Below are 284,900 nucleotides of genomic sequence, written 5' to 3' on the forward strand. Positions count from 1 at the left end.
AAAGCGTTAAACCAACTCCCTGTCACCAATGCAATCCAGAATTTGTGAGCACTGGAGAAATCAATACAATTGGGAAGCTTAGCTCCTCTTTGCCCATTGGCCATGTTCATCACCAGCCCAAGGTAACAAAGTAGAGCCATTTAATAACACAGCTCATTAGGCATCTGACAACAGGAGATGATGGAACTAAGGCCTCAAACATACAGCCTCATGAGTCTATTCGTATGTGCAGTTTCAGGCTGGGTATGTTATACTTCCTAGCATGTGAGGAATGCATGTCTGGCACAAGATCCACAAGGAAATTCCCTGGGAAAATAATGTAGGAATCCCCCTGAGGGAGCAAGACAGAATGATCAGAAAAGCACTTGGACAATAGTTTACCTGAAGCAAGCAGAGATGATCTAGAGCAGACAGTTTCTTTGGCTTCCCAATGTCAAGAAAGCAGACAGAGCTCAGTTTTGTCAGGGAAACTCCAGAACAACCACTTCTGGCTGGTCTATTCTAGATTACAACTTCTCTCTCCTTGCCCCACGATCTTGACCCTAGGCCTCTCTGTTGCTTCAAATACTAACATTCAGTGAGAAACAGAGCCATAATGGACAGCCAGAGTCCAGTTAGGGACACCCTGCAGTTGCATTGAAAGACTCGCACTAGCTGCAAGCTTAGAAGTGGTTTTCACATGGGGGAAGACCAGTCCCTGCACCAGCCAGCAGAAGAGAACAACAAGTATCAGGACCAACAAGGCACAGCTCTCCTGGTGGGACCATTGTGCCATAGACAAAGGCTGGGGGAACCAAAGCCACCAATAAAACGACAAGGACTAAAATCCTGATCCCTTTGAAGTCGGTGACCAACCTACCACTGATTTTAATGAGCTGTGGGACTTTATCCACAGCCTCTCTGTACACCCTTTACAATGCTATAAGAAGGCAGATGTGATGTGGAAGCAAGAGCAAGGCTCCTAGCTGTTATAGCCAAAAGGAAACTTTTTGATCATTAGCCTGCATAACACAGTCTCTTACCTAGCGCAAGCTAGAAAACAGACCACCTCATTTCTGCAACAAGCCTAGTCACCTAAGATATCATACACTTTTTGGAAAGCCACTCAGCCTGATTCAAAGACTTCTACTAACAGACAGTCCACCACAATCCTAGGCAAGCTGTTCCAATACCTAATTATTGCATTGTTTAAATTTTATTTCCAGCCTAAGTGAGTCAGACTAGACACACTTCCAGCTATTCAGCTTCCAGGCACTGGATCTCACTGTAGCCACTGTCTGCTAGATTAATGAGCCTTCTATTATCAGAAATCTTCTCCTTGTACTTAAAGACTGTGATCAAGTCACCTCTTTAGCTTCCTTTGTATAAACCAGATACAACTTCTTGTTACTGTCACATTTCACAGAATTGTATAAGGATAATATACGTAAGTTGTGATTCTACCATGACAGAAAACAGAATTTCTGGAAGTGTAGTCATTATTCAGAGCTGTTCACTGAGTTTATCTGCACTGGACATAAAATTTTGATAAAAATTCACTAGCTTGAGCAGCTATTCTTTTGCTGTTGGCCAGGTAAGTCAGATAGAACAGTTTCAATTGAAGAGCACAGAAGTGTGTAAATGTTCACGTTGACTCCTCTGAGTGCTTGTGCATGCAGCTTCAAATTACTTCAAAAAAACTCTACCAGCAAAATGCACCTGCTTAAATATTTGGGAAAAGAAGTATCAAGGGCAAACTAAGAGTCAGGTTTCCCCTGACATTCTTCCGCTCCTAATAGGAGGGGCAATATGATTTTGGCAGAACATGCAAACAGACTCAGTGCCCACAACAGGCTTCATATTTTCAACAGAGCTCAGTACCTGGGTGAATCCAGGCTGCTCTTTGGAAAACCATGCATTAGCAAGTTAGCTGAAATCATGCAGTTTAATCATAGTGTTTGTTTGCAATATGCAGCCTGCTATTCCATTCTCATTCCAGCTCTTTGGCTGTTGCCACAGCTTTCTTTTTATTATTCACATGTTTTCCCCTTGACATCCTTTAGGAATGTGGCGACTTATTTGTCTTCTCCCTCCACCTCATGAGAGCTCATAAAGCAGCATGATGGGCAAAAGATCTGAAATACATTAACAAACATAGCAATGCAGCTGAACCAGAAGAATCAGAATTAACTCAGTCTGGTTCTTGCCTGGCCAGTCCTGGCTTTCTTATTCTCTACACAAACATACTTTCCTCAGCTTGAAATTAGCATTCCTTTTAAATGTTTTCACACTCTAAAATTGTTCCTAAATGTGCATATTAAGTGGTGAAACAACTTACTAAGTTAATCTACACAAGCTAACATTCATCTCAGCAAAAGGCTATTATACTTAATATGCCTTCTCCTTCATTTCTCAGAATCATAAAATTCAGAAGCACTAATGAAACCAGCATACTGACTCTTTACCCGGAACTAGAGAGATCAGGGTGTCAAAGACAAGAAAAAAGCATACATTTTAGTTGTAGAAGCACTTTTGTGCAAGAGACATTTGTGCAAGTTTAGCAAGACCTCTATGTCCATGTTCTTCTCAATGGCTCAAACGGCACTATAAAATTTCCCTAGGACAAGGTGGAGAGATACTGCTTCCATACAGCTTTCCACACCAAACAATGTTTGGAGGGAGAACTGTGAAAACAGTATTTGCTTGATCTGAAAAAGCAAGTTGAAAAAAGTGGTGTTTTGGGGAAAGTTTTGAATATAACTGCACCCAAAAAAAGCCAAGTCTGTCATGCCGGGCCTCACCTGAGGACCAGTCTGGAGACTCTAACAGACCTTGCTGTCAGTCATAGAGTTTAACAGAGCAACACTTTGGGTCTCCAGGACACTTCTGATGGTGACAGAGTAGGTCACCCTTGGTGTGCAAGGAAGATGACAGTGCTCCAACCTTTGCCAAGGCTCCTGGAGGGTACAATGCTTGCTCTGACCGCTGGAAGGAATTCAGTGCTGCTACAGTTAAACCACCTGCAAAAGCAACACAAGCTGCACTAGCAAAAGACTCTCTTGCAGGTGTCAGTAGTATCTGTACAGAAGAAAACCATGGGACCTTTGCAGACCCCTGACCATTCAGGTTTTTTCACACCCCTTGCTGGTATGGCTATCTGGTAAAACATTACCTTTAGATCTGGGTCAGAATACAAAGTGACTTTCAACTGCGTATCTGTCAAGGACACAGAACTATGATAGGCAGGAGTTCGAAAACACCCAGCTGCAAAATGGCAAGGAGGGTGATTTTAGGCATTAGTTTAATCCATATCTGAGACAGAATAGGGTCAGACTCCTGGGAAGATGCATGCACAGCACTGGCCAGGGAGGAGGGAGCCAGTAGTCCTTGTCTTGCCCACCTACCAACAGTCTTGCCCACCTTTCACTTCCAACACTGAAAGGGCTTCGCTCAAGCTATGTAATGTGTAAAGTGCCACTGATAAATGTCTGGCAGGTTTAAACATGTTCTTGCATTGTTCCTGGATTGTAACTGTTAAGCAAGGAGTAAAGAGATTTTGGCAATTTAGTTTGGGCAAAGAAGGGAGAGGGCAGGTTTCAAAAGCATTTGGACAGCTGAAAGGTAGGTAGGTGTGCTTGGGACACTTTTGGGATGCTAGGGATTGGGTTGGGGGTAAGTTCCAAGCTGGATATGCACATGTTGGGCACTGGGGACTACTGGTGGGCTACTGCCTGTGTGGTGGCAATGAGACAGTCTGAATAGTGGGGGAGCCCAGCTGGCAGCCTTCATCATCCAGGGGAGCACAGGATGCTCCCTGTGGGACATACAGCACTAGAACCATGTGTATCCTACTCAGGTCACTGCTGCTACTCCACAGGAGAGAAGGTTTTGGGGGAAAGCTTCAGTCCATGCCTCTGCATTGCAGTAAGTATGCAGAACCCCAGCACCTTGCAGAAGGAGAAGGGATAAACATGTCTGGCACCACCCCAGTCCTACCTATCTTCCTCAAAAACCACAGCTCAGACATCCAGTCTAGCTGGCAAGTCTCTCCCTTCCTCCTCTCCTCTTTCTACCTACATGTTTGCCAGGGATGGCGTAATGGGGGCAGAGAATAAATCAGGTGCTATATCAGAGTATCCTATCCCTGACTGTGTAAAGAGCAGCTTTTGTGACTTCCTGATGTGATTTACCATACAATGACAACCTTTAATGTCCACTGGTGTTATAATCTACTTTATCTTAATACAATCTTCCCCTGCTGAACCCTCCAGAGTCTTAACAGCTATTTTCAATTGAGTTTTTTTTATTATTATGACTTGATACTGTGATTACTGTCGCACTCCTGCTCTTTGTGGAAGGGGAAATTAATAAGTTTTTTCTTAAGCACTTTGCACCAGAGCTGAATACCAATAAGCCCCCAAGCTGGGTTCCTGTGACTGCTGGATTCAATTATGAACCTTTGCTCTGACTTTCCAAGACAGAGCAGTTTTCAGATCAACAGCATGTCAGCACATAAGGCCTTGTTCCACTTCGTAAAGGCTCTCATTGTGGGGAGGAAAGGTGACAGGCACTGAGTGGGGGAATATGTGGCTTTTCCTCTACTCTCCTGTGGCTGCCCCATTCGTAGTTATCTCCACAGATATGTCCCTGTATCAGGGCATTTGGACTCATCATGCCTTGGACAGGAGGGTTAAAGCACTGCCATTTATATGAATTATCCTGCTCCTTTGCCATCCTTGCTCAGCCTCCCCACCTCCTCTTAGAGCTTCCTTTCTCTTCAGGAAATCATTGCACTAGGCTATACCACATCTCACTGCTCAAATAGTGAGGGCATTGCACTCTTCCACCAGTGCCTAACACATTCCACTTGATGAGGGTCAGGCCACACAATCCTTACACATTACCGAGCCCTGCCATGTAAATTCTAACACAGACAGAAGAGGTTCTGTCTCTGCACACAGACGTTGTTTCTGTTTAGGATGGAAACCACTTAGTTCAATGTCTGGTCCCTTCTTTCCCCTTCTACCCTCACCGGAAGAGGAGTCAGAACCTCCTGCTGTCCCTTAACTTCTTCCCTCTTCTGCTGAATAGGGTCTTCTGCCTTTCCTGGTCTCCACAAGCTAGCAGTGACCCACTCCAGAGCATTTGTATAAACAAACCATGAAAGGAGGGCTTACGCACGAGATGCCACTTCTACCATGATGATGTCTATTTCTTCCACTACTAAGGGTGCATTTGGTCTGTCACTGAAGTATTTCACTGCTAAAGATGGCTGGCTGGCACAATTCCCCAGCAATACACTGCAATGATAGAAAGATAGAGTGACATGGTATCTGTGCTTTGGGTTAGGCTGTTCCCACTTTGCACCTTATCTTATTGCTAGCTACAATGCAAAAAGATTCCCTCCTGCTAGGTAGCATTTCACACCTTATTTGGACAAGTATAATTGAGCACATAAGGGTGAGGATATGAAGGGGAATACACTTGGGCTCTCATTTTTTAGTTTTTTCTTCTAAATGTAGGCCTGAAAGACAGGAGCTGGGTCAGCGGACCCAGCCTCCTACAATGGGGGATGCACATGGAACAGATGTTTAACCCAGAAGGCTCCACAGAATAGATACTCAGCCTGCCTAAAAACCACCAGCCAAAGGCAAGTCCCAACTCCTTGTAAAAAACACCTATGGTACAAAATGCTAGATTCCACTAGCTGTAAAATACTACAGGAAGAGATCAGGGCACAATCTGGGCATTGCCTGTGCCTAGGCTCTTGGGGATGATACTAGAGCATTTGTCTGTCCCTTTCCTGTTCTTTCAGGACTATCGAGCCCTCATCATCTCCCAACTAGCTGACTGCTAAGACAGCAGGATAAGCACCGGCTGTGTGAGCAGCCAGGCTCAGAGCCCAAGCTGCAGAGCTAGTGCCAGTATTGATCAGGAACACTGAAAAAAGTAAACAAACTGTCTGTAATTACTCAACTTGATGGATGCCAGTAGGTTGGTTTGCTTCCTGCAAAGATGCCAATAACCTAATGGAGCGAACATTGCCATTATGTAATAAAACCATACAGGTAATTAAAAAACTCCTGGCAGGACTACAAAGAAGAACATTATCTATTAACTGTTTCAGGGGAGCAAGAGGGAATGGATACTGAAGATTCTGCTTCATTTGAGGGGAGACAGATTTAATGGATACTTGAATAAGAGCGGAGCCAGTAAGGAATCACATATAGTTCAGCATCATCCTCTTTTCTGTCACAAAATATCCCCTTGGATATTACAGCATTCTTAAAGATCTCAAATGAAATTAGGGCCTCTCTGCACTGTGTGTTTGTTCTGTATCAACACCTCAGAGACTTTATCTAAAAACAGAGAAAAAATGGGGAGGAAAGAAGGCTTGTCCTATTTTGCAAATGAGAAGTGGAAACACAGGAGTTGCCCTCTGTCTCACCAGTCACTTCCTGAAGAGCACAGAAACCTGCCCTCCTGTGTCTAATACAATGCTCTGCCACCTGAAGAGTGGAGTGGAGGCCACACCCGAGCACGATGACAGATAAACTCTTGGAGAGAAAGCAGACAACAGTAGTCAGCGGCAGGCTTTGCTGGCTCTCTCAGACTTATCTAACTTGGAGTTATGAAGGAGAAAAGGGGCAGTGATGGAATAAACAGTCTAAAACTGTGGGCTAAGCACAAGGTTCAGTGAGGATCTTGCACCGTCTCTACTGCGCACACTAGTAGCAAGTTTCTATCCCACTCAAAAGCAAAGAGAGAAAATAGAGGAAAAGAGGGAAAGTGCATAAGGTGAGAGACAGATTGCTAGAGAGTTCCCTGTTGCAATGGCCTGTGGGTGGTTTCAGATTCCCTTTTTATGGTTAGAGCCAGCAACCAAAGAGGCAGCTGAAGAATTAAACAAGCTTTCTGGCAAGCTGACAGTTCATTGGGTATGTATGCCCAGCAGCATGCAGTGCAGGCTGGTACAGAAGAGCGCACACAGCAAAGGCTCTGCAGAGAAGGAGTACACTTTCCGGGGTGCCCCAGCAGCACAACGCGCTGGCTCTGAATGGCTCAGCAAGGACAAGGCAGGCTGCCCAGGTCACGATTCTTAGGATATTCATAACTGGAGTAATATCCTTTCTTTCTACAAGGGCTTTTCTCCAAAAGCAGTGTCTCTCCAGGTGGCTTGCAGAGTACATCAGACACCTTTTTGCTCATTACTGATACACAGCCTCCACCTCAATAAGCCTCTGATACTGGTCCACTGGTAGGGGCAGGAAGCAGGGAGCAACGTATCCTATTTAAATGCATTAAGCACCTCACCACACCAGTGGCTGGCAGCATAATAGCTTCATACAACTCTCGTTCAAGCCAGAAAAATCGAAGTACAGGCTTCAATGAGACTTGGGTTTGGCTGGGAAAATCACAGATTTCTGACAACTCCTTGCTAAATATTGTAAATCACTCAGATTTCCTTCCTCTAGTGTACCTGAAAAATATCATCTTCCTATCAAGGATCATGAGCAAGCAACTGTGACCTTCATGTGCATCAATATTAAAGGGCAACTGCTCCAGCCAGCAGCTTAAGAGGAGATTTTGGAAGAAAGGTCGAACACCTATGCCATGTACAGCACAGATTAGACAAGATTTAAGTTAGAAAGCAACATTCAATGGCTAAGGGGGCATAGCTACGCCCTGCTATTCCTGTCTGTCAATAATCAGCTGGGAGCCCTTGGCTGACCTTTCCCTGCCTCAGTTTCCCCTCAATCACAGAGCAATTAATTTGTTAATGCTTCTGCAGCATTAAGGCTTAACAGCCAGTGCTATGGGCATGTGAGCTATTTCTCTGCCAGACACAGACCCTGATGCAAAGTACTGACATGAACATAGATCACAACAAAATGTGATACTGGATAAGTAATGGGAAGAGTCAGAGATACACAGATTAAAGCTGTGTCAATTGGGTGACTCACTAGAATCATAATAGTCACTAGGGCTTAAGCACAGTTTATTTATAGCTGCTGTGAGCACAGAGTTGCTAGATCTCAGAATGACAGCTGGGAGAGGAAATGTGGATTTTTTAATTATTTTACCTCTGGGCAATGTTTCTGGCTCACAGGAAGAGATAATTAAATCAACAATTAAAGCCATAAAGATCCCTGAATAACAGACAATGGTGCCTTGTATCTGACCTCTTCTGCCTTGCTTACAGAGCGCAGAAGTGATCTTGCTGATCTGAGAAACTTAACTGTCTGGTGCATGGAAGTCACAGCCAGACAAACCTGGGTAGTGAGAAGAAATTGGAAAAGCAGCCGTGCTGTCCTGGAGAGATATGGGGTGTGCAGGGACTATACCACCTTTGATTCAGCTCAACTGGGGCCCCAATCATCTTTGGAGGCTTTGACACTACAAAAAATTGTAATGATTTTTTCAAACTGCACATCGACAGGAATAGCATGAAACTACCCTGATGTAAGCAATCCCAATACTGCTCCTTCGAGCTTAGGAGACAGGCAGAGCTGCAATAGGGAGTACCAGTTAGTATGGGAGCTAGAAAACACAGCACTAGGGGGCCTGTCCAGCCGGCAGCCTCAAATGGAATAGTACCATTCATATTCTTTACCATCAGGAGCTATCTTTCACCTACCACTACAAAAAACCAGCAGACTCCTTTATGTCCACACAATAGGTAATAAATATTTCTTCTTGTTTATAAAAGCATCGTTAAAGAAAATTTTAAGCACAGGAAAGAAAAAGTAAGGCAGAATCTCTCCTAATAGCCTTTTTGGTGGCAAAGCAGCCTTATCAGTGGATAGGAAAATTCCCAAGGCAGCCTGAATTCTAAAACATGTGGGAAATAACATCTCTCAGTGACTTTTCTCCAACACAAAAGGGTTTGTAACAACAGTGCTGACAGGATCTGAAGCTGGAACTCCAGATTTTCAGCTTTGACAATGGAATTATTGCACATTATTCTTTCTAAGTAAATTAAACCCATTAATCATCATAATTAGTAATGCTCTGTGTCAGTGATATGGTAACAGAGCTAGTCATTATACTGTGCCATTAAGAAACTAAAGAATGATACTACAGCCACTACATGCTGCTGCTGTTGCTGGCTGGCTGTGGAGGAGTGTGTTAATGCCCAAGGCTTAAGAAGGACTCCAACTTCAATGAGATATGAGGGCAGCAAGAGATACCATCTCTTCCATGCTGGCTTTAAAGTCCTGGGGATGCTGAGAGATAGCAGAAGAGAACAAATTCATCTTTAGTATGATTCTGCTTGTGCCATTTCAAGCATGGCAGAAATTATTTTGGTCCATGAGGTTTCCCTCTTGATTTATACCTAGAAAAGCCAGTATCATTTAAGTCTGAAGACAACTCCAGTCACGCATCCCCAGAGATGGGCTGGGTTGCATGCGGAGTCCATCAGGATGCTGAGCTTTGGCGCAATTGCCCTGGTGCTGCTCTCATCAACATTTCATCACCATGTATATTGGAACTGCATTAATAATGTGGTTACCAAACATTAAAGATCTATCCATTAATAAATGACTCGCAGATTTTGATAAACATTTATCATGACGCAAGTGCCTTATACCAACCCCTGACATGTAATAATCAGACACTAGACGTGTTGAGCCTTTACAACCTATTTATGTAATCTGTTTGTAGTCCTTAATCTGTTTGTAGTCCACTTTTATTTGTTTGAATTTAGCTATATGCATAGGCCACAAGTGGCAGAGGGTAGCCCATGTGCTAGGTGCAATATAACCACAGAAAAAAAGACCCCGATGATCCCTGCCCCAAAGAGCTTACTAGCCAGGTAAATGACAACAAATAACTTTCTCAACAAGTTTTTCTTCCTTCTTTTGCAGAATGTCTCTGGAGAGAGGGAGATTTTTTTACCTAACAGATTTGTTACTTGAAATCAGTTACCAAACTGTTTCACTAATTTCATTTTCTGTACCGCTCACTAGTCAGGCTAGGTTGCTTAGTTACAGTTGTCATTCGGAATTATTTTTGCTCCATGACTCGACAAAAGATGAGCTCCTTGATTGATTCTGATGTTGATGCTGACAGAAATGGAATTTAAAATTTCCTTCCCTCCTGCCTAGTATGATTGCATGGTATGAATGTTACAGAAAGTGAACACAAAGGAATCAATCTGGACACCTCCCTCATACAGAAAGCATGTTCCTCCCAGTGATGTCAGCGAGACAGCTTGCCTGGGGTGTGAGAAAGGCCGAAACAAACTGATGCAAACAGATAACTATTTGTCCTTTTATTCTGTGATGCGCATGTGCCTGTAGTGACAATGTGCCCGCATACACCTGTGCTTGATAAGATGCCATCGTCCTGTAGTAATTGTCCTTACCAGTCATACTTCGGCAACATGCTCTTAGGGCAGGTGCCCAAACTATCCACAGATATGGCATACAGCAGATCCTCAACAAACAATGCGTCTCACTGAATTGCAGCTTAAATCTTCACTCCAAAGCAACAGCTCTCAACTTCATGCTTCCTCATCCCCCATTCTCTAGTACCCTCCTTCCTTTAACACATGCTCCACTCCATTCTCTTCACATTACATCTTTCCCCCACATGTCAGTTTGCCACCACTCCCACACCAGCTTCTTCTAAAACAGCCAGCTTAGTCAATAACACAGCATTTGGCTCTTCTCAGTCAAGTATTTCTTATGTTGTGAGCTCCATCTAGTGATGTAACTGAAGCCTTATCTCCCGCCAATCTTGACACTCCGTGCAAGGTATTTTGTGCTGGACACAAGGAATCTGGGACTGAACAGCACTGGGATAAAAAGCCTTTCTGCCTGTTGGAATGTCTCTGAAGACATCAGTAACTACAGCGTATCAACATCTAAGAGTTGCTGTGTGGCACAGGCAGTGCAGTCAGCTGGGGAGCTAGGTAGAAAGCTCGAGGAAACACAGCCCAGTAGCCTCAAAGAGGCCTTTACCTTCATCATGGACAGGTCCTGGCAATTCTGTGCAATGAGACAGATCTCCCACCCTAGTTTCCTACTACAGCTGTCAGTAGCTAATCCTTATTTAGCAGTGCCTTTTCATTAGTCACACAGTGAATGGGCTGGACTCTGGTGTTGCAGAATGGTGCTTGCACATTTGGTTGAGCCACGCTGGCTTCGCAGCCTGAGGGAAAGTGTGTTACTTCTAACCATCTTCTGTAGCAGCAGAACACTTGGGCTTCATATGCTGCCAGCACAAAGCTTTCCATCAGCACTTGTTAAAATTGAGCAACGGAGGCCAATAAAAAGATGTCAGAGAAGAATAAAGCAGGTTTTTCCCCTGCATATCTGGCTGTCTTCGTAACTGCGTGTAACACAGATGTGCAAAGCACAGCATCATGGGTGAGAGGACAACTCCAGTAAGACTAGGATTTGGTGGAAGCTCTCAAACTGTTGTGGGTGCCATCCCATTTCTCTGCAGGGTCAATGCAGCATCTATCTGCATACCTGCACAGAAGCAGAGAAAGCCACAGTTTTCTCACTCAAAGACAAGTTTCTTCATCTGTGAGTTCTCTGTTCCCAGAGGTTCTATCAAGTATACTGCAAAGGATCTTCATTCTTCTAACCAGATGTGCAGAAAAAGTTTCAAAGCAGAAGGAGGCTAAGTGCTTTCTTAGCCTCCAGAGCTCTCAACAGTGCGGTCTGCTCATAGTACTCTGTAGGGTAACTGGAGAACCTGAGGCTCCAAGCAGAGAGGAAAAGGCTGTCTACAGAAGAAATGGGCATAAGATCTTACTACTTGGGCTTTCAAATACCCATACCAACCACTAAACTTCACTGTATTGTCGGTGAAGTCGGTGAAGATGATGAGTCAGTGAAGATGGATGGGTCTTGAGGTACTATTTATGGAGGGAACATGACACAAAAATGGTATGGAGGCTAGGGAAGGGAATAAGGATCCTTTATATGGATCCTCAGATCTTGCCAATTCCAGGCACAGCATCTCTGGACACAAGGCCAAGGAAGTCCCTAGCATATTTCTCTCTCATTGCCTGCTCCGAAACCATTTGCTGCCATGTCATATTTCATTCTGATTTTTGACCTCTTGCCCCCACACACTACTAACAAGCTGGCATTGAGACTGACACACTTTTGGAATCACAGGCAAAGCTCTGAAGATCAAGGAGGATTAGATTCCCAGCAGGGGATGAAATATAGCTACTTGGAATGAGACAGAACTTCCTTGTAAGCCTGCAAATCTCCAAATTGCCTCCTTTCCTCAATGGCCCTTCTCCACTAAACCCTCAGCCTGCAGTTTCCATTGAGTTATCCTGTACTGCTTGGTTGCCTCTCCTCTCTTTTTGCACCTTCTGGGTGGATTTTGGGGGGAGGGTGGGCTTCACCTCCTGTCTAATCCCCTGTTAGCACCACAGAGTATAGGTCATGCAACATAAAATAGGCTGTGCCATGTCTCAGTGTTCCTGGGCACACTGTGGCTGCCTAAGGTTGTTGGCCAGGTCCCAAACCATCAGAAGGACTCAGTTCTGAGCATAGACTTCAGTGAGATCTGGCTCAGACCCCTTTACAATGACAACTGTAATATAAGAATGCAGATACAAAGAGAAATGCACATTACGGATCCTCCAGCTGCTCTCCCCAGGTCTCTCACTCTTTGGGAGACTGGCAAATTTGGTTTCCTGGAGACGTTTTACTGGGCCATCAGCAGGGAATAAGAGACATAAATCAGATTATTTACTGCAAGCTGAAATCGCAGAGGTTCCACAATAAATTGGAGTGCAATCTCATTTACCTGCTTTATCCCATTCCTGCTTTGGAGTAACAATTTCACAGTAAAATCTGTTGTTTAATATTTAAAATGTTCTCCCTCCCCATTCCCTCTATCAAGGGAGATCACAATACACACAAAGTGTTCAATAGATTCTCAGACTGCAGAAAAATAATATAAACCCAAACCAGATAGTTCCTTAATTTCAGAAGATAATAATTTACCAAGATATACTCAGGCAAAAGAAATATATCTGTATCTCTCTATATATCTATCTACAGTGTTTAGGATTTCATCCCTCATTTTTGTAAAATTCATGAAAGATTTATGAGTTATTCAGCTACTTGGAGTTCCTGGAATATTGCTAATAAACCTTCCCCTTATTCCTATTGTTACATCTCATCAGCCCCTCAGCCATTTCAGGCTTTTGAAGCATACAGAGATTCTTTTTTGTTGAAGCATTTTAATATCTGCTTTCCTAAGATGAACATCAAGTTTTGCTACTCCCTCAAATCCATCATTTTCCACTCTCCCATCATAACTTAGAAGCCAGGCAGATGACACATTAATCCCTTGTTAAGACAGGAGTGGAGTTAGATGAGAGGAACCTCTAAAACCAGATAATTAATCTCTACAAGTGCTCCAGCCCTTAAAGAATTAAGCAAAGGTAGCTTTTCCTGAAAGTAAATTCAGGACTATTATCACTGGAAAGGACATACTGATACACTGCCAGCATTCAGCTCTGCCAAATAAAAGTCTTCAAAGGCCTTTGAGGACCCATCCAAATATAAGTCTTGTGCAGCAAAAAGAATGCTCAGATTTTTATTTTGTTGACTGTTCCCCAAGAGATGGTTCTCTTCCCGGACCTATTTCCATGCCCTCCTTTCCCCCTGCCATCACTCATTCTCAATTCCTAAGCAATTCATACCATTAATTTCAAGGAAATCTCTCAGTGACTGTGGATAAGCAACAAACTCCTTCCTTGGCAGACCACAGGTTCCCCTCTTTGCAGACTCTCAGAGCTGAGATGTAGTGCTTGGTCTAAGTCCTACTTACTTCCCAAAGGTGATCTGGCATAAGAAGGATGTAGCTGCCTGCATTCAGCCACAAGACATGCTCGTGATCAGTCCACAATGTTTAAGATATTTTCAAAAGAAACCAAACAACAAATCAGAGAAACTCCTGTCATGGTTTCCCGAGGAAAGAAAACACATTTAACCCCATCAAATACACTCTATTACCCAGGACCTAGTTTAAGCTTCCAGCTCTCCATGCCATATCTTCAAGGTACCCTCCAGGCTACGGTCTGAAGAAACTGATGCCTAAGTGCTGTCCAAGGTCCAGGACCACAGCCGTTCAGCCTGAGTAACAGAGACACAGAGACATTCTCCTTGTCAGAACTAATATAGAGATATATGCAGCTTCTCCAAGAGGCGTCAGTTTGAGCACATTCTCCAGAGCACACAGTGGATGAGCCCTTTAGATTATAATCCTTTTGCTTTTTAATCTTTTTTTCTTCACAGTCTTATCATGCACTGCAGTGTTTCCAGTGATTAAGCCCACAACAGAAGGAGGTAAAATTCCCCTGTAGACAAGAGCAGAACAAAAGAAAGGAAGTCCTGATTCAGCGTCTTGTCAGCAAGCCCTTCCCCAGAACCAGGCCTGGGGGGATCACCCAGAAAAACACCTAAACTTCCATCTTAATTACTGATGAAGCTTTCATCACAACAATCTATGTACCTCAGAGTCTTAACAGATGTGTCATGACAATGCTCTGGTAAGATGAGAATGATTATCCCCTTTTTACAGGTGAGAAACTGAGACCAGGAAAGGGAAGCATCTGATTCACTATCAGACACAAAACCTGTTACCGAGCAAAGAATTTAAGTTGAGCCTGCAAGCTGCAGACTAATGCCTTAACCACTAGCTGCTTTTATAATTTACCTCCTAAACATAAAACTCAGTATGAAGCAAGCCTTTTTCTCCCTCAGTAACACTTTGCCCCTATTCCCAGGACAGATCACTGCAGTGGGCATAGGCTTGCACTGAGTTTTACTGTTTGAGGCCCTCAGTGCTGAGAACCCTCTTCCACAATGTATCAGGGTAGTTTTTACTGGTGGTAGCAACATTCACAGCATCAGCCAAGCAGATCATGCATCATTACGGATTGACCTCACAGCCTTATAATTCCTGTCTTCTCTGCACCCAAGTGATCCAGTTTGGGGACATCCAAACATGTATTTATGCACAGTGAGACAGCCCACCTGTATGTCAGAGCATGTAGGCACAGCACAATCTGCTCATTGATCTTCCTGTCTGATGTTCGTGTGACACAGGCATAGCAGGAGTTCATGAAAGCAGGGGGACTCCAAGCAGAACATAGCCTGGGGATTAAGGAGCCAGCTTTCCACACACTTGTCAGAAATCATGAGAATTACAAATGCTTGGGATTTCACTTTCTTTTTACTCAGAGAGCATTCTGTTCTTAATTACAGTTGGCAGCCACAGTGGCCACCTCATTTGGCTTTGTCAGGGTTGAATTCAATTACATTCAGAAGGGGAAACAACATGCCTTCCTTAAGTCCAAATCACCTTGGACACATGTCCAAAGCAACTCTGGAAAGCTGCTTCCTTTGTGAGGAGTTCCAAGGAATAGGAACAGCATAGTGGCAAACTCCTTTGGGCTTAGAGATTTCTCAGTGCATTTTGGCAAAGAATGACCCTTTATTACTCTCCTTACCTCTGAGCCCATCTTCCCTCCTCCATGAAATGAACAACAAACAAAAAACGTAAAGGACTAACAAATAATTTCACTTTCTGGTCTTATATCTGCAACAGCACCAATCCACTGTGTGGCCTCGAGCAGGCTGCTTCAGCACACTGCTCCTAAATTTCCCCTCTGGCTAAGTGGAGATGTGTAGTAAAGCTGGGAAGCTGCAGGCAAGCCGTTATCCTCCACTGGAGAGAATCAGAACTAGTCAACCCATGTATTACAAGTGCATTTATACTAGCATTTAAGAGAGATTCTCCTGGATGTTTTAAGAGCTGGAAGAACTGAAGTTCACATCTCTTGCCAGACGTAACACAGTCACACTCTAGAAATCCTGTTTTTACAGTGTTATTGATTCCTCCAGTTAGGCAACACAAAGAGAGCAATACACCTACGCATGAGACAGAGATCAAATTTGGGAGCTCTCAGCTGCTTTTCTTCATGGCACCATGGTACTTCCTTTCCGTCATTTAAACATAGACATAGCATAGGTTGTCTCTGCCTGAGTCTAGGATTTTACTGAGCACCTGTGAAAAAATTTAGTTAAATCTGAACCTTGACAAAGATCACCCCCTTTGTATCTCAAAAAGATGTGTCCCACATTGTTTCATTCTGGATGTTATTTTCTTCTTTCATAGCAGATTATGCACAGTAAAGCTTTGGAAAGCCTGTCTCTGCTCATTGCCCATCAGCATATTGGAAACCTCTAGCATGTGGTCTCTGAAACAACCACTGTCAGACAAGTCTCATAGTACATCCAACCCAGCTGTAATTTCAAAGCCTGCAAATAAAGAACCTGCGAATCTTTGCTAGAGAAGTCTGGAAACTGTGAAAAACCTGGGTCCCTTTCTTGTTAAGCAGACTGTAGCAGAAAGATGCTCCTTACATCTCTTGCTAGCAATAGGATCTGGCTAATGCAAAGGAAGTTTGCAAAACTGAAAGTTTAAGGACCCGTGTAGAAAACTTGAGGATAACACAACCTAGAGGAGATAACCAGACTTGCCCTGTAGGAATTCTCCTAAAAAAATTTAGATTTGCAAATTGGGACCTCTAGGCTATAAGAGGCAGCTATATAGAGGCTACCTAGGCAGCTCAAGAACCAGCAGCGTTCAGCTCTGGGGGCATTTGAGGTCTGGCCTGCTCCTCTGACTCTCATCCCTGTAGTTGTCTGCCCGTCAGAAGGGGGAACTTTTAATCATTCTCTTCCAAAACTTTCCAACACAACTAAGACCTTGACACATTGAGATGGAAAGAACCTGCACCAAATCTTTAGAGAGAAAACACCAAACAAATTTAGTGTCACTCTCTATATAGCATCTCCCCTTATTCCCGACAGCCCTGGGAGCGGCTGGGATTTTAAGCACTCAGCATACTTCAATGTAGATTGGAGGATGGGAGGGCATATGAAGTACAACAGCAAGGGAGGTTGACAAGAAAAGCAAGAGGGATGCAGGTGTTCTGAGTACACAAGGTTTATGGATGACTTACTCAGTAATATACATCAATTATACTGATGCTGTCTCAGCTGGATTAACTCCTGGCACACAGGAGGCATTTGGGGAGATGGATTCGCTTTTCTGTCAGTCATGATCAAGACCAGCGTTCCCCACTCATTCAAGCAGGTAGATATGTGCTCGGGTCTGCAGAGGAGTTACTGACAGCTTCACAAATTTCTGCAGGAGTCTGACGGCCATCTGCTGCTTTCCTACCTGACTTCTTTGGCAGGTCAGTGTAGGGAAGCTAGCATCACTGGTTCACCCTCAGAGCCATAATACTACTGCTGGTCTGGCACAAACTCTTCATGCTCAGCAAACATAACTGCAGACCGCTCCTTAACTCAGAGGAAGATGGAGGTTCAAGTCTTTCAAATGTTTTAAACAGCTACCTAGAATCCACTGCACTGTGAGATGAGCAGCTTCCCTGCTGTCTACAAAGTGCTTTAAGACCCCTGGAGGGAACGATTCCCACGGGGCATAGTGTTTATCACAAGCACAGCACCACACAAAATATGAATCATCACACACCAATGTCACAGCCCCTACAATAAGTTCCTAAGCGTACAGTGCAAAAAGCAAAACACGATGCCTGTCTGTTTTCCGTTCAGCCCTCCTAGCTGGTCCGTGTCATCACTTGTTTGCTGTTTGTGAAGGGAGTTTTTGTGTTTGTGGATTTCTGTTCCTCCCTCTGGATCTACAATAATCCCACAATTGTGATGCCAAGCAGCGCCTGAAGACAATTTTATCACAGTCTGTATAATGTGTAAATACCATTAAGTTAGACGGATTTTCTCATTAATTCTCCATCCCAGTGACAAGCCAGGAATTAACACAATTGATTTTCCAGTCCCTGCTCATTATCAATCATCCAAGAACTTAGTCACATCTCATCTGTTCCACCTGGGTCCCAGCATTTATTTGTAGACTTCAACATATATTAAACTAATAAAAAACAATGGCCGTAGCAACCTCTGTGCTCAAAACCCAGACAAGAACAAACTGTGTACGTTCCGAACTCCTTTGGTGGGAAACTTCCCACTATGTACCACTATCCTACAGAGAACAAGCAGTGGGCAGGTTAAGGAACAGCCTGTTGTAGACTGCCTGTTGCGCTAATATTTTCTGTCTTGCAAACAAAATAAATGCACACCTCTGTGTTGCTCTCTAAAAACTTAAAGAAAACAACAATTTATAGGGTGTTTGTTTCCTGGAGGTGCTCCATCTGAAATTAATAGAAGCTGTAGAGTGTTTGCAAGGGACCTCCACAATTCAACCCAAATTCTCCCCATTACTCCCCCTGAAATGCTTCTGTCTTTGCCACTTGTCTCTACTGACTGCAGTGGGAGTGCTGCCCTTCAGTCCCTCAGCAAGGGCAAAGGCATGCATTATTTGACTCAACAGGTTAAGAGAAGAAAGGGAAAACCTGGGAAAAAATGTGTAAGGACAAAATGAAAAAGCAGTAAATACAGCATAAAATTATTTTCAGCTCTAGAACAAGTTCTGTAAGGCTGCAAATGGAGAGGAATCACAAGCAGCGGTGCTGAAGGGAATAATCTCAGTGTCTCACAGTTCTTCTGTTCCTGTGGTTCCCAACATGTCTGTCCCGCTGTCAGACCAAACAAGTAGAAGGAAACACTCCCATGGCATGCTGGAATTTTGCACTCTTGAGCTTTCCTGATATCCTTCATTACCATCTCCTGGACCAGGAGTGGAAGTCTGGCTCATGCAGAATTTTCTGCAGAAATCTACAGGTAAGGTAGGTACTTAAAGAGCAGTCTGGCAAATGTGAGCCCTCTGTTATGAAACAGATGTGCTTTCAGTCCATACAATCCTCACAGGGCCTCTGTATAAAACGGAGACTCTTTTGGATCACATCTTACATTCTCATTCCCTTACCTGTATCCTCAATCTCTCAAGTATTCTCTTGCTTGTTCCATATCATACCGCTCCACTGGACTATACACTGTGTAAATCTACCCATTCATCTATCTGTAGGTCACCCAAGAAACAGGAAACCCAGAGAGCCACACACTTTTTCTGTAAAGAGAAACAAGTACAATGCTGTAGACAATAAATAGTTCTGAATCCCCCTTACTGAGGGCATCTGTTCTTCTGGCATATGCAGTCAGAAGGGGATTCATAGACCGAAATCACCTCTCTCATCCGTTGCAGAAAGAGATGTTCACTCTGGCTATTACAGGTTGATAATGATGAGTGCTGAATGCTTTCGTTGTGCTAAACTGTGGAGGCAAACCTCTTCTTGACCCAATAATAATTTTAAACCTTGTGAGGCAAGTGCTTATTCAGATGCTCGCTAACATCAATATAATGAAGCAGCTGCCTTTTATTGGCATCTGCAACCCTGTCTTCAGTTTTGTTCTTGTAGATAGTTCTCAGTCCTGTCATGCAGTGGTGAGTTCCACAAATCAATCAAACATGAAATAGTGGGGAGGAAAGAGGAAGGTCTCCTCCTAGGCATCTGAAGTGCACAGTTAGTCCCACAAGCTCTCTGCCTCACCCTAGAGGGCCTGTAAATAAATGTAGTCTTTTAAAGCCACCAGCTCTCTTTGGCTCATCTGGATCCAGAAAGTACTCAAGACAGACTCAGATATGGAATTATCACTAGATAATAATCTTTATGGAAGCTATTTAAGGGTAATTCTAATCTCTTTTATTAGGTGACTTTTGAAACTTCCAGTGCAGAGAGATGGTACAGGTTTGGAATACTAAGCAATAAGAGGTTAGAAGGGATATTTCAATCTGGTGGCTGTTTCTCCAGATAATTGGATTCCTAATCCCTGAAAGGTTATGATCTCAGTTTACTCTGCTGGGACAGGAGGTACTCAATTAGTCTTTTACCACATGATCCAGTGCAGGCTCCGGCATTGCCTGCAAGAGACAGGTAACAATTTGCAAATCATCACAGCAGGGAAAAAATACAGATGTTGCAGATACAGGGAAGTCAGGCTCTGATAGATCAGCTTCTCTCCTCTGTTTCTCACTGGAAGAGAGAGTGGGATATGCCTTTCTCCCAGCTGCTGTAAAACAACAGCTCACAACGTCCACAAACACAAAGGATGATGAAGTGCATTCTCTAAAGGGTGCTGGCTGGCTAGCTTGTATGCAAGAGCCTGCTCCTGTCTAAACAGAGCCGGATAAATACCTCTCCAGCCCAGATCTGGCAGCCCACCGTGAAGTGCTCAGAAGATAAGTTGTCTAGGTAGTATTGCTGCTGCGTTGTCAGCTTTTTTCAAGGTTATGGCACTGAAAGGCAATAGCATTAGCAGAAAAGCATGGGGGATGGGGAGGTGTTCTATTCTTTATAGAGAACCCATATTAAATCACAAAATAATCTCTCAAGAACTGTGAAGTGTTTGGCTGCAGCGCAGAGGAGCTTGTAAATATGGTGGAACCAAGCTAGTTCTTGTAAAACATTTTCATAAATGCAGAAGAAAACACAGAGAGCAAGTCAAACACACTATCCCCATCTCTGCAGGAAATAAACAGAAAACATCGATGGGCTTAAATCTAGTCCTAAAAAAAGAAAAAATTAGGAGCCAAAATCAGCAATGGTGTGTAAGGATCACTTCACAGAAGCTAATGATGCTCATAGTCCAGATTATATCTGGTGTCTTCTTAGTAGTATTACTGCTATCACCAACCACTGAATGTTTCATGCAAGAACTCTACCAATGAATACGGAGAAAGGAATGTATCCCTGGAAAAGAAAGCATCCTCAAGGAACTGCTCATTTCTGAATGAGACACTAGACAAAGACTGGTGTCAAAAGAGGAATAAAGATTATGGACAATCACACAAAATGATGTCACTTTCCAGGTACCTAAAGTGGTTGCGGCAGCACAAGGAGCATTGCAAAAAAAAATTCAACATTCGTGGTTCCTGGAGACAAATCAAACCCAGTGGTTTGTTAATATGGGTAAGGCTTATTGTACACAGATGATTTTGCAAGTTGTTAACTACACATTCTGAGCAGCCAGGGATCTTGTCTGAATCCTCTCACAGACCAGTGCTGTCTCATGGATGACATTTTGCTGGGTTTTTTTCCAATTCACTGCAGACCACAAAGGTGTGTACTACATTAGTTAAAAAATTCTAATAAGTGTGCTAACAGCCTGCATGCGAAAAATATGGAGACTTTTTAAGGTTATACTGAAAATAAAACAAACAAAAAAATCTGTCAGAAACCAAAACTTTCTCCTTTATCAATGGCTGAGCTCATTTCCCCCTGCAGCCTGGTAAATACATCCATTCATGTGTAACTAGTTTTATGGCACATTTCAGACTCGAAGAGATTTTTATAGCCCAACCTTGAACTCTAGCAAGCACAGAATCCCAGTTGGTGAGGCAATAAGATAAGCTGCAGCATGAGCTGCAGAGCCCTGCTCCAGGACAAAGCACAGGGACTAACATTAGGTGATGCAGTGAGCTAACAGGGCATCAGGGAGAGGGGCTGAGCACAGCGGATAGCTGCTAGCCAGCTGCTTCATGACCAGGACTCCTGACACATCCCAGTAAGTGCTAGACAGCTCTTCCAGGTCTAGGACTATACTAAGCTCTGCCAGATCCCCTCAGCCCTATTCTATTTCCAGTCTTGGTTCCCCATATACAGCTCTTCCAGTTCACTTCAGTCCTCCCTTGCAACCACGTATACATGCTATTCTGCCCATCCAGGGTGTCTACAGTGAGCACTGATTGAAATTATATTCATGGGCTAGGCAACAAGCCAGGGGACTCTCTTTACTGTCAGTCACTTGGCAGTGACTGGAACAATTTATAGCAAATTGAAGTGTAAGGACTTGATGAAACTATTTCATTTCCATCTCTGATTCAGCTGCCACCAGTCAAACTGCAGCCAGGAATGGGCTCCGGAAATCCATTATAAGACCCTTGGACTTCCACCAGGCACTGCCTTCATCTTTATGCCTTTACTTCTGTGCCCACCCACATCAGCTTTGTTATTGTAAATGACTCCTCCTCTAGCTGGTCCCTGAACTGATCGAGGACCCCAGACTGATTTACTACCACAAGGACACAGAATAATGCAGCTGTCTGCATCTTTTACAGACAGGTATCACGTGCAGAGTTCAAAGCTCCCGGGACTCAAATGTCCTTTCCTGTCCAAGTGGGCTGTCACCCCAGTAAAGGGGAAGCAGTGCCTGCTGGAACACCATAGTCTCTTTGGACAGATGTTTCACATCAAGGACAAAAAATGGGGCACAGACTGTGTTTGGCCACTGACGTTTTACAAATGCCTGTGCTAGTATGGTGAACAGCCCTCCTGTCACAGGAGCCAGTTTCTGACATTCACACCTGGACTGGCACCATTTGATGGTGGCCCTTTCCATCAGCATCAGCCCCATCCCCAAGGTGCTTTATGCTACTATTTCAGCCAAACTGTTCAAAGCTACACAAGTTCCAAATGCAACATTTCTATACGCACCACCATAGCCCGACATTTGGGTCAATTTTACTGTTAAAGGTCTTGTTTGGCAGATGAAAACTGAATAGTCTATTTCCACTATTCCCCTTGCAGGATAGACATTTCTACCTCACTACCTCCATGGGACTCAAACTATTCCTTGTCCCTTCCCCATACACAGACAGGGCCTCACAGAATTTCAGTTTTTCCCCCAAAACTGTTAGCAGGAGAGCGGTAACTAGGATGGCCAGGTTTTAAGTGTAAGAGAAAGAATCTGCAGCAAATTCAGTTTTCCCTAGAAAGTACAAAGCCTTGCTGAAGTAAATGCTGCAAACATTTCTTCCCTTTAACTTTTCCTCCATAAGATGCTTTTTACACAAGTCAGAATGAAACACATTCTCTCCCACGCAAAAAAGCATACAGATCTCTAGAAAACAATCATTTTTTTTCTCCTGTGAGTTAGCTTGCTAGAGAGATTGATACTCTTCTTTTTATGTCTCAATCCTCAGGAGACATTCAGGGCCCCTAAATTACTTAAATGCGTTTCTTCACCATCTGGAGATGAGTTAACTCTCAATTGGAATGTGCATCACTTTCATGTATGTACATGCATTCAACCCTTCCTGACTCATAGAAAGCAGAAACACCTTGGTGCTGCTGCCTTCAGCCCAGTACTCTTCTGTCGATAGGTGTATCTCATGTGTATCTACTGATCAGAGGCTGCAGAATGGGACAGAGGAATGTAGGACTTGGCCGTTTCTGGCCATGAACATTGTTCAAAACTGGAGACTCCTATACAGACACAGACACACAGACCAGACCAATTTCCTGTTTAATGGTTTCCCAGGATATAGTTCTGCAGAAGACAAGGAGTAGGCCAGCAGACAAATACATAGGGCTTGTAATCTCAGAAGGCACATGCAAAGTTCACACACTGGAGCAAGTCACCTCCCTTCTCCAAATCCCAGGCTCTTCAGTCATAAGAGTCACATCATCATGCTTGTGAAAACGCCAAGTAACTCTGGATGAAGCAGCACTATATAAAAATGCGAAAATTCCCTACATATAAGAGATTTTTTTTTTCTCTAGAACACCTGAATTTCTGTGTATCTACTTCTTGTGCAGGGATCCTGACAGAACCACTAAAAACCTGGAATAGTTTAGGTTCAGCTTCCCCGGCTCATCCTTTCTCTTGCATTTGAACAAGTTAAAACCCTAGGATCCAATGACCTTGAAAAGTAGGTAATTTGGGACATGGATTTTAGAATGCAGGCTATCACTGCTGAAAGGAGGACAGAGGCAGGGAAGCTCTGTGTGCCATGCTGACCCACTACTGCTCACAGAACAGTATGTGATTCCTGCCTTGTGAGGTAGTGGGGAAAAAAAGAAAAATCTCTTGGCACAAAGAAAGACAGGATTTCAGCTTCTGAAGTTCATTAATACATAACTGCCCTCTCCCACTCCCTTCTCCATCTTTCCCCTTAATCCTCCTCTCTCCATCCATGTGCAAATGTTGTTCCACCTTTTCCTGGAAACCTCAACTGCAAAGGTTTGAAGAAGCAGGGATACTGCAGGGGATTAATGCAGAAAGGAACTTTCTATAAAGCCTACAGTACATCACTGGGGAGGAAGCTTTGTGTTTCTGGGTGGCTAATTAACTTCTACTTAAGAACCAATTTAAGGAAGAAGAAAGACCAGATGAAGAATGGTATGGCACAGCACCAAGTATACTCTTAAGGCTTTATTGAGCTCTAGAATACACACACAAAAAAGTACATGAATCTCTAGCATGTTATTCTCAGCCTCTCCTTTATTTATATTGACCAGAGCTAAGGTTTATACAGGAGTAGAGCTATCCCCCACAGGTTAAAATATGACTCAACTCTGGCATACAGTGGCCTTAAGCCATACGAGGAATTTATAATCTATCTGAAGTAATTTCATTAACCCTTGGGACAACGGCTAACAAAACTGGGAAGACAGTTTATTAGACCCTCTTTCCATTAGGTCAAAGTCTGAGAAACTGCTTATTTCCCACAGTGCGATGATGTTTCACAGCCCTATTTGTAAACACTGCATGAGATGCAAATTGCCTGAATTTGCTCCTTATATGGAGCAAGCATTCAGTTTATTCCTTTACCACTAGTAAGTCAGCCGATTCAGGGAGTAGGCCTTCTTTTTTGGCTTACTGGGACACCTAAAAATATGCATCATCTTTATTCTTTGTGCTAAATCAGTGACAAGGCACTGTTTCCAACACAAATAGAACTACTGCCTAAAATAACTTTCCATTCTATCCTAAAAGAAGAGGAGGAAAGAAGACTCTAGCCTTTGTTAATATTGCTGAGCTATTCAGCATTTCCCAGTTAACAAACTGGCCACTGATCTAGCACTAGAACACAGAGCAGATGCCAGGATCTCCCACCTCAATTAGCACCTAAAATCACTGCCAGAACAGCAGAGTTCCCCAGTACTAGTCTAGGCTAGGACAAGACATCTGAAAGGTGCCAGCCAAGAGTTAGACTGTAGGAGGCAGACCCTAACCTCTTCTGTTGCTGAGCTCTCATCACTGTCAAGCTCTTAGAGCAGCATGCCAGATCCTGTGTTTTAGCGAGGTTCTCACTGCTTTCCTTGCTCCCTGACAAACTGCCTATATGACACATCTCTCAGCCAGCACGTTCATCTTGACTCATTATTGACAGAGCCATCTGATTAATGAGCAGATTCTCCTCCTTGTTGTTTTCATGAGAAAGCAGCACAATGGTGCCACAGATTTTTTGTTCTTCAAACCACTCTGACCTTGGCAGCCTCATGAGAAGTCAGCAGAGGACAGTCAGGGGTTATAGTTTTGTTTGGATTTGTTCTGTTTTTAAAAAACATTTGGGCCTTCATGTGCAGAGGTTGTGAACTCCAGTGTGTGAACTTCTTCCGCAAGACAGCGCACACACGAAGTCTGGGACAGATGCTCAAGCATAGGTTTCTTTCCAAGGGAACAGACGGACTTGGTCAGTAACCCACTGTGCCTGCGGATCAGTGAGACTTGAACGTTGAAGCAAGTCGCACTCTCTCAGCTGACCCCAAAGGAATGCTGAACTATGTCCTTCAAGTATTTCTCATTCAGACAAATCCGTGTGTCTCCTGAAACATCTGGATTAGAACATGGGCTTTCCTGTGATCTACCTATATGGAAAGGTAACTATATAGAAAGCATAAGCACTGAATATTAGGAGTTATCATCCAAAGAATGTGTAAAAGAAAACTTGATAAACATGTTCATTTTGGGTCTTACTCTGAGTTACATAGAAGAGTAAAAACCTTATTTCAGACAGTAAAGCATGGGCATTATTCTACCCAGTGCTGGGCCTCTTTCCTTTAGACATACAGCTGCAATAACCCAGCCGTGCTGAGTTTTATTAAAACTTACAAATTTTTTAGCCATTCTAGGAGCTATAGATTTTAACTTGGCTAGATATTTAGCTCCACCTTAAAATGAAAAATAGCTTTAAAAAGCCAGAGCAGCATTTCATTCCCTAAATATGTAATTCAGCAGGTGCAAAACTCCAAGTATGAAGCAACCAAAGGTGATTCAAATAAAAATAATGTACCAGTGACCTAAAAGACAAACCAATATGTGAGGGGAAAAGCCTAGTTACTAAGGTACCAGACTGGAAAGGAGAACTCTTATGTACTCTCCAAGGAGGAGCATGACCTTGATTAAGCAGCAGTGACTCATTCTACTCACCCAAGAAATGGGGAGAATATAGTCCAAGCTCCTAAAACCACTATAAGAGTATTAAGATTTTCCAACAGTGATTCAAGATGTGTTAAAAGCAATTGACTGAACAGAAGTACATCTCAGAGTGTGCAGACACTGCATTTTTTCCCCACATGAGCATACTACCCAAGATGCACAGCTTGCCCACACTCTTTTGAAAGCTCATCCCTCAGCATCTGACCAGAATAAGCTTATTAAGCCATCAGCAAAGGCTTTAAAAATGTATGGTAGAGCTGACTGGCTTTCTTCAAATGCCTGTTTGTCCCATTACCTGCCTGGGCTAGAAGCATCTGTCAAGACATAATCTGCACATTAGAAATTCATCTGCAGCCATTTACCTTCCAAGTTTCCTTACACCAGAGGAGACCCAATGAGGTACAACCAGACAAACACTAAAAAAATCTTGCAAACACAGGTAACGAATTCCTGTAGAGATAAAAAATGAGGTCGTTTTAAGTACATATTTGTAAAGTCTCCTTTCTCCATTGTCCTGAAGATTTTGATCCGCTGGCTGTAGAGGAGAGAAAAAATAAACAAACAAAAAAAACCCCACCTAGCTGTCATGGCTGTAAAAAAATCTCCCAAATAAGATGGAAGTGCTGACCAATGCAGTGATCTGAGCCTGCGTAACCCCTTAAAACCATAAATGCAAGAGGGACACCTCTCCTTCCTCCTCCAATAACAATACAGTCTGCTGCATAAAACATTTTGCCACTCAATAAAAAGTGGACCTAGGATTCTGGATCAACCTCTTAGAATAGCAGAGGAGCAGCAACACCAGAATCTGGTCCACCACTTCTCTCACAGGGAATCAGGCTTTTTTATACTGTGGAACAGGGTCAAAGGTATCAGGACAATCCTAGCGCTCTGCAGTGGGCCTTCTTGTCTGCCTGGCAGAGGATCTCTCAGCCTAGGGCACAGGTAATACAGGGTGCTTGCAGCAGTGATGGAAGAGCAATGCCACCATCTGCAGACAACCAGAATGACAGCCTCCACCTAGACAGGCACTGGACAAAAAGGTTTTCAATGTTGCATGAATTTCAAATCTCTAAACATTTTCTATTAGAAGTCCAGTTTCTTTAAAATGAGTTTACGCTGACTACTAATAGACTCTGCCTGCTACCAGGACAAAGCATTAGAGTGTGTTTTAAGAGCAAGTGCAGCAGAATTACAGTAGTAACAAAACACCCAACATGCTGTCTTGCTAAAGGATACTCAGCGGACTGGTTTCTGCAGATTCAGAAAAAGAGCTTTATCAAATTTATTTGGGAGGATTCTTGAGTACAGCCCACGTGTACCTGGATGCCATGCTATTCTGCATTTTATCCTCTAAAATTATCTCCAAATGCTATGACCTTGGGGCCCACTCTGCACCTCAGAAAGGCTGAAAAATATTTCCCAGGCCTAGCTGTCTTAGAGTCATAGAACGTCGTGCAAACCCAAACAGGAAATCACTCCAAAGCAGACAATGATAGTAAGATAGTGTTGCAGGTAAAAGCATTGGCTCCACAATGGTTTATAGTCACTAAACTTTACTGCAGGAACTTCTTTCATTCTCTCCTATTCAGATGGATTTTAAACTAGAAGCAAAAACTGAAATCATGTTTCACAAATCCCTTACACAACAAGTCATCTTCATATCTGTTTTCAGCTATGTGCATTGCAGACAATAGAGGTTTCTCTAGGCTGTTCAAACCACTTCAACCACATACATAAAAAGAGAGCCACAAAGCATGTAAGACAATAAGACTTCTTAGTCTCCTTAAGCTAATTGTACATGCAGTTGTATAGTAGACTGCACCAGTGGCCAAGACAGGAAAATTTCAAATCATGCTTGAGGGCTCATTTCTGATACACACAGGGGAGGCGTTATGCTGTCACAATCCTATGGAGCAAATAAAATCGTTACAAGTCAGGAGCAGAGACCATGGCACTGCAAGAATGGCAGACCACACAGGCGAGGATGAAAAAGTTCATATTTATTAAGAAGATTAAAAGTTCAGCTGAAACCTCCATACAAATGCTGAACTGTACATGGCACAAAAAATGGCATCAAAGAAAATTCTGCTCATTGATGAAAACACTGAAACTACTCTGAAGTCTGCCATTAGTATGAGATGATCACTGCTACTGAACTTCTTATCCGATGATACGGAAGGACAGAACTATGCGATTCATAAAAGGACTCTTACACAAAAAAAAGTAGGATCTTTCATGCACTTATACTATAAACAAAGACCCTCCTCCCTCCAGAAAGATGCTCTAGTGCAAAATGCACTGGAGTATTTTGTGCAAAAATACAAGTGGAGTGATATAAAATAATCAAACACAGCATAATTAACAGAATAACATTCAGACACTTTATTGGATAAGAAGAAAGGCCAGGAGGTGCTTTAGGACACACTAACAGATGGGCTACAGATCTGTTCATCTACCAGTGTAGACTCATCACATTGCAACACAGCTCGTCAAGAGAGACCTGAAAGAAGTTTAAAAAATTTATATTCAGGGAAAGGAGCATCGGACAGGGAGGAGAGGGGTAGGGAAAGAGACCCAGCATCCTCATCACAAAACAAACCAATAAAGGAACCTCTCTTACCACTCAATGTCTATGTGGAGATTATTTTGGTCTACTTACATTGGTTAAGTCACCTGTTAGGTTAGTTCATACCTAAAATGTTTTCTAGTACTAACATGCTTTTAGAAAGCACACAGAGATAAAGCACTTTTTACTTTCAAAGCTCTCTATGACAATGATGTCAGCTCAGCATCCCTGTGAGGTAGGCAAAAATTAGCTGTTTTCTGAGACACAGTTAAATGACTTCCTCAAAGCCATGGTGAAGAATGTGTTATTTACTATTAATATCCTTAAGAACCTGGAATGATATTGTTTTTCACAAACAGGGAATTAGAGGCAACCAGCATCTGCTAGTAAGGAATGACCAAATTTTCATCTCATTCTTACTATTAAAATGCTTTCAATCCCCTCCCACCATGAAAAGTGTTCCACAAACATATACATGTACTACTGAGCTCTTCCTTCATCTCTGTATCAAAAAGCACTGGTCCTTTCCAGCAGTAAGCAGACATCCTACAGAGGGAGCTTTCCCCTGCTAGTAAAGGGTAGCCTAGATACAATTAGAGTTACACACACTACTCCACCAATGATCATATCCTGATCTTTCCAGATCTCCACCAGATCTTTCCACCGTTACAATTACAGTTATCAAAGATATGAGCCAAGTATTAGTTACTTTGAGGAATTTAGCTTGAGTACTTTAGTTTATGTAAAAGAAGTAGGAAAAGATAACTATCCATTCTTCTAAACTGATAGCTATACAAGAACAAGCTATCATAAAATAAAGCACGCAGCTGCTACAAAGGGTAGCAACAAAGCCATGCAGGGATTAACCTAATAAACCCACATATCCCCAGTCGCAAGGTTAACAGATTCACCAGCTCAGTCCATATCCCTAGAAAAGCTTTTGCTTTGCAGAAAAGTGAAGTGGGTCTCGGAGCCAGGCTCTTCTTCATTCTGTAGGTCCACAAAGAAGTAACACTCGATAATGTGTTGTGTACGTCTGTACTGAAAACAGTTTCCAAAACCTTCTAGATATCTCCCTTCATGCAGCTTAGCTGAACTGCTGCATTTTCTCCTCATGTTTCTAATCTAAACAAGTATTTTGCTGTAGAAAGCAGCACACAGTTGCTGAAGTCCATCTCCTCTTGTCTTGGGCCTAGTCAGATTAGAGACATCATTTGCCCGATTTTATTAAAAGATGAAACTGTGGCTCATAAAATACGCCTGCAAAGAATCCTTCCCGTTGACTACAGCTCAGCTGTAAAGCAGGAGACCAACAGCTGGGTAACACTGGATAACACGGAAGCCATAAAAACAGTCACTTAACTATCTACACCATGTAATCTTGTACCATCAACTCAGCTCTACTCTGTCAGTACCCTCCACTAATATAACACTCAGCACTTTCGGATGAACACCACAAGGGTGTAACTTACCCACGACAGATGCAGGATAACACCATGTTAGTTTATTGCTAGTTTATTGCTCATGTTTAAAAGCCCTTCATATGCGGTTAGCACACTCCCACTTGGTTCAAAAGCAAGGTTGTGCTCCAGGCACCAGCATCCAGTTCAACACCTGTATCAATTCCTCTGCAGCTTTCCACAACTCCTGTAAACAAACTTTTCACCAAAACCCTGCATACAGGAAAGGAATACTTTTTCTTCAACACAGAAGATAATTCAGTTGCCACTGAGTAACATGGTATGGATCAAATTCATCTTTGCACTGGAAGTCACACTTTTTCTCAGTTGTGTTTGGCACGTTTTTCACACGGCTACATAATTGCTGAAACAATCAGTTCTCCAAATGGCCACATGAATGTCAAGTGGCAAGGTCTGCAGGAGAAAACAAAACAACATCGTAAGGTGTAGGGGGGTGGGGAGGAAAGAGGTGAGGAACTTCACTTCAGAGCTAACTTAACATTTAAATGTGATTTAGTCACACAAACTCTGGACTCTCTTAGGAAAAATCTTGTTAACAAAAATGGTTTCTTCCTGTTTCCAGTCCCAATTTTTATGCAGAGCCAATGTAATAATCCTGATTTCTTTTTTTCTAACCCTGTATATTTCTCCTTTGCTCAACTGGGCTTCTTTTTGGGCTTGTTTTATTTCACATTTGACAAATGTCTTATTTGACATTTGACTGTAATACTCCAGGCCTCTAAATAAACAGAGAGTGACAACTGAAAAAATAACTTTTTTTTAAACTAAGAATTTATTCTTCCACTCATGTATCCATTAATCCATATCCAGCCAGAGAAATCTGGCACTCTGTCTGTTGTCTCCCCCTTAACTCCAAGACTGTAATTTCAGAGAATAAATTCTAAGGAAATGCAAAAATGGAAACCACTTGTTTTTCTATGCATTGAGGGCTTTTCAGTTGCATGATTTGCATTTACAGCTTCAGCTTTCATAGTGGAATATAAATATACTGGTTTTGGCTTAAAATTTGGGCAGTGGGCTATTCGTGCTCCATTTTAGCACCAACATCCCACAGAGATACGTAACTTCGAAATTTCTAGTCTATAAGGACCAAGCAGAAGCAAGAGTTAATGAATTAGTATCTAGTGCATTTCAGGGGGCTTGGAAATAAAAGCTCAAAATTTGGCTAGGAAAAAAACCCCAACACAAATTAAAACATACAACAGATGAAGATGAACTACGCTCACAAGGGAGTGAAGTAATAGCACCTACAACGTTGTGATGCTAAACATTTGGCAGTGTTTTGTTTACCACACAGAAGCCATTGGACTCCTTGACCATGGTAAGAAAAGGAGTCATAAGAGCAATCACTGTGCTTGTGAAGGGAACAGAGAGTTTGTATTTGAGGCTCAATCTTACTTTCATTGAGCTGACAGTGAAAGAATTCAGTTGCAGAAGGATGAAGTTTTTTAAGCGTTTCCTTGTCCTCACGTTGCCTTGCTCTCCTGAAGCAAAGCTGCACAGTTCACCCCTTCTGAAGAACGGACAAATCACTTTTAAAAAGTCTGTGGCACAAGCTAACCAAGACCAGAAATTATAAACGTCACAATCAACAGCTCAAGACAGTCCGTTCTTCCCACTGTCCATAATGGGTCATCCACCCACATCATCCACTGTTAATCGGCATTAATACCAAATTGTGAGGCCTGACTCTACAGCTCTTGTTAGAGTTTGGGCAGAGCACCGGCTGGTGCTAGCATAATACCAAAAACATAGAAAAGCCCCAAGAGGAGATTGAGTTTGGCTGTCCGCTGAGGAATTTTGTTGAAGCTCTGACTCCGAAACTGCCGCTCCAGTGAAAATGCCATCGGGATGGTGAGTAGCGGCAATGCCATGCTGATGGTATAGCGTGTGGCCAGCACACAGAAAATCAGGTAGGGCAAGAAGAGCAGCACGGTGTAGAGAATATAGGAGAACGCAGGGCCGATGAGGATAGCCAAGGTGACAATACCCGCCTGCCGGTCAGAATCCATGTCTCGCGTGTTGTTGCTGTGCAGGATGGCCTCAGTACTGAGAGCTAGTGGGATAGCGTAGAGCAGTGGCGAGACAGACAGATAACCAACCTGCACAGCATGGGCAAACATGACAGCCAGGGGCCCAAAGGTGATCAGGATCACCACGTCTCCAAGTGCAACATATTTAAATCCAATTCCTGTGGCAAGACACAAGAATAAAATGAAGCATCGTCAAACAACTCAAATGACAGAAGAGAACGGGTAATATAACAGATCAGCCCTTCCCACAGAAATATTGTAAAACGACCAATGCACATGTAGCTAAGGCCGAGAAGCATGGTCTCTCTTTTTTCCAGAGATAATAAGGGAAATGCAGCTTCTGAATTTCTCCAGTCAAACAACGTAACAGAAACTAAGGGCCAGGTTCTAATACCCATCTTCACATCTAGAAGTACCTACTTCTGCAGAAAGCTATAGAAATAAGGTACTCTTTAGTGTGATCATGCATACTAGAACCTGATCCTGAAGAAACATATATAATGCTCAGAACCAAAGGCAAAACTGACAAGATTCTTTCAAGGAAACTAACATAACTGTTTGAAAGTTTGACAGTTTGAAACTGAGTTTGTTTTTCTTTTCCTAATAATTATGCTTGTATCTACCCAACACAGGAAAACAATAAAGTATCCTCCTCTTATTAAGAACAAACACAAACTGTTCTGCAATCATAATGAAACTCCATCTAGAGAATAACAACAAAACATTCCAAAACAAAATAACAGATTCCACCAATGGAAAAGAACATATGCCGTGAGCTATACTGCTGAGGGATACAAGATACACATCACGAGAAGTTTCAGCAATAGTTCTGATGAGCATCTAAAGCCATATACGTAAATAACAATGCCTCAACACCACTTTCCAATTGAAGAACTTAGCGTGCCTCTTCCCACAACAATCAGGGGCAAAGAACACACGTTTATGTACCAGTACTCCAGGAAATACCACCGAATATTTTCATGGCGGTTAACTAGCTAGATCACTTGCATCTTCTAGAAACTCTTGACAAGTCTGCTAATTGTTTACATTCAGATTCACACTGCTAATTGATTACATTCAGATTCACGTCTACATTCAGATTCACAGCAAACCGGTTACAGCGCTTACCTCCAGTATAAAGGAAGGAGCTGGAAAGTCCTCCAAAGTAAATCAGGGCCAGGTGCTCCAGCTTGAGCGTTGAGACAGCATAGAGCCCAGCAGCACAGATACAGCCCACGGTATAAAGGAAGACTCCAAACCGGACCACGTCCTGAGGCTCCAAAATCTGGTCCACCAAAGTCCTGTCATCACTCTTCTTGTGATCGATGCCTTTGGAGAAGTCGTAGTAGGTATTCACCAAGTTGCCGGCTCCGTGCACAGCCAGGACGGTCACAGCGCTTCCCACCAACAGCCCTGGGTCTAGCGCTCCCTCGGCCCGGTACGCCAGAGCGCTGCCGAGGGCCACGGGGGTGAGGGAGGCACTGAAGCTCCAAGGTCTCAGCGCCAGCACATAGGCCGCACACTTCTGCCTCCAGGTGCCGGGGGGGACCCTCTCAGCGCCCGCCAGCGCGGCGCCGGAGTCGCTCCTCTCGCTCCCCCGGGGGCTCTCGGCGCTAATGCTGATCTTCTGCGCCAGGTCTCCCGGCCCCATGCTCTCCCCACTGCCCCGCCTCACAGCAGCAGCACCTAGAAGGGGAAGGGCCGCCCGTTAGCCCGGCCGCCGCCGCGGGGCCCAGCGGGGAGGCGGCGCCGCCGCCATGGCCGCGCGGGCAGCGCCTGAGGGGGAGGCGCGCGCCGCCCTTACCCGCCTGACGGGCGCCTGCCCCGCCGCGCGCCCCAACCGCCAGCGCCCCGCGCGCCCCAACCGCCGGCCTGCCGCGCGCCTGCGCCCAACGGCCGCTCCCGCCCCTCCTCACCGCCCCCGCGCCGCCACGGCCTCCCGCAGGGGGTTCCGCGGAGGGTCGCGTACCAGAGCGGCGCCCAAGCGACGCGCCAGCACCTTCCGGCGCCCGGTGTAAACATTAAACGGTCCGCGTCGTCACGCGCGGCTGCGAGGGGTCACTCTGAAGCGCACCCCATCACTGCGATACGCGCCATGACGGCAACACAGCGCTCACAGCCGGGCGTCGCCCAGGCTGCCCTTGGTCCTGTCATGGGCAGCCGGACACATTTCAGCGACGCACACAGGGCGTGGCACAGCACCGCGCTGCTCCCTCCACGCATGCGCACACAGAGCACAGACACTACGGGAGGGCGGAAGCCAGCCGGCGTCTGGAGGGTGGGCCTAGCGTGGACTTTTCACCAGTCGAGCACGCCCAGCCTTTCCACTGGTCAGATCTACTGCCACTCGCTCCCGGCTGGCTTGATGATTGGCCGGGAGGCGAGGGTCTCTCCTTGCGGTTCCTCGGGAGAAGGGGCGGAGCTACGAGCGCTCCTTCCCTTTTGCTCTTTTTCTACTGGTCAGAGGCGGTGCCGATCAAAGTCCTTCTGGGAAGCTATTGGCCGGCAGCGGCTCGCCGGTCCGGCAGGCGCGGGGGAGGGGAGGGCGCGGGGCCCGGAGCGGGGGAGCCGGCGGCGGTCGGGGCGGAGGCGGTGAGTGCGGCTCTGGAGCCTCCCCTCAGCATCTCCTTCCCCTTCCCCTCGCCTCCCCTCACGGTCCCCGCCGCGCGCTCCCGCCGGAGCGCCCGCTGGGCCGGCGCTCTGCGCCCTGTCAGCGGCGCCGGCGCTCCCGCGGGCGCCTCGGCCCCGCGCCGCGGCTCCCCGCCCGGACCCGCCTGCCCGAGCCCCCCCCGTCCCCGCGGCGCTGCCGCTAGAGGCCCCGCGCCCGCCCCGGCGGCGGTGCCCGCCTTGCCCTGCCTCAGCCCTCCCTCGCTGCCGGCCTGCGGAACGGCGGCGGTGGATCCCCCGCGGGCTCGGGCCTGCCGGCTCCTGCCCGCCGGCTGTCGCGTCCCTCCGCGAGTGCGGCTGCGAGGGAGCCCCCGCGCAGGGGCACCCCGGCCGGCGGCGATGGGGCCGCAGCCGTAGGCTGCTCTCTTCGTCCGGGGGAGCTTCTCCTGGCTCCCAGCCGCGGGGAAGCCCCGAAGCCACCTCGCACTGTAACCTCGGTGGATCCTTGTGACCGCGTGGGGAATATTTGGGGAAGAAGGAGTTGAAGTTTTGGTGCCTTGTGTCTCTGTGGGCCCTTCTGTCAAGCACTCGGTCTGGGCTTATGTAATCTGAAAATCGGGGGGTTCAAACCTCTCAAACATTTTCCACATAAAGAAGGACTCATGAGAAAGTTTGGTTACTTGTTATGATAGTAAACATCCTGTTGCAACGATTGGTGTTGCTATAAGTAGAGTTCCCATCTCTAAATATCTACTGGAGAATGTAACACTTGCCAGGCCCTGAGTGCCGCGTCTCCCTTGTGTTGGCATAACACCAGAATTTTTGTGGAGAAACTTGGATGAAAGTGTTCAAGGAGGAGTCAGATATGATAATGATATAATCATGGGAATGATTGTGCCTACTTATTGTAGGGTAGTTGTAAACCCTAATCTGACCTTGCTATTTTTCAGCTATTGCATGACCCTTGATTTAGAATTAGATCACCATGGGGTTGGGCCCCTGACCTACTGGAGCGTATTTTGGTATTTGAGGAACTAGAGAGCAAATAGGTTGGGGGTCGAGATATTATGTGCTGGTACAGTTTTGTCACAGGGTTGTAAGGCCTAAGGAATATAGTCGTTACTTGTAATTTTATGCTCTACTGGCACAGCATCCTTGCATGCAATGGGATGTGTGTTTTGGAAACAGGCAGCATTAAGAAAGAAGCTCAGATATTTCAGTAGCTGAAAGCAGTAAAAAAAAGTGTTTCTCTGAAGAACTTACAGGACTTGATGCCCCCGAGCCCCAACATACCGCCATCATGTCGGGCACCGTGTCCATTCTCCAACAATTTGCCAATGGCTTGAAGAGTCGCAGTGAAGAGACGAGGGCAAAAGCTGCCAAGGACTTGCAGCATTATGTCACCATGGAGCTCCGCGAAGTGAGTGCTGCAAATGAGATAATTTATCCTTGTTGATCGTATGAGTGTAGGGCATGGGCTGGGTACTTTGGGGATGGAGATTTTTGGAATATGGAAGCTGGTCTTAGAGAGGAGGTGGGGCATAGCAGGGAGCTTACCTTTGCCCCAGCAGGTAGGAGAGGTGAGTGAGTTGGTGACACAGATGGGTGGTCAAGCACCAGAATAAATAAACTTGACATGTCTAGGGTACAAAGAAGAGATACTGTTTTGTGTTTGTAATGTATGGTTGATTTAATTTCTTTCCAAGTGACCTGAGAAGCATTGTCTTTATAGAGGTTTTGGGGGCAGGAAGGAGAGAAAGAATGCTGAAAGCTGATTTGAACTTTTTGCTTTTACAGATGAGTCAGGAAGAATCTACCAGGTTTTATGATCAGCTGAACCATCACATATTTGAGCTGGTCTCTAGCTCTGATGCAAATGAAAGGAAGGGTGGCATTCTGGCTATAGGTGAGTGAAAGTGCTTAATGCCTCTGGTGAGTCTTCTCTTCATGCATCTATCTTTAGGGGCAGGTTTTCAAAAGGAATGAGCTTTTATAATCAGGGCCTTACGTATGACTGCTCAGTACGCTGGGTGTGTGCTGGTTGCTGGGTTCTGAAAATCTGTCTGTAAGTGTCAGCATGGGAGCTGCTGAGTGCTGAGAGTGGCTGGAAACCTGGTGCTTAATGGGCCCTGAGCTCTTCTGGGAGTCAGGCATCAAATGTGTGTGCTGAGCACATGAAAATTCTGTTCTTGAGCTCAGCTGAGAACAGTTTGTGCTGTCCATTTATATATATCAGGGTGGGCTGACTTTCTCAACTCTCTTCTGTCTGAGGAGATTGATTCTTATTATTTAAATTTACCTGGCTCAGTAACAGCAGCTTCCATCCCTGGGAGGGGCTCACATAGCTTCTGCTTTGATCCTGGTCAGCTGCTCCATCAGTTGCTCTGGTTGTGCTTTCGCTGTGACATGGCAGAGCTGCCTGCATCTTGACTCTTAGGGAAATCAGCTTGCATAAATACTTTGCCTTCCAAGTGAGTAGCCTGTATTGTAGCAGTTCCTTCTTTAATAACCAAATAGGAGGTGCTTATGGTTTAGCCTCACAGATGTAATCATCCAATCCCAACGTGTTTGAAGACAGCGGAAGTCCCTTAGCTAGAGAAATCTTTGTTGACAACATCTGATTTTAAGCTGACAGTATCACTTTAAAATTGTTTCTGTGAATTTAGTGCTGTTGAAAGGTGCCGGCTTGACAACCCTGGACACTGATGGCCTCTTTATCTACAGAGCAGGTACAACCCAGGCATCGGCAGTGAAAGCTTCTGCCACACTGCTGCCTGCCCATGTGCCTCCACCCTGGCCAGGAGAGGCCATCTCTAGGGCTGAGGGGGAGAGCAATTTCCTTGGTCCATTCGGTCTTTGACTTCTCTACTGAGGTGGGCCAGCTGTAGTAGTTGCATGTGGATGGATGCCTTTCTATTGGGAATGGGTCTGTGATCCCAGGGTGGATTTTTTTTTTCTCTTTTTAAATTAAAAATGGGGAAAATCTGTGAAGCTACTGGATGCATTTTCCTGCCCACTTAACAAGTTTAGGCTCGAAAGAATGGTGGCCCTCTCCTATTGCTTGATTTTTATTTTTTTTTTCCTGTGGATTTGCAGTTTAGGAGGAGTTAATGGGAATCTTTAAGGAATTGATAGGGAATACTAACTCTCATCCAGGGATTACCTACTGTCTGCCTCACTGACTCTTAGGGAGAACCTACAGCATTGCTCCCTTTCTCTACAGCAAGCCTTATCGGTGTTGAAGGAGGTAATGCCACCCGTATCGGCAGGTTTGCCAACTACCTGAGGAACCTCTTGCCATCCAATGACCCTGTTGTAATGGAGATGGCCTCCAAGGCTATTGGGCGGCTTGCGATGGCTGGTGACACCTTCACAGCTGAGTATGTGGAGTTTGAGGTGAAACGAGCTCTGGAGTGGCTGGGAGCTGACAGGAATGAAGGTCGAAGACATGCAGCTGTAAGTGATTTTTTTTTTTTTGTCTTCACCTGTCTTGGAACAGGATGGTTAGGATTAGTTAACAGTGGTAGGAGATGTGCACAGAAAGCTGCAGAAAAGCTCTGGTCAGGATCAGAATGGCTGCCAGTCCATGTCTGAGAATCTGTGATGCTCTTGTGGCAGATATAGTGCTGCTTCATTGCTTCTACCTTAGCCCAGTGACTAAAGAAGATTGAGAACACCGTTGTGCTAGGAGCTGTAAAAGTATGGAGCTGGAAACAGCTCGGGCTCACAGACATTGATGGTTTAAATAAATGATACTACGGTCTGAAATGATGAGGTTTGTCTATGGGTGCTCGTCCTCACAGATTGTTGCTGTTTTTCTCCCCACCTCCAGGTTCTTGTCCTGCGTGAGCTGGCAATCAGCGTGCCTACCTTCTTCTTCCAACAAGTGCAGCCATTCTTTGACAATATATTTGTGGCTGTGTGGGATCCCAAACAGGCCATCCGAGAGGGAGCTGTTTCTGCCTTAAGAGCCTGCCTTATCCTCACCACTCAACGGGAGCCAAAAGAGATGCAGAAGCCCCAGTGGTACAGAGTAAGAAAATAACTTTGTTTAGAAGCAGCTCCTCATAATGCAATGCAAATGATGAAGTGTTAGTTTTAGAAGAGCTGCCTAAGCTAAGAACCTGTGTCACCTTTGTCAGTATGTCTGATTGTCAGTAGAAAACTGCCTCCCCTTGAAAGGGTTGAAAATAAAATGGCTTAAAATGAGTAGTTCCTTTAGCCCACTATAAAAGTAAGCAAGAGACTTAACTCCATGAAGAATCCATTGCTCTATCTGCAGCTCATTTTCAGCTGCTGAGCCTGACCTAGTTTTACAGCCATGCAATCTTTTATCTATTGTCATCTCTTACTAGCAGATGGTTTTGTTAGTGTAGATAAAACATGAGTGAAAAAGGTAAGGATTCTTTTGTCTGAACCCTAGCTTTGTTGCCATCACCACATGAATTCAACCTTCATAATATCAAATAAGGTTTGGATAGTGCAGTCAAATGTTGTGAACTTGGATTCCTCATAGTCAAATATGTGATGAGGATATTGATGAAGTTTATACCATCGCATGATTGACTGGCTGTTTGATTAGTGATGTTGAAAATGCTTTGCAGCAGAGTCCACAACTTCTGGGTGAATCTGAATTTTGTGGTGGTATACTCTGTTATTACTCAGTTGAGGTTTGTGGCTACTCTTGGAAAATTACAAGACATCAGTAACTCTTGGCTGGCAGTACTATTTTATTTCCACAGGCTTTGTTTCTGCATGATCACTGAGATTTTTTTCTTTTCCCCCCAGCATACATATGAAGAGGCTGAGAAGGGCTTTGATGAGACTTTGGCCAAAGAGAAAGGAATGAACCGTGATGACCGAATCCATGGTGCCTTACTGATCCTCAATGAGCTAGTGAGAATCAGCAGTATGGAAGGAGAGGTGAGCAAATGAGCAAGATGGGGGTTATGGCTTTTGGTTGCCAGATTGATTGACAATGTGTAGCAACTCAGCAATCTGTGGAAATACCCCACTGTGTTTGAAATGGGGTTGTTGGGCTGAAAAGCCATCTGAACGTGACGTCAGAGCATTGATTATTACAAACCGAAGCGTGTCAGAGAAATAATAGTGACAAGTTTGGGCTGAGTAGGTATTAAGCTCTGATGGAAAGTGCTATTAACTGGATTAATTACAGGCAAAAAGAATTTTATATGGAATGAGGACTCCTTGTTGCATGTTAGATACCCAAATATTTTTGCTGGGTTTTGCTTAGTTGATGTTCTACAGCCATTTGGATATCAATTGTACAGGATGCTGCTCAGGAGATTTGGGTAGCACTGTGGTGGGACTGTCTTATTCAGCTACTTTTTTTTTTTTTTTTTTAAAAAAAAACATGCTTTTCTACTTTGTCCAGCGCCTTAGAGAGGAGATGGAAGAGATCACTCAGCAGCAGCTTGTGCATGACAAGTACTGCAAAGACCTGATGGGCTTCAGTACCAAACCTCGCCACATCACTCCCTTCACTAGCTTCCAGTCTCTTCAGCCCTCTCAGTCAAATGCTTTGGCTGGTCTTTTGGGGTACAGTGCCCACCAAGGAATCATGGGTTTCGCAACCTCACCTGTCCCAGCAAAGTCTACATTGGTAGAAAGTCGATGCTGCAGGGATCTAATGGAAGAGAAGTTTGATCAAGTAAGTGTTCGTTCTTCAACTTGTCTACATTCTCAACACTGGTTCTTGTAGAGCAATTGTCTTCCATGTCCTTACTTAGCAGGCAACACTGCCTACTATTGAATTGAGGCATCAAAACTCATTAATTATATGTACCCTGGCTTTGTCACTGTCTCTCTTAGAACAAGTGATTTACTTTCTTTGGAAGCAGTCTTAATTATGGACTCTGAAGCCAAATGTCAGTAGAATGCCTTAAAGCACCCAGGTAATAAACATTCGTGCATTACTGCCGACGGCCATCCTTCAAAGCCCAATCTATCTCCTTTCAGGTGTGCCAGTGGGTTCTCAAGTGCAGAACCAGCAAAAATTCTTTGATCCAGATGACGGTTCTCAATCTGCTACCACGATTGGCGGCTTTCCGTCCTTCAGCATTCACAGGTGACAAGACAGATGGTTGGATGTTAGAAGTGTTGCTGAAATTGGCCTGGAAGTTATCTAGCTCTCTGGTCCAGATGAGCTTGTGCAGGCAATGCAGCAGTACAAACATGGTGCTTGTAAGATGAGCAAATTCCTTCTGTGGGAGGACAGTCTTTTTTTTTTTCCTGAATAAGTGTGACTTGATATCTGAGCCAAAGTGTTGCCCTGATGAAGAAAATGGATTGAAAACTATTGTCTGAATTCTGTGATCAATACCATAAGAGGTAGAACCTCCTTTTTTTTTTTTTTTTTTCTCAGTATGTCAGACTTAGGGTTGAACTCTGCTCTCTTGCTCCCACTCAGTGTATCCTAAATATCAGCAGAGTTGTTTTTCTTTGTTGCATGTGCCAGGAAATATCAAGTAAAAATAGGAGCTACCTGCTGGCTTTAAAGGTGTTCAACTGATTTATAAAGCAAGCTTAGGAGAGTGTCAGAGTTGAAGGCAAGTCACCAAGCTGTTCTAAGTGGGTTGGAACAAACTTTGTGTTATTATTCCAACTTTCCTGTCAATCACTATAAAAACAAGATGCTTGGATCTTATTTGTGTATAGAACTTGTTGCAATGTTTTTTTCACATAGCTCTTTTATTTTGGTGAATTTTTTTTTTTTTTTTTTGAAAAAAGAAAGCCTTCTGGGCTTTGAAAATTTTATTATATGGTGACATGTGTTTGCCACTGCTCGTGTCAGCAAATTTTATATGGCTATGTCTGTTCCCTAGTTTTATACTTGTAAAGGTTTAGTTGCAAATGTGATGAAACTGTATAAACCTAAACAAGTTCCAATATCTGTATTGTTCTCTCTTGTGGGCAGCTGATCAGTATCTTCCAGACACCATGAATCATGTTCTCAGCTGTGTGAAGAAGGAGAAGGAGAGAACAGCAGCCTTCCAGGCCTTGGGTTTGCTTTCTGTGGCTGTGAGGTCTGAGTTTCAAGCTTACCTACCAAAAGTCCTTGAAATCATAAAAGCAGCTCTTCCACCAAAGGACTTTGCCCACAAGTAAGTATGTGAAGGTTAGAGGAAGAAAGTGAAACACCTGTTCTTCGTATAATTTTTGTGATGTGGGATCAAATTATTGTATTAAAATCAGAGGTATTTCTGTAAGACTGGTAACAGGGAAGTGGGATGAGGAAAGATGTTTGAAAAATAGCAGCTCCTCTTAATTAACTTTTATATGGTCTCTTTCCAGGAGGCAGAAGTCTGTGCAGGTTGATGCCACAGTCTTCACCTGCATTAGTATGCTGGCACGAGCCATGGGACCCAGTATCCAGCAGGACATCAAGGAGCTTTTGGAACCTATGCTGGCTGTGGGCCTGAGGTAAGTACAAGGCACGGGAGCACATTTTTCTGTTAGCCACTGGATGGCATTGTCGGCCATACAGAATGAGACCTTGAAAGTCATCAGATCGAGAAGGAGGATTATTGCTTTTAAATTATCTTTCAGAAGATCAGTATAGCTCTTTCAGAATAATAAAATGTTTTAAGTGTTAATGTGTGTGTTGAGTTACTTAAGAGCGTTGGTCTCTGTGCAAAGAAATCTTTTTGTAGAACAACTAGTGAACTCAAAAGCCTTTACTTTCCACTATTCAAGCGCATTTGGCAACAGCCTGCAAAAATTTAGAAAGCCTCTGAAGGCCAGCAGATTTCTGCCATGTCAGATTGGCAGGGAAGGAGAATTGAAGCACTGAATTATTTGCTCCTAGCTTCTTTCACCTTTGGAGCTGACAGTTCCTACTGGAAATTTCCTAGCTCATGAAGCTGTTAGTATGGGAGGGTATGGAGAAAGTATCCAGGTAGCACAAAGCTGATTAGATTAATGTTGCCATCTGGATTTTAATTTAGTTGCCTTTGTGTCTAAAAAGCACAAGTGTAAGGGATTGCTTAGATTTGTAACAGTATTCTAGCAATATCGTCTAATGTAGCAATGTGTGCTGCAGTCCTGCAGTTTGCTCACCAAGTTCACACAAAAAGGTCATCTCATGTGCCTGAGTTCGTGCAAGGACCTTTGTGCTCTGCTGGCAGGTGTTGCTGTGATGTGTGAATGCCCACAATTATCTTCTGATGGGCAAAAGAATAAACAAAAAGGTGAAATATGCACCTCATATTGTTTCTGTTCTAATGACTATCTGCCTGCTTCTTTCCCTCAGCCCTGCTCTAACAGCTGTGCTGTATGACTTGAGTCGTCAGATCCCCCAGCTAAAGAAGGATATCCAGGATGGGCTGCTGAAAATGCTCTCCCTTGTTCTAATGCACAAGCCTCTGCGACATCCAGGCATGCCAAAGGGCCTTGCCCACCAGCTTGCCTCCCCTAGCCTCACCAACATCCCAGAGGCCAGTGATGTGGGTAGCATCACCCTTGCCCTTCGTACACTGGGTAGCTTTGAGTTTGAAGGTAAGATGAAATAAGGAAGCAGGGGGCCAAGGGGTATAAACGCTAGTGCATTGGAGTAGAGTACAAGTAGCAGGAAAACTGAGAGCACTTTCTTTAAACTCCTGTTCCCTGGTAAGACCAGTAATCCTGTGTTAAACTCCCCATCTTCTTTCTAGGCCACTCTCTGACTCAGTTTGTTCGGCACTGCGCAGACCACTTTCTGAACAGCGAACACAAGGAGATCCGGATGGAAGCAGCCCGCACTTGCTCTCGCTTGCTTACACCTTCCATCCACTTGATCAGTGGTCATGCCCATGTGGTCAGTCAGACGGCAGTGCAGGTTGTGGCTGACGTTCTCAGCAAACTGCTTGTGGTTGGAATAACCGACCCAGGTTAGTGTGGGATTCAGAGAAAAGGGTTCTCCTACCACACGTTAATTTTAGCATGTGAGCAGGTCATGATATTAAGGTTGTAGTAGAATTTGAACATTTTTGCCGGTAACTTAAGCTGTCATTTTTTACAAATTAAAAAGATCTCCCAATTTCTCTTCCCAGATCTTGATTTTTGAGTTATTAATGAACACTAGTGCCAAATGCTCAAACTGGACCCTTGGTAATCCTTTAAACTAGGGAGAGCCCTGAGACTTCTTTTGCTGTTATTCTGTATTGTGGCCTTCAACTTTGTAGTTTGGGAAGGGATTGGTCCCTTCTGTTGAATCTTTCTACTTGGTTTTTATTCTTTCAGTTGCAATATGGTAACCTGAGATGAGTTCATTTTCTTCACACTGCTTCCAGATGTGCCACTTGTAGGTGCAAGAGGTTGGCATTGTACTGACCTGGGTATTGGGGCAGTACTGAGCAGCACTGCATCTGCCAGGCTGACTTACCCTGTTTCTCGTGTGTAAAACACTGATGTATAGTGTCTCATGCTGGGGAAGCTCTTGGCATTTCCCTGAGGTTGTGAAGAATTTTTGAGGCCAGCTTGTGAGTAAGGGCAATAATAAGAACAGTTTACTGCACTTAAAGAGAAACAAATGTGTTCTTGCAGACCCTGATATACGTTTCTGTGTATTGGCTTCTCTGGATGAGCGATTTGATGCTCACCTTGCCCAGGCGGAAAATTTGCAAGCTCTTTTTGTGGCCCTGAATGATCAAGTATTTGAAATCCGAGAGCTGGCCATCTGTACTGTGGGTCGCCTGAGCAGCATGAACCCTGCTTTTGTCATGCCTTTCCTGCGCAAGATGTTAATCCAGGTAAATGAAGAGGGATGCCTGCAGTGGAAATAGAGTACTTGGTATTGAGATTAAGATGGTGTTAGATAACTGGGCTATCTAGCTGTAGTGAATGTGTGGGAGAGTGGGGGAATATCTCCCTTTTGGAAAATATTTATTACTCAGCTTAGTAGGTTTCAGGAAGTCTTTTTAGTGATAGATGTTTGGACTGAAGCTCTAAGGATGTATTAGAAAGGAAAGGATAGCAGTCATTATTTCACCCCACATTCATTGTGCTGGAGTGCTTTCCCTCTGTATTGAGGAATAATGTTCTGTGCTTTTTTTAGGTGAATGGATGGCACCACTTCATAAACGTAGATGGTTTTGGAGCCATCTATTCAGTTTCATGCTATTAATTTTAGCTTCTGTTAGACATAAATGACTGGATGGAGTGTAAATGTAGAACACCCTTTACAAGCACTGAGATTGTTTTTTCTTTCTGTTATCATTGGACAGGAGAGGAGGAAATCCAAAGAATTTTTGCCTACCTTTATTTTCCCTGTTCTCATGCTTCCATTGTCTTTTCTGCAGATTCTAACAGAGCTGGAACACAGTGGTGTTGGCAGGATTAAAGAGCAAAGTGCCAGGATGTTGGGTCACCTGGTTTCTAACGCTCCACGCCTCATTCGTCCGTATATGGAGCCTATTCTTAAGGTAGAGTCTCTGTACATTTCCTGGAGACTTTGGAGTGAGATAATACAATAAGTGGATACATGACCAGGAGCTGCAGTTCTTTTGCTTCATCATAGCAGGAAAAAATCAGATTGGTGTGGATGTTACCCACAGTAATGCATGTATGTGACAGTGTAGTCTAACGATTCTGGATTTGCATAAAGTTAGTGAAACTAAAGTTTAATTTACTGTTGAAATGCTTACCATGATGCAAGTTGAGCCCCTATGGAATCAATTTCAGGGGTAAACAAAAGGAAAGATAATTTTGAGTGTTGTACATACAGCAAGGAGTCTTCTGAACGCATTCTACTTTGTTCCTCTGTCACCTACCAGGCACTGATTGTGAAACTGAAAGATCCTGATCCAGATCCAAATCCAGGGGTGATTAACAACGTCCTAGCTACCATAGGGGAGCTTGCACAGGTAAGGATACTGCAGGTACCTCTTTGCCATGCTTGTCAGTAGTTAAGCTTTTAGCAATGCTAGATGAAGGACTTTGTTTTTTGTCTTTCAATAGGTCAGTGGGCTGGAGATGAGGAAGTGGGTGGATGAGCTCTTCATTATAATTATGGACATGCTACAGGACTCCTCCCTGCTGGCCAAAAGACAAGTAAGTGTTTGACAACTGCACTAAACTTGCCATCTGCTGTGACCAAAGCTGTAACGAGATACTCACTCACATGTCCCATCATAGCTGCTAAAATGAACCTTTAAGTCACTCAAGTCTCTCTTGTGGAGTATCCGGTCACACTCGTGGCACACAGGTCAGGGATTGCAGTGCCTGTCTGTTGTAATATAGTGCAGAATTGTGAAAGGAAAGGAAGAATGAAAAAAAAAAGGAAACAGTTTTTATTGGAAGGCTTAGACTCACTGAATTAAATGCCTATTTGAATTGTATCTCTGAGTGAGGGCAGTTATGGCAGTCAGAGTCCAACAAGTTGTTGATTATCATTTTATTTACTATTGCTTATTAAAAAACACTCTTTATAGAGGCTTTCAAATCATGGGCTATGGTTTGCAGTGTGATCCCAAAAAGCTCAAAGAAACTTTAGAGAAGCTGAATGACTGATGGATCAGGAGACATAGTAAATTCCCTGGTCAAAATTAATCTTCTCTGGGCTTGATCTTCCCAGGTGGCTCTTTGGACACTGGGACAGCTTGTGGCCAGCACTGGTTATGTGGTGGAACCATACAGGAAGTACCCAACTTTGCTGGAGGTGCTTCTGAACTTCCTGAAGACTGAGCAGAACCAGGGCACCCGTAGAGAGGTATGAACACGAAGCTATCACACAACCATTTCTAAAAGTTTTTGGGGGAGAGAGCTGTCAGATAAATGTGTCTGCATAGATTCGGGTTGGGAGGGCTGAGGAGGGAGGTCAAAGATCATTGTTGTGGCTGACAGAAGTACAATAAGGAGAATTAAGAGGGTGAACATGTTAAGTCAGTGAAATGGCCTCCAGCCATTAAATGGAAAGCACTGATGTTTTTTTCAGGCAGTCACTTTAGTTCCAGATCTTCTCTCTTTAATCCTCAGGACCTCTCCAAACATGTGGGTTCATGTGTTGACTTTTGCCTTGCTGATGAAGTTCTGATGAATTTTCTTTTTCTTTCTGTCTTATCAGGCTATTCGTGTGTTAGGGTTGCTGGGTGCTTTGGACCCTTACAAACACAAAGTGAACATTGGCATGATTGATCAGTCACGAGATGCTTCAGCTGTTAGCCTCTCGGAGTCCAAATCCAGCCAGGATTCTTGTAAGCATCTGAATTTCTTTCAAGTGAATAGCTTTATAATCTACAAACAGGTCTTGATTTTTTTTTTTAATTATTTTTTGATTTGTTGTTACCAGTTTGTCTCCTCTTCTTAACAAATTATTAGTGTACATGTTTTCACCTAATACTCAGGTGCTCCTGAGTGCACCTAATACTAGGCTGCTTCAAGACCATTTAATATGTAGCTTGTGACACTACCTTCTTTCTCCTAGCGGACTACAGTACCAGTGAGATGCTGGTGAACATGGGAAACCTCCCTCTGGATGAGTTCTATCCAGCTGTCTCTATGGTGGCACTGATGAGAATTTTCCGAGACCAATCCTTGTCCCAACACCACACTATGGTAGTTCAGGCCATCACCTTTATTTTCAAATCTCTTGGGCTGAAGTGCGTGCAGTTCCTGCCCCAGGTCATGCCAACGTTCCTTAATGTAATACGGGTTTGTGATGGTGCCATCCGAGAGGTGAGTGTACTAGGGACCACTCCTTCTTCCTTCCTGTTCCACTGCCCTAACATAAGAATCCATTTTTTAAAAGAGAATGCGACTGGCTTTGGGCATTGCTGTGCTATGTGTTGCTGCCAAGCATGCTGCAGAAGTGAGGTTCATCTTTGCTTTTTCTTTCCTGTGAGCATTTGGTAGAATATCCAGTGGAAACAATTTTTCTGCTTCTTATTGAAACAGCTGCTTCTGAGTGTAATCCTTAAAAGGCCAATATTTGATTCTGGTTTTTTTATCAAGCTGGTCTTGTTCAGGAAAACAGCCTGTGCAGCTTCCAGAGCTTTCAGTGATATCTCTGCTTTAAAGTACTGTTGCAAACAGTATTATTAAATAATAAAAGTAGATTCTTTAAATTTCTGATGCAACCATGTACTTTGGCTCATCTGTGAGAAGGAAAATTCAATTTGCTACAGTCTGCTAACATTCAGAGCAGTGTGGGTGGTGATTCCACAGCAGTGCTTTCTCTTCCTTCCCACTTAAGTTACAGTTTTAGAAGGAAATGAGAATTGTATGAAGATAATAATGGGCTTAAAGTTCACCTAACCAGAGATGGCTGCTGTTTGCCAAGCCTTTTCCTCAGGCAGCTGAAAATAATCTCTGGGGTGGGAAGGGACGTTTGTACTAGTTATTGGTGCTGTGTTTTATAGGTGGGATGGGTGCTCCCTTAGCAGAATCCCAACCCTGCTATAGAACCGCTGTTTTCTCCCAGACTGAACTACTACTCAGATTGGAAGGAAAACATCTCACACGCCTGGGTTGGCCGAACTCCTAGACCTGACTGATCTAACTTGCTTGAAAGCTATGCAGTTGTGCACACTCTGTTTAAAAATTTTCAGGTAAAAGAAGATGGTGAAAGTGTACTGGGGAGAAGAGCTGAGGTGGGTACACGTGACACTAAAGCCTAAAGGAGGCAGGTCCTTGTCCTATATGTAAGCATCCTCTCACAACACCAAAAAAAGGCACAGTACAGGAGCTCAGGGTTCATTTTTGGTAAACGTAGGTGTACTGCTTTCACTAAAGTAGCTGATGTTATTTCTTTCTTAGTTTTCACAAAAATCTGTTATCTCTTTTTCTGAGCTCCACTTTGTATTTGCTGTAGTCCACATAGTATTTGCTATGTTGCTATAGTCTTCAAATACTGCATGAAGAAATGAAATTTAATATATGATAACTTACACTTTCCTTATTTTATTAGAGGAAAAAAGACTATATACATTTATTTTGTGGACAAAGTGATTTAACCCACATTATTTCATACCAATCTCAAAAGTAAATTCATTGTCATGAGTGAGTGCATAAGATTGTATTGGGGCAAAAGGAATTGCAAAACTGTCATAGTATATCCAAATAAAATTGTCTCAGTCAAAATTCTTCTATGGTACAATCAACCATCTTTCAAAAAAAAGTGATATTTCTGGCAAGGACCAAACTCTCTTCCCCAGTAACTTTTCACCAATATATCTTGGTGGGGATGGGAAAGAGTACAGCAAGTGTATCTTAAAATGTGTGCCAGTTTGGTTTACAGGCAGGGGGAAAAGATTAGGGGCTAAATTTTTGGAAGCATCCTTCCAACCTAAATTGCAAAGCTCTGTAGTTGAGGTGTTTTGTGCTTGCAAGTCTGTTCTGACACTTTATAAATTTGCTGACACATTATAAACCCCTATTTGTATGCTTGACTGTCTAAGGCTTTGAGCTCATAAAATTTTTGATGTAAGTTGGGCGGGGGGGGGAACCCAACCAAAAAACCCAAAGCTATCCCCCCCCCCCCCCACCAAAAAAAAACCAAACCCAAACCACTGAGCTGAAACTGCCAAGAATTTAGCCTCAGATTTTTGAGCATATAGGAGCTATGCATGCTATTTGTTTGGTAAATGAGCTTGCAATTGGCCTGTGAAACACCGTTTACCCAGTGTTGCTTTGATGTTTGAATAAGCTACATTGATCACTACACGCTTCTTCCTTCCAGTTCCTGTTCCAGCAGCTAGGAATGTTGGTGTCCTTTGTGAGGAGTCATATTCGGCCCTATATGGATGAAATTGTCACCCTGATGAGAGTGAGTACAGTCTTTAAGCCCACATTTTACTGTCAGAAAAGGTGGATAGTGTTTCTGTCATTATCAAATGTATCAATTACTTCAGAAACTCATATGAAGTGCAGAATTCCATGTATTTAAAATAATAATTGTACTTTGAAATAACATGTATTTGAAACAATAATATACATTATTACTAGTAACCACAACAAGAGCAGCTCCTAGGTTCTGCTGGTGCCTGAGTTCTTCTGAGTGCTTGGATTTGGTGCATTTATTACTTTCAGAAACATAGTTTTAGCAAGAGGTGTTTAGAGTTCATAAATAGGTGGCATTTCACTTCATTTTCACTTACTGTTTGCAAACACTTAGAAGGATTAGGAAAAATCAGTTGCTTAGAGTTTGTTTTTAACAGCTATAAATATACTGAAGGCACAGAGTGTTTTTAAAAACAGACCAAAACTGCCAATTTATATTAGTCTATAAGGGAAGTATAGTCCTTCCTCCAATCTTTATTTTATCTAGGCACTGTCTCCTACAGTTTGCTTTTCTTGTAATTGGTACAGCTCAGTTGAAGAACTATTTAATTCCCCCCCCCCCCCCTTTTTTTTTTCTTTTGTAGGACTTCTGGGTCATGAACAACTCCATACAGAGCACAATTATCCTACTTATCGAGCAAATTGTGGTAGCTCTAGGAGGCGAATTCAAACTTTATCTGCCTCAGCTCATTCCTCACATGTTACGGGTCTTCATGCATGACAATAGTCAGAGTCGCATTGTCTCTGTCAAGGTGAGTGGGAAGCTGCAGCAGCTGGGTTGATTTGGGTATCACCAAGGCAGGTGCATGCCCAATGTGCCATGCTGCAGCAGGGCTTCTTGCTTGTGTGTTCCAAGCAAATGGGACAGGTGCAGTTCAGCAGCAGCTTGGTGTGAAATGATGCAGATAGTACTTTGTTTAAAGTGCAGGGTTGAAGCAACTTTTCACTGGATACTGACTTATTTAAAATGCATCTCTTTCATGACTTTGAGTCACATTGGGTCATTTCTCCCTCCAGTTATTGAATGCGATCCAGCTCTTTGGAGCTAACCTGGATGACTACCTTCATTTGTTACTACCTCCCATTGTAAAGCTATTTGATGCCCCAGATGTCCCAGTGGTGGCTCGCAAGTAAGTGCTGGTGGCTTTGCAGTCTCTTTTTTTGCCTGTTATATCCAAGTTCTGCAATGGCTGCCCTAGCCACGTGCAGGATGAAGTATTGCTTAGTTCCTTCCACAAGTTTGCTCTGTGTTAAATCATTATGGAAGGTTATTTTTGGTTGGGCATCACAGCACTGTTACTAGCTTTTCTTGGGTATAGACTATTACTTTCTGGTTCACACCTGCTGGAATTTTAGTCACTGCAACTTGCAAACTGTCCTGCAAGTACTAGCTGCGTTAGAGTTCTGGTGACCTGTTTTTCCTATAACTGTTGATGCCTAGCAGGACTGAGCGTGAATCACTTACATATTTTTACATCTCGTTTCTCCTGTCTTACACAATGAGAGATAAGTCCTCCCTTCTTTCTGCTTTGACTTTAGAGCTGCTCTAGAAACAGTGGACCGCTTGACAGAGTCCCTGGATTTCACTGATTATGCTTCACGGATTATTCATCCCATCGTGCGAACACTAGATCAGAGCCCTGAGCTACGAACAACTGCAATGGACACCCTCTCCTCTCTGGTGTTCCAGCTGGGAAAGAAGGTAATATTCTTCTTGGGCTTGAAAGCTCATAGGAGGGACTGTCCCAAAGATCAGGGCTTTAAAGTCGAATATTTGTAATGCACTCATTCTGGATTTTAAAGAAAACAGATTTTTCTTCTCTTAGTTGTTTCTGGAATCGGGAGTTACTGAAAAAAAACATTCAGAATTGGTTTCTTATCAGTGAAACAAAGGTGGAATTCTACTGCTCTTGGTGAGACTAACTAGCTTTTGATGCATTCCTCTGTACAGTACCAGATTTTTATCCCGATGGTGAACAAAGTTCTGGTGCGACACAGAATTAACCATCAACGCTATGATGTTCTTATCTGCAGAATTGTAAAGGTGAGTTGACAAGTGTATAGTTGTTTGCATAAGGGCACTTTGGGGGTATTTTCGCCTTGAAACAGATGTAGCTGGAAACTTCACTTTGAGTTACTCCTAAAATTAAGAATGGTTGTTGCTGTATTTGTGTGTTAAGTACAGCTTTTTAAGGAGACTTTGAGATTGCATTGGGAAGATTATTGTCAACTGGTATCAATTATTTCCTATAGAAAAATCACTGCAAGTTCTAGGTAAGAACTTAGACTTGTAGCCAGTGTCATTACTTTTTTCTCAGTAGTTCTTAAATGTGGATTTACCTTATTGTTTCCACAGTTTCAGGACTTAAGGAGACCTTGTTATCTCAGTATTTTCCATAGTATGTCCCACATTTCAAAAACTCAGTAACTGCTTTGCAATTTGGTTAGTGTGGAACAAGCCGCACACTGCTGTTCTTGGCTTACTAGTGAGTCAAATAGGAAGGAGTGCTTGTTTTAAGGTGTATTATTTTGGCTTTTAATACTAGGAGCTAAGATTTCTTAACAGTTGCCTTCAATAGAAGAGGGATATCATTTGAGTTCTCTGGTTTATAAGGTGTAATCATTATAATGAAACACAGTTGTTTGCTTCACAAATTTTGCTGTGAGATTGGGTAGTGCTCTGACTTTGTCATCCATTTGGCTTGTAGAAAATTGCTTGTGTGTGTGTGTGATCTTCATTGTAAGCCATTTATTGCAGGGCTATACTCTCGCTGATGAAGAGGAGGATCCCCTGATTTATCAGCACCGAATGTTGAGAAGCAACCAGGGAGAAACTTTGGCCAGTGGTCCTGTGGAAACAGGTCCCATGAAGAAATTACATGTTAGCACCATCAACCTGCAGAAGGTAAGACTGGAGCATTGCACCACATGAGTTTGCTACTGAAGGAAGGAGCTATTGTGTCACATCTAAGGAGTTTGTCCAGTGCATCTAAACTACATTTATTTACATATCTTGTCTATTGCCAGTTCTGTACAAAACTGAGGTCAAAGTAGCATCTGAGACTCTTTAATATTAGAAGGTGCTAAGCAACTTTAAAGATAGGAGCAGCTGAATGATCAGACTATTAATGGCCATGAAGTAATCTTGACACTTTTTTATTATGTGAAGTATGAACAAAACTTCCTAGATCACAAGGAATCATCTGTAGCTTCTAGAGACATCTATTTCAGAGCTTCTGCCTTTTTTCATCAGCCACTTCTCTTATATCTTAGTGCTATATTCTCTTGAAGCCGGTATAGAACTTAATAGCTAAGCACTGGCTAATTTGAACAGTTAATCCATGTAGCACTCAGTTCAGTAGTGGGATGGATTGGTTTGAAAATGCTGGACTTAAAAATGTAATTCTAAATGCATTAAGTATTTTTAAGCTGATGTTTCAACAGTGGCTTCAGCTCTTGATGTATTTTTGTAGGAAAAGAATTATTCATGTTAAATACTTGGCATGTCATGACAGGAATACATTTAGGGAAGATTTCTTAGAAATGAGACCGAAGTACTGCAAATTATCTGGTAAAGGTAATGGATTTCAGGGAATCGAAAAGGGAATCTCAGCAATGTGACTTGGAGCTGTAAAGAAGTAACGCTGCCTGCTGATGGATTTTTTGATTTTTTTTTTTTTTCTGCTTTTGGATAGCGCTTCATTTGGTAGTTGAATTTTCTTGCTTTGTACCGCAGGCCTGGGGAGCAGCAAGAAGAGTTTCCAAAGATGACTGGTTGGAATGGTTAAGAAGACTGAGTTTGGAGCTGCTGAAAGATTCCTCCTCACCATCCTTGCGCTCATGCTGGGCCCTGGCTCAGGCATACAATCCCATGGCTCGGTAGAGTAGTTCTGTTTTTTTCAGATCACTTGAAATTGCAGATGCAAGCCATATATTATAAGGAAAAAGGAAGTTACTTAAAATCTCTTAGGTTCCATAAGTATAGATAGTTCCTGCTTTGGGACAAATCAAATAGCTGGCAACTTGATTTCATTTCCACCCTTCCCAGTTGGCTGCTCCATGATGTGCACAAAATCTTTCAGTGGAATTCTGTATGTTAGTCTAGGAGTAACATAAGGCACATAAAAGTGAAGCTGGAAAAACAGTAGAGTATGAAATAGTTTCAAGGATCTACTGTGGGTGAATAAAAATACCTCTGCGTGGAATAAGCCCCAGTGCTTTATTTCTTTTGCAACTGGTATATCTGGGGAAACTTTGAGTTTCTGTAAGCAGTTGCCTGTTTATCTCTTCTTGATGATATACACTTGTCATCTCAGTGCATATGAATCTGACTACTGCTGTTAGAAAAGTGTTCATTCCTGGTTTAATTTTGTCTTAATGTAAATTTTATCATTTTTGAAATAGAAAGGCAAATAGCATGATGAAAAGTCAGCAATTCCTAGGTAGGCAGAGGTAATGCTAGCGTCTTCCATGTCTACTCCATGCATCTCAAACCCATCCCACAGTATTTCTCCACAGTACTAGCAGTGACAAGGGCTGTCATTGTATCTGTTTTTCATCACCTTTCCTCCTTCTCAAGCTTTGCCACTAATGCAGACTCCAGCTATTGCAGTCCTCTGGTGAGCACAGAAAACACTAGTGTTGCAGCACGTGTGTCCAGAGAAATGTACGACCATCTCTTTCACTACATCCTCTTGTGATGTAGTGATTCACAGACTAGGCCTGGTTCTTCATAGCAGAAGAGAAGAGCATCCTTGCTGCTATAAAGAGTTTGTTCTAGCCTAAAATACTTGCTAGCATATGATAGGACAATATTTCTACTATTGTAGTACCTCATCCTATTATATATTTTTAAAATGCAGGTTTCGCTAAGTATTTGGTACAGAAGTTAGCTTTATAAAAGCTTACCACTGTTTATTGCAGGTAGACATATAAATGCATTTTGTGGCTCTCTTTCCCTGAATAAGAAGGCAAGTCCATTGTCAAATAGACTTTTTCTCATGAATAATGAATCCCCACCTCTCACTCTCTTTTGTTTTCCTCCTCAGAGATCTCTTCAATGCTGCTTTTGTTTCGTGCTGGTCTGAACTGAATGAAGACCAGCAGGATGAGCTGATCCGAAGCATTGAGTTGGCCCTGACTTCTCAGGACATTGCAGAAGTCACTCAGACACTGCTGAACTTGGCAGAATTCATGGAACACAGTGACAAGGTAGAGATGCTGTTAGGCAACTCTTTTCTAATGCTGGCTAGCTGGCTGATGTCTAGTCTATGGAAAGGGTATGAAGAGTTCATGCATACTTTCTTCTTTTTTATACTCATCCTGTTTTTGATGTATGCACTTCTACCCAGGGTCCACTGCCTTTGAGAGATGATAATGGCATTGTCCTCCTGGGGGAAAGAGCTGCAAAATGTCGAGCATATGCCAAGGCCCTTCACTACAAGGAGCTGGAGTTTCAAAAGGGTCCCACCCCGGCCATTCTAGAGTCTCTCATCAGGTAGGACCACAACTGATGAGATTTCTGCTCTTGCGGCAGTACCCAATTTAGAATACCATTAGGATTAATCTAGACAACTCTTAGGATTTCAGTCTCTGCCACAAGACATTGTTGCGGGCTTACTAACTAGCTTGCAGATGTACACTCCTAGCTGCTGAGTTCTGCCGTTCTATTATGCGGTTAAAATTATGATAGAAGCTGTGGGAAGTTGTGCAGGAAAAAGTGGAGTCTTCTGATTTCCACCTCTCACCCTTCAAGTTCAATATGGGATGTCGTGGAGTGGCTGTAAGTTAGATGAGAGAGATTTCTACACCTACCTATAAATAAGCTAGAAAAGCTGATGTTCTTAATTAAAATTTCTCATCAAATTCTGCTTATCTAGCTTAGGTAGGTCTCATTCCTCATATATCAAATAGAAGGTATTATAACAAGAGTGTATTGTTTCCTGAGCTTTGTCAACAAGAAGGATGTTAGCCTGAAATACCTACACAGGATTTGGTACTAAACTACATGTTTTAAAATGTGAATCTCAGTTTCATATCACAGAAATGTTAACTCTACCATTTGAGATGGACAAATTGATTTCGGTTGAGCAAAAACTTAGCTTTGTTCGTATGCAGTGAATTTTTCAGCCCTCCTACTTCTTTGGAGTTGTGCTTTCCTGTTTTTTCCCCTCTTTAATTCTTTCATCTTTGTCCTCTCTTGTTTTTCTGAGGAAAATGTAGAATATAATGTATTCCCTTTCTTGGCCTCAGTCACTTGTGCAGCTGTTTCTTTGTATATCAAAAAGCAAGTTAAGGAGCAAAGACTTGAAGTAAAGCAGAATGAAAAATGAAAGACAATTTATTAGAAATGGAAAAGTTTAGAAACCTTTAAAAATCCATTTTCTAGACCACAGTTAAAATATTTCCAACTATAGTTCCACACAGTTGAAATTTACAGTGTGAACAGTCAAACATATGTAAGGCAATTCCCGAGACACCTTCATCTCCCCCTTCACACAACACTGAACAATTTAAATTAGATTCAAACTCTCTTTAAGGTGAATAAAAATAGATATATTAACTATCTTTTCCAACATATTCAAACAACGGTATGGCTACAGGAGGAGTCTCTTTCTTTAACTGTTATTTTTAACACTGTGTTATGTAAGGAAGAAACATACTGATTTTTGATATAACATCTCTAGGTAACTTGTAATTGGGATAGTCTTCAGAACAGATTGTAATATTCCTCAGCACGGTATGCTAGCAAAGATTCCCTTACATTTGAAAAACTTTTGGCACTTATGGATTCTCTGGTGTGTACTAGTGTTTTGCTCATGGATACAGTGGTTTTAAGCGTTGGAGTTGAGTTTTTTTGGCTGGGTCTGGATTTTTTTGCTAACCTGTTGTTCTCTCTTAGTCTTACTGACATATAGCACACTTATGTTCTAACCTGAACATAATTTGATGGCAGCCCAGAAAGTTGCTTTCTAGTTTATCAACCTTTAGGTGATCTGTGGATAGGAATAAGCATCACAGAGCATATGGGACAAATCCTTCCTCCAGGGTTACTATCTGCTGGGCGCAACCCTCCATGGGGACTTACTTGAGGCAGCAGCAGGAGATGGCAGTAAAACTTCAGGAGAGAACCTGGGCAATCGTAATTAATCCAAAATTTTTGAGCTTTATTTTTTTCCTCTGTGGGAATGTAAGCCACTTAGTATACACTAAAGGTGCATCAGGGACACTTCTGGCTGATTCCTCTGGTTTGAAATTAGTGTAATTTCTGTGACTTGAGTCCCTCTTGGAAGGAGTTACTCAGCAATGCTTACTCTAGACACTGAAGGAAAGGCAACAAGGAGGCTTTCTTTTTTCAGACCCTACCTAGCTGGTTAATACTAAGGCAACCCACTAGTCACAATGCTATTGAAAACACACCAGTAAGTTTTCTGAAGGTGCTGTAAGTGCATTCTGTTCTAACCTATTCTAACACAGTATTTTTCCCTTTGGAAAGAGCCTTAAGAGGAAGACATAAGTTTGACCCCGATAACACTAGGGGCTGTGACTGGTGCTTAGTGTGCCTTAGTATTTGTGTGTGTACGTAGCCAGTATGTAGCTGTTGCACATATTAGATGAACAATTATTTTTCTGATTTTGAGCTGTCTGTTGCCCACGTTCTGTGCAGTGGCATCATGTAGCTGTACAATCAAATATTGGTTCCCTCTATGGCTTGAAATCCTCTGGCCGGATCTTCATCTCAACTCTCTTCAATGAATAGGTTGATCCATGCCATCCATACCAGGTGATGCCATCCATGTTCTTGGTGTGTTCTCCTTTGCGGTAGTAAACCCCATTCAGATTGGAATCTGTGCAGCAGTTGTACCAATATCCACCTGTTCAGAAAACAAATTAACAGATTCCTGGTGAGCCATTTACTTAAAACAGGTATGTTTTGTATTAATAATAAGAATTATTGCTCTTTCCTGAGGAGAGTGACCAGAATGCATCATTTAATCCCTGGAGCCTATGGCCATAATAGCTGGGATTGCAGGTAAATTCAAAATTTACATAGGTACTAAATACATAAAGGCTTTACAGTTACATAGTCAAATTAGCTCAGTAGCTTTTCATTTAGTTGCTCATTCCTCTTAGGATATTTCCTTGACATGTTTCTGTCTCTGACTCTGAGAGTTAGCATAGGAAACGAATTTGGGTTCTTAGCTTGGGCATATTAAGGTGTTTAAAAGGTTTCTGGACTCTGCAAGTAAGCTGCACTATTTTATTGAGACTGATATCAACAATTTTATTTGCATGTCGCGTGGGGGCACAATGGGGAAATTTAAAAATTTAAAAACAAAGGGCAAGATGCAGTGAAGACAACTATCTTTGTGACAGACCTCATAGAAAGATAATAAATTGAATGAAGAGAGTAACCTCATTAGAGGCTCTTAATAGAGTAGGAATAAAGATAAGAATTCAGGTTGAACTTTGAGGTGTGTGTAGGATAATAATATAGGAGAATAATTACAAGTCCTTAATACTAGAACTTGAAACCTCATAAAAATATAAGAAAAAATAAAAACATTCTAGATATACAGGAATAACATCCTGCATCACTGAATTGCATCAACATCTGAGATAGTCTGGCAGATTGGCAGACAAGCATAATGGTCTGGATGTACTGATGTCTATAACATACTGGGCTGAAGAGTACTGATGTCTATAACATACAGTCTGGATCTGTATATCAGCTTTAACTGCCAGATTTCCCACATAACCGATAAGTGTGTATTCCAGAATTGGTCACCTCTTCCTCGATTTGCCATCCAGATGCTACTTACTAGTTACTTGGAAAGAGGGAGTCTTGGGTTCTCTACAAATTACCCAGGCAGCTCTCTCAGGACAGGAAGGTGTTAATGTGTGTTTTACCTTTACGGAACTGGGCACAGTCATCCACACACTTGTCATTGTCCTTGTCCTTTGTGCTGAAGGCTGTGTTGTTGTGGTACCTTAGGGAATCACGCCCTGTGTTGCCAGTGTAGTTACCCACAAAAAGACGATAGCTATTTATTTCGTTGCTCAGGGTGAATTGCTTATATTGCGCATAGCGTATGTTACCTTCCCAGTCCTGCCACAGAACAATGAAGAAGAAATAGGTCCTATTAGAAGTTATGAAAAGACTCCACCATCCATGGTTATGTACAGTGCATGTTGCATAACTTTTCTGAGTCCTAGATTTTTCATGAGTTTTTTCTGTCTCAGACTGCAGAAACTTATCTGTTAAGGCAAACAAACTTTCCAGAGCAAAGCATCATATTTCCAAGTCTTATCTGCACTGGTATTAAACAATATGTATGGAAACCTGGTGTACAGCAACCTGGTGATGCATTCGATATCCTTGTCTCATAGTATGCTGTCTCAAGTAATTTTTTTTCCTCTCTGAAAGAGTGACTTTTAGATATAAAGCCTTTCAGCTCACTTTTTCCATTATACATATCCCATCCCTCAAAGTTATTGTACCAGCTATAAACTAGTCTAAGTTAAACCCAAGCCTTTAGTAGACTGTAGAAATTGTTTTGCGGTAATACAATGCAAACTCTTTTGTACACAGGCTGGAAGGAAGTGCTGCAAAAGGAGAAGACTCAGAGTCTTTAAAACTTTTTGGGACATCTCGGTGAATCTTTAAATCTGAGGTGGTCAGCAGTTTGATCTCTGTCTGCGGCGGGTTCCACAGGATTTTCTAGAGCCCCACACGTTGCCTAAGGCACAATCTGTGTGCAGACATAAGGTTGTCCTACTGACCTTGCTTGCTGGAGAACATAACTCTGTCTTGTCCTTGAATGTATCTATAGAGATAGGAGATGGTATCTGCTACTAGAGAATCACTTTGTACAAAAAAATCTTTTGCTGCTGAAATTGAGACCTTATTAATTACCTCCAACTCCACTCGCAGAACAGTGGGGCGTCTTGAAAGTCGGTAGATATTTTCATTTCCCAGCCAAAAATCTCCCCGAATATTGCCAAATCCTTCCCTGTATTGTTTCCAGTCCCTATTGAAAGATGTCAAACCAACTTTACGTCTTTGGATGATAGTCCAGCCACCTCCATCTGTCTCCATGTCACAGAACACCTAGAACAGGAAAAAAGGCAGTGTTTACTTGTCAGTAGACTTAGGAAGGTTCAATTCTCTCAGCACAAGACAAGACATTGTTCCAGATTTCAGAACTTGAAGAAATTCCTATTTTGTTTAAAAGTCATGGAAAAAAATTATTAAATGAACCCTCTTTCTATTTTCCCTCTTAAATGTACACTCTTTGCTTCCTTGAAGTTTGCCTACATAAAGATGCTGATTCAAAGTGTAGGGTATCATAACTCAGTATGTGCTCTTTTCATCTCTGTGGTAGATAAGTATTTCTTGATTATATTTGAAAGACATGTAATATACATTGTGCACTTGACATCCTTACCTCCAGATCTGGACTCCCCAGAAATTCATCAGAAGGTAGCTTGTAAACACCAGAGATTCGGTAGTTCCTCTGGTAAAGTGATGAGCAGTCATAGACAGCATCTACTTGAATCAGAACCAGAAAGTAAGAATCTGAACAGCAAGAAGAACTTCCCTGTAAGTGTGGTTTCTGTAAAGCTTAGTTTGTAATACAAGGAGTAATTAAGTGAAGACGACTTCCCACAAGTCTAATGTTTTCCTGAAATGGCTTAGTTTTGATCAATACATGCATTGGAAAAAGAGGTTGTAGCGCTGGGACTTTGTGATGGGTTTTTTTGTGCAGGGTTTTTTTGTTTTATTTTGTGGGGTTTTTTGGTTTGTTTGTTTTTTTGTGTGTGGGGGGTTTGGTTTGCTTTTGGGATTTTTTTATCTCTCCTATCCAAAGAGACATCTCTGCTTCCTCTTCACATTGCTACTGTGTGTGTCTGTGCTGGAAGGTAAGAAGGTATACATTTGCTGTCCCCCTCCCAAATAATAAAGGCTTATCTAATAGAATGGCTAGACCTGCTGCCAGATGCCTGTTTTGATTGTGTGCTTGAACAGGTTAGCTAAGTTTGCGGATGAGGCATATTTGCTCAGCACTTCTTGCACTAGAGCCTGTGACAGAGATGGTGGCTTTTAGCTGCAGTCGATCTGTCAGTCTCTGCAAGCCTCCTTTCCTCCCTGTGCAGAAGCTGACTTGAAGATGGTAAAATGCACAGCTATTCTTCTGAGGAAGATAAACTAGCTGAAGCAAGGCTTTATCCATTCTGACAGTTTTCAATTTAGTACAGACTAAATGTCTCTTACCTGGTGAGGTGAGATGTGTCTGTTTTAAATACCTTCTGGGCCAGTTTCTTCTGTGTTATTGTATTTTTTTCCAAACCTTTACTACAGCTCCAAAGAGATTATGGTAAAATTGTTGTTTAAGACCTACTGTAAATGGTGGTGTGTCAAAACTAGCCAAGTGGAACTTTTTGTAAGAAGAATTTAGTAAATAGATTTAGAAGTTTTTCCTTTGCATTTCAAAAAAAAAAAAAAAATCCAAACAAAGTCTTTTGGCAACCCAGTCATCCCAGACAACAGCAGTCTCTCTTTAAGGAAGTTTTAAGCTTGTTGCGGTGAATTTCATGTTAAGAGAAAAGTCGACAAAAATGACACTTTCTTCTAGAATTGGCTTTACAAGTAGCTGACCTACAAAATGCACCTGCATTCCATGTTTAGTACAGGCCTGTGCAATCACTGTGTGCAGTGAAATTTTCCTTCAGGGAGGAGAGAATTCTGAACAATTTAACTATTCTGGCTAGGCTTATATCACAGTTTGCATCTTGCATAATCTACAGCCTTGAATTTTTGAGAATTATCATTCAAATAATGAATCACTCTTTTACTCTGGTTCAGAGAGAGTCATAAAGATACAATTACAAATATCCAGTAATGCTTGGAGAGCATTTCTAATTGTTTTACCAACTTCTAGTCCCCTGTCAGCACTGTGAACTCAGAGGATATTACTGCCAGAGCCATTCCCTGATGAAGCCAGCTCCCTTTCTTTTTGGACTGGTACTGTAGTGGTCAGAAAATGAAATGTTAGACTGAGTTCCTCACCATACAAATTCAGTACCTGTTCAGTTTTTCCACTCCCTGATAACAGACATACAGATATTCAAATACAGCTGGATCTTTGGACTTTTGACAGATAAATTCAAGCTAGTTTTCTCAGGATCGCCTGCCTACAGAAGTACTTTAAGCAGAAGTATTCAGTATGCATACTTGCTAATCACATTAGTGGGACATGCTAGCATTAAGAACTAGTCATTAGTTCATTTTGTGCATTAAGAGGTGTATCTGGGAGCTTGGTGACTCCCTTCTTACCAGCTGAAGTTTGTGTGACCGTCTGAGCTGCCTGGAGTTGCATGATATCTATCTGGTTGTTCATTTCGGAGTATTTGCTCTCAGCATCAATGAGGCGGGACTCCATCTGCTTGGTGCTCCCTTCCAGTTCCATCACCTGCATGACCATGTTCGCCCAGTCACCTTGCTGCTTCTTGCTCAGCTCCTGCAGCATTCTGCTCAGGTTGGCTACTTGCAACTTGAGCTCCTTAATCTCATCACAGCAGCCTGTCATCTTGGACTGTGTGTTCCCATTGATTGTTCTCCTTTTAGGAGGCTTCTGCAGCAGTGCTGGATAGATTGCTATAGACACAGTGACAATGCAGACCCATGCCAGCTGAGCGGTGAATCTTGCTGGCATTTTTGCTTACAGCAACAGAAAACTTCTAGCTGACTGTGGGTAGTCTGAATGCAGCTGGGGTAGGTATGAAACTTTCTGCAAGTGCTACAGCAGACTGGTACCTAGCTTTCTTCCAATGAAGTGAGTCTCTGAAGGTGGAGCTTGAAGAAGTAGCTTTTTTTCAGACCCCTCCTGTCAGAGTCTATGCACTTTGGAAGTCTGTCTCAAAGCATCTTATATACTATTTTTTCTGTTTACCTCCACCCCCCTGAAGTTATGAAGAGCTTTCTGGCCCCTCCCAGTTCATCTGTTCATATCAGGTGTTTACAGGGTGAAATTGGAACAGGTTTCAGACAAGAAAGGTTGGGGAGAGCAGGAGGGAATTCACTCAGTTCTGTCTTGAAGGGGTGTGGGAGACGGCTAGGAAATGAGTTTCCTGCAATTATTGCCTATTGGATTGTAGCCTTCTTGGTGACTAGTTCTGGCACTTCAATAACATCAGAGCATTAAAGGTCCAGAATGTGAAAAGGCTGTCCAAACAGGATGAGTTTATAAAAGTTCAAGGAAGGTATCTCCCTAGCAGGTAGCCAGCCCTAGCTGCAACAAGTCCTACTAATACATTCCCCAGAAATTGTAGGGGATAACTCTATGCTTGTAATATTTCTTAATTTAGATGATATTTTAGCAAATTCATCAGTTCAGCATCTAATCCTGCTCTCTCTGGATGCTGGTGTCTCTGCACTATTTGTTTTGTAGAATTTGGTGCTGTTCTTAAAGCTGAGATATCTGAGGGTGGGATGGAAAGAAGTCTGCAAAATGAGAGTCAAAACCCATGCCTCTGTTTACTCACAGGGAACAAGCAAAAGGACATTAAGCAATGCAGAAAGACAGTCTACTTAAAACTGACAGGAGATGGGTTTTTTACAGGCAATGTGATCGGTCTAACTCCAGTATTATGGAGGACAGTTTATTAACAGGATTTTAAGAGGGGGAAAATCTATGGGTAATTAAAATGTACACAGTTACATAAAGTGTAGGTTTAAGAGTAAATCTTAAATCTTTAGACATTCAGAGCATAGGTCAAGTATCGGCTGGCTGAGATAGTGACTTTCAGTCTCCTCTTTTCTATCGTTTAACAGTTCAAAAGTTGATTATAGCTGTTTGATCCCAAAGTAGAACTGTTTCAGCAATGGTGCAGCCTTTTGCAAAAGGTCTGCAACTTTTGTTCTAAATCCTTACAGATAAGTTGTTTCTCCACAGGCCAGCTGCTCTGTAATTGCCCAACAGGTGGGTTCTTGCATCTTCCTGCTAAGTTTCTGATTGTGGTAACTGGCAGAGATAAGATGCAAAAGAAGGAGTAAATAGCTCATGTATCTGCTTCTGGGGTAAATGCCATTAAACCTTCTTGGTGTCCAAGAAAACAAAAGAAAGCTAATCTTGCTCCTTTAACACAAAGAAAATGAGGACAAACCCAACTGAGACATGCTATCCCATCTAGACTTCTTTTGCTGATCCAAAGTGGCTGCAGGATTTCTGCTTAATTAGAAAAGATTAGAGAAGCCTTGCTGATCTGACATCCACTTTTAGAGAAATAGGAAGCGCAGTTGCTCTTCCTCCTAGCTTTGTTACACTTGTTGCTAGAGGCTTTATTTCTGCCTCTGACTTGCACCACAGCTGGCTAATAGTTTTTCTGCAAAACAATAATGAGACACCCCACAGGGTGCAAAGACTTAGGAAGATGAAAGCATCAAAGCACTGAAGGGGTAGAATATGAATACAGATGTTTTGTAAACCTGAATTTTCTTAGAGGAGGAAGAGGGGATCTTTTGGAGGAGGTCAGAATTAGACACCTCCAAACAGGCAACGTCACGTTTCTGTCATGGACATTCCAGAAACCTTCCATAGCAAAATTGCTTTTTATACTTCAGACCAGAAAGTGCCACTGCACACGGATGAAAGCCTGACCTTTTTGTTCTGCCTCTAATCCTGTCTGAGCCCTCTTCCAGCTGGAGCTTCTGTCATTCCCAGGGGCAAATTCTTCTCAGGCTTCCTGTGATGAGAAACGTGTTTTTGTCGAAGTTGGAACAAAGAATAGAACAGGCCAGTCTCTGGCTTCTCCACCCCAAAAAGCCACCCTGCTAACACCCCCATTGTGTTACATAGGTCTTCGATCCATTCTGCTGCTGCTCTCACTCACTGTAACTCTTCTATCTGTGAAACTCAGACTGTACAAGACACACACTTACATCATGAGGGGCAGGTGTGGAAGAGGGGAGCCACTTGTAGGTCCATGCATTCCCTCTTGATACAAATTTTCAAAGGATCCAGGATTCAGCCAAACTGTCTGTTGCACACAGATGTTACGAAACAGTGCAGAAAGGCCTCCAAATCCCCTCTCTAAACTGGAGTATCTAATTGGAAATGAGACAGCCAGGGTTTTATTTTGGGTTTAGCCTCTGATTTGTGTATCCTAATGCAAGCCATCTTTCTTTTGCATACTTTGATTTACCCATTTTAAAAAGGAGATAATACTACTTTGTTTCCTCACTTTGTTCTGTGTAAGGGAGTGACAACAGACATATTATGCAGGAATGGAAAAGAGCACAGATCTTCCCATCTGTCATTACTTTTGAGGAAGCATTAAGAGAGATTTGGGCAGACAGATCTCTCTTGGCAGAGGCCTTAGTCTTAATGGAATTTGACTTCTTTATGAATATTTGAAAGATGAATCTTTCTCTGTTGCATGGAGAACTGAGTGTAGTCACTTAGGCAGCAACAGCTACTGATGCTAGTCATTGCCAGATTAGATCAGCTGTAGAAGTTGACAGTCTGTAGGAAACTGTCCCACTGTTATGTACTGGTGTACTTAAAACTTGAATTCAGAATCCTGTTATATTTTGGAAAGAGGCATAGTTTTAGGCATAGCTAGGGAGAAACTAGTTCTGTGATTACTGAGTGGGTCCTAGTCATATTTTTTTCTTTCCCCCAATAATGTTACAAAAATCAAGTATCATTTGGTCTGAAATACATCTCCCTAGTTTTCCTCCATTGTATTTTATACGTGGAAATATTCTGCTACATGGTAGCTAAAAAGATGAGATCCTAAAGTCAAGAACATGAGGCAAATCCTTTTTGACTTTGTTAACGATGTAGGTTTGAAGTGGTTGGGAGAATTTAGTCTAAATATGGTTGCAGTTAGTATGTACCCTGTGCTTATAGTGTTGGTTGATGTTACCAAATTCAAGTATATTAGTATTACTTGATTAGAACCAGATATCTCTTGTCCCTGGAGGGCCAGATTAAATCAGAGGTGGGTTTAAATGACTACCTTCTCTGGGAAGCTGTTCTGGCAGGTGTATATGAAGCTGAGTCAAGAAGAAAAGCTCAGTGCCCTGTGGCTATTTATTTGGTAGCCAGTCATTGCAAACCCTTAATGTGCATCCAGCAAATGCTTCGAATCTAGCATTCCTCGTGCTCACTGAGATGGCAAAGGCTCTCATCAGCTCTCTGCTGGCAGATTGCAGGAGTCCACACTTTGTCGAAGCTCTGTGAAATACTGCTTTCCCCTCCCAGGAAGTGTGAAACTGTTCACCTCTGGCTTTGGAGATGCTCGTAAATGTTCTAACATTCACTCTGCTATAGCTTTACAGTAATGACTAAATCCCTAGTAAAGTAAAATAAAATTGTTGTCTACTGCCAATAATTATTGTAAATCTCTGAAGTTATATAGGAACAGGTGGAAAAAGTGAGAGGGCCTAATGAGAAACAAAACACTGATACTTCCTACAATAATTTGTTTTTTGTTTTTTTTAATGTATCCTTCCTTTGCATAGCCAATACACAAAGACTCTGGCTCTGTTTCACCTTTTTCTGCTAAATATCTTCATTGGCAATTTTTCTTCTCTGTCTTCACTGAATCTGGTTAATAAAAAGAATAGGTGATAGAAAACCTTTTGCAGGCTGAGCAGCAGGGCTGGTTAAGAATTTTATTGTAACGGTTTTCACTGCTTTTCCTTTCAAAGCTCATGAATGTTTTTATTTAATTTGCAAGCATTTATATCCAGATTGGGAATTTGGCCGATTTTAATGCCTGTGAGCAATGTGGTGCGCCCTTGCTGTGAAAAGCTGAAGGGGCTGCTACTCTGGCCTGTAAGCAGTCAATCATCACAACTGTTTATTGAAAACAGCTCTTTGCTGATATTGGTTTCCCAAACATATTTGTTCCCAGCATGGGAATAATTTTTAGTGGCATGATGGAAATGCCTTGGTTTTTGGAGTTGTTTGGGGGGCAATTGGTTGTTTTCTGAGGTTTGTTGAATCAAGGACTCAGGGATGCCTGAACACAAATAAACTGTAGAATTGGGGAAACTGGCCAACAAAGCCAATTCCTTGTGCCAGAGGATTATCTGTTCCCCAAAGTATCCACAAAGTAGCAGTGCCTTCCACTTCTAATCCCAGAAGCAAGCTCTCAGCACTTCTTCAGAAGGAAAAACAGGCTGACTAGGTTGGTAAAATCTGTTACATAGAAGAGCTTTTTAAACAAACTTGGGGAGACTAAAAAAAAAAAAGAAGAGTTTGGCTTCTTGCCTAGACTTCGCACACAAGCTGCTTTATTGCAAAAATAAGGTTTCTCTACCAAATTTTGAGATGCTTCCTGGCAATAGGAAATGTGTGTGATCCCTCACAGGTAGGCTTGGGATCTTCTGAAAAGGCTCTGTTAAAAGAAAGCTTTTTCTTCCTATGGGAAGATAGGGAAGGGTCCAGTCTCTTACTTCTGAGTTCTTGAAAATTTAATATATTTTGAGTGACAGAGAATATTGTTAGAGAGCCTTGAAGATAATGGAAGACTGGAAAGCTCCCAGGACTGTATAAAAGAATATTTCTAGTAAACATTAAACATTTATGCCTGGGGTTTGTGGAGGAGAAAAGCTCATCATTTGAGTGCTCTTCCTGCTGAAGACAGAAAAGTTGTTTTTCATTCCCAGTTCATGTCTGGTTTCTGTTTAAATAGCCTTTATAATATACAAGCAATAGGAGTATATTTCTCTTTAATAGTGTCCTTTTTTGTGATTCTAGCTCAGCGTGCTACATTTTAGTCCTTTGAACATCTAAGACTTGCATTTTTGTTTGATATCTTAATAATCAAACAGTAGGTTTATGTAACTTTTCACTACTAATAAAATTCAAAGATATAAGATTTTTGTCCAAGATTTTTATATCGGGGAGTTTGCCAAGGGTAGTCACTTTTTCCAATTACTATGTCATTCCATCCCTACAAAATTTTTTTCACCAGAAGGCTTGTCACATTTTAATATCCCACTCATCATGATCAAGTGCTACAAATAGATTAGAGTTGGACAGGAGGATTGGATATTATCCTGGCTACAGTACAGATATTGATTAATAAACAGGGGGGAAAAATTATCTATACTCTTGGATTTAACTGTCTTCTCACAAAGCTTTCTGTGCCAGTCTCATTTCCTTATCCAGCTGCCCCTTACAGCTGCTGAGGATTGTGCACTCAGAATATAGGAATTAATGCTTTTGTTATTGTGAATGACATAAATTTTAATTCTGCTGTACTGCATTATGTAATGATGCAGTGAGTCCAGGTGAGCCAAACTCATACAATACTTCATTGATGAAAATCAGTTTTGCAACTAATTAATCCTCATTTTAAAGGAAAGTGTAAGGATCTTAATGTTGTTTTGTTGTTTCTTCTAATCACTTTGTTTATTGCATAAGATGTGAAATCAAATGGTGGGTATTAAACAGTGAAATTAGTACATTAGTTCAAACTATATCAATCTTGTTGATATGACTTAGGCAATCTTGTTATTTCTGTGGAATCCCATTTTAAGAGTCTACCTGCAAACATGAGGACAGCTCTGTCTTGAAATAGTTCCAGAAGATTTTATGTATGTACATGTGGTATTTAAAATACATAATTTTGAAATATTTTACTTGAGCATTAATACTGCAAGACTCTGCCAGTCCATACCAAGCAGCACAGCTGAATACCTAGGCCTTTACTGAAGATGACATGTGTAACCTGTGGCCTACCAAACCTATACCTAAAAACTTCCAAGTAAGGAGACACGGTAGTCATCTCTTATGGCCTGCTGCTGAGCCTTCAAGTAAAGTAGGTGGTGGGGTGGTTTTTTCTAGCTTCTAAACAAAAATGAACAGATGAAGATGTTCTGCCCTCAGTGCTCAGTGGATATGGAGAACAATTGATCTTCACCTTTAATATTAAACTTCATATTATCCTGAATTAGGAATGACTGCAAGGGACACCACCCAGTAAACAAAGACTTAAGTTACTGTGTGCTGAGTTAGCCAGCAGCATTGTTTCTATCTTGAGAGATGTTTTCCCACCTTCTTCTTTAATCCAGAAAGATTTTGTAGTTATCTTTTTCTAGATACAAGGGGAACTCTATCCCCCTGATTCTAATCCGGTGAACTGCCCTGATTTCCAGCTGCAACACTGACTAAAACTCCCTGGTAACTCTGCCTGGCTGGAATATTAGCCCTTCAGGGCCTCTTCTGTGTGCCTGGATGCTTTTCTGTAGTGTTGTTCATTCTGTCTGGTCTCCAGAATGATAACTAGAAAACAGCTCTGTAGTGCTTTAAGAGTGTTACAAAATTTAAGAAGATTCTGCCTGAGCACAGACCTCATCAGATCTGCAGGGAGAGGGGCAATGCCTTAATGGTAGGAAGGTGAAAGGGTAGGGAAGCACCAGAATGCCATGATTTCTAAACATGTATTTTGAATGTGTTAACAGGACTCCATGTGGAAAAGCTTTTCCAAGAGAAGTACAATCTGCAGGCCCACTCTCAGAGAATTTGTATGCAGAGAGTTGTGGGCCTGTTGAAAACATATTCCAGTCAGCTGTGGTAGCAGTGATTTTTCTGGGAACTGTCAATATACTTCCAACACTCAGAGCACACTGAATCCAGCAGATGAGAAAAAGCAGAAATCTGAGGTCTTTCAAAACAAACAAGAAAACCTCCAAAACACAAGATCAGAACTTAATCCACACACAACTGTTTTTCCTTTAGCTTGTAAAACTGAATAGCAAAACGATGCAGTGATTACCAGGGTTTTATTACTCTGAAGAAATAAGTCAGTGAATGTTCAGCCATATTAATAAAGCCCAGTTTGATGCATGAGTCTCGCTTTGGAGGGATTTTTGTACTCTTCCTGATAGTTGTATTTCTCTGTGTTTAGGTCCATTTCTGACAAAGCAGTGAATGTTGTTGCCCCCCCCGCCCCCCCCCCTTTTGTGTATACACTATTTTAATGTGGTACATCAAAACATGAAATAATTGACAGGAGATTTCACAGTCAGTGGCTTACCCACTGACTGTCCACAAAATTACCTGTCTTTACTCACTGTGTGGACTAAATCATTTGTTACAAGAGAGTAATTTATGATTAATAATGACAACACGGTATTATATCTACTGCTGTGTATTCTTTTAAATTAAAGTCTTTCTACTTCCCCTTCCCTTCTTTCCCTCCCTTTGCTTAAACCTAGCCATAGACAGCTCGAAACATTTAATTCTACTTTGGACAGCCAAAAAAGTACGAAACAAAAAAAGAGTGATTGAGTGCACCAGGGAGCATCAGCAAAAGAGCAGTGCTAATTGTTGAAGAATAAAAGATAATGGCCAATTTTGTCAGGAAGCGTTGACAAGAAAGATAAGTTGGAAGTAATTAAGTGTCTGACATGCTGGAAGTGATGTGTCTGCCAATGGCTCTTTAAATCATCAGGATATGAAATGTGACAGCCATTTATCACTTTTATGAGGCACTGCTGCCTAGCTTTCCTTTGGGAAGCGTAGAGGTAGTATGTTCTTTGACCATCTGGCTAAAAAGAGGCATGGATGTATTTCAGGTGCTTCCCATTTTTGGGTGCCCATTGTCTTGAACTGTGATTATGGTGCATTCTTAGCCTGACTAAATCTGATTTGAGCTCAAGCAATTCTGAGGTCCTATTTCCAAGAGTATTCTACTTGACCTTCCCAGATATCCAAAGTGTGTCTAGGAGCTTGGTTCTTCATTGTCAGGAAAGGAAGCTTCCACAGACAGGAGAAATACAGCACTCATTTGAAAATTTTCTGTCTTTTATCTGTTCAGAGTACTCCCTTTAATGCTATGGATTTCCTTGTCTCTTACTGATCAACAGGCCTCTCATGGGGGGAGAAAATACGCAATTATTCTGATGATAGCAGGCAAGAAAGGACGTTTCTGAAAGCTCCCTATATCTACAGCAGCATATCCAACAACCATTGAAAGTCGCTTTGCATTGCTCTCAGTTGACATGTTTTGTTTTATTAGGTTATGCTGTTTCCATTCCAAATGTTAACTAGTATTAATATTGAACTGTAGGGTGTGTTGTAGCATGCTTAGGTGTTGTGATACTGCTTTGAAAAACTTGCACTTCTTGTTCTCCAGCACCATTAGGGAAAGAGGAGAGCAGAGACTCTCCTCTGAATGAACCAGAGACTGTTCATAAATAAGCTTTATAAAATAGCAGGAGCTTCATAAAAAGTTTATTTCCTCATTAAATTGGGGTTTAGCAAAAGCACTGATCACCAAGCATCAGTCTGGAGACAGAGCCATTTCTGATAGTAAGATCAGGAAACCAACGTGAAATAGAAATTATTTAAGAGAATAACTGTACATCATGTTGCTGAACTGGAGAACCAGGCTCATGAGTAGCCTATTTGCTTGTGCTTCACAAAATTCAGCTGCTCTTGCAAAGCAAGGTGCCTCACTGGTACAGAATGAGGACTGGTTCTGATAACAGGAGTTTCTGACGTGTTCTCAAAAACCAGCAAAAGAAGAGCACCAATACTAGTTAGTACCAGTGCAGAGGCATTATATGAAACATGAGACTGAAAGTAGGGCTGCAAGCTTTTTGTGAAGTCAGCAGGTGTGTTCCTGGTGACATTTGTCAACTGTGCTAACGATGTAGATTTTTTCCTGGAGCATTAAAATCTCTACTCTGATTTTTAAAGGAGTTGGTGGTCTGTTTAAGAGAAAGGGGAAAAAAATCAGTACTGTAAAGCTCTTAATAAGTGCATTTCTCTGTTTGAGAAATGATGCCTTTCAAACTGTTGGCAACTATTATTCTCCCTATGCGGGCTGCTATTTAGAATTGATAATCATATACAATCACTATTTTGTGTAACAAGTCTTGAGAATATGCACAGAGAATATGTGTGCATCTGTTGTTTTGCAAATGTGTAGTCATTGTGTGTCTTATGTAGTCTAATCATTCACTTGAAAGTTTTAAAGAAAAAGCAGGGTGTTCCATTGGTATTTCTAAATCATAGAGCTTGGTATTATCAAGCAGAAGCTCATACCAGCCCCTAATAATGGCCAACTGTGTTAAATGGTCTTTCTCTTCCTACCTTTTCAGCATTAACAATAAACTGCAACAGCCAGAAGCAGCTGCTGGGGTACTGGAATATGCCATGAAGCACTTTGGGGAGCTGGTGAGTCCTGCTGGATAACTCTCTTCTTCATTTCTTATGTTTTTATGTTTTCTGTAGCGTTTTTTGTGGGTGGTGGTGGTGGTGTTTTGGTTTTTTTGTTTGTTTGTTTTGGTTTGTTTGGTTTTTTTCCAATCAATCACATTGAGGTTCTGTGCCCGCTTATAATATTGCCTCGTTCATACTGAAGGTGCTTTGCTGCCTATGGGAACGTATACTGCGTACTTAGCTGTATATTGCAAACACTGCATACAGGTAAAATAGCTGGGAAAGGATGCAAGAACTTGTGCAGGAACCTGATTTGGAGGAGAATTTAGCAGCTATCATTGACAGTAAATGCAGCTGTGGGAAACTTGCAACTTGACAAAATAAGTCATTTTATTTAGAAGAAGCTGGGAAGGGAGGGAGTAAGTTCCTGTTCTAAGCTTTAAATGCTTGAGGGTTTTTGAGAAACTGCATCAACACCTTCCAGGTAAGGATTTAATGGAAGTTGTGCATGTAGCCTCTCTCATCTGGGAGGCAAGTGAACCTGTCAGGGAGTTCACAGATATTATTTAGAATAGCAGATTAGCCAGTTCCTTACAATTTTGACTGCTCATAGAAATAAAATAACCCCATTCTTTATTTGTTCTGTGTCTTTCTCTGCGTGACTTACCTTTTTTTCTTTCTTTCTTTCTTTTCTATAAGCATTTAATTTGTGTTCAGGGACTAAAGCATCTGTGCTCTCCTGCCAATTCTAGTCTGTTAAAAAGATGATTTTGCAGTGATAATTTTTGCAGTGCCTTAGAGTGACTGGGAAAAGGAAGGCAGCCCTGGAAGCACAGTAGACTAGCCTCTTTCATTAGGAACCACTCTAAAGTGGGAACAGGTATAAGCACAAAATGGTGGAATTCCTCTGGTGTAGGATTATGTGTGGTTTTGACCTTGACTGGAAAAGAAGCCCTTTCTGGGAGAAGTACCGTCTTCAGCACATCTTTGCAGCTTCTTATGATTCCTTGGGTGGATTGAGCAAAGCTCTATGTTACCTAATTCTGACCTCACTCTTTAGCAGTAATGTAGTTCTAGCAGTAAATGTAGTTCAAAACACAGAGTTTGCCACAATAGGCGGTGAAAAGAAATTAAGAGGACCTGTGAGCTCTACTTTCAGGAACTTGAAATATTATGACTGAGCTGAGAAGTTAAAGGGCTAGTATATAACGTCCTGAATGGAACCTTTATATAAAAGGTTTATACTGGTTTATACTGGTATAATGGTTTATACTGACCCTGCCCACAGGGCTGGGAAAAGAACCAATTCTGTAGCCTATGTCAAGACATGAACTGCCAAGGACTGAGCAGATAAACATTGGCAGAGATAAGTATGGAAAAAATATTAATGCATTTTATTTCTTGAAAATTAGAAACAAAATCTAGAAACAAAGACTGAAGAAAAGTTTGTGCAGCTGATAAGGATCACTGCTTGGCTTACTTTTAAAGTCTTTGTTAAAAACCACAGCCTTTCCCTGTGAGGGCTATGATTAGACCCCAACATCATACTACCTGCTGTATTAAAAAATGGCCTAGAAGTAGCCAGATGCACAGTGTGCTTTTTGGGTTTGTTGGTTTTTTTTTTTTTTTCCCCAGTTAGTCACTCCATTCCTGAACACAGGACTGTTGTTCTTGTTTAAATGCAAGCATGTGCAACAATGGGAAGTGGAATATTTTATAGATTTACCCTTTTTCCTATTCTGCTCACTCCCCCATCTCCTAAAAGGAAAGCACTAGCTACTGAGCAAGTATTTCAGTGGCACTGAATAGTGGGATGATGTTGGATTGATCCCTCTGGTAAACCTGAATTCATTTCTGTGCAGGTTAAGCAATACCCAGGATTCCTGGTTTTGCACTAGCTCAAGGCTTTTCTCTGTATTGTAGAAGTCCATGAGGATATTTGGAATGAAAAAAGGGCTAAGTGACCACCATAGACACAGGTTTTTTTGGGAAAAGCTGCAGTAGTTAATATTGAATGGTGAATATTAATCCCACTGTTTATTCTGAATTTTTTTTTTTTCCCCCCATAGGAAATTCAAGCTACCTGGTATGAAAAACTTCATGAATGGGAAGATGCTCTGGTGGCCTATGACAAGAAGATGGACACAAACAAAGATGATCCTGAGCTGATGCTAGGACGGATGCGTTGCTTGGAAGCACTTGGTGAATGGTAAGAGGGGAATGCCTGAAGACTGAGGAAATGTTGCCTTTAAAAATGGTGCCTAACTCTTCTCTGGATGCTGTCATCCAGATGAATTTTTTTTGCCTGAATTTCTATTTACTCCTGCTTGCTTAATAGTTTGAGTATTTCCAGCGACTTCTCACTTTGTTCATTGAAGTCAGAATTGGTAATAACATCTCTAAGCCTTTTGGGATGGGCCATCTGATAAGTTAAGGTCTCCCTGAAAGAGAATCTGCAGTCTTATGGTCAAATCAACCCCATTTGTAACAGAGAAAGAAATTGTAAATAGAGGGGACCTCTCGCGAAACATTAACTGGGCAGCACTTGTCAAAAACAATCATAAAAGGAGCTTGCTGTGGCCCTCCTTTTTAAGCTCTGATTAAAACATGAGAGTTTTCTGTTTTTATTCATGGTCAGCCTGTGCCTATCCAGAATGCATGGTCTTTTGCACAACTGTTAGTGAAATTGTCTGCTTCCCAGTAGTCACCTGGGTGTAAGATTATGCCAAATAAATTACTCCCACTTTAAAACCCTTTTGCCCATCTTGTAGATGGCTGAGTTTTTCATTATTACTCTTTTTAGCATTCATTAAGCATTGTCTTTGTGGACATTTGGTATTTCAAACCCAGTGTTAAATGTGTGTTGTCAACATGTAACTGATTAGAGTCCATTTTTGTGAGAGGGTGAGCTGGTAGTGACTTATAGCTTGCTAGTTAACTAGGGGCTTCTGTTTTTCTCCCTGTTCACTTCAATTCAAAGAAGATAATTGGAGAAGGCATCCTGTGCACTGTAGCATGCAGTTCTACCCAGGGGCATATGTGATTTGGTCCAGGTTCCGCCTTGCTACTGAACTTTTCATGTCACTAGAGCTCTCTCCTGATGGGTCCTGACGTGAACCCATGGGATGGCACACAGTAAAGAGATTCCTCTTCAATAAAGTCATTTTACTGTTAGAGAAACCGAGCTGTTTGAGAAACCTGATTCTGACAGCATTTTTCTGCCCTTTTTGTTTCTCAATGAGGGTGAGGCATATTGGGCATGGCTTTTTCAGTGGGAAAGATAGATCCTCTTACTGAGCGTTTCTCAATCATCTTTTCTAGGAGTAGGCAGTTCCCACCAGGCATTTATGGAATTTCTCCCTCCTGCAGGACATGTATTTGTGTAAAGTGTCCTCTCTGAACCTCCTGCTTCTGCACATATCAGTGACAAATATATTACAAAAGGATGCTTTTCTTCTGTTGGAGCTAGATGTTGTGCATCTATTGGTAGTCTGTAGTGATGAGAGCAATCACAGTCTCACAAAGATCTGTGTGCTTGCTGTTGTGGAACTGCACTCCGTCTCTATGCATATGTTTTTTACAATTCAGAAGTGCCTTTGCAAAGTGCTGTCTGCTACCTTGCAACTGACTATAGAGACATCATCCTGAGACTGAGGATTCCGTGGTTTGGCTGCTGATATTCTTCAGTAGTGTTCAACTTGACTATTTGTAGTGCTGGAGTCTGGCAGAATATGACAGTTAATCCAGAACTGATACTACGCAGCATCATTATTTCAGTACTCTGTGCAGTGACGTACAGCCGAAATATTCTTAGCCATTTTTCTTCTGATGTAGTTATCTCTGCAAGAGTCATACTCCTTTATTAGCATCTGTGAGGTCCTGATTTACTGCTGTTGCTGGGTTTGGCTTGGTTTTGGTGTTTTGGGTTTTTTTTGTGCGTGTGTGTGTTTTTGGTGTGGTGGGGGGTTTTTTTGTTTGGGTTTTTTTTTTTTCTCCTGGGCCATTAAGCTGTCAGAATGACTGTCTTGCCTGTGGCAGCCCATTGGTTCTGTTTGACTAACTCGTCTTCCTTTTTGGGAGTAGAGAGGATGACAGTAGAGAAGGCAAGTTTGCCTCCCTCACAGTTGGCAGCTATTCCACTGCTACAGAGTATCCAGCCTGAGAAATTCTGGAACTGCAACACCCACAGTAATTGGTTTGATTAATGGAGCATTCACAGTTGATTTAAAAGAAATAATATAAAAAATCCTGATGCTTCCTCTCCACCGGAGATAAGATTCAGATCCCCTCTGAGATCTTGCCGTGACAAGTCTTCATACTAGGTTACAGCAGCATTGATTCTCTAGCCTCTGTCTTCAAACTTGATGATGTGTTTATCCAAAATGTTTGATAGCAGGAGGCATGCACAAGCTATTCAGATCATATGTTCCTTGTACTGACACTTGCAAAAAAATTTAACCATCCCTTTTTTGGTGGCAGTTTGGTTTTTTTCTTGGGAATGGGGGTTTTTTCCTGTATTTGTAGACTGGCGTTGACAGTTCAGTTCATAAAGTAGGCCTTACTTTATGCCTATGCAAACTTTTGTCTGGATTTGTGTTTTCAAAGCATAGTGTGCCTTTAAATTATTTTCTGATGATAGAGTATTTGTCATCAGACTAGCGGGTCTGAGTTGGACAGAGAAGAATTCTCTTCTCCACTCTATATAAAAAGAATGATGGGGCTGGTTGTTTTCTTATCTGTGGAAAGTAGTTGTTTAACAAGGCGGAATTCTTAGAAGAGGCTTTTCACTGATCAGAAATTGTGGATTCTTCTTAGGGGGCAGCTCCACCAGCAATGCTGTGAAAAGTGGACACAGGTCAATGATGAAACTCAAGCTAAGATGGCTAGGATGGCTGCTGCTGCTGCCTGGGGTCTAGGTAATGTATGCTTGTGTGGTAGTATATGACAATCCACAATGTGGAAGCACAGATGGTTTAAACTTACTTCAGAACGACAAAATATAAGAAACAGCAAAATCAAAGAACAAAATTATTTACGTTGGGATATGAAGTAAGTGTCATTCAACACTGCAGCCCTTTGGAAAACCTACATTTACATAAGGTCTCCCAGTGTGACCTCAAGTATCAAAGAGACTGCCTTATTGGTCTGAGCAGATATCAGTTGTTTAACTGGTCCCTTGTACTTAGTTTTACATTGAACATAGCTCAGACTTGAAATGAGATTAACGGAATTTCTTGGATTTGTGGCAGACTCTTATTTACAAAACAATATCTGTTGAGCGTTTTGGTAGGTTGTGTCTGCTGAGTAGACAATCTTAAGTGGAATACATCTATAAATGGTCCAAATATCGGTATCCTGATAGCCAGATATTTACTAGAAAAGCTTATAAATCACTTGCTGTCTGCCAGCCTTTGCTGAGAAAAAATCTTTTGCTTTGTGGGACACTAATTCATGCAAATGTTCTGGAAATGTCAGCATTTCAACTTTTTCATCACAAGGAATGCAAGAACCTTTTCCATGAGGATAACAATTTGCCTAGAAGTAAAATGCCTATGTTTTTCCTTGTCTATGACTCTTCTGTGTATGTATACATCCAGTTTCTGTATATAACACAGACTGTCCCTGCTAAAGACAAGCTGTTGGAGAGCTGACTTAAATGTAGAAGTACCACACAGCATTCAGGCCTAGTTGCTGATGTCTAAGTACTGTAGCATAGTTCTGTTCTTACCTTGCAGAGAAGGCTGTTGTATTACTGAGGATATCTGTGTCTCTGCAGGTCAGTGGGATAGCATGGAAGAATATACCTGCATGATCCCAAGGGACACCCATGATGGTGCTTTCTACAGGGCTGTACTGGCTCTTCATCAGGACCTTTTCTCACTGGCTCAGCAGGTAATTATCTTCCTTGTTGGCTTCCCAATACCTAGTTTAAGATGAACTAGGCTATACTGCTGCGTGGAGAGACATGCTGTTTTAAAGCAGTTGGCTATATATAAAGCAGTTGACTAATTGGGCAATTAATGATTGCCCAATAACCTTTTTTTCTGTTGATGTATTAGACTTTGGTAATTGAGCTTATCTTGTATTTCCAGAAACACAGCAGTGAATATATGTACAGGTAGTAGTGGTCCAGTGCTATAGAGTGTAAGAATGCCTTAGTCATTCTTAAGCTTCTTTACTTTTATGTCTGTTTTCTAGACAGACAGTGCACAAGGATTATCTCAGCAGAGGTTCCATTCTACAAGGCACAGCTTGATAAAAGGCATTCATGGCATAAGACACACAGAAGATTCTTCATGGGTGTTCTGTGCACTTCTGTCTGTTGCAGCTATTTCAGTGAAGTGCTCATATATATCATGTACCAGAATTTTTCCTCTAATTTTTCTGGTAGCAGTGATAAATCTTAAATCTTAGACTGAGATGAGAAATCAAGGCAGGGAATGAGTCTATTAAACAGAGCTATATTGGTATTCTTGTTTGTCACAGAGGAGATTTGCAGAGCGACTTTTTCCTTGCTGTAGATGTGAAGCATGTTGTTTACTTTCCAAGGAAGCTCAAGTACCATTTCTCAGAATTCTGTGCTGGCTTGCCAACTTAGATAAAGGAGTAACTCAGTCTGCTCTGTCAAAAACAATACATGGATTTTTGGGTGATGTGCACAGTAAAATTAGCCAGGCATTCAAAGGGGTAGAGTTTGTGATTAACCTTTAACATTTTGAACAGGAAAAACTATAGATGAGAGATTATATAATGACTGGAACCAGAGCAGGATTTGTTTCATGCTTGAAGAGCATGTCTTAGTTGGAGGAAGAGAAATGGAATTTGCTGTCCTGTGAAAGCCATAAAAACCTGTTGGGTTACGTAAAACAGTGAAAGCTATTTTCTATCATTGTATATTATCGAGGGACATTTCTCGAGGCTTTTTTGTAACCGACTCTCTCACACTAAAATGTGAACTTCTGTTTTCCTCTATAAATGTTATTAATGATGATCTCTACAATGACAGCAGGATTAGAAATACTGCAAACTTTGGTTTGGTAGAAAGACAAACTTCAGACTGTAGAGGTGATGAATGAATCCTCCTTGACTTCCCCTGTACCTGTCCCTGGACACTGTTTTCCTGTCAGTTCTTTCTATTGATAACATCCTTTCGTGGTTCTTGGTGGAGAATGGGAACAATGCCAGCTTTGTTCATGAGATGGAACAGATGAATAGAAGTTCCAACAGTTGACTCTAGATAAAACATACCACCTTTGCCCCAATATCTTGTTCTATTTCAGTGCATTGACAAAGCCAGAGATCTGCTAGATGCTGAGCTGACTGCCATGGCAGGAGAGAGCTACAGTCGAGCCTATGGGGTAAGTGTCTAACTCTCAGCCTTCATTCTCCTCATTGCTGCTTCAGACGGTCTCTAGAAGTTGCATAACATTTCTGAGTAGCGCTTGTATCAAACATAAGACCTGTGTAGGCCCACAAGCTAAATGGCTCGTCAGATAAGAAATACAACTTTGTAGGAGCAGCTTTGGGACAAATTAAACAGTGAAGTGAGCCGCCCACCCCCACCCCAAAGAAATAAGAATTGACATTTAGGAAGTTTGAATCAGCACATCATCTAGATACCAGTATATAGCAGTCGGTCCTTTACCTGTTGGGCAGCATATGTACTTCAGTATTTTGGCATCAAAATCTTTTCCTTAATTATAGATTTGTTCTGTAGTGATTGGGATGGAATGTGATTGTTTCCTTCAGGCTATGGTATCCTGCCAGATGCTGTCAGAGCTGGAAGAGGTTATCCAGTATAAACTTGTACCAGAACGCCGTGAGATCATCCGCCAGATCTGGTGGGAAAGACTGCAGGTACATCTATGTAAAGATCAAGGATGGAGATGCTGATGTGCTGGCATGAACAGCTTCCTTTCAAGTCAGTGTGATGGCTCAGCAAATCTTTCCATTTCTCTTTCTATCCCAACAGCATATATGCTTACATGGCTGCATACTGTCTGTCTCCTTTGCGTTTGTCCTGGTTGTTTGGGCTCTTTTTGGTTAATGTTCCTGAGGTGTCTACTGATGTGACACTTTAGTGGGGTGATTTAAGCCTTGAAATAGATGTGTACAGAATGGAGATGCTAGTAACATCTCCAAGGCTCCTTATCTGTGTTGGATCACACCTGGAAATACTGGTTTGGATAAGGCTAGCTTGAACTTTTTACCTGTCTGGCTGCATTTTAAGGAGAAGTGAATTCTCTCACAATGCTGGAAAACTGGACAGAGAATTCACATACTTGTAAAAGATTGTCCTGTTCCTTTTTGACCTCTTACAAGAACATTTCCAATTGATTGGTGGCACTTAGGGACATGGCTTAGTGGTGGACTTGGCAGTGTTAGGTTTATGGCTGGACTCGTTGATCTTAAAGGTCTTTTCCAACCTAAATGATTCTATGATTGTGTGATTAGCCTTGTCCTCTTAAAAGAGACCTTTAGCAATTCTGCTTTTCCTGTATTTAAAGAGAAGTTTGTGTCTTTCTTACTCTAAATGGCAAAAATCCAAAGCACCTCTGAAGATATAATTCAGCCAAATACTTTGAGACTATTTCCTTACAAGAGGCATCCCTACAGTGAAAGTGAACATCATCAGATGAAGTAGTACTTATATACAGGAATACTGTTTAAAGAGGTGATTCCTGCAAGGGTAGGGGTGGAGGGAAAGCATAATTAGGGTAAAATGCTCTCATTATGCCAAATTTTGATACACTGCCTGGAGGAAGAATTTCTCCCTATGCAGAGTTCTTCACTGTGACTGCTACATCTGCCTCCTTATGAAAGGCTGTTGCTGCTGCATATTTTTTAGCTGTTTGGGAAACTGTGACAAAGCTTTTAGTCTCCCATCTGCATTCCTGTCTGGAAAGGCTCAGGAGCATTCCACTGGGGTGGAGAAACTGAGAGTGACAGGAAGTGTCATGTCTGAATACAACTGTTTGTAGTCCTGAAAGCAGTACATACAGTTCTTGCACATTTTATAGCTGCTTTTTAATAATTTAAAAATGCCTATTGGATGAGGTTTATTTGGGTGTTGGGGAACAAGCTTTGCCTAACTTCCCAGCCCTCAATTTTGGGGAAAAAGAAAAAGGGAAAGAAATAGATGCTTTGGTGCTAAGGTGCTTGCTGCCATTGGAATTCTTTTGTTTACCTCAAAACTAAGTCTTATGTCATCTCTGGATCAATACGAACTTCAGAGCATCACTGTTACCCTGAAATACTTGGCCATGACAGCAAGCGCCATGTATTTGGTTGTTACTGTCCCTTCCACAATTCTACTTCTCTGTAGCATCCTTGAACGTTTGAAATACAGGCTCATCCTGCTCTGACTGACAATGTTGTTGTGCCTTTCCCTTCAGACAGACAAGAACCAGACAATGCTTGCACAAGCAGCATAGCAGTTGGAACTGCAGTTTCTGGCAGAATATCAGTTCAGTCATGCCAGCCTCTAAAAGCAACACATGCAAGGAGAAGAAAAAGGGCAAGAACAAAAATATCTTTCCAACCATTTGGTTTTGTACCATCTCCATATTGAGATTTGTCACTGCTTAAACCAAAAATAGGCTTTAAAACTAGGTTGAGAAGGGTTATGAAACTCTTGACTCGTTTCAGAATTGCACAAAGAGCTTTCCTGATTTTTGGATGCATTTCTGCTTTAGAAGCTTTTCTCCTTTTTCCATTAGAGGATATCGTTAGACTGCAAACACTGAGCTGGCTGCAGAGAATAAGAGTCAAGGACTTAACCCTCTTCACACATTGCAGTGTTAAAGAAATAGCCAGTTAGTTTGTAATGTCGGCCTGCTATGACTTATGGGTACTGAAGTCTCTCCATCTTGGGAAAAGTCCCTTCAGATTCTTAATTAAGGCTCTGTGGAGTAGATTGGAGATAAAACACTAACAAGTTCTCACTTCCTTTCTCTCTCAGGGCTGTCAACGAATTGTGGAAGACTGGCAAAGAATATTGATGGTCCGATCTCTTGTTGTGAATCCTCATGAGGACATGAGAACTTGGCTCAAGTATGCCAGCTTGTGTGGCAAGAGTGGGAGACTGGTGAGCATTATCAAGCTCTATCCTTTACATCAGGTTTTTAGACAATTGACTTTGTCATGCTGCTTCAACCTTGAGCATTTCCAAATGCTTTCATTGCCCAAGTGGGATGGATTCTCCTCTGAGGAGGAGACTCGTCAGAAATTGTTGAAATGCTAAAATTGTAACCAGCGTAGAGTTCATGCTTGTAGGCACGGTTATTTTTGTGGGACTTGTATTATGCCTCAGAGCCAATTTTTTGTTGCATGCTATACCTGAAAGTTCTTATGCAGCACTGGTAATTATTAATAATAGCTCACTTTGCTAAAGCACACTCTGTCAAATCTAGAATGTGATGTTGTTATCGTTGAACATTACAGTCCTATTTCAACATTCACCACAAGATTTATTACCAAAAATAATTGAAACGGAGACTTCACACTCTCTACTGGCTTCTGAAATGAGAATCTAACGCTCTGATCCCAATGAAGACATATGGTTTATCACGTGGTATTCTTATGAGTCCAGGGAGTGGTAAAAAGGCTGCTATGTCCATGTTTTATCTGGAGGGTCGGAGGTATTTTTTAGTGGCGGGCAGTTCTGCAGTCAATATGAAATGGAGGTAAGAATGAGCTTGTTTTAACCTGCTTTTTCTCTTTGCAACTTTCTCCAGGCTTTGGCCCATAAGACACTTGTCCTGCTCTTGGGAGTAGATCCATCTCGACAGCTGGATCACCCACTGCCAACAGTACATCCCCAAGTGACTTATGCATACATGAAACACATGTGGAAGAGCGCCCGTAAGGTACAAAAGAACATAGTACTCTGCATTTCATTGCTCAGGTTTCATGCGGTGGCATTCATGTTAGCTCTTCATAATCCCCACAGAACAAAGTCAAGGCTGAAGGTTTTATTTTTGCTCAGCTAAAAAAGAGTAACTAATCCCTTTCCTTATTGTTATTCAGAAGATAAGCTTTTGAAATTTTCTTTTAAAACTCTGTAGTGACAGAGAAGGCCTGGCCCTAATTTTATTTCCTACGTGGAAAGATTATTTTTGCTAAACCAGTATCAGGTACCCAAGGGATGCAGCCAAGATTAATGGTCAATAGTAGCTCTTCTGTCCTCACCAGGATTTTACTGTGTAGGCTTGGTACTTGACTTTTCGCCCACTGTTCCGATTGCCAGGTCTCCACACTGTACCTATGGTCAGGGTTACATGCTGAAAGAGTAAGGTTTTTTTATTACCAGTTTTAGAAAAATATCCTGAACAGTTTGTACTTAGTTGCTGAGCAGAACTGACTTTTATTAAGGACATTATTGAAAATTTCTAACTGAAAGACAGCTGAAAAGTACATAGGGTTTTGTCATGGGAACAATTTGGCTCCAAAGAGCCTAGGGTGAATGTTTTTGACATTGCAACACAGGGAGAATTTACATAATCAAATCCAATAAGCTCCAGACTGGATAACTTATCTTTTTTTAATATACATTAAAGCCTCCATTTATTCTCATATTCTGCCACATCTTTTTTATTTTTCCTGTCTTTGAGATTGCCAGCACTGAAGCAGAGCCATTGCGGTGGGAACATTGCCATGACCTAACTATTTTTTATTTGAATTTAAAAAACAGAAGGAGCTGCTGATGAAGCCCTGTTCTATTGGCTTTGTAAAACAGTGTAATGGTCTCTTACTTTCTTCAGTAAATGACCTGAGAAGTATATGGGTCTTCTCTGCCTGCCTCTTCAAAAGTGGACTTTTCTGTGTTAGACCTGTGATAAAGAAATAGACAGACAAGGTGCAGGAAGCTGATGCAGTTGTAGAAAGAAGAATGAAAGAAGGCACAAAGATTAAGGGGATGGGGGAAGAGAATGTATCTAAAATAAACTGATGCAAGAATATGTGGAGCCCATGAAGACAGGAAAAAAAAGATTAGAAAAGCAGCAAAGATGAGAAGGAGGAACAGATGTGGTTAGAATCACCTCCTCTTGCTCGTTGAATGATTTATTATTTAAATACAGTACGTAAGCTCTGTGCTTAGGGTTTTGGTTTTTTTCTTCTTCTTTCTAACACATTAAAACTGGGTGTTGTTTACAGTGCTGAGGGAGAAATACTTTACCCAAGGTAGCACTAATCCTAGACCTGCATGCAAGTCTCAGCCCTTTCTCTGAGCACTCTTCTGCTGGAAGGGCTGACGCAATGATTCAGTCCTTTGTGGCACTTGGAAAGTAGATGCTTATTTTTTAAATTCATGATTAAAGGTGCAGCTCTGTGGCTATGTTAGGGTACAGTAGAGTTTGCAGTCTGGAGTGAGACTTAAGTGTTTGTTTATACCAAACACTGAAAGTGTTTAGGGAATTCTCCTGGTACCAGGAGCATTACATGGTTGGGTGTATCCTTATGTCCTGTTTGAGTGACTATCATTAACTAAATAATACATAGTTATACCTATGTAGACCAGAGTTTTATATAACTGTGTGTGTTCACTTAATTTGGTATCCTAAGTAATAAGCAACTAAGGTAGGCTGGTATGGTAGGAGATGACCATTTTCTCTAGCTGAGGAGTTCAAGGTTGCTTGGTTGACCTAAAATGTTTTCCTTACCGCTGTTTTGGCACTTGCCAGATCCAGCAGGAAAAAAACTGGCATCTGGATGGAAACCAGCCACGTAATACTTGCAGAGCTGCACAACAATCTTTTCTTAAACAACAGATAAAAACATGGATAAGTAAACCCTATTGCATTTCTTCTGACAAGGACCTTTGGCAGCAGCTGCACTCTACAGACATATGCCATAACAAGGCTGCATACAAACTTAGGAATTCAGTTGTTACAGAAAACATTGCTTTCAGACTTAAGTGCTCTGCCTGTCAGTTTATGGTGATCAGTTTTCAATATTAATGGCAACTGAAGAGCAGATTGTTGGGTGTGTCTAGATATGAGAGGGGCACATAACTGTTCAGCAATATCTTTTTGCCTATTTTTGACAAGTGTCTGGTATAACAGCATAACTATTTATAAGGTTGTTATTTCCCTCCCGCCCCCTTCTGACCAAGTATCTAGGTTACAAGCTGTGGAATGCCCCCTGTTAATCTTAATAGTATGATACTTTCTTTTATTTTACCTTGGGCTAATACTCTTTTTCCTGACAATTGACTTGTGCACGCTGACATTTGAATGGGATAGATGAGGCATTTTAGCTCAGGTGATTCTTGTCTCACTCTGAAGTAGCTAATTCCTGTAGATGGAACAGAAGTAAATTGGAGTCTTAATAGCATATTCTGCAGTTTCTGACCTGAAATGACCTTGCAGATTGCAAGAGCTTTACTCTAATTGTTTCCAGTGAAGCGTGCATAATTTTTTCTTAAATCTTTAATTTCAGGTTTTCTTACCCCATAATTCTTTCCAAGGAATTTCAAAAAGAGTCTTCCCTCAAAATTGGTTGTGCAAGTTGCTTTAGCACTACTGCCTTACGTAATCTGCTGGCAAAGGAGCAATGTACATTTGTACTTCTTAAACAACCTTAGAAGAAATCTAGACTTTAGTTTGTTGAAACAACTCAAAGTTTACATCCCATGGTGTGTACTGCAAGTCTAGCCAAAGTTGAGGGATTAGGAGGGAATATCAGGAAGCTGCAAATTTTCCTTCAGGCGTTATTTTCTCAAATTGTTTTGTTGTTTGTTTTTTTTTTTTTTAGGCCATAGCATATTATAGACAGGCTTCTCTGGATTTGTGAATCTGTCTATTATGATAGTGACCTGGTCAGATACAGTTTGTAAGCTATGAACATTTGTTTGATCGTTGGAATTGCTGGACTGTCTTCGATGTGCATGCTTAATTGCAAATGAGACATCTCTATATCATTACTAGAATCTCACTCTGCATGAGCAGTAGCAGGACATTCTCTGCTGCTGAAGTTTTCTTCTTGTACAGGTGACCTTGTCGCTTTGCCAGAGTTGAGTTCTTGCACATCAAAGCACAATGTTAGCTTATGTTATGGTCGGTGATGCTTTTGACTCTATGTATGACATGAAGGTGTGCTTAGCATTGGAAGGATGCAGGTATTTGTGTAGCAATTCAGTGGCCAGACTTCTGAGACATCAAGAATCTCTAACCTCTTCATTTATTTGGTACTGTGTATGTAGAGTATAAACTGATTTTTAGAGGGATGTAAATGGCTAAAAAGCTTTGAAAGAAAACAAAACTGTATTTTTTGCTTTCAGTGAAAATTTATTTCCACATTGTCTTCCTGTCTTGTGAAGTTGTATTTAACCCCTGTGGTCCTCACTGCAACCATCATCCAATTACAGATTGATGCGTTCCAGCACATGCAGCACTTTGTGCAGACAATGCAGCAGCAGGCACAGCACGCTATTGCAACTGAGGACCAGCAGCACAAGCAGGAACTCCACAAGCTCATGGCACGGTCAGCACCTGGTCCTTGGACACCCTTTTAGACATGTAGTGAAACTGATGTCTTTCCTGAGGTTGCAGGGTCCATGCAGATGACACATTTCAGACAAGGCCCATGCTTTGATTAAAAGGAACAGGGGATTTTCATTTAGCTGGTAGAGACCCATTTGGTATTACATTCTTACCTATCATATAATTTTCAGTAAATGTTATTGTGACACATCAGCGTAAACAAGCTTGTGTTTGTCGCTGGCGGCTGGTTGTATTTTTCCAGCACTGTGGCTCACTGGCAGAGGGCAGAGCTCTCAGTATGGCTATTTTTTTGGTTTTCAGGAGCTCCAGTCAGTAGGAAAGAAACACTTCCCATGTGCTTGGCAGCGTGTGCCCTTAATACAACAGCAGTGCTTTGAGCAATAGGTGCCCAGCATGTGATGGTCTCTTAAAATATTGTTGCATTAAAAACACGTCTTATAATCTCCATTTTCCTCTATGGATCTGGAGGTGCCAGATCTGTTGTTTCCAATTTAAAGAAAAAAATGCGTAGTGCTTACTACTGAAGGTTTGCCTTTTTTTTTTTTTTTTTTTAAAAAGGAGGCATGTACTTAATTTGCTTTTATGAGAATGGGAACTTGATAACAGCATCGTCTTATATTTTTCAGAGTGACTATCATGGAAGGCAAATTAGTAATGAGTTGCACACCGTATTTTTTTTGCACAATGCTTTCTGGAAAACTCAAAATATGGAAAGGACAGCTGTGTAACTGTGGTATTTAAAGCCTGCTGAGGGAGCAAAGTATTAAGCTTTGCACAAATGTTCACAGCCCCACCCTGCTGCAGTAAAAATATGTTGTTTTTCCTTTCCTCAGGGAGGGGATGACTTAACGGGGTTCTGGCTTGGGGGAAGAGCAGTTGCTCCGTGTTTCCACTGTTTGTCTGTCACAGTGTTCTCTCCAGAAGGCTAGTTCGTATGTTGATAAGTATGGCTAGCCAGCACATATGCTGTGTGCATTTTATCAATACTGATTAATTCTTTTGATGCTACTGTTAGCTACTTCTTACATTTATTTTATAACTGATGTAAATGAGGAACAAAGTTTGACCCTCGCCTTTCCCCCTGAAAGTTAAACCATTAACTAGTTAACTCCAGACTACATCCTCCACAATCAGGATGTAGGCGTTTTGAACCTTACATGATGACATGTACGCTCCCAGTCTGCAGAATAGGCTTAATGAGTGGGTTTACCACTTGAAATGTCTTTCAGACTTCAGATAAGAAGTCTGGCTCTTAATCCAGCAGGCTTTGTTTTCATTCTAGGTTCTGAGTCAATAATTCCTTTGCTTAACCAGGTGTTTCCTGAAACTGGGTGAGTGGCAGCTGAACCTGCAAGGCATCAATGAGAGTACCATCCCCAAAGTCTTGCAATACTACAGCGCTGCAACAGAGCACGATCGCAACTGGTACAAGGTCAGTAAGGAAAAGGTTCCAGGCACCATCGCAGAGAGATCAGTAAATTTGATCACATCCCATACTACAGGAAAGGAAGGTGCTCATAGGAAGATCTCCCATAACTATCTGCCTTGTTACTGCGAGTAGGATTAAAAGAACAGAGAAAGCAGCCCAAAGCAACCATGAGATTCTTGTTTAGAATTTTATCTGGCTGGTAAAAGTAGGCCACAATTCAGTTTCTATTCTTGCTTTTGGGACTTTCTTTCCTGTCAGTTAACAGTGAAGGAGAAAGGATAATCTAAATGGGAAAAACTTAACTTGTTCTCACTCAGTATACTTGAACTGGGAAAGTAGCTTTGTTGCTAATTCGCAAAAGAGCCTTTGATTTCAGGGTTGTGACATTTCAATTAATATCTGGTGCCAAATATTCTCTGTGGCAGCCATCTCCTGCATTTCTTCCCGTTACACCTCTCCTAGTCCTAACGTATTAATCTTCATTTTAAGCTTTGAAAAATTAAGGTGTATGTGAATGGAATGTGATTTAATTTTTGCTACAGAGCTCCTTTGCCGTAATATCCAACAGGGAGCTCCTGGCCAAGAACTCACCATGATGTTATTTAAGATAATAAGGCAGTTAAAGCTACAGGTGATTAGAGAAAGCAAAGCATTGTGTTGTCTGCAGGGTATTACTTATTACTGTTGTCCATGGACTCAGAAAGGTTGGATTATTATCTCCTAATAATTAGAAAGTACAGGTTGCAGAAAGGATTCATCTTCCTTCTGACTTTTGTTCTCTCTTGTTGGCAGGCCTGGCATGCCTGGGCAGTGATGAACTTTGAAGCAGTGCTTCACTACAAACACCAAAACCAGGCCAGAGATGAAAAGAAGAAACTACGTCATGCCAGTGGAGCCAGCATCACCAGCGCTAACACTGAGGGCAGCAATAGTGAGAGTGATGCAGAGAGCACAGAGAACAGTCCCATCCCATCTCCAGTGCAGAAAAAAGTCACTGAGGTACCCTTCTTCCTCGTTTATGTTGAGAGATTGGTACTTATTATTTAGGCGCAGGAAAACGTTATGGTGGGGAACAAGCTACTGTGCGTACCTGGCTTGTGGAAGCTCTGTGTGTGTGTATATATATATATGCTCATAGCTTACAGCAAAAGTGAGGAAGTTCAGGTTAACTCAGTCTTAGGTTAACCCAGGAAGAGGACTAAATTAACGCAAATGATCATAAGTTAGCTGTGAACTAAAGCAAAGGCATGGGTGGCTATCATAGGTGATACAGTGTACATTAACAAGTTCTGCTGCTTAAGCCTTTCATGAAAGACTGCAAGGAATCTCTTTTACTTACCAGTTATAGTAGGGTTATAGTTTTTAGGCTGCTTTGCTGTCCATAGTTTTGCCGACAAACTGCAGTATAAAAACACTTCATAGTATGTTCCCTGCTGGGCTGAAAGACCTATGTGTAGTCAAGCAAAACATAAATGCCAGGAGCAACGTATCCTGTGAGGAGTATGAGTGAAGTCAACTATAATGTGGATTAGGTCTATGTTTCCACATATTTCTCCCTCTTTCCACTTGCTAAGTTTAGGATTCATGTGGACTGATGTGTTTGTGTAGAACTAATTCAGCTATTTTCATTCCAAAAGGATTTATCCAAGACTCTCTTGATGTACACAGTCCCTGCTGTCCAGGGTTTCTTCCGATCCATATCTCTGTCTCGAGGAAACAACCTACAAGACACTCTAAGGTATATAATAAAGCACATAGTAAATGACATCCAGCTGATAAGGGCATGTGGTTTAAGATTAGGTAGAATGTGTTTCTGCTCTTTTTGTTACAGTTAAACTAAGTGAATGCTTCAGTCCAAGCTAATTTATGTTAGGTGGATTAGCCCTTATCCTACTATCTCTAGGTTCTGGGAAGAGTCACTTGTAAATGTGTCTGAAGGTATTTAACTGGAATGGTTTGGGTATTTTTTTGTTTCATTCCTAACGAATGTATTTCTCTTTTTTAAGAGTCCTTACTCTGTGGTTTGACTATGGTCACTGGCCTGATGTGAATGAGGCTTTGGTAGAAGGAGTCAAGGCAATCCAAATAGATACTTGGCTGCAGGTAAGGCCCACAAAGGGCTAAGACAAATCTCAGTTCTGGGGGGAGCTTGGGGATTTGTTACATGATATCCATGATGATCCTTTGCTAAACAATCCTCTGTAGGTCAGTGGTGAGAGCAGTGTGCAGTACAATTTGTAACTGATTTAACAAACACCTTGAACAGAGGCACAAGAAACATTCTTGCATGCGTTTCTGTGTTTATGTGCAGATTATTGCATATGAATGAGAAAGAGAATGAAAATTTTAAAATTGAAGATAAAGTGCATTCAGTGGTGATCAAGTATAAAACACCACTGTGCTGCTCTGATGTAATTCAGACAGTCAGTCTATTTCGGGATTGCTTTGTAGAATGACTCTTGTAAATAAATTAAAAAAGGCTTTGTTTCTTATTTGAGCATTACACTTCAAGCCACATCTTACTCTTTCCATAAGAGGATCATGTAACAGTTTTGCACAGAACACTTGTGATCTCACTGAGCTGTTCTGCGTTTCTGATGCTGTTTGGAACTTTGTGTTATCCTCTGACCATCTCAAAAATGAGTGGTGGGCCTCTCTGTCTCCTTTAGAGACTGTGAGGTCTCTAGCAGAGGGCAGAACAGCTTGTGAACTAAACACATGAGATGACAGGGATGTTTATTTTACTTATCCTTACTACTAGGTTATCCCTCAGCTCATTGCAAGAATTGACACCCCTCGACCATTAGTAGGACGTCTCATTCATCAGCTCCTCACAGATATTGGACGGTATCATCCCCAGGTAAGCTTAGAGGAGGAGTTTCCTTAGACTGATAGCCAGTTAAGGCATTTCCTATGTTCCATTTCACCTAGTCTAGATGCCTGCACTGGAAGTCATAGCAAGTGAGAATAGTGGGGATGGGGACTATGCTGCTGCTTCTTTTACCTCAGCACTGTTCACATAAAAATGGAAAGAAGAGGTGGATGAGCCATACAGCAGGGGGGAAGTTCTCTCCGTCTAATAGAATAGTGGGTAGTGCAAATCACCTTCTTAAATCTCATTGAGTGACTACTAAGAGGCTGCCTCACAGACGTTTTATCTGAATTTCTTCCTACAGTGTGGAAAATCACAAAATGCTAAAAACAGTTTTCTGTTGTTCCAGTTTGATACAGGCTCTGAAAGTCATTCTGCTACTCAGTGAATTAGTCTTGTAAGCTTTTCAGATTAGAAGACTTTGAATAGCAAATTCCTATCATCTCTCTCCAGAAGCAAGCTTGCTTTCTCTTGTCTAGCCCCAAGGCTGCTATTTATTAATGCTTTGCTAATCTTTCAATTTATGTAGCTCTTCTGTGTGGTTTGAAAATATTATTGCTTGATGTCTCTTGTAGGCTTTGATCTATCCTTTGACTGTGGCCTCTAAATCTACAACCACTGCTCGCCACAATGCTGCAAATAAGATCTTGAAAAACATGTGTGAGCACAGTAACACTCTGGTGCAGCAGGCAATGATGGTGAGTACCATAAAGTGTATTGTGTTTCAGGAATGGATGTACCACAGGTATAATAACACAGAATGACTATTCATTGTTAATTTTCTTCAAGTACAATTTCTTTTGGTTTTTTTGCATTTGGCAGAAGTTACAGTATTACTGTAATTTCAAGAGAATGCTTTAATTTAAAAAGGACTGTAACATTCAAACACTGAGTTCTTGTGTCTCCTTATGAGTAAATTTAGAGAAGAAATAAATGAAGAATCATTGTTCCATAAAGAGATGTTTTTGCTTAATGAAAAGTGGACACAAAGCTTACTGAGAATAGCATGGCAAGAGTAATTTAATTAATTTGCTGAAGATTTTTATGAATAAAAAGTAATGCTTTCAGGCCACGCTACACAAATATATAGAAAATTTCAAAGGCAACAAATAAGGTGAGAAAAGGCTGATCAGCTTCTTGCAGGCAAAAGTGTAACAGAATTGTGGGAGTTCTTGTGGCTCCCTCTAGCTGCCAGCAACAAATATTTCATAATAATTACAGAAGAAAGTAGTTTTGCATTTGTAAGTCAGTATACAGTCATAGCGTTTTCCTTTAGGCGCTTAATCTTTTTTCCTGTCCTGAAACAGGTGAGTGAAGAGCTAATCCGCGTAGCCATCCTATGGCATGAGATGTGGCATGAAGGGTTGGAAGAAGCATCTCGTCTATACTTTGGAGAAAGGAATGTGAAGGGAATGTTTGAGGTGTTGGAACCACTTCATGCAATGATGGAGCGTGGGCCTCAGACTTTAAAAGAGACATCCTTCAATCAGGTATCAGCAAATGGCCAAGAGCATAACCTGCTGCATACCCTCAAAAACAGGCAGGACAGCCACCTGTCCCAGATGTGTTACAAGGATCTTTGCAATCTAACACAAAGAGTAGATCTCTTGGGACTCATTATGTTAGTTGCAGACTTCGTTATTGATGTTTATCTTCAGATCTCTCTCACTTTTGGTGACTACAGTACTACAGGGGCCACGGTAGTACAGATTGCCCTGGAGTCTTATATCAGCTGAGTGTCTGATAGGGTCTGGAAAATATGCAACTGTTCTGCAGTTAATTCTTCTAACTCCAGTCTGCTTTGCTTCACAGTAACCACTAGCACAGATAGTAGACGTGACCTCTCTCAAGCCAGCAAAAGGAATTAATTAGAGCTTGTGAGCCTGCTGTTAAAGGGTGATTCTATTCATTCTGTTGCCTGCTATCATTAAGTCTATTTGTGAGCAAGATTGTCTAATAAACTCAGTGCATGTGTTAGATCCAGGAATTTCTGGATCTTTAATTCCAATATGCTATAAAAATGTGAGATCAAGTATTTGTAATGGAATTTGAAAATAGACTGCGATGCTCTTGGTAGGTATTAAGTGGTCTCCACCTGTTCCACTATAGTCTGTAGAAATGTTTTTCTTCTGTTGTTTTTCACTTCCTCCCTAGGCCTATGGCAGAGATCTAATGGAAGCTCAGGAATGGTGCAGGAAGTACATGAAATCGGGAAACGTCAAAGACCTAACTCAGGCTTGGGATCTCTACTACCATGTGTTCCGGCGTATCTCAAAGCAGCTGCCTCAGGTGGGGGGAGAGGTACAGTTCTGTTGTGGGTCTTACAGTGCAAGTTGTCAATACCAATCTTTGTTTCATGTTTTCTGGTTATTGAAAACATTCAAATTCAGTATTCTGGAAATACCTGCATATGATTTGCTGCAAGTTTGCTGCTTATGTAGCACTTCTGCAAGCATCTGAAGCATTGATGGCTGACTGAACTGTTCTAGGTCCCTCGACAGCATGAACTCTTCAGATGTTTCAGTGAGATTTAACTTAAATTCTGGGGGGTTGTATTTCTTTTGGTTTTGGTAGCTCACTTCTTTGGAACTACAGTACGTGTCACCAAAACTCTTAATGTGCCGGGACCTGGAATTGGCAGTGCCAGGAACGTACGATCCCAACCAGCCCATCATACGCATTCAGTCCATTGCACCCTCGCTGCAGGTCATCACCTCCAAGCAGCGGCCCAGGAAGTTAACATTAATGGGTAAGAGAGAGCACTTTTCACTTAGCTATTCTAGTATTTAAACAGTCGTTGCTTTTAGGTCAAACTGTATATTTACCACATAAAACCTCTCCAACATTTCCTTTCAAGTGAGGTGTTTCTTAGTGGTCTGGTCAGTCTGACTGCCACACTTTGCAGTTCTTGGGTGCGCATGTATTTACTCTTGTCTGTTTGTTCATCAAGAGTGAACTTTTGTGTATTAATTCTTTTGCAGGAAGCAATGGGCATGAGTTTGTGTTCCTTCTGAAAGGTCATGAAGACCTTCGCCAAGATGAAAGAGTGATGCAGCTTTTTGGTTTGGTCAATACTCTGCTAGCAAATGACCCAACTTCTCTTCGTAAAAACCTCAGGTATGTATTGTGGATAATGACTGAACGTGCTTATGCACAAGTGACACCCTATGTAGGTGCAGTTTCCAAGTAACCCTTGGCACAACCAGCTGGTTTCTGAGGAAATGGCAAATCTTGGAACTAAGTTAATTTAAAAAAAAAAAAAAAAAGAGAGAAAGAAAAAAACATTCAAGAATTCAAACTTGGAGGAAATGTATCCTGAGAGGATCGTTTGTTTTACTTAATTGAAGTCCCATGTCGTAAATAGTTATGGCAACCCCTATTTCAAGATAGCTTGAGTGCTGCCTTAGGAGCCTGAGAACAGGTTTTTTGTCATGGATTTTTTAATTATAGTCACTAAATAGCTCACTAAATAGCTTGGTGGATAGTCACTGACTGCAGTTCTGTACAGTGTCTTTCAAGCATGAACATATCAAATGTCATGTGCAAATAATAGATCATTGTGGGTGATGTAACATGTACCTTCTGAAAGCAGTCTTTCAGTGAAAACCACGTAAGCTTTGAGAATGTCTGTAGATTATCTGGTAGCAATCTATCCAAATGGATGTTTCAGGTCTGTTTGAAAGAAGGAAAGCAGGACAACTACTGAAGAGACAATTTGGATCAGAATCAGAGTTAGTAGTAGTTGTTTTAAGCATCTCGAAATGTAATAATTCACAACGTACAACAGTTTGAGCTCCGATTCTCCTTTTTTTTCCTGTAGCATCCAGAGATATGCTGTTATTCCACTGTCTACAAATTCAGGCTTGATTGGTTGGGTCCCCCACTGTGACACACTGCATGCACTCATCCGAGACTACAGAGAGAAGAAAAAGATCCTGCTCAACATTGAACATCGCATCATGCTGAGGGTAAAGGGCAAAGCTGACAGAGTTTTTGGTACATTCTTTTAGGACTCCAGTGTCTTAATGAAGAATAATGGTGCGCAGCTTGTTCTTCCTTTGCCTGTTTCCTGATTGTTATTGGTACCAGTAATAAATGCAAAAATATCAGATAAGAGTTATAAAATGCTACCAAGAGGTAAAATTGGCCATACGTTTATTTGTTTCTCCTTTCCTGTTTTAGCAGTGACCGCAAGTTGCTACCATCTGGTGACTAAAATGTGTTTGGAATTTTGCATGACTATGATGTGCCTTATACAAGGTGCCATGCTGCTGGCATTTACAAACATTGTGTCTAAGCAACAGGGCCAAAATTAGACAGACTGGAGAAACTGAACATTACTAGAAAAGTTGGAATTGCCTGCCAAAAAGGAAAGCGTGTGCCAACCCAGAAGACTTATTTGGATAATGTTTCTTGAAACATATTTACCTTGCAATATTTTAATTAAATAAGGCTATGGACTACTTTGTGGATGCTGAATCATTTGCTATCCCATTTAAAATGAATTCTTCACTGTTGGGTAGTCATCTCACTGTGTTTGGGAACATACTGGTCAGTTTACAAATAATTTTATAGCAAGTTTATATTGAAATTATTTGTGATTACTGTGTTGCTCATAGTACAACTAGGGATTACTGGAGGTATTGTTTTGGTTTGTTTTTTTTTAAGTTACTGAGCGTTACTTCTCAATTGTAGATGGCTCCAGATTATGACCACCTGACTCTGATGCAGAAAGTAGAAGTATTTGAACATGCAGTCAATAACACAGCTGGTGATGACCTTGCCAAACTGCTGTGGTTGAAAAGTCCAAGCTCAGAGGTGAGTTCAGCACATGTAATGGCTTGTGTTTGGCAAACAGCATAACGTGGAATTACCTTCTCTGCAGAATAAGTGAGAGATGGTGTTTATTCATCATCAACTCCAGATGAATCACTGCAGAACATGTATCCACACATGTGTATCCCCTCACAAGGGGCCTTATAAGGCTCAGATCACAATGGCTGCCAGAGTGCAGTCCAAAGCACAAGACTGGAGACTGAAGCTCCATATACTGTGCATGGCTAAAGAAAAGCAGGAGTCTCAGAATATATTATTTTAATGGCTTAGACATCTAATTCAAGGCCACAGGATGTCTGAAACCCCTCAGGCTCTGGAGCGTATTGAACCTAAGCATATCACAGTTTCACTTTGTGCAAAATGCAAGTAGTTAATGTATAAATTAAAATATAAGCTGAAACATGCAATATGCCTGCCTGGCTTTTTCTATTTTGTCTCCACTTGTAGGTGTGGTTTGACAGAAGAACAAACTACACTCGTTCACTAGCTGTAATGTCAATGGTTGGGTACATTTTGGGCCTTGGGGACAGGTAAGTGAAATTGTAAAGGTTTCTTTTATTTAAAAGCACAGACTGTGTAGGCCTATCAATTCATTCCTTGGATCGGTTCTTATGATAACATCTTTCATTGTGGTTATTGCTGAGTTGTAACGATACCATCTTTCAGGACCTAATTGTGCTGCCATTATTTTCAGCACTGCAGGGATGAGATGTAGGGCTTGTGTATCTTGAGTACAAATAAGAGTTTCTTCCATTTTGAGAGCAATACACACAGAATTACATCAAGGACCACAAGTTCTCATTTTGTTCTTTCCTTTCACTCACAGAATGGGAAATCTTTCTCCATCCATTCTATAAAACAGAAATATTGTTGATTTTTGCCACCAACCTGTGTGCTTCTGTGTGCTTCATGCATGTGACATGGCAATTTTTTTGCAAAGTCTGTTAGGACTGTACACATACATCCAGCTTTTTGGGGAGGAAAGAAGCACCAAGAGCAACCATCAGTTTTTGTTCCCTGAAGTAGCAAAAAGGCATCCAGAAAGTATTTAGTGGCAGAGGTCTTCTGATTCTCCCTCCAAATGGGTTCAGTAACACTACTTATTTGCCTGCATACTTTTTTGCCTGGTGGATATTTATTCTGTGAAGCAGGAACCTCTAGGGCTATGTATGTTCACAGCAGTTATCAGAGACACACGTGAAGTCCCCATAAATGCTCCCCAAAGACTGCTTTAGATTTAAACAGATGAAAGTTAATGTTGGTTTAACTATTACTTAATGTGGTCCTTTTTCTGATCTGCAGTGCAGACATGTTCTGGAGGGAAGTATGTACAATCCAAATGGATTGGGCAAATAAAAAAAGATAAAATGAACAAATGTTTGATTTGTTATATGGCTTATCAAAAGGGGACATCATAACTTCCAAAATACTTTTTAAGACAATATGTTTTAGATTTAAGGTCTGTAATGCAAAAACAGCTAAACCCTCAAATGTTTTAATAACAAAAGCTTTTATTCCTGCACTTAAAGGTCTTTATAATGAAATTATAAACCTTTGAAAAATGAATTAAAACAAAATTAGAGCAAGTCAGCACGAATAGCAGCATTGTGGTTTTCCTAGTCTGGATTGATTCTCATCTCTTCTGGTGGTAATCCAATTTGCATTACTTCACCTGTAGCATAATTAATTACATTTTTCTCTACTGAAAAAAAAAGAAAAAGCATAAAACAAGTAGAAGAATTTATCCTAACTGAAAAATAAATGTTCATATCCAAGAAATGTACTGATGGCTCTGGTCCAATAGGTTGTTTATCTTCCAAAGTGAGAAGATCTCTAACTCCCAAGAGGTAATTACAAAAATAATGTGATAGATGCACTGTCAGGAAGCTATTTTGTTCATCCTGAGACTGAAGATCTCCGACAAGCAAGCTGTCACTGGCTGTTCTTGTTCATGAAGATAACTATCATTTCAGACTGGAGCTGCTGTGATTTACTTTGGGTTTTTATAATGGTCTGTCACTCTGTTTTTTCTCCTACTCCTTCATCAAAGACACCCCTCCAATCTGATGTTAGACAGACTGAGTGGAAAGATCCTGCATATCGACTTTGGGGACTGTTTTGAGGTAAATCTTTGTATTTGGACATTAAATTTTCTGTAATATTTCACACTTTCTGGTGGAACAGAAATGAATCTATAGGCCAGGACAAACTGACCTTGGAATGTGATCCTGGGCAAGCCCTTTGGCTCTCTTCTGGGCTTCACTTTACCTACAGGCAAGATGAAAATAATAGATATTTTATCTCAGAGGCATGTCTTGGGGATTAGCTGGCCACCGGAACAAGCAAAGAAGTGCTAACATCACTTTTCCATAAAATTTCTTGGAGTAATTTAAGCTGCTGATAGGCAGTCTATGTTACTTGACTCTAGCAACTGGGCACACACTTGAGTTTTCCCTCTGTTATCAAGTTAATTATCTAGCTTCTCCCAAAAATTTGTGGAAACTGAGGAACATAAAGCTGGGACTTTATTTCCTATTTGGAATAGAACCTTGAAGGTTGTAGCAAAAAAAACCCCAATAGTATTCACTCTTAAATAATGTTAGCTATTAATTTACTAATTCTCCATCATCGTGTGTTTAGGTTGCAATGACAAGAGAAAAGTTCCCTGAGAAGATTCCATTTAGGTTAACAAGGATGCTGACAAATGCTATGGAGGTAAGCGTCCCCTCTTTAATATGAAGGGGATTGTTTCTAGGGAAAATGGCACCAATTTCTCAGTTTTTCCTGTATTTTGTGTTGTGGCTAAACCTCTCCACTCCTGTAAGAACCAGAGGTGTTAATATTTCAGCTGCATTTTCTGTAAGTTAAAATATCTCCGGTGATCTTTACAGTACATTACAGTGGAAAGCAACTTGTTCATTGATGCAAAAAAACCTGAAATTTCTCCAATTTCTTAGGCCTTCCTTAGTGTCCTCATTTCAAATAGCTGTTTGCATCAACCAGACATAGCGAATGGCATGGTACTTCGCAAAGATCATCCTGATGGCAGAAGGGAGCTGCTTAGTTTGTAATGAACATCTATCTCATTCTCTTAATGAACAAAGCACAGTGGAAGTAAATTCCAGTTCAAAGCACAAGCCAATTCTTGCTCCTTGAATGTTAGGGTTGGAGTTGCATAGTGAACAAAGCAGCATGGTTGATTTGCTTCTTTCTCTTCTGAAGGTGACAGGCCTCGATGGCAATTACAGAATCACCTGCCACACAGTGATGGAAGTCCTGCGCGAACATAAGGACAGTGTCATGGCTGTGCTTGAAGCCTTTGTGTATGATCCATTGTTGAATTGGCGGCTGATGGACAGTAAGTGATTCTGATAAAACAGTGACAGCAAGAGAGTAATCAGTCTGATTTCATACAAGAAATCCAGAAGCCTGAAATCCAGTGTCTGTTTGAAGACGATCTGATTAAATTGTTGGCTTGCAAGTGCTATTTCTGTGTGCACACAGTTTTAGGAATTGTAATGTGAAATTACCACAGTGGTTAAAACCCTTTTGCCCTTAGACACCGAACTAAGCTACAAGCAAAATTATTTGGGTTGGTTTTGTATTAGTTGTCATCAGGAGATTGAAAGCTATTTTCAGGTGACAAAATTTGGAGAAGGAGAAATGCAGTTAAATCTGTATTGTTTGTGGACAAATTGGCTATGAAACACTGAAACTCCGGTTCATACGTTTCAAGTCCTTTTTTCTTGCAGCAAATACAAAGGGCAATAAGCGCTCACGAACAAGAACAGACTCCTACTCAGCTAGTCAGTCAGTAGGTGAGTAGAAAAGATGGTGTATGTCATGAATGTTTGGAGTGGTTTGTTTGTTTGGTTTGGTTTTTTAGCAGTGCGTAAGACTGGGTAAATATTTTCAGTTGTCTTCTCAAAAGTAGACAGATAAATAGCTTATGATCATTAGCTTTAGGACTGGAAGTGTTGACGTCAGTACTTTGGCTCAAAAAAGCAGGTGCTCCTTTACAGTTACATTAACACCCTTCTGGAGCACACACAAACTGATGTAATCCAAGGTATAATTGATATGTGATAGTTATTTACTTAGCTACCAAATATTAGCGTGCAAAACCTGGCAAGTAGTCATCTGACTGAATGTTGAGAGCTTTGCGTTGAATCTTAGCAGTTGTTTGCTATTGGACTGCAAAATAGGGACAGTGTTTCGTATGGAGAGTTCTACAAATAAACATTTATTTGATTGTAATTTTCAGTTAATTGTACATCATTTCAAAATATCTTTCAATTACACTTTGATACAAAACGTTCCTATGAGTTGGATCAGGCCTTTCAGTATGTTAGCAGGGGAAACATAATGTTTGCTCCTGTGATATGCTTCCATTAGTGATAGAGATGTGTGGTACACTTGGTGTACCACTCATTTTCAAATGAGCTGATTAACAGTTTTGTTAATGTTTCCAGAAGAATATTATTTTATCTGCTTTTCAGCTTCACGTTTATGCTTTTACATTTTCATGGTTTTTTCAATAGAAATGTTGGACAGCGTGGAATTGGGTGAGACAGCCCATAAGAAAACTGGGACCACAGTGCCTGAATCCATCCATTCCTTCAGTAAGTTTCATTGTCATTTCTGTACTGATGCAGAAGTTTGTTCTTAGATCAGAAAATTTCATCATGATCCAGATACAATTACATGAGATGGGACAGATATAGCTCCTTGTCAGCATAAATGAGGAATATAATTACCTGTGTTCTCAACTCAAAAAAAAAAAAAAAAAAAAGTGACAGAAAATATACTGGTACTTGTGGTGTTTGGGAAGGGCAGATGTAACAGCAGTACGAATGTTTTTATTGTTCAGATGAAGTCCTAATTCTCTTTCCTACTTCTGTCTTTTAGTAGGAGATGGCCTAGTGAAGCCAGAAGCTCTAAATAAGAAGGCAATTCAAATCATCAACAGGGTTCGAGATAAGCTCACTGGTGAGCATGTTTTTATGTTTATATAAGATAAACGTAAAATCTGATGAGATGGATCAGCACTACTTTTAGTGCTTGCATTTTGTGTTAATCCTTGAATTTAGTATATTCTGATTAAGTGGCTGAGGCCATTTTCCTGGTTTTGTCTGACACCTAAGTACTGGTGCCTGCATTTAGATACAAAGAAGCCTGATTTGAAAAGTACAGAGGTGATTGTAACTAAACAGACTTCGTATTTTGCATGTCTTAGCTTGTTAAATTTCTACTGTCCTGGCTTTATAGTTTGCAGCATTTAGCTGCAAAATTTTACACTCTTAAAAGTTTGTAAGAAACTACCCCCCACCTGCCAAATAATGTACTTAAAGGGATTAGGACCAGGATTCCAGCTACTGGAAAGTTATCTATTGTTGGTTTATCTATTATTTGGAGAAGGTAAAATGAAGAAACCATAATAATAGGGAAAACAGAGTTCTGGGCTCTGTGTGCCTTTAGGGGTTCTCCATGTTTGGAAAACTTTGCATTTTATATAGTGTAAGGGAAGGGTAGTTAAAAATCCTATCAGTCCTTAACTTGCCACCCAGAAGCAAGTTATGTTATATGATTTGTGACTTCCATTTATGCTTTGTTTTTTTTTTTTATCCTTTAATTTGAAAGGTCGAGACTTCTCTCATGACGAAACTCTTGATGTACCCACACAAGTAGAATTGCTCATTAAGCAAGCTACTTCTCATGAGAATCTGTGCCAGTGCTACATTGGATGGTGAGTTTGTCATTCAGCTAACCCTGCAAAATTCTTCTCTGAATAATCTGAGCAGAGAACAGCTAAGGAAAATGTCGCTTGTGTAGTTAACTATATGTAGGAGCTTTACCACATGTTGCATCTGCTCTGGTAAATTTTGCAAGCCTATGGCAGCAATCCCATAGACAGTCCTCTGAAAGAAAGTTATTGTTATAAGTAGTGACAGGGGGTTCAGAACGTTTAAACCGCAATCAGCCTCAACATTTTAAGTGTTTGAAATAAGGCGTGTGGTGGTCACTGATTTCAGTTACAGTGAAGAACCACATGTTCTAAAGTAAACAAAGATGATTTACTGTCATTTTGAGAGTTAGTTAACTTTGGACTATGCATAAGGAAATAGATCTTTTTCACATTTTTAAACATTAGTTAGCTGGAAAGAAGCATGGGGATCGCCTGTCAACTTTTCCTGTACTAAAATGGTGCCTAGTTAGCATGGAATCTCAGTCCTTCTCAGTGTTGCCTTTGTGAAACTATAGGCAAATCAGTATTACTACAATATCTTTGTTTTCTTTAGGTGTCCTTTCTGGTAACAGAAGATTCCAAAGTATCCACAGCCTTTTATTCTGGAGGCTTTTGCACTCCAAACTTGCTCTTCTACAAACACAAACTGAACGTTGGACTGAAATACAGCCTTTGTCAAATATTTTGAAATGTAAATGAAAAGAGTTATTGTATATTAAAAGTTGGTTTAAGCCAATGTATAGCTGCTGTTGGAAAAACACAAGCTGTCTGAAACACAACACTTGATTTGGGTTGCCAGGACAGTGAAGACTGATTGTACCACAGATGTCTATGGTTCCACTTGGTCTTTGGGGAACTGGTGATCCATGGAAAATAACTATATACGGGTTTTGACTTACTTTGCAATGTAACTAAGTCATTTGCAGATTAATTATTGCCCTGGTCAGTCCTGTTGGTGTGGCTGCAGTGAGCTCAATGCAATTGTGCAGGAGGCTTCATTTAGATTTGGGGGTGAGCTGGGTAACTGGAAAGAGAAGAGAAGCAGAATTCTACCATTGCTTCATCCTGTTACCTTGTTTTCAAACTCGATTCTTGCCCCAAAATTGGAAACTGTATATCCGCTCATTACACTAGTGCAGGAGTCGTGTTTCAGACTAGATCAGGATATCAGAGCAGATCCAAGAATTGAAGACCTTGAGCTGAACAAAGTCAGGTGCCTCTATGCAGATTGATCGGTGGCAAACTGGATGCAGGGTACAAATGAAATACCACTTGGGAGCTTCCCGCAGTGTCTGGATTAAAAAGCAGTATTGGGAAATAACTAGGGAAAGTCAGTACTTGGCATAGGAGGCAGACGTGGGGAGAACTGGTCATAACTTGAAACAGAAAATAATGGTTATTAAACATGAGGGTGAAGATAAAGTTATGATTTATGAATTAAACATATTAAAAACAATGCACAAAATACAACAGAGTAGCCATGTTTAGATGCCATGTTGTATTTGAATATTTTTGTGCCAATAAATTACACCAAAATGTAAACATTTTGACTGTGTTCTTGTTTATTCCTCTTAAGAAGAGACAGGGAAGCAGATTAAGTTGTGGATTTGTTGGGGTTGTTTTTTTGTTTGGTTGGTTGGTTGGTTTTTTTTAAAGCTTCCTGTTGCCATGGATTTGACTTGTCTTTGACTGCATCAGTTCAGGAGGTTGTCTATATTTCCTTTTTGATAGCAGCTGGAGGCAAAATTACCACGACTGAATGATGTCTGTCACTTGTATAAAGGAAACTTGACCGTACAACCCCCAGATTTTAGTTTCCAGCCGATGCGATGTCATCTGTGTGGTAAGAACATCAGCTTTCTTGGTCTCAGGTCACAACCACAGCTCGAGGGACAGTGTGGGGTGCGTCACTGTCCTGGCAGGGGCTCCATGGCTTCCCCAGCCGCTTGTGCCGGTGCTGCACCCCAAAAATGGGAAATAGAGAGGTGGCAGTGAGGGGCTTTGGGCGGCAATGCCCTGCTCCCTTTCCAGGCACTGGTGTGGCTGTGCCCCACTGGTGGGTGCTGGTGGGGGAAGAGTGCCGGGGGTCTCGCCCCTGTTAAGCCCTGAGGGGTGTCCCTCAGCACCCACCACCTCGGGCACCCCTTTCTTCCCACCCGGGGGCCTGTTCCTCCACGCCGCCTGGGGGCGCCAGAGGGCAGCCCTGGCGCCCTCTCCCCGTGCACATGCGTCCCCGCCGGTGTGTGTCTGTCTCTCTCCCCCCTCCTCCCCTCCCCCCCTACGGCCGCGTTCTCGCGAGAGCGTCTGAGCGTCGCGTGGCTGCGGGGGGAACATGGCGGCCGCCGTCGGTGGGGGGAGCGGCAGCGCGGCAGCGGAGAGCCCCGCGGGGCAGGAGGGGCCCCGCGGAGCGGCGGGGCGGCCCGCGGAGACGGAGCGGGGCAGCGCGGCGGCGGCGCTGCCTGGCTTCGACGACGCCGACGCCTTCGTCAAGGTGCGCGGCGGCGGGGCCGGGGGGGCTCGGGCGGGCGCCGTGCACTACCGCTCCCGGCGTGCCGTGCGCGGCTCGGGGCATGCCGGGAGCTGTAGTTCTTCCCTGTGGGGGCTGCCTGAGGACCCCCACTTAAGTAGGTGCCACCCGTGAGGAGCCCCCCGTGGGCGCTCCCCGCCGTGCGCGGCGGGGAGGGTGCGGGCCGCTCCTGCGGGTGCCGGGGACCAGAGCGGCGCGTTGGGGCCTGTTACCGCCCTGGGCTCGGCCCTGCTGTCCTGAGCAGGGGCTGGTAAAGCGCAGCGTCCCGGGGTGGGGGTCTGCCGCCTCCCCGACGCGAGTCCTTGAAATGTGGAGGACTCGGGACCCTCGTGAGGACCGTTGCTGGGCGTGTGGCGATGGGCATTGCCCCTTGGATTACAGATCTCGGCGTCAGCTACCTTGTGTTTCACCTGTGCACGCTGCTGCCTCCAAGAGAGGGAACGCCTCCCGGTTCTCAAGCAGGAAGCACTGCAGGGCTTTTTTTTTTCTTAAAATAATTAAGTAGTTATCTGCATTCCTGCTAATTTAACAACCTTTCTTTCAGACCTTAAATACTAGACTGAGTTTTAAGTCTTGTTCTCGTTATTAGACTTTCAGCATTTTAAAGGTCTCTAAATAGACAATGGGAACTGAATGACTGTAAACTTACTCATGTTAAAAAGCCCTGTGATATTGCATATTAGAACCACGCAGTTCAAACATGCTAAGCAAAGTGCATTTCTGCCACATAGTATCCTGGGTAAATGGAGGAACAAAATACTGAAAAAACGCTAATAACGTGGTATTCTTGCACAGTATGCTCTTGGCACAGTGGTAGCTGCAACAAAGGCATCTAATGGGCTTCCTCAGCCTGGCGATGAGTACGACTTCTACCGAAGCTTCCCTGGCTTCCGGGCATACTGTGAAACACAGGGTGACCGTCTCCTTCACTGGTAAGGATGCATTTGTGTCTCTGGGCCATTGCTAATAGTTTCTAACCCAGAACAGAAGGTAGCAGCCTTTTCTGGAGACTCCAAACTTGCTGTAGATAAAAAGATTTTATTTCGCATACCTAATTTTAGCTACTCTTCTAGCACTTGACAATTCAAGTAACACATTGAAAGAGAGCCTTTCATAATGATTTGGATAAAGAGCTGCGCAGGGGGTATAGGCTGATATAAAATGCATTAGGCTATCTATTTAAAAAGTCAAGCGGTTCATAAGAAATTAATTCTGACGCTTAGTACCATATAGGTGTTTCTTCTGCTCACGCAATGTTATCTATAGGTACTGCGTTTGATTTATTTTCAAACTATGAAGATGTAGAAAGCTGAAGAGAATTGGACGGTTTAGTGTTCAGCACACCTGCTTTCAAATTGCTAATAGCTGTACTGTTCTTTTACAAGCATGAGCAAGGTGATGCAATACCATGGCTGCCGTAGCCACATGAAAGATCACAGCAGAGTGACAGAGCTGGAAGATAAATTTGATATGCTGGTTGACTCCAATGACATCATTCTTGAAAGAGTGGTGAGCAAATTATTTCTGGATATTGTTCTTATAAACTGTTCAGTTACCACTGAGTACCAAGGGGGTGGTTTTTTTACCAGTTTCTAAGGTTTTTTTTATTGCAAGAATTTCAGTGGTAGTGCTTTCACAGTTACATTTAGTGTTTCCTCAATCTAGTGATTTACCTTTTTATTTTAAAAACATTTCCATGTACTAGGCCAGTGGTCACAGCAGCGAAGGCAGATGGGGTATGGCCCAAAGGGAAGGAAGGTAATATGTGACTTGTGAGGAAACTGAATACAGTTTGGCACAAGACCCTCACAATCTGAGAACAGGTCTGTAAATTCATAGACCTGCTTCTCTGAGGAAACTCTTCCTTACCCCTGATGTTCAATATACTCCTCCCACATTTGTCTGTCTTGTGTTGCACAGAATTCAGAGGAAATGGCTGTGGAGGTATCTACCTGTGTGACTTTCTTTATTCAGTCTCACTAGAGTGGTTGAGTATGGTAATTTAATAGGTGTTTGGTTTTCACCTCTCTTTTCTGGAATTTAGGGTATTTTATTGGATGAAGCAGCAGGAGTGAACAAAAACCAGCAACCAGTCCTCCCTGCTGGGTTACAGCCCCCACAGACGATCGTTTCCAGCTGGAACCGCAAGGTGAGACCTCTGCGCTTGGTTTGCTGTGTTATCTTAGCTTTTTTCCCTATCATTGGCACTACTGATTTTCCAGTGGAGTTGAGTAGTTACATGTTCTGTCACATTTTTTTACACGTCCTAACTCCCTCCCTTTTTCCTTTTCCTATTCAAACTTGATTCTGGATTCTGTATGCTTTCAATTGCCATTTTAGTTTCATGTACACAACAGCGTTTCTTTTGCTTATTCATATGAATTCAGGATCCTGATTCAGAGAATGTTCATTCTTAGGTGCTGGACTCACCGCAAAAGAGTGACTCACTTTTGAGTTTGGGGTATAACTTTATTCCTCTGAATATTGGGTCAGGCTGAGTAAAAGAAACTCTGAATGTCTGTTAAGTCATGTGAGTTTTACCTGTGGTTTACCTTTTTTTAAATAGGCGGGAGAATCTCACAAGAGAACTCAATCTGAAACCTTCCGGCTGCTTCATGCCAAGAATATCTCTCGACCACAGCTTAAGTTTCGGGAAAAGATTGACAATTCCAACACTCCCTTTGTACCTAAACTTTTTATCAAGCCAAATGCTTTGAAACCTTTGCCTGAAGGTAAGGGGTTTATTTTTGCTGAGTAACCTGTTGAGAGTATTTGACACAAATCTGTCCTCGCAGTCTAGAGGAGAAATCATTGACTGTAAAAACAAGTAACAGCAGGAGATGTTGACTATTCAGGTGCAGTAAGTTCTGTGATGCTGTTGTTTACATGTGCGCAATGTAAGGGTAGGTCAGCATACAGCATCTTCTTGTGGGATACAGTAAATAATCTGTTCCAAACAGATATTCTGCTCCTTCTCTTTGCTACTATTGAATGTGCATGATGAGAGTCACTCTGGCACCAGAAGTGGTCTTGACTAGTCTAGTTCGCTTTACAGATACTTCTTTCTGATTAGTTAGGAGCACCAGGTGTATGGTTAGACCTACCTTTGCTTTGGGTGCTTTATCGAAGCCACCAGCGTAACATCCTGTCTCGGCAACATGTCATTATGCTGCTGCTGATTCATCCCTAGTCTGCACTGATGTGGTTGTACTTTTAGTAACTGGGAATGATTGAAAGATTTTTCTGAAAATTTTCCAATCTCCTTCCAAGCTCTTGAGCAGAACCACCTTGTGTGTTGCTTAACAATAGCCTGGTAAAACCTAGTAACTGAGTTGTCATTAGAGGTGCAAGCAGAGATCTTGCTGACAGCAAAAGCTGCAGGTCTAAATTGTTGAGATTTTTGATACTTTATGATTTTAATAGGATCTTGTGGTGGGTGGAGGGGAGAGAGTAGTAGGCTGAGAACGTGTTATGTGTGGGACCCAGTCCAGTTGTTCCATATTGGTTGTTCAGCCCTCACAAAAAGTGGACGGGAACGAAAGGAGCGCCCTGAAGACTTGGATGTACCAGCTGCTTTGGCAGACTTCATACACCAGCAGAGGACGCAGCAAACTGAGCAAGACATGTAAGAAATCAAACTGACAGCAAGGTGCTTGGAGTACCATTGGTGAACATGCACTTGTATGGTCCCATTGTGCTGATGCTGTTCATGTATAACAGCTCTGCATGTGTCTGTGTCCGCACACTACGTTGCGTGAGATTTGCTTTAGAACTCTGCAGTTATTTTAAAGCTATGCTTAATAAGAGACAAAATTTCTACTCAGTAGGGAAACTGCCATAGCTGTCAAAGTCTCTGTGCTCTGGCAACATAAAGACAACTGAAATTTAGTCTGTGCCTGTCTTCCTAATTTCCACAGGTTTGCTCACCCTTACCAGTATGAACTGGAGCATTTTTCTCCACCAGATGGAGTTCTCAAGAAACCAGAACCCCAGGTTGGTGCCCACATTAATTTAAACTTACTGCAGATGCAGTAAGTTTACAGCTGGCCATACTTGACAAATTTCAGAATTGAGGGTGGAGGTCAGGGATGGGAACTGATAGAGAACATAGCATGCCTAATAATTTGCTCTGCCAGATGTACAGGTCCATCGAGGAAACACCCTGTCATTTTGTCACCACACTGGATGAGCTGGTAGAACTAAATGAAAAGCTTATGAACTGTAAAGAATTTGCGTTGGACTTAGAGGTAATCAAATTGCCTTTTGTGTTTAAAAGTTACATGTGTACTCTTAGTACCTAGGAGACCATTATATTCTTCTAGTCTGTTTTGTATTCTTCTTTCTCCTGCTTTTTGTACTTTCTGACATGAAAAGATAGTTCATGACCCTGACCTGTCAGATATTACCTAGGAGATTGAATTAAACTGTGTCAATATTACAAGTTTCCAATGGTAGTACTGCCTGCACACTTCATACTGAATTTGATCTTCTTTCAATTCATCTCATGGTTTTTTATGTCATGTTAGTGACTGCAAAGAGAAAGCTTGCTCATCCAATTGTCTTTTGCTTTAAGAAGTCCTCTGTTACTTTTTCTTCCTTCATTGGGGTGCTGTTTGTTTTATAGTATTACTTCTGTAATGGATCCTAGCTTACATCTCTCTTCCATGTTTTTCAGCACCATTCCTACAGAAGCTTCCTGGGCTTGACATGTCTGATGCAGATTTCCACCCGAACAGAAGACTTCATTATTGATACACTGGAATTGCGCAGCGACATGAACATTCTCAACGAGACCTTCACAGACCCTGCAATTGTGAAGGTCAGCTGCCAAGTATCACCACCAGAATTCTCCCCCCCCCCCCCCCCGCCTTAGTTTATGCTTTATTATAGTTAAAAGCACACTGTGTGCTCTCTTAGTCACTTTGCTCTGCTTTCATTGTAATTTGTTCATGTGCCTGTTTCCTTGATGTAAGTGGGGAGTTACTTGCCAAGTGCACTCATTTAGTAGTTCTGCACTTAACAGTGAAGGACAGAGAGAAAAGAAATCTGGTCCTAGACGCATGAATGTGAAACCACAGCACTGCCAGCCTGGAGTAGAAATGTTCTTCATATCATTCTCAATTTGTTTGGCTTTTCAAGGTCCTTCATGGTGCTGATTCAGATGTGGAATGGCTGCAAAAAGACTTTGGTCTGTACTTGGTGAACATGTTTGATACTCACCAAGCTGCTCGTCTCCTCAATCTTGGCAGGCATTCTTTGGACCACTTGCTAAAGCTGTATTGCAATGTAGATGCTGACAAGCAGTACCAGCTGGCTGACTGGAGGATACGGTAAAAACTGACCCCTAAATGGGCTGGAGCTGCAAGGTAGCACTTATCCTTGTTTGTGTTGTTAGAGCAGGAGCATGGTTCTAGTTGCAAGCCCCATGGTTGTAGGTTAGTCCCAAAGTGAACGAGCACAGCGTTTACCTGGCTGTGCTTTAAGTTCTTTTATGAGTGTTATAGTTTTTTTGTGTTTCTTTAGAAAATGTGTTGTTTTGGGAAGATCAGGGAGGATTAAGTAATGAAAAGCTCCTGAAAGCTCACTTCTTAGGAACAGCGCTTAACCACTGCAGTATTATGGAGAAAGTCAGTATTTGCTCCTCTAGAGCCCCCACAAAAGCATTCAGTCACCCACACTAGGTAGAAGGTTACTGGGTAGAAGCGTATGGTAGCATGTTACCATACACTAGGTAGAGCAGTATGCTGTTGGAGCAATGAGCTTGGCTATGCAGATGGACCCTGCACACCACAGAGATCCCAGGTCTACTTTATGTAGGCTCTGCAGAGAGAGAAGAGTTACGACAAATACCATAGCAAGCAGTTCTGCCATCTGACTTAGCTACATGGCAATCCTGCTCTCCGGCATGTGAACAAGATGCCATCTGAGTTGGAGAGTGCACAGCATGTCACTGCTGTTGCCCAACAAATCCTTCAGTAAGGAAACAGAAGAATTTCCATATTAGTTCTTGGTGTGTTTTACTTGCAGTTTGCCCTAATATGCCTTGCAAGAGGAAAGTGACAGTTTAGCGGGGCAACTGAAATGTATTAGTGTAATTTTGGCTCTTTTTCTAGCCCTTTGCCAGAAGAAATGATTCAGTATGCCCGTGATGACACTCACTACTTGCTCTACATCTATGACAAAGTGAGGGAGGCGCTGTGGGAGAGAGGGAACGAGCAGCCCACTCAGCTGCAGGTTGTGTGGCAACGCAGCAAGGACATCTGCCTGAAGGTAAAGCTTCACCTGGTTGGATTATCTGGATCAGAGTATGGGCTTAGTAGGACAGAAAGTCCTTTGCCTATTCTATGTCTGTTGCATAGACAGAGGTTTTTTTCCTCTTTGTGTGTCTGACAACAGCTGTATAAACTCTGACTCAGTTGTGTGCAGTCACTTGTTTCACTAGCTAAAATCCTTAGGTTCAGATGCCCTCTTCCTGTTTTTTGAATGCTGGCACTCCTTGGCCTTCTGATGCTTTCAGGTGTGTCTTTCCCGAGAGAGAGGTTATATTTCCAGTTCTACTGGACGTTCCTAGAAGTTCAAAGCCTAGCTGGAGTTGCATTAGGAGATAATTATACTGTCCCTGTGGAAAACACTGTCAATGAAAGTAGGCCTTGTCTAATGTAGTAAAGCGTGAAGATACTATATGTCTAAAGCTGCTCCTGGAGTTGGTGAGGGTGGTTTTCTCCTAAAAACGGATGAGATGCATGTTTTTCAGGGATAGGCTCCTACCAATAGTTTAGGGTAATAGCTCCAGGTAATAGCTCCAAGACACATTGCACCTGAGTTTATTCAGTCCCCCTATGTCTGTGTGAGATTCTGTCTCAGTGAAGCAAGGCAAACTAGAAAGCGCAAAGCTGATACTGATCATGAGTGTTTCTTTTTTTCCTGTCCAGAAATACATCAAGCCCCTCTTTTCAGATGAATCCTACCTTGAGCTCTACAGGAGGCAGAAAAAACATCTCAACACACAACAGCTAGCAGCATTTAGGTTGCTGTTTGCATGGAGAGACAAGATGGCGCGTCAAGAGGATGAGAGTACAGGGTAGGAAGTCTTTTGTTACAGACACTGGCTTAATACTTCAATGAGTCTCTTGGATTGTGCCCCTCTCTTCCTCCCCCCCGAGGCAGAACCACTTTGTTGCCTGTAGAAATTAGTGTACTGCCTCAGGCTGCTTTTTACACAGAAGTCCCATTATGTTAGCAGAAAATTCTTGCAGGTATCTAGTTCAGCCCTTCTTAATTTCTTTTTAACTGATTTCATCTTTTCAGACCTTGTAACTGGGGTAGACTTGTGCACTTTGAAGGTATTTTTAAGAATTTTTAATATTCCGTTACATTGACACTGCCTCTTTGCGTTGTAGATATGTGCTACCAAATCATATGTTATTGAAGATAGCAGAGGAGCTGCCCAAGTAAGTTTTGTTCACCTTTGAGGATTCTCATTTGATTTTAATATCCAGCAAGTTGTTTCCTAGTGTGTAATTACTTCTGCAGTTAGTCCCTTCCTTCCAGCTGTCAAAACTGCTTTTCTCTATAGTTCTTCAGTTTGGAAGAGAAATAAATAGCAATATTCCTTCAGAAGCGTACAAAATTCTTCTGGGATACATCTCTCCCTGATTTTATTCCACTAATAAAACACATTCTTTTGCTTTGCTATATGTCACATGTCCCCCCTGAGATTCCTACGGTATTACAGGGTAAGAGAGGGATGAGTTCCCCCATAACATTTATTTGGGGTTTTTTTTCAGTTCCTAAAGGGATTGGGCAGGGGGGAGTAAGGGGCAGATCCCTTAAAACACCCAATTTATACAACATTTTCCTCAAACACTTGGCATTCATCGTCTAACATCCGTACTTGAGAATAATAAAAATGCATATTTAAACGCAAGTCCACTGCTGGGCTCAACTTCCATAGATGAATACTGAACAAGGAACGAAATGAAGATGGGGACAGACAGACCACAGAAAAGATAAGTGAGAGGAGAGCGGAGTTAATGGTTTCTCCTTATCTGCACAAACCTGAATGCACAAACCTGCACAAAGAATTTTTCATCACAGAGAATAAACTCTGAAAGATTAATCTGACTTGTCTCATTCAGTCACAGTCAGGATCATGGTTATATCTGGTTGCACGTCCTTTGAATGAAAATGCCTAACATATTGGCCATAAATATAGCACACTGAATTTTTCTCATCTCTCTTTAGAGAACCCCAGGGCATCATTGCTTGCTGTAATCCAGTCCCACCACTAGTTCGCCAGCAGATTAATGAATTGCATCTTCTCATTCAGCAGGCCCGGGAGATGCCTCTCCTCAAGGTAGGAGTAGCTCGTACCATTCAAGAGGCTCATCATTTGCTTTCCATAAGCCAGGGACAGGAGCTAAATGGTGACCTATGATGATGTTTGCTTTTTGAACACTGAGTGTAGTGTTCTGTAGTAGAGCTGAAAGATATATTGCAGCTTCTTCTTGCCTGTCTATTGTCTGCCGTGCACTGGCTTACACACAGTGTAGTTTCCTGGAGAACTAGAGCAGTAAAAGAACAGACGCTACTTGAACAGCGTGCAGTTGTCGGTCTTACATTGCACATCATGTTTGCCTCTGTGAGGAAGAGCTGGACCTTGTGGAATTTGTTGGCCATGTAAAAGGATTCATAAATCTTTTACAGCTATGGTGAAGCAAAAAACCCCACTAGGTGTAAGAGGTTCATTAGTTAAAATATATGGTCAGCATGTTGACATGAATACAGTCTTCCTCTTATAGTGAAACAAAACCATTTGTGACCATGAACGTGTCCTTTCTGTGTGAGGTGTTTAAATGGATCCATATGCAAACACTGCAGGAGAAGAAGAAAGAATGTAATTTTATTAACCTGCTAGCTTGTAATAAATATGTTGAAAACATTGATAAGGAGGCCAACCTAGAAGAAATAGGGCAGGTGCCTTTAAGTGACTTACCTTTCTCTCCCATTCTAGACGGAGGTTGTGTTGGCAGTCAAGAAGAGAGCACCTCTGTCCAACCCTGAGGTACTGTTTACATAATATTTGTTACCTAATGTCTTAAGCCTTAAACTCAGAAACAAATGTAGCAAAGTTCTAGCCTCTAGCAAATTGTTTATTTTCATCCATTTTATAGGTCTCTCCGCTTTAGCTTAATGTTACTTTTCTGTGCTAGACTCATAACATTACCAGCTGTAAATTGGTATTTTACAAACTACCTTAATAGCGGTGCTAAATGCTTCATCAGCAAACACTCTAGCTGCTGGACAGTTTCATGTGTGTTAGTCTATACTGACTGATGGGTAAGAAGAGATGTTTCAGATGAGTTTCTAAGGCTGACTCGTTTACTCTCCTCGTGTATACGAAGTAAAGCATCTCCATTAGCCAGTGGGTGTTTGCACAGATATCCTTCTGATGCCAGATGCAATGTGCTCTGGCAGGTGAGCTATATTAAGAATATTCAGTCTCTGAATTTCACCCTTTTATTTGAATTTTCATTAATGTGTCTCTATGAATCTGTATATGTTTTCACATATTGCAGAGTAGTGTATTAACGGTGTTTGTAATTTGAATCTTCTGCAGAGGCTGGAGAATACCCTCTTTGGACCACATGACAGTTCCCGGATTCCTATGGATGATTTTCGGAACAATTCTGCCTTGGGTAATTTGGACTTAACCTAAAAACTGTGCTAATAATGACATGGCATGGCTTTGACATGGGGAAATAAGCAGCCCTGAAGAAACTTACAGTGAAATCTCATTACACAAAAAAGCAGTAAAATATACAAATATCTAATAAAAATTTTGTCTCCTTTTCATGTAGAGCCTGCACCAATTTTGGAACATGGTTGTCTCTTTTCAGACAGTGAGAGGACAATGAATATTCAGGGTGTTCAGCCAGAGTCAACATGTCTTGTTGCTACTGCCACTGTCAGCATATTCAGTGTAAGCAACGTGTTTATGATAGTGTCAGTATTTAAGTATTAGAAAACATACTTAATAATCTGATAAAGCTGTGTGAAACTCTTGCAAGAAATAATAAGGTGGAACATGCATGGAAATGATACTGGCTTCCTGTTGAGCATATGGCATAACCAAGACAACTAGGTTAGGAGGCCAGCAAGTTAATTACATCTCTCTGGAGGGTTACTGCCATCAGTGGAGTTTCAGATACAGTGAGAAATAACATGCATGAAATGGCAGTAGCCAAAACAAAAAATTATTAATGTTAATATATACTCTTTTTTTTTTTTAGGAATATGGTGAAGATGAAGAAAATGAGAAGGTTTTAACCGCTGCACAGCAGAAAGCTCAGCGTATAATGGAGTCCTTTGAAAATCCATTTAGAATGGTAAAAGCTCCCAATACATCTTTGTAGTGGGACTCATAATCTACCTAGTGCAGAGGATGCTCTGAGCTGTTTTTCCAGGCATATCTGAAAGAGCTTGGTACAGCATCAGCTGCTGCTCTCTTACTGGGATTGAGGGATTGTCCTTGCAAAGCATGCGCGTGTGGACTTGTTTTCAAAACACATTGAAATGCCTCTTAGATATATGTCTTTCTATGTAGTAAACAGACCTCTCACTGTTTTTTTTTACGTCAAGTTTGCGGGTTTTTTAATTTGCATCACATTTTCATCTCTACTTTATGGCTAGAGTTAGTGAGCTGATTTTACTCTTCTAATGAATCAGAAGAACAACAGAATACTTTGTTATAGATTTGGAGTGGCAAATTACTAGGAAATAATATCAAAACAACTTTTTCTGGTGTGTGGTTAGGGGTTGGTTTTTCGGGGTTTTTTTGTTTGGTTTTTCTTTAACGTTTCTTTTGGCCATAGCTGTGGGAACTTTTCCTTTTCCAAAAGGTGATCTATCTGTAGAATGTTTCTTAAATATGAACTTTTTTATTTGGAACATTTTAAATAGCATTTTAGCAATGAGCTAAATGTCATGTGCTGTGTTTAAAGCAAAATGGTTCTTTCCTCTCTACAGTTCCTACCTTCAGAACAGAATCCTGCCTATGTCTCACAATCTGCAAAGTTTGACCCATCATCAAAAATTTATGAAGTAAGACTTGTGCTAAATTTCCTGCTAAGTAGTACAAAAGAAACAAATAAGTAGATTATTTTCCTTTGGGAACCTCAGCAATATAGGAATTTATTTTTTTCTTCTTGGATTCTCCTTAGAAAAAGAATCTAAGTTTTGAGAAACTTGGTATGTTTTTGAATCTGTAGCTCATTGTTTCTGTAGCATTTGTATCCTTTGAAGAACCGGGGATTGGAGGCATTCTGCTGTACATTCCCTGTCTGTCAAAGCTACAAACTACCACTGAAGTCTGTATCTGCCTTTGTTCTCATGGCTTGTTTGTAGCTCAGAACTTTTAAAGTACATGGTTTTACTTTATGTGATGCAGCAGATCTTAATCTCTTTTACTATCCAATTTGATCTTTTGTATTCTTAATGAAGACCAGCATGTGGTAGCAAGTTTGTAAACTCCCTTTTGCCATAAAACTTCAAAGAAAGTGATCCCAGGTAATTTTTTTCATTGCAGATCAGCAATCGATGGAAGTTGATGAGTCAGACACAAGTACAGAAGGAGTCCAAGGATGAAACCAAAAAGGACGCAGCCCAGCAGTCAGGTACAGCCATTCTTCCCTCCCTCAATGTGTTGGCTAGCATGCTTTTCCCAATGCACATAGGTTGTTTCCCAGTTACAAGAAAACCTTAGATGATAGATTTCCTGATGGATGAGATTGTTTGACAAAGATTGTGCTCTGTTTAGTTCGAGACTTGCTACAGGCTGGTTTGCTTGCTTTTTCTAAGCTCCTGGGTAACTTACTCCTGCTTTTTTTGTTTGTTTCCGTAGCTGCTCGTGACCAGGCACAGAAGGTGTATAAAGAGGCAACAGAAAACATTGTGTCTGTTCGTGAGCAAGCTATGGTATGTCACTGAATTCCCTACTTCCAGCCTTTGCCCCTTTTGACCTGTATAACATAGTTCAGAATGAAACCCTGAGCCCTTTAACTCTAAAATACCTGAATGACAGTCTTTTGATAGTGGTCTTCCTGTGGTTCTGCCCTGTGTGTAGCGACAGGCCCCTAGCAACTGTGCTGTGCAAATCCTCGCATCCCTCCGTATCTTCAGTGGGGAATGTTTTCCACTGCTGCAGCTCTCTGCTCCTCACTTGCCTAGGTTCCCCCAAATCTGCCTGTGGGGCCACAGCAGATCTCAGCCTCTAGTATCCTGTGAAATAACAACTTGGCTTTTCACCTGCAAAGTCCCTGCTGTGAAGACAAAAAAGGCGGTTTAGGCCCAAAGAAGAACACAGCGCTTTCTCCCCACACTATTACTGCCACAGGCAATAGCTGTCACTGGGGCCTAGGTCCATTGGGCAGTTCATCTGCATGCTGGTGTTCATGCCTACACAGAGATGTTTCATTCTCCTCCTGAACTTGTCCTTGTTTCTATTTTGTGGGTTGCTTTCACAGCAAGAACAAGCTAATAAGAAGAGGGAGAGAGTCGTGAGTGAAACGGGAACAGAGTTGCCAAAACAAGAGAAGAAACGGCCAAAAGCCTCCCAGCAACCAGAGGAGCTGGAAGCACCGAAGCAGTTTACCCCCTTTGATTACAGCAAGTCCAACTTCAAAGTGTTTGCGGGTAAGATCTGGATCTCTTGCTAGAGTGCTGCAGGCTGTGGAAAATGTTGCCAGCTGAGCCCTGAGAAGGCTGTGTGTGAACGTAGGTGCCAAGGCAGTACAAACTCTTATAATGCACTTACCTTACAGTGGGGCAATACTAAAATAAATTAACTTGGGGAATGTACAGTTTAGCATCCCTTTTCTGATTTGGAAACAAAATCCTGAAACCATCGGCCAAGGGGATTGTGGATTTGTATTTTGCTTCTTTTCTCTGTAGAGAAAGTCATCTGTTTACTTGGACCCCAGGAACTAGGAGGCAAAGGAGATCTGACTCCTTTGTAACAAGTATCTATTGAAAAGCATCTCTTGCCCTTAAGAGACTGTTGTGGTTTTTAGCATGTGGGAGACTGCAATGAAACCTCCTTATCATCAGAGGAACACCGTGGAATGTACTGTTCTTTCTGGAAAATTTTAGTGACAGCTTCTCTCCTCTCTCCCTTAGGAAGCAGCAAATCGAAGCAGTCGCCACAATTTGATCCTGCCAAGCAAGCTTACGCAGGCAAGGTACGGGCATGTCATGAAAGAAGGAACAGAAACGTTGATGATAGCATGTATCCAGCTGGGGACTCGCTGGGGAAGGGAGATTACTTTTTCTGGGTCTGGAGAATATTCCCTAACAGCACTTGGTACTGAGGTGCAGCTCCCAAGCACGAGCTCATACTTTGTAGTATAGCCTCTTCCCATTCAGGAAGAGCTTTTTTGGGGCCCCTCAGAGTCTCTTGTTGTTTCCCACCTCTTTATACATTGTTCACACCTACGCCCCCATACACCACAGGCATGACACTTAGACCACAGCACACCACCACAAATTCCCAATACCAAATTCAAGGCACTCTCAAAAATCTCAAAGTCAGTCCAGTTATTCAAGGCCATGGCAGGTTTGCATGTTGCCCACATTCTCCACCAAGTACTGTCATTAGGAAAACAGTCTCGGCTCAGAGAATTTTTACTTAATTTATTGCTAATTGAGATTGAGAGACTGGAGAGAAGAAAGAAAACATAAACAATCAAACACAGGCTTACGGAAACCTGTGACCAGCACAGGGCGGTTCCTGTGTCGTCATCGTCCCCCACCGCAGGTCACCCCTGCAGACCTGGGTTACCTAAGACCCCCCCATGTATACCCTGCATAGTGCCCATGTGTGGAGCGTTTGGGTGCTGATGCATGACGTCAGTGGGCATTCAGGCATGAAGTAATAGGGTGCCCATGCGTGAACTCATTGGGTGCTCAAGCATTAATATTAAGTCCCTGAAGCTCATTTCTTGTCTTTCAGCCTTTTTCCTGTGCATGCTGCCTTCCTGCATATTTAACTGGAGGGCAAATGGTACTAGGGAGCATCTTACTCATTAAAAATTGTGTCTTAGAAGCTGAACAAGTTTATGCCTGATAGTGTAGGAAACAGTTTCATGTGCAACCCCTTTTCTGTGTCAGTTGAAACTTGTTTCAGGAGAAAAAAAGAAACCGATTGGTGAATTTGGGACAACCTGTACAGATCTTGCTCTCTCGATGGGTAAGATTTGTTGTCAGTGGGGTATTGCGCCTCACATTTCAAGGTTAGACCAGTAGAACAGCACTTACTCAGATGCATTCAGCACTTACACATGTAAAGAAGTCCTAAAACATAAAAGCTCACAGTGTAAACGAGCAGTGTTCCTTGAAGTTGGAGGGACATGAAAGCACATGAATCTCATGGAATATACTGTATTTGGCAGGTACCTCACTCTGGCGGTGTTGTGGTTTTTTGTTTTTAGTTTTGTATTTTTTCTTCTGTGCAGAAATTTGCTGGAGCTAACAAACTTCAACAATCTGGAAACCGAAGCATGTCCTACCTGGCGGGGAAAGCTGATAGGTGAGTTGTCAGCCTGCTCTCATCGCAGCGGTGGAGTGTTTTCACGCCTGTGCCCTGGAGCTATGGGCAAAGCATAGCTATTGTCCTCTATTGCTGTGGGAGCTTAAGTGCATGTTTAATGGGGAGAGGTTGCGTAACACCCACTCAGCTTGACGTCAGTTTAAAGGGAAGAAGAAAAAAAAAGAAGCTTAGTCAGGATTAATGCAATCAAAGACAATTCTGGGTGGAAGGTTTTACCCAATTCTGGGTAAAAGTTTGTGTTAATAGACGTGGGAGTCACTTTCTTTGGCCACAAAGATAGGTAGAGGTGGGGAGAACATTTGCCTAGCTTGGGAGGAAGTTAAATAACAGTACTGCCAAATATGAACATTCTTGTTCTGAATAGATACTTAATGCGTAGCTTATGAGGCTTGATCCTTGTGTATTATTTTGTCATAAAGATGTAAGGGCAGCGTTGGGGGGAGGAAGGTTCTGTCTGCATCATGACCCTTTCTCAATAGTATCATTGTAACCTATCGTAGGTTTTCAGTCTTGAGTGAATTTAGAGCAAGAGTTAAAGTCTTTCTGTAACTGTCTTTTGCAGGGGTTCCAGGCACCACTGGCCAAAGAGATAGTCCTTGTTACAGGACCTGTGGGAGTTGCTGTTGAACGAAACAATAGTCAGAAGTATTGTCACCATGGGAGGGCAAATACCGGTCATTGAGCAGTTTTTGTACAGAAGTGTTTTTAAACCCATTAAAATCCTTTTTTTCCAAAAGGAAAAACATCTTAATTGATTTTACTTTTATTATATTCGCATTGGGTTTTTTCTAATTATACTCACAATGTTGCTTTGTTTCTAATTTGGAAAGTTTATCCTGTGTCCTCAAACACAGTTAGGCTAAACTTGTCACTTCTTGGAGTTGCCTGAAGTCCAGAACCAGCATGTCAGTGGAGTATGAGAGGAACCTCTTGGCATCGCTAAAGCCAGCACAAAAATAATAGAGAGATTCAGTAGATATGACTCAAACCCCAGCAGTCCAGAGGGGGAAATAAGGCCAGACCATCTTTTATGTTAGACCTTGCTTACAAATTGAACTGCACAGCTCATCTCTTACAAGACAAGGTAATACAAAAAAAGAGTGTGTTTACCTGGCAGTGTTTGTGTATTTTTAAGCAAAGATTTTAAGGGAAGAAAAGAGTTAGGGTACTTTTTGGATCAGAGACCGGTGGTTTCACCATAAAGTTACAGAGTGAAGGCAATAGCTTTAGGTAGAAGGTAAAAACACAGCGCAGTGTTGGATTGGGGAAAGCCAGTGAGGCTCTGTGCTGCAGCTGAATCTCGGTACAGCTATAGTAACATTTCATAGTTTTAAATACCCACACTGAGTTATCCTGAAGTCTTTGTAGAACGAGTATCAGCCCATAATTTGATGGATGAATGGTAGAGCTTATTCTAAATGCTGACAACTGAAGGCTGGTGACACTGCTTTGAAAGAGGTAAGCAACGTTACAGTTTAACAGTCAGGAGTACTGAAGGGCAGGGCTGATGTGGCTTTGCTTGAAGCCACATTAAATCAGTGGCAGAGCTGCTTCCTGGTGTCACCAAAATCGGGAATCAAACTCCTTAACACCCAATGTAGCATTAAGAAGCAGGCATTCTTTATTACGGCGCCGGATGCACGGGGGATCGTTCCACCTAGCGTGCATACTGCAGGTTACATCAACCAAAACTTATGTTGGTCCGATTATATACATATGCATCAAATTTCCTGGAATGACCATACATATTCATTATATTTCCCAGAACTAATTATCATATTTGCGTGGTCATTACGCATGCGTCCTTGAGCTCCGAGGGGCTTTCGTGGGGGTGTCTGGTGGTCCTTGGTGGTCGTACAGGTGTGTCCTTTAGCTGACCCCTTCTGGACATGCGCGATCCCACCTTGCTTCCCTTCTTCATGGTGCATGGTCCCTAACAATGATTTGGCACCCTTAACACAAACCAATTATTCTAACTACCCTCGACTCGTTGTCAAGATGGGCTGGGGCCGTACTGGGAACATAGCAGCATGTCTGTACTGCTCCTTGTCCAATTGTCTTTGGGCACGGCAGCGTATCCATAGCCAGAGGTGTACAAACACAACATTGAAGTACTGTCTACCCCGCTCCTATCTCTATGTTGCTTAGTTACAAAAGAATGAACTGATCATTTTGGTTCCATCTGGTTACACTGGCTTACTGGGCACTGCACTGACAAATGGATCTTGCTCCCTTTCCCAAAGGTCTTGTCTTTACTCCGTGGTTTCCTTTTCTGACTAAGGATTTTCCATTTCCTGCTCACCTGTGTGGGCAATGACAGGATTTACTTCTCTGACTGAGTGGGTAGTGGTAAAAACTTCCCTCTCCGTTCCTAACCCGAGGGCTTTATTTTACAAAGACTGTGAGGAGGTTTGGGATTTTGTTTGTTTGTTTTCAATCTTTTCACGTATTTCTGGGGAGTAGGGAGTGGAGGGAATTAGGAGGGGTTTTCCTCCTTAGGTATCTTGGTATGAACAGTGCTGACAGAGCAGCGTTGTAATGGTAGAACAGAGTCCCTTTCTGCTCATAAAATCTGCTTGCATGGCTGAATATGGGAGAATGTTTTTGAAAAGAGGCAGTTAAATAGCAATTGTCTCTAAGTGCATTTGCAGGGGCTGCCAGTTCCCCTTCTTGTCAGCTGTACCACTCCTGACACTTCTGTAACTTGAAGAACGAGTAACTCTTAGCAAAAGCCCCACTGGCTGCAGAGATATTAAAATTTCTGTAGTTTTTTAAGTCCTGTACTTAAAATTCCACGCAAGGTGGCATTTGAAGGATGATCTTAATTTTAGTCTTTTTCTGTCTTCCCTTCGTGAGTCGCGGCTCCCTGCCCCAGGTCTTACAAACGCCTTCGATGGAAGTGGCTAGCAAATGCACGCGTGCTTTATTCACCCGGTTACACCTATGAATGGGATGGAGTTGTAGCACCAGAATCCCCTGATCTAAGACTATTTTGCTATCGTGCAGCGGTTGTTCAGGACGATCTTTGCATAGCCCGCTTGGAGAGCTACTCCTGGTGTATCCCGGGTGGATTCCTCCCGGCGTCTGCTTCGCAGCGCGCACCGCCTTTCGCAGCGCTTCCGAGCGCACGCCGGGGCACACGAGCGCTAGCAAGGGCTCTGCTTTCGCCGCATGGGACCCGAGGACCGGCCGAGCGAGCCCCTCCTGCGACAACTGTTAGTCACTCGCCTTTCTGCAGGCGGCGGAGCTCTGCCGGGCGCTCGGGCAGCGCCTCGTCCCGTGCCCGCCGCCCGGGCTCTGCCCCGGTGGCGCGGAGGGGCGGCCGCGCCGCGCCGCGCCGCGGCGAGGGGAGGGGAGGGGAGGCGGCCGCCCGGCCCGGCCCGAGGCTCGGCAGCCCCAGCGCGGGGGGCCGCGGGCGTTCGCCGCCGGGGCGGGGGCGGCTCCGCTGCGGCCGCGCCGCCCCACGTGGCCGCGGGCGCCGGCCGCCCTACCCTGCTGGCGCCGGCGTCACCGCCGCCCTGGGCCAATGGGGGCGCGGCGGCGCGCGGCCCGCCAATGGGGGCGCGGCGGCGCGCGCGCTGGCGGCCGGGGGCGGGGCGGCGCGTGGGCCCCTCTGCTCGGCTCCCGCGCCGGCGGGGTCAGGCGGCGGCGGCGGCGGCGCGCGCAGGTGCCCGGCGGGCGGCGCGGGGCGGCGGGGGTGGCCGGGCCGGGCCGGGCCGGGATGGAGCGCGGCGCGGCGGCGCTGATCCGCGAGGGCTGGTTCCGCGAGACGTGCCGGCTGTGGCCGGGGCAGGCCATGTCGCTGCAGGTGGAGGAGCTCCTGCACCACCAGCGCTCCCGCTACCAGGAGATACTCGTCTTTCGCAGGTGCGGCGCGGCCGGGAGGGCGCACCGGGGCGGCGGCGGCGGCGGCGGGGGGCGCGCGGCGCCCAGCGCCATGCGGCGGGGCCTGGCGGCGCTGGGAGGGGGCGGGGGAGCGCGGCCCCGGGCCCGGGCCGGCTCCAACCCCGCTTCCCCGCTCTGCCCAGCACCACCTACGGCAACGTCCTGGTCCTGGACGGGGTGATCCAGTGCACGGAGCGGGACGAGTTCTCCTACCAGGAAATGATCGCCAACCTGCCCCTCTGCAGCCACCCCGACCCCCGCAAGGTGAGTCGTCCCCGGCCCCCTCCGCGGGGTCTTCCCGCAGCCGGGGCCTGCGAGCCGGCCCCGGGGCCCGCAGCGCGGCCCCCGTCCTCCCAGACGGCCGCTTCGGGGCTGCCGCGGCGAGAGGCGGGCGTGGGCTGTCGTTTCTGGGGCACCTACGCTCGGCGCTTGACAGAGCGTCGCAGGCAGCCCTCGTGGGCCCCCGGGGCGCAGCTCCAAGCGCCGGGGCAGGACGAGCCCAGAGGGCTGCTGGCTTTTCCAGCCGTCCTCTTCGGGCCGTGCTGTGCGAGCCGGGCCCCGCTGACGGCCGGTTTTCTGCTCTCTCCTCTCGCAGGTGCTGATCATCGGTGGTGGTGACGGGGGAGTGCTGCGGGAGGTGGTGAAACACCCGACCGTGGAGTCTGTGGTGCAGTGCGAGATCGATGAGGTGCGTTGGGCTGCCGGCTGCGTGGAGGTGCCCTGGGGCTTCAGTCAGATGGGCAGGCTGCCCAGCAAAAAGCAGCCCTGCTTCACAGCATCCACGGGAGCTGCTGCTTCATCTGCTGTCCCTTGTCAGCAGCGAGTGCGCTTGCTGCCGGTTCTGCTGGCGCGACACTGACAGCACCACCTCTTTGCCTTACGAGTCATCGACGTGGCAGCTGGCTGCCTCTTTCATGTGATTTCTTTCACACACGCACGGTAGAGGCCCTTCCAGGCCAGCATGGGCCAAGCGTGGGATCTGGAGAAGGAGAGCTCTGGCTGTGTGAAGGTGCTGCTTTTCCCTCTCCCTCAATGCGGAACAGAGCGCTGCTCCTGCCAGAGGAGGATGGTTGCTTTGTTAAGCCGTCTCCTGCGACTGAAAGCAGGAAATAAGTGGGGGGTATTTGTTTCCGTGATAAATGGGCTGGTCCTCCTCTCGGTTAGTTTGTTTTGATATTTTACTTTCTTAGAAAGTTTTGCTGTCTCCTCAAAGCGGGGCTGTATTAGGAACGGGAAACGCTGCTGCATGAGACTGCGTACCCTGTCTGCCAAGCTAAGTAGGCATATGTGCCTGGTTTCAAACAAGCACTGCCTGACACCAGCATACTTTTTTGTTTCTGCCAGCTGTGTTCAGTACAATCGCTGGTCCTAGGGCAGTGGGTGTCTAACTATTGTAGCTGTTTTAGAGAGAAAACAGTATCTTATGAGGAGATTGATATAATGATTATAGAGCAGAGGTGGGGATATTTCTCATCTTGCATCCAGAAACCTGCTGGCATGGTTTTATTTAGGAAGAAGAAGAAAAAAAAAAAAAGTCGAGATCACCTTTGCAAGTGATGTCCGCAGGGAAAAGGAGCACAGAGCAGTCAGATCTGTAATCGTATTCTCTTAGTTCCTCAGGGAGCTTTTGAAACTCCAAATTCTTCTTGTTGAGTTTGGCAAGGACAGACCAACAGTGTCACTGAACCCTGAGGCCGTAGGAAAGGGCTGAGTGTAGCTTGTTGGCTGAAGATGCTGACAGCTCTTGAGGATCTAGCGAGGCAGTTAGATTTGTGCTGAAGGCGTAGAAGGAAATGACTCATTGTGCTGTTCTTTCAGCTGCAGCTGTACAGTAGCCTGAGAAGTAGCTCCTTGTAGTGGCCACTGACCCACTCATCCTCTCTGTGTTGCAGGATGTGATCCAGGTATCTAAGAAATACCTCCCAGGGATGGCAGTGGGGTATTCCAGCGCTAAGCTGACCTTGCATGTGGGAGATGGTTTTGAGTTCATGAAACAAAATCAAGAAGCCTTTGATGTGATTATCACGGACTCGTCTGACCCCATGGGTAAGAATTCTGGCCATAAAAGGGTACTGCTTTCCACACTCCTCCTCCTTTTCTCTTCCGCCTACCTCCTGGAAGTAATGCCAGCCTGCCCAGGCTCCTTTCAAGTGAAAAGACTGTCACTGACTTAGTTCTTTTTGTAGAGAAAGGGAAGGATGAAGACCAGAAAATTGTATTAGCAAGGCTTCAAGCCAGCTGTCACGTTTCTGTCCTCAAAATTAACTCCAGCAGCTATTGCTTCTGGCAGAGAGTTGATCCTTGAGTCCAGTAATCCCATGGGGGATACAGCACTGTGCTGGCAAAGAGAGCTTTGCACATGTGCCCGCTAATGAAGCAGTGGCTCACGCACTGTTGGTGTAGCTACCTAGCCTAAAGATGGCTGTAGTGAGGTTGCTGTATTTCTGAAGGGGAAAAGTGAGGTAGAGAGGGACCAAATGTAGTTACGGCACCTCATGTTAGGGACCTAATGATGAGTGCCTGAGTCACCTTCGCTCTTGCTGTAGTCAACACAGAGAGAGGCATCTCTAAAAGGCAGTTTGGAGCAGGAGTTCAGTTTAAACAATGCTCACTGAAGCAAAAGGCAGCTGCTAGGACTTTCTTTGATAAAGGTCTTGGGCTTGCTATTGAGCAAAGCTAAAATCCTGATAGTTCTGCTGTGTTAGGTGCAGGCTGGGGTTCAGCCAGGGTCAAAACTTTTTGCCCCTTCCAGATTATCTCCAACACTTGTGATCACTGAAAAGCCATTTGAAATGTCTCTTTTCCAGTGCAGTCCCTGTGCAGCCTGGGTATTTGGAAAACTCTCAGAAGCTGACCATCTTAATCTCTCTCTAGACATCTCTCTTTACTCACTTTTCTCCCAGGTCCTGCCGAAAGCTTATTCAAAGAATCCTACTACCAGCTGATGAAGACAGCCCTGCGAGAAGATGGGATTCTTTGCTGCCAAGGTGAGGATGCTGTCTCTGGGCAGAGGCTGATGCCAGATCATTGCATGCCAAGTGTGAGGCACAAAGGGGACTCTCTTCTTGGGGAGACATGACGCAGGGAGTGAAATCCATTTCAGCTCCCAGGTACAGGAGCGTTTTTTATCTGTATACGTCAGCTCGTTACCTGCTGGACTACGCTTAGTAAAACTGGCATAAGGGTCTTATCTTGCCTTTGAAACCATGTGAGCTGTGTGGAGTAGAGCAGGTTTGGACTTGGAACCACTGTTAACCTGGCACAGGCCTGTGCAGAGAAGAGGGGCAGCTCTCACCTTGCATCCTGTCTTCCTTTCTCCCTGTAGGTGAGTGCCAGTGGCTGCACCTGGATCTCATTAAGGAGATGCGTCAGTTCTGCAAGTCTCTGTTCCCTGTTGTGGAATATGCCTATTGCACCATCCCCACATATCCCAGCGGGCAGATTGGCTTCATGCTCTGCAGCAAGAACCCGGTGAGTTTCAGACACCTCAGAAGTGCCCTTTTCCACTCCGTGAAAGCACCTGCAGAGCCTGCCTCAGGCTGTCCCTTACAGAGCTTGAGTTGTGGCACTGGACTCTCCCAGCTGTGGGGCCTCTAGGCTCACGCTGGGCCCCACCTCCGCCAGCCCAGAGTCCCAGAGCTCTAATGCAGCTTGCTTGGCGCTGAATGAAGTGCAGAATTGACCAGTAATGTAACCAGTTGCCTTCGAAAAGGACGTGGTTTTCTCTCTAGTACAACAAACTTAGAAGGGAGGAAGCCGCTACCAATTTCCAGAGCCTGTTAAGGCTTTGGCGTATTGATGCTGGCTGTTATAACGTGGGCACCTGCTCGATAAGAATCGGCTTGCGACTGGTAATCTGCTCATTCAGAGGCCTCCAAGTGAGAGTCAGTGTTAGGATGTGGGCTGGTAACTCTGTGTCAGACCACTGAGGTCTGCTCTCTTCCCAATCTGCTGCATTACAGCAAGCCTGTAATGCAACTGTCACGTTGGTTTAGGGAGCCCGTGGCACTTCTGCTGCTCTGTTTTATTTATCTGGGGCACTGGCAGCATGCACTGTGCCTGACTTAACGCAGATGTGGATTCTGCTCCGAAGAGCAAAAGCCTTGTTTCTTAGATGGTCAGGCACAATCTGACAGCTTCATCTGGCACATGGCTCACATGCAGTCTGACCTCATACGCTGACATCTGTGAATAAGGGCTAGTCACATGAGGTATGGAGCGTAAACTCCAGCCCTTGGGGCTGGAGCTGTGCAGAACCTTTGACCTCATACTGGAACAGAAAGTCATCTGTTTTCCTACGAGTCCTCTTGGTTCTCTGCCATCAGTCGGGAAGCCTGTCGCACAGCCTTTTGCTCGTTACCCAAACGCTACAGAGCTACCTGGCTTCTTTATTGCAGAACACAAATTTCCGGGAGCCTGTGCAGCAGCTCTCACAGCAACAAGTAGAGGAGAGGAGTCTGAAATACTACAACTCTGACATTCATCGGGCAGCTTTCATTCTGCCAGAGTTTGCACGGAAGGTAAGCAAGGCTGCGCTGCTATTCCTCCATCAAGGACGAGGTATGACTTTTCTTCAGCAGGAGTGGGAGTGTACGGGACTGAGGATTTCCTGCAGCCCTAAAGGCTTCTGTGAGCAAGTCAGAGCAGGACAGCATTTTGTATGACATAGCAGAGTATGAGTCAGTCTGGGAAGACTGGAGTTCAGTTTGGAACCGTTCTTTGGGTTGATGTCCCATGCTTTCATGGCAGATCACTCCTACTTCACCGACCAAAACTAAGTCCAAGAGCCTGCAGAACTGGTGTTTCCCATTGGAAAGCTCCAAAAGTCTTAGATAAAATGTGGTTGTTGTTTCTAGTGCAAACCAGAGGGTAAAGAAAGGATGCTCTAGTGTTGTCTGCCTTCTTGAAGGATAGTCTGTATTTCTGCATCGTTCTGTCATCTCCTAACTGGGTTGCAATTGCAGGTTCCAGAAAAAACCTCCTCAGAGTGTTCTAGGGATGAAGGCGAATGCCGTGGTTGTGTTTCAGAGCCATGTTTCTGTTGAGGACTGGTAGAGCTGCAGCAGGTCCATCCTGACACTTTTTTGTCTTTGGCTGTCTCCAGGCCTTGAGCGATGTGTGAGCCTGAGAAACTGCTTGCTTCCTTCAAGTTGGACCCTGAGATCGCCAGTGATGTGGTGGGGACCTTCCCAGCAGACTGCAGATTTGCTCTCCACTGTGTGGGATTGTTTAACCCTTTGCCAGCCAACATTCCTTTTGATGATGTGTTAAAGATGATGGGGCATAAGCCAGATAAGACTATCGAAAAGGTCCAGTGACTTATTGCGTGGGGTCAAAACCGTTACTTCCAGTACTGGAAATGCAAGATGTCTTCTTCCTTTCTCTCCTCCCTGCACCCATTCTAAATTCTTCCCTTCCTGCGTCCCCCTCCCACCTCCACCCCTTGCAACTGACGTGATATATTTATAACTGACATGTATTTCTGTCTGGTGATCTTCTGAAACCTGGGAAGAGTCCAGAAGGATCACTGACTCAGCCTTAAGCACAGAGAGTGAGAGCTTTGTGCGCAAAGTTAGCTTGCTCTCTCCTAATAGGAGCTCCCTGCTGCTGAGATGTTTTGACTGCTAACGGGTCTGAGCCTTCATGTCTCGCTGCCCTTCTGCGACACCTGCACTGTTCTGCAGCGCAGTTGGAGAAGTCACAGTGCAAACTGTTGCCATTCACAGTAGGTCTCCCTCCAACCCTGATGGAGTAGCAGTATTAAATACCAGCCAGGCAGGCTGGCAGCAAAGTCTTGTGGCTTTTTTTTTTTTAAATCGGTTGGAAACAGAAGTGCTGAGGTACTAACAGGCTGAGTCCTGTTCTTACCTCTGCTGTCAGTGGTTCCAAAGAATGTTTATCAATATGGTGATAGGCGCTTTATATATATAAATATAAATATATATATATAAAAAACAAACCTTAGATCCATTGCCTGCTGTTAAGTACTGATGCTGGGGAGTCAGTTGTGCTGACAAATCTCTCATCTCAGTCACGCTGAGATGCCTCAGGCCTGGGTATTTGTTAGTCCTTAGGAGGCATCATTACTTCTAATGCTGCCTCCAGAACCCCCAGATGCATAAGTTGTTTTTCGTTGTACTCTGTTGTGAGATGGATCTGCCTCCACGTCTTTACTTTTGTTTTAAAGACTCCGTACCACCGTTGTGCAGTGGGTATCTTCCCAGCACAACCACTGTGTGGTTGTCACTCCCTTGCAATCAATTAAACACTTGGCTCTGGTTAAGGTGACATCAGTGTGGGTCGGTGTGCTTCTTTGGGGAGAGTGTGGGGGTGGAAACAGAGATCCTGGAAGTTTGCTGTGCTTGTCAGAAGACATCCAGGGGCGCTCTGTAGTTGGTCTGACTTCCTCTCTCCCTTGTCTCTAGGGATGACAAGTTACCATCAAAAATAAGCTCTGAAGGGTGATCCCATTGCATGTTTTGTATTGTAACCTGCCTGCATAATAGCTCCAGCTTCTGTCATCCTCTATGCTGCAGAAGTCAGTACTGTCTATCCAAGCTATTCTTTAGTCCAAATGCTGCCTCTGGTACAGCTTTCCAAGCTGTCTTCTAGCTGCCCATTTACCTGCTAGCAGCACGTAATTCCTGTCAATCACTGGCCCCGCTCAGTTGCACCATCCTTTTCTCTGCAAAAATTGCTGTGGCTTAGTGGCTCCGAGGGCCTGAACCAAGTACCGAACTCAAGCTGAACAGGCTGGGAACAGTCGCTAGGTGGCATCAGGAGAAGACAAAAAAGCTCCTTCTGAGGGAGGCTTTTTGGCCTGGTAGGAGAAAACTAGAAGGAGCAGACTTTTTTGCAAAGGTTGGGGCTGGGCTTTACCATAATTGTGACCCTACAAACAGCATAGGTGGTGCAGCCATTGTGTGCCTGCAGCGAGGGACTTCTGTGGTGTCAGTACCAACCCTCCTATGTTCTCCCCTTTCTGATGAGACTTACCACTTCTTTCCCAATGCCCCCTTCTACTACCAGTATCAGTACAGCTTCTTTCTGGTCATAAGGGTTTGCAAAGCATTGCTAAGCTGCAGAGCTGAGCCTCCGTCTCCTTTGTATTCTTGTGTTGAGAAGATTACACCCATTTTGTCTCTCAACTGTCTGGGTAGCTGTCTCATTTCTCCCACAGCTACTGATTAGCGGTGCTATTGAGGCATTTTCATTGCTCAACTCTTGTATTTTTACTATAAAGAGCAGACCAGTAATGGAAGGCTGGTTCTAGCTAATCCTGTTTAAATTGCTGTGGGACCTGAACCCCATTCAGCCCTTCATCCTTGACAGAAAACTATTTCTGGCACTTTCTCTCCCCTGGAATGGGAATCAAGACCAGGACTGTAGTCCAGGAAGGCCTTAGAGCAGCTGCCAACTAGTAACAAGTTCAAGCCATCCACCCACCCTTGGTCAGTACAACAATGCCCAGGAGGGAAAGAGCTTTCTCAAACCTGTTACGAGCCTTCACGCAGCTAATGCTTCCTTCTGTTTCTCTGAGCTCTCTCCAAATTTGTAAGTTCAGTCAGTGGCCAGTGATGAGAGCAGGAAGACAAGGCGGTTTGCCATCCAAGTTGCACATACTCTGTCTGCAGGGTTCTAGATACAGTTTCCAAGTCACTCCAAATCACTGTTCTTTACAGGCAGTTTCAAATACTTCAGTGCCTTGCAATAGGTGAAGACAGAGATCTGAGTCAAGCACTCATTAACAATGCAGCAGGACAGGGAGCAAGAGTTTGTGCATCTCTAGCTAGTTCCATCAGAGCAGCTCTGAGCACTTTATGACTGTTAGTCACCCCTGTGCTGAGAGCTGCCACAAGGTCTACTTTGCTGTTTAAGCTGCTGGAATGGTATTTGGCATGGCAGTCATCTCTCAGGCAATTGTGTCTACAGATTGATTATCCCTTCCACAAATGTATGAGGTCTGAGCTGTTAAGCTGCAGGCTGCTGTGGCCAAGGACCCTGGGAATTGAAAAGAGACTGGCGATTTGGGTAATGCCCAACAGGAGAAAACTAATGGGGCCTCGTATAGAACTGGGCACTGAACACTCGAAAGCAATCTTTGCAGGGTCTCCAGGTGGGCAACTAAAATACTCAAGTAACTTTTTCAGAGATTTAGCTGGCTTTTGCCCAGGGCTAGTCAAGTAAGGCTGTTCATAAGCAAAGATCCTCAAAGATGTTTGTCTAGACATGCTGCAGTCATGTTCCAGCATCTTACTAAGCTAGGAGCATATGAACAGGGATAGGCTTTGTCCCAAGTAACGTACAATGTAGTATCAGTCTGAGCAGGTGGAGACAAGCGAGGGAACAGAGCCTGATGGGCTTTAGCACATCAACTGCTTAAGCCTCTTGGTGCCTTTTGAACTGTGTCAGACTTCCTGCTCTGTGGTTTACTCATTGAACTAACTCAATTTTTAGAAGTTCAGAAAAGAGCTTAAAAAAATTAAGAGAAATCTCTTGCCTGTATCTCTTGAGCCCTTTCAGCCAGTTAATTGGCATGAGTGTCATATTCATCCAGAGCTAATATTATCGAGGCCTGGTTGAATTATTGATGGAGCTTGGCTGGAGCAAGAGACTGCTGAAGTAAGAATGACAATTCATCTTTCATCAGAGAACAGCAGCCTCAGTAAGCAAACAGTCAAAAAAGTAATAACAAGTGCCACCAAGTTGAGGGAAGGTTCCTTTGATAAAATGGTGGGAGAAGAAGAGGGAAAAGTGTGGACAGAAGCGTGAAACAGCAGCTCAGGTCTAGCAAAAGAGTTGGGCAAAATGTTGTTAAAAAGTAAGATGAGCAATTTAACCAAGTTAAATACTGGGAAGTCTAGGTGACGCTCTTTCCTCGTCGTGTATAGGATGGAGTTAAGTGCTTTTAAAATATGCAAAAGGTGGGGAATTAGAGCCAGGGAATCTCAATTATAGCACAGTGATGTGTGAAGCAGATAAAGGCGGGGGGGATTATTATGAATGTTGGGGATCTTGGCGGCAGGCCTTTCAAGGCCGCCGGTTCCGTGGCTAAGGGGGTTTGAAGTGCCGGTGAGGGCCGAGGGCTGGCCGGAGTGGGGACCCCGCAGGAGAGGGCTGCCCTCTCCTTGGTACTGAAGGGCTGCTGCAGCAGCCCACGGCCGGGCATCTCCGGGAAGGAGTTTGCTTAACAAAGCTAATTCCGTGTGCCAGTTAAGGGCAAGATGACATATGTGATGACCCTGCATGTGTTTCATCCCCCTTCAGCTGTAGGGGAGGAGTAACCAGAACCCCACGCTACATGGAATGCGTGAATTCCTGTTTAAAGCTCTCCCAGTCGAGTGGTCCCTTCCGTGGTGCTGGCAGTCCTGCGTGTGAATGTCCCTGGTGAGCTCTTTCTGACTGAATTCCCACAAGGCGCAGTGCACATGCAATCCCTCAGGAAATCCAAATGGTAAAGAAACATTTCCGTCCAAGTCTTATCCAGCCAATCTTGCCACCAATGGGACGAGTCTGGTGTAACAGAGGTCAGTTTGTATGTCAGTAGGCAGTAACCCCAGGCATCCTCAGCCTGCTTCACAGCCTGAAATGCCTCCTACTTGGAGCCAGGCAAAACATTTTCAGTGGAAAATAGAGGTATTTTGAAATAGAAGTGTTTCATAGCATGTAGTTATTTTTGAGGAAGATTTTTGGTGGAATAACTGAAATGTTTAACTTTGCATGCATTTTAAAATAACAAAAGGTTTGGAGCATACCACTGAAGCATTACACTCGCCCTCCCTTCATCCTCCTGCAGTCCCTTTGGGGTCGACAGACAGAGAAGGTAGCACAACTCCCCCTGCTCCACCTCCCTAGAGAGCTGTAACAGGCTTGTAGTCGTGCGTGCTGTGACAGCAGCGTCCCTGCGGTACTCCCCTCCTCCTCCCTGCACCTGCTCTGCAGCTCTTATCAGAGATGAGTGGGAGCAGTAGGCTCCAGCCCACGCTCACGCAGTCTATTCCTTCGGTTTGTTAGATTAGTGCTGATGAAAAGCCGTGGCTGGAACGGCCACCTGCATGCTTCTCAGAGGCCCCTGGGGAGCGCAGTGTGAGGGAATACTGCAAGCCTGGCCTGATAAATGAGCTGTGATTTCAGGCCCATGAACAAATTGGTTTCCCCTTCCAGGAAGGCTCACAACTGTCAGCTGACTATTGCTTTATTTATTGCATTGGCCTTTGCAACTAGGGTCTCTTGAGGGCAGAGAGAAAGGGTTCCAGTGACAGGAAAACAGAAGCATTTGAACCCTTCCTTCAGCTGCATTTGAGTGCCTCACCTTTGGGAACCAGACTTTCTTCTGGAAGCCTGATGCAATTCTGCTACGTGCTTCAAGACATGGTGATCTGAACCCAGACCAGGCAACAAATGGGCAGAAGACAGCAAATATCCAGGCTACAGAGGAAAGTAATTGAGAAATTATTTCATTCCTTAATGTGGCATTTGGTGCCAGACATAGTCTTAGCTTTTGTATTCCAGCAATGCCCAGTCTTCGCTGCTGTACAGACACACTGAGGAGAGGTCAGGGACCTTTTTCTTGAAAGATAAAACCTCTCCCATTGCATGTTGCTTGTGCACCCTTAATCACAAAAAGATGGAGGTTGTCTTATGTGATTGTGTAAGCATATTCTGCTGTATTTCTGAACCCACTCTGCAGCTCTGCTGAAGCCATGCTAACAGTGAGCCAAAATCCTTGGATAGCCAGACCTTTCCAAGTTACTGTATGCTGAACTTCCTTCTCGAGCATCCCCACCCTTATGAGGTTCCCATGGATGTGTTCATGGGTATGCTGATTTCAGATACATCTACCCTCCCTGTAAAGTGTAGAAACCCACACAGACCGTGTGCAACTCTGGACAGAAGAGAGCATCAAGGAAGACGAATTCTAAAGGGGTGAGTCAGATAACAGAGAGAGAAAGTGGTAAGAGGAAATCAAGGAAAGAATTGTCAGAAATGGTTATTCCTCCAAGGGAAGACCTTTAACCTTTCCTGTACAGAGTGATAACCTTTTAAGGGTTGGCAAAAAAAAAAAAATTGGGGCCTTCTTAAAGGTCAGACAGCCAATGCGACAGGGAATAGGGGACAGTAGGAATGAAGAATAATCCTGGTGGTATATGTCGAACTCTTCCCAGTTACTAAAAAGAGCAAATTCCATCACCACGGAGTTATTTTACTTCCTTTGGAGAAGGAGATGGTGCTACAGCCTGTGATGGGGAGATGGTCAGCAGTGGTGGTAGCAGAACCAGCAGCGTCTCTGCAAAGGGGCCAGAGGACCAGAGCTTAAGAACAGACTAATGTAGGGGAAGCAGCAGAGGAAATGTGAGGAAAGGGAAGGGCACTAGAGAAGATGGAAGAATCTGGAAAAGAGGCATCTGATATTGAGGGATGCTGTAGCAGAGCCCAGAGGGAACTTGTTTGGATGTAGAGATCCAGTCCTACTGTGGGCACTAGAGTGTAAGTGCTTTGATGTGTCCCTATTCCCTTCCCTCCCAGCTGGGAAGAGACACCCAGCCTTGGCCCAGGCTAGAAGTACAGGTTTTGGCTGCACTGTGCTCGTCAACAGGGCCACAGGTTTGGTGCTGGCAGAAACTCTCTCCAAAGCCAACCCCCTCAAGGGGTAACAATTATTTGATTACTGCCCTTTAATCCCAGGACAGATTCACAGCAGCGTGGTCACTGTTTACATCCCTGTGGGCCTCCCCAGAAGCTGATCTCTAGCTCAGTACATCATCTCTTTTTTGGTAGAAGAGCATTGACATACTTGTGACCCCATTTGCTCAATGAAGCTTTATAGAAAACAGCCCATTCAGAAGGCAAAGCTGCAAACAAAACCATATTTATTAGAACAAGCAGTTTGGTTAGACCAGATGGCCCCCAGCATGGAGACCTGGCTGCACTGCTTCTGCTGTCTGTCTAGCTTTTGGGCTAGTAGGCCCACAAGGTTTAGTCCTGCCTCATAACCAACAGTATGGGATTCACCTTCTGCCTGCCTGTCAGCCCAGGCACATCTCACACTCACAGGTACCTGCCCTTCGTTCCTCTTGAGCAACCAAGTGTGCTTTCTCCATTTGCTATTCTCCCACTTTTACCTCTCCTGGAGCAATCAGCTGCGGGTCATTTGGCAAGTCCCTGTGATTTGTCTGCTTGCTGGAGCCTGATACTTCACTGCTCTCTGTCTCAAGCCCCAGACTGGCTGGGAAGTGTTTGACAGAATCCATTACGAAGGGCTAACACAGCAATTCTGATAAACTAGCAAGATCAGTTTAAAAGGAAACAGATAATGTTTCATCTGAAACTGGTGCGTGGAAGCCAGCTCTCACGAGGCGGGGGTGAGAAACAATGAGGTTACAAAGTTTTCTGAGGAAAATTCATTTCTAGAAATTGCTAGATTGTCACCTTTCCCCACAAGCCCATATGACTCGGAAAAGGTTTTTTCTTTGTATCTTTCAGTGAGGGAATCCAGCATTTCTTTTCAAATACGCATGGAAGTGATGGCATCTTTTCCCTCAAGAGCATCCAGGGTGGTGTAACTGGCATTAGGAGCTGGATTATTTGCAGGCAAAGCTTCATCATGCTGTTTCCAGGAACTGTAATGCTGGTAAGCAGTAGAAGTGGGGAACAGGTTTTTCTGCCTTCTGTTCTTAGTTCTGCCACAGCATCCCCTTGGCCAAGTCACCTCCCCGTGTTTTTTTTTTTATGTGCTGAATTAGGATAAATTAGGATAACAATTTACCTTTTGTTGTTAGGGTCAGAAGAGAACTTGCCCTGAGGTGAGTGCTTCTGGAGAAAGGGCTAGTGGTGAGATGGGATCTTAGCTCTGTCTCTGCATCTCACAGGCATGTGACAGTGGATGCCATCCCCACATGATGGGGACAATGCAAAGCAGATAGCAGTGCTTAACAGCACCTTCTGCTGGCCCACAAACCAATCTCACTGGTAGGACAGCATTTTGGGCTGAATTAACAGCTGCTAACCAGAGACCAGAAATGGTAGGAACTTACTCCAAGCAGCCTGCCGTCAGTGCCAGCATACCATGAGCCTTTTTCTGAAGCCTCACTGAGCAGAGCAGCTCCAGCTCTGACCAGCCTTTCAGTACTTTGTTTTCCCTTTAATACATTTAAACCCAACATCGCCAAGTCAGGATTCACTGTGTTGACCTATACTTCTGGGATAGGTTCAAGATGTATTGAAACAAAACTAGGAACAAAAACCAGTAACCTCTAACTGGCTTCCAGGTAGTCTTATGTACATTTGCAAGACAGATTATATTACTGCATAGCTGCAGCTTTGTGTCCCCATGTTACCGTAAAAGGAAAGCCAGGCATATTGGCGTTATGCAGTGAGATGCATCACTGGATGCAGAGATCCAGATCCAAATACCCCTGGAGTCTGGAGCTGTTTGGACACACAGGCTGAGGGTCCAAGCCCATATCTAAGTACTGGTGGCCAGAAGTTTTACTTCTTCCCTCTGAATCATCCAGCATTGGCCAGAGGTTTGTGCAAGCTGGTGGCCTATTCTATCCAACATTATGTTCCCAAGCAGAATTCAGCTAACTAGGAGAGGCACAGATAGTGCCTACAATTTCTCAGGGTGAAGAAACAGCATGTTACTGGAGAGTCCCAAACCTTTGCTTCCTCAGTCTCTGCAGGTCTGGCACATGGAAAGCCCAGAGGCACTGAAGTATCCCACTCAAGCAGCCAAGTGTTAACAACCTCTCCAAAGTCTAATTTGCCTTTGATATAGACTTAATTGTTTGCGTCACCCACTGGGCTAGGGGGAGGGCTATAAAAGGGGCTGCAGCCATTGTCTGAGGCAGAAGAGAGCCCAGAAACAGCTCCCTCTCCCAGTCTTCCTAATTCAGCACAGTAGTCACATCCTGTACATCATGCAGCTGGTGGCCAGCCTGGTGTCCGTTCTGCTGCTGGTGTGGAGCGTGAAAGCCACTGCACTGCCTGGAGAAGAGAGACTCGCAATACAGAACACTAGGGTGAGTATAATGCACCCCGTGTAGGAGCTGGGTGAGGTGGGAGCACACAGAAGCAGGCTGCAGCCAGGGGAGGGGTAATAAGGGCAATTAGGCTTTACCTGATGCAAACAGCTCTTCCACCCCTCTATATTCCAAGGCACTACAGCTTCATGGACTGCTGAAGCACAGGCTATTACTACAGCTTACTAGCCAGTTTATTTAGGAAAGGTACCAGGGCAGATGCCAGAGAGCTGCAAAAGTGAAGTCTGAGCTAAGCAAAAACTGGCAAACAGAACAGAGCAGAGAGGAGAGGGAAAAGGAGAAAATAATATTGCTGAAAGAGTGCAGCATGAGAGAATAAAGCAGAGTACTAGGGAGGGAGAGAAAAGATACGTAATTGGTAAAATGATCAAGGGAGATGATATTTTAAATAGGACTCATGGGAAGGACAAATGTTTAAAAGATAGGTTCAGTAGGAAAGTAACAGAGGAATAATAAATGAAGTAATTATATCAGAATAAAATTGCTTTTTCCAGAGTAGTATTCACAAGGGGAGTTATACTGACATAGTTCTGCTAGAATAATTACACTCTGAACCAGCACAGCTCTATGCAGTGGCAGAACTTATTATAGCAATATAATTATCCTACCAACTGGCAAAACTCTAATATTATAATGGCTATAGCACTATAATAACTTTGTTTTGCTGGACTATTTCCCTAAGAGGCCAAAGGGGTAGGAAGCAATAGCATAACATAATCACAAGCAAGTGCTCTGTTCTGCTTGCCCTCGCCCCGGAGTTTTCTCACCTGCATGTTCCTTGCCATCCCTGAGGTTCCTCTGAGCTGTAGTTAGTCACCCGCACTCTGCCAGTCCAGTTCACAGCTGTATTCATAAGGCTGCTGTTATTTCAGTCCTGCAGAGGAGCTACCCACAGAAGTGAAGGATCCCAATGTTGGTTTCAAAGGCACTAACTTCTCCTTTGTGCATATCCACATCAGTTTTTCTGTCTTAGTGTTGGCTCCAGCTCATCCATCAGTGTCTTACTGCTTCAGGAGTGGGCTCACATCCCATTAACAACAAAACTGGCTGCGAGAAAGAAACGTATACAGTGTGAGGTGCTAGGGCTAGCATTCTGTTAGAGATCAGGGCTTCTGCAGCTGGCTGGGATTAACCCTTCTGGGGATAACTGTAAACTTTCAGCTCTACATTCTTACAATAACAAATCCAGTACTTAAAAAGTAAACTCATTCTGGTGCAAATCCTAGCTGCTGGGGAAAAAAGAAACAAGTTGTATGGAATAAATTGGTAAATAAGCCTTTGGTAAAAATTAATTCAAGTGTAATGACTCTTAGCCTTCTAAACGCTGTTGCTTACAAAATAATGATATAATTATAATAGATCTAATGATTCTCTTTAGAGCATTCTACAAACTGAAAACTTGTTAGATACTGATGAGCCAATCCCTACGGTCATCACTGCTGTAACTCAGACAAATGTTTTAAGTATGAAGAATATTGGGATTTTACTTACAAACCACCCTAAAATGCATAAGAATGCAAAAGAAAGATCTGCGCATTCTGGTGCACTGGTGGATGTACTGCAGGGAATTGAGCAACTACCCAAAGGTCTGCCACAACCCACCAGTGCTAACATCTCTAGCTGCTGCCAAAGAGTCTTGATCTTTTGCAGCTTGGGAACAGCTATAAGCAGAAAGGATGTTAGCAATGGATTAGTGCAGGGGAAGAGCTGCCTAGTTTCATTAACAGCCACAGCCGATCATGCGTAAGGAATACCCCCTAACAGCAGGCTGAGCTTTGCCTTCCCCACCCGAGTCGGAAGCTGCTGGCTCCGCTTGGAGCCGGTTATTTCAAAATATAGCACTTACAGCTAGGAAAGAAGCTTACGAGGAAGATGCAACCCAGCAGACACATTTAGCTGGGTTCCCCAGGCCCAGTCCGTCTCCCAAAGGCTCAAGTCATTTCTGTACTTGCAGCACAGGACTAGGAATCAGGATGGGCACAAGCTGGCTTTTATCTTTTCTTCTGCTATAAACATAGCATATAATTCTTCTGTGCCTCAGTTTCTCTTGTGTGGAAGCAGGGTTAGTTAATAAAGCTAAGAAAGTGATTAAAAAAAGTCCATAAATATTCTGTAATGTAAACTCCAAATGATTGCTGCTGCCTGTATTTATCCATCCTTTGAGTTGCTCACCAAGTGGTCCTTAGTGAATGCTGGTGCTGACAGAGCCAGCGGTCCCAGCAGTAAACATGGCATTTGTGAGAAGTGACACAGAAATGTGCTTCCAGGATTCCCATCTGCATGGGAAACAGGATCTGTTCCTGTCAAACCATCTATCCCAGCTTGTCCAGTACCAGCTGTCTCCACTAATGAGTCACAGAGACCAGGAATACTCAGGCAAGAGGCAATTCCTCAGATTTGCTAGATGTAAAGTTAGGAGAAACAAGATAACTCACTGATGGAAATCCCTCAAGCCCCAAACCACAGGCTATGCTCTTTTGTATGCTGCTATGGCAAAGGCATCGAGATCCGCAACTCCTCTTTCATTCTGCCTTCCCCCGAGGTCAGGCTATTGAAATATGGGTTCTTGTTCTTGAAATACAAGCTGCCTGTCTCCACCGATTAAATATTTTTAAATTGTCTCTCTCCCCACCAACACAGCCCTCTCCTTTGTTACATTTAATTCTCAGCATTTTACGGTGGGTTGCAGCCCCCCGTGTGCTTAGTTTAATGTTGCTCAGGACGATGTGCCTCTTCCCCGACCTTCCCACAGCAGATGCTGGGCAGTCGGAGAAGTGAAGGGAGCACGGGCTTACTAGGAGAGAAGGCAGTTTGGCATTCAATGAAATTTAATTAGTGCAGACAGCAAGGGACTTTACAGCCAATTCTTGCCTATTTGTTAGCAGCCCTTTTCCAGCTATAGCATGGCATGCGTGCCTCTCCCTGTGCAGCCGGCTGAGCTGGACAGGGGACCGGAGAAGGGAGGAGTGACCTCTGCAGCCACAGATTCCACAGCTCTGCCGATGGGAAAAGCATCGGCTCCGAGGACAGGGCATGAGGGGAGGCAGGGAAATGAGAAGGGACCCACGGGGGACCTTCACACCCTGCAACAACCCCCTGCCTCGATGGCTGTGGGGAACAGGGCCTCCATCTGTCACCTTCCCCTGCTCTCTGCTCGCAGGAACAGAGCACAGTCCGGAAAGATGCCATCCTGAAGATGCTGGCGGGCCTGCTGGACAGCGTGGATGTGGGTCGTGAGGTGGCCTCCCCCGACATGGAAGAAGAGGGCAAGCTGGAGGAGGAGCGGGCGGTGCTGGGGCGGCTCGCCCAGCTATCGCAGCGGGACCGCAAGGCCCCCTGCAAAAACTTCTTCTGGAAAACCTTCACCTCCTGCTAGTGCCGCCCGGCCTGGCCCCAACGGGCCGCCTGCCTGCGAACACCCCCCCTCCCTTCCTCTCCCCTCGGCCGCCCAGTCCCCTGAGCTCCCTTCCTTTTTCTTCTCCACCCCTGAGAATAAAGCATGGCGCCTCGGGGACTCGTCTCTGCCTCTCTGCGCCCAGCCGGGCCGGGCTGGGGTGGGCCGGGGCGTTCGCGGCCGCACCGGGGAAGACGGGCGGGCCCGGCCACGTGGGGGCCGTCGGGAGCCGTTGGGAGCCGTTGGAGGCGGCGGCCATCTTGCGGGGCGGCCATGGTGGGCGGCGGCCATTTTGGAAAGGGGCTTCGCAGCGGCGAGGGGCTGAGCGTGTGAGGTGGGGCTGTGGCGGGGGCTGAGGCTGTGTCCCCCACCAGGAGGAGCCCCGCGGTGGGAGCAGGGGCGCAGCCGCCCTTAAAGCTGTTGCAGCTGCCCCCTCGGCCTCTGAGGGATCAGGTGGGTGCACACATCCCCTCTGTGCCAGGCCGGCCAAGGTGAGGCCCCAGGCCCTGGGCAGCAGGTTTTGTGCCCCGTGGGGAGGGCCCTCTGTGCTAGCCCCTGGCCAGGCTAAGGTGCCATGCAGCAATCTGGAGAGGATGCTTTGGTCCAGGGCATGTGGGAGAGCAGCCCCCTGTGCTCCTTTCCACACTGGCTGTGACTTGGGGGTGGCTGAGTGAAGCACCCAGGCAGTGCTTTGCAGGTGGGGGGTGCAGGGGCATTGTCTGGGGGTTGCTGGGGATGTGGGAGGGGGAGACGTGCCCAGAGCCTGGCCCTGGCCCACTTTTGGTTTAACAGCAGATATCTCCAGAGCAGTTCTGTGGGTGCCCTGGGGCTGTATGTGCATCTGAAATGCCGGGCTCTGCGTCTGAAACTGATTGAAATAAACTGGCTGTGATCCCTGGGCCAACAGCTCTGACTCTGCTCTGGTTCTCTCATGGTTTCTTGGTGTCTTGTCATCTTGCTTAAAAAACCAAAAATGAAACACCTGATTTCTCTTACTCATCTTCTTGGGTGCTGTTTGCTGTCTGGAGAGTAGTAGGGCCTGTTGGTTTATTTATTTTAGCTTGCTGAGGAGCTTTTTGAACCTTAGTTTTAGAACTGACAGGTAGTGTAGAGATAAGAAAGGTAGACATGTTTGAATTCAGCACAGATATTTCTCTCTAAAGGAGACTGCTGAGGTCTTGGTCTTGCATGCTGGCAAAAAAAAAAAAGGTATGAAATTCAGTTGCTGTATTTGCTTTAATTCTTAATATTAACAAGTTGAGTTTCAGAGCTATACATTGCTACAGCTATTACATTTCTGGGAATGACCACACAAAATAGCAGACTTCAGCTGTATGTTGCTGAGCCTGTCTCCAAGGCCTGACTGGCCACTGGTAAGAACTAGAAGGTAGTTATTTGTAGTGGCTTGCTTTTGAACCTTTACATTTTGTTTTTGGAGGCCAGTGACCATGAGGTCTCTCATCTCAACAGCAGCATTTTGGATTAATCAGCAGCCAGCCTGTTTTCTTACAGTTGAAGTAATGCTTTCAACTCCCCCGCTCTCCCTGAATAATGAGTGATACAACCACTCCAGCACCTAGATGGGCTTGCTTGCTGCTGCCACTTTGCTCTGTGTCAGGCTGCATTTTCACTGCATCGTTTGCCATAGAAATTTCTGGCTGTGTGTCTCTGGCTTGCAGGAGGAGTTAGAGCCCTGTGGCTTGTTTTATTTTTCACTCTATAATGAAAAATAAGATCCTTGCTGGGGCAGCTCAGCAACTCAGTATATGGGTAATGGGATATGGAGCACCCAGCTAGGACGCAGGAGACCTGGTTCTGTGCCTCACTTTGCTGCTGGCATTCACGTTTTATCATTACCTCCCTTTCAATACCTCAGTTTTCCTGTCTTTAAAATGGGGTGATAGTTCTTGTCTCCTTTTGTAATTTTTCTTAAGATACATGGGTGACAAGTGCTGTATAAGAGCTAATTATAGCCATTCTTGTTACTAAGACCAGTGTAGCAGTATGAGACCAGCCAGGATGCTAGTATCTTAGAAGTGTTGTCATAAGAGTTGCCTTATTATCCACCATTAAATCTTGTCTGTGATAATAATGTTCAAGACCATGTGTAGTGAAAATTAGAAACTCCGCAGCACATGGGCATAGAGATTGCCCCTAACAGAGACTGCCCGTTCAGCAAACTATGTATGCTGTATTATTTAGTGGTTCCTGGAGGAGAGAGTAGTCCAGCTACTCTCAAGGTTGGAAGCAAATTTGGAAGTTGAACTCTTCTTTCATCCCTACAGATGGTTCCTGCTAGTGTAGGCTGAGGCACACTGGCTGAGCACCAAGCAGGAAGTCTGTATGGCCAGTGCACGTGCTGTGGATAGGGGCCAACACAGTTGAGGCAGCTTCTTTCATCAGTGCTGAAATCAGTGTTTGAGTTGGATTTAATTTTGCAGTTTCCTTGGTAAGTCAATGTGCTGAGGCTGAAGCAATGTGAGATCCTGCCTAATGATGGCATTTAATATTAGGGAGTGTAGCATGATAAATCAGATTCAGTGGGAGGGGCTTAATGAAGGGTTATAACTAACATGTCATATATGGGCATTTTCTATTTAAATTTTCAGAAAAGTATTGTGAGTCTTATAATGATATATGCCAAGTAGAAGGGAGCAAGAGTATGTTCTTTGTTTTTTAGATGCAATAGCCAATGCATTTTAAAATCTTGTCACAGCTCAAAATAATTGTGTGTGTGTGTGAGCAAGTGGATAATACCTATGAGCTATCTCCAGATTTTTAAAAAAGTGAAAAAGACACATTAAAAAGTAAAAAAGATGCCAGAAGGCAAACTTCTAAAATCAGCTAGCACACACAGTGCTGACCTTACCTAATTCAATGTATGGTCCGGTGGTATTCACTGTATTTTTCTTTTTTTTATTTTTATTTTTATTTTTTAACCTCAAGCTAGCTCATGCTTATGCGTCAAGCTGCAGGCAAGTGAAGAAATTATCATGGGGACGAGCTCAGCTGTGAACCTACAGCATATTCAGTACCCAAGGGTAACTCTGTGTGAGCATATCCTATCCCACGATAAATGTGAAGTAGTCCAAGGTAGCTTATTCCTCGTTGAAAACAGAGTAAATCTCATTTACTCTGAGATCAAAGCATGTGCATATGTGGGCAGATACGACAGAGGAACTAGGGAGGTATTAATTTGAAATTTAGTACCCTCCATGGTGACTTGTTTGTACATGCTTTTAGTAGTGGAGATCTTGTTTTAATATATACTGTCAGGTAAGCTAGCAGGCAATCAATACTTCACTGTGTGCATTTTCAGCCTCGGACAAAGGAGAGAGTTGCAATCTGACCAGACTTCACAAAGATACTGTCTGTCTGCAGGTAGCTGGCAAATGGAGTTAAATTTAGTGGGAACACAACAGCACTGCCTAGTTTGGTGGTCCTATGTCTGTCGTTCTCAAACAATGTGTGGCCTGTAAGGCACCTTTAGCATTGATTACAGCTACAGAAAATTAAGGTTAAACCTAGTATTGCAGGGAGAATGAAGGATAAGGTTGCACAGGGTGTCTTTTGTCTTATGTTATTGTATTTGGCTCTGCTCAGAAAAACTAAATGTGTGTTTGAAAAGCAGCGAATCCATTTACTTAAAAAAACCCAACCACCTGTTTGAGGTTGATGGCATATAAGCAGTCAGATACAAACTGGGAAAAGAGTAACTGGGTTTGCACTAAAGGGGAATCTTTTCTCCACTGAGTTGAGTGAATTCTGCTGTTGCTCTTGGTCACAAATTAATGTAGTGGCTCACAGAATGTGTTCTGACCGGATGCTTGGTTTTGACAACCTTCATCTGATAAGTTGGTGGTTTAGATAGCAACAAACTTGGCAACATCCCTGTGACACAGAAGTGCTGTTTGTATTTATCTTTCTTGGCAGTATGGGCTAGGAGATTTGCCTTATGCCTTGGGCTCGGTAGTGGGAGATACTGATCCAAGAGACATTGCCCTGTGTCTTGTTCTAACCATGATGCCACATCTACCTCTGCCTGTGGCTCTGCTGACTTCCCTGCCACACTAGGTTTCGTTGAGTGGAAGAATAACACGGGTCAAATAAGGCATTTGTTCACTGTCTGTTTGTTACTCACTGTAAATAGTTTGTTCAGTGACCTTGTTCTCTGAGCTCTGAAAGCCTCTCTTACTTGTAAAGTGCGCTTTGAAGATTTAACTTCACTTACTTCGCTGAGCTCCGGTATTCACAAAACCCTCAGCAACAGCAGGCTGTAAATGCATTTTATATTCCATGAAGACTGCTCAGTGAAAGAAGCTATTACCTTGACCATTCAGAATGTATAGTAGCTTGATGTGAGACGTGCAATGTAGGAAATCCTGAGTACAAATGACCTCTTGGTGAATTGGGAGGATGTCTTACACAGTGGATTTTTCCTGTCTTTGCTGAACCCTTTGCAGGGATTTGAGAGGAGGATGCCAGGGAGCGAGGGGGAGTTGCCAGAGCACTGTAGTTTTGGTAGACTAGGTCAGAGGACAGGCAGTGTTAATGTATTGTGCTTTTTGGTGAAACTGTAGTGTGAAGGTCTGTATGCTGTAAATGCCTGAGAGATGGGAAATCAGAAGGTGCTCTCTACTGTTCCAACAAGGATTTAAGAGATGTAGCTTTTCTTCAGAGATTCATAGGGAGTTACAGTCAGAGTTTCTACTAAGGCGGTAGACGATGAAGTGCAGGTAGGTAAACATCAGTTATGCAGAGATGCACAGCAAACTGGGGCTTGTCAGCATAGGGGGAACTTTCAGAATGAAATTCTGACAGAGCGTTACTGCAGAATATCGGTTGTGGTTGAAGTTGCTTTTTATTTCATAATAATCACTGAGCCTTTAAAGCAGGAAATAAATGGGAGTCAAAGGGCCTGTGTCACATAAGCGAGACAGGAGCTGATGGAGAACAGCACACTGCTTTTAATCACCTTGTGTGAATAAGCCTGGGAATACAACCAGAGACTCTAGAAGCTATCAGCCTGTAACCCAGACTACTGAGGGGCAGCTGTACCCCATGCAAAGGACGATCAGTTTAACTACCTGCGGTGAGCCTTCTTGTAACAGACATGTCTGTCTGATCTGTGTATTCCTCTTTGCTGACTCCAGCACCTTTGGAGCTGACTGAGCTCTTACTCTTAGATTTGTATCTCATTTTGCAGCCTTGGAAGGAAGGTACCAGATGAAAATAAGTCAGCTTTTCAGTCCCTTAAGATAGGAGCTTTGGAGAGAGCTGTTTGAATCTAGATTCAAACCTTCCAGCATGTCTGCTTCCCACTTGTTAAAATTATGTAGGGCTCATAGAAGGTCTCAGAGGAAGCATTTGGGAGGTGAAGGAAATCTGAACAATTCAAATCCATGTCTTCCACCTCCCCAGAGAATGTCTTAGTCTTAAGTGGTAGGCTGGGCTGGATAAAGGTTGTTGTCTAGCAGGACCACAGCGCACAAGGGAATAAGTAGCTGTGCCAGAGGAGAGAGCATACTGTCTCCCTGGGCTCGGGGCATTCATCTGATAATGAGGAATTTCTGTTCTAGCAGTACCTTGGGGACCTGGAGGACTCTTGTTTTAAACCAATTAATGTTTAGTGTAAAAAAAAAAAAAAAAAAAAAAATTATAAACAATCTTTATAGCTGGGACATTGTTGAATTTGGCTTGAAGTCAGGCCAACTTCCTATTGTAAGATTGTTTGCTGGTTAGGTAAGTCTGCTGTTAAAAATGTCTTCAATTTCTCTGGGCCGTGCTTGGCTGGTGTATTTTAGTCTCTTCTTGACAGAGAGGAAGAAGCTAAGGTTTTATGGCTGTGGAAAGCTGCCCACTCCTGGCTTGTACATTCCAGAAATTGTCTAGGAGACTTTTGGTCTCTTAGATGATTATTTTAGAGTCCATCATTTTAGACACATTGTAGCTTTGGTCACTGTTGCATAGAAGGAAGAGTCTTCAAATCTGGTTGATTTTGCTGTGACTTTATTTATGTATTTGAACAAGAGCAGATTGTCTGGATAGCACTGGGTGTATTGGTCTGCTGAACCTAGCACAGGCAGCAGCTTAATTAATAGAGAAAGGGAAAGGAGAGTATTTCTGTGATAATATTTTATACAGAGCTTTTAACTCTTCCAGCTGGGACAAGACTCTGTGCAGGGAGTCCCCTGCTCAGAGTGAAACCCAGAGGTCAGGACATGTCTCTACGCAAGCCTTTTTTGCTCTGAGAGCTCTGCCTCTGTCCTTGGCCTTGTGCTGCTAATCTAGTCAGAGGTAAATCAGTCCCATGGTGAGAGGTGCCGTGCCAGAAGCTTAGGTGCAGGTGTACAGACAGGGAGCTGCAGCTGCTGAAAAAGCCATGGATTTACACTTCAGGAGCCCAGAACCACGGGGAGCTAACAGCAGTCTTTGTGCTCTAAAATATTGGCTTGCAAGCAATGCTCATCTTCGTCTGTGAACCGATGAATTTACCCACTGCTGGGAGCCTGTGGGCTGGAAAGTGCCTTATGATTGCTGTTCCGAAAAGGATAACTGAACCCCGTTCAGTGCTGGAAGGCAGCTTGTCATGCCATGGGACAGAGTGGGCTAGAAGCAGAATAACTGAGAAGAAAAGCCACTGGTGGCCTGTTGCTCCATTCCAGAATAAAACCAGGAATGTCTCCATATTGCAAAGCTGTCTAAATAGTGCGTGACTCAGAAGCTGTGCGAGAGGGTACATAAATCCAGTAGAGTGAGGTAAGGGAATGTCCTCTCTCCCTTTAACCATTTAGTCACAGGCAGGCTTGCATTTTGTCAATCTTCTTATGTTATTACTGTAGCTTGGTATAAAATATGAAATTACTGAGTGTTGTTGCTGCAAGGAGAAAGTGGCTGTGCATGTCCGTATTTGCATATTATTCTTTTCAGAGAAGTAGTTGCTTCCATTTTTATTTAACTAGCAGTTTTCGTGAAGGAGTCTTCATGAGATGATCCACCTTTGCCAACATTCTTGTGCATCAAACGAGAATGATCATTCCTATTTAACAGGAGACAAACCAAAGTACCAGCCAATGCATCAAAGATCCTGCAGGAAGCAAGCAGGAGGGTGGGGACCACAATCCAGGAAGTCTCTCTCTTGGGGCGCAAGATACGGCTATGTCCAAATTATGCCACCTTGGGAATCTTCACGGGGTTCTGGGTGTCTCCACCAACAGTCACAGCCCCAAGCCATGCTCCCACCAACAGTCACAGCCCCAAGCCATGCTCTCGGTAGAAGTAATGTGCCAAGAACAGCCTGTCTTTGTCAGCTCCTGTTATCAGTTGTGGGATCTAGGCAGGCGGAGAGACAGGTTAATATGTTTCCTGTTTCTGTAAGCCCTGTTCTGACAGCTGGTCAGTTCTAGCTGCAGGCCTTCATAGCCTCTGAATGGCAGGCCATAAATCAGAGCTGGCACTTAAAAGAAGACTTGTAATGAAGGCTGAGAGATTCGAGGAGAATTGTTTTCCTGAGTCCCATCCCATTTTCACACGTGCATATACAGACACTTGCCCTGTCCCTCAGAAAGATTTAACTAGGCTTCACCTCTCTGGGAAGATAGAGTGCCTCGTAAATGAGATGTCATGGGCAAACACTGCCCTAGAATTAAGGGGATTATTTCCAAATTAAGTGAAAAGACTTAGCACGAGGGCAGAAACCATAAATAACAAGGAGCACTTTGGAAAGTTGGAGACAGCCTCGTGAGCCCTTGCGAACTTCCCAGTGCAGCGTACAGGCGCAGAACGCAAGGGAACTCCATCTCTTAGAGGGTGTACCACAGAACAAGTGGGTCACCAGAGCAGTCAGCAAAGGGAAGTTCGTTCTGTGTGGCTTCCCAGATCACTGTGGCAATGCAGGCTGCAACCGAGTCCTGTCTAGTCTGCATGGAATTGAGTATGAGATGCCACAGGCCAGCCACCAAGAGCAAGTTAGCATAAGAGGTGTGTGAAGTGCTGTTTGCAAAACACTACTGGGCTATAGGCTTGCAGTGGCAACTTAGGGCACGGGGCACTTGGCCCAAGGTACAGATGGCTCCCATCTTGCAGCAGATGTTTGCCTGCTCTATACCTTAACTCTGCACGTTTGTTGGTGAGTGTATGGTACTACACTGGTGTTGCCTAAAGGATGAGCTTTGTTTTCCCACAAATTATGAGGAAGTGTTTGACTCTCCTCTGGCATTTGGACTCTGCTTGTGCCCATTTGTTCTTGCAATACAAATATTATTAACAAGAAGAATAACTTGAAGAATGAGGAGTCCTGCTGGGAGATGACCCTTGATTGCCATGCCCATTGCACAGTCCCCTCAGTCATGTGTTCTCACGTGTGGCTGTGGAGGCTCCTTTTGCTATGTCTGCACTAGGCTTTCATAATAGTAAACCAGTTGTTTATCATTACTGTCTGTATTGCAGGAGGCAGTACAGTCCCTCAGCTGAGGCTGGTTTGACAGCCTGTCAGGCCTTCTTTTAACAGAAGGTCTGCCCAAAAAAATGCTGCTTCTCATGCTGAAGATCTTTCAGTCTGAGTAGAAGAGGTGAGATAGGAGAGGAGGAAAGTGAGAGAAGATGCAAGTGACTGTCAAGGCCGTCAGCAGAATAGCAGTACTAGAATAGGACATTAGTCTGTAGACTTCCAGATCCAGTTAAACTGAAAGTCGCAATTTTGAATTCCTCACCTGTCTGAAGATTGCAATGTATTGGGGGGGAATATTACAGTGATACAAGAATAAAAACCTCACAGTCTTTGGAGACTTTCTTAAATGAAAATATGTTTCAAAGCAAAAAACCATTTGGTCCATCTGTGTCCCATTACTAAGCTGGGGCCGTCATCCATTTTCATTAGACAGGGCCTGAGCATGTGGGTGGGGACAGAGGCCCAGGCAGCTGCCCTGGACACCAGGCTAAAAAGCACCATATGGAAAAGCCTAATGTATGTTAACAGGCATCAGAGACCAAAATTGAAAGAGTAATGGCCCATCCACATGCGGTAGCCTCAATGAGACAAACTCTCAGCACCAATCTGTCAGCTGCAATTTTGGGTCGTTAGAGTGCTGCTAAGCAGAGGCTAACAGGCAAGTTAGCGTAATCTGACTTCAGCAAGAATAATTCTTCCAGCCGTGCTAGCGCTCTGGCTCAGTTTCCTCCTTGCTAACATATATCAAACAAAATATCTTCCTTTCCTCGGAGATTCTTCCTGCCGGACCTCAGGGGATCCCAGCCAAACATTTAAATTACATGCAATGATCTTTTAATTTGCTGGTTGCTTGGTGGCTCTGTATTGCTCTTACCACTTCAGAGAAACACATGCTATAGCAAGACTGTTTCCCTTTTGCCTGCCCCACAGAGGTGTACCTGAAGTATTTTCATTTTGACCCCCCAGAGTTTCTTCTTTTAGTTTTAATTTTTAGCTAAGGAGGCTCAGAGCTTGACTAAAACTGGTAAGTACTGTGTGCTGTGAGTGCCTTGGCATTCAGGTTGGAATCCGGGTTAGATCCAATATCCTTGTACCAACTTAACTCTGCATATAGCCAAATGATTTTGTTTGCCTTTCCAGTAGAGCTGAGCATTGCTGGAGCAAAGTAAGCTTTTGCAGCTGTTTGGTGGCTAGTGGAAGTCACTGGCAGATATTATGGCTGGGGCAATTTAGGATATACTTTCATAGGCTCTGTGCCTAATTTTAAATCAGAGGGCTGTAGCATCCGCCAAGTCTCTCTTCGCTTGCCAGCAGGCCCAGTGCCTCCAGGGTATGTCAACAATTTCTAGTGGGCTTTTTTTGCATACAGCTTTGAGGCTCAACAAGTGGTGGGCCTGCTGTTAGTAGGTAAAAGCAGGTGGCAATATGTCCAGCAGGTGTGAAAAAGTCACATACGTAATCATTTATGCTCAGCAGTCTGGTAACCTCTTAATCCAAGAAGTATTTGAGTACCAACACCTGAGCATTTGTTTTTGTACTGCCAGGTTATAGCTCTGCCTACCTCTGAAATGCAGATTTTTCTGAGACAGAATACAGTGCTGTGTTGGCACGAGCTCACTCTTCCTTTGTAGCGCTTCTGTTTAATTGTGTTTTGTTGAAAACTGTATTTAAATGCTGTTATTTTCTTTTTGCAGATTCCCTGCAAAAGCTTTGTTAAAGCTTTAGTCATGACTCCTGCAGAAACTTCAGTGTAGTGGATTTCACTAACCATGTTGAAAAGTGAGGAGCAGGAAGCCCAGGTAAGTCTCCCACTCATTTAAAAGACAAAGTTAAATTTGTCCATGAAACAATAGCAATCTCGCCTCAAATCCAAGTGTTTGACATTGCCCAAAACAAAAGCATACAGGAGCAAAGGATGTTTTGCTGGTTATCACTTTGTGAAGATTTCTGTGAGACAAGCAAAAATGAGCAAAGAAGCTGAGGAGTAAAGTGTCCATGCAGGATGGAACTCTTGCCCTGCATTTTGGTGGGCTTGTTTTTTTTTTTTCCCCTGGGGCAAGAAACAAGAGCTTTAGGGTGGAATTCTGGCAAAAGTGAGCTTAGATCTAGACTGAAAGACACTGTACGGTTTGAGCACTTCCAGTTCTTTTGGGCAGAAACAGATTTGACATTCCTATCTTAAAAATAAGATGGATGAGGCCAGTCTTTGTAAAAGGCAATGCATCTAGAAGGTACCTCATTTATCCCTAATTTATCCTCCAAAGAGAGGAGAACAGTCAGGGATCTGAGGCTTCTTCGAAGGGGGGTTGATTTGAAATAGTTGGGAAAGGCATATTATTCCATTGAGGTGATAAGCAAAAGTTTAGCACAGCTGGTTGCTTGGTAGGTTTGGGTTTTTTTCCTGGAGTGCTACAGGCATTTTAATATATGGGTTCTGATTGATGCAAGTGTTGGCTCTGACATGGCCTTCAATCTGTGTTCTCCAAGGCAGGAATGAGGTTGTGTGTATTCAGTGAGGGATTTAGCCAGAGGGAAGATTTGTCCATTTCAATGCATCATACTAATTCTTTAATGTCTGAGCAGTAGCTCTTATTTTGGGTGTGCTTTGGGCTGGCTTTACTGTTTATCTAGACCAGTGGGGTAGTAGCCTCTTTGTTAGAAAAAAAATGAGGTTATGGACAATTGCAGAGGAAGAGAAATGGTGAAAAATGTTTTTGAGTTGAACAGGGGTGAGTAGAAAATGCATTTGGATGTATATATGGACAAGGAGCCTGTTGCAAGTGGGTTTAATGAATTTGCCAGTCCTAATGCTGTTGAAACCTATTCTTCAGCACCTTTCTCAGCTTCTCCCTAGAGGGGAGGGAGCCTCAGGAATTTACTGTCTCCTCCAGTCTCAGCAAGTTATACATTTGGAAGGTGAATACAGTTCTTCACAGCGTTAATTATTCCATGTAGAGGAAGAGCAGTCATGAAAGAAGGAGGAAGAAATGAAAGGGAGATGGAAATAGAGACAAGCAGCCAAGCTCTGACTTCCAAAGGCAGACCTTGTGCTCTCAGCTGAGAGCAACTTGTCTGCTGTGGTTTTGATGTGGAAGATGAATTCTGGGTTCCCCTTGTTTGAAAAATTTAGTGGTGGTCGCTGTATGCTGCGAAATCTGGTTCTGCAGATCAGAAAGGGTTTAAGGTTTGTTTAAGAAAGGATATAACAGTGGAGGATTATATGGAAACTCCAGCAAGAGATGGATATGGTTCTTCTGCCGAGGTTGCTTTTCAGTTCTCCCTTGACAACAAATGATTTTGAAGAGAGGCTACTGCTCAAGTGGATCCTCTTGCTGGAGACAGCGCGCTGGAGGGAATGGCAAATGCTAATAGCCTTTTCTAAGCTGGCAAGTGGCTTTCCAGGCCTTCCAGTCATCATGGCAGGTGTGTCAGCCCAAACTACTCTCTCTAAATGAGACTGTCATTCCTGGGTGCTGTTCTGGGAGCTGAAAAGTCTCCTAATTACTTCGCAAGGCCAAGCTGCTTGCTGAATGGAGTTATGGTAGGTTCAGGGGAGGCTTTTGATTAGCCTCACTCTGTTCACAATAGGGAGCTCCTGATGGGCTCATCCTTGGTTCGTCTTTGTGTCCTCTAGTACAGACATTTGTCATATGTTTCTTGCTTTTCTTTGTTGTCGCCCCCAGTCTGCCTTCCCTGCTTTGAGACTTCATGTTGGACAAGAGATACATGTTAGACGTGTGTTATTCACCCGTCCCCTTTGTTCCTCTTAGCTGTTTGGAGGCAGGCTTACCCAAGGAAAGTGTGTTGGCTGTGCCTGTAACGTGCATAGCATCTTTGGAGAGAAGACAACACTGTATTTCGTAGCTTTGGCTCTAGCTGTATCTGAATTGTAACCAAATTCTCTTCCCAGCACAAACAGCTGCTCCAGTGAAGTCATGGATTTGGAGCCAGCCCAGCAGACATGCTGCAGCTACCAAGGGTGTGGGCGGGAGTGAGACGGTAGCTTTGTAAGCTAGTTCAATTTTTGAGAGCCAGGCTAATGGGTCTGGGGAGACAGGCGAGGGGAAAAAGAGATTCTGACCTACGCAATTCTTAAGCTGTCTTCCCCGTGGCAGAGTGGGAGTTTTTTCCAGGAGAAGGCAGAGTAATGTGACCAGCATCTCTTATTGGTGTGCTGTCATATTCTCTCCCCAAGGGGATGAGTGTGTGCAGTGCAGAGGTTTGCCCTGGAATTTGTGTAGTCACGTGCGTAAATACATATACATACATCCATGGAGTCGTTGAAATGGGCTGGCATACATGAAAGTTACGTGCTGTTGGATTCTGCAGCTGTGTTGTTGAACAGAAGTTATACAGGTATTTGCACATTATAATTTTGATTGTGTACACATACATAATGTATAAATTGTGGGTGCGTGGTCTCTCTGTGCGCACACACACAGACACACATGTTCAGAGACATGTGCTTTGCCACTCAGAGCTTTGTGGTGCTCCTGGAGAGGTCATGTTTCACAGCCTGAGACCAGCCCCGCACAGATGACCGTTACCTTTGTTTTTGAGAGCTCTCTTCATGCCAGAGGAGCAAAGCTGTTGACCAGTATCTTTACCCCAGAGCTTTTGTTGATCTTCCTAGACAATTTGAGTTCAGATCTGAGTGCTTTCAGATGAGGATGACACTGAAGAATTGCATTGGCTGTCCTTCAGAAGTCAGTTAGTGCAGAGTAGAGAGGACAAGTCCAGTGATTTTTTCGCTGTTGGAGAAATGTGCCTTAGCACTCTGTAGCAGCTGGAGTCCATCTTTGCAAACAGAATATAAAACAGTCAGGTAGCAGTAGAGAGTGTGGGAAGGAGGAAGGCATCCCCTAACTGAAGAGAGAAAGTATCTTGCCCCATTGCATGAGCTTTCTCTGCTCTTTTTGCCCTGGCAAGATTGTTTTTTTCCTGTTTCACAGCAGCCAGGCTCTTCCCCCTGCCCCACTCCATGGTCTGCTTGCTCTGTCTGTGTGCTTGTCTTTTGATGTCAGTCATGCTATTTGATTTGTAATGAGGAAACAGAACGCCTTTTCCTTTGCTGTGTCCTCCCCCAGTCCTCTGAACCTCTCAATGCAGGAGGATTGGATTTAGCCACGGAACAGCAAGCATCCAAGCAATCTCTTAGGGCTCTGCAGAGGCAGCTGGCATTTGAGAAATAAGGGGCAATGGGGAGCAATGTCTTCAGGGATCACAGCAAGCAGCTATTACACTCATTTGCTCTCCTGGTTTGTGATGCAAGGATAGCCACTGCTGTGTTAGATGACTGCACTATCTCATCTTAGAAGCCGGGAAGGCCTGTGCGTGCTTTTCCTCCATTCATTAACCAGCCTCTTCTTTGGCACTGTACCTGTGTTTCAGAGCTGGAGGCATGTTCAGGTGCTCAATGTCCTGTTTATTACACCTGAAACATCTGGTCCTGACTGTGATCGGTCATTGCAGTGCTTTTCATGGAATTGCTGTCAGTAAGCAGGAGCTGCCTTTCAAAAGCCCAGAGATGGTTTTCTCCCCCGGCACAAGATGATTTTCTGAGGCAGTGTGTGGTTTTGCATGGTCCATTTGAGAATAGAGCTGTCTGGGACTTCTTTGAGGTGGATGTAGGGCTGTATTGACTTCATTTTTACAGGATCTCAGAGTTTGTCACAGCTGAAGCTCTTTCTGTAGGAACATAGCTTTGGCAGAATTTACCTCAGGTAACATTTTCCCAGTTTCAAAGCTTGGGGTCAGAGGGAAGTCTGAAGAGCTAACCCGGGACTTAGCCTGGATCTCACACAACTTCGATGAAGGCCCTAGCTGTACATCTGCTTTCCAGCCTTCTCCTCTTTTCAGTTGGTTCCTGCTGCTGTCTTTTGCAGGGAAAGTGGAGATCAGGGCTCTGGATCTTAGTGGTATCAGCCTGAGGGGCTGGCTGAGCAGCTCTGCTCTTGCTGATTTATTCATGTGTCTGGCTTAGCTGTCTGCACTTACTGTTGCCACAGGAGGGATTTGAAACCTTTCCTTGACAGACCTCAGTGTCAAGTAGTAAAAGCATATTTTGAGAGACTGTACAGCGTCTGAGGGAGAGTATGGGCTCATATGAGATCTCTCCAGTATCTCTGTGTCATTCCATATTCCTCCATTCCACAGAAGGTTGGTTTTTTTTTTTTTTAAGGGGAAGTCCTTTCTCTGAACCTTGGCCTTCACACATGTTGGTAGTTCTCTTGAAAATGGCAGCTTGCCTCTGTGCTGCCTCAGCCCTCAAGCATGGAAGGAGACAGGGGCACAAGAAGACAGCTGGGCAGACTTCTCAAGAGGCATCTGTCATTTTGGATAACACCAAGGCTTCCTAAAGTGGATCAGTAACTCGGCAACTTACAGACAGCTGGAAACTGCAGTGACATGGATGAAGTCCACTCAGCCTTCAGGCTGGCTTAGTCCTGCGCAGACAAAAGGGAAACTGTGGGCAAGAGGAGCATCTGTGGAGCCTGAGGTTAGCTATGACAGTGCTCTCAAGATACTGCTGCACCTGGCTAGCTGATGCCCAGCGGCCTGTTGGAGGTGGAAGGTTTCTGGGCAAAGAAATGGGGACAACGCTTTTGGCATTGTTCGCATCAGGTGCTGAGGACTGAAGTAACAGCCATCTTGTCCCTCCACAGACCATGTCAGAGGAAAGCCAGTATGTGCACCAAGCATGCAGTTTCTCAGTCTCCAGGATTACAATTTATTAAGTCGGCTTTCTTATTTTAGTACTAGTTGGCAACCATCAGTTTCAGGGGCCTCATCACATTCTGGGGCTGTGAGAAACTTTTCAGACCTAAAATCAGAATTGACTCCCCATGCCTCTGCTACTGAACTGAGCAGGAAGCCTCATGTGGGACGCTTCTGGAAGTATTTATGTCTGTGGGAATCAAGCACCAGCTCAGGCATGGATTGATTTTTTGCAAAATTTTCTTTCTCTTCCCTTGTTTCCAGCCAGTGTGAAGTCCACATCTTGCATGCGTTGATAGGATCATTTTAGCAGCTAGTGGGCCTTGGGAAAAGCTAGTCCGCTCTGGGTTCTTGTCCGTTAACCATGCTTGTAGGTACTGCTGCTACGCAATTAATTATTGCTGCTACTGGTTTCTCCTTTGCCTTTATTAATGGTCTTTTCTGTTTGCAGTCTGGTAAATGGTTTGTTGGCTTTAGTTTTGCTCATGCAGTAACTCCTGCTTTCCTGCCAGCACCAACTTCACTGCCTGGGGTAATGATTTTTTGGCTGTTCAAAAATGAGTATGAAAAGATGTCCATTTAATTACAGGATATCTCAGTAGAAAATTCCTGTGTGTGCAGTGCAGTAGTCTGTTCCCTGCTGCAGATCAGTTTTCCTCCTCTGTCCGTTTTTGTCAGGGAAGAGGTGGGACCTAGGTTCTGCATTAACATATCTGGCTTTTCACTCTCTGTAAATTTAGACCTATCTCCATATGTGCTGGAATAAGAGTTTTGTGGGAAACCTAAATGTGGACTTGGAAGGAAGCAGTCTGCAGGCAGTGGAGTTAAAGCTTTACGTCCTACAGCGTTGGCGTTCCCCGTTGAATTCCCTGGGGTCTTACAGTGGTATGAAATCCCTGTGTGGATTCACAAATGTTTAAAAGAAATTTGAGTTCATTTTTCAGTTTTTTCCTCAGAGAATCCCCAGTAATAGGAATTCATTTTTTTATCCATCCACCTATTTCCATTGCACTAATATCCTTGGAACTGCTTCTCTTCTGCCAAATTTGGTAGAAATTGACTATTGGGCTTTTAAGGTTACTAAGCTAGGTTACACAGGCAGATGTGAGCACAGAGGAATTTTGTCTTGTTTCTGTAGCAAGCCAGGTTCAAAAGACATAATTTATTAAGTATGCCTTGTTACCTTATTGGTGTTCCATGGTGGATGGGATAAAAACCAATTCATGCATATAAACAAGGCATGGAGCAGGTTTCAGTCAACACAAGTGTGCACTGGATTAAAATGTGCAGCTGAGAACTGGAAGACTTTGGCATCTCTTAAACTTGTGCCTGTGTGCGCTGTAGTGTTGTCACCTGTAGTGTTCCTGTCCCATTACACAGAACCATCTAACCAGACTCACTCACTATTCTGAAATCCTGTAATGTGCCCCATTATTTTGTTTTCAACACCTTCCTGCTCTGACAATGGAAGAAACTGTACTTCCGCTAACATGCTGTTTGCATTAATAGTAATTGTAGATCAGTTGGTTAGAGGGAAAGAGCATTGCCCAGCTCCCCTCGCTCCCCCATGCCGACACTGTCTGGAGCCACTCTATACCTCCTCCCACTGCCTGCCTTCCTGCAGAGCTGCCATACGACGGCTCCCTCCAAGAGCCTGCAGCATCCTTAATCCATCCGCTCCATCTCTGTCTGCCTCTCCCAGTCATTGACTGAGGCATCATGTGCTGAACACAAGCCTGGTTTTTAGTAATTGCTGTTCCCAGAACTCAGCAGGCTGAAGGGGGTGGAAGGGAGATAAACATCAGAGTTCAACATCCAGGCAAACACAGCAGAGGACACACAATAAATACATCCTCCCCCAAATGCAAATACATCAGAAGAGGTTCCTTCCCCAGGGCTCAGAGCAGAGCAGGCTCAGACAGGAGAGCAACACGATGAGGTGAGTGCAGTCTCAGGGACCTCCCCAGCTCCTGTGGCCACTTGGCTTTGTGCAGGCCTTAGAAGGCACAAAGTGTGATTCTCATCTTGTTTAGCTGTTACTACAGTATGACTCCACTGATACCTTCTGATTTCTTCCATTGTCAAGTGAGAAGGGTGTTGGGCATGAAGATTTCAGCTAGTGCTGGGATATCTGTGATTTGGTACCGAGACTGGCAACTTGGATGTGTGGCTTTTGGGGTATGATCTGAGTTGATGCTCGCTCTTTCTCCATTAATCTCTGTTCCTTTGACACAGGCTGTTTGTCTTGCTAGCTGTTCTTTATAGTGGAGTAAGCAGCAGCATTGTGCTGCAGAAAATGTATGGGAGGATCACGTCTCCCAACTTCCCAAATGCCTACCCAAATCACAAGGAGAGAATTTGGAATATTACTGTCCCCAAGGGATTTTCTGTCCGCATCTACTTCACGCATTTCAACCTGGAGCTGTCCTACCTGTGTGAATATGATTATGTGAAGGTACGTGTAGGGCAGTGTGACATGTAGCAGGCTAAGTTCTTAAAAACTGTGTATATGTGATCCTGGACACATGCAGGACCAACATAACTGTTGTAAGCACTTGCTTCTAGTCTGCTAGTAAAGTTCAGACTCAGCTGATTTCTAAATGATGTATTTATTGAGGCCCATGGGACCAGGAAGTAGAATTGGTTGTCATGTTGGAACATCTGAAACTTTGAGTTGGTTGTGCTCAGAAAATTCTGTTCCCCTCTTGTGGAGCAAAAGGTTTGAAATTTTGCCCAAAACAACATTTGAGCTTCATTTTGCTGAAGTTACAATGTGTGTTTTAAATTAACAAGTAGTGCTTTACACAGAGTATAATGGGAGACTGTAAAAATGTAAGCGATAGTCTAAACAAGATACTGTCAGCTTGTCTAAACGCGCATTTGCAACACTTGCTATCGTGTGTTTGCTAGCTAATGTGAGAAACAACCTCAGGAAAAGACACAAAGATACTGTCTTCGGGAAGTGTGTGCGTGATCAGTGGCATCCCTGAAAAGTTTGTGCTCCATGTGCTAGCATGTGCTCTAGTCTAGGCAGCCCTGCCGCTGATTTGAGGCCACGCTACCTCTGCACTCGTTTTGTTGTTTGCACAGGCCTGATATACATTAAAGAGGGAGCTGTATACACAGGGAGCGTGCAAAACCAATGCATCAGCAGTACTTTTGAATCTGATGGAACCAAATCGGGCAGCCTTGTTCCCATTTAGGAAGATCGCATTTCCGTGGTTTTATATGGCAACTTGCTCCCATTCCCCAAATCCGTGGTGTTCTACATGTAATTTCCTTTGGGCAGGACAGAGTACTCATTTCTGGTAGGTCTGTAGTACACAGTTCTATCACTACCATGTGCAACATGAACCCCATGTATCAGAACATTTCTCTTGTATTAAAAACACAAGATAAATGAACTGGAACTGTAATAAGTGAATCATAGAGCAAGTGAGTCACTAGTTTAAAGAGACCATTTACTATACATTTGAATTTGTCAGTGTATGAAACCTTTTTACCCCAGTTGTCTCTGGCTTTACCAAGATCTGATTGTCACTGAGAGTGCCAAGTTAACAAGAGCATTATAAACAAAGCATGGTGCCGATAGCCCAGGCTGGCATCACAGCTTTATGTGGGCCTCTGAAAGGAAAAACAGAGACAAAATTATGGGCTTAAGTCTCAGAGAATAGGGGAAATCTCTTATCTGTCCATGGATCTGGATTGACCTCCAGAAGCACCTTTTGAGAGCATCCAAGCCTCCTTTCTCACACCATTAAACACATGCTTTCCAAGCCATGACAGCAGGTTGGGAAGAGCAAAGCTCTGTGCTCATCTGGTAGATTTGTCTGCCCATTTTGCAGCTGAGCTCTGGTGGGAGGACCTTGGCTACACTATGTGGAAAGGATAGTACAGACACTGAGGAGGCTCCGGGCAACAAGACATACGTCTCCGTTGACAACCACCTCATGGTAGTGTTTCGGTCTGACTACTCCAATGAGAAACTATTCACAGGCTTTGAGGCCTTTTACGCTGCTGAAGGTAAGAGACCAGCCCCTCTTGTAGATGAAAGAGACACAGCTATTGGTGGGGTTGGTGCTCCCCTGTGCTCTCACAGACGGTGGCTGCTGGTGTGAGGTGGGAGAAGGCGGTCTCATTGTACGGAGGCAGATGCAAAAGGGCACAGCAACCAAAAGCAAACAAGCCAACCTCACAAAACAGAGTGGCTCAGACCAAGACGAAGTGTTGTTGAAGGGTGTTGGTTGCCTAATTCTGTGCTTCACCCATTAGATATCGATGAGTGCAAACAGCTATTTGATGGTGAACCCCTCTGCAATCATCACTGTCACAACTATGTGGGGGGCTACTATTGCAGCTGTCGGATTGGCTACACACTGCATGAAAACAAGAGGACGTGCACAGGTGAGCTCTTGCTAGGTCAGGAGATACTTCCCTACCTACAACATCCACTTAAATCCAGTCCCAAAACTAGCATCGAGATGAAAGCTGGGGGTTTTTGTTGTTGTTTTTTTCAGTATTCCCTATGCGCCTGGTGCAGCTGGAAGAAGGTGCAGGGGGTTAGTCAGGGCCGTGGGCAGAGGCCCTGGTTTGCAGAGTGGCTGGGGGCTAATTGCTACCGTCACAGATAGCAATATTGTGTCGCAGTAAAGTGGTGCACTGGCAATTGGTTTTGATTACTTCGTAGACAGCATCCACCTGTATTCAGCTTCAGACAGATTGAATGGAGAAGCAAGAAACCTGTCTTACACTGCCCACTGCAGACACTTTCAGTATTCATGGCTGCCAGTGCAGCCAGCCTTGCAGAACTGAGTGTATCTTGGCGCTTGGGTACTGAGATACTGAGTGTTCTGGACCCAAGTTAGTAGATGCGTTGGAAAAACCAACGCTTGAGTTGCAAAGTCTAACGGAGAAATAGTTTGCTTACTCTCACTGGAAGGATGCAGGCCAAGAAGCAGCACGGTCCACATATCACTGACACTAGATACAATGATCCACTCATTAAACGGGAGACAAAGCCAGGCACAGATCTCTTGTTCAGAAGGGCATACAGCATGAGGTTTACCTAGCTGACTTCTGCCTGGCTGTGCTTCTCAGTTCACAACTAGGGAAAGCTTCTGTGTCGTCAGGCAGCAAAGTGTGTCTGAATCAGCACAGTGATCGGCACCTCAGGATTTGCTTTGCAGTGAAACATGTGCCTACACGTGTCAGATTCATCCTTTGTGGGTGCAGCTTTGCCCACCTGGAGCTGAATCCTGTCTGGAAAGAACCAGCGCACATACTGTTCACTAAATATTGTCATAGATGGGAAGATAGTTTCTTTGAGCTCCCCCATGCTGAAATGCAGAATTGGATCTAACTTCAAGTGCTTAAGGCCACCTTGGCACTTAGCTTCCCAACTCCAGCCTATTACAAACCCTCTCCAGCCGTGGCTGCCTGGATCTGATTCAAGATTCAAACTCCTCATATCCCTAGTGTATTGGAACAGACGTATTCATTCAATCTCCCCTTCCTAAAGTGTTGGCTTTTAGCACAAGTATATGGATTTACTTACACTATAAAGCATGTGCCTGGTCTTAATGTGAAGGTACAAAATGAATAGCTGTCAACTAGCAGACTAGCAGCTTTGCGTTGACCATTCATGTGTGCATACTTATGCCCCCCTCCTTGAACATAACGCTAGCAGAGGGAGCTTATAAGCAGTATTGAAGGGCTGGGCAACCCTGAGGGGTGGAGACGTGTGCATTGGGAATTACTATTACAGCAGTTCCAGCTGACATGCTGGAACCTGTTCACATTTCAGAGGCCTTTAGACGCAAGCGCTGAAGCCGCTCCAGCCACTGGGCTGGGCTGCAAAGCAAAGGTCTCTGCAGATAGCCTTTGTGAGATGAGGGCAAAAGCTGTTCCTTTGATTTTTGGGCTCCTGTCTGAGCAGGCTGATATTGACAGGCTCTTTTTTTTCTCTCCTTTATTTTCCAGCATGAGATAATTAAGATTCTCCTCGCTTAGGCAGAGATGGAGACAGATGTGCTGGGAAGAGCTGGTTTGCCCTCCCTCCTGACCTGCCTGTTGCATTCCACCCAAGGGCTGCAGGCTTCTCTTGCTCAGTGACTTGTATGTCTTGGTTCCTTGCCTTTCAGACCTGCCTCCTGCAGACAATAAAGAGGCTGTTCCTTGTTGAAGCAGATGAATGGGTTGATGATGTTGAAGCAGATGAATGCTCCTTGTGGAGCATTCATTTTCTTGCATTTCCCATGTGTCACTGTGGAAAGAAGAAGGTAGATAAGGCAGGAGCTGATAAGAGAGAAGCCATTGTGAAAGGCCCCTGAGCATCACAGCTACCTGAAGACTCTTGAATTTCTTGTCCAGCTCTTGTTGCTTGACCTTCCATAGCTCTTAAACTGCAACAGGACCAGAACCACAGATTTGTTCCCTAATGTTCCTTTTAGATGTGCTCTTGTCTGCACCCAGGCTTGTAGATTGAAACTATTTACATTCAGAGCCCATTCACTCTTTGGAAAGGTTTGAATTTTTTTTAATCCAAATTTTGTGACTCTGGCCATATCTCCCATTGGGAACCTAGCCTTATGGATGAAATGTGTTCTGGTGAGCAAAGCCTCAGAGCTCCAGGAGTTTGATAAAGTAATATGAAAGTCACCAGGGCAGCTTAGGTGTCTTGCCTTCATACAAGGGAAGGCAACGGTGCCCTCCCCACAATAGATGCAACACGAGGAATGCTGTTCTTCAGTGCAATTGCTTGTGTTGTTGATTGATAGTGTCTCAGTCCCTCACAGTGCCTCTCACTACTCCACGTTAATACCCATTTGTTGTCCTTTTAGACTGTACCCTCTTTGGACAGGGACCATCTTCTTGAAATGTGTTGGAGAAATGCCGTGCTCCATACTTGTCAGTGACTAGAGCTCCCCAACTCTAACAGGAGGAACATGAAGATTATTACAAGAGGTTGACAAGTCAGAGCTGAGCAGCTGTAGGTGAACTGCTGAAGATAAAACAACGCTTTGTTTAAAAAGCTCAAGGGATTAAGGAACATTAGTCGACCACCATTTCCTTATTTCTGCAATTTAGCAGGAGTTGCTTTTAATTGTAATTTATAAGGCTCTGCTTCTCCAACCCCGACTCTGCTTTTTAGTGCCTGGAGTAAATGGGGGAGGAACCCTTTTCCAAGTGAGCATGGGAGGGACAGAAAGCCTTTTAGATGAGACACTTGACTCATTTCAGGTCACTGCATTTGCAGACTTCTGTGTTGTCTTGGGCGAGTCACTTGATACCAGCTTTGAACATCCATATGCAAAATGAGAGGTACCGTCACTGCCTTGACTTGCTGGGAAGATGCTTAGTAAGTGTTGTAGAAGGTAGATGCTGCAGAGAACTGATCTGGGGGTAGAGTGGCTGTGCAAGCAGTTACCAAGGCTTACTTCTGTATTTAATCTTGTTCGGAAGCTGTTTCATGGTCACAGTGAATTGTGATCAAAGCAGCTTGAAATTTTGTCATGGCTCAGTGATACAATTTATGACCCACCTTTCATTGGAGACTTAATGAGCCAATGACAATGACTTGCAAGTTTTGAGGGGGTCATTTTTCAGAGTTCAAGCCTCTGGCAAACAGCTCACTGTGATTCTAATAAAAATATGGCCTAAGCATAATTGAGCACTCTCTGGACAGCTCTAAAGCTTGGACTGAGAAGTCAAGGGACAGCATTTCTGCTGGCAGATGTTAAAAAATTATTTGATCCTTTTTGTGCTGGCTAGTTTATGACTTTCTTGCTTGCAGACTTATGGAAAAAAATACTGCCCTGACAAAGGGAACTCCCAGCGGCCACATCCAGGAGATATTAGGAGAAAAGTAAGGTCCAGTCTAAGCCGTTTCATCTTCAAGCTGCAAATTCCCTTGGACTAGCAGAGTATCTTCTGTTGGATCATCTCATTTTGGCTACTCATGTGAGCACAAGTCAAGAGAGTTTATTGGTGATGACTCACATTTTTCCAAACTGTATTATGAAAATCTCACATCAAAATTAGGAAACTGAGTTTAAAGAAGACAGATGTAATGAAGAACTATTAGTCTCTATCTTTCTCCTTTAGTCCTTCAAAACAAGGTGAAGGCCAGTTTTCTGAATTACTAGGGTATTAATGGGGCACTGTTTTTATGTGTACTGTAACAGCGTATGGGGATCCCAGCTCTGTGCAGAGGCGTGGTGCTGTTTTTTGCTATGTGAACACAGAGCAATCAGTGCCCTGAAGAGCCTCTCAACTAGCACCTGGGCAGCTCAGAGCAATTCTGGAATATGCATTGCTAGAATGGATCCGGGCTAAGGATCCCTCGAGTCCAATCTCCTGCCTTTGATACTGGCCAGCATCTTATGCTTCAGTGGAAGATACAGTTCAGTAAGTGGTTTTTAAAGTATACTCCCATATAGAAGCGTAATCCTGTGCAATAGATCCTGTGTTGTCTGTATGCTACTTAGCTTGAGCTGAACTTACGGCACTAGCATATGAAAGTTTGCCTTAAATTTCATATGACAACACTTTCACAGGTGAATTATATGCTATTTCTTAATCCTGTTTTTGTATCAGATTTGTGGGTTTTGGCCTTTAATTTCATCATGTGTCCCTTTTACCCTTTTATTACTAGAGAAAGTAAACAGCTTTCAGAAACTATAGTGTTTGGTTATATGCAGTGTCTCTCTGTCTCTACATGCATGTGTGTGTGTGTGCATGTGGGTGTGTGTTACCACACAGTTGTCTTTTCTCCACCATTTCTCTCTTACATGTTTTCATGCTGAGCTTTAGACTAATAACATTCCTTTAAACATACTTTAAGGAAGGAAGATGACATGATCATTACAGTAAATAGAAGCTAAGGTGTTGCTGCCTTCTAGCTCTGAGGTTCTTGTAAGAGAGAATTTAACCTTACTAACCTGAGTATCCCTTCTTTACACAGTAGATCCCATGCCCGGGGAAAAATGGTTTTGTAGGTAATAGGAAAGGATTCTGATGCAGAACTAGCAGAAGATTTGAGAATCTAACTTCCTAATGATTTCAGTAGGGAGTTAGGGGTGTAAAGATAGTACTCATTATATTGTGGCTTGTATGCTTCACGCTGAGTCTTTTTTCACACCCAAGGATTTCATATTTTCATTGCTATCTCTTCCTATAATTGCCTCCAGACTGCTCCTGTAGGGGCTGTAGGGCTGGGACAGATATTAGTAGCATGAGGAAATTTCAGTTTTTAAGAGAAGCAGATCTTTTTGCACTTACATGGCTGTGAGCAGTATACTGCTAAAGCTGCATATCAAGTAGGTTTTGGGTTTTGGGGTGTTTCTTAACCTGGGCTTGCAGCAAGTAGAAGGAGGCATTATAGTGGGACCTTAAAACCTGGGGAGAGGCAGTGAACTCTGTGTCACTGGCAGTATTGTAAGCGGCACCTGCAGCAGCTCAGGAGAGTGTGCTGGAAAACATGCTCTATTCTTACATAGCCATCAAATGCTTCTGTAGTTTGAGGCACAATCAGTGGAATTACAGAAACGTGCATTTAGCTGGGAAAAATGAGGTAATAACAATTAAGGAAAAAACCCACTTGCTGATAATCCTCTACAAGTATAGCATAAAGGGAAAAGATTTAATTCCCATTGTAGCTCAACAGATTTCTGCTGAAAGTGTGCTGTTAGGCTAGATTCAGCGGCAGCCAGAACCTCCAGGTAAATTAGTCAAGCTTTCTCTGCTTCTTTGGACCAAGAGAGGCATTTCAAACAGGATTTAAAAATGAGGAGAGTGCTCAGTTTTAACAGAATAGGATTTCTAGGTATTTATTAACTGTTGTACTCTCTGTATTTATCATCTGTGTTTGAAAACCTAGGAGAATGAATTCAGAATAGAGCAGGCACAGGAGCTCAGTCACTGTGGTGATGGATAGGTTTCTGTCAAATAAAAGCAGCTGCTCATAACTTTCCAGGGAGATGGACAGAGAAAGATTGTTCTGAATTTACAGCTTGTGCTAAAAGAAACACTTGGTACCCAAGTGCATCATTACTTGTGTTGTGGTATGGTAGTTGTGCTAAGAGCCACACAAACATTAAACAAAAAGATTATCCTTTTGCCCATTCCTGCTTTCCTTTCCAAGTAAATGCTTGTATCCGAATACTTCCTTGTAGCAGCAAGTAGGGCTGCTGCATAGGTATAGGGTGCAAGCAGGTTTCATTCTCTGAAGTAAAAGGAGCTTAAGAATCTTGGCTAACGAAATCCGTGGTTAGCTAAGGGTCAATAATGTTCATTTTCTCATTCACAACTTGGTCCCCTTCCATTAAAATGACAACCTTAAACTGTGTGGTCTATTTTAGATGATAATCTGGAATTAATGACTGGATCATGGCATTTTTGTTGGTGAAGGTTAACATGGTGTGTTTGAGGATACAATTCAAAGTCAAACAATTTCCCTCTTGCAATTAATTCAGTGTCACAGTGGTGCAAAAATATGCCGGTGTTATCAGCCAGTCCAGCATTCCTCATCAGTTAAAGGATTGCTCATACAGCTTTTGCAGCACATCATAAAGCCTTTGTTACCAGCTGATCAAAGCACCACTTCACAGCGATCAGATGCTGTCAACAAGCAGAGATCCTCGGGGCACTTGTGGCTGTTCCTTCTTGCTTCTCTTCAGCAGGGAGCATTTGTGGCTCCAATTGTGTTGGCAAGAGGCACAGCTGGTTTTGCTCAGAGAATACAATTACATTCTAAATGTCTGGCAACAAAGGCATTAAAAAGAAAGAGCTGCATTCAGAGGCTTCTGGAATTGAGGAGCTGATAGCTATCCTAGCACTCTACACACTCCAGTGCAAATTTAACAGCTTGGGATGTTTCTGACGAGTCTGACCTCCAGCCCTGTGACTGTCTTAAGTGCTGCTTTCCCGGTCTCCTTCCCTGCACCACTTCTGAGGTAGGAGCGCTGGATAATGCTCGTGCCCTGGTCCTACCACAAAAGAGAGGGAGGGAGGGCAATTTTCTCAACAGTGACAGATGCCTTCTGGTGAGATGTGTGAGACTAGCTTCATTCATAGGTGGCTTCATTTCATAAGCGGCTCTGAAACTTTCTCGAAGGGATAGACTAGTGTAGAGAAAGATCCACTACCTTTACCCAGTACGGCTGAACTGACCATGATCATAATTTTCTGTTGTTTTTTTTTTTTCCCTAGCTCACTGTCAGAGTCAGGTTTTTACTGAAAGAACTGGAGAAATTGCCAGCCCTGACTATCCAACACCTTAATCCCCACTCAGCTCCTGCAGCTACGGTATCCAGGTAGAAGATGGCTTCCTGATCATGCTGGAATTCACGGAGACCTTTAATGTGGAGACACGCCCAGGAGTGTTGTGCCCCTATGATGTCCTTAAGGTAAGGTGAGGTTTATTGCATGTCATCACAGCTTTTGTGAGACAGGCCCAGTTCTTTTACTGCATCTTCTTCAGCCTGTGTCTCACCATGTTAATTTCACAGAATCACAGAATTGTATAGGTTGGAAAAGACCTTTTAAGATCATTGAGTCCAACCGTAAACCTAATACTACCAAGCCCACCACTACACCATGTCCCTAAGCACCTCATCCAAACGCCTTTTAAATACCTCCAGGGCAGCCTGTTCCAATGCCTGACAACCCTTCCAGTGAAGTAAAATGTCCTAATATCCAGTCTAAACCTCCCCTGGCACAACTTGAGGCCATTTCCTCTCGTCCTGTCACTTGTGACCTGGGAGAAGAGACCGACCCCACCTCTCTCCAGCCTCCTTTCAGGCAGTTGTAGAGAGCGATGAGGTCTCCCCTCAGCCTCCTTTTCTCCAGGCTGAACAACCCCAGGTCCCTCAGCCGCTCCCCATCAGCCTTGTGCTCCAGACCCTTCCCCAGCTCCGTTGCCCTTCTCTGGACACGCTCCAGCCCCTCCATGTCTCTCTTGGAGTGAGGGGCCCAACACTGAACACAGCAGTCGAGGTGCGGCCTCACCAGTGCCGAGTGCAGGGGCACGGTCACTGCCCTGTTCCTGCTGGCCACGCTATTGCTGATACAAGCCAAATTTGCAGTTTTAATTTCCCTGTATCTCTCCTCATTCATTTTGTCTCATCCCTTCACAGTTTTGCTGGTTTTCTTTTCTTTCAATACCTTCCTCTGTTGGGAAATTCACCAAAACCAAAAACAAGCACACATATGTGTGATGACTTGATAGATTTCATCACAACCTCTTATCACAGATCAGTGATGCTAGGGGAGTCAGCTAAATCTTTTGCGTTCAGTTTGCTTATCTATAAAATGGACGCAGTGATTGCTTCCCAGGAATTCCACAGCACTTAGGGTGCTTGGAGAAAGGGCGCTCTGTGAGTTACCAGTGACGAGCCATCACTCTAACCATCTGCCTGTTTTTTTAAACTTTGCAAGAAAGGACCATTCAAATTCAGGGAGTCATGGTATTAAAATCAGTTTGTTCTTCCATAAGCCTCATGGGGGAAGGAGTAAAGACAGTCGGTTTGCCTTCTCTCATTCTTTTCAGGTTAAAACACCCAAAAAGCAATTTAGCCCATTCTGTGGAAAGACATTGCCTGCAAAAATTGAGGCACAGGCTAGCGTTGTGAATATTACTTTCATAACTGATATCTCCAGAGCACACACTGGGTGGAAGATGAAATACATGGCAACAGGTGGGTAGGAGACCTCTGTTTAGTTCTCAAGTCCAAACTATTCTCACAACTTTATTCTGGAAAGGCCTGAATAGTGACCAAATAGTGGTGCTTTGAAACAGTGGTTCCCTGCTTAGTTTTCAGCAGCATACCTATTAAACAGCATAGGTAGTTTACTTTTGAAGTAAAGTTTTAAGAGAACTCCAGAATTCCAGCTGATCTTACAGTTCAGCTCGGGTTCAGGCATATGATTTTATTTTAGGGAACAGTTTTCCCAGCTTGTCAAGAGTTACAAGGTGTGTGTTTAGGCAAGAGACGTACTGGGCTAGTCTTGTCAGTGTAGCCGGGCTCTGTGCAGGTCGCTGCACACCTTTGATGTGAGAGCCTCACGGTAAGGCAGTCACAGTTTTTCCTTTTATTCTCAGTAATTGTAGATCTGTGTCCACGTGAGTGAAACAGTGTAGAGAAAGGGCAGAGAAAGGGTGGGTTTTTCCCCTAAGAGCCTTTAGCAGTAAGTAACGAATTCGCTCTTAAGGGGAATGTTCTGTTTTCTGATCCTCTGCAGGTTTGCCATGTCCCAGTCCTGAAGCACCACCCCATGGTCACATCGCACCAGTGCAAGCGCAGTACACTGGGTGACCACTGTGCTCTCTCTTGTGACATCGGGTACATGCTACTTGAAGTAGGTGAACCATGGCGCTGTGAGCCCTATCGGACTTAACTTCTCAGGGATTAAACATGTAGGTGCCTTTTCCCATTGACAATTGCTGTTGCTCACATTATGAGGTGTATTCAGTACACTGAATTTGTTAGCAATTGCCCTTTCTTTAATATCCTCCCCAAAGAATTGTTTCTGTGTGTGTGTATGCCCATGCTGACACTCTGTGAACACTGCTGCTTGGAGATTTGCTTGTAATTATGTTGGAAGAGGAGAATGATTTTACAAAAGATTTCACAAGATCAGTGTAGCGAGAATTTTTAATGTTCTTTCATTTGTCGCTACATCTCTCCAGGGAAGTTAAAACTGGAATACTTGGTCATTCCTGCTGAATGCCGCATTTCAGACTTAGTTCTTAATAACATCCTGCTTCCCAGCAGGCAGTTTCAGAAGATACTCTAGTCCGTGTATGCTTACAGCAAAATTTTGAAATCACAGTTAGGTGATTGTGTTTTAGGAAGGCAGAGGCTCACCTCAAGAGTTATTTTATAATCTCTCTGATTTGATAGTTTTACACATTTACCGTTTATGTGGAAACCCAGAATAACTGAACTGATGCGAGGGTTAGTGTTGAACTGGGGATAGTCGGAAAGCTGGGTGTGTACGGGAGTAGATCAACGAAGGCTGTATTCCGTGTTGTCCTTGAAATGCACTGGCCGGCGCTGTGTGCCATCGTTGCTGGCGGCAAAGCAGGTGTAAATGGTGGAACTGCCACGCAACAAATGCAAATTAGCCTCCAGGTTGCAGAAAGGGTAACCCTCCCTCACATGCACAGCCGTCCACTATGGCCTTTATTAGCACCCACAGCATATGTATATGGTGATGGCACAAGAACTATTTACCTTTTCCCACTCTGAAAGTAGTGCAGCAAAGCAGTACGTTTAGGAAAGACATTTTAAGCAAATAAAAATCTAGTTACTGTTTTTCCCTTACGAATGAGCAAATAAATGTGTAACCGATGTTGTTTTTCTGTAATTAACCCTGTTTGATGTGGAATTAATTTGACCTTTTATTTCTATTCATGCTTCTTGGAGAATTAAAATGTTGTGATGTCTTTTGTAGCGGAATGTCAAAAGGATGCTTCTTGGAACAAACCAATGGCAAAGTGCATCAGTAAGTCAGTGCTAATATTTGCGAATTTGAAAATTTCTGTGTAAATATTTATAGTTAAAATATTGGTTTTGCAAAGACAATGATAGAAGTTGCAGTATGAGAAGCATTTTCTTCTGCTTGGTAACTGTTCCATTTCTTGTCAAAGTGCATTTTGTATTTGTAAGTTGGAAGATGTTTCAATTTCTGCCATTCTTTAAAATCTCTAAAAAGCACTGATGGTTATTTAAAAACAAAAAAAGAAAGTGTGGTGGTGTCCTTTGAAATAGCGTACAATCTCCCAACAGTTTTATGTAACTAGCAAAAGCATCATAATCATAGGAGAAAAATACAGTACCTGTACTCTTAGAGTACTGGTACCATTTATCTGTAATTAGTCTGTATTCATTAACATACGCATCGGTTTCCTGCGTACATGGTGTGCAGCGTGAGTCTTGCACACTCACAGCTTAATCTAATGGATGGGAGTGCAGATTTTCTGAGGAAACCACAGAATCTACTAAAACCTTTCCAGCTCCCAATACTCAGCCGTGGTGTTATTAATGCCTGCCTGCCCAACTGTGAGCACAGAGCCCTCACCAGCATTTCTGTTTTTGTTATCTCAAGAGGCCTTGTACCATTCCCGGAAGCTCACAGTTGAATCCTGCTTGATTAGGTTGACTTTTTCAGCACTCTGCAGCGTTTTTTATTAATATATTTTTTATCTGCTTTAGTTGTTGACTGTGGTCAACCTGCGGACATAGGCAGCGGTGCTGTTACATACGTTATGGGGCCTGAGAAGACCACCTACAATGCTGAAATTCAGTACCAGTGTGAAGGTACATCTGCACAATGAAGGCTAATAATAACAGTAGGTCCTAAACATCAGATTAAGAGTGGTTCTTGGTCCTGATGGTGTGCAGAGTGAGTACCCCTGGCTTACGTAGACATGCAGGTAAAGGTCAGCAGAACCTTTCTGAAACACAATACAAAGGCCGTTAACTTTGGGAAGTATTATTTGCATTTTTAAGGAACGTGTACCTGAGCATACTGAAAGGTACCCCAGGTAGGCTTAATTCAGTAACAGTTGGGAGCTTAACACATTCTTACCATTCCCCAATTAGTGGCGTTTAATAGTATTAGATCCTGCCAGTAGCCGGGGGGGGGGGTAAGTGATGCGGAGTCACCTTCTTGTGAGTCTGCAGTAAACTCAAAGGAGACCTAAAATACGATGCCTAACACTGCCTCTAGAACGTCACTTCTGTATGGCTTTAAGACAACGCCCAGCTTGTTCTTATTGTTGTGGTCTCTGTGAGATGCAGGCAAATATACATGCAGTAATGATGGACACTGGAAAAACTCCAAAGGAGAAATAACCCCTCCTGTCTGTGAACCAGGTACTGCATGAATGTGCAAAATAGCTGGAATTAGCAGTTGCTGCAAAATCATTAAGAAGCTCTCAGCTAGTACTGACTGTTGCTGGTCCGTGGTCATGCTTCGTTACAGAGACGGAGAGGCAGATTGTCCATAGGTCAATGCGGAAGGACGCAGCCTGCTTTGAAGTAGTGCACTTAGGTGCGCCTGAGTCGGAACTGCAGGCTGTTTCCCGTAACAAAGGGGCTAAGCCTGTTCCTAAATACCAGCCTGCAGTGAACTACAGATGCTGGGCGGTTAGCACGTTACTCGGCTAAGCTAGTCCATTCTTTATGTAAAGAGTTAAGTAGCAGGTATAATAGCATGGCTTTCTTAGATTTTCTTTTAGTTCCTTTAGGTTGATGAGGCAGAACCACCTCATTGTAGAGCGTTCATTTTAAAAATCAGATTACCATCTCTATGTTACTCTGATTTTCAAAATGGCAAGTGCTACAATTGCTGTTTAGCAGGGAGGAACGATAACAAAACTAAAAACGTTACAATAAGCGCACAGCGTGACTGGCACTCACTGTAGTTGTTAATATTGACCTGCTATTTATCTGTTACGTCGTTTACTATTTTAACATGCCTTGGTCTTGCCTGAGGCTCCCTGTTGCTGCTAGCACTGCAGATTAATGCCAGAAACTCAGTTCAGTTCCCCTTGAAGAGAGTAAGCAGCTGAACCTTTGGTTTGTTGCAGCTCTCTTTTGGAGAATGCAGTTTCATAAATAACGGAATTGTTGCTGCTTTTCAATTGCTTGGCATTGTTTCTGACAGGAAAACTGAACCACGCTCCAGCAATATTTATGAGGGGGAAAAAGCCACTGAATGCTCTTATTGCAGAGTACAGGGTTGGGGATTTAAAAAAAATTTTTTTGAGTGCTTGAACTGCTAAATTAGTTACTCGGTACAATTACTCAAGACTGAGTTTTGGGAGAAACATTTTACAATGTAAAAGCATAATTGTTCCTCTTATCTTTTAGATTAGAATATCCATATATTCCAATTACCTTAATTTACATTCAGAACAAATACACTTACTACTCTACACCCAAATTCCTAAGCAAAACTGTCTCTCTTGATTATAGAACTTCTCCAAAGGATGTATGTAATACTGACTAATGAAAATTGTTCTCTAAATCAAATATTCATTTGCAAGCAATTTTACCATTCCAAAACAATCTAGGAATTACATTTAGAATCATTAACTTAATTTAATCCATACAAGCATAATAATTCAATGTCCAGATCTTAAAATGTGTAACACTTATTGCTGCATTCACTGTTTTGCAGTTCGTGGTACGTGGAGAAGTGGCACTGTGGAGCATAGTCCGTATGGAGGAGAGCCAAGCCTGGAGAATACCCCTGGCAAGTGATGTTAGTGACAGAGCAAGGAGGATGGGGAGGTGGTTCGCGTTTGCATCACAACTGCGTTCTAACAGCTGCTGATGTTGTAGCTGATCAAAGAAACCCCTCAGCTTTGAGGATTAAATTGGGGATTTTGAAAAAATGCTGATTTTGCTATGAAGAAGCTTGGGCAGAAAAAAATTTTATTCATGAAGGTTATAGAAAAATGAGCTTGTCAGCTTTGACAGTGATAGTGCATTGGTTAGACTGGAGCATAAAGTCTCAATTAGTACCACTGTCACACCCAGTTGCTTACCAGGAAAAGAAGAGAGATTTCAAATGAGAGCAAATGAGGGGGTAGAACTGAGATGAGGAGCTCTTCTGTTCTGCTGCTGCATACCGAGTTGGTAGTCACCAGCCAGAGAGACCGTACAGAAGTGTACGCAAATCAGCCATTTAATGGAGAAACCCCTTCTGGTAACAGAAAACCCGCCCTGGGCTGGAGCCGAGGCAGGGGCAGAGGCGCCTGTCAGGGGCACAGCAGAGAGAGACCCCTGGTTGGACGCTCAGGCCAGCAAATGGTTCATCGTTGGCCTCGTGTCCTGGGGTTTAGACTGTGCTCTTGTGGGGCAGCGTGGGGTCTGTACAAGAGTCACCAGTTATGTCCCTTGGATTGAAAGCATTACTTCAGATAATTCTTAAAAGACTTTTATTTGTAATTCCTCTCAGCTATTACTTAATTTCATTAATAGCTACAGTATTTAAATACTTAGGAAACAACACTAAATCCTTCATGTTTAACTTTACTAGGCTTAACAAGGACAAAAAAACTTGAGTATCCAAACACAGTATTTTCTGTCCCAGCAGCTGTTAAAAGACCTTTAGATTTACAAAATCTGCCTAAAGGCAGCATTACTCTGTAACTTAATAAAGTACACTTTGTTTTCTTTTAAATAGCGCTGTGGATTCTTGTAAGATTGCAGCTTTTGAATGAACGCACGTCCAGTGAAAGCACGCAGAGCATCAAGGTACCTTACACCACTCCCTCGTGTATACCGATAGTTGAAGAATCCCAGCAGTACCAGCTGCACACTGTACGTTTACATACCACGCCGTACACTTCAAAGTACCTCTATAGGTACCTGCTGTACACAGTGCAGGGACAGCTGTGCAGCCCTTATCTTAAAGAAGTTCCTGCTGTCAGCTGCAAAAACTGTGTTTTTCTGAAGATGGTTTTATAAAGAATAAGCTTTCACATGCAGATTTAGAATTTCAGTACATGTTCAGCTGACAACAGTCTCAGAACTAATGAGAAGCAATGTTAAACTGTTCTGACTATAATACATGTCCCCTTGCAATTATGTAAACTTCCTCTTTCTTGCATCGCACATTCTGTCATTAGTATTTCACTTTCTAGAATATAACTGAAAATGAAATCTCTTCAAAAAAACAAGACTCCAAACACTTCAGTATGTTTTCAATAGTAGTTTATTTACTTATAAACACTAGAGTATGCAAAGCAGTTAGAAAATACTACTAAAACTTGAAAATTATTCTAAAATTTTCAGGGATTTTGTTTGAGGGTGAAAGAAGGCTAAAATTATTAGCAAAGACTACTCAATGCTGCCAGCCAGCCTGTTAAAACCTAAACCTGGACAATTTAAACAAAATGAAAGCCATGCTAATTACAAAAACTTACCATGAAGTTCCTTGCAGGGGGGTCACAGTTAGTCTTTGGAGGTCCAAGAATACCATTTTTAAGTGTTACTCAGCAGAAGTAGCTGGTAATAGTGCAAGTGCTAAAATGCAAAATTCACAGATGGTAGAGAGTTTGGAGATTATTCTGACTTAGGTGCAGGAAAAAAAAAAAATCTAAGCAACTTTTTGCAGTGGGATATGAACAACAAAAGTGTGGGATTACTTTTCAGCCTGAGTGCTTAGAACCCCTCTTTAAATGCTTTAGGAGGCACATTGAGACCCAGCTGATTTTTTTAATACTGCAAGTGGAAAATGTAACAGTAGTGCGGTTTTGTCCACTATGTAGATGGTCTTCTATTCACAAGCCTCAACATAATACACAGTACTGAAGACAGAACTTGAAAAGTTAACTAGGTTAAAAACTGTGTAAGAACGTTCATAGCTACAGCATAGTAGTATGGTGTATAAAAAATAGGGATCGACCTTCAGTGGGTTTCAAGCACAAGTAGATTAAACAATTCCTCAACTCCTACCGCCAGTGGAAATAACATTCCACCAGTTTCTGCTGAAACATCCTGCTCTTTGTTGAGAAGCTGCCTCTTAGTTGACACTTCTGTACCTGTAATAAACTTAGTTTTTCAGATTAAGACTTCTACCAAAGTCTACGTACATTTACTAATGCTTTATTCAGCTGGGATGTCTTTCCTGTGACTAGTTTTAAACATGAGTTTATAGCTTTCTTCTGGGCTGAAAGTGTTGCAGAACCCTACTTCCTGTGAGTGGACTGGTCTAAAAACAAGTTAAAAACACACATCCCCAAAGGAGATGGTGTGGACAGAAATACATCTTGACACTGTTTGTTTCCCCCACCCCACTTCTGATGAGGAACTCCAGCTCCTAAAAGAATAAGTAAGTAACGTTCCTTGGTATAGATGCAATCTGGAGGGAACTGCTTACCATTCTAGGTGCGGACACCCAAACGTGTGGGAACTGGATTTTAGATATATACGTATCACTGAACAGTGCAAAAATGCAGTGGATTAAAGTTGGGTGTCAGGTATTGACACATGATGAGCGGTGGCTCCGTTTGACTTGTCAACTTTTAGAGCATGCTTATCTGAAACAAACCGAATTACTGCGAAAAAGCTTTACAGAAGTTCATCTCAAAAGGGTAAAATTAATTAACTGCTATGAATTCTTTGCATTCAGGGCTGCAAAACAAAGACACATATTACTTAAATCAGTTTTATTTAAGAATTTCCTACAGTGACAAATCTTATAAAAAGCATCCAGACACGAAACTGCAGCAAACAGCATTCTTATGGATATCTTACAGACAGTGGAGCTTCCACCCTGGAGAGGCACACTGAGCTCGCTAGTGATCTCTGCTACAAGAGCTACTGCAAAGCACACCACAAGCTCAATGTTCTCATCACAAACCCCATCATCTTCAGTTCACATTACCACACTTACAGGTCATTAACAGAAAAAAAAAAACCACACACCATACAGCATTCACAGCAGTTGACATAAGGGAAAAAAAATACAAATATTCATTTCACATAACACATTCAACTAATTGATTAACTAGGTCTAAAACCCACTTAAAGTCTTCCACATATGGATGTCCTTTGAATGCAATAAACACTCGTACTTGATTTGCTATCATTGCTCTCCGCACACTCTCTCACCAAAGCCACAGGATTGAGAGACATCTCGCCAAGTAAAATAAAATCCCATAATGCACCACCAGGTCTCTGCATGCGCTCTCTCCTTTATCTCGCACATACCAGCCCTCTCATGCCTCGGCACCACCATCAATCCCACACAAGGTTTCAAAAGTTCAAACAGCCTTCTGGTTCCATCTCACAGCCTTGCGTTCATAGCGTTGATACGACTCCATGAAATAAAGAGTAGCGGATAAAAATGGAACACCCACCGTCTAAGACGCAGCATGTGCAGTGTGATGAAGTATTCTTGGATGAGAAAGCATGTAGACAGAAGTATTCCTAAGGCAGAATATTTACAGCACTGCTTTCAATGAAGTGCTTCTTCCATACATATTTGAAATGAGATGAACTGCGGAGATTAAATGAAGCCTTCATATCGTACTTTAGTATGGAGGGGAGACAGTGTTAAAAAAAAACACAAACGAAACAAAAACGACACTGTGTTCTCCAACTGGGGCACTTGGAGAGTCTTATGGTGGGATCAAATTAAAAACAAGAGGGAGAGAATGCTGTTTCTGACCAATGGTTTCCGTTTTGAACATGCAAAGAATTCAGGTAGCCAGGAAACACAGGGTAAAGTATTACAGGAGAAACCTTTCCTATCGATTGTAGTGTTAGTTTACCTATCGGGCAAACAGCAGTCCGCTTCCAAACATTCAGTATTCCAACAAGATATGTAACAAAACTTAGAAAATTCCCTTTACCTTTCTTTTCTTTTTCTTTTTTTTTTTTTTAAAAAAGAAAAATGTCAAAAATACTGCTGAATATACTGCACACTGAACAAACTGATTTGGAAAATTTTAGTATATATGTAATTTACAGTATACTTACCATGAGTTAGAAAAATTTGATTTCCCACCATAGAGTCAGTATCAGAGCCCACTGCGTCTACATTCCCCAGCCTGACGATTTGGAATCCATGCTTGAACCAAAGCCTCCGTTAAACCCACTGCTGGAGCCCGCGTTGGAGGCCGAACCCCAGCCTATCGCTGCCCCCGAGTTGGAACCACCGTAGGAGTTACTGCCTGAACTAAAGCCCTGGTTCTGCTCCCGCTGCATGTTGCCTTGGGGCTGGTTGTTTCCTGACGGCCCCGACTGGTTCTGCTGACTAGCCAGCATGCCCATCATTCCCCAGCTGCTCTGCAGGGCTGCCTGCGCTGCTGCCATCATGGCAGGGTTGATACTAAAGGCTCCAAAGTTCATACCTCCACCCATGTTACTGCCCTGGTTGTTGCCCAGTCCTCCCCCACCTCCTCTGCTGTTGCCAAACCCCCCTTGATTCCCAAAGCCTCCCGGATTACCACCAAATCTTCCACCTCTCTCTAACTGTCTATTGCTATTGTGCTTAGGCTCAGCATTGGATATATGTACGCTGATTCCTTTAATGATCAAGTCCTCTCCACAAAGAGACTGGGCAACCTATAAGAAATAAGGGATTGATTAAATACATGTTAGACTTCTTTTTTTTTAAATGTTAGTAGTACAAGACAAAAAAACCCCACATGATTCTGAGCAGATATTTAACCTGCAAAGGAAGCATATGCATATACTTAATCCAATTTGAAGTGGTTTATCTTCGTATTCACTACTACGCTAACTGCAGTATAAAAACCCATCTGTACAACAGCATGTGAAAAGTGTAACCTTAGACAATTCAATAAGTCGAATCAAGCTAATACCACTGGAATTCTCAAGGGAGTGGACAAGTAGTGTTCCATGTGTAGTTCCAGAAATAATGCTTTATCAAGCTACTGAAACGTAGGCTGTCTAAATATGAAGTTAAAACATTTTAAGACTTACCTGATCATCTGCAAATGTAACAAAAGCAAAAGCTCGGAAGGGTTTAGGAATGAAGACATCTACCACTTCTCCGTACTGGGCAAAGAACTGTCGGAGTTCATCTGCCGTCATGTCCTCAGTGCAGCGCCCAACAAACACTTTTCTGCTGCGCAAAGGTTCATCAGGACTTTGCTGGAGAGAATTGAAGAGAAAAAGAAAATAATGAAAAAAATCACAACTATCCTTGAGAACTGAGTTACATTATGATAAAGGCCCCTTTTAATCTAGCCTTTTCAGAGGACTGAAGATCAAGAAAGTTTGGGATTGTCAGTTAAAGACTTAAAAAAAAAAAAAAAAGGTCAGAGAACATGCCTACATCTTGGCACAGATGGAGAAGAGTCACAAGAAAATGAAGATGGGAACAATACACAAGAACAGCAACGAGGCCACTGCAGAAGGACGCCTTTTCTTTGGTAATAACTGCATATATGCACACAGGAAACAAACGGACAGAAGCTTCAGGTTCAGTTTTGAATTCAAAGACTCATTCTGATCTTCCCTAGGTTAGTTATTCCACCTGCTTTATTCTCCATTTGTTCATGGAGCAGACAAGTCAAGCAGGTACTGCTGGATATTAAAAGACATTATTTTTGGATTTCCATCTGTACTTAATTCCCCCACGTAACTAGCTATTTTCCCAACACTTCTTGTTCACTTCCTGCTCACCCACCTCCTCCCTGTTTTCCTTCCTTGCTCTCACTTGTCCTGTCCCTTCACAGACTGAAGTGCCACGGGAGTCGACTATGAAGCCGTTTGTCTGCTCACCTAACACACTGCTAAAGAAGAGCACTTCAAGCATTTGGTAAAATAAAATGAGCAATAAAAAGGTACCTTAGAATTGGGAAGTTTACAGTCACACCATCGTCCATCTATCATGTGCCGCTGAGACATTACTTTCACCTGGGTTTCATAATCCGTAAACCGAACAAACCCGAAACCTTTTGAGTGGCCAGTTTTAATGTCCTTCTTAACCTAAGACAGAAAAAGGAGACTTTTAAAAAGATCACAGAAACACTGCACACCTGTATTTGTGACTTAATGACATACTATTCACCAGTCATCTCCTGGTAAATCAAGGTATCAACCTTGATATTAAGATTGCCAGAAGTATACAAAAAGTTTTGATGATGTCACTGTACGTGCCTCCCTTTTCTTACAAAAATTACCATAATACTATATAGTCAAAGCAGGGGCCTGTGATGCCTACAAATTAAAAGTATTAGCTTGCCTTGAGCCCAAGCATAACAAAAAACGGGATATAAATATTTTGTAATATTGTGATGGCATAGCCAGACCAGCTGTGTAAGCAATGCGACCACCCAAGGGGCAAACCCCTGTAGCTGCACACAGGAAGCATGCCAGTAACAAAAGATAAAGAACGAGCCAAGTGTATCAGGACCAGGTGAGATCCCCCTTCTGGGAAGGTAAAAACATCACGCGTGAAGGCGGAAGAAAACTGAAGCAGGTTTGTCTTCTGACTTCTGCCGTCAAAGAGCCCTCACGCCTGGCCCGGCCACCTCGGCAGCCAAGGCCAGCGAAGTCCCAGGCACCCACGCTAACCAAGCAGCACCAGGTCTGCGGCACCGTGTGCGCTCAGCTGATGCAGGATACATACGTTGCAGACTGACAGTCTGGTGTAGGCGGCGATAATACAGAAGTAACCGCTAGCTGTTACTGAAGCAGTTACTTCTAAGGAAGCGTGCTGTTACTGAATGAATTTAATAAAGTTCTGTTTGAGAGTTTATCAGTCTTGTAAACACTCCCATCACAGCAATCTAATTCCTTAACACGCACATATATAAACACACACATATTCAGCTGCAACAATCAATAACAGTAATAGAAATTAAAAATAAATTTAAGTGTCTTAAAAACACTGTACCCATTAAGCTGATCTGCATGAATTACCGCTCCCAAATATCCCTGGCCATCTGCACCTACACAAGCCTGCAGCTACAAAGCTCACGGGACAAAATGCAACCTAGGAACAGAGGCACACAGCCTCAGATCTCCTCTGAGTTTATACGGCTCTGTTTCACTGGCTTCGTCAGAAGACTTGATTTCTACCTAATGCCCCTCCTTACTTGGGCTGCAAAAGGATTTTACCTGCACCATCAGAACTTCTCCAAATGTACTGAAATATTCCTTTAAGTCTTGTTCAGTGGTTTTCCAGGGAAGACCCAAGACTATTAAATCTGAAGTCTTCTGTACTGCTCGTTTCACCTTCACGGCTGATGATGCATCTGTTTCATCCATTTTTCTCTTATTATCTGAATATAAAGAAGTACATTAGATGTCATCCTCAACTCTGGAAACTGCTTCCACTGATTATGAACCGCATGGTATAAAATCACAGACTACAATGAGAAAAAGTACAGGCTACAAAAGAACCCATGCCAGCTGTCGGAAGCTTATTATTATAATCCATATCCAACTGTCTATAAGTATAAGGAGAGAAGAAAGAACAGTCTACGCTTAAACCCTCCTCCAAAATGCAATCTGACTGAATTAGTTCTGCGTTAGTTTACTAAAGTAGTATCCAGTAACATTCACAGTCCTATGAGGATGTGGAGAAAACAGGAATTTTTAACAAGAACATTTCATTAGCAATTTACTTTCCCCCCTGCCCTTTTTTTTTGGGGGGGAGGCCCAGGCTCCTCTTTTCCTGAGCATTTGTTTTAAATGGTACCTCTGACCAAACCGTGGCTTGAGAAGAAGCATCTGCGAGCACACAGAGATCCTGTTACACCACAGTCTTTGGAGACTGTAAACCCTCCAAGGATAATGCCAGACTTTGTCACTGAAGTGCTTGTATGGGCAGAGAGTTAAAAATCTTACTGCACATCTGAAAACTCAGTGAGGTCAAATCTGTGCTGCAGGACAGATACATTAATAAAATCACTGAACTGCTGTAAATCAGATGGTTCAACAGCAATATTGTGGCCATGTTAAATTAGCAGTGACTCACACGGACCTCTTGACTGAAAAAGCAAGCTTGTACAAAAAAGCCGAAGGAACGAAGACTAACCTTTGGGATAATTAACAACATAGACCAGGTTTCCCCATCCGGCTTCCGGCGCGTGCAGAATGCCTTCCACCAGCCGGACCCCCCTCATGCACTGCGACACCGGGTTCCTGTAGCGCAGCCCGCACGCCCCGGGGAACTGGGCGGTCACGGTGGAGAGCAGCACGGTGCCATCGTCCTCCGAGGGGATCTCAATGGGCTCATCGTTCTCGTCCTCCGTCACCCGGATATACTCCGACATCTTTGCTGGAAGTGACTGAAGAAGAGGAGAGGGGGAAAGCGGGCGTAAGCCATCACCTTGTTTCCCTCGATTTGGTGTTCATCCTTCTAGCCTTAAGGCATAAGCCCCCCTGTATTTATTACATAACAGCGTACACCGAAATGCGTTACTCATTGATATTAATGCCTCGGGCCCTGCCGAACCGACAGACAGTCGGACCAACGGATCGGCCCGTCCCGGAGCCTGCGGAGGGACCGACAGCGACGGCTCCCCGAAGCACGGAGGAATTTCCCAGGGCCGCCGCAGCCTCCCCCAGCGGTGACGGGTTGAGGGGGGGAACAGCTCCCTCGGCCCCACCACCTGCCTGGGCCCGCCCAAGCCTGCGACCTCCGGGCGCAGCCCGCCACGCCCGCCACCGCCGGCGGCCCCGGCCCGAGTGGGCCCCGAGCGCGCCCGCCGCGCCTCGCTCACCGGCCACGGAAGGGAGCGGCGTCTCCGGGAGACCCTCACCGCCTCCGCCGCGCAATAGCCAGCTGCTCTCCGCTGGCGCCGCACAAAATGGCGGCCGCGGCCCCCCTCAGAGGCCGGGCCGGATTTCGGGGCGAACCATTCCCAGCGGCGGGGAGGGGTTGCAGCCACGTGCTTCCGGCCGCCGGAAGCGCGGCGGGCCCCGGCCGCGCTCCGGCGACGCGCCGCTCGTGCCCAGCTGGAGCCGCAGGCTGTCTTCGCGGGATGGGGGCGGCGGCAGCGGCAGCAGCCGCCGAAGGGACCGCTCCCTGCCCCGCTCCCCCCCCAGCGGCGGGGCCGGTGGTGCGGCCCTGCCCGCGGCTGCGCGAAGGGCGCTGCGAGCGCGGGAGCTGCCGGGAAGGGGCGGTGGCGGGCCTCCCCCGGGGAGGGGGCGGGATACCCCCACTCATCCCCCCGGCCTCGGGCCGACGCCCCCCGTAACGCCGCCCCGCGGGCCGGGGTGAGGGGCGGCTGTTCCCGGTAAATGAGGGCGATAACGGCAGAGCCCCAAACCCGCAATGCAGCCTGGGCCGGCCCCGAGCACCCCAGACTGAGGCGAGTCTCGCCGGCGGCAGCCTGGCGTTGGGAACGGCGGCGCGCAAAGCCGCAGGCGGTGTAAGGAGCCGCTTTCCCGGTAGCGGCCCTCGCTCAAGGTAAACGCGGTAGTTTGTAAGGGACCCCACGGCCGTACCGGCGGCTCCCGCCGCCCGCGTGGGCGACTCACGGAGGCCGGTCAGGTCCCGCTCTCGCGGGAGAGGGGACGCAGGGCTTTGTGCGAACCTCAGCCGAGCTCTCGGCCCCGCCTTCGGAGCCCAACTCCCCGGGACACGTCTGGTGAAGGATCTGCGGAGGCAGAGCGGTGTGCGAAAGAAGTCTTCTCAAAGGGCGGCATCCCTCTCTCTCCCATCGCCGCTACCAGAAAGACGAGAACGGGTGCACTTAATTTGTAGCCAAAACAAGACTTAAGGCTAAAACCAAACTGACGAAAAAAACCCACCACAGCGCCCACGCTTTCTAACAAGCCCTAACCAATAAAGCAGTTTATTCAGGGAAGGTGAGGGGTCTCCATCGCTAGAGAGAAGTCTGCCATGAATGATCTTAGGTGTACCGAGAGCTCTTTCCATTGGGCAGGAGGAGACACCGTATGCACTTTATGATCCCTTTTTCACAGAACACGATGATAACGTTAGAGATGCCAAGTGTGGCAATCGCTGCAGTATCTGAGCATCGGCCTGGAAGTGCCTGTGTTTAAGGTTATCTGTAACGTTAGTGCAGGAGGCAGATCCTCTTGCCAAAAGACATGAATGAGCGATACCGTCTGAGGCATGTTGCCACTTGAATAGCATCCTTCTGCACTTGGTAGGAAGGGTTGATCCGACATGCCTCCATCTGCAGATCTCCTGCAGGCATTCCCTGAGGATCTTGGGAAGAACTAGATTAACCAGGCTGAGTAATGCAGACAGTTTCATGGCAGCTCAGTTCTGTATATCTTAGTGTCTTCATCTGACACCCTCCCCCCCCCCCTTTCCCAAGAACTGGTTCATCACTCAGAAGATGTTGGGGGGGGTTGCCTCCCTCCCCCATTCACTGCCCTGCTCTGACCTTGTATAAAACAATTTTGTAGGATTGCTAGAAGTTAAAAAAAGCTAGTAGTTCTAGCCCTGTTCTTTAATACCTAGTAAGTGTTTGCTTAATCCTCTCTAGACCCAATCTCCCCTTACTTAGTGGGAAGACTACTGGTTAAATCTTATTATACATCTTATTATATTATAAATTTCTGAACTCCAAAGCCATTATGGCTAAGGGACACTTGTGTTGTTGCTGCCACTTTTCTGACTCAAAAAAAAAAAAAAAGAGATGTGCAGAAGAGCCCATCTGCTTACGTTTTCCTCAGCTGCAGTCACAGGATGGCCTGCTAGCTAGGCTACTGTGCCAAGCCTTCTCTGCTCACGTACCTTACACAAGTCTGTGCAAAAGAAACACACAGAGTAGAAAAACAATGGTGGCAGCAACATGGTATTTTCCACCTGATCTGGTTCCTTCTATGAGGTTAATCATCTGCTTTCAGTAGCATAACCCTCTAGATAAACACTTTTTTTTTTTAACTTTGCAGTGATAATACTATAAAGCTAGAAATTAGTAAGTGTTCTACAGTTTTAATCCGATACATTTTGTATCTGGATAATTGGCATTCCACATCTCCAAGTTACTTTATTCTGATACTTTAATAGTAAGCTTTAGTAAGCTTAGGTCCATCAGTCACAGCCGCATTAGTTGAAAGTCACACCAGAGACACCTGTAACACAATCAGTTTTCATTACAAGATATGTATGAACAGGAAGCCACACAGGGTTGTCATTAGCAGAGCTGTAAAGTCCTGCCTGCCGTCGTCATAGAGAAAAGAAGTGCACTGCAGAGCTTTCTCTTAGCAGCTCTGTGACTTAACCAGTGGACTGGACCACACTGTTATAAGGAAAACAATTCTACCACCTTCTTCACCCTCCTTTCTCCTCATCTGTTCCTTTGTGACACTCATCCAGTCCACATGTGGGCCATGTTCCCAGTGCCCATCTAGCTTGGCCTTCCTTGCACTGGTCTCCTAAAAAGAAGTAAAAATAAGTCTTATCAGTAAGGAAAGATGACAATCCTGCTAGGAAAGGCTAATCCAGTCCCTTGCATTAATGTATTCTGCTGAGTATTTAAGACTCCCACTTTAAGACTTCTTCAGCTGCAAAAATTGGCTCCCAGCACCACTGAAACCTAGCCCATCTATGCCCATGTAGCTTTAGACTCAGCCTTATCATTTAATTACCGTTTTTCAACAGAGTTCTGAGAGGACCTGACTAGACACAGGCTAACAAGATAAGCTAATGCTCCATGTAGGCGTTCTCCTGAAATTCCTACATTTTCTAGTCATCCACAATATACATCCTAAATCCAGTGCTGGTGTTGCCAAGTCAGCACTGAGGTAGGTTGTTTGAACATGCTGTGAGGACTGTGCGGTAATTGCAGCATGTCAACATTACCTACTGCACCATTTCGAGTCAAAGCTATAGTTTAGCAATCATGCTATTTGAAGAGGTTGTCATGGCATTCAGCCAGAGTGACCTCTATCTAACAAAGCATCTGGTGGTAATTTCACTAATGAGCAGAGTAAGCATCAACCCTGAACTAGATTTCATGCAGGTAAAAGCTTGGAGAGAGCAATGAGCTCAATGCAGCTTGCTGGCTGTAAAACAGACAGGGAAGGGCAATTATTCACAACAGAGACTTCTGCCCCAAGAGCTTGTTCCTCAGTTTTGGCAACAAACAAGCTTAGAATTAAACAAATGTTACTACCCATTTTCTGTAAGAACTGGGATTCTTGTAGTGCTTTCCTTCTGTTATTTTGCATTATGATTAGATTTAAGTTAAGCAATTAACAGTAGTATTGCTCTTGAAGTAACTACACCAGTGGGCATACAGCTAGTTAATTCACCAATTCCCTCACACTGGCAATTCGGAGTGCCCACGGGTGTAGACAAATGCAATACCATGGTACTAGCCATCATGTATATTGACTTAAGTGTGCCCACAGGCACAAAACAAAATGCAATACAATAACTATTTGCTGCTCTAGGTTAAGTGTGCTCATGGGTACAAGCAAACTCAGTGTAATGATCAGCTGTTCACCCTCCCAAAAGCACTCGGGAGGAAAAACAACATCAATGGGCATCTAAATATAACCTCATGATAAAAACCCGTACAACTGTGGGTACTGAAAAACATGGAGTGCTTGGGCCTATTTCTAATCATAGTTAGAGCAGTAAAAAGCAGGAGGATTTAATGAATGATAGCATGTCAGTGTAGTCAGAATCTGGCCTGGTTTTGCCAATAGTTAATAAATCCTATCTCACCCTTTGTCAGTGGAAGTCTTTTTTTTTTTCCCAACATCGAGTTTCTCCTGCTTTAATTCTGAGCGTAAGGAAGATGATCACAGTTTCCCCTCTCTGGACATGAAACAAGTGTTCTCTGCAGAAAAGTCTGAGCAAATAGAAACATTAGATTCTCTGTGTCAGTTCTCATTCTAAATATATGTAGCAAGGGGGGGGCAGGGGGGAGCACATTATCACTATATCCCTGGGACTGTGCCCTCTAAGTAGTCTGCATCCTTTCAATCAGCCTTAGCCTCCTCTTTCATACTTAAGCACAAACTTCTCTACCACATGCACCAAATAAAGCCCACCTTGAATGCAGTTGCCTGAAAGAGCAGGACGTCTTTCAGTTTATTTATTTCTTGTGGTAATTTAAAGACATTTGAGCCTCTAATTCAACAGATGCTATATCATAGAAAAGGAAGTGCTGTTCCATTGAAGGAACAAGATCAGTAGAATTTCTTTTTTACTAGTTACAATTTAAAAAAACATTTACACACAATAAAAGTAGTGTTTTACAATACTTACTATTTTCCCTTTTTCTTTAAAGGAGCTTTCACCACAACCACAGGGACATTTGCAATAATTACTTCTTCCCCTCCCCAGAAATACCTACCATAAATAGAGCTTTCCAGACACAACCAAGTTATCAACATAAAATTTACTAATACCTAGCAGCCTAGAAACAACTATTAGAGAAAAGCTCCCCTTAAACAAAATAAACAGCTTCCACCCATGTAAAGTACCTGGAAAGATCACTTAGTCCATAGCTCTCACAGTAACACTCCTCCTAATCCCTTTAGCTGAAACAGCATCTAAGACTTCATTACAGTACCTGAAATATTTCAGGCAATTTTCCCCATGATCCTATAAAGCCATGATTTCAATTACCTCATTTTTAATCCACCTGAGATGGTTTAGTCCTGTTTCTTAAAGGGGCAGGGTTTCCATGTTCCTTTTGGTTCATGTCCTTGTTTACGTAACTCTTCCAAAACTGATTAGAACGGGCGATGTGTCTTTTAATCTCTCAGCAAACACAATCAAAGTCAGATTTTTTACATGCTTGGCTCTTGTAAAGACCCTGAAGGACTCAGTGCCCATCAGTCTGGGTCCTTTCAGCCCTAGTAGCTGTTTTGAAAAAGGCCGTATTTCCCTAACTGGCACACTACAAAGAGTCTCTGCTGCTACTTGTTTTACCACCAGACAGATGTTGAGTGTTAGTGAGACAAGAAACAATCAGAATAGGCAATTAACTTATCTGAGAGTGAAGCTGATTAGACTTCATGTCTTTGAAACAGCTGGGGTCAGCCATCCAGGTGTGGTGGTGTGCTGGCTGCTACTCAACAAACCCAGCCCCATCATACAAAAGGATCAGCCTGGGTGGGAGCTCTGTTAGGAACTAGAATGTTATGTAGTAATTGGAAACCCAACAGTGGTGACAAAAGGCCCCTCTGAGCTCCACAGCTACTGCTAGCAATTGGGTGCTGACTGATACCTTTGCTCCTGAGCTGTGAACCAGGGTTCAAAGCACAACACCGCATAGTATCTGACATCTCCACCCTCTTGTTTGATTGGTACCTGTGGGAACTGTCAAATGTTTGCATCTTGTACACAGAGAATGCAAAGTTAACTTCATTCTGTTTTGTTTGGCAGAGTCACATCAAACCATCTGCAAGTCACCTCCCTTGCCTTTCTGGACCATCCACAGCAGAGCCTGGGAAGAATTTCTGCCTGTGATTCTCAGAGGTATCTAGTCAGTTCCCAGAGCTAAGTTCCTGGTGAAGATGTGCCAGGCATCTTCCAAAGGAATTTGTTGCCTCTTACAGTGTACTGGAGCTGGGATTCAGAGACTTTTTTGCTAGATTGTGTAGTAACTCCCAGCATAGAAGAGCAGGAACTTCCATCAGCACAGACTGTCATAAACCAAAGGACAAAATCCACAGACTGGGAACTGTGCTAGAGACCTAGCTTCAAGTCTATAAAATTGCAAGTGTCAGTGTGTGACAGATCCTAAATATTGAATACAAACATTAGTATTTACACTGGAGGTTGGAAATAGACTCCTTCAAAGGCAAAGCCACAGGTGGCATGGGTAAGGTGTAGCAACTATTCCTGTAAGACCTGGAATACTGTGAAGGCCAACTTTGGCAGGATCTGTTCAAAAGCTCTTTTGTCTAGTTTTCCTTCTTTGTTTTTTTCTTTTCTTTCAAGGAGTGGGCAGACAGTCTGGGATAGGTTTTTTTGCTGTTTTTGAACTATGCACACTGAAGCAGGAGCTCAAGTATAAGACAAAGACTGTTTTTAAAATGGTTAGATTTTACTGCCTGGTGATATTTTTTCGAAGTACATTTACTGAAGATTTATGTAAAATCTATCTTTTGTCTACTTAAAATATGTCAAATGGATGTACAGGGCAAAATTTAATGCATATGGGTTTTCATTATTTTAAATCATTTGCAATATAAATGATTTACTATGACATCAGACACTTGTTCTTTGGCTGTCCACCATAAATTGAGGCCCACCCAAATTTCCAGTCTTAGCTATATTTCTGCATTCCCTTCCCCAGTATCTATAATCTCAGTTCTGTGATTCTTCATGTAAATGACTTTCAACAAGGAAAGGAAGAGAACACATAATTTGCCTTAATACAGGTAATTTTGAAAGAGGAGCAAGACCTTTACATGAGAAATAGTTGACAGCCATGGAAAGGGGAGAACTAATGCTCGTAGAACAGAAAGTCATTTTTGATGAGAGTGGCGAGAGCTACTGATCAGCCAGATGTGACCAAATGGACTTTTTGTGCAGTTGAAACTGCCAGAGGTGATAGACTTCTCTCTTTCTCTTTCTGAATTTTTTCATGTCTTTTTAGTGCCCTTACATTTATAATGTAATTAATCCAACTCTGGCCAGTTAATGTTGTAGGCAACCGTTTGGAAAACTGAGGTATTGGGGTAAGCCAGGTTCCCCAAGGTCATTCTGAAAGTCCATAGTGAAAAACTGGTGACACCTGACACCCAGAATTGTGCTTTCATGACAGATGTTCTCCTCACAGCTATACAAATCTTGAAACACTCAGACTTTTTGAAAGACCTCGTGGAAAATTGCATTCATTATCATGTTTGCCAGTTGTCTTACAACAGTTAATGGGATACAGACCTTTGGACCCATCAATAGCCTATATTCGAAGCTTTCCCAGCTCAGTAGTTACCAAAAAATGTTGCTACCCAATAGCTCTTCCGTGGCCTACACTACAAGAATTAAATACCTGAATTCAGTCCAGTTTCTCATCCATGGATGTCATCTCAAAACCTACTAGGTCAACACTCTGCTGAGACTCTTAATTTCTACTCATGAAATTGAAAGACAGTTAAGCCTGAACCAAACATTGTATTTTTGCAAACTTCCCCCACGCACACCACATATCTCAGTCTTGACACAACTCCCTTCCCGCTCTGTCAAAGGATTTCACTGGTTTCACAATTATTTCATGCATTATTGCTCATGCATGTCATTTTAATACATCCCAAATTTGACCTGCCTGAAGATTTGTAGCAATTCTGAGCAATATCATAAACTACAGCAACATCCTAAGGGGAAATCTTACTTCTGACCATCCAGGTGATCTGTCCAATCCTATAGCTACAAGTGCGTCTGACAATGCCCATTTATCTCTATTTGCTGTCTTTCCCACAGTGCTAGTCCTAAACCAAACAGCAGCACTGCCAACAATCTTAACCCTGAAATCAGAGCAGGGTTAGATGATGTGGTGGGCCTGCATGTGCTTGCCTTCATTCCACCTTCCAGTGGCTCTACCACGATGAGATCCAATTGAGAAAATCTCAGTGTAGTTCTGATTTATGTGCAAAAGTGCAGAGGAGAGCAGAAGCTTTTAGTATCTTGGGAAGTACTTAGGAATTAAGGCCAAAGAAAGGACAGTCATGTCAATTACATCCTAAAAAAAGAAAACTTAAGTGAAAGTCCTGGCTCCTGAACTGTTTCTGGGCTGGCAGATGTTCACAGTTTTCTTGGCAGATACTGTAGAAAGCTAATGGGCCCATTTAGATCCCTTCCCTTACGCAATGGCATCGGTTTTATAATTTTGAGGGAGGCCTGGTGGAGCTGTGATATTTCAGCATTTTTCCTGAAATGAAATTGGGGAATGCATTTAATATTTTAAGATCTCTGATGATTTCTTACCAGGAATCTCCACTGAACCCAGCACTTCACTCCAGATGTGGCCAAGGGAAGAAAATCTCATGCGAAGTGCAAGGCTGACACCTGGAGGGGACTGCTGAGATGCAGCTAGGGGAGCCTGGAGGAATTAGGGATTCTGCAACGCACAGCTTGGGTTAGGAAAGCTCAGAGTGGGTGACAAGATCCCAGGGTATGGAACTGCTCTGTTCTAGTGGAGGGGTGCTTTAGATATTCTTCCCTCTCCCCTTTTCCAACAATAAAGAAAAATCCAGATTTCTATTTCAGATTTTCCATGTCTTTTTTTAGGAGCAGAGAAGAACATAGAAACAAACTCATTGTCATCTGGTTATTCACTTCTTCCATGTTCAGGAATATTTGGGTCAAAACTTATCTTGCTCAATAAGCTGCTACAAATAATGCAAGGCTATTTTGTCATTTGGTTAGTCTAATGTATTTGAATTGCTGCATATCAGACTTCCTGCTGCTTTACCATTTGTGTCACTCTGCTGTAAGTTGCTGGAGTACAGACTTGCAGGGCAATTCCTACTGTCAAAGCTGCAGCTGGAAGATTTGGCATTAGGTAGAGCTTGTTCTTTTCATGTCTGGCTCTGCCAGCACCCACGGTGAGGCTTTTCTTGAAGCTGATCCTAATCAAGGAATGCAAGGCAGCTTCTGGGACAAAGTCTTCATGCTTTTGGAAGTTTGCTTTCCAGCCTGGCAATCTCCCATTCATAGCACTTACTCAAACCTTTTCAGTAATCTCTCTTCTCTGCCAGGAATTGTCTCAGTATTTGTGAATGCTGTTTTTGCTTGATCTAATTTTAGAATATGTTAATAACTGAGTTATTTACTGTGCTGGCATTACCATACACTTAGTATCTCACGAACCCAAAGATTATATGTCCATTACATCTCCTTAATTCTCTTTGTCATTGCCAGTGTGGTTCCAATCATCATAAACTTTGCTTAGCAGTGAATAGTTGTTTATGGAAATGAAAAAAAAACAACCCAGTTATTTTCAGAGGTCTTATACACAATTCTACTAAACCACCTGCACTACACCTCCCCAAGTCTCCATATGTCTTCACTGGTGTACCTCAATCCTGATTGACTGCATATCTTTCCCTTCTGCCTTCAGACTCCTAAAATATAACCAATATTCAGTTCATCCTGATGAGCGTACTAAACTACTCCATACATTCCCCACCCTGACCAGCTTAATGGGCGAGCCATGAAAATACTTGCTCCGGGCTGGGGAGTAGAAGAGAGGCACGTTGCCATCTCCAGTAGCAGCACAAGACATTCAGTGTGCTGGAGGTGCTTCTTTTCAGCCCAGAGACCTGGGAAGTCTAATGCCATCTCTGTGGCTACTGTTTCTTTAGTGCTTCTCATTAACTGTGGCATGACTCTAAAGAGGCAGTAACACCTTTCCCCCTCCTCCACCCCAACAATATTGCCGACGCTGGATTGTCAGTTATGCTGAATTAGACTAGATCACTTGTGGTTATTCAGTGATGTAGACAAATACCAATTCAAGATCAAGGCTGAACCCTGGCCACTAAACTTGTTTCACTTGTGACTCATTCCAGACTTAAAACCTGGCTCTTGCTGACATTTTATTAACCCAATTTGTCATCCTCCTAAACCCCCATTATACAACCCAGGCAGATTATTTACTTTGAAAAGATGTGTAGATAGCTTCCATGCGAATCATAAGTAGATCCAGGTGCCATAGCTAGATTCCAGAGGCAGCTACAGTCAGGAGATACATGTGCTGGTAAAATAACTTCTATCCTAGATACTTCAAAACTCAGTGGCATTTTTCCTGTTTAGATATTGTCTGGACTCTCATTCCTGCAAAGCAGCCTGGCACCGATATGGTACAATGTCTAAGTACATACCTTCAGGCCTGTGCATGGTCCCAAAGAGATCAGCAAAGGTAAATTTAAGCATATATTTAAAGTTAAGCACATGCTAAAGTATACTCTTCCTTTGGAGTCAGAATCGGTGACTAGCCCCTCCTAAGTAACTCCCTTTGAATCTTTGCATTTATCCCAAAATAAAGCATTCAAGTCAAGAATTAGCTTGCTGCCTTCCAGAGAATTCGTCATTTCCAGTTTGCAAGCTTGAGGAGAGAAATCCAGGAAGCATCAATAAATCCACTTTGACAGCAGAGTAAAAAGCTGCAAAAGGAGTAACCTGTCAGGGTAATGTGACTTAATTTCTCAGAGAAATATCCTCTTTATAGTTGAAATAAAAATGCCAGCAAAGTCAAATAGCAGGAAGTGTCACACTTGATTGTCTCTCAGTAGGACAAAAAATAAATAAGGCGGCGGCAAGGTAAATGACATGGTTTTACATTTAGCAAGGGAAGTAATAACATATGCTGAGAATAATAACATACACTGAGAATCTATGCACAGCAACCTGAGTATGACAAAGGTATGTGTTCCCACATAAACATTCATTTAATCTACACATTTTTACTTAGACAAAACGCAGGTTATGTGCCAGGGAGTTTAAAGATTTGGTGAGATTCACAGATTGGACATGAGGGGGCAGTCTTACCTGCAGTTTATTGATGGCAAAACTCTGCTGTGTAATATCGAGGCAGGGTCACCACAGGCAGTTTGGTTTGGCCTCCCAAGTTGCAATGTCAAGATCTGGAGCTTTGCCCCTTTCTAAACAAGGGACCCATCCAGGCTTTACAGATTTCCTTATTCAAAGGGTGAGCACTGTCCCTTTAAATAAGCGCAGAGATCTCAGTCCAAATGGGGAATGAAGCCCAGGCTACCAACAGTTATGAAACCTCCCTTTTAGAGATTGCAGGCTTAGGGGCCGCTGCTACACTCTGAGGTTAATAATCAGTTTTAATATTCACTTAGGGGGCTGTAAAAAAAGAATGAAAATTTCGTAATTTGAAAATGGACTTGATTGGCAGCTTTATTATCTCTGTAAGGTGCGTGGCATTCCACACAATCAAGTCGTTTTTTTAAATAATCTCACTGCTTAAGTCGTACACGCTGCTAATTGCATTTTAATAAGTCTCTTTAAAATCTTTCCATATTTTTTAATATCCTAATATTAGATAAGTGATTGCTGGGGACACTGGAGGGCACTGAAGTTTATAGAAAGAGGAACACCATAATGAAGCTTTATTGGGATGGCATCACCAAACAATTGCTGTGATAGCAACACTCCCAAGCTTGGAAAAGTGCCAGACAATCCCCCCCTGGAACTGACTCAGACACTAGCCTCTCTGGCTCAGGACTGACACAGAAAATGGATGCTTTCTGGCTCATAAAATGGCCTCTTTCCGGCTTGGAAATGACTGAGAAACTGTCCACTTTGGATTTGGAAAGCACTTGGGAACCGGTCTTTCTCCATTGAACAATGACTTCGAAACGCACCTTTTTTTTTTTGCTTGATTCTGGCTTGAAACTATAAAAGTGTATTTTTTAATTTTGCCAGGACTAGACAGAAGAAAGAAGAAAGATTTTTTTTTTAAACAGCTCTATACAATAGCAGAGGTTGTGAAAGGCTTAAATGGGAATTAGAAAACCAAGGCTGCAAGTAGAATAGATGAACTTTCCATCTCAAAGATCAAACCCAGTTAAGATGAGAGAGTATTTGGAAAAAAGTACTATGGTGTGGGGTTATTGGGTGTCTATATCTCACACAGGGGACGTGGCACATTATCCAAGAATATCAATAGCAATCCAGACTTAATCACTCTAAAATTAAAAACAAACCAACAAAAACGCACCAAAAAACTCAAACGACAGCGGGACTGAACTGACAAACTCCAGAGTCAACCACCTCAAGCTACAGAGAATTTCAAACTCAGATTCAAGCTGGATCCTGCATGTGCATGCACAGGGTCAGCTATTGCAGCAGTTACAAGCCAGTGGTGCAAGAAGGTGCCCCACAACATTTCGTATGCAGAGTCCAACAGCCTTTAGATGCAGTGCTGTGCTCCCTATATATTTCAGTTGTGTTTCTCCAAATTATGACTGTTGGGCAACTAATGTAACTTTCAGTGTAATTTAACAGCATCATCCATGGGGGCGGGGGAGGAAGGAAAAATATAATCCCAAATTAATGTGTAACTGGCTTCTAGGGAACTTGACTGGGATAAAAGGGACTTTTTTTTGCCAAGACAAATGCCAAATTTTACATTATAATTGCATTTTGTCCTCTGCAATTCGTGTATTGGGACCTGAAATCAGAAAGTTATTTTGAGAACAATAGTGACTTTAATGTATTGACTGCTCTTATATGTTTTTTTCCCTAAGTCTCATCTTCTGAATTCATACTATAATAAATCACAATCACAGCTTTAGTTTTAAAAAAAATCAAGCTTCTAGCAGTTCACTATTAGTAAAGAAAACCAGAAAAAAATGTATCTTCTTACAGATTCAAAACCTAGGAAACAAATACGGAGAATCCATAACTGATTTTTTTTTCCCCTTTCAAGTCTCATAATATTTAAGTAAAGTTGTTTTTGGAACCCAACTATGAGTTTTAATACTTGAAATGGGCAATACTGATATAAACATCTTGCATTAGTTTGTTTGAAAGTGAGCCATTTTCTGACTAACTGAAGATCTGTTTGTCTATCCATGTGTTTCTTCTGTACATCATCAGAGAATCCTTGGACTCGGTCCATCATATCTTTAGGTCTGATCTTATTCCCACTGAAATCCAAAAGAGTTCTGCCACTGGCTCCCAGTTAAAAATGGATCAAGCCCAATTTTACCATGTAGTATGAATAAGAATAATTTGCCTATTAATACTAAATTTCTTATTACTAGTTGTCTGTCTTTCTGGTTTTAAGGTGTATGAGATGCCACTGTAAAGAAACCAACGTCTCTGACATTAGCCATGAGATAGAAGAGAGTTGTCAGTTTACAAAATTTCCTGTCTTCCTCTCTTCTTTTCCTTCCCCCCCCCCCCTTCTGAAAATAGGAGCAGAAGGTCTTGTTTCGCACTGACAGGCTGGGAGGCACATGTTCAGAGAACTTCTGCACAGGAAGTAAATGTCCAGGTCATATTTATCCCTTTTCATGTGGTTCTTTTAATCCCCCAGATTGGGTTTCAGAAGAGTTTTACAGTTTCAGTTTTACAAAGCAAACCTTCCTTTAATGTTGGCATTTTAAAGAAAAAGCTTCAGTCAAAACATGTGTGTTTTACATCAGCCAGATGTGACGTTTGGGGGAGCAGGCCACAATGTGGCAGCCAGCTCCGCTGCAAGAGCTGGCTGGGTTGGTGTTGGACATCGAATGGGAGCTACTGGTCCCAGATTGGGGATCAGCCTCCTGGATCTCTCACCCAGTGCAAAAAATTATAAAATTAATAATAATAACAAAAAAAAGTCCCCGAGCAAATTATAGATCAGAGCATGGCTAGCATTGCTATGACTTGCATCCCAGTAGCCCACATAGCCACATTAGAGAGCACAACCCTGCTGTGCACAGACCTGTATACCCAAAAATATGTTCTTGGCTAAAAACAGTTAAGTTAAAGTGAAGTAAGAGGCATTAAAGGCAGAAGAGGCACACCAACATGTCCACCACTGCACCAGTAGTCAGTAGCTACTCCAAAAATAAAATCTGTTTCTGCATAACTTCCATTGAACATCATTGTCCCTTGTAACCTCCTGTTTCCAGGACCTCATTTTTGTCATTTTAATTGAAAAAGAAACAAACAATGAAACACATTCAGAAATCTGTTACCTTTCCCCAGGGCTTATCAGATGGCCATGCTAGGTGTGGCAGGTCCTGTTTTCAGCTGTCCTCTGTAAATTGGGGCCAGCTGTGACAGGAAGGGGGTTTTTCTTCTACCTTCAAAAGCCCTTCCTGGCAGCATTGCCTCAGTATGGCTGGAGTTTACACCAGAGAGGTGGTTTTCTGCAGATAGTGCTGTGTCTGGGCCTGTGTTTGTGTGAGGCTGAGGTACCTGTTCAGGGGTTGCCTAGGCAGCTACTGTTTCCCTCCATTTTTGCCAGCCCAGCAGGCAGCTGCTGGTGCCATAGCACGAGGAAGTGTTGGTCTCCTGCCATGGGTGCCTTGCCTCATCCTCCATGCAGCAGTACCTGGCCTTGTCATCTACAAGGTGCCGTGCTGGTACCTCAGTAAGTCGGGAATGAGGCACCCTCTTCCCCCTGGCCGCCATTTTGTGACTGTGAGAGCCCCCTCAGTGGCTCCTCAGGGATTTTTGCTGCTCTGGGCTGGGGCAGTTAAGAAAGAGCTGAGGCAGAGCTGAGAAATCCTAGGCCTGAAATTTCATCTCAACAGTGTGTGTGGCCTCCAGACCCCTCAGACTTGCCCCTCCAGCCCCGTGCTGCCCCCTCACAGGTGTCCTCTTCACCTTTCCTTGGGCAGAAGGCCCCTGAGGGAGTACCTTCTGGAGACAGCCTGTGGAAAGCTCACCACAGTGTCACTTTGGGACAGCCTGAGGAGAGACTTCTTCCAGAAACACCACTGCTGGTGTCACACCACACCTGATGACTTCTGGGACAGACCTGGGGAGGTTTGTCTGTCACCAAGGGTCTGCCTGTGTGGCACAGGCAGCCATCAGGGTGTCCTGGGGAAGCAGGTCTGTGCCTCTGCTGCTGCACCAGCAACGGGTGAGTATTTGCTCTATTTCCAAAAAATGCATCCCCACTTAAGCACTTTTCTTGATCAGTAAGCTGCAGGGCTGGCTTCTGAATCCTCTGAAATAACAGCTGTGGTCTCTTGAGTTGACACCATTAATTTTTTCCTTTAAGTTTTGTGTCAATCCAAGGTCACTGGCCTCCAGGCCTGGGCTCTCCATTGATCTCCTTGAGTGATATAAATAGGTTTTCAACAGAGTTGCCTGCTTTCCTGAGTGTAGCTAGGTATAGATTTTGTCTTTACTGTGGCTAAATGGTATGGTCAGATGGCTTGCAGTAAATTTGGCAGGGGGTTAATTTAATGTCCTGGAGTCTGTGTGACTAGATGGAGTTGGGCTGGAGTGTGTTGTTTCTCTGGAGTGAATATGAAGTAGGTATATATTATAAGCTATCCTGTACAATATATCTCTTTATAATATTATTGAGAAGAGCCTATAAGACTGGCTTATTCCTTCATAAGGAGCTGGGTTGAGCAGGGTGGTGTTTGGGCATTGGGATTACCTGGATGGTGCAGTGGGCTGGAACAACTGGCTGCCTCTTTTCCTGGGAGCAGGTGAAATGCCGTAAAGACAAGGAAACCTGGGTAAATGATATGCTTTAACTGGATTAGTATAAGCTTTTTAGACTGACCATGCCAAGGCTGAAGTGTCTTTTAGAGTGTTTAGCAGGTACTTTATTTGGTGGAAACAGATTTTGCTCCCAAGAGTTGGTTGGATTTGTGTAAGCATGCTACAGTTTTTTACTCAACCCATGTGCCTCTATTTCTCTTTGGCTGGTAAACATCTTGATAGATAACAATAAGAAATAAACAAACATATGCAGTTGTGTTTTTTTTCTTTTGAAGTGCATGAGTATCGAGAACCTGATTGTTATTTATCCTTGGCTATTTATCCTTGGCTGTTCCTCTTATCCCCGGTCCAGGTTTTTCCATCTTGTTAATTGACATTGTTGCTATCAGGTTCTGCCTAGCATTTTTTAAGACCCTCTGACAGAAGTTAGACTTGAGCTTCAGTTAAACTTGAATTGAACAAGTTGCAGGGCTTTGTGAAGCATTTTTTGGAAGTACCAATTATCAGCAGTTTCCTCTGATATCACTTGTATGAATAGCTCTTTATCATCTCTGTAAATTGGTCCTGAAAATAAGGAACAGCAGGCTAAACTTCTTCCTGACATCATCCCCTTAAAGCTAGAGCATTCACTGTGGATAACTGGATTAACATCTGACCAAATTCTTGGCTGAAAACTACTCTATGAGGTGAAAGAAACAAACCCAAAAATGTTATGATAGGAAATAGCCTAATGCACAACAAACATTGACTCCCTTTTCAGACCACTTGCTCCTTATGCAGTAGGAAGACAGCCACAGTGTGACTGACCAATGTAGGAAGAAGGGAAGGTGGCTTTCCCTCATGCCTTCAGATCACAAAATCCATATGACTAGGAGGAACGTCTAATGGATGTGGCAGAAATTTAGGAAAAAAAGGATTAGTCCTGACTTTACCACATATTCTCTATATGACTGGGTCCATTTCATTCAATTTGCCATTTGCCTTGCTTTCCTGTGCAACAATCCTATGATGCAGAGAGGTAACAGAAAAAAAAAATAATCCATCAGTAGCTGTGAGGCACTCGGCTGCTGTGGTCAGATAAGTACCACAGTGAAGGAAACTCCTCTAAGTATCTATTAAGGACAGCACTTCACAGGGCTATTGCCCCTTCTATCCAAGGTGCATGAAGCGTTCCATCAATGCTACTCATACTCCCCCAATACCCCTGAGAAGCAACGCATTATAAATCCCATTTTACAGATGGGCGAACTGACTTTTCCCCAAGTCCCAGAGTGGTTCAGTGACAGAGCTGGGAATTGAACCATTAGACATTTTCCTCTTCATGACAGCTCTGTACAATCCCAGGACTCATTTATTTTCCCTATTAAAAAAGAAGTAAACAAGTATTTTCTTTCTGAGACCCACTGAGGATGGGGGATTGGGGAAAAAATGGAAGTAAAATTAAAAATAAAATGACATAAGTCCCCACTGGCCCTGAGTTGTCCAGTCTCCTTTACATTCACACTTCTCTTTGTTATGTTTCCTTGAAGTTGAACCTCCCTAGAGAAGGGAACCTCAGAGTTTCTGGTGCTGGGGAAGAAATGCTTCAAGAAAAAGAAAAATAATTGCAGCTGCAATGTTAAAAATAAGAAGCTAATCAAAGGCAGCCCATGTGGGCGCCACTTTCATCTCTCATCTTCAAAGAGGTGCAAACAAACATTGTCGGCGTGCCAAGTAGCAGCCTCAGCAACTGATGATCCCATTACTCCTCCAGCGTCCACCCTCCCCTTCCATGCTGCGGAGCCTGTAGGCATGGGACTCCAGGATCACTGCCAAGGTGGGAACCTCTAGTCACCAGAGGGGAAGCCACATATGGAATTCCTCTGTGGATCCAAATTATTTCATAACAAACATACTTGTGCCCTATAGATCATTCCTTGTGCTATTGCCTTTAGAGCCTTTTTAGTAACAATAATAGCATCTCTCATTCCCTAAGATGCTGAAAAGCCTCTAGATCAGAGGTTTTGTTCTGATGTTTTGGCAGGTTTTGTTTTCCAAAGATTTGGTTATTTTTAAAAATAATATCCAGGCTCTGATGAAATCCAGATGTACTTAGTGCAGTAGAAGAGTGTGGGTTAGTAGTTAAAGTGGTGGCACTTGCAGTACTGGTTCTTCTCTCAACACTCTTGAGAACTTGCCTTGACGTCAATGCAGCTAATATATTTGTGCCTTAGTTTACCTGAGTTTACTTGCCTTGACATAACCTGGCTGTTCCTGCACGCCCTAATGCGGTCCATGCAATAATAAGCTAACTATCTCTGAACAAGCCAGTTAAAGTACCCAGATCAACATATAGTGTGATGCTTTACCTGGACTAATACAATTTACTTCATGGCAGAGTAATCTTAAGTGTGGTAATACTGCTACATTGCTCCAACTTCCAGAATGAGAGCATTCAAAGAAAATTTGGGTTTCTGTATATGTATTGTATGATGCAACATAGGGTAATCTATCTCAGATGAAGAGGCCAACGCATAAATAAGGTAAGGGGACTGAACTCTTCCCTAATACTGAGATTTTCAGTGGATGAGTGAGAGTGAAAAAAAGATAATTTGTTCTGTTTATATTGCCCTGCCTTGTTCAGAGCACAAGTGAAACATTGCTCATGGATATTGACCTCCTACAGAGAGAATCCTATGGGATGAGGATGTAAGAGACCCATTCAACTCCTGGGCTCTGCCAGTGCTCTTGTGAGAGCTCTTAGGTTACTTCACCAGCTGCAAAACCCTGATGTTTTAGATAAATGACTTTGAAAGCCATAGATTAAAAGAACTAGGTATTATTTCTCGGAACTAAACTGCATCTTGATGCTGCCAGAATCTTGGCAGAGAAGATGCCTTTACCACCTTGTACCTGTCTGGGGCTTTCCTGCTCTGTTAACCTCATGAGTAACATTACAGTAGCTGCAAGAACAGTTCACTGGTGTGGTCATCCACCCACATAGGTTCTGTGGGGCCTGCCCTGTGTTCACAAGGAAAGACTGGGAGATGGAGGGGAGGGAGTAGAATTGGATCCAGTTCATCATAATGAGGAAAGCCTGTCCCAGCCAGGGAAGGATTCAATTAGGAGGCCGGAGGAATATGGATGATACAGGGAGGGCACCAGGACATCTGGGGCTGCCACTGCTAGCAAGAATAAAGGTGCTTTGCATAAGAACAGGATGCAATCATAAGGGAAGAGAAATCTGCTCCCAAGTAGCACTGATTCCCCCTCCCCTCTACAGTGCACAACAAGGTACAGATTAGACCATTACACCCAGGGGAAGCCACAGAGTCGCACTCTCTTTTTCATGGACAGTAGCAGGAAATCGGTGGATTGGAACCAAATGAGAAGCCTGACTCAAAACAGCTGTGACCCCAGGGAGATCAGAAATGCAGAGATGTTTTTGCTTTGACATATCCGCCAGTGTTGAGGGTGGGGGAAGGCAGAGGGTGGCAGCAGCCGGTTAGATGCTGCTGGATTATATCACGCTGGTAACAGGCCGGCTGGGTTTCAACACAAAAAATTATAGGAGACCATTCTACTGCTACATAGTCAAAACCATGAGTGTATCCCAAACTTTCGCTGGCTCATCACCTGCTTCAGCAGCAAGACTTTGATCTGGGACCTTCACAGCCACGCTCCTTGAGTTAACCACACCTGTAGGCTACAGCCTCTCTTGTGATCAAGCACTGCTGACCAAAGGTACCCTCTGTTTCCATTCAGCCTACTTCATAAAATAACTTGAGTCTGTTTGGATGGGGAAACGGGGAAATTAAAGCATAGAAATATGGTGACATGTGCTGTGAAGTCCATTTTAAGTACCAAGACCAAAACCACCACTCTGTGTGGCTGGATTTTAGCTTAACTCTCTGTGTCTAATTCTGACCCCTTGCTTAATGGTAATTTATTTTCAAACCTCAGGAGAGAGTGATGAGAGTAGAATTGAACTGGGTGGACATTTTGCTTAAAGACCCAGCTGTGGAGTCCTATGATTAGGTGAGATGATTTTTTTACTTGCACGAGTCAAAGGCAAATTCTGACATCAATAGTCTCCAAAAGAAGTCTGAAATTCTATCACTGTAAAGGCTCTGAAGTCAAGTCAGTACAAAGTCATCCAATGTATTCATTCACTTTCAGATCTCATGATTATAAAAGCCTGATGCGTGAGTTTTTTGCTTATTTGATTCTGGTAATAATGAAATGAAATGACGGGAAATCAGTTTCTACCCTGGCGCTCTCACTCTGTCTCTTCCTTCATGCTCTCTGTCTAAACAAGGAGTCCAGAATTAACTTCAGTTAGCATTAAATTCTTTCAGAGGCCTTGAAGACAGTGAACAGCATGTCCTTTATTTTGTGCCAGGCCACAGGACATTTGTAACAGAAGGGCAAAATGCCTTTTCTTCCCTGCTGCTGCCTTAGATGGAACAGTTAGCTGGTGAATTACCCTGCGTGAGGAAGAGCATGCAGGAGATCAGTGTGTTTCACAAGGAACCACTGAGCCATGGAAGGCCTTCTCTTGGTCCAATACCAGCACAGACTGTTGCTCCTTAGGGGACTGCCTACCCTTATGCAAATACTATTGTCAGATTGCATCTGTTAATGATGAATATTTCTGCGGGTGAAGCTGTTGCTTTCCTACTGTTATTAGGGAGCCTGCACCTAGTCAGCATCCACTGAAATCCATCACTGTTTTTCTGCTGAATTTTGTAGACTTTGGGACAGGAGGTTTCTGCTTAGCCTAGCAAATAATGCTGTCCTCTTATATCTGCCCCACCAGCTGGAGGGGCTGGCAAATTGAGAAGGGCTTATCAGTAAGAGCAGGAAGAAGCCAAATCCTTTCTTGCTTTGTGCCATCTAAACATCAGGCATCTGAAGGACAAGTTTTCCACTGTTTTGACTGGGTAGAGTTTTGCACTCTCTTAGCATAGGTGTAAATGTGAAGTTTAGGGGGAGGAATTGGGCAGACTGGGATTGGGTGAACTGGGAAGAAGCCTGTGTCTGCCTGCAGAATGTCTCTGGCATCAGAATGAACCTAGGGATCATCCAGGAGGAGTCAGAGATGCTGTGAATATGGACCTAATGATACAACAGGAGCATGTTGCTGGAGACCCTGTCAGCACTCTCATGCTTTACAACTATATCTGACCCCTCCCGGGGATGGAGGGTGAGTTTCTGGTTTACATTAGCCCAGATGAGATGCAGTGTTGACAGGACTCAGCAAGGGTTGCAGTGGAGTTTTGTTAGCTGGCCACCCCAAGCAGTAACAGAGCCATGCATGGGAGAGTGTTGCCAACTGGGTACCTTATAAAGCAGGCTGAGGGTGCAGCTTCTCAAATGATGGAGCAGAACCTCCTCCTCTCCCTTTCCCAGACACTTCAATGATCACAGCCCACAAAACCAAAATAGCTGTCAAAGAACAAGCTGGATTTCATTTTGCTGGTGGTGGTGTCTGCGTGGTTTCATTCCCCAGTATGAAGGGCAGAAAGTCCCCAGTTTGTTGTCTCGGTCCCAAAAGGAATGAGTTTATAGGCATAAGACTCACAGAAATTCCTATTTGCAACAGAGAATACTGTCCTGGTGCATTAGTAAGACAGTAGGAAGCACTGCAGACTTGTAAAGACTGTTTCCTTGCTGGAAGGTGCAACGGGACAGGAGAGGGTGGTCTCTGAAAATGTGTATTGCACATTCTTTGTTCACCCCGCAGAATCCTTGAGAAGGACTGCCCCTGAAGATAAGCAGGTTTCTCCACGCTGGATCTATCTGACTACTTGTTAAGTCACAGATGAAAATAGAAATAGGGGATGTTTCTGAAATTTTGAGTCGTTCAGGCCTGGGGAGGAACAGGGTCTGAAGTTGAGAGGAGACTAAATAATCTGCAAAGCAGTGCACTAAAGAGAGAAAACATTTTACTTTCCTGAAGAAAATGAAAATTGGCTCCTCAGTGAGGCACTTTCCAACCAGTTTGCATAACCCTTGCTTGGAAACTAAACAGAATTGACCAACTTGTGATTTATGACAACTTCCTTTGGCATGTGCTCTGGTCTGTTTGCACCATTGCCATGGCAGCAAAGGAACTATTTATTCGTCCAGCTACCTCGCCACATCCTGGCCTTCCATTGGAGACAAAAGCAGACCTGATTCAAAATGGCAAAGCAAGCTACTTAGCTCTCAGGAAATTGGAGGTCAAATGTCATCTTTTCCTATTCTTCTGCCTCTTTGCACGTTATCGTTTCAGACTGAGAAGGAAAAGCCTTACAGAATCACTCTTTACATTTAGAAAGCTGCATTTATCTGAGGGTCTTAAGGGCTTCATAACGCACAATGCCACACCGTTGTTTATCCATAGATAGCATGCAAAAGTATAAAGTCATGGATTTGCTCTGAAGAATTTACAGTCTAAAAACCCAAATTTTAATATCTGTTAATATGCGGTGTCAGTCATCACAGTTACATTAAGAGTAAAAGTCCACATGCTAGAGTATGGGTTTCTTAGTAAATTGTTATGGTAGTCTATCATGCCTGTTTGGACAAGGACCATGGCAATGCTTAATTGGACCTTCCGTGCTCAACCTGTTTTTGAGATGTTCCTAACAGCTTTCCTGAAGGTCTGTGTCTCTTTCATAGTAGTAAGGGAAGCTTAAGGTTTTCCACTGCATTTTCATGCTCCTATTCTACCCTTATAGTTGTGCCCCCAGAGCATTTGTGGGACTACCAGGTAGGCCAATTCGGTTATCTAAGCTGAAGTAAACCCATTTTGGGGAAAAAGGTTATTTCTGATGAGTCTATTGACGGGGTTTACTGTGTGGTCTCATAAGCAGTGTTTTGGCAAAATTGAGCAGCAGTAAAAGGCATTTGATGAGCTATGTGAACATTGTGTTGTGGCCACAATATATTCAGTAAAACTGCCTTCTTGATGTCAGCAAGCTGTAGACAGTGAGGAGTGTGTCTAAAGTAGCCCATGATAACTCAGAATAAGTCAGTGAGCAGAATGAGCAACTGGACAGTGAGATGGGAATCCTGTAAAAAAATCAAAAGGGCCAAGACCAGATTTTCAAGAACAGGCAAGTAAATTAATGTATCCTGCATATTAGTTGTATTTATGTGCATGATTATCTAATTAGTGTATAAATGCATCTTCTTGATGCGTTCCAGCCAGTGGGTAAGGGTTAGAGATTCTGTGTCTAGTATTGCGTTTCAGTGGGTTGATTATGAAATGATTATCTCAACAGATATATATAGCGAGATCCTGCTGTTCTCAGAGGCTAGATAGATGCCTCCTAAGAGTTTTTGCTGAGAATTCAAGCCCTCTTTTTGTCAAATGCAGGCTATGCATTTAGTATAAAGCAATATGTGGATGTTTAGTAAAGGGTCAGTGTACAGCTGCTTCAAGACGAGATCCCAGCAGGTCTGGCAAAACTCCAGAAGTTTCCCCTTCGAAGTCTGTGTTGTCTTGTTTTGCTGCTACATTTATAAATGCAGTAAGCTTCAATAGCAATGTTGGTAGTGTTTACCTCAGGACTAACGTATTCCTGGCTAGGTAGCATCAATGTATATTTGTTCAGGATATATACCTTGATCTTCTGTAGACCCCTTCCAACCTTTCCCTTTCTCTCTTCTCCCCTCTCCCTGCAACAGGTACCCACACACAGTGCCCTTAACAGGACTGTGGGTCATGCTTTCTGGATCCATAATCCTATCCTGCTCATTGTTTCCTTGGAGCTGCATAGATCTTCTTTTTTAATCTCTTCACATAAAGCTGTGGTGAAAGTTTCTGGGTTTCCCTGGCCTGTGTGGTCTGAGCATGATGGATTTTCTGTTTATGCACAGCCAGCCACTGTTAAATGAGCAGCACAAACTCCAGAGAGTGAAAAAGGGTATGAGAAGTCGGAACTGATTTTAAGGGAATAGATGGAGCAAGCTGCAAAGCCATGGAGTGTTCATTCTCCAAAACAAGGGGTCTCTTCCTTTTCTCTAATGTGGGATTGAAGAAGGAGAGGGATGTGACATGCTAAGTACTACGACTGAAATTCAAGACTAGTTCTTGTATCCCTGTATACAAGCACACAATGGCTAGTATGTGATAAAAGCAGGGTTTGCATATGTCCAGGAGCTTCAAGTTTATTTGAGGCTTCACCTGTTTTTAAAAACCTCATTCCCCTGAAATAATAGCTTTTATTCAGTGGCTCTCATTTCATCCTTTGGGGTCAAACCCTTGCTTGGCTGTACTGAATTTACTTATGTGATCAGGCCTTTTATTATGGTTCTTGACTATTGGCATGAAGCCTTTGGGGTCAAAATGAAGAAAGCCTTCCTTCCCAGCTGTGGTTCAAGTTCTCACATGAGCCAGAAACTGCTGTTCAAACAGTGATGATGAGATACCTGGGTTTTCCCTTCCATAATGCATTAACACCATGAATAGATTACTAGGAGCAACAATTTCAGAGTAAATGGCTCTATGGTTCCCAGCAGTTATTGCAGGCATGGATTTGAGAGTGGAATGGGTTAACTCAGGGATTCTCACCTGTTTTTGACAGGCAGCCAGTGTGCTGGGATAATGGTGTCAAAAAGCAAGCTGAGTTGGGATGCTCCTTGAAATAGGCAGACCAAGCATCCTTGGGGAAGAGTTGATGATGGGGTCAGATAATTCACTCTTCGTGTTAATTCTTCTCTTTGGAGCCAAGGAACAAGTCTGTTAAAATGTTTGCCCAATACTTTGGGGCCAGCAGTTATAATTACACTTATTCTAATACATTTCCACACACTTGGTGACTCACTGATGCAAATCTGTTTGACTACTTCCAGAGCGGTTTGCAGCAGAGGGTGGCAGAGGAGGAGACAATCTAATCTCTGGGTCTGAGCCCAAGGGTGAGATTTCTGCTCCTTTACATGTCCTTGCAACCATGATGGACTTCAGTGGGGAGCCTGGATTTTGCTTTTGGTTTAGCTGCGGCTCTTCAGTGAGACCTGACCAAAGTTCTTCACTGAGACAATGTAATTGGGACATAAGTGAATTCCAGTCAGTTCAGGAAACACATCCTTTCAGTTCCTGAAAACATGCTATTATTAATTAACGAGCACAAATACTAAGGGGGCCGCACGCCTTTCGTTCGTTGGTCTCAGACTTGTGTCTCTCCATTCGTCTCTTCTTGCTAAATTTTTCAGTGTTTTTAACATCAGACTGATGTTACGTATAATTACCAACTTTGCACCAAAATTATATTTGACATGGCTTGTGTGGGAAATTAGAGCATTTCAGAGACTACAAATTCACCTGGGAAGATGAGCCAGGCAAGACAAGGCAGCGCAGAGTGGAAGTAATTTGAATATTACATGTGCCCTCCTGAAAATGCCAAAATCATTTAAATTGCTAGAAAGGATATTTTCCCTAATTAGCTGTGTGTGCTGGAGGGTTCATAATAATGCACTGGATGTGGAAGAATGGACTGGCAGAATAGAGGCTGTCTGCGCACCGCAGGGGGCAGCGAAGAACTGGCGGTAGGAAGAGTCCCCCCCTTTCCTCTCTGAAAGCATGAAGATATTTATCATCCCTGCAGCTGTTTACAACAATACCTCCCTTTTTAAATGTGCCCAGTTACCTGGTCATCCATGGTGTTAGCTACTGCGGGAAACCAAGAGTGTGCTAGCTGTGAGGCTGTGCTCCAAACCCAGATCCTTCACTATTTGCTGTTTCAGGAGGATCTAACCGCCTTAGCTCTGCTCCACCCTCAGGCATCACTCTGCTGCTCTCTGACACTTCTTCAGCTTCACAAGGTCCCACAAATACAGTCTCCATTCCCCTCACTTTGCTCTTTACTCCCTGGGGCGCTGCTGGTATGTTCTCACTTCCTTCCACAATTACAGTGATAGCCCCAGTTAGGCCAAGCCAAGTCTGTCTTTTTTTCTCTCTAAATTACCCTGATGACTGTAGACATTCTGGGGAGATGTATGCAGGGAGTGCAAAAGGCGGACACACTCTCACGGATCTTCTCTCTTCCTGACATCGATTGTTTAAGCACTAAACCATTCGCTGACTCTTGTGACTCTGAATGATGTGGGGCTTTTTCGAGGTTTTCCTCCCCACAGCTATAGAAACCGCACTGGAGCGCTAGCCTCTCTAATGTGAGGGCTTCCACCTGTGACTGTAGAGTGAGGCTGCTGCTGGTTCCATCTCCTTTTCTGCCATCACCGTTCCTGTGGTTTCTGCTTAGTTACATATTCATTTTTATAATGCAATTATCATCTTGTGGGATAAAGGAGGGGAAGACACCCTAATTAGCTGCTTAAAGCACTTTAAAACTGCATGTGTCCATGTCTTTAAAGGAGACAGGACTGCAGAATGGATGCTGTTGCACTGTGCTGCATGTTTCCAGTGTTGAGCATTGCAGGTAACAGGATTGTACCCGCATTGTCTGATCCACGGCCATGGCAGTGATCTCCCATTTAACTGTCACAAGGTCTGGAACCCTATTGCTTCCTTGCACCACAAAGTATCATTTGCACCCTAGCAAAGTGAATGTAAATCATTACCCTGTTGTGCAAGCAGGGAGTTTTGGCTTGGGAGGTTTTCAGAACTGCTTTATATGGAATGAACAATAACACGAATTTCAAGACTGGGTAGAAATGGGCTTTAAACTCTCCCACACCCATTTGCCTGTCAGGGATCCTGAAGCACTGTAGTTCAGGTTCAGAGATTCAGAGACATCTTATTCCCAATGAAATTGGAATTAGGCGCCTACATTCCCCTAGGGATCTGGCTCTTAACTGCAGGGAAAGGCTTGCTTTGTAACAGCAAGGAGGAACGTAAATATTGGCCAAGGATGCCAAAGCTAACACCTGCTTTTTGGGAAACTGCCCTGGCATCTTTAGTGTCCATAGAGTGGCTGGGCCCTGTGGTTAAGGTTTCAGCATAGTTCTTGGCTTCCTTCCCTTAGAAAGATGAAGAGCCGAGTTGATTTGAGAACATTACTCTTGGATAGTTCATTGATTCCTTCACTTGCTTTCCGAGGACTGCAGGCAGGCATGATGCTTGTAGTCTTCCAAAGCACACATGCCCCAATTTGTCAACATCACAAGCCAGTAGCCTTTTCCAGGTGATAACTTTCTTGGAGGTGCAGTACTAGGGCTCAGTATCGGTGCAGTTCCATGTGCCTGGTGGTGATGGCTATGTTCAGGAACGATGAAAGATGATGTGCCTGGATGGGAAGGGAGGTGGCTCCAGGAAAACTTGAAAAACAAGAAGCATTGTTTTGTTTTAAATGCTGATTGTTTTGTGTAACTTGGGCAGCTGTTTACTATTCTTGCTGTACAGGAGAGGAGGGAAGTGGATGAGTAATGCACCCTGATGAATGACTTTCCTTTGCTCATAAAGTGATGGTTACACCCTCTGTCAGATCCATTTTCATACAGTCTGTGGCCTTGATATTACCTTATGTAGTCTTCCATATTCCTTTAATGCAACTTCATTTGCAGCTCAGGGTTTCAGGATTCCTCGGAGGGTTCCAGACTTTGGCATGTGCTCTGGAAGCCATCATTGGCCATCCCACTGCTGTCTGCAGGACAGTAGGGAGGGTATGCACCATTGGCATGTACAGCCCCACCTGTAGTACCAAATCTGCCACTAAGAACAGCAGGTAATGCCCTCCAGGTAGATTCCATAACGCCTTTCCTATATAATGTAGCATCTCCTCTAGCTTGTTTGGTACAAGGAAGAATCCGCTGTACAAAGAGCATCTGGGGATGGCATGCATTTACTTCGGCTGCCTTGTGCTAGCAGAGCTGCCCCTACTACCCGAGCAGATTCTCCAAGTTTTCTTCAAGCATCTCTCCTCTCCAGCACGATTTCCGTAGTCTCTTTTCTTGGCACTAGATGGTGCCAAGAACCCTCGTGCAGTTGCAATGAGTATGAGGCCTTTACTTGCTTTGTACCTCAATGAGAAGATGCCTCTGGCTTGGTACGCAGGCTTTTCAGGAACTGTTTCCCCAAGGGGCTGTTTTCCAGATCTGCCTCTCAATCAAGGAAGAGATTTATGAAGTGGAAAGATGTCACAGAGACGAGCTGGCATGAGGGGAGGGAGGGGAAGATTATCTTCTGGGCCGTGGGGTTGTGGGCAGAATTTTCACAAGCTGTGCAATTTATAATTTCTTCTGTGGGATTTCCTTTTTTTCCTTCTGTTTTTCTTTAAATAGTATAATTTTTACTGAGAGGAAGGAGACTGCAAGGCCTATCCAAACGGGTTCACAATGAGCTCTTCTCTGCACAGCTCTGTGCCCTCCAGGCCTGACCTGAAGCAGCTTCTCATAAAGCAGTCCTGTCCAGCAACGTGGCTGCTCACCTATTTCCATCAGTGTATCTTTGCTGTGATTTACCACCCATAGTTCTCTCCCAAGCAGTGGATTCTAGCATGCATGCAATTATTTTCATTTTAGGAACTAGCATCCTCTAAGACTACCTGAAATCAGCAAATTCCATATACCCGTGCTTGTATAAAAGATAAACACACTACTGAATCCCACTAATGCTGATCATCTCCAGGGTCCTCATTTTAAGAGAGATATCCTTATTTATTTTGGTGAAGCCATTAAGCATTGTAGCTAATCTCAGGTGCTGAGAAGTGAAGCAAGTAACATAGCTGGGGATGAAACCCAGCTTTAGATGTTAACTCCTCTCCAATTCTCAAGAGCAAGTCCTCCAGAACTGTAGAACTTAATTCATCAATTTCTGATGCATATCACCTCCATAAGGGGCTTTTAAACTTTGGTTGTCAATAATTCCTGGCTCCTGAGCAGGATTGTTTTCCAGATCATTTGAAATGAGCAAATAGAACAAGTTTGATTTCTTTTTTTTTTAACACCTCTGTTTTTGCTCTGTGGTAGATATGATTTGCCACACTTACTTTCACAGAGTAAATGGGAAGAGCTCTGGCAGATGTATACATTGTGGTTTACTGTGACAGGCAGTTAAAAAGCCAGATCATTGCATTCCTACTTCCTATTTTCCCTAATCTTGTTCCATTCCTGAACTTGCTTGTCTTTTATTTATTTTCTGCCTATCCCATTTCTTACCCGCCTCTTCTCTGCCCTCTGGCCAATCTACCTCCCCTATCCTCTTTCCCTGTCCTCCAGATGACTACCCATTCAGGCCACCAGCAGTCACATCCTCTTGACATCATCCCATCAGCAAACTGTGGCTGTGCCATGGTAGTGTGCATATGTTGTGACAAAAGCAGTACAACCAGATAGGGAAATGGGGATCAAGTACCCCCTGAGGCCTTCAGAGAATCACAGGGAATGAGAGGGAAGAGCTGGGTTGTTTTTTTTCACAGAGGAGGATCCAGCTGTTCAGGGAGTGTTAGATCCAGCTGTCAGCTGAAGTATTTAAAGGGGATATTTTCTGTATTTAAAATCCCCTTTATTCCCCCATGCATTCCCCTTGCAATGCTGCTTCATTGCATCTCACCTGCACCTTCCACTGTTACTCACATGGTGTTCTTTGCATTCCTGACTTTAGTGACTGCTCTCAGAAGCAGGTGTGGCTCTAGAAGCTTCCTAAGAGAAAAGGAGTCCCCGCTTCCTGGTGAGCAGATAGTGTTGGAACCAGGAAGCTGAACAAGGCAGTTGGGGCCAGCTGTGCAGTTTGCATGGCGTAGGAGACCAAGCAGCGGCAGGACTGAGCCCTGTCAGTGAAGGAGCGGGGATGGAAAGCAGGGCAGCAATAGAGTGTAGCTAACATGAGGTAGAAAAGCAACCCATTGAATACGGGACAGTCTCTGCTGGAAGCTGAATCTAAGATATAAGCCCTGTGAGTAGACATATATCTGAAGGAAATGGTAGGACTGATTCAAATGCCCAATATACAGGAAAAGGGATTTGACAAGTGGAGTCTGTGGAAGGGAGGATCTTTGCTGTAGCAGGACCCCTCCTTCCCCCCAGTAGTCCCACCAAGCAAGACAGATGGCACATGCATGGCTTCTGTGCCAGGCAGTTATAAAGCTTATTTGTTTATATTATGGCAGTGACAAAAGATGCTGGATTTAGACTCTGAGCTTTAGGTGTGCTGTGTAGAGACTAAGAGAGCTAACTCTAAAAAAAGCAGAAGTCAACATAGATAAGGCAAGCACAACAGAAAAGTAATGGTTGAAAAGGGCTGGCTGGAAAACATAAGTGACTCCTTATTTCTGCATCTTTCTTCTCTCTCTCTCCCTACCCTTTCACTCCAAAAATGTGCACAAATGTACAAAACCCATTTTCTTTACTAGTCATTCAAAAGCATGGAGTTTATTTCCCTAAATATCATCTCATCTTTAGAGTTGGAGTAAATTCCCACCCAGCCTAAAAATTGACCCCATGATTTCTTTGAACAAGCTTCCATGGCCACCTTGTAATGAGAACAGTGGTAAACTGCTGAGGAGTCCTTTGTGGTACCCTGTTCCATCAGCTGCTCTAATACCTTTTTGATTATCTCAGTGGACACAGATATAAATGCTGTGCCTTGGATCCCTCACTTGCAAGCTATCTCCATATTTTTTTTGCATTTTCTTTTTAAAATAAAAATGACTGCTGATGTTTATGCCCCTGTAATACATTATGTATTATTTTGTTTTAAGCGCTGCTTTTTGCATCCTGACAGTAACAATAAAATGTGAGTATGGGATTCCTAATACAGACAGACTAATGTTTCCACTGCTAGCCTTCCCTATCTCTTCTTTTTTTCTTTCTGCTCTCTAAGCACTTTTCTAAAGGCTCCTTTTATATTCCTAATAAAATTAGAGCAAAATACATCGATTTACTGGAAAAGAGGGTTTGTTTTTTTTTTCCTTGGTGATAGCACTTTCTTCACACCCCCCCTAAAAATGCTGGGGAATACTCCATGTCAAAGATCTCCAGTTTCTTCTTGGGGTTTTCTTATCAGTTCCCTGATGAATGATTTTTTTTTTTTTTTTTTCCCTTGGCTCTGCTTGAGAATACTCTGCTTGTTGCCCCCACTACAGATCATTTTGTCTATGCTGATCTTTTGAGGTAATTATCTTTCATTAATGCATTTTAGTTGTATCTCCAAATACCAGTAAATGGCTGGTCTGCACATATTGGGAACTGATCTGGATGGGACCTTTTTACTCCTTTTCCATCTATAGATTGTACAATCCATATTCTGATGTCTGGCTTCCATTTTAGTGTAATGGATCCCCCCCTTGCCCCACTCCTTCTGTTGCCTCTTAAGCCAAGTTGAGCCAGCTGTAAATTATCAGATCAAACTTGGTGGTGGTGTTACACTGATGTAGATAATCTTACCTGAGAAATTAGTCCTATTGTGGCCATACTGCTGAATCTCATGGCTGTAAGTTGTGCATTGGGTTCTTTATCTCCTATTGAGATTTGGGTTGATCCCTTTTTTTTTTTTTGAGCTCTCTCATAGCAGCCTGCATGTAGTTACAATAAGGGGAGGGAACGATTGAAGCCCATCGAGTTTGTTCATACCCTGCACCACTGGAAAGCTTTCAGAACCCGTCATTGTGCTTTGGGGATTTTAAATTTCCGAGATATTCACTTAGTTATGGAATAGGCTAAAATCTGTCATGCTGATTTAATGAGAGAGTAGGGGAGAGAGGAGACACAGACACACAAAAAAAGGCAATTTTCCTTGTAACAGTTGTGTTAAAATATTGATACAGATGCATAGTGGAAAAACTTAACGAGTTGTTAGTGTTAGAAATAATGCCAGCATTAGACATCTCTTGTGTGCAGAGTTTCCAAAATGGTGTTCAGCATTTCTGGGAAAGAGATCTCATGAGAAATGTGGAATTGCTGTACCTGGGTCAGACCAGTGACACTTCATTCTGGTGTCCTCCCCCAAGGCACCTAAACTGTCCTGTCCTTAACCACAGAAGGTAGCACTGATGGAAGCCATAGTGTGGTTGAGACCTGACTATTTTTACCAAAATCTTAGAGTAAGATTGGGTGCTGAATGTTCCTGAGTGTCCTTTATACTGTATCTCTTACCAAGGGTATATTTTGAGTTCAGAACCAAGATCTTGTGGTTAAGGCAGTACGCTGGCACATGTGCTATCCACTTTTGATTCCAAACTCTGTTGAAAGCTTTATGTACCTTGGGCACATCACTTGTTCTGTGCATTACACTTACAAAATGCATTTTTTTTTTTTTCCTTTTTCTCCATGTAGCACCCTTTGGTTCTGCAGGGTTGTAAACACAATAGAAAGGGAGATGTCTGTCTTGTACATTTTTACTGTTTTCAGTACTGCGATTCCCTGATTTTGATCAAGGCTTCAGCTTCTGACATCCAGGTGCTATTGCTGCTTGGGTTCCTTGTCAAACTGAGACGAACCTTTCAGATGGTAAGCTTTCCCTGGGGCTAATGTGGTCCCTGGAATCCTACAGCTTCACTTTGGGTTTAACAAAGAGATGATATGATGTGGATGCATGTGGTAATAGGGACTTCACTGAGTGGCCCACAAAGTCTTTTCCAATGCTGTCTCCTAGTCTTGGGCTCTTCCACTAGTTCTTACTCATGGAAAAGTCACTGAATTAATCCATTCTGCAGAGCATAAACCAAGTCAAACTGGGTATGCTGGGCTCTGTTAATGCAGACCTCTATCCATCAGAGACTCAGCTGAGACCACTAAATCTGAGCATTCCTTTTAAGATGAAAATGAGGAAGGAATTAATTTTAATGAGTGATGTTTTTGCTGCTGCTTGCCCTGTCGTGTGCGGCCTCTGCGTAGGCAGTGTGATCTGCCATCATGTCAGTGCTCCATGATCAAACCCCTTCCAAGAGGGGATACTTTACATGGGTTTCTGTGTCAATTCCAGTCCCTGAAGAATGTTGCCAATCCATTAAGAGCCTGGCAGGCTGCATTGGGAAATGCTAGCATGAGCAGAGAAGAGAGAGGCAAGGCTGAGAATAAGGAGGAAGGAAAGGTTAATCTGAGCAGAAATTCTGCATCCGAAAAGGACTTCCAGGGATGTATTGTCTTCAGCTTATGCTTTGCAGAACGTTGTTCACCTTGCTGAAGGGCTTACCAAGAAGACTTCCTAGCAGAAGAGATTTCCCCTAGGAGTGCAGCAGCATTCCTGTACTGCACGATTTGCTTGGCATCCCTGGCTCTTTTTTGCCAAGACCTGGTATTTTAGAGACCTGAGAAAACTATGAGTATGTTGGGCTGTGCTCTTTGACAATCTGCTTCAAATGAAATGCTTGAGCCCTCTTAAGTACTAACCGTTTGAATATCTGGCCCTTGGTATTACTGAAGGCAGTATGGCTTTGCATTGGATTCAGTAAGTATTGGTTCCTGTTCATGGTCAGAAATTAAAGACAAAAATGAACGATGTTTCTCTTTGATCAGTCTATTTTTCTTTCTCTATCAGTCTCTGCAGAGAGCAAAGACTAGGAAAAGCCTACTGCCTTGGTATCTATTGCTGCCCCTTGTGGGCTCCTGACAATGGACTGGACTGAGAGCTACCAAAATTGTTTTGTCTTATTTTAACTGAAGTGGTCTGACATTCATAGGTATATGGCTCCCAAGCAGAAATGATAGCCCTGTCCATGGGGAGTTATGCCAGGATAAGGAATGTTTTACACTAAAGAAGGAAAGTGGGGTGAGTGTCTCCTCCTGTGGGCTGCATAGTATTTTGAACCAAGGCTGGACTCAAAGGAGGATGCACAATACAGCATGTGGAGGGCTCAGTCCAGATTCCTGTCAACAGCAAATAAATCTTCAAAACTCTTCTCACATTTGAAATGAATTGGTGGGGGAGGAAGGGCAGTAGCTTTTAATATACATCACTTATCTGTAGATAGATCTGCACAAACCCCTCCTCTGTGTCCCCTTATGTCAAGGCTTTAGTCTGAATTATTCCTCTTCCCCTCCACATTACCAAAAAGGCTTCTGTCTTCCACAGCTGAAATCTCTGATCATTTAAGCAGGAGGGAGTGATAGCTCCACCAAAAACCCACCAGGTCTCTGCAGGTGGCAATGGTGATAGAGCAGCAATGTCTGAATTGAAAGGACAAGGAGGTGGTGAAGCAGGGGGATTGCTGCAGTGCTACCATTAAATGATCGTGGGTAAATGAGTGGCACCAAGTGCCAGGCTTTCGAAAGCTGTCTTTCTCTTTCCTGGGGAAGTTCCAACTTGATTACCGAGTGTCCTGCTTGAGATACCTTAAAAAGGAAGCATGCAAAATATAGGAAGTGGGTTTTTTGAGAGGGCAAAGGGGGATGATTTCTAGCCAGTTTCCCCATCTTTGCATCATTTTGAGTGAAAACTGCTTGAGGTGCCTGCCATATTGCACATTGCTTATGAGTAGAGACCCCCAACCTGTTTCCATTCTCTTTGCTGGCATTACATTTATGAAGGGAAGTGGGGCATCCTTTTCCACCAGACCTACAGCTGATCTGAGCACAACTTACCACCAGACTCTTTTAATGAGAATACTTCTGACTGGCGTTGCCTTCTGGGATCCCAGTCCGACTGACCCAGCACTGCTGAGTAGGACAGGAGTTCTGGGTTCTTGGTACAGACTGATATATTTGGTTCCTTTCTGGCTGGGACCCTGGTTACACTCTGTGCTTGTGGGCTGTTCTCTTTTTGCCAGCTTCTCCTCAGAGCACCAAAGTGCCCCCACAAACCACATGCCCAGAGCACTCCATTCAGGTTTGCCTGTCTTCAAATCCCAGTTTGCCTGGTCCCTGAAGCGGGCTCGGAGAGCAATCAAAGCCACTGCAGTGCAATTTCCGACAGAGAATTTCCTTCCTATTTCTGAGTGAGTGTGTGTGTGTGTATTTACGTGTTTAAAAAAAAAAAAAGAAAAAAACATTTTGGTTTTGTGCACTAAGCACTTTTGAGGGCGATATGGGGCCCTGTAATACGGAGGTTTATAACCTCCTCAGCTAATGCTCTCTGACACTCTGTTTTGATATCATTACTACATTATACTCACAATTTTTGAGTGAAAAAATACAGTACTTAGAAAGTCGAAATTCATAAATAAATTCATGTCAAACCGCACTTAATATTGATTTTGTTAGTGTTCAGATTCAATAATAAGGTACTGCGTGCATGAATATTTAAATATAATCATCATTTCTGCATCTCCTAATGGCCTCTGCTCTTCTACACTCAATTTAAACACAATTTAAAAACTATAATGTATTGAAAAATACTAGGATTTAGCAATAAATCACCATTGGGATACTCCAAGCCTTTTATAGGATGGCTCAATATCTGCTTCTCAAGGGACAGCACAATTAGATTCATGTTTTTAAACTTCTCAATTATCCATATACCATAATTTTATGTGAAAGTTTGTTTCTCTTCCTCCCCCCTCCACCCCTGCTCCCCCTCCTCACCCCCCACCAGATACTCTCCCAGTAGGAAGCGGAGAAATCGCTAAGTGTTCTCTTAGCTGGGTTAGTATAGTAAAAAGGAGTCAAAGGTCACAGTCCTCAAACTGAATTAAATCCAGAGGCTGTCAGGGAAAGCAGAACGCTGACTCACTTAATCACATTATTTGGGGAAAAATCTAGGGGGAGGAAAGAGATAAAATGACTCAAAATGAACTCGCCAAGGAGGAAGCAGAGTTTTTATATTTATTTAAAAAGCAATATTCGTCTTTATCAAATAGACGCAGGATGGTTCGATGAGGATGGAGCTGGCTGGACATTTGCGCAGTCGCAGGCAGGAGAGCTCTGGCAAGCAGTTTTCTCCTTAGCAGGATCAGTGAGGGGAGGATGCGGTGCCCTCGGTTCCTTCAGTGCCAGGCTGGGTTATTTATTGGTAGGGGGTGTTTCTGTAGTGCTGGTCGCTAACCCATCTGAAAACCACACCCTCTGAGGTAGGTCATTATCATTATCCTCATTTTACAGATGGGGAAACTGAGGCACTGGTGGGTGAAGTGATTATGGCAGAGCCACAGTGGCAGAGCTGGGAGCTGGTCCTTGGGTTTCTAATGCTAGAGGCTCTGCCCAAGCTATATGGCCATTTTCTCTCTCCCACCAGCATCCTCAGAGCCTGTGATGGAGAGGGAGATAAAAAGGATCTAGCATCGGAATCTAGAATAATAGCGTTAACATCTTAGGAGAGCAGTAGATCTTGATGGCATTGGTATGGTATTGACTCTGCTGGTACTGACAGTGGCTCGCCAGTTTTGTTGAACGCATTGCTATCAGATGTGAGGAAATGGTCAATAGACAGTGGCAGTCTGGTGTCTAATGGAGAGGACATAGCTGTGTCACTAGGTGATGCTGGCAGTGTCACACAGAGCACCCTTGCAATGCTATATAAACTGCCATGCGGGGACAGGAGTTGCAGTTGGCAAGGGATCAAAGCGTGGCATGACTAATGATGTACACCCTGATGGTGGAGGGAGGGCAGAGGTTTGCCGAGATGAGTAGGGACTGCTAACCTTTACAATCCCTAATCAAGTGTCCAGAACTCCTTCAGGCCACACTATATCTGACTGGGTTTTTGCTTATATTCTATATTTCACCTAAATTCATTAGAACTGTCTTCTAACGACGTTTACTGTGTTGCATTGGAACTAGTTTTTTATCTCATTCATCTGGCAAAGTGTCAGCTCCTACTGCCTCAGGGTCACAAGCAAAGCTGTAAAGTCCTACGCGTGGATAAAACAGAAGTAATCAATGGTAAAAAAGTCTAACCAAGATGTCATGTAGCCGTTCTGCGTGCCAGGCCATTGTAATTTGAAGGTCTGTTTATTCCTTTTTGTGGGAGGGGAAGACAGACATTCCTTCCCTTACTAGGCAGGAACCACTTTCACTTCTCGTCTAGCACTTCTAGAGCTCCCTTGTCTAGCTATTACATTGGTCCGCAAAATAAGTTTGTAATCCTGATGCCAAATATTGTCCATCTTCTATTTAATAGTGAGGGAAGGAGGGGATAGCAGATTGCTCTTTAAGAAACAGGGAGGGAAGGGAAGACTATTGTGACAAGTATGTGGGTGCTTCTGGAGTTTTAAGGATTTTTTTTTTCTATAAATGACTGTTTCTGAGCTTCTCCAAAGCATCCAAGAGTAGAAGCAACTTATCTGAAGCCATCTTATCTGAAGCAACAGTGTACGTATGGCAAATGCAGTTCATCACATGGATTTCACCCGTTTTTCTGTGGATTCCTTTTTCAAATGTACAGAAACAGTATTAGGAAGCACCTGGATCTGAGTGTTTGGAAATGGAGTATTGGCACTGCTGGGGGACCACTGGCATACGGCACTCCAGCTTAGTGGCAGCTGTTGGTGAATGCACACCTCGAGGAGTGGCAGATGGGTACTTGCAGATGGAGGTGCAAATTCCAGAAGAGCCCCAGTGCTCTCCGAGTGACGTGAGCAGAGGCGGTCAGGTAGCCAGGGAAAAACCTGGCAGCAAAAAGTATTGAAGCTGTTGCACGTTTGCCCGCTCGCAGACGCTGCTTAGCCAGCTGTGACACAGCAGCAGGAATTTCCTGTCCTGCCTAACGCGGTTGTGCCTTTCCATTTTCGGTGTCCACGAGCTACCTGATGCTGCTCACGCTGTAACCCGTGGTTCTATTTTCAGGACCATCCATCCTCCTGTTGCAGTAGACGGAGGCGGGGAGTTTAGCGCTCAGGTTTTTCTTCTTCCAAAGTACCGGCCAGTCGGGCCGGCATCCCGGTGCGGCACGCCGGCGGCTCCGGCGGCCAGGCAGCTCGGCCTGTTAGCGGCGGGGCGCGAAGCCCTCGCCCGCGAGCGGAGCGGGGCCGGCGGGGCGCGGCGAGCGGAGCCCGCGGCCTGCAGGTGGCGCCCCGGCCCTGCGGCGGGCGGGGGGCTCTGCCGCGGCCCCTGCGGCGCGGCCCCGCTGGGGCGGGCAGCGGGGAGGAGCCGCCCGGCGTGCCCGCCGTGCGAGGTGCGGGCGGTGGCAGAGTGCGGGGGTCAGCCCAGTACTCGCGGGCACCAGCTGAGCATTGTTTAAAACAAGTGCGCGCGGTGAAAAGCCACTGGTATCTGTGGCCCGTCCCAACAGATGTCACCAACAGATCTGTATTGATTGCCGAGGTTGGTGCCTCGGCGGTGGTGGAGGCAGATGGCACGTTGCTGATAAGCAGTGAGCGCTGCTGGCAGAGTAAGGAGGGGTGTTTGGACCAGTGGGATAGTGGAGCGGCACAATGCCATGGGCGAACGAGGGGCATCTTTGTCCTCTCTGCATTCATTCCTTTTTTCTGGCTCTGTGAAGTCTAACTTTCTTCACCTCCTCCCTGAACCTTTGCTTTCCTTCTGGTTTCCTGTGCTAGCCCCACTCTCTCTTGTCTCGTTTCTGTCTGCTGCTTCTACCCCTTTTTTTCTTATTTGATGCTCATGCCTTTGCCTGGAATGTTTTTTGCTACCAGTAGCATCCCCTTCATGTTCATACGTCACTAGGTCATGTTGGGTAGCAGAGGAACTGAAGACTAAGGCTATTCCTGCTGACTGTTATAGAAGAGGGTGGGGGTTACACTAGACCTGAGGAAACAGCTATGGATCTCCTTGGATAAACATCTTGGATTCCAAACGTGGTGATAGAGACTCATCACTACTCAACAGATTGGGTTTTTAAGTGTTATCAGACTGTTGCTTCAGTTATCAGAACAGGAGACAACATGCAGCACTACCATACAGAGGATTGCATGGACTGACGTATGAACTGCAATAGTAGTGAGCACGTGCATCCAAGCACATAAATGCTTTAGCTCTAAGGAGGGCTAGGTGCATTAGTAAGTGCTTATATGCACTAGGAATTCTATTTATACATCAGGAACGCTCAAGAATGGCTAGTCATCTCCTAGCTTCCCACAATCAGGTATGCATGAATGAATCAAATGTTCATTATTGTACGTATATACTTTTTTTTTTTTTTGCTGTCTGTTGTCTGGCAACTTGGATGCCACAGTAGGCTGTGGAAATACCCAGTTTTTTGATGGCAAGCAACTGGAGAGTATGGCTAAACCAAGGAGACATTCTGGCATGGCTGCTTTGCTGATGATTTTTTTGCTACTTATATGGACTGCCTGCATTGCCGGGTGCCAGATTACATTGTGCCTATATTCCCCTTATGAAGGAAGATCCCTTTCCTGTTTCCTGCAAAAAGTGACCCAAGCTCAGCACCTCCAGCTTCATTTAGTGACGTCACATGTCACAAGACACCATCCTCAGCAGTGCAGAACCTGGAGTTACATTATTTAACCATGTGCCCAGCAGCTGGAGACCACTATTATAGCCCCCAGTGCTACCTGCTGCCATTTTTCTTGTTCTGTCTGAATTAAATGTGATGATCAGAAGAAACATGGCCAAAGAAATACAATGAAGTGTGAAGGGTGAGGCCCTTGGTCTTTCAGTTGTGATCCAATAATTTTTTACTATTTAGAGGTAATGAACAGTTGTGAGCTCCCTTTCCTGTGATGAGGGCTTTTGACTTCTACCTAAGCTGCAGCTCTCCTTGTTGTTGTAATTTCTGGATTACGGAAATAGCTTGATTCTCTTTCAGAGCCTGACTATGATAGCCAAAAATCTGGACTGAGGTGCAGCTCCAGGGCTTCTGTTTGCAAAGGGGAGAAACCCCTGAGTGTCTGTAGAAGCTGGCTCTGCATTTGCCCCGAAAGCTGCTATTTTCCAAAAAAGGAAAGGGCAAAAAAGCCTTGAACACTGATTCTTTGAAAGCTGTGAAACTTAGAACAGGTGTGAGCACAGGCAGCTGCTGGGGCGCTGTGTGCAGATATTCCTGCTAATGCCTCCTTAGAACTTAATCTCTGAAGCCATCTGCTTATGGTGAGCACATGTCCCGGGGGAGGGGGGCCAGAAGCAAATCCAGCAGCCCCACAACTTCTTCCACTGTAGCCTGAGTAAGGATTTTAAACAGCAGAATAAGCTCGAGTTGTGTGTCAAGAGGCCTTATTCTCAGCTTTTATGAAGCAGGAAAACTAGTGTCAGTTCCCTGACTTCAGGGTGGTTACTGTTGAATCTCAGAGATCAAGATCTGGCTCATGACCATCTGAACAAAAACAACACACAAGACAGGTTTTGGAACTGCCATCAGCAGAATCCTTTGTCCCTACAAATATGTGGGATCAATTTTTCTTACTCGGGGTCTCAGTCTGAACAAGATCAGCTAAGACCTCTAGCAGAATGACTGATTTGCATTACTCTGTGGTTTTCCAGTCTGAAGTCACTGGGAAGTTGAGTAAGTCCTTTAGGTTGTCACCTTTAGTGCAGCTATCCTGATAATCTCTGATGGAGCCTCCAACAGTTATCTCTGAGTAAATCACTTCTCTTCCTCACACCTTTTTTTCTCCTCCTGTTTCTTTACTTTTTGACTTTGGGAGAGACAGCCCCTGCTCCAGGGTCTCTGTTCATTATTCAGCACAACGTATCGGAGGATCATAGATGTTACTGTGCTAATAATGGAATCAAACCCACCTACTGCTGCTTGCTGTGCTGCTTGCTTTTTACCTGTGTACACTTGTTTGCAGAGGCCAAATTGCTCTCAGCCACTGACCTATTAATGAAAAGCTAGTTTATCAACTTTGGCAAAAGAAGAAAGCAGTATTAGCCACTGTTGCCCTGTGACTGCCAGAAGCAGTATGGTGACAGGAATGGGTCATACTTCAGCCCGTGACTGAAGGGTCCCCAGCTTCAGAGAGACATTCAGGGACTTCCCCTGCATTTGGTGCTGGCCATAAAAAATTGATCATCCTTTGTTACAGCTTCACTTCTGTCACTTTCCATCCCAGAGTCTGTTTTTTACAGAAAACAAGCTACATTCATCAAAAATGACAGAACACAGACTTAATGTAATCATGTATGGGAACATGAATTGCAAATGCAGAACACAAGCACTAAAATGTATTTTCCATTACTGCCACAAAATGAAATAATCATGAACGTTTTCCCCAAGAATGAGAACACATGTAGAGTACACTGACACCTCAAAATCTGCTGCTGTGCCCTGGCCTCAGGTGCAGGTAGGCTTCGTGTCTATCAGCAGGGCAGAGATCTGCTAGTATCAGAAGAGGTGGCTATCTTACAATCCTCACCATGGAAACTTGTGTTGGTTATTAGTTACAGCAGCTTCTGCAGGCTCATTTGGGTGACCTTCTGGTCATCTCTGGTTGTTAAAGATCTCATGGTACTGGTGCTGGAAAAATAGACAATGCTGTGTTGCTCCTTAATTCTAGATTCTACTTCTAACTACTGTTGGCTCACTTGCTGATAACCTTGAATAAGTTCTCTCACCCCTATCGTGCTTTCATACATAAGCTGCAAAAATACAGATATGCCTATTTTTAAAAAAATCTGTTAACTGATTTAGAGTTGGTACAGGACAACATGTTAATCAAATTCTTCCTTTCCCTTGCAGACGCACTGGTCCACAGTTTTGCCATGCTCTGTTGAACATCTGCTGTACTGCACTCCAGATGTGACTGCGTTTCACAGACAGGTAAGGTTATACCTACCTTTATATCTGATTCTTTTATTTGTTTGTAACTTGCTTTAGTATCAGAAATGTAAGTGACTGGATTACCTCTGTTGATCAGGGTGTCAGGAAAGGCAATGAAGAAGGGTAATAGAATCGGGAATAACCAATCTGTAAACTAAACTAAATCCAGTACTTGCTCAGTTATTTAGATTATATTAAACATATGCAAGTTCTCATCCAGCCTGTACTTGCCACAATTCTGCAAATACAAAGCCACTAATAAGGGGTGTTGGAGCCTGCCCTGCTGAAGGATAGTTGGATATGGATCATGATGATGTCTGGAAGGGAAACTACTAGTTTGATCAAAGCCTTGTACTCAGACAGCACTGAGTGCTGATGGAATGATATAGAGAGAATAAGGCAGAAAGACAGTGGCTGGTTTACATCTCATCCAGCAGAAGCTGTTATGAGGGACTTATTGATCTCTGATTTAACCACAGGCCGTGCGTTAAATGATGGGATATATTTGAAGAGACCGCTCTAACTGCACCCAACAGGAGGTGCTGAAGAGAGCAGCATGCTGTGCTGGGGCAGACTTTTTTCCCCCAAAGACGTGACCCTGTCATAAAGGGAAGAGGGAGAGATTTTGTTCTAAATGAATTAAAATTATGTCTTTGCATGAGAGCAATTCAGACTATAAAAAATACATAAAACAAATAGACTCAGCAGCTGTAGAATCCAAGAGAAAATCTGGATTTGGAAGAGATTCTTAACTTTTTTGTACTGTGACAGTAAGAAAAAACATTTGGTCTTATGCATCTTTCCAGCTGTTTACATATGTGTCCTCCCTGACAAGTTTGCTTAAGGACCTTCATAAACATGTTCATATGGTCATATAAAATGCAATCTCCTTCTATAATGCACGTATCTCCACATTCTTGTACATTTGACACACTTTATGTGCATGTACATCATCTCATCGAAATGAACTTCCTCTTTGAATTAATGTGTTCATATGCATATACATCAGTATGTCCCAAGGTGCATATATGTATCTTTGTTCATATTCCCATATATGCATGAGGTGATCAACATAGTCAAATTGAAAAACTAAGTTATTCCAAATCTGTGTTATTTCTCATTTCGTTCCCAAGGGGTAAATGGACGCATTCCAAATGAAAGGTAATCTTGGGACCTGAAGTTTTACGTTTCAGCGCATAGTGTGGTTTTAACGCTCTGTACCATAGACTGTAAGCTCTTCAAGGCAGTTAGTAGATTCCCTTCCTTGTTTATGCAACAAAGGCAATATCAGGTTGTTTAAGACTTTAGGTGCTAGGACAGTGCAAATAACTAGTAACAATGGTCAGATTTTATGGAAAGATGAGAAAAGCTGGGCAGGAAGGACCCCCAAAGAACCTGCAAAGGTTTCCATGTAAGCTTGTGCAGAAGGTTTGTCACTGTTTTTTCCACTGGCTTGGAATACTTTCCCTACAACTTTGAACACATACCCATTTCAGTGTTGTCTTTGCGTGGCTCATAAAAAATCTAGCACACATGGACATAACATACTCTTCTCTAGAGCTAATATACATATGCATATGTAGTAAAGAGCCCAAACTTTCAGAAATAACTCATAAACCTTCACATAATATATCAAATGTGTCATCATCACAGGTAACCATCTATGTACAGCATATGCGTGGCATTGGAAAGATGTGTCATATGTACGTAAGTCTGTGTAAACATATATAGATTTTATGCTTGTGTATATTTAGCCAGGAGCGTATGTCCATGTATTCGTACAAGCACTGAATCAAGTAGTCCAGTACAGATAATATGTACGCACCTTCCAGAAGAGGGCATCTGTCTCCCGATGCAGGCAGCCTTTCTTAACCAATGGCCCCCAGCCTCTTGCACCTGGGCACTCGCATCTTGCTTGCCAATTTGAGGTTAACAGTGCCAGCACAGAGTGAAATATTAAGGCAGCCGCTTGAAATTCAAAGTGTTTCTTTTAATTAATGGGTGGATGCCACAAGTTGATCCAATCCAGCTCTTAAATTAATCTTAATTACATGGATTTTGTAACTTTGGCATTAGCCAGCCACACAAAATATGTATTTCATAATCCTAGAAACGGGTGAAAAAGACTGCTGCTGAGCTGAGAAGTCAGCTGATGATGTTATCAGCCTCTGTGGCTGTGGGTGTAAGTGTCATTGGGGTGTGTCTGAGATCTTATCGGGAATACCAAATTAATTCACTCCTGCAAATATCAAAACAAGCTTTTTTGCCGGCAAGTAGGGAATAGGCAAGAGATTTCTGAGCTGCTATATTTGGAGTTTCTATGCCATCCAGTGCTGATACAATAAAGAATAGAAGCATCAGGGAAGGGAAGTTGGTGATCTGTCCTGTTTGGTAATGAGTTTTGAGTGTACACCCAGAGTGCTACTCAAGCCTTTAGCTGTTCACATTATACTTGTTAATTTGGACTGGGGATCAGGAATCCTGTCTCTGTAGCTCTGCAATTGGCTTGCTGTGTGTGACTGGTCAAGGGGAGGGAAGCTTTCTATCCTTGTGTTTCTGTTTTCCCTCTTTGCATATTTGTTTGTTCAGACTTCCCTCTTTCTCTGGATAGGAGCTGCCTCTTAGTATGTGTCCATTCAGCATTATATGGCATCTAGGTGCTACTCTGCTACAGATGATGATAATGGATAAATTGAATTATCTCAGGAGAATTGATACTGGTACTCTCTGTTAGGGATGAGCATCCAGGATTTCTCTGAGCATCCATCATGCCAACTTTAAATAGAAAACAGAGCTGGGAATAGGTGGTCAGGGATATTCATAGGAAATGCAGATACACAATTTGCCTAACCAGTCACTGCATATTCTTTAAACAGGAAGCAAGGGCCTTGGCTATCCCCAGGGATTGGTATTCCCTTGGGATTAACATTGCTGCTCACTGAATTACACTTCTGCTTCTGCAGATGAGACTTGAAAAACGCTAGATAAAACTGGGACTAAGCACAATTGCAAGCTATTCTTTAGTCTTGTTGCTCTAAATCTGAGTTGGGACGAGAGCAGAGTCTGTATATAGCCCAGAATGACTGGTTGTGAAGTGGTAAAGTGCATTTGCGAGCCTTGCAAACCCGGGAGGTGGACGAAGAGTAATGAGAAAGAGCAGAAGATCTGTTTGTGCGTAAGCACGTTCACCTATGGAGAAACATTTCTGTGTACACAGATGTACACACATGCACACTTGTACCTTTTATTCATGCCTCCATAAGCATCCTTTTTTCATTTACTCTACAATATAGACACCTGAAATCTTTGTAGAAATAACTTTTCTTTAGAATGGGCTTGTGAGTGCTAATCTTATGTCTGACTTGTGAGTTCTCTCAGTGCCTGTCTGTGTGATATACTTTGTTTGAAGACAGTCCCTCCTTATTCTTACAAACTTTTTTGTATTTAGCCCGTCTTCTACTGCTGATAATACTTCTGTCTTTCTGGTTAACAATTTTACCTTCTAAAGCTTTTCCTGAAGTTGCTTTACAGGGCAAGGTTAGTTTGGATATCAATTTGAGGGGTTGTTTTCATAGTACTTTTGGAAAAGTAAGTGGGAAAATGTTAAACCTCATGTCAATTTGCCTAATTGATGGGAAACTTGGTTGTGGCCAGGGAGGAGTGGATTTCCCTACTTCAGTCTTATGAATAATTTGCTCATCTGAAAAGAGAGAAGATCCAGTAAATCCTGGTAGCCAATGCAACTATCCTCACAGGTTGAGATTCTCCCAAAATACAGAGAAAAAAACAGGGAAAATATGTGCCTGACTGCCTTGGGACACTTTGTAATGCTGAACCTGTGTATTTTATTTGTTTTGGTTGGAGCCGATGGAGTCTTCCGTGGAGTCAAATTATCTTGACTCCAATTTTGTCAGGTTTCTTGTGCTTTTCTCCAAAGCACTTGTTTCTCAAGTAATGGTAACAGAATCCGGATTAGATAGACCGCTCCTGAAATACTGTATCATTTCTGTGTTCTTGAGATACTAGAACATGCTCACTTTTGCAATTTTTAATCTCCAAGTCTTCCTGGAGTTGGTGTGACTTGAATAGGAATGATACAGAACTTCCTTGGTTTTCAAATTTGAAAACCTTTAGGTGTCTGAACTCATCCAGCAATGGGGAGGAAGCCAGCAGGCAAATGGAGAAACCTTTCCAGCTTTCAGTGTAGGTAGGAAACAGAATGAGTTAATGTTGGCCCAAAGGGCCACAATAAATAATGAGAGCTCTTCCAAGTATATTGGGGGAAAGAAATACGAGAGAGAAGGTAAGCCCATTAATAAATTAGGAGAGAGCTGGAATCAATGGTGATTCTGAAATGGCTGAGCTACTTAACTTTTTTTTTTAATTGGTCTTTAAGAAGAAAAATATAGAAATGGAATATGGACCATTAGGAGGTAATGAGCATCTTGGCACCCTAGCTGTTGATGTAAAGCAGATAAGGGAACACTTGAAAGAATGGATAGCAACAAATCAGCAAGTCCAGCTGATGAGCATCCTGGGATGTTTGGCTGCTGAATTCACTGAACTGCTGGCAGGTATTTTGAAAAGTTGTGGATTAAACAGGCAGGTCCTTCATGGTAAGTCCATATCCCTAGTTCTGGAACAAAGACCAGCCTTACAAAGCTATCGGGAGCGATCCCTGCAATTATCACTTTACACAGACCATTGTATTCTCAGTTTGAACAGGTGCTAAGATGGGGTACATGAGTTTCAAGAAGCATAAGTTCAGACATTGGCCAGACTGACAATCAAACTAGATAGATCTTTTGCTTCACATAATTAAAATTACCACTTTTGTCTTCTCAGTGAAATTGCACAATTTGACCGGAGCTGATCCAACTGTGCCAGGGAAAACCCACCTAATAAATTTACCTAATGGTTTGTGGATTTCAGTTTAGCTTAATGTTTAAAAATGCAGCTCCTTCAGAACAGTCTGCCAGATGGATCTCTACTGCTGTAAGCTTTCTGCTGTAAGACTTCAGGCTGCTCTGATTTTTTCCTCCAAATGCATTTTTTGGTATTTCATCCAACCTTGTGCTGCTGCTGAGGCTGAACTAAGTCTTTTGTACCTGTTGCTGAAGTTGCTCCTTTGAGGTGAAATACAATAACATAGGCTGAGCAGGTCAGGGCTCGTTCTAGACTGTCAAAATGACAGGCTCTCTCTGCTGATCCAGAAGGGCTAAATCCATTCTTTGAGTATGGGAGCATTCAGTAGGCACCCCTCTGTAGGCATAGGTCTGAAAACAGGAGTGGTATCTTTCCTTTAAAAACCTGTGAGATTTCCAAGTCTGTAGAGAGGATCCTAGCTCTTTCTCCTGATTCTTTGTCAGGACTTATGGAGAAAATTGGTAAGCAGAATGTAATGAGTGGTATCACTAGATAGTATTCCTGTTCCAAAAGGACTTCCCCTTTAAAAATGTCTATGAAAGGGCAGTGATTGCCAACATGGAGGAATTGGCACTCTAAATACAGTGACGGCTAGTGGAAAGCAGTGTACGAGCTTTTGAAGATGGAAGATCTTGCTGAGCTGCCGTGTAAGATGGTGTAGCATATCATAGGCTGGTGCTCTCCTCAGTCTAGAACTAGCTCAGTGATTTTTTTTATCAACAGAAAGAAATATGAAGCAGAATATGAAGCACTTACACAGATGGATAATTTACTTAAGGTCTTATTAATGCCTTTCTCTGAAGTTTACTGAATAAACCAGTAATACAGAGCTTCCCCCGATGATACTGTTTCAGGTGAACAAATTTTTGTTTCCCACATTTTCTTAACAATTGAGGTAATTTACAGGCTTTTGCCTAAAGTTATCTTTGCAGTTTAAAAGAACAAAGCTGGATTTTATCCTGTAGTAAGACCTGTTCCCTTTCTAATCTTCCTCCAGAGGAACTCATTCTGATTTGGTATAAGGTTTTACAGAATTCTGAGTTAGCCCCGAAAGCCCATGCTCAGGCAAGACCTATCTAACAGCGCAGCTGCAATCTGGAGCTTGTTAGGAGCCCCTGGTCACTGACCTCAGGGATCAATGAACACCCAGCCAGGATGGCTTGCTAACTGCATCCACCCCTCTCTTCAGTTCTGACATGGATAGGGACAGTGCACAGTGTGCAATGTCCTTCACAGTGTATAGTTGAGAGATGCAGTGGAGGATAACTCTTCCCCAGGTATTTGATACCTTGATTGTGTAGAGTCTTTTCCATTTGCAAATAATGTATGGAGTACATTAGCACAGAAGCTGAGATTCTCCAGCAGTTACATTGCAATCGTCTGTCTGTCTTTCTAATTTCTCCTCCTACGGACTTTCTTTATACCCCCCAGTGATATGGAAAGCTTAGACTTAAATGATTTCAGTGGGTGAGAGGCAGGAGGTGGGGAAGGAACTAATATGTAAATTACTGTAATTTAACAGTCTGTCACTCACACTGGCCCAAAGGAGCTCTAAGACCATTATCAGTGACCCCACTAGCCACCCTGCTTCTCCTTTCCTCAAGCATAAACTTGAACTATTATACACACTTATGGGTGAGAGCATACTTTCTTCCCTACCTGCATGTTAAGAGGTAAAATAGGGAAATGTTTGTTGATGGAGGTTGAGAACACTATGAATATGAAGTCTCAACTTACCCTTGCACAGTAAGTGCTCAGAGGACTTGATAGCATTGGTGAAGACCAGGTTTAGTTTACATTTAAAACAGGGGTCCCAGAGGAAAAAATCATCCCTGTTTGTGGTCACTGAGGAAGCAGTTCTGGGCTATCGTTATTTATTAATATATCTCTTGTGATAACACCCAGGGACCCAAACACTGGTGTATTAGAGAAGGCTCTGTAGCAGAGGTGGAATAGGGACACTCAGCTGTCTCATCTCTTCAGTAATGGAGCCCTGGTTCAAGACTAAGGCTGCTAGATCTCACAGTAATAAATGTCATTAGTTCTAATAATGGCTGAGGTGATACTGTCAAAGGAGGCACAGGAGGGTTCAGTTGGGTTCTTAGGGCCCTGTTCTTGTTTATGCAAAGGTCCTTTCAGACCAGTCTGGCAGTGCAAAGAAGCCTGAAAGATGAAGTGAAAAGTTAGGAGGCTTACCCTATGGGTCTCTGGCTGTAACATCCATCGCTGCTCATCTGACAGAGCTGGAAAGAATCAAATACCAAGCAAATACAGTGGACTAAAATCTCCGCTGGTGTAAATCAGTATCACTCCTTTGATTGCAATGAAGCTATACTGATCAAGGCCAGCTGAGGACTTGATCCAGGGAATAAATGATTTTTGCCCTTAGTCTGTAAGTCCAAAGTCAAGTCCTTTGCATGTCATGTCCCATTCAGTGTTAGAGAAGGTCATATTTCGCCTCCTTCTCTCCACCCGGGCTGTCCCCTCTCCTCTGGATAAACAGTATTTCCCCATTGCATTCCCAGTCCCTCACGCTTCACCAGAATTAAATTCATCATTCATTTTTTATGGTTTATACATAGCAGTAATTTATGTTTTCAAATATATTGAGGTCACACTTTAGCAGAAAAAGAGTGTTTCACATTTAAATTGAAGGCATGTTCGTTCCATTAAACGGAGATGTTTTGGATAATTTTAAAAGGCTAAAAGTAGTGGAAAGTAACATTAAAATAAAATTTGAGAGATGTAATTACACCTAATCGTACCATAAAATAATCAATACTGCATTACATTATTTCTGACTTCCCTAGTTATAGCCTTTTTTTGTTAAGCTTTTGAATATTGATGAGGTCAGTGGGGTCGCAGTCGACTCTCTGAGGTCTAATGGAGGTGGAATTAAGGTGATGTCCTCTCCTATTATATCTGCACGGGGAGGTGAGCCCTATACTTTCTTAAACTGGGGAGATAACATGGCATCAAAAGCCAATACCTTGGCAACATTTCTTGAGCTGAGATTAGGCTGTCAGTAACTGCTGACTGGGAAGCTGGCAGTGCTGTCTCCCCATCACAGACCCACTCAATTATACACGCCAGGACGTGGAGGAAATGATGTTCACGTCAACAGAGATCATTAACAGCTGGAGACCAGTGTGTGTGAGGCAACAAGAACCAGTTCCTTCCAGTTCAGCCAGGGCTTTCTGTGTTGTCTCTGTTCTCTGTGGGAGACTGAAAAGGGGTTTTGTTGCGGCTGTTTGCTTCCCTTCTCCTTCTCTGCCCCTTTAATAGTACTCCTCCACCTGACACATACCTCACTCTGTTCAGCCCCCTCTGACCAGACTGCAAAGCATTCAGTCCTTCACCAGCCTTTATATGTGTGGACATGCAACACCAGAAAAAAGCCAGGCAGGTGCTGGGATTCAGTAGAGGTGTTTGGTCTGGGACCTTATTTCCACCTGTTTGTCCCAGAAGGTACAGGTCTGACTGCATCGGAGTGAATGTGTCTTTGTCACCATAGAGCTCTCAGATTGAAAGGGAACTGCTTTTGTCCTGGTCAGTACTGTTCTTCATTTAGGGATCTTGTAGCCATCCATGGGTTTACGTTTGGGAATTCTTTCCTGTGTAAAGAAAAAAATTACCTGCTGGGCGACAACAATCTATTATTTTCCCTTGGTTCAGTGTGTACCCCTCTAACTACTTTCATACTTGGGGCTAGGGCAATCTTTAGCATTTAAAGCGAGAGATGAAATACTGGGTGGCCCATGTTCTGCACCCAAATTTTTCCTCTTGTGCTGTTTTGTGCCTTCCTGCAAATGGTTTAGAATTTAACCTGGGGAAAGGGCTGGGATCTGAAGAGACATTCAGCAATAATCTTAGGATTTGTATTTTGCCTTCTGTGCCTCTGTTTCTCCATCCATACAATGAGGATAAGGTTCTTTTTATTGAAGTCAGTTTTGTATAATGGAGGCAAGAAAAAGGTTTCTTTGCTTTTGATAAACCCTTTGAAAAAGGCAACAAAATGTCATTTTTCTGGGTTCTGATCATAAATAGCAAGAAGGATGGAATTTTAGAACAGAACCAAATTGAGCAGTACCACTGCATTATCCATTTCACATTGCCACAGCATCCTCAGGTTACAGTGCTCATAACAAAAGGAAAGATAACGAGCAGGCCCCTATCATTACCATTAATAATAAAAACGATATAATGTATTTTTAAAACTTTCCTTAATGCAACACCAGCCCAGTCCTCCTAACACTCAAATTATCACATCTTCCCAAATATGTATATATAAATACATAGATGAAAGTGTCAGCAAGGGAACATGCAAAATACAATTCAGATGCTGGATCTCCCCTTATCAACTGTGTTCCTACAGAGGGGCCAGTCCCCTCCCACTACCCTTTCTACACCAGACCAGCCACTCCCCAGGCTTGCTGGCTGCCTGTTAAGTTATTCCTTCCCTTACACCCAGTGCTGTCCCTGGGGTTTGGCTATGTGTGTGCCTCTCTACACTCATCAATCCTGCTGTGCCAATTGCTAAGGTATTTTCCTGGTACCTATTCCCATGTACACCAAACTCTCTACTTTCCCCTTCTCCCACCCCCTTCCTTTTACTCCATGCACCCCATTTTGTTCCTGCTCTGAAATCCAATTGTTAAAACCCATGGTAGAAGGTGGATATTTGCCCAAAAGCAAACTAACAGTGGCCCTCCCTCTATTGCAGGCACAAGACAGCCCTGTTCTTCTGATTAGACTGAATTGCTTTCAATTGACTAACATAACAAGCTGCTGCTGCTTTTTCTTTTTTTTTTAAATTTGAAAATGGAAGGGACACTATTAGGAAATTTACATTTGCGAATATGATATTTAATTAGCAATATTAATAAATTAATAGAAGTAAAGAACCTTGTCGAGACTCCAGATTAATAAAACATGCTCTAGCTGAGTAAATGAGGTGAGCCAGGGATGTGATGCCCATAGAGGATACAGGGGAAATCTCACTCCCTAAATACCTCTTAAACAAAGGATGAGGGGCAATAGTGAATTGGGGCAAAGCTTTTTTCTGTCTTATAGTACCTCTCACACTTACATGCTAGCCCTTTCCCTGTCCTTCCACAATACTTATATAGGAAATTAAGTACAGCTTTTCTGCCCACCTTCCCCTTTGCCCTGCCAAGAAGCTGAATGAGTCAGGGGTGGGGAGTGAAGGAGAAGCAGTGCTTGCAGGTGTAAGGTAACAGAAAGGACAACGGCAGGGCAAATGCTTAGAAATGTTTGGTCAGATCATAGAAAGCAATAAAGGAGACTTCTGACATTTTCTGATCTGATCCTCTGCCGAACACGGAGCACAGACTCTCACTTAGCTATGACTATCCAGCTTGGTCTCTCCAGGGCACTTGGAGGGTTTTGCCTCAGAGGGACCCTCAGTCTGTGGCGTATAGAGCAGGTCCACGCAGGAGGTGATGTCTCAGCGCAGAATGAAGAAGGGAAGCAGTATAGTAATGTCAGTGTGGGCTCAGCTGAGAAGAATGACCATATTAAGCAAAGGTCTGACACAGCATGAGATAAACTGCTGCGAGGTTCACAGAGGTTAGTCCCAGCTAGGTGTCCTGGTCTTAATGTGCATCTGTCACTGCTTTTGAATCTTGGGTGCTAACCCAAACTGGGGGCCAGTCCTCTGCTACTCACTGATTCACCAGTCTGTAAGGCACTCCAGCATATGCTTCAATTTAGGCATACCTGATCTGGGGGCAAAGTTTATGTGCCTCACCTATCCTGGAAAAAACTCCTTCCTTCCCTGGACTCAGCAGGGCAGTGAATGCGGTACGGTCCTTTCCCATACTGCTGTGTTAGTTCAGGCAATGATTCAGAGGAGACTGGGGCATCAGGACTCCAGGGATCCCGTCAAGCAGGAGGCTGCAGTGCCAGGTGACTTCAGTGACTTCATCTGTCGTGAAGTTTGGGACAGAAAGGCGAGAATGTGGCTCTCTGTAGCCTCTAGATATGTGTGGAGAAGGCTTTGCAGTGTGATGGCAGAGAATCATCAGCTGCATGGAGGTATCTTAGCTGGTGAAGTACTCCTGTGTTTGTGTGCAACAACCAGTACAGCCTCTTACCTTGATTCCTGGCTCAGGAGGGAGAGCAAAGGAGAAGCAGGCCCCTCGGGAACCAAGCTAGCAGTCAAAACAGTAGCTCTCCTAGGGCCTGTGTGACATTCACACACATCACTGTGAAGTCACGCTCTCCTGCAGAGCATGGGAGAGGTGATTATTTATTAATGCACTGAGCACTGTCCCCATGCATCACTCTGCCTTGCTCTGCTGCAGCCTCAGCGATGAAGCACTGGGACACCACAGACCTGTGGCCCTCCCTGTGCACACCAAGGGGAGATGTCTCAGCACCTAGGAGGGACCCCAGAGAAGGGCAGTGATGCTGGAGGAGAAGGTAGACACATGAATTGTCTGGCATAACGTTGAGGTTTTTGTAATGCTTTATGCGTGCTCAGCTCTCATGGATCAGCACTAGACTCAAAACCAGCCAGCCAGATGCTCCCTATGCCTGTCCTAGGAGCCCAGGGTGCTTTTCAGCTCTGACATTAATGCTTAGTGGGCAAATTTCTCTGTTTCAGTGTTCTCCTCTACGTATTGGGGAGAGTAGCACGTGTGGGACATTCATGGTTCATCCTGCACTGTCATTCCTCCCTTCAGTGCAAAGTGTGTGGAAAACTCTCCCAGTGTAGGCCCTTACTCCAGGAGAAGGGGAAGCGCTTTTCTTTTGTGTGAAGGACAACAAGGAGGACAGGCAGGGTGCAATCAGTTTCTTTCTAAAATTGAACAAAAGAGGATAATGAGAGGGATGTGACTACCTTGCCTGATCCCACAGTGGCTCAGCTGCTCTGCTCCCTTCTCCAGGGATGGCTTGTCCCCACTATGTGGTTTGTGTTATGCTCCTGATGCCCTCTCCTCCACTAATTGTGGGAAAGTTTGCTATTGGAATGGCATGTACACAGGCTTTCTGGGAGAGGTAGAGTTCCAGGAACAATTAGGAAATGGCAGAGATACTTGGGGACTCTGGCTTGCAATGCCACTCTTGGTATAGCGACAAGTATATGGTAGGTGTGGCAGAAGAAGAAAAAGGAGAAAAGTTGGCTTGGGTGGGGTGCAGGGAGTAGAGACGGGTGAGGAAGGCATGAGCTCATAGATGTAGGCAGGAATGGAGCTCAGCACCATGTGGATGTGAAATATGCATTGGGATCATCTTGGGATAAAGGAGAAGTCCTAGTGTAGGCAGTCATTAATCTTGGAGATGTGGGCCATGATGAGGCATTCTGAAGCTTAGCCCCAAGGTGGGGCTGCCTTTGATGGCAGTGAGCACATACACAGGCTTTGGGGCCGTGCCTCCAGGAGTGAGGGCAGCTGCCTGGGAACCACCTCCTGAATCACCCTGGGTGGTGGGCACTTGCTGGGCCTTCTAGGGACTTTGGCTTTGGAAAGTAAGGCTGCCTTGCTAAGGGTCTACAAGGTCAACTATGCGGTCTGCAGGGGGAAGGATGGTGCTGCAGAAAAGCTTCCAGACCAATATTTTTTTTTTTGTTCCTATAGACCATTTTTTGCCAGCAGATTGCAGGTTTATAGCCCTTGGGTCTTGAGCTATGGGAGGCCCAAGGCCTTTGTAAAATGTTCTCTATCTGCAATGGTCAGTCTTGCCTTTCTTCCCTCCCTTGCATCCATGGCTTATGAAGCACTAGGAAAATTCAGTAGCAAATTTGAAATACCTGGACTGGGTCTTTGCGTTCAGAGCCCATTTCTGTGCCTGGCAAGGATCCTGAGAAAGAAATCCTGAGCCCTGCACGCTGCCCCAGGCATTGCTCCTTATCACCCTCTGTGTGGGCCTGACACATCCCAGAAGCTGGCATGCACCGTCTGAGCTCCCACAGACATGCTGCTCTGCCACTGCATCTCTTTCCTGACCTGCTCTTCCTGTCCTGGCCCTTTCTTTAGCTCAGGTTGCCAGACAGGGTGCTGGTTTTCTGAAGAGTATAGGCTACTCCAAAGCCATCTTCCTCAGTGACCCAGACCCAGGGTTGCTCATGTGAAAGACTGGGATCATAACCTTTCCACCACTATTCTGTTTAATCCCCTGCTTCTAGTGACAGAGACTCGGTGGAAGCCTGAAGGAGCGTCTGGGCTCGTTCATTAGCTGGAGCTCTGTCCTGCCCCTGGTACTTGGAACTGACGCCCATGTAAATGACAAGGGAGGAAATTGCAGGCAGAGGAGAGACGGTGAGGAGGGCATTTCCTTGTGCAATACTTGAAGGACTGGGGGAACCATCTCCACATCACTGAGCATGACTCTTGAGGCCATGGTGCTCAAAGGGTCATGTCAGAGTTTGTCCTGTGAGTGGTTTGAGGCATAGCACCTGTACAGAATGCCACCCTGAGAACACTGTCAGCCCACCTGAAGCCCACACAAGCTCACACTGCTGCTGCTGTGCAGCTGGTGGGGGCTTACTGCATGAGTGACTGAAAGCCTTTGTCCTCCTGGGGGTGTAGTCCCCACGTAGTTTCCCAGCAGTCTTATGTATTGCACTGGGGTATATGGAGAGCAGCAGGGAAAGCGCTAATTCCTGCCTTTTTCTGCCTGGAGGAAGCACTGCAGTTGCCTGCCCTGAGCATAGGGATTTGCAAGGTAGCAGGGGCAGACCAGCTGCGGGGAATTAATTTCTCCCGTTCAGGACAAGAATCCAAACTCTGAATCTGGCAATAAAAGTCAGTCTGGGGATGCGACATCTCTGGAGAAAGCGCTGGGGCTGATGTGGCGGGGGAATCCTTAGACCTGTAGGTTTATCTGCAGGAAAAGCTGTACTGTGCATACTCGGTCCTTAAGCAGGTGGTAAATTCTGTACTAAACTGGTTTGGCCTTTGTAACTTTTCACATACGTGCACGGGGCTGACTTATCCAGGGTGAGGTACTCTCCACTGAAATCTTGCAGTATCCTCTCCTCTGTACAAGGACTTCAGATTCTGGTGGGCTTAATTAAATCATCTCTTAATAACTGCTCTTTTAAAACAGCCCTCCCTCCATCTCTCGCTTAGCCTAGGGTGTGCAACCGGGGCGAGAGCTCCCAGGGAGCCCGCCTGGCACGCACGGCCGGGCCGGGCCCGGCCCGAACCGAAACCCGCACACGACCCCGGTCCTGGCTGTCGCCTGCCGCGCTCCGGAGAGCCCCTCTCCTCCCGTCAGCCCCCCAGGCACTCCCGAGGCTCCGGCTCTCGGCAGCGCCGGGCTGTGCCGCTGGCAGCCCGGGGCCGGCGGGCAGCAGGGGGCGCCCGGGGCACGCCGGAGCCGCCGGCTCGGCGCGGCTGGGCTCCGCTCGGCGCGGCCGCCGCTGCCCGCGGGCTGCCAGGCAGCCCCGGCACAAGCCGTCACAATATTTTGGCAGGTCGGCGGAGTGGCAGGTTAAGCGAACGCGGAGGGTGTTCAGCCGCGCAAGGGCTGAGCGCTGAGACGCGCACAAAGGGAGGCTTTGTCGCTCCCGCCGCGGCGGCGGGGGCTGCCGGCTCCCCCGGCACACGCCGGCTCGGCGGCCTCCCGCCGTGAGCCGGCCGCGGCCCCGGCCCCCGGCTCGCCCCGCTGCGCGGCGGCCAGGCTGCACGATGCTGCAGGTACCGGAGCTGCTGCTCCTGCCCCCGAGGTTTCTACAAAGCCCGCTTATATAAAGTTTAATTATAATACTTGGCTCTCGTGTAACGCTTTCTATCTGCAGATCTCAAAGTGCTTTCTAAGCATTAAACAAGCCTCACAATGCCCTCTCCCGTCTTCATGTGGGAGGGTTTGCTACACCCTTTCTTTATTTATTTTAAATGCTGTCAGGAGAAACTGAGGTGCGGAGCTGGGGAAAGGCTTGCCCAAGATCATCCAGCAGGTCAGTGGCAGAGCTGGATGCAGAAGTGAGAATTCCCCTTGCTATGTTGCTGTCTTTAATTTCCCGGGAACGCTGCCTTCCTCCGGGAACAGCTGTGCCTGGAATCAACTGGGTTTGGGGATCTGACTGGCCTGTGCGCTGATCTGCAGTGAAATGCCTCAGTGACCTACACGCGGTTCACAGCAGGGCTGTTCTCCTTTTGGGAGCTATTCCCCCATCCCTGCTCAGAAAGTTTGGGCCCAAGCCTGCCCACTGCCTGCAGTAGCTTTTCTTGACTTAATTTTATGAACTGCTGGTGAGGAAGGAGTGGGACCTCAGCTCAAGGTCTCACTATCAGAGGCTGTAGTGAGTACCCAATTTTGGCTGTGGTGCGTTTGTACCTCAGAAGAGACCATTCTCTGGCATCTCCTTCTCCTTCCCCATCCCCCCTCATGAAAGGTCAAGGAAATGAATGGGACAGCGAGATGTGCAAGCCTGTAAATATTTAGCAAGCCACTCGCTTTTACATTGCAGATTTTGCTCTATGGGCATGGCCGTTAATATCAGTGAGACATTAGCTCCGAAAAGCACCCGTCACACTGTTAACACTAAAAGTGCTCCGTCAAAGCGGCTTGCCGTGAATTACGGGACTCGAGCTTTCTTTATTAGCCTGGAGTTTGTACAGCAGAAACATCAACCTCAGACCCACAGCAGAGGGAGAAAAACCCTAGAAGCAAATTAAAAGGAAAGAGCTTTACCTGCAAAAGTGATAATGCCCTGCCAAGAGCTGGGGCAGAGGGCAACCTTTATCTTATGTGGGGAGATCGTGCCTTGAGAGACTACTAAAAGTAGCCCTGATCTGTTCCACCTTTATCAGAAACCACGTTACGTGAAGAGTCATGGGGGGTGGGGGGGGCAGGAGCATTTCCTTAGGCTCTTTGACTGTGTTTCAGAGATCTTTTTTTTTGTCTCAGAGTAGGGATGGTGAATTTTTGGTGCTGGGGGAACCTCTCGTCCCCAGCCCCCCAGTTCCAGCCAATCTGCGGTTATGTGTTGGACTCAGGGTCACAATTTGACTCAGATTTCGTTTCATTTGCACAAAGACTCATTGACGCCCGGGCCTAATGAACATCAATATTCTTAATGACAAGGAAAAGATCTGTTTTATGGGACTCCAGACAGGCAGCGTCTCCGTGCTCCTTCTGCAGAATCACAGGAAAATAGCCCCAATCTGACACACGTTTGGGTTACCACCATTACAAAGTTCAAACCCCAACCTCAGAGGAAGCTCCCCAGATAAGAGCATCTTTCCTGGGAACCTCTGTCAAAGTTTTGCAGAATTAAGTGCTGTGCTGTCTTCTCAGCCTGGCTTCTGTGTTTCCAATAAGCAATCCAATTACACACATTCTTTCTTTAGAGTTGTGATGATACTGTTGGTTTTCCTGCCAAAAGATTCATAAAAACATGATGGGAATTTTTGTTGCTTTCTGATTTTTTTTTTGTTTCTTTCCTCAAAAGTAAAAATTCAAAGAGAAGTATTCTGGAAAAAAAAATTGCTGCAACCGAAACATGAGATTGAATGGGTTGCATTTGTCAGCTTCACTTGCACTTCTGTTTTGTTCTGGGGGGTTAGGTTATGGGGTTTTTTCCATATAATTTTGCATTTCTACCCTCAGCCTTTTGCATCTTTGGCTACCAGATGTGTCCCACATTGAAGAATTATTTCTCCTCCCTAGAGTGAAATAAATGCAATCAATATGAGTATTGCTCTCAGGGCCTTGAAATATTACATTAATGTTCCATGTGGTGACATTTTAGCTGGAATTTTCAAATACATTATGATGGTTCAAATTAATATTTATCAGATCAGCTTTTATATTTTGCAAAAGAGAGAGAGGGAGAGAGAGAGAGTAAGCATTATTAAAATACAAAATGCAGATGAATTCCAAAATCGATGGTCCATTTTACCAGCACTTTCAAGGGGCTGTGTTTTGCTTTCTGGTTTTGTTTTTAAATTTATTAGTTTTACAGGCAAATCTATTTATCTTCCTTAATTTATTTTTTTCACTCATTCAGGGTTTTTCAGTTGTTTCTTTCTTTCACTCTTCTTTATTATCCCAAAATGTAAATTATGACGTTAGCTAGGTTTTTTCTTTTTTTCTTTTCAGTGATTAAATCTGCTACATGACATCTTTGTCCTTTCTATAAATTAAATCATCTTTGCTTTCCACCTTTAGCCACTGCCAGCAGCAATACTCTGATTGCCAGCAATAAAAGTCCTCACTTTACGGTCTTTATTTCCTACACAAAGCAAACCCCCCCTCCTTCTTCTTTCCCCTGTGCTTATGGTGCTCTTTTTTTTTTTTTTTTTTTTTGCTACGGGGGTGGTGGGACTAACTCCTGTTTTCAATGTTTCTCCATAAACAAGGAATTTGCAGAGAGAGATTGCAGAGGAAAAAAATCTAAACCACATTCCACTTTATTTCAGTCATTCCTAAACAGATTGTTCTATGAGGTGGAAAATCCAGGCAGATTAATGGTGTCATTTGTTTTGCCTTTTTTATATTTCTGTCTTCCCCCCCCTGCCACTTTGGTTTGGTGAAAATGTTTGAAAAGTACCTTTTTAGACTAAATGCAGCTTTAAAGATTTGTGGATTATCAGCTGAATTTATTTTGTTGAAACAATGCTGCTTGCAGAATAACCCTTCTTTCCCCCCACATGGAAAATTGTAGGAACTGTCTGGGATCTTACAGCATTTCCGTAAAAGCTTTTGCAATTCCTAGAGGAGGATTTTTGGAAGGGTTAATATTCCGGTTTAGAACTGAACAGTACTTCCAAACTTTTCCCACTTCCCAGCTTTTTTTCCTGTCTCTGAAATAGTTTTACTGTAAGAACATCTCATGGGTTTGTGACATACAGATAGCCACAGGAAAAAACATGTATGTATCTGTGTGCATGTGTGTGTATATATATATATATAAACGTCTTTATATGCTCACATATGCACACTCGCGTGCTCTCTCTTTCTGTCTCCCGGTGTATAGATGTACATACTCCAGGCTGCCCTTCCTATTTTCCTTCAATGCTGATCTGGGCAAAAGAACGACAGGAAACTTAAAAAAGAAAAGGAGGAGGAATCGATTGTTCGACCCGCACTTGAACTCTCCTGAAAGAGATAAAGCAGAATTTTCAATAGGTCCCCTGCCCTTTTCACCAGGAGGGAAAGAGGAGAAGAAAAACAAGAGATATTTATATGACAGCAGCTGCTGAAAATAGCATTTCAGGGCAATAAAAAAAAAGGCAAAAGAGGTTCAATGGTAAAAAAAAAACAAACAAAAAACAACAAACCCACAACAACAGAGAAACTCTTTTTCTTGTGCTCCCCAACAGGCGCATGAGTGGCTCGTCCTGGAAATGCATGCATGCCTCCTATAGATCTGTTTGAAATTATAGTTGTCATTGAGAGTGAATTTATGCTTCTATTGATCTGCAAAAGGAAAATATTAAATGGTTTGGTTTTGATCTTTAGCTGACCTCAGGGTCAAGGGTAGCCTAAGATTAGTATTCATAGAATTCATCACCAAATTGTAGTCTGCATCTACTTTATGCAAACATAGGGAAAACATCGAAAGATAAATACAAAGCAAAATGACAAACAATTTCACCACCACCCACCCCATCAAAAAAACCAACCCTCAGACAATAAAAACAGGGAGATACATACATACACAAACCCAGGTAACTGCATACAGCATAGACAGGGAAATGAAAAGAAAATACAGAGAAGCACTCAGACAGATCCAGTGAATTACGCACACGGGAAAAGACACACGACTCGGAACAAATACCAATGCACAACTATACTGAAACATGCCTGCATGAACACTCCAATGCAAGTGCAAGGGAACATATGAAGAGCAAAACAAATACAAAAAGGACACTTCTTATATATATATACACACCTACCCAGGAAAAAAGGTGCACTTCTGCGGTGAAAAAGAAAGGAAAAGAATATGTTCACAGATTCTCACACAAAGCCAAAAAAAAGGAGCAAGCACAGATACAGTTAAACAGGTGCACATACTGATATGTGCTGACAAACATAGTGGTACACAGTTGTAAACATGTCATGACATACACAAATGCAGACACTTCTTGTATTAGGCATTGTGGACCTCCCTCGTTCTCGGTAAGCGTGACACAAAGTTAGTGAAATAATAGAGAAAGAAATATACTCAGCTATGACTAAAACATGCTTGCGAAAGTCCTCCACTAAGTCAGCCCAGTTGTTCAGAAATTCAGGGCAGAATGCTCATAAGAGCAGCAATTTCACTTACTGGCGGACATTCAAAGGCACAGGGAGATCTGTTTACTCACAAGGAAAGTGAAGTCTACTCACAAGCATTAACAGTCCAGGCTATAGCAAAAACCCTCCTGCATGAACACAGTTAAGTGCCATTTGTGCACAAAGGAAGTATCTACTGAGAAATGAAAGCAAACTCAAAGAGCAGAAGGCCCCATTCCTGTTTATGTAGTCATCCCAGAGACAGAGGAAAACATCTGTAGCTGTGTAGACAGAAACACAGTTGCACAGAAACTCAATTGGGCACCACAGGATGCTCACCAGCACCCTGAGAAACTTAAGTAAAAGAAATTTGGTACTTTCCAGGCAGACACAGCAAATACTCAAATAGATGGGCAGAGTAAAAGATGGTTTCTTAGCTGTTTCCAAGACTATATGCCGTGTAGTCTGGCAGCTGATAGCCAATGTAGCTGGTTTGCACTTAGTCTCCGTTTCTGTAGTCTCAGTGTCACCGAGTACGTGCAAGAAAGTATGGAGCACTTGTAAGTGGGCAAAAATGTGTGGTGCAGAACAAAAGCATTGATATTTATTCTTGTAATCAGTTTTCCCCCAAATATAGCTTTTTTGACTAAAGCAAGTGTTGTTAAAAATCTTATTTAAAAAAATTTGATTTCCTTTTGGTGTACAAAACTGCAACCTGAGCATTCACCAAAAATATAACCATATTTCATTTATGTTGTTTTGTTTATTTTCCCTGCTATAATTCAGATTCATATTTTAGTATAAAAGTCTCAACCAACTCTGAGGTCCACCATGCTTTGTACCGTACAATTGCATTGCTAGAAACAGTCCTTGTCCTGAAGAGCTTGCATTGCAGCTAGAGGAGCAGAAAAAGGAAGCAGGAGTATCTCTCATTTACCAGTGAAGCCCTGAGGAAGTGACTTGTCCAGGCTAGCCATAGCTTTGGCAGAGCTAGGAACTGGAGCTGCATCTCCTGATTCACAGGCCATTGCTTCAGAAATGAGATCATCCTCCTTTCCTGTTTTAAATATACCTTAGCATGGGCTACCAGTCATTTAGGTTTTGTGTGGTCCAGTTATGAGACCCAATGAAAACAGTACTAAGTATGAACAGTTTTTGGAACTAAACTTGTCTATAGGAAGGGCTAATTGGAATATATCAGAATAGCTGTGCTGTGAGAACCTCTCAGCCCTGACCTCACTTACCTGGCCTATGAACGCATTAGCCATTGCAGCTTATACCACTTCCTCAAAGGAAATAAACTCCACCACCAGGAGTATTATTTTGCCAGCATAACCACCTATATGCTTGGGCTCTGGCAGTACAGTTACACTGGGAAGAATCATAGTCCCAACACTAGACATAGCTATATAGGCAGTACTGCCAAATACAGACCTGATCGTAACAGCATCTTGGTGTGGGCAGAGACCGCAATGAGCACGGCTGTGCAAGGCACCATCGGCAAAAGCCGAAGGGTGTGATGGTGCTTGGCAGTTTGGAGGGGAGAGCGTGCCAGGGAGGAGGGCTCTGGGAGTAGGATCTTGGAAATGGCAGAGCAGGGGAAGATGCAGTAGTATTTGCTGCAGAAGTATTTGCTGCAGAAGTGGTAAAGGGAAGGGAACAACACAGAGATGTCAGTGGATTTCATCTGATACTGAGCAACGTGCATTACTGGAGACTGGGTTCTGTAAGTCACTCATCATCCATTGCCTGAATCCCCTGAAGTCAAGGAGAGTGTTGTGTGTGTGAGCTGTACAGCCTGGCCCTTACTCAAGGACAGATCTCCCTACAGTGAAGAACCAGCACTCACTTATCATGACAGTAGGATATTCTTTATTACAGCTGCAGGACAGAGCTGGTCCCTTGTATGCTCTGTTCAGTGGATCACTATCTTTTCAAGGCTATGAGGAAACTATACACTGCAATGGCAGCATTTCCAAAAATCCTCCTCATGGTGGGAAAATACTTCTGTACAGGTTAGGTGTACAAAAATAGTGCATCCTTTCCTGACACTACCTCAGTAGCCTTAAACTTGTCAGAGATACTGGCTATTTTGATGCTGTGGATAGAGGAAATGCAGCTAGGAGAGTAGAAGAGAAGACGAACACATTTTTCCCTGTTCGTTCAGTGCCTAGCAGTTTTTAGGTTGTATTATAATAGCAGTCTTGATTCATCTACTGTACTGAAATAAACATATATACTGGGCAGCTGCTTTTCCCCAGGCTGTGTCACAGAGTATGGATTCAATCATGCTTTCATCCTTTTGGCAGATAGAGGAGGAGAAAGAGTGTGAAAGAGGGAAGCAGCAAGGCACAGAGGTGGAGGCAGCAGGAGAAACTGCTGTTGTCGTTTCTGTTTCATTGTTTACTGTCTATGACTTTGTACAGCTTTTAACTCCACCATTTGGCAAGAGAGCAGCTGGCACCACTTGCCTTCTTTGGAGTGCATGTGCTGCCTGGAGAAAGACAGCCCAGGTTAGCTAATGTGGGAAGAGATGGGATCTCCTCCCAGTGAGAACATGGGCTTGGAGCTTCAGACAGTCAGTGTTGAAAACCTCTCGGGTCTGAACTACCCCTCTCCCCTCTGGATCTCTCATCCATTCACTATTCCACTCCTTTTCTCTTTATGCAGGTTTATTTCAAACAAACTCCTCTAACTTTGTTCCTCATTAAAATACCAAATAACCATTTATTCATCTCCCTCCCCATCTTCCCTTTTGCCACCCATGGAGAGCCAGTAGTTGCCTCTCCTCTCTGCATTAATGCTGAACCAGTTTCCCCAGCTCGTGCTGTTGGCAGTGCTCCTTTTTGAATGGTGTTGAAAACTAGGTCCTTCCCATTTGTCATTGTTAGATCTCCATAGCACTTTCTCCCTCTGTAACAGCTCTAACCTGGGTGTATTGACTGAATCCTAAATGGCTGATGGCCAAAAATTCTAGGTAATTTCAGTGGGACTTGATACTCTTCGTTTCTGGTCATAACTTGATCATATAATTTGGCTGTGTACTCTTAAAGAGCTGCTGTGGCTGGTGGAGTCATTCTTATATCCATAACAGTTTGTAAAGCACTTAAGGGTACCTTTGGATGAAAAGCACTAAATAAATGTTCAGCAAGATGATATTATTTATCCACGTAATCACCTGTCACTTCCACCCAATTTTTGTTCCTCCCTGTCCCATCCAATCGGCCATATTATATGCTCATGCATATGGTCATGCACTCATCAATCCACCTTTATCCATATGCAGAGACACTCAAGTGTTATGGGAGCTACACGGAAAGACAGATGCATGCATCTCTTCCTTCCCTGCTCATCTGTCCTCATCCAGCTTGTACAGACACATAGCAACATTTTTTAAGCACTTAAGTGACTTAGGATCCTAAGTTTCATTTCTGAGAGAGGCTTAGGAGTTTAAATGCCTCTGAAAGTCAGCGAGATGTGTTCTCCAGATTACAATTCCTCAAGTCCATAAGTGTCATATTTTCAAAGTGCTCTCTTTATCTAAAGATTCAGATAGGCACCTTGTAGATTATCAAAACTGTTTAAGATAGGCACATAAATCCAAATGATTTTAATGTAGCCTGCCTTGAAAATTTTAAGACCCCTCTGGGCACTTATCTTTCAAAGGCATCTAAATCCTTTTGAAAAATTGGTACCAAGAGTCTCTAAGATCCCTTAAAAAACAGCTCTTAAGTTACTCGCCCATAGCCAAACATCAGAAGAGTGACTGGTACCTTAGGTAAATCCATACTTTAACGATGCAGTTTACAAAAAAGGTTACTGTGGTATCTGCTTTAATTAATGAAATACAGCATTTGGTGATCCCACGATCATGTAAAGATATGGCACGAGCAGCTCTTGTCAGCTCAGGTAGCAGTAATGGACCTGTGCGGGTCCTGCCCACGTTTCCTGGGCTCTGCGATCAACATTGGCTCTCCCTTGTTCTCAGCAGAACCTTCCCCTGTGCCTCTGGGACAAGCCAGCCACCAGTGGTGGGGAGAGCCCTGCTCACTAATGTCTGGGTGCTGGGTCCCTGGATGACAGGATTAGGGTTGTGGTGGGGACGGGATGCCTATGCTGTATACGAGCCTCAACAGAAAGTTATATACAACCCTATTTGTTATAATCATTGAAAGACTTCATCTCTAGCAGGCAGAAGGGCATTCAGCTGTCAGAATCCCCTAGTTGGCAATATTTCTAGGTAGGATCCTGACTAGCTGTGGTCAAGGAAAAGGTTTGTGGAGAGGGGTTGGTGGCTTTGGTATTTGAACAAACTCATTGTGTTCAGTGGACAGTCACTGGTGCTGGTTCTGGCATCCCACCACTTTATACAGGGTTCTGTAGAAAAATCCCATAAAAACCCCAAGCTTTCCAGGAAAGAAAATGAAGCAGAAAATCCTGCCCCTCTTATAAATTATGTCCAAGTAGGCTGAGCTGGCAAGAACGCCTTGAAGTGTGAAGTTCTTTCCATTTTATGGCTAGGAGTTCCCAAGAGACCATCTTCTTTCTTCTTAGTTTTTTTTTTCTTGAATTTTTTTTTTAATCAGGGGTGGAGGGCAGATACTGTGTGCATGATTTGTCTGGTAGGGGCAAGAATCTGTCAGCAGAAAAAGGGCCGTCAGCAAGAGAAAGTGAGCTGCAAATTGTCCATTTCTAAACTGCTTGTTCATTTGACACTTGCGAACTCAGAAGCCACCTGTTCAGCCATCAGTCACCAAGTGAAAATGAAGCTTTCCTTAAACCAAGATTCTGACATATACAGAAAACTAAAAAGAGAAAAAAGAGAGGAGAAAAGGAAATTCTTTTAAATTTGCTTTACTGTGAAATGAGACTAGAAACTAAAGCTAAAACCCAAGGGAAGGTTTTTATTTGCCCTTCTCTCCAAACTGTAGTATTATGAGTGCTTTTTCAAACAGCAACACAAACAAACAATCAAAAAATCCAACACCTTTCATGGAACATTTCTGGAGAAATCCGGAAGTGTTTCCTACAACAGAAGTTGCCACCTCTGTCCCTTCCCCCCCCCAAACAGTGGCAGATTTTTGGGGTGTGACTGACTCCTTGCTAAAAGAACACTCTGTGTGTTAACAAGTGGTGAAGCTCTTTGAAGTTGCGAAACTAAAGAGTGGATTAGCTGTGATACCAAGTGCAGAGTAGGCTTTCCCCTTTCCATGCAAGGTCAAATTAAGACTGGACCAGCCAGCAACCCAAAAGTAGACTATACTAAGCAGCTGATTATTTTTTGCCCTCTTCGGGTGCAATGCATTCGCCTCTCTGAAGGAGAATTTCAGGGTGGCAGCCAGCAGGGTAGATTTTTACGTGCGAGGTTTTTCTGGCTGACCACAGAGCACATAACCTATGCGCCTGATCAAATAGCTTGTTAATTTCATCATTTCAGACTTTTATGGTTTTTCCAGTTGCTGCTGCTTTTATAAACAAGCATTTCGGTGACCTTCCCCTCCGGACATCAGCGCATTCAGCTCTGCAAGAATCCCAAGCTCTGAAAGTTTATAAATAAGCCTTCTATCAAGTTCCACAACAGGTGTGACCTCCCCCCCTGTCCTAAAACTGAACAGTTTCAACAAGCAAATAAAGACTGCACAGTCCTGTCTTAAAGGGGAAGCACTCTGGAAAGTAGTATATAGGCCCTGATACTCTCAACAGAAGGCCTGGCCCATCTGCAAGAAGGGATCGTGTGGCCATAGTCTGGGCACTGCTGTCCCTTTTAGGTGGCCCTTTAAGCAAGAGTGAGAGACACAGTGTGGAACGGTGCTCACCATGACCTACATCAGCATGACATTCCTGGGCTGTCCCACGCACTGACCCCGGAATTGATTCTGGTAGGTTCTGAGCGCTGTGTCTGCCTGGCTGAGACATGAGATTTCTAGGAGACTTTTGTCATAGGCGGAAGATGTACAGCCAGAATCTCTTCACTTTTGATGGGGTTCCTGCCAGTATGTCGATGGCACGTTAGAAACACTGAGTAGAGGAGGAAGGGACAGGTCCTGTTGTGAGCTGCAAAGTGGTCAGTCTCATACTTGTCTGGATTTGCTTAAAATGAGACTGTTCTCCTAATTTCTGGTATACTGCATGCATTATGTCTGCTCCTTCTTTTCTACTTCCTTCAAAATGTTAGAGGGAAACTAGGGTCTTGAAGAGCAGTAACTGAAATCTGAGATTGCAGTTTCTTTCTGTGGGTGAGCACCTCAAAAGCTGAGATTGAGACAAAGATGAGGCTTCCATCTTTGTAAGAGGGTCCTGCTGGCATTCTTTCCCTCCATTTAGCTGCAACATAATCTGAGCAGAAATTGTGAAATAGGGTCAAGAGAGGAATTCACCTATGGGAAATAGTATTTCTTTCTCTCTGTTCTATGAAACTGTATGGTGTTGTCTGTTTATTACATGCATAAGTTTGAAAGGAAACCAAATGACTTGAAGTGTCTAAGTGGGCTTCTTTGTATAGACTATTATATAAAATAGCAGTATGGTGTTCAGTGAAAAGATGCTGTGAAGTCATTGAGACAGCAGGACATAGGGGGCACTTTGGTTCCAATATAATCAGTGATAACTGGATCTCAGTATCATTGTGAAAGAGATTGGCTATAACCATTGAGACAGGAAAATACCCATATAATTAGTACAGCTGAGGAAGCCACTATAGCAAATGAGACAGGAAGGCCCAATATGCTCAGTGCAGTGAAAGGAATCAGTATAATCAGTGTGACGGGGAATACGTGGTATAATCAATATGTGCTACAGTGTTTTGAAGCTAGTGTGATGGTATACTATGGCACAAACAGAATAATTCCACAACCAAGAGGTTTAATACGGTCAACAGATACGAGGAACCCAATGTGATCAATTGGAAAAGGGATTGAATGTTATCAGTGGGTGTGGAGACAATGATAATGATATAATCAATGGGACATCAGGTCTTCTGGCTTTCAAGCCTCATACTGTCCATTCTGACACTGAAAATTGCTTTAAAGAATATTGTTATTACATAAATAGCACACAGCTTGCAAAAGTGTGAACACATTGTGGTGATGTAGAAACAGTGTCAGGTTGATCCACCATGATGAATTGTGCTTGTCGATGTAGCCAGGTAAGCGGGTGACTGGAGCATGCGCAAGTGCTAAAATGAGTGAGTTTTATCAGGTGTGGGGAATCGGTGGTGCTGCAGGTCTCATGCTGCAGTCCTTTTTCTGCAGCATTATGGAAGGATTTGGTTCTAAGAACATCCTAAGTACCCTGCGGAGAACAATAAGAGCAGCCATTTGGCTCATGGTGAGCCTCGTCCCTTCTAATGCACTTGCAGTCCCCCAGGGCCACGTCTAATTACTGCTCAAACACAATAGTTGCAACGATGCATCATGCCAAAACCATCCAGAATAAGCCTCACACAGTGGGATTTGTTGTCAGTCTTGCCTTTTTTTTTTATTTTTCTTTTTTTGCGCAGTGCTGGTAAGAAAACTAAGAAACTTAACCCCCATCCCTATTCAGGGATCTGCAGCATCTGCATCTAGCTGGCATCTGTCAAATCCCCAAGAGATCCTAAAGAGAAGGTTACTTCTGAGCTCCATAAGGATCACTGGATATTTTCTACTTTGGTGAAGAGAAAGTTCCTTCCCAGGAAGTCTCTGCACACAGAGGCTTTTGGTGTGGGCAGATTTTGCTCTCCACTAGAAATCAAAGTCCAGTCCTCCCCTTCACCTGAAGTCAGCCTCTGGACTGAAGTTATCTCTAAGGGCACTGAATACCCTTTAACAGGAAAGGACAAGCTCTCTCCAGTGACAGTGTCTTTGAGAAGGCGTCTAACACATATATAAGCTCCCATTTAAAAGAAAGCTAACGTTTCTGTTTGCTGCTACAAGAGCTGACCTTAATCTTTGCTCTATCTGAACCCTTCCTCTGACACTATAAACCCTGGTTGTCATCCCCCCTAGTGTAGTTTTACCTTCAAAAATTATAGTTTCTCAGGGATTAGGGTATGGCCACTTACAGCAAACAAAGATAATGTCAAGCTTGCATACAGGCATATGGCTATAAGTACACACATGGATTCCTGCCTGTATACATGTATACACATACCTATGCAGGAATGCATAGCTATACATTATCTGTATCTATATATAGGAATGTAAACGGAGGTATACAAACTCTGCCTGTCGTAGTTTGAACAGTTTCAAACATAATGCATACCCTGGTGGGAGGAGTCTCACTGGTTAAGATACTCTTTAATGAACTGATGAAGTTCTCTAAGCACAGGGAGGTCCAGCATTGCCCCACAGGCAGTCCGCAAGACTTCAGGATTTCACCAGCAATGGCCCCCTGTGGGTCAGGAACCTTTTCAGAGGAACCAGTGAAAGCTCATATCCATTCACCAGCACAGATGGCGACTCAAAACCAGAGTCCAAATGCAAGAACTCCCAAATGTAAGGAAGCTTAAAATCTGGGTCCCCATGTCATGACTTAAACCTTACACGGTTATACCTGAGGCTAAAGTCAATTCATAGTCACTGATCCAGACAAATTTGCTGGCTACTGTACCATAAGGCATTGACCAGTGTCCTGCAACAGTCTGAAGAAAGAGCGTGTAACTTCCATTGATGTGAAATCTAAGGGCTAGTGAGAGTGAAGGATTGCTCACATCTGGGTTTCAAGTCCTATCTGTAGTGCTGTGGGGAGCTTCATGTTGCATTACAAATAGAGAGATGTGCAGGTGTATGAATGCAAACCCAGGAAATTTAAGATGTCTCTTCTCTTCAGTGTACTTTGCATGGTCCTCACTGGTGTGAATGGCAGAAGAGTGCAATGTGAAGAAAATACACCCACAAAACAGAAGCTCTAAAACAGCTCTGTAATATAACCAGAAAGCCATGAGTGTCCAGGAGGTAAGCCTAGATTCAGAACCCAGTGCTCTGAAATCTCTGGTTACTAGCAAAAGCATTTGAAAATAAATATAGACACAAATTAAAATGATACCATTTTTGACAAAGTCGACAGTAGTTGAAATATAATGAGGCACTGTAGAAAAATGCCCCTCCACCAAGCGAGCACTTGCTGGGCGGATTAGCCAGCATTCCTTCTCCTCCATTGAGTGGTGTCACAAGCTAATAAATATTTCAGAATTGGCTGTATTCAATCCAGCCCTTGTCCCGGTTGACGTCTGTTCTCTCAGTTTTCAGAAGGAGACAGGTGCAGAAGGATGAAAAGGGATTTAATTACTAAACATCCCCTACTCCCAGAATCCAAACACATGCTGTACTGTACATATACACCACACCTACTGTACTCACAAGCACATATAATACTCATGCACACAGAGTCACACCTACTACAGTTTTCGACACACACTTACTGAATCCACATTGTGCACAGATTGTGTTTTGGAAGTAGAGGATTCACATTGCATTGCACATATTCCTCCTCTAGAGCCACACACCCAGTTACAGAAATGCAAGAAAGACAGAAATGGCTTGTTTGTCCCCTCCTTGTGGCCAATCTGTAAAAGAATAAGAATTGGCTACAGCTGCCCACCAGCAAATATAAACTTTTTTTTTTCCCTTCTTGTGCTGAATATTCTGCGTTCAGTCCATGCCTCTTCTCAGTTTGGGTAGCAATACAGAGTCACGCTGTACATCACTATACCTACACTGTAGTCTCCATATAGTCCTTCACCTGCAGAGAGTACATTACATGCTTATATACTTGTGACTTATTTACTGTATTAATGTTTTCTGTTTACATACTTTTCTCTGATATGAGAAGTGTACAAAGGCCCTAACCATAACCTTTAAAACTTTTGATCTTATAAGGCTAGATTGTCAGATACTTTGCACCGACAATTGAGGGCATTTTCAAGAGCTCCCATTTAGACACCACACAATAAGCTAGGGAAATGGTGCTGCTTATTCAGTTGGTATCTGGATCACTGTTGTGGGCATGTTATCTTCCAAAGACTTTCCTGCTGTTTGACAGGGAAGGTCTAGTAGCACTTTTCACCATAACAATAGTCTTAGTCTGGGAGTTGTGGGCAAATTTCAGTGTGAGAAGCTGCATTCAACCTCTTTAAACTTTCCTGGCACTTTCAGCTACAAACAGGATACTCCTTCGTTTCCTATTCCAGGCTGTGCTGGCCTAACTGTTCCTGTGGGTTGTTCAGCAGCAGTTGTGCTCCACCGGGGAGACAGCTGCATGGCAGAAAGGGCAGTGGTAGGCAGTGTGGCCAAGTTGGTGGAGCCTCAGTGGGGGCTTAGGAGATAACTTGTCTTCCTTGGTTCTGTCCCTCGCCCATTGGAAGAAGTCAGGTCATTTTATGCCAGTTGCCTCAGTTTCATCATCTGTAAAATGAGGCTAGTAATATGAACTTCTTTTGGAAAGTGATTTGAGACTTACTGAGCTAGCAAGTACTTGTCTGGGTAGTCTATTAGAGTGCTTTGAGATCTTTGAGGGACTCCTGAGCATATCGGTGCAATATATTGCTGTTACCAGCTACTTTAGACAGCAAAGAAAAAGAAAGGAATAGAGTTGAAGAAAGGGAAAGTCAGGTGCTCCTCCAGTCCTGCTCCCACTGGAATTGTACTGTTGACTCCAGTTTAAGCAGGATCAGGACCTGGAAGCTCAAGTGATAGAGGGTGACAAACACCAAGAAAATCAAAAGTGATGGATGATGAAAGAAAATGGTTCTGTGTCTGGGCTAGAAGGGGTTTCCAGATAATGTATCACTTAGGTCAAATACAGAACACCATTGGCTTTAGAGCTAGGTAATTAGTGTATCAGAAAATTGGGGGAAATTATGTATGTTTTTAAGATGGGCTATTAAAGCAAGCCATGAATTATTGAGAAGGGAAACTGCTTTCTTTGTTTTATTTAAGTTAACCTTGGAGAGCAGAGAAAGAACATCAGGATGATTTTTTCTGGGACACATGTTCTATATAAGAGCACATGTGGTTGCAATGATATTAGGTCCCCCACTGCATCTCATACACTGCAAACACATGCTTATGTGCACATATATGCATTCATGCATACACACAGAGCAGAGTCTGTAAATATTCTTGCTACATGTGCACAGTACATATATGCATATGCATACTTGTTATCTTTTATATACAAAGCTCTGTACACACTCAGCATAAAAGCAGTCAAACCTGGTATGTATCACACAAATAGTTGGAATAGTATACTTAAATGTTGCACATAGAATAACGTCATAAATATAGCCTGTTCCCACCGTGCTTACACTACTCGCAATACTTCTGCAGACTCACTTATAGATACACAAATATTTTATTAAAGTAATCTTAGGTTTCATATGCATCCTCAAATTGTAATCAAAAATTCATACTACTTTTACATAAATATTTGTGCAAATTACACCTACTGAGCAAAAGTCCTGTGCAAGTTCCTCCATGACCCTATGTTGAGATCTACAGTAACTTGCGAATTCTTAGCCTACAAACTTTGCCTGTGTATCTGCACATGCTTGCATGCACTGTATGTGTTTGCATATATTCTGTTGATGGACTATGTCCACTCAGTACAGAATTCTGTCTTTCCTAAAGCAATCTGCAGAATGATTCAAAAGCTGAATTGGACCTCATTCTCCATTTGGACTGGAAGGTTTTAGGAAAATTTCCATGGAACTCCATTTCCATTAAGTCTACAGTGTTTTTCTGGAGGAGATGGACTGCTTAGTTAAAAACAGGAGTGCTAATTAAGTTGATTCCACTGTAACTCTCATGGTTGGTTGACTCTACTGTCTGCGTGACCATAAGAGTGTTAATTTGATTTCATGTGTAAAGTGTGTTTGTTTCCCCAAACTGCTCTGTTGGTCTCTGATTCTTCACATACTTATAGACAGGCTTGAGCTCTGGCACAGGAAGACCCTTTTTGGCCTCAGGATGACTTGATGGGTTTGCACAGCATTGCTTATTGCTAAGTGCCACTTCAAATTTTGCGGAATCGGAGCTTAAAACTGTTCTTTTCTCTACAAGACTGCCCAGCAAACGCACCCAAAGGAGCAGTTAATTTAAACAAGCAGATTCTTACCATTTCATAAGTGAAATAAAATTTTCCTGTAATCTGGGAAACATGAGTGGGACTGCAGGAGTCCAAATGGGAAACACTCTTTTTTGGCACTGGGGCTTTCACTGGCATACTGCTGCGTGGGGGAGTTGGTACAGAACTGGACACCATGCAGCCCCTCGTCTTGTCTTTGGGCCTTGTGGTTGCTATTGTAAAGCTCTGTAACAGCCCAAATCAAAGGTTTATATCTCTGTATCCTGGAGCACTGAGAAAATCAGATCTGATTCCAGTTTTGCTCTTTGTACCCATCTGTCCTAATTATGACCCATATTCTACTGTGCAGCTGGGAATCTGGGTAAAATCTGTGACTGCTTTGTGCATGGAACAAACCACAGTGGGGATCGTTCCTTTGATTTCAGGGACCAGGACAGGCCTGTGGGCTGCCCAAAGTATTTGTGTTTAAATCAGGACTCTTTAGCAAATATTTGTGCTTTTTTTTTTTTTTAACATTTACCACCCATTCCAAAACAACAGATTGTGTGGTACATTAAGCTACAGTTTTCCAGTAGGGACAACATGGAAAGAACAAACACCCTGCCTTTAATTTATTTGTAAAAACACAAATTTAAAACATTGCAGTTTCTTTCTTAAATGGGAATCTTCTGTGGCACAAAAGTTTTCTGTCTAAGGAATGATCTGTTTGGTTTCCTTTTTACCTCAGAAGGGACTGGACGTCTCTCCTGTTTCTGTGTGCAATAGATTGACCTTTATCAGGATGGAATTTGGAAATGTTAAATTATGAAAACTTTGAGACTTTTGCAGAAATGTTCTTATGTAAAGGATGAGGTCCAGGAAGTAGGAATTAAATTGCAAGAAATAATGGGCTTAAATTGCAGCAAGAAAGATTTAGGTTAGCCATTAGGAAAAACTTTCTTATGATAAGGATAGTTAAACATTGGAATAGATTGTCTAGGTAGGTTGTACAATCTCCATCAAAGGAAGATTTTAAGGACAGGCTAGGCAAACAAGAGTGATGTAGCTATAGTTGGTCCTGCATAGAAGTAAGTGGCCAGACTAAGTGACCTCTAGAGCTCCCTTCTAATCCTATATTCCTATGATATTAAAAGTCTAAGATTTAGCATTGCTTGGTTATAGCTAATATAGCAATGTGTGCAGTGGGATGGATGGATGGTTGGATGTTGAGGACAGATATATCCTTTCTCACATTAACACTAGTCATGGTTATGGTCCATCTAAATTCCAGTGCATTGCTTAGAAAAATGTGCCCTTTAATTTCCTAATAAAACAGCTGGGTAAATTCTTCTACTTGCAGCTAAAGAAAAAAAAAAAGAACACTTGAAATGAATTTTTAATACAGATTTGAGTGGGATTGCAGCAGGCGCTTCTGATCTGATAATTGCACTGGATCAGCCAGAGTCGTCATCTTTTTTTCCCATCAGAAATTTTGTGTGAGAGTTTAGTGCTGGTGAAAGTTTGAGGCTGAGGGCTTGTGAGGTCTCCAGGTAGCTGGAGAATGGGGAGCCTGGGCAGCAGCGTGGACAGGATGGGCAAGGTCATGGGCAGCCACCAGCTGCCTATTCTCATCCCTTTGCATCCAGTTTCTAGAAGCAAGTTCAAGAGAAATCCTCGCTGTTTATTTAGTCAATGGCCTCTACTGAAATTGCCAAAAAGAGCATACAGTAGCACCTACAGCATGGAGCATAGCCAGCTAATAGGAACTAATGTCCGACCCCTCTCCGCTAAATAGTGACTCAGATGGCTGAATCCAAAGGACCAAACAAAAAAAAGACATATGTATGTCGTTTTGAATGCAGACACTTTTTTTCCTTTGTACCTCACTTTCAAAAGTGTAAGTATTGTAGGAGCTGCCGTCTGGGGAGTCACTGACTTCACAGTGCACGTGTGTCTTGGAAAGGTTCTTCCCTCTAGGTGGAGTCTTTATGGAGACTGTTCACAGAGGCTATCTTTAGCCTATTGAGGTTAATCTCTCTGTTCCCTGGGCAAACACATAGAGAGGCACACTTGCCTAGGTGGCAGTTCAGAGTAGAAGCCAACGTAGCCACTGTGATTCACCCTCTGGGGCAGCCTGTTTTCTTCCTTGGCTTTGAAAGGTTAAGGCTAAAGTTCACTGGGCAGCAGTGAGCTCTTTTGCATACCCCTTGAAAGGGTATTGGAATAATACTTGAAATGTATTCCCCTTTCTTTCTTTAAGACTATCCCAGACTCATTACACCATCTTACTGTCTTTCCTAATTGACACTAGAACATGTTGGCTGGTATTGCTGTCAGTACATCCTACTAGTGAGACAGAGCTTGGATCAGCCAAAGAGTGCTTTTGTTGGCTTGGCATGGCTTAAATTAGTTTCTTGAGGGAAATCAGCTATCTTGGTAAAAGCACTTTGGTTCCTGTATCACTGCAGCTACACTACAGCATTTTGCAGTGTAGAAATACAGTTAAAAAATCATGGCCCTAATTGACATTACCATAAATAATTTCTAGCATAGACCTGGCTCTGAGTGAATGGGGAAGTATAGCAAGAAAAGCCTCTGTGTCCTATTACCAGCTGCCCTAAGCCAAGCCTTGCCTTGAGATCCTCCCAGCTTTGCTCCTGCGGCCTTACAAGACAGACCTTGTGAGAATGGTACAATCCCCAACAGTTGGGAATGCGGTGGTAAACACAGAAGGGAAATTTAGGCTGGAAACCCTGGCAAACCTTTGTTGACTTCCCCATGATTTCCTGAGCACTTGGTTTTTTCCCTCAGCCTGCCAACACTTCCAATAAGACAGTTGTGCTACGAGATGAAAGGGCAAAGATTCTCTGTGCCTTGCTCCCTGTTTTTTTCCTTCTTTTTTTCTTTCTTTTTTTTTTTTTTTTTTTTTTTTGCCATTCTGGAGAGCCATTGGCTGCTGCCTGAGATATCCTGAGAGATGCGGCAATTAATTTTCTTTTAATCAAGGTCGGATGAAGTAAATTGGTGCGGCTCTGCAGCCCCTCATTTTCTGTTTTTGCAGTGATGCAAAACAAATATGATCAAATTATGCTCCTTCTCACCTTATTGAATTAGGAAGCGTGACTGATCCGGGAGAGCTGAGATGTTATATACTGTACCAATCCTCACCATCCCCCCTCCCTGACAAAGCCATCGGGAATCTTTTTGCAGGTTTTTTATTTCAAGTTCGGAGGGAAGTGTGGGAGTGGGTGTGGGTGGTGGGGAGAGAGTCCTATTTATTTTTCTTAGTCAGTGGGGTGAAGCTGTATATTTCACCTTACAGTGATGTGTGAGTAATCACAATAATCAGGTCCATCTGGGCTCAGGAATAAAATCTGACAAGAGGACAAAGAAGTTAAAGAGCAGGCCTGCAAAGAGAAGGGCCTTTCATCTGTTCCAACAGCAGGTCTTACCTGCATGTTTGTCTGCCTGCTGTGTGCGTAGCTGAATGAGTGGTGGGCTCTGAGGCACTCATCTGGGAGTGGAGGGTCATGGGGGGCTCTTTCCAGCTCTGCCACTCACTTCTTCTGCAGCCTTGGGCATACCGCCTTGTCCCTCTGTGCCCCAGGTACCCTGCCTGTGCAATATGGGTAATGAAGTTTGCCATGAGATTCACAGATGAAAAGCATTACATGAGAGCTAAGCATTATTTGCACTTTGTTAGCTCTTAAGGACTATTTTGTGTTAATTTCATTGCAGCATGCCAGAGGAAAGAGGAAGAAAAAGAGAGATACATGCTCACGCACAGAACTGTGTCATGGAGATTTTGCTTATAGTTAGTTTGTTCATGTAATGTAAAATGAATGTTATTCTGACTGACAGCATCTGTTTGCTCTTTGTATACAGAGAAACATTACAAATGCTGTGATCAATACCACTATAGACATACAAATTGCACAATATATATAGTTGTGTAACTCATGGCTGGGAGGTCTCAGCATCCAGCAGACTCAGGCTGCTGTGCTGCTATTTATTTCAGAGGGTGTCTCTGTGTGGGTTAGGGCTGCAGGATTAGGCTCCTATGGTCAAAACTTGTAATACCCTTGAGGGAATAAAACATGGAGATGCAGCAGGAAAAATGCATAATGAGTGGGCTAACGTGTACACTATTCTTCTCTGAAAGAAACTCAAGGTGGTTGTGAGCTTGACCTAAAGGGATGCTTTCCAGCGTGATAATCATAGAAATGGACAGAGAAGTCTCCTGGGAGGGAGGAAAGTATGTAGTCCATTCTCTACCCTAAGGCAAAATTGAGTGATGACTGAAATATGAACTTTCCTTGAACATGTTAAAGGAGCTGGCCCAAGAGAGGATGGGTCAGCAACAACAATAATTTAGGACTAGATCCCACTGAACTGTGAACTAGTACTCTGCACACAGCATGGTGATCTCTACACAGCTAATCCCAATTGGTTAGATGATCTCATTGATCCGTTTTGGCTTCAGAATTCACACTTCTATTAGAAACAGAGTACCCAGTAGATGTGGTGGCTGGGATTTAGAAAAAAGCTGGGCAGACTCAGAAAGGCAGTCAGTCCTAACTCTGACTGGGATGCAACAGATAAAATTCCTATTTTGGTGAGAACCTAATGACACTAAGGACCTCCGCTAGTCAGAGCTTATCCAAGCAATACCTCTTTGTGACCTTCATAACACGCTGAAATGTTGCTCTGGAAGTGATTTGAGGTGAGTGGGGAAAAGCATGCCTTCCTGTGTCACCAGAGCCAGTACCTACTGCGTGTCAGCCCTGCGGAGCAACTTCAGCTAAGCATCCATTTCCACAATGGGGAAAATGTGGGAAAGCTGAGCACTGCGCAGGTTGGCAAAGGTGTAGGCAGCTAGAGAGAAAATTTGGCAGTATATAGAATACTTTCCTGGACAGGCTGTGTGATAACAATAAATAGAGGTTATTTAGCTTTGGGTTTAGGTTTTTTTCCCTTTCTTTTTTTTTGAGAGAGAGAATTGGAGAGAATGTACTTAGACTGTAGGTTTTAATTTATAGACTTTAGGTGACCCTTTTCACCCTGACCCTTTTCCCCATCAGGTCAATCTTGTTCAGACTGTACTGCTCATTCTGCTTAATCAGAGCACAAAACCAACCCCAGACCAGGCTGATAAAAAGAAAGGGAAGTTTACAACATCTTTGTCTATTCATTAGGTTTTCTATTTAAGCACAAAACATTATCTGTTTGTCTGTCCATCTGAAATGTTTTGTACTGCTGCCCATCAGTGTTGAATCTTAAATAGACTGGCAATCACAATTATTGTGCGGGGTCTCATGAAGGCTTGTTTCCCTGACAGGTAGAGAGAACGTCACTTGATGAGGGGTTGGTGTTGCATTGGGTGAGAGCAGATCAGGGAAGATGAGTACGAGGAATATAGTCTTAGTTATAGGAGAACTGCTCAACCTCACCTCCTTAACAGGGAGAAAGGAAAAAAGAAAAGAGGTAGGAAACAAGAATTCCTATAGGGAAAAAAACCCAAAACCAAAACTAAGAAAGTCCTCATCCTGGCAGGCTTAAGGAGAGGACAAAGATACATAGGAGAGAGAGAAAACAAGACATAAAGATAATACCAGGGAACATTTTATTTTCCACGTTCTTCATTTTTAACCACCCTTCTCTCCTTGTTCATTAATCCTGCAATCTTTTAATTTCTTTGAGACACTTCTCTGAGGTGTATGGCTCATGACTGCAGTTATGTTAATCGAAACTCTTCCCAGCAGGAGGAGGGGAAGACTTGAAGCTCTCTTTGGTCTCTGCAAAAACTCTGTTCCTTCAAAGGCTGTGGGTACAAAAGGGCTTTTGAAGCAAACTCTATGTACCAAATTACAGACTAGACTAGGACCCTGACTGTCGTTAATGACAATGCTGAGGGAAGGAGATACTTCTTGTTACGTGGTCCAAGTTTAGGCTACATCCAGTAGGGCATAAACAGAAACAAGCCCTGAAGAGGAGTCTCCTGTGCTAGTAGAGATTGGAGAGGCTCATTGAGAGACCGGACAAACAGAATTAACTCTCTCCTTCCATCTCTAGCCCTCCTGGGTTGCTATATGGCTTAAGCCTTAGAATATCTTCTTTATGTCTTTTCTACATCTATCACTGCACAGTATCAGTTGCTAACACCCATCAATGACCCACATGTCTACTGACCTACTGATTTAAGCCACTGCAGTTTCCTCCTGCAGTGTTCATTGTAGCTCTCTACTCCCATTACCTCCATGTCCTCTGTCTTTTGTAGTCTCAAATCTTTTTCTTCGTCTCTTATATTTTTCCCCTGTTCCTTCATTTTTTCATCTCCTCCCTGTAACAGATAGATCCAATTCCTTCAGGGGGGAAAAAACCACCACAACCCATAACGCATGAACCCACCAGCTCAGCAGATTTTGCTTGGTACTGTTTTGGCATCCAATCCTACCCATATTTCTGTGAATCATTGTGCCATTCGTGATCAGAGCTCCAAATGAAACTCACCAGGAATTTTTATTACTCCAAGAACAGTGAAGTAATAGTCCGAACTACCAATCACTGGAGCTGGCAGGACGGGGCTCCCAGGGGAGCACAGGGCAGCACAGCTTTAATTGTCCTTTTTTTTCCCTTTCCCTGGCGGTTGGAAAGGAACCCCAACCCCCTTACAACTCTCCCTTCCTATATTTTCTTCCAAAAACTCAGATCCTATAATTTCCATTTCCTGTGAAAAGCATTCTTAAGTTTTGGAATAATGCTGCCTTTGTGGCTGAAAATAGTTGTTGAATTGCTTGCTGAGAGTCTGATTGTTACAAATCATTAATAACATCCTCCACTTGGATTAGCTAGTAAGAACACCTCATTGTTGTTACCCCTAGATCTCAAAGCTTTGTGTGAAGCAGGTCAGGATCATTATTTTCATTTCACAATGATTATTATTTTCACAGAGACACTAAGAGGTGGGATGTTGTGCCTAGGGGCAGAGCCAAGCAGAGAGCCCAGGTTTCTAGAGCCTCATTTCTTGGGACTGCACCCCTCATCACAAAAGATGGCAAAGAGTGTTCCCAACCCTTCTAGACCCAGATTTTACCAGGAGTTAGAGGGTGACATAGCAGAGGGCATCAGTGAAGGTTTGGTACAAGGAACAGAGAAATGCTGGTTTAGGCAAGCCCACACTGGTACAGATGCCACAAGGAGCTCTGGTTGTGTGGAAAGCTTGTAGCTGCTGCAGGCTGAGGCTCAGCCTCTTCCAGATGAGAAATGCAATAAGGAGGGATGTAATGCCGGGAAGCAAAGATCTACTCTGTGCCAGCTATAAGTCGTGGTGAAGAGCACACAGCTCACCTCATCTCTGCTAGAGTCAAAGCAGTGGCTTTCAGGGTTATGATGGAGCTCTGCTACTCAGCAGGGGGAAGGTGAAATAACTGTCAGTACGAGAGATTCCCAAACAGAAAATGAAAGAGTTAATGAAATGTCTTACCGCTTGAGGCAGACCCTTTCTGGTGAACACCAGAGCTTAACTTGACCCACCTTGTTTTGTTCCCATCGTTTACATGACTGCGATAGGTAGGTTGCAGGGGAGAGGAGAGCTGGGAAGGACCAGGTTCCCCCTCCGCGTTTTTAGCAGTGAGATTCCAGCTCGGTTTGGTGGTGATGGCAGGGGAACCTCCATCTGGTTGAGTGCTGTGTCAGGAGCTACTTTCAGGAAAAAGAAGGCGGTGTGGAGAGTTGGGATAGGATGTTCTTGGAAGAAGCTGGGGGAGAGGCACAGGAAAAGGTGCTGCTTTTTGGGTCACTTTCATCACAGCAGAGAGGCCCCCACTGTTCTCGCAGCCCTCTGGCTGGCGAGTTCCACAACCAGCATCTCTGGGTTAGGAGATGAAGAGAGTGGGCTGATGCTACTGCCGTGCTGTGGGTCCAGCTTCCCCTCCCGAGAGGAATGCCCTTCACTCTGCACACAGGATTTTCTCTCGTCCCATTGAGAGTGGGCTCTGTGCCACTTTATACTTTGGAGGATCATTAGCAGAAATCATTAGCTATAATACAACCTCCCCCATAAATCTCCCCTGCACCTGGATCATTTGTCCATGCCTAATTTCCATCTCCCTAATTTTATGATTTGTCCCTCATTTGATGAGAGTTCCTTCCATTAATTGTGTAGTAAGTGCTTCCAGATAAAGGGCTGAAGAGTTGACCCCGTCTTGGAAAGACACAGTTTGGGCTTTTTTCCTGAAGGAGAGAGTCCCTCTGAAATATTCTTGCTTCCCTTTCAGAGGGCATCACTCCAAATCTTAAAGACACCACAGCAGCTTCCCATAGGGGAAAATGCCTCTTTCAGATAAATCCTGTTCACTGGAGGCGCTGCACGGCAGATGAAAGCACCAAAGCTCAAGTCCAAGGTGTCCTCTGCCAGAGTTAGAAAAGTCTTGTAGGCATTATCATTACAATTCAATTCAGACCAAGGAATAAACCTCTGCTTTTTCCCCCCCTGGACCCCTCCTAATTATGATACTTTGCTGCCCAAAAGCAATTCTGTATCCTCCCACAAAAATCTCCTCTGCTGAACTATTTCATGTTATATTAGGCTGCAACAGAGATCCTTAGCCTGTGTGATAATGGGCAGGGAGGGAATTGGTCGAGTTGGTGGAAGAAAGGACTTAGCATCAGGCCTGCAGAGCTCTTTTTTCCAGCTTTTCTGCAGACCTTCTGGGTGGTCCAGAATAAGGCAACTCTTTCTCAGTGCCTCTGTTGCCATCTAAATAAGATGGTGATACTAGCAGTAGGGTGCCATGAGAGTTTAATTAATTAATTTACAAACGCTGTGAGATCCTCTGATGAAATTCACTGCATCAGCACAAAGTCGTATTTAATCTATATTACATACGGAGATCCCAATAGCAGGAGCATCCCAAATGCACAGGAAAACTGAACCAAAAAGAGGTGCAGCCAAACTTTCCGAGCACCTCACTGAATAGCTTATATCTCTGGCAAACAGGAAAATTTTTCCAAATCAAAGCATTTGTCCTTGAACTTCTCACTATGCACGAGTGTGAGGCAGCTGAAACGGCTCACACTGGGACAAACACAACCCACTGGAGCGCTCTCAGAGCTGAATTTGACACAGTGGATCTGCTCGACTACACTAACTGTGTTTTCTTTCTCCCAGCCTAATCTCCCCCATCTTTTCTCATACCTGTCCCGTATTTGACATGGATGTTAGAAAATCCACCGAGATAAAGCTTGATCCAAAACTCAAATCAGAGAGTGCAAAAGCTTCCCTGGAACCACCAAGGCTGTAAATGGTGCAGGAGGCAAAGTTGTTGGATTCTCAGCACCTCTCTCACTGACTGTTTCCTTTAACTGTTGATTTAGTCTTGAGGGTCTGTCTGTGACATTCTTGCCCTGGTGCTCTTTTCTACTGAGTTTCTGTCCACTGCAAGGGGTAGTTCAACTTCAGAAGAAGGGCGTAGGAGAGGAGGGAGGCGCAGTGCTAGAAGCAGCTTGCACATTTTACAGGTAACATTATCTTTTATTGGCATCCTAAAAAGAATGTCAGGCACTAGAGTTTTTTTTTTTTTTTAATTTCTGCTTCACTGCCATTCCACTGCAAGATTTTTATCACATCCATGATGCCAGCAGAGGCAGGCAGTGCTCAATGACACAACTGGCCATTCACAAGATTTCTGGAGACCTTTTGTCACATCCTCTGGAGCAAACTGTGAAGGTCTCAACGTCATTTCTGTTCTAAAGCTGGAAATACTCTGAGACTGAACAAGGCACAGGCCTTTCCAGCTGACTCTCCAGCCAAAACAGGCTCTCTGCTAGTCAGCCAGACCTACTGAGGGAGATCTCCCCATTGTTTTACAAGTTGAAACAACCTCTGTAGTAGTTAACCAAGACAGGTATTCTAGCAGTCATCCAGGCCATGAAGTGTTCTTGCTCTCTCTGAAAGTCATTAAAGACATTTCTATTGATGTCTGTGCCATTAGGAACATTTTCACTGGCCAGGCATTGCTTTCTGACCCAAAGAGCTTCTCAGAGTCCAGGCAACTCTTCTCATTGATGTATTTCATGTGACAGTTGACATTGCTTCTCATTTTCACAGCAGCTCAGTTCTCTCTGGTCAAAGTTTATGGTAAGATAAGACTTTTTAGACCAGCAGCAGGAACTCTGGTACCAATAGACTGGCCTTGCAGTCTGTCTTCTCTTTCCTTCCAATCTCCTGATTTTCCTAACAGCTTCCCTTGCAGTGGGCAATAAAAATACAAAAAGTATGATCACTCCCTTTGCCAAACGCACTGAAGAGCAGGTAAGTCTGTTCTGTAAGGACGGTTGTACTGTTGCCACAGAAAGCAGGATTGAGAAAAATCTTTACCAGGTTTTGGATGGCTTGGCTGGTTTCACTTGTGAACTGGAGACAACACTGCATTGTGACTGCCAGAAAGAGCACGGGTGCTGGAGCACTGTCATCTCAGCTCTCCGGACAGCAAGTGCAGTTTAAAACCTGGGCCTTAGAGCCCCTGTGGATTTGCAGAACCCTGTGTGACAGACTAGGTCTAGTTCAGTGGCTCTCGCTCCAGTGGCTGCCACCCCAGACCCAAGCCAGCCTGCGCTCTGAGCACTCCAGAAGTAGATTTTTATTCAGTGACTCTTCAGAGCCTCAGCAGCAGCTGCAGGGAGCCAGCAGCTGAGGTTTCTGGGTGTGTATGGAGGCAGGTGGAACTGGACTGTGGGTTTGCATCCTGAGTTTTGCAGTTGCTGTCTGACCCTGTAAAGGCCTTTCCTCTCTTCTTGGAGAAGCCAGCAGAAACAAGCCATTGAGCACCTGATCCTGGCCTGTATTCTCTCTGCCTTGCAACCTTCCCCTTTTGCATGGAGCCATGCAATAAATGCTGATGTGTCCCCTATGGCAAGTGCAATGGCATGAGAAAGAAGCTTTGCCGTGGCCACAGTAGCACCTCATGCCTTTCAAATTCAAGTATGATTTTTCCCAGATATCAATGCCTGCAGGTAGAGAGGCAGCCGGATAGCTCTCACACTCATGAGTGCCTTTTACTTTTACCAGTCGTCAGACAAACCTTGAAAAGATACATGAGATGGTGAAAGCTAGCATAGTACTGCCTAGGCTTACTCCCACCTGAGAGAGGATCTCAGCAGGACAGCAACCCCAATATTTCTCCTCCTTGTTGCAGTTCCAAGAACAGTGGCCATACACAAAATTTCTTTTTCCTAGATTTCTTTTGTCTGAATGAGGCTATTTTTAGTAGCTAACACGAAGTTTTTACTAAATGCCACCAAAATTCACAAAGCACTGAATTTTGGGCCTTGTGGCGATAGGTAAAATATAGAGTAATTGTACTGATTTCATTACATTTTCCCAGAGGATGATGCAGATCAGAGTTAAACCACAGAAAGGAAAAGTTCAGCATGGTTGTTACCCAGTCTTTTGAAATTAAGCTGAGTGAGTTCCAAATGAGATGTGCAGCGGCATACCTGGTTTTGCAGTAGAAGCAAATGCAAAGCCAGCTATAGCCTTACCTTCCACCAAACTCACCCTCTATGGAAAGGATAAAATCATTGTTTTCCCTAGCAAGGAGGGACACTGTATATTATCTAATGATTATAGCAGGTTATAGGAAACAGGATTTCTGAGTTCCTCACCCTGCTGTGCCACTGCTTTACTGCATGGTCCAAGGGAAAACATTTCCACATTCTTCTCCTCGGTTAACATACTTGTGAAATAATACCATGCTTTATATAAGATTTTATTTTCAAAACATACGCCATGTCTGTGTGCCACAGTACAATTACTTTATCTGAGATAACAGGCCAGGGTAGGAAACTTACCACTGTCTATCTCCGTGCTGTGAGGTGAGCTGCTAGGATCTGGTTTTCTGAACTTCTGAACACCTGTACCTCAAGTCAAAATCACTGTATAGTCAAGGTGCCAAATACTCTGGAGAATAAGGCCACTGAGTATGTGCATTGAACTTTGAGGTACTTGCGTAGAAGGAAGTAGAGGAGCAGACAGCATTGTTGTTAGCATTGCCAAGGACTTAAGCAGGTCCCACCTGAGCAGAACATTCAGCTGATGTTGAAAATTGTAGAGAAGAATGTCTCAGTTGATTCTGGCAAAAAGAGGACACAGTGAGTAGCCATACCCTCCAGCTTTGAGAATTTAACTGAGTTGTTCTGAATCTCCTCCTTGGTTTTGGTACTTTGCACGATCACAAGCTAGATGTGTGACATAGCTGATAGAGGATCGGAGGTGTAACCCCAGCACATGCAAAGTGCATAAAGGTGGCCAGTCACAAGATCAGGAGTGCATGAGAGACCAGCCACGCAGATCTGCCCCAGTGTCAGACCAAGGGCTCGACTGCGATAGCAACATCCTGCAAAGTTCTGCTCTGGATGTGAATCTCTGCACAGTTAGCGAATCTCCTCAGACAGGCGTGCACCTCTCTCTGAAAGTATTGTTAGGATCTGTTGCTGATCCAGTCTGCCTAGAAAGCTGGATTTGAAGGGATAGGAAACTGCAAAAGTAAGGGCTTTTATTTTTTAGGTAGTCTGATTTTTAACTATGTAAATTCACAGGCTGATATTCTGATGATCTGAACAGTCTGGGTATGGAACAAACACTGGAATTCCTTTCCAAAATAAATTCCAACACACTCAGCATTGAGAGGTCTGATCTTTCTCCTGCAGTTACCATACTGCATTTGCATATTATGCTTTGTGTGTGTGCGCACACATGAGAGTGCTATTGCAAGTGCAGAAGAACATGTAAACATGTGAATGTGGGCAAGTGCCTGTGCATGAGAACATATGCAAGAGGCTTTTTGTGCGTGTGAGAGAGGGCATATGCATGTCTACAAACTTGTGTTTACGTGGGAGCATATACATGTGGGAACATGTGCACGTATGTAATTTTGTGCTTGTGTAGGAGAGAGGAAGGGAAAGCGTGGTAAAGTTATTTGAACCTGTTTGAAGGTCGGGTCTCCCCAAGGTTATCTGCTTTTTTTCCCTTGAATCTGTAAAGTAATGGTATTCACACTCACTACTTGAGAAGTGTTTCTTTTTATAGCTCTTCCAGATGACAAATAATGCCTGTTTTTGAAGTCCTTTTTAAGTCATTGTTCCCTGGACGCAGATACCATGTTTGGGTGCAGGAGGGGAACAGAGCACAGAGCTATTTCCCCTTTCTGTCTGCAGGGAGCTTTACTGGGACTAGTGAAATTCCAGCCAGGATCATCCAAGGGGCTGCAGACTCGCAGCATATGAGCTAATAGGACACCCTCTCCTTCAAGCCCCGTGACACAGTGAGAGAGAAGCAGACACCCACCACAGTCCACTGAAAGCAGTTCAGGTCTAGGCCAGGGAGGCTGTAAAATCCAGCTGAAATCAGCGGTAGATTTCCTGGAGTAAGCCTCCCCAAGCTGGCCCATTGAGAATAAGCCAAATTCAGACTTGGTGAGTGGACAGGTGTCTGGATCAGAGCCACCCCTTGTTGGGGGCTGAGGTTGATTAAATTTTGCCCATCTTCAAATATTTTGGGCACTGTTGCCCCCTGTGGGCAGTATGGATGTGTGGGCAGCACATACAGAGTGTTCTCCACTTCCCAGAGAAGTACAAGTAGTCTGCTTCCCAGCAGTCTTCCCAGCAGACGAGTACAACGCTGCAGGCACTTGATGAGACTGTTCCCTCACCATAGTGGCAACCTTTGCTTTTTTAAAACTAGCCCCTTCTTCCTTGCCTTCCCTTCACCCTAAGCGTTTTGGCTAACACCTCTCTGTCTGGTAGCAGCAGCAGCCATTCTACGCCCAGAAATTGTTCTGTACTATGTAAGCAGAGGAGTGTAGCAGGAAACAGTATTTTGTGCTTCTTTGCCCAGGGACAGCCAACTCGTGCACACCACAGAGCACTCCCATTCCTCACTGTCGTAGCGGGGATTTTGTGCACTCATCACCGATGGACAGTGAGCTTATCCCCATCTCTGGAGTCTGGCCACTCATTTACTCTCCTCCCTGCAGATGGGATAACTGAGGTTTTTCTGCTGGTCAGATCCTGAGGTATGCTGGAAGCTCAGTGTTCCCAGTGACTATGATAGAAATTTTCTGGAATATAAACTGAATGGGTCTGTCAGGATTTGGGCCAGAGGGAATTACAGATACCCATAAAGGTGTTAAGCTTCATATTGGAAAAAGCTCAGGGGAAATGGCTTGTGGGAAAAATAATGAGCACAGTGGAAAAACAGGGAATGGAAAAGGGGCAGAAAGATTCAAGAAGTAATCCAGAAGAGGACAGGGAGAAAGCTTGGTTGAATGGATAAACGGTCTGTGAGCAGGAAACGATATCTGACTTAATGTATTAGTCAGACAGAAAAATTAGATGGTGTAAACTGATCCTTCCTGCAAGGGGTGCTGAACTTTTTTGGTGACTTTAGAAGGCCATGTTTACAGTAACTTCAGCTCGTGACCAGGCTATAAAGGCAGGCTCTTTGGGGCAGGGAGGAAGGAACGTTTCATTAACACACACACCTGCCTCCATGGGCAACCTGGCCTTGCAGTTACTGGGCTTTTTTTTTATTATAAGGTTGTACTTTGCTTTTTAACATAGAAATATAAAATATGCATGCATATGGTTTATCAAAGATGATAACATTCACAGGTAAGGGAACATAAGTCCACTTTATAGCAATAAATTATCTTCCCCGCCCTTTTAGACTGATTAGCAGCTGCGTCTCACCTAAGCTTTCTAGAGTTTTCCTTTTAATTTTTCACCTGAATTGTTTCTCCATTTTAGCTACACTCATAGGGGGTGTTTTTATAAAAGTGCCTACAGGGATTTCCAATCGTTGTTCCCACTGAGCCCCTGAAATTACACAGTCAGTTTTGAGATGCTCGCCCTGTGTTGATTATCATGAAGTTTAATTTTAATAACAAGAGGCAAAGGCTACTTTAGTTTGCACTAGATTTCCATTCACCTGTAGGAAGTTACCCCAGTTTGCTCTGGTTTGCACATTCATTGACTAAGTGTGCTTTAAGTCTTAGGGAGGACTGAAGTTTAAGATTTAGAGCTCTTCAACTAAAGACAGGATTTTAAAACCTGGCTATATGAACTGGTGCAAGTCTGCTGGGGACAGTTTGATATGCACCATTTTATAACCTGGTTTATCATCATAAGCCACTGAAACTGATAAACTGTTTCAATCCATTGAAAGGCAGTGTGTCTCCAACAGCACCAAGTCAAATTTATTGGTATTAGGGTATGATTCAAGTCAAACCTCAGCTTAATAGGTTACCAGTAAAGTTGCTACAGTAATTATCAATGCAGTTCCAGAGTAAAATTTGCCTGGTTGAACCATGTTGGCATTTATGTTGGTTCAGACAAATATATTTTACTTTACCATTGCAACTGGTCAGGAGTATGGTCAGGTACTGTGTCTCAGCTGGGGAGAGGGGAACATTAAACTGTAATAATTCAGCCACTTGAGATAATTTGTACATACCCTTAGTGTACAGGAAATCCCCAAACTTTTCCTACAAATTTTCATGACATAACTATAATATCTACTTTTTCAAGTACATGAACCGATTGTGGACATTCAGATTACTTCGTAATGGTCCCAGAGAGAAACAGTTTAATAACAGAGGATAGGTGAGCAAAACAAAACCTCATAGTTTTCCCCTAAATCCACTGAAGGGAATAGCTGTGTTTGTGAATCATGATCCAGGACTTAAGAATGTGAGATACAGCCCCGAAAGTAGCTGGTTCAATAGTTGCTCAAAACTCTTTAATACCACTTGAGACCTTTCTAGTACTTCTGGTTAAGCAAGTGCTCAGCCACCCTTCTAGTGTGTGGCTGCCATATGTATTAGAGTCAAGTGAAATATAAAGACATCAGACACTTCCCACCTTAAATATCCTGTCTGACTTTGGCTGTATAAATGGCCCAGCCATTTTACAGCCAAGGGCTATACACCGATTCCTTTGGTCAGGGTTTGTACAAATTCAACTTCAGCACCTTCCCTGATAACTGGAGCAAGGACTTTGGGACTGGGCTCCAGACCATTTGTGAGGGGTTTATAATAACTGCTCCAGCACGTGGAAGGAACAAGATTGAGTTGGGGTTACCCACTATTCTGGTAGGGGGTTACCCTTCTCCCAGGACTGAACACATCACATGGAGATCATACCGAAACAGGTCCTTGGGTGTGCTGAGCGTCCTTTCTTCTGCTTGCGAACAAGCTCTGGCAAACACTCACACACAGCAGTGCTGTGACCTTTGTATTTCCATAGGTGTCTCAGGTACAGCATGTTTGTGCTGTTGGAACAGGAAGGAGAGCTACCTGGAACCAGACCAAAGCAGAGACAAGGAAAGTCTGCACAGATCTGAGTACCCCACAGACTGAGAGTGCACTGAGGTGGCTGCTCTCTGTACGGCATTCCCAGGTGGAGCTAGGCCTGGTTACATAGAGCTGGTTGGGTTTTCTCCCCAAGCTCACAAATGACCTGTAGCTCCAAATACCAAACAGAGCCTGGGATTCAGTACTGTTCTCTCTGCTAGCTCCTTTCATGCTGTCTTCAGAGGTTTATTTCACAAGGAAATTGAACCTTTAATGCCAATAGAGCCGGATTCCACTGGCAGATCTGGGTGGCAGAAATGTGTGACAAAGTCAGAAGTCTGGGTCTGGGAACTGAGAGTGGGAGGGTGGGACATGAGCTTTTATGAAGGATCATTTTCTGAAGGTGAGGAGGCTCTGCTGGTATTGGTATCATACTAGAGGACAAATGTTCCTTCCCTTTGATCTGTAGCCTGTTTCACCCTGTAGGATTTTCACAAGAGGATTTATCAGCCTGTACGTTTGTTAAGTTGAAGCCGGAAAGGGAAAATAGTCCCTTCAGTCTTTGCTAGTGGAAATTGCTCTGTATGGAAACCCAGAACACAATGAGAAATAAATAAATTGAAACCCAGAGCTGAGAAATAAACAATCCCTGTGGGAATAGTGTGATCACAGGAAAATAAGAACAATAAATTGCCCTTCTCTGAGATTTCAGGGCTCTTAAAAAACATCAAATAAGTCTCATAGTGCCTTCTGAATGTGGTAGTGATCTTTTCCCCCATTTTACAGATAAGGATGCTGAGGTACAGAGTGGCAAAACAGTAGAAGTACCAGTTGCAGTATTTAGTATATATGTACACTGCACAGCGCAGTGCCTTTTAGAGATACCTGAGCTAGCTTGATATCAGAAGAGTACAGCTCTATTAGTACAGTGATCTGTCTGGTATAATTTTCCACTGCTTGCTGTACTTATTCAGCACTAGCTTGGGTATCCTTAACCAGCATTGTACCGTGCAGTGTCGTCATACTTTGTAATCTGATTCATATATTCCTAGGACCAGTGTGATTTTCTGTCCAACCTCTTTCATATCATGGGCTGAAGAATTGCCCCAGCCTCTGTTCTTTACACTGGTAAGCACGTTGCAGAAAGCAGTCCTGCCCTGGTTTTAGCAAATGGATCCAGGTGGGAGTTAGTATTTCCCATCTCTTCACTTTTAGGTTCTAGGTTCATTTTTCCAGAGAAAACATTCCAGACTCATTCTCTAATCTAGCTTCTGACTGATGCTTTTTGGCTTCACCATGCTACCTAAAACCAAACATGGTCGGTTTTTCATGAGAGTTAAGAGTATGAGAAAAACCTTCTGAAGAAGAGAGAAATGAGTGGCCATCAGCTCACACCAGAGGGAGGGGTGTTCCTCCTCGTTCCTTGGGACTGGCCTCTGGAGGTCACTGTAACTGCAGAGAAATGGGTTGGGTAATGCATTAACCAGGCAGCAAGGAAAGCAAAACTTAAAGGTAATGTTACCAGAAGGTGGTTCTGGTCTGGACTGGACTGTTAAACTGATCGTTTGCGTGCATGAAGGTCACTGTCCTCGACCAGGTTACAAACTGAGACTTTCTCTTTCTGAAGTGCAGACTTCTACTGTTGAGGCAAGCAAGTATCTCCTGTGGTTGCAGGAGGCGGCTGTAAGCTTCTTAGAGGGCAGTGGTTTATAAGCAAAATAGCCATAAATACATCAGCCAATGGATTAGTAACTTGTGTGTGTGGGTGTAGTACATGTGCATACATATACATATAGACGTGCGTATACACGCATTTCGTTCTCTGCCAAGCTTATGCTAAATGGTATCATTGAAATAAACTGCCAGAAGAGTTAGGATCTTTGGGTGAAAGTGTATATGTTTGAAAATATAGCAATAACAATATTTCCTTTGAACAGACCACTGTGTAAAGATATAATTCCATTGCAGAGGCTCACCAAAGAGTGGCTTGAATCAATCTGCGTGCTAAATCTGGTGAAACAAGTCTACAAAACAGAATTTGTTGGTGAACTGGTGGTAATTACATTGCAACTGAACGTTGCTTGCAGACTCAAGACTAAACTAAAAAATCTGAATCATATTAATTATCACTACCTGCTGCAAAGCCCCTTTCCCTATGAGTTGGTTTCACACTGGGAACGAGGGAAGAGGTAAATTTGGAGACACAGAGGGCTAAAGTGTATTGACTAAGAATCAGCATTTTAGGCTCCCTCATTACTTGGAGTGGTGGCTTGCATTTTTGAACACAGATTACAGAGAAATGCTGTTCTCATAGAAAAATTTCACAGATTTCAAAGGGAGAGGAAGATCCTGTGCGTGCTAGGGAAGAGTAGCGTGCAAAGATGTAATGCAGAGATACAATATTTAAAAAGAGAAGAGTAGTGAACATCTATGGGCTTGATCCAAATGCCTACTGAAACTGATTAGACTCCTTCCCTAGACTTCAATGGGATCAGGCCCTTGATATTTTATAAACACAGATATATATTTAAAATTATTTAAGAAAGTTAAGATGATAGAGAGATTGTCAACTTCCAGCAGTGGTGGTTAGATAGTGTAACACCATCCTCCTAAGAGATGCTACATCAAGATGATCAGGGAATTATGTGCATAAAATAAATCCTCGGGCTTCAAGATAAGAACATACTGCAGTTTCTTGCCATATGGTTTAGACTAAAATTTCTTGCTAGCCCAGCTCAGATTCTCTTCCTTCTCCTTCCTGATACGCTCCAGCTGAGCTCAGCTATTCCTGGGCTGGTTCTAAGCCTATTAAGAAAAATGTATGTCAGTGCGCACTGTAGTTTATTTTCAGTAATCTGAGCTACATGGGCAACCCCTTGCGCTGCTGTTACACTCTGCTGGCTTCGTGGGGTCTCTGTCAGCGCCTCGGGTCTGCCCATGTGCAGCAAAGAGCAGAAGAGGGACCTCAGTCTGCTCTCTGGGGGGGGGCTTTTGCAAAAGCTTGGCCTCAACCTAACTGTGCTCCCACTGGAGCCAGTCAGAGCTTTGCTGTGTGGGAGATTTAATGTTGACTTCAGCAGGGAGCAGAACACTGGAAAAATCTCACAGGAAATAGCTGATTAGAGAAAAGTAGTAGTTTAGGCCAAAGTGAAGAGGAATCTTCTCATTCAGTTAGGATAGATGATTTTGATCATTTTTTGCAGTGGCCAGTGCAATGTGCCTCTATTTTACATGAGTGAGGGAGAATGCAGCGGGGGGGAGCGGTGCGGGAAGAGAAAGAGAAAGCAGTTAATTTGACTGAATAAAGATAAAAGAATGCAAGCGCCACCGAGTTTGCTGTTTATCTGGACATTGTGTAATGTTGCGGAATCAGATGTGGCACTCTGGCTTTTGCACAGAAATGCCCAGGGAGAAAGCCAGCCTTACCGCTAGCAATAATGAGAGTTTTTTAGATGAGGAGACTTCCTGATCTCTTCTCCTCTCCACAAGGCATCCACTTTGAAAGCAAATTCATAGCACTCTGGGCTTCCTAAATAAGAGAAATTTTGCTTTGATCTGAGGAGTGAATTTCTGTTTTCACCCCACTGCAGGGCAAAAAAGGGCAGGGAAATGCCAGGGTGCCAGAACACAGAGACTGTCCCTGCAGGGGAAAGTATGGCTATTTGGGAGAGGTGAGAGCCCAGCAGGTCCAAAAAGACATTGTGAATTCATCCAAAGTTAACCTAATCCTTTTTGGTTGGGATGGAGGACTCTAGGTGTTTAATTTAGAAACAAAAGAGGGAAGGGAAAGCTGCAGAGGTTGTAAGGAAGAGCGAAGCCCTGGGATTGCAGAAGGTCTGTGAGGTCCCGCCAGGTCTGGATTGATTAGTATTCAGTATTTATAATATCTCCATAATGGTAAAACAAAAGAAAACAAGCCCAGAGAATGCATTTTTAATCATCAATCATTGCTCTTTGTTTGTCATGAATGAGCGGCGAGGGGAAATAGTCTCCCATAATCACCTCCCTTCACATCTCCTGCCACACAGGCCTTGCTGGGTGTGCTAAAAGGGAAATAAATAAACAAGCAGCAGATCTCAGAATAAATCCCAGAGACATGGGTGCTACGTGGGTTATCACACCCGCACACAGGGGTCTTGTTGGAGATACGAAGTGGGGGAAGGACATTTAAAAAGCAGAAGACAAAGACAAAGCATAGACAGGGCATTCAATGCAAGAAAAAAGAAGGATTGGAGTTACAGAGGGGCAGCAGATGAAGGAGGAAGAAGCTTTTTGGAGAATGATCAGTGGTGAAATAATCAGTGAGCAAAAACATGCCAGAATAGGGACTTCTCATGGGACATAGGGATGGAAAGCTTGAAAACCCACCAAATCCAAAAGAATTTCAACCTTTTCAGTATCTGAGGATCACATAATTTTAGGATTTCCACATGAAAATATGTTTTTCAAGGATAGCATTCATGCTAGAAAAAATATTGAAAAGCCCATAGTTTCTATTAAGAGCCCCCAAAACATATCTTATCAGGAACAGCACTATGCTGAACTTCTCCAATGGGACCCCTGCTTTGATCTCGCAGTCGTTCTCACAAGGCCTTTATTGTAGTCCCAAATGCCTCTTGGGAGGAAGGGAAACATTATAATTCTCCCTTAATAAGTGAGATAACAGGCTGCTGGGAGGGCAAGGCCCAAATTTTCTAAAGCAGGGCTGGTGACTCCACACCCACTCAGTGCGTTTAGCTGCGTGTTCTCAGAGAGACGGGAGCCCAGAGCCATCAGGACAGCCTGTAGGAAATAGACATGCTACATCTGAACCCTATTGAAAAATAATAAAAAGGTAATGACTTTGTCATTACTGGACATGGGTTTGTCTGTTGGCGAGGGGGGAGGAAGGGGAGGTTTTCTGCATTCAGGCTATAAATAATGTTTCCCATTATCCCGTGCAGTTCTCACACATTCCTTACACAGCCCTTGGTTTGCCTCCATCTCACTTGGCCAGCCTGTGAAGCGCCCCATACCATCCTGTCAGGTTGGCACACAGTGCTGGAAAAAAAGGAGAGGGCCAAGCAACTCCTTGTGCCCCTGCCCCATGTGCCAGCATGACCACAGAAGACACTGAGCAAGGCAGGGATAATAAAGCGACCTCCTCTTGCCCAGGACATGGGTATGGGGTGACCAAATGGGAGCAAGTGTCAGCGCGGGACACATATTGGAAGGGATCAAATTTCAGAAAAGTCCATAGATAAATGTGCCTTGATAAAAGCACATTTTCCGTGATACCTGAGAGATGGAGTGTAGAAGGGTTATCATCTTGTAGTTAACTCGGCTTTGCACACTTACAGCAGCTCAGCTGCTTAGTAGCAGCTCCTTAAGCAATTGAAACTTGGTTGCAAAGCCTGACTTTGAAGAAGTTTAAACCATTTATTAAAAGGCCGAACTAAACTGCAGTAACTCTGTCTTTAACCAAAATCAGGGCACTCACCAATGTTTGCACTGTTTAGTGAAAGACATTCAAAATTGCACATCTCAGTTTAGTAGATCAAGTTTCCTGGTGAAATGTGGATGGGAGGGACCCAAAGAACTGTTGTGACTTGGGCCCCATCTGGAAAATAGCAGCATTTAAACTAAAGGTGTGTTTTTAAGTCAATGGCCTGAAATGTAGATGCCTACAAGGATATTTTTAAAACTGCATTTATATAACTAGCTTGATATAATTAAGAACTGATTTAAGCTCAAACAAAATAACTCCCTCTTGCACCCAAATTGGAGTCTCCACACTGAGAATTGCATCTGTTAAACTAAATTAGTCAGAAAATCAGGGCAGCTTTATGCTGTAAACAGACTTAGAGCTGCAGAGGATATTCCAGTTCTGCGTCCGGCTCTGCCACTGATTCACTGTGTCCCTAGGCAAGACTCTTAAGTTTTTCATCTATAAAGTGTAATAAAACCTATGTAGGTGCCAGGTGATGTAGTGCTTAATTAATTAGTAAATTAATATAATGAACTCTAACTTGAAGGTCTGTATCAGCACAAATGAATTGTTAATATAAATTTTTATTATTTATTGCTATTTAGTTGATTATTTTCTAACACAGGCAGGCTATTACAAACATACAACTTCACACTTGAATTCCAGTTTTATTATTGTTGTTGCTTATTTATTATTGTTTTCTTCTGCATTTATTTATTGCCTTTAGTAGCCTCCCCTAGGACTAAGCCCCAAAGCAGTGGATATTACCCAGACACACAGAATAGTGAAGTCACTGGGAAATGTTGGGACAGAACTGGGGTTTAAATGCCAGATATTTCTTGCTAAATGACAAATCTTTTGCTTGAACCTTTATACAGATTTAAGGCAAATAAAACAGATAAGGACAGATTCTAAGCTGAGTAAATTCTTGTCTACCCTCATTTATACCAGCCAAAAATCAGTATCAGTCTGTACGCCTATAATTTGCCCCACATGGTTTCAATATTTTTATTATATACTTACATACTGATATTAATTATATATATTTCTAAACAGATGTTTGAAGTTTCAAAACACAGGGCCTGATCCTCTTCAATATAAATAAGTCTTGCCCCACTGCTGTCAGTGTGAAGCAATGCCTACCCTGCTCTGAGGATTTGGACTAGGGTACAATGGGGATCGGACAGATTTCTTTTTCCTTCTGAAGTGTGCATATGCAGAGAAATAGTTGCCTGTGAGAAAATGGCACTTGACAAACAATGACCACATGATATTCTCTGATTACTTGAGCCACTCTTATGATAAAAAATGAAAGCAGATAATATTATACTCGCAACTGAAAAAATGCCTCCTCCTTCTTTGCAATTACTTTTCATTTTCCATTACGAAACTAAGTAAATCTACAAGATTTTTCTAGTGCATGTCTGAGTGATTTCTTCATTCTTCCAGTAAGTTGTGAAGCAGGATGAGAGGTCCTGGATAGCACCTGGGTCTATGCTAGGTTTGGAAAAGGTTACTCGTGATGCCTGATGGCCATTGGGTAGTCTATATGAAATAGATGACTGTTTCAGTCCAGTTTGGTAGACCAGTCAGCCTAGACCTCAGCCTCTTTCTCACTTATCAGACATTAAGTGCCCCTTTGAGGAATTAATGTGACATGTAGGCCTATGTAAAGCGTGCCATCTGGTTTGAGCGGTCAGGAACAAGGCATCTAGGCCTGATTTTCTATTGCCATGCGCCTCAGAGCAACAGGAAACCCTTTTGCAGTCCTTCGTCTTCCCCTCTAAAAAAAGCAGTAGCCAGGTCACAGCAGGGTGAGCTGAGGACAGAGTTAGAGCCCTCTGCATGTATTTCTGTGCTTTTGACATTTTAATCCAGGCCTTCTCCTGTTGTTTTAGCATCATTTTTCTTGTGTGAGTAATTTTTTAGGGTACGTAAGGTTTTCTCAGGCTGCACTTGCACAGCTTAGCCAGATGGAGTGTGTTCTGGGGTATGTACTGGGTGTGAATAAAATACATTAATATCTAGTCTACAGTAAAGATGTAGCCTATACGCTTTATGAACAGCTGTCCTGTCATCAGTCTAAATATTCGTTTCACTTCTATTCTGTATGGCTTGTACTACCTCATCATGCTTGTATCTCACTACTGCCCAGCAGTGCAGGAAGGAATGTGACAGATATTCGCTCTCTGTGTCCTTGCACCCCATAGGTAATTGCAGCCTGCCTACACAAGCTGCAACCACACCACCCCAGTGTGGAAATAAGAGGACCCTGAGCAAAAGGGGGAACCATTCACAAAGTTTGGTTTAAGAGAGAAATTTCTGGATTTAACCAAAAGTCATGGACAGCAGACATAGAGGACGACCTAATAATGAGTTTGGATGCTATTATTGCTAATTGCTGAATGATAAATAGCATGAAAGGTGTCCTACAATTTCAGTCCATGGAAATTTATTTGAAATATGTAGCTCAATACAACCAATGTCTTATGGGCATTAAGCTTGCAGTGAGCAGGATGTCCCCTCCCCAAGGGCAGCAACTAATGGTATAGCTACATGCTATGGTAGCTAAAGAAAGACTGGGAATAGACGAAACCTGTTTGGAGATGGAGGAGCACGTGGAATTTGAGCTGCCAATGATCTTGTGCAACTGAACTGTTTGTTTGTTAAATGTTCAGGGAAGCAGGAAATAGCGAAGATAGGAACCATAACTGTGTAAGGTCTCTCTGGTTTTAGTAAATGCTGGTAAAGAAAACCGTAAGGGGAAAGGGAACGATAGTGATGTCCAAGACTCCTTTTGGATTTTTTCCACTGTCGTGTTGTCTACATAAAAAAGAAAAGAGCAGAAACGAGAGACATTTTGGTTAGAGGTCTTTGGTTAAAAGGCCTTCGATCCCAACGGGAGGGAGGCAGTCTGGTTCAAGTCGAATCCTAAGCAGTGGGCAAGGAACCCCCCCGGCAAGAAGAAAAGTGAATCTGTACTGAAGTGTCCCGCTCCCCAGGTACATCTCACTCTGCTTCTGTCAGAGAAGGTTTATTGTTGAATTTGCCAGTGCTGTTAAACCATAGCATAGATTCGTTGAGAAAGTAAATCGTATTTTAGAGGAAATCTGTATGAAATTGGGTATGTCCAGAATTGGTAAAAGGCTCTTGAGATTGCTCTGCCGATGGCCATATTGCTCCTTTCTTAGTCTTTCTGTGTTTCAGACCCACTTTTATGACAGATGCAGATGCCAGCACTTATGGTTTGGGGGCAGTATTGACACAAGAACACAAAGGACTTGTGAGGGTGGTGCCTTATTACAACACCAAATTAGCTGGAGAGAGATTACTGCACCACTTAAAAGGAACTCCCGCAATGGTTAAATCTATAGAACATTTTCATCCACTGTTCAACACGGAAGTAAAATTGCTTTGGGTTGATGACAGGAAGATGCTGCATAAATAGTTAAGTATGCATCATTTGCAATTTGCTAAATTATTTTCTTGCTATCTAGAACGGGCTGTGTAAGGTGTCATTACTATCTGACTGAGGAGCCATGCGCTCTGGGGCCTTTATTGGGAGCTAGTATGGCAAACGTCAGATGGGCTGAACGGGGCTTTGCACAAGCAAACTTCAGAAAGCAGGGACTACAAGGTCAAAAGACACAGGTTAAGCATGCGGAGTGGGGCTCTAAAACACACGCAGAGAGCTTTTGGGCAAGGTGTGGTTTGGAAGGAGGCTTGAAGCTGTTGTCAGAGGTACGCTTTGCAGGGTGTCTGAGCCTCACGCCGCGTGCAGGGGAGCACAGGCATGAGAGCTCTTTGGTGATAAACACGACCGCCTCAAAAACACTTGACTGTCCCCATGTTCTCCTCCTAGCTAGGACAACTCCACAGCACTCCAAAATTAGCCAACTTCCAAGCAGAAGGAAGACCATTCAGTCTGTGCTCAGCACCCCAGATGAGAGAAATGCAAAAAAGCGAACAAGAGAAAATAATAAGAAGTAAATGCAATTAAAAGTAACGATGCAGATTTAATTAAAGGGCCCTATTCTCCCAACCCTTCATTCTTCAGGGATGCCTCATAAGCAAGAATTCATAGCTTGGGACCTGCTCTTTTATACTTTTGTACCAGAAGTTGGGACATTTACTTTCAGAAACACATGGTTTTTAATCTGGCAGTGTCTCTCCAGCATACAAATTCAAGAAGTTTGGTCTTTTTATTTTCAGCAATTTATAAGTATTTGCCACAGCTGTTAGAACAGTGTCACACAGTCCTATTTACTTTAATTATCCCATTTTCGTCCCCATTTTCCTGCCTTCTTATTGTGAGCAGGTAAAAATAAATAACTACAGAATGACGAAGACCAAACAATATTCAAATAAACAAAAGCCCAGATTCTGCAAAGACAGACACTTTAAACACTCTGAGTATTTCCACAGAAGTATATCTCTCCACTGTAAATTCAGCCTGGTTAGTAAAAGTCTAGTCTTTACAGGGACCTAAATATTTAACTCAATAGATGTACATTGCTAAACTTGTCTGTTCAAAATTTATGAGTCAGACTCCCCCCTCCCCGAGCTGCCAAATTACAGGATTTTCTCAAAAGCTATTAAAAATCCATTTCTTTGGAAGTTTCTTACTTGTCCTCTGGCTTCTGAGGCTTTTGGGAGCACTAGGCCACATTTCCAAGCTTCCTTGGGTAAACACAAGTGCTAGAAACATGTCATTCCAGGAGATGGGGATCAAAGGAGAACACCAAATATTGGAAGACTCACAATAAAAGCTCAAGAGCTGGCAGCGGTCCTGCAAACACTCATGTATGTGAGTCACTTTTACTCACATGAGTAGTCACATCAAAATCAGAGGAATTAGTCTATTATTATTAATTATTGTTATTATTTATGTGTGTGGCAATAGCACGTAGGAGCTGTGATCATGGAGCAGGGGCCCATTGTGCAAGGCACTGACAAATCCAGAGCAAAACCATGGTTTCTGCCCCAAAGACCTTACGGTGTAAGCATCGGACAAGAGGCAACAGGTGGAGACAGACACAGACAGGGAAGCGCAGGGGAAGAACGAGACGCTCCTGCAAGGGATTCTGTGTGGGTGTGCTGACGCAGAGCTCCCTGCTCCGAATGAGTAAAGTTATTCAAGAGTTTACAGGTTTGCATAGCTTGGGCCTTGGGCCCAAATCCTGCAAGCCCTGTGATGGAGGCAGATAGGTTCACCTGCACGCAGTCCCACAGACTTAATTCAGGTGAAGACTAGGGGACAGGCAGGCAGGCAGGCGTCCCTCCACGCCCCAACGCAGAGTGCAGGGGTGCCGGTGAGCCGAGGGTCTTGGCTCCTGAGGGAACCAGGGGATGAAGGAAAGGGTCTCTGTGGATGGTTTTGCAGAACTACCACCACAGAATGCACACACGTAACTATAATGTATACTAACTGTCTCAGTGAGATGAAAGATAGAACTGAGAAAGAAAAGGTAGAGCTGAAGAAAGTAGTTTCTTAACACAGAAATGTGATGCCTGCCTGTTGGAAATTCAGGCGCTTGCAAGCGTGGGGGAACCCTTGGCTCTGATGCTGCGAAGACATCCCCCAAAACCAGCCCAGTCCACGAGGCTCCCCATGGCTTGCACGTCTGTTCCTTGATGTTTTCTCTAGGATCCAGCCCTGCAAAAGTTAGTCCTGTGCATAAATGCCAGCAAAGCGAGTACTGCAGACTACCAAACCAAAAAATGGTACAGTTGTAGATGCAACGAGACAGTGGTTAGTTCTAAACTGGAGTGAAATCCAGACTAAGAACATAAGCAAAAGGAAAGTACTGCAGTTTAGAAGTTTGTTGAATAGAAACTGAACATTATACCTAGGAAAACCGGCTGGAGAATAAAGAAATACACGCAGCCTAGTTACTCGTGATCTCCATGGAGTTTAGTCTTAGGGAACTGAGGTGAGCAGAGGTCACCAGGCTGCAAAATAGAAAATTCTATAGAACTTCCAGCGCCTCGCTGGGAAGGAGGGCGGGTGGGGGAGAGGAGCCGCCTGGTGCGGGGACAGGGCAGGAGATGGGAAGCTGCCCGGGCGGGCTGGGAAATGGGGACACTGTCTCTCCTTTTCCCTTGCCAGGGGAGGGAGATCCGGTCCGGGTTTTGCAGGCGCCCCTCCCTTGCCTGCCTGCCCTGCCTGCCTGGAGACCGCGTCCGCTCCGTGCCCGCTCCCTCCCCGCCGCTCCCCCCTTCCCCTCCCCGGGCGGGCCGGGGCGGCGGCGGCGGGATCCAGGCCGGGTTTTGCGCGCCGCCCGCCCTCCTGTTAGAAATAGGAAAATTCAATAATCAAAGCAAAGGGGAGCGCGAGGAGGAAAAATCCGGGATCAGGGCAAGTTTGATGGCGCATGCGCGCTGCAGCCTCCATCCCAAACACACACACATTTCCCTTGACTTGGAAAGTCACCCAAAGCAGCCCCAAGTGCAGGTAAGCCCGTCCGCTCCCGCCCGGCCCCGGCCCCGGCCCCGCCGCCGGCAGCCCCGGCTCGGCGGCGCCGGGGCCGGGGCGCTGCGCGGGCGGGCGGCCGGCGGCGCTGCCCGGCAGGTGGGCACCGCGCCGCGCTCCGTGCCCGGCTCCCGCGGGGCAGCGCCCAGCCTCCGCGGGCACCGGCCGGCAGCGGGGCCGCCGGCGGCCGCCCGGCTCCGCGGGAGGCGGGGAGCGGCGGGGGGGGCCGCGGCGGCGGGGGGCCGGCGGCGGCGGCGGGGCAGCGCCGTGCCCGCTCGGCGGCGGAGCCGGGGCCGCGGCGGCGCCCGTCAATTTCCAGGACTTTGGCAGGAGCCCGGGGCAGGGGCCGGGGGAACACGTGTTCCCGCTCCGCGCCGGGCGCAGGTAACCGCAGCCCCGCCGCGCCGCACCGCCCGGGGGTCCCGGCGCGGCCGGGCGCAGGCAGCGGGGGGGTGGGGGGGGGCGGCAGCAAAGTTGGGCGAGCGGCGGCGGGAGCGCTCGGCGGGCAGGGCCGGGTGCCGGCGGGGCCAGCCGTGCCGGGGAACTTTCTGCAAAGTGGCCGGGCCGGGGCCGGCAGCGTTTCGCCCGGCGCCCGCAGCGGGACGGCCGCAGCCCCCCGGCGGGGATGGGGCGGGCAGGGGCCGCGGCGGCTGGGAGCGCGGCTCGGGGCAGCCGGTGCCCGGCCCCCCGGGCGAAGCAGCAGGTTATTTTTACCCGGTGGCATTTGCAGAATGCGCAGCTGATTTGCCATCCGGAGCCAGGAAGCTTCCCCCCTCCGCCTCCTTCCCCTTCTCGCCCCCTTTCCCCCGTGCGCGGCGGGGCAGCGGCGGGCGGGGGCGGCCGCCCGGGGCCGGGGCGGCGGCGGGTGGGGGGCGCGGGCCGGGGCTCCCGGGGGAGCCGCTGCCCGCGCTGGAGGCTCTGGGGACGGGGAACAGGTGTCCCAGCCGTCACTCAGATCCGGGCCGGCGGGGGGGCCGCGGGGCGCGGACGGAGAAGGCGAGGAGCGGTCCCGGGCCGGGACCCCGAGCGCCGCCGGCCGCGGAGCGCCGCTCCCGGCGGAGCGGGGGGCAGCGGGGGGCGTAGAGGAGGAGCGGGGCTCGGCGGCGGGCCGGGGCGGCGAGCGAGCTGTCAAGAGGCTCGGGCGGGCGTGGGGCTGGCGCGGCCGCTCGCCCCGGCGCCGGCGCCGGGGCCGGCCGGCTGCGCGGCGGGCAACTTCTCCGGCAAACTTTTAGGGGTGGGTTGCGGCTGGAGGCTGCTCGGAATCACGGCGGTTGCGATCGATCGACCCGAGCCCTCCTGCCCTTTCGGGCTGGAAAGGTGAAACTTTCCAGGAGCTGCACGTCCACCTTCTGTGTGCCCCCTCCTGTCCGCGCTGCTCTGCACAGCAGGTCCTCGCAGCCGGCTCCCTGGAAGAGTAGCTGTCTCTCCCAAAACTTCACTGATGAATTTATTTCCTCTATTGATTTGCTCACTCTTAGTGTGGAATAATTTCTTGCGAAGGTTTTGGACTTCTCATTTCCAGAAGTCCTGCTTGCTTCCCACCTACCCTTTATTTATGTGTTGCTGCCACCTTGGTAGCTACCCTAAAGGTGGTTTGGAAGAGTTTATGGGGGAATATTGTTGAACTTCAGTAATCAAGTTTCCAGATCTTATGCCTCCTGTTTAATTTATTAGACTAGTTATTTATTCTGTTGATGATAATCTGTTGCTGGTTTCTATGGAGATGTTAAACTGATCTCTTTCAGAAATCAAACTCCATATGCACTAAAACGTTTAAAGGAGCAGCGTCCCCTTTTGTTTTCAGACTTTGTACCTTTTCAGTGCTTTTATTGGGCTCCTGTATATTTTATATATTAAAGCCTGAAGTTGAAGCTTTGTGCAAGACAGAGCTTATTATGGCTAACAGAAAGTCAGAGCTTTGATCCTTTTTTTGCATCATCATTTAAAACAGATCATTTTTCCCCCCTCATCACACAAGATAGCAGAACCCTTTCAAGATCAAAGAGTGCAGCTAAAAACTATTGTTTTTAAAAAAATAGAAAAAGAGACAGTTAAATTAGGGGGATGTTTCCTTAATCTGCTTATTTTGTTCTAAAGATTTTTTTTTTTAGCAGTGAAAACAACAACAACAGAAACTTGTGTCAACTATATTGTTATTTTTATACCTCCCAAGTCTTTTTAATGTTAAAATAAGTTCAAAGTCAAGTATCTCTAAAGATAAAGTGCTTGTTAGGGTGTTTTTATTACTTAGTTTCTAAATGTGAAAGGTCAGAATCCAGAAAGCTACCGCATTAGAGAAGGTTTTAATAGTCTTTGTCTCATCTTAATGAGAGAGAAATCTAAAAAACATTTTCCCCGCAACATTTATAAATTATTTCAAAGAAGTCTCTCTGCATATAACTCAGTTTTCATTATTTCTTAACTTATCCATTGCATTATTACATGTGGTTCAGTGTAATATCACTTTATAAAAAGTAATTGGGGTGAGAGAAGAAAATTTTTTTTATGCTTAAAATTTGAGAACTCATGGTAAGCTGGTGCCTTGATCAGGCTGACGCACGGTGCACACCAATTGTGGGTTTTTGCTCATCTTATGGAGAAAAGTTAAAAGGTTTGCAAAGAAAATGCTACCAGCACAATGCATGTTTAACACAGTAAAAAACCCCCTTGTTGTACTTTCTCTTAATGTATCTTCAAAATGTTTCCACTCCCTAAAACAGGGACATTTTTCCTCTCGGTATGCTTCTATACTAATCTTAAAAATAAAAGAATAATCCTAGAGGAAATAGTGCATGTAACCCTTATAACTCATGTATGTTTGTGTGTGTATGTGTATGTACATTTATATTTCACATAGATGTATATACATACTCACGTATATGGAAAACACCTAGGGGGTTTATGATCTGTCCATACTAGACTGTATCTTTTTCCCTTGTTAATTTTTCTCCTTTTCTTTTTTGTGTGTGTGTGTGATTAGTAGTGTGGAGGATCATTTAAAAATTTTTTGTAAATATTCTGTTTATTTGTTTGATTTGAATTGCAAACAGAATTGACTCTGACAAGTAAAAAGAGGAGGGGGGAAAAAAGGAAACACTATGGCTTTAAACTCAGGAGTTTGCATATTCTCCTTGTATCTTTCCCCTTTGCTAATTATTGTGTTGTTTTCAGAGCAAATATGTCATATCCATGGCGACCAGGCAGGTTTATTGTCTTTCAGAAGCAATAGCTCACATAAGTAATTAATGACTTCTTTTTTTTTCCTCTGGCTTAGGTTAAACAGATCATTCAAGGAAAGTCATATCTCTCTCTCCCTCTCTCTCTTTTTTTTTTTTAGCCCAGTGACATAAGAACATGAGTTAGAACAAGAAAATACTTTAACCAAGAAGTCAACAGCTTATTTTTCCTCATTTCTTTTTAAAAGCTCCAAGTGTCAGCTTTCCACACACATGACGTTGTCATTCTTGCAGTTTCAGAGCGGAGCCTTGGTACAGGGAAAAGCCACTGAAAGCTGGAGTTCAGTTGGTGGTTG

At 43.7% G+C, this 284,900-nt stretch overlaps 8 protein-coding genes and 1 long non-coding RNA gene across 22 annotated transcripts; 6 read left to right on the forward strand and 3 right to left on the reverse strand.

Annotated features, from left to right (window-relative positions):
• Positions 1-28,181: 28,181 nt before the first annotated feature.
• On the reverse strand, positions 28,182-34,384 carry UBIAD1 (UbiA prenyltransferase domain containing 1). 4 transcript variants are annotated; one of them, XM_072883718.1, is made up of 5 exons: positions 34,248-34,384; positions 33,407-33,964; positions 31,644-32,436; positions 30,237-30,638; positions 28,182-28,698 (listed from the first exon to the last, which is right to left on the reverse strand). In XM_072883718.1, exons 2-3 carry the CDS (start codon positions 33,927-33,929, stop codon positions 31,949-31,951), a joined length of 1,011 nt encoding a protein of 336 aa, XP_072739819.1. In that variant the 5' UTR covers positions 33,930-33,964; positions 34,248-34,384; the 3' UTR covers positions 28,182-28,698; positions 30,237-30,638; positions 31,644-31,948. The 4 variants fall into 4 exon arrangements, with proteins under 4 accessions (XP_072739819.1, XP_072739822.1, XP_072739820.1 ...); XM_072883721.1 differs by lacking the exon at positions 30,237-30,638 and having other exon boundaries at positions 32,348-32,436; XM_072883719.1 differs by having other exon boundaries at positions 28,182-30,638; positions 32,348-32,436.
• Positions 34,385-34,815: 431 nt separating this feature from the next.
• Positions 34,816-102,760, forward strand: MTOR (mechanistic target of rapamycin kinase). 5 transcript variants are annotated; one of them, XM_072883754.1, is made up of 60 exons: positions 34,816-34,870; positions 36,142-36,305; positions 36,683-36,791; positions 37,552-37,614; positions 38,109-38,341; positions 38,718-38,918; positions 39,674-39,808; positions 40,281-40,556; positions 40,865-40,973; positions 41,823-42,009; positions 42,200-42,328; positions 43,158-43,402; positions 43,558-43,773; positions 44,429-44,634; positions 45,184-45,306; positions 45,658-45,747; positions 45,842-45,934; positions 46,458-46,592; positions 46,947-47,076; positions 47,307-47,557; positions 48,430-48,471; positions 49,560-49,646; positions 50,245-50,412; positions 50,678-50,790; positions 51,200-51,362; positions 51,612-51,704; positions 52,419-52,565; positions 53,397-53,539; positions 54,709-54,871; positions 55,012-55,157; positions 71,787-71,862; positions 73,917-74,056; positions 76,663-76,763; positions 77,624-77,739; positions 79,128-79,205; positions 79,597-79,704; positions 81,809-81,934; positions 82,584-82,715; positions 86,216-86,331; positions 87,666-87,783; positions 88,573-88,779; positions 89,418-89,518; positions 89,787-89,883; positions 90,542-90,640; positions 91,228-91,350; positions 91,960-92,142; positions 92,807-92,941; positions 93,227-93,401; positions 93,634-93,769; positions 94,473-94,620; positions 95,348-95,470; positions 95,936-96,018; positions 97,539-97,611; positions 98,129-98,203; positions 98,711-98,846; positions 99,241-99,306; positions 100,030-100,110; positions 100,397-100,477; positions 101,129-101,234; positions 101,788-102,760. In XM_072883754.1, exons 2-60 carry the CDS (start codon positions 36,186-36,188, stop codon positions 101,801-101,803), a joined length of 7,671 nt encoding a protein of 2,556 aa, XP_072739855.1. In that variant the 5' UTR covers positions 34,816-34,870; positions 36,142-36,185; the 3' UTR covers positions 101,804-102,760. The 5 variants fall into 5 exon arrangements, with proteins under 5 accessions (XP_072739855.1, XP_072739857.1, XP_072739858.1 ...); XM_072883755.1 differs by lacking the exon at positions 34,816-34,870 and adding an exon at positions 35,239-35,476; XM_072883756.1 differs by lacking the exon at positions 48,430-48,471.
• On the reverse strand, positions 57,365-62,376 carry ANGPTL7 (angiopoietin like 7). Its single transcript, XM_072884049.1, has 5 exons — positions 61,998-62,376; positions 60,109-60,209; positions 59,577-59,771; positions 58,571-58,769; positions 57,365-57,534 (listed from the first exon to the last, which is right to left on the reverse strand). Exons 1-5 carry the CDS (start codon positions 62,374-62,376, stop codon positions 57,365-57,367), a joined length of 1,044 nt encoding a protein of 347 aa, XP_072740150.1.
• A 792-nt stretch (positions 102,761-103,552) lies between the features above and the next one.
• EXOSC10 (exosome component 10) lies at positions 103,553-119,111 on the forward strand. Of its 3 annotated transcripts, none has more exons than XM_072884168.1 (25): positions 103,553-103,725; positions 104,557-104,693; positions 105,147-105,270; positions 105,806-105,910; positions 106,328-106,493; positions 107,275-107,386; positions 107,679-107,754; positions 107,898-108,008; positions 108,437-108,580; positions 108,901-109,091; positions 109,875-110,031; positions 110,694-110,842; positions 111,162-111,212; positions 112,006-112,117; positions 112,775-112,825; positions 113,381-113,459; positions 113,622-113,743; positions 114,054-114,149; positions 114,790-114,864; positions 115,349-115,436; positions 115,664-115,737; positions 116,286-116,454; positions 116,938-116,999; positions 118,272-118,345; positions 118,929-119,111. In XM_072884168.1, the coding sequence occupies exons 1-25, from the start codon at positions 103,567-103,569 to the stop codon at positions 118,957-118,959; spliced, it is 2,715 nt and encodes a 904-aa protein (XP_072740269.1). In that variant the 5' UTR covers positions 103,553-103,566; the 3' UTR covers positions 118,960-119,111. The 3 variants fall into 3 exon arrangements, with proteins under 3 accessions (XP_072740269.1, XP_072740270.1, XP_072740271.1); XM_072884169.1 differs by having other exon boundaries at positions 113,661-113,743; XM_072884170.1 differs by lacking the exon at positions 103,553-103,725 and adding an exon at positions 103,839-103,858.
• Positions 119,112-122,022: 2,911 nt separating this feature from the next.
• On the forward strand, positions 122,023-128,515 carry SRM (spermidine synthase). Its single transcript, XM_072884051.1, has 8 exons — positions 122,023-122,233; positions 122,395-122,515; positions 122,847-122,939; positions 124,144-124,297; positions 125,155-125,238; positions 125,577-125,722; positions 126,649-126,771; positions 127,356-128,515. Exons 1-8 carry the CDS (start codon positions 122,088-122,090, stop codon positions 127,371-127,373), a joined length of 885 nt encoding a protein of 294 aa, XP_072740152.1. The 5' UTR covers positions 122,023-122,087; the 3' UTR covers positions 127,374-128,515.
• A 163-nt stretch (positions 128,516-128,678) lies between these two features.
• CORT (cortistatin) lies at positions 128,679-139,797 on the forward strand. Its single transcript, XM_072884053.1, has 4 exons — positions 128,679-133,177; positions 134,735-134,882; positions 136,177-136,272; positions 139,454-139,797. The coding sequence occupies exons 1-4, from the start codon at positions 133,008-133,010 to the stop codon at positions 139,667-139,669; spliced, it is 630 nt and encodes a 209-aa protein (XP_072740154.1). The 5' UTR covers positions 128,679-133,007; the 3' UTR covers positions 139,670-139,797.
• A 17,352-nt stretch (positions 139,798-157,149) lies between these two features.
• On the forward strand, positions 157,150-172,796 carry MASP2 (MBL associated serine protease 2). Its single transcript, XM_072884309.1, is given in 16 exon segments — positions 157,150-157,308; positions 158,699-158,876; positions 159,126-159,257; positions 166,062-166,258; positions 167,401-167,548; positions 168,093-168,159; positions 168,161-168,209; positions 169,280-169,358; positions 170,069-170,173; positions 170,176-170,205; positions 170,657-170,731; positions 170,841-171,004; positions 172,078-172,314; positions 172,317-172,446; positions 172,449-172,558; positions 172,560-172,796. Coding segments are annotated over 16 exon segments (2,097 nt in total).
• A 768-nt stretch (positions 172,797-173,564) lies between these two features.
• On the reverse strand, positions 173,565-181,871 carry TARDBP (TAR DNA binding protein). Of its 4 annotated transcripts, none has more exons than XR_012045823.1 (7): positions 181,078-181,229; positions 180,390-180,642; positions 179,468-179,631; positions 178,193-178,333; positions 177,323-177,493; positions 176,354-176,941; positions 173,565-175,871 (listed from the first exon to the last, which is right to left on the reverse strand). XR_012045823.1 is itself a non-coding variant. In XM_072884000.1 (6 exons), the coding sequence occupies exons 2-6, from the start codon at positions 180,625-180,627 to the stop codon at positions 176,411-176,413; spliced, it is 1,245 nt and encodes a 414-aa protein (XP_072740101.1). In that variant the 5' UTR covers positions 180,628-180,642; positions 181,805-181,871; the 3' UTR covers positions 173,565-176,410. The 4 variants fall into 4 exon arrangements, 2 of the variants coding, with proteins under 2 accessions (XP_072740101.1, XP_072740100.1); XR_012045822.1 differs by having other exon boundaries at positions 173,565-173,893; positions 174,750-176,941; XM_072884000.1 differs by lacking the exon at positions 181,078-181,229 and adding an exon at positions 181,805-181,871 and having other exon boundaries at positions 173,565-176,941.
• Positions 181,440-189,466, forward strand: LOC140661593 (uncharacterized). Of its 2 annotated transcripts, none has more exons than XR_012045825.1 (3): positions 181,440-181,766; positions 186,681-187,119; positions 189,231-189,466. It is a non-coding gene; the product is annotated as an uncharacterized lncRNA (long non-coding RNA). The 2 variants fall into 2 exon arrangements; XR_012045824.1 differs by having other exon boundaries at positions 181,452-181,766; positions 186,681-186,773.
• Positions 189,467-284,900: the final 95,434 nt, after the last annotated feature.

Source organism: Ciconia boyciana, chromosome 19 (assembly GCF_034638445.1).
Source record: "Ciconia boyciana chromosome 19, ASM3463844v1, whole genome shotgun sequence".
Taxonomy (NCBI): Eukaryota; Metazoa; Chordata; class Aves; order Ciconiiformes; family Ciconiidae; genus Ciconia; species Ciconia boyciana.

What these genes read in the sequence shown, in the direction of transcription:
- MTOR (XM_072883754.1), top strand. Translation starts at nt 36,186, where the DNA reads ATGTCGGGCACCGTGTCCATTCTCCAACAATTTGCCAATGGCTTGAAG. An exon ending in CCAAAGGACTTTGCCCACAA is followed by an intron (nt 42,010 to 42,199) that starts GTAAGTATGTGA and finishes GTCTCTTTCCAG; the next exon opens with GAGGCAGAAGTCTGTGCAGG. An exon ending in TGGTGCAGCAGGCAATGATG is followed by an intron (nt 91,351 to 91,959) that starts GTGAGTACCATA and finishes GTCCTGAAACAG; the next exon opens with GTGAGTGAAGAGCTAATCCG.
- TARDBP (XM_072884000.1), bottom strand. Translation starts at nt 180,627, where the DNA reads ATGTCGGAGTATATCCGGGTGACGGAGGACGAGAACGATGAGCCCATT. An exon ending in TGTTGTTAATTATCCCAAAG is followed by an intron (nt 179,632 to 180,389) that starts GTTAGTCTTCGT and finishes CTTTATATTCAG; the next exon opens with ATAATAAGAGAAAAATGGAT. An exon ending in TTACATTTGCAGATGATCAG is followed by an intron (nt 176,942 to 177,322) that starts GTAAGTCTTAAA and finishes TATTTCTTATAG; the next exon opens with GTTGCCCAGTCTCTTTGTGG.
- ANGPTL7 (XM_072884049.1), bottom strand. Translation starts at nt 62,376, where the DNA reads ATGCCAGCAAGATTCACCGCTCAGCTGGCATGGGTCTGCATTGTCACT. An exon ending in GGTCACACAAACTTCAGCTG is followed by an intron (nt 60,210 to 61,997) that starts GTAAGAAGGGAG and finishes TGATTCAAGTAG; the next exon opens with ATGCTGTCTATGACTGCTCA. An exon ending in TTCTGCGAGTGGAGTTGGAG is followed by an intron (nt 58,770 to 59,576) that starts GTAATTAATAAG and finishes GTTCTGTGGCAG; the next exon opens with GACTGGGAAGGTAACATACG.
- EXOSC10 (XM_072884168.1), top strand. Translation starts at nt 103,567, where the DNA reads ATGGCGGCCGCCGTCGGTGGGGGGAGCGGCAGCGCGGCAGCGGAGAGC. An exon ending in GGTGACCGTCTCCTTCACTG is followed by an intron (nt 104,694 to 105,146) that starts GTAAGGATGCAT and finishes TTCTTTTACAAG; the next exon opens with CATGAGCAAGGTGATGCAAT. An exon ending in CCACTGTCAGCATATTCAGT is followed by an intron (nt 113,744 to 114,053) that starts GTAAGCAACGTG and finishes TTTTTTTTTTAG; the next exon opens with GAATATGGTGAAGATGAAGA.
- UBIAD1 (XM_072883718.1), bottom strand. Translation starts at nt 33,929, where the DNA reads ATGGGGCCGGGAGACCTGGCGCAGAAGATCAGCATTAGCGCCGAGAGC. An exon ending in CTCCTTCCTTTATACTGGAG is followed by an intron (nt 32,437 to 33,406) that starts GTAAGCGCTGTA and finishes GTCTTGCCACAG; the next exon opens with GAATTGGATTTAAATATGTT.
- SRM (XM_072884051.1), top strand. Translation starts at nt 122,088, where the DNA reads ATGGAGCGCGGCGCGGCGGCGCTGATCCGCGAGGGCTGGTTCCGCGAG. An exon ending in GAGATACTCGTCTTTCGCAG is followed by an intron (nt 122,234 to 122,394) that starts GTGCGGCGCGGC and finishes CGCTCTGCCCAG; the next exon opens with CACCACCTACGGCAACGTCC. An exon ending in GCCACCCCGACCCCCGCAAG is followed by an intron (nt 122,516 to 122,846) that starts GTGAGTCGTCCC and finishes CTCCTCTCGCAG; the next exon opens with GTGCTGATCATCGGTGGTGG.
- CORT (XM_072884053.1), top strand. Translation starts at nt 133,008, where the DNA reads ATGCTGAACTTCCTTCTCGAGCATCCCCACCCTTATGAGGTTCCCATG. An exon ending in GGAAGACGAATTCTAAAGGG is followed by an intron (nt 133,178 to 134,734) that starts GTGAGTCAGATA and finishes TGTATCTTTCAG; the next exon opens with TGAGGGAATCCAGCATTTCT. An exon ending in TCGCAATACAGAACACTAGG is followed by an intron (nt 136,273 to 139,453) that starts GTGAGTATAATG and finishes CTCTGCTCGCAG; the next exon opens with GAACAGAGCACAGTCCGGAA.